This window comes from Phyllopteryx taeniolatus, chromosome 18 (genome assembly GCF_024500385.1).
Source record: "Phyllopteryx taeniolatus isolate TA_2022b chromosome 18, UOR_Ptae_1.2, whole genome shotgun sequence".
NCBI classification, from domain to species: domain Eukaryota; kingdom Metazoa; phylum Chordata; class Actinopteri; order Syngnathiformes; family Syngnathidae; genus Phyllopteryx; species Phyllopteryx taeniolatus.
Genome location: NC_084519.1, coordinates 7,056,011 through 7,283,067, shown reverse-complemented (window position 1 = coordinate 7,283,067; position 227,057 = coordinate 7,056,011). Strand labels below are relative to the sequence as shown.

The following is a 227,057-nucleotide window of genomic DNA, read 5'->3' as shown; positions in this document are numbered from 1 at the left end:
TTCAAAAGTAATTTCTGCGTTAACTAAAGAGTTGCCTAGGGCCCAGTTCATGAACAAGGCGGTAATCAGGAGAGTGTGGGTTTTGAATTGGGCAAATTGGAGGATTGCAGGGACTATTGATTTTGATCAAGACTCCCGCAGTTATTAAATCTTCAATTATGGGTTTGATCCCTGTTGCTTCAGTAAATTTTGTTTTTTGTACGGCAGTGTGATGTGGGATTTAAGGCTGCGCTGAGTTCACAAATCCTACCTCTGTCTTGCGTAGAAACCATACTTTCAAAGGTACTTGTTGCAACAATGTTTCTTGTTCTATTGTAAGGGGCAGTTACACCTAAAACTTTTCTTCCTGTCCTTATCAGTGACCCTTGTTAATATTCTAATGAACTGTTTGTCTAATGATATCTGTACGTTTTTGTTTTCTGTTCCTTCCCATTCAGGGACATCTAATTTGCCTTTTGCCATGGGGCCAAGTTGCCACTGGCAGAGAGACCTGAGATGTGTAGAGTCCAGGGGCCTCATGTACAAAGACTTGCGTGGATCTCCTCCTAAAACATGGCGTACGCTCAAATCCAGAAAACGTCGTACGCACAAAAATATTCAGATGTATGAAACTCTGCGTATTCATGAATCCAAGCACATTTCCTTCGTACATTCCAATCAACGTGGAAATGAGCGCACATGTCGGAGTAGCCGACTCCTCCCTGTCCACGCCCACATTTGAATATGCAAATCATATTTAAACGAACCCTGCACCTGAGATGCCGATCTCTGCATGATCAGGAAACAAAGGAAAATGAGCAAGGTAATGAGGAAAAATAATTTTTCTGAATGTGAAGTTGCTCAATGAAGTGGAGGCACGCAAGAATATCCTCTTTGGCACGCTGTCCTATGGCGTTACTAACACGTGAAAGGGACAGCACGTGTGCGGCTTTCAATGCTGTCGAGACGGAATAGCGCGCACACGCTGAACTAAAAAAGAAGTGGTCAGACATTAAGGTGGATGTGAAGCGGAGGACAGCTGCCCACCGCTAAAGTGAGGCCAAAAAAAGGCGGAACAACCGGTGTGGAGGGCCTCACCCCGTTCGAGGAGAGAATCGCTGCGATCGTGGGTGATGCTGATCTCTCAGGGGTGATGGGAGGATGTGGCTCACTATGATCACCCCACAAGGTTAATACCATGTATTTTTAGGACTCATAACAAATGTGTTCATACAGTAACCTACACTCAGCCCTGTGAGATAAAGGTTCATGCGTAAATGTTGTCCATCCATCCATTTTCTGAACCGCTTCTCCTCACTAGGGTCGCGGGCGTGCTGGAGCCTATCCCAGCTGTCATCGGGCAGGAGGCGGGGTACACCCTGAACTGGTTGCCAGCCAATCGCAGGGCACATACAAACAAACGACTATTCGCACTCACAGTCACACCTACGGGCAATTTTGAGTCTCCAATTAATGCATGTTTTTGGGATGTGGGAGGAAACCGGAGTGCCCGGAGAAAACCCACGCAGGCACGGGGAGAACATGCAAACTCCACACAGGCGGGGCCGGGGATTGAACCCGGGTCCTCAGAACTGTGAGGCTGACGCTCTAACCAGTCGTCCACCGTGCTTTTGACTCCTTTTTGATTACTCAATGTATTATTTTAATACACAGGAGAGGACACGCACGCTGACAAAAAAAATCATGTTTTTTTTTTTAGGAGAAGAGGGGTAAATTATGTCAATTTAAACACATTTTAATCATGTGCAACCGATGTACATGTTCAACTGAAGTAAATTCAAAGGACTTTGTTTTTTGTTTTTTTTTCAGTGCATGTGCTGGTGTCACAAAGCGATTGTGAGGGCAATAGGCGGCATAAATGATCGCCTCGATCAATTCATAGGTGTCCGCACAAATATCAGTGGTTCATTAAATACACTGGTTAACAAATGAATTCTCAGTCCTTGCCTCAATTGCATTGTTGAAATCAAATGTTGCCGGGCATGAATTGTTCATCAGTGCTCGTTATTCATGTGTCTCTGGTGTGCAGATTTATGAGAACAGTTTCCCAGCATCACCTCTAAGTGTCGCCAAAGCACCAAAAGCTGCAGAAACGTGCGTACGCCAGCCATGCAGTTGGTGTGAGGCACCGCACATTTCCACGGTCGTGTCACTTTTGATACATCTGAACTTTGCCGTGAAAAAGAACGGACGCCACGTTTTTGTGCGTACGCACCTTTTGTACATGAGGCCCCGGGACTCGGAACCATGGCCGTAGCTCCAAATGGGACTCGCTCATCAGCTGGATCAAATGCAGCTGGCTTGGCTGTGACAGTGGGTCGCTACTTGTCATGGAAGGCATAAGTGTCGAGGATGCGGTTGAGCCCTTCAAGGTCAGGTCTATCCAGACGCCATCTGGAGTGCACATTATGTTGGCATTCAGTGCACAAAAATGTTTTTTCCCAATGAATTAATTGGGGTCAACATTAACATGGAGATGAGTTGTTTTAACGTGAAAAGCTGGACATTCCCTGAGAAATCTACAGTTTTTATTGCTGAGCCAGAAAGGGGGAGGATTATACCGGTGCTACCTATACAAAGATAGATAGCCAAATTGTCCACAATGAAATCAGTGTCTTGGCCTTGATTTGCAACATGTGGTTGTGCTGAAACCGCCCCTGCAATAATTTTGCACTTTGGTGTCTCTGGACCCCCTAATGCTAGTGTCTAGCTTGTCCAATGCACGGGTTTTCCTGACCGTCCTTTCCCTGGTAGTCTGGCTGGCCACATCCCCATCATAGGCCTCTGGTACTTAGTCCAGGTTTCAGTTGAGGGGTGGGCTGAAAGTGATCACATTTTTTGTAGGGAGCGCCTCCTCTGTGCTGAACTCTCTGAGGTCTTTGGAATTTGAAATTTCCAAAAGGGGCTACCCACGAGTAATAGTTTCATTCAATATGATGTTCGGTGTTTCTTCTGAGATGAATCACACGTGGCTCAGTCTGGTTGACGTGCACATGAATGGTGGGTGGCCATTGTGCTGTTGTAGTAGCCTGGTTTGGCCACTGTTGCGCCAACATCTTGACCCGTGGTTGCTGCGGCTGAGGAATGAGGGGAAACGCCACAGCTGGTGCTTGTCTCACCGGAGCTTGCGCTGTGTAGCTTAAATTTTGGCTTTCTCTTTTTTTGCTTGGCGTTTAGTTTACATCGCATGATGTAACGCATGCTCAGCGAACTGTATGGATCTCACCATATTATCTAGTCAGGCCTGTGCTTCTATTGGCATGGCCTTTTTTAACATTACCTATTCCACACACCTATTATCAGTTTTCTTAGGTTGTTAAACTTTAAATCAAATAGTGACAGATCAAATTACATGGACTAACACTGAATTTGAATTTGAATCCAAGGAATCTAAACTCTCATCACTTCCTGGTGGCGTCTACTGTATTCTCTGCTTTACTTTTTTCTGATCATTCCATCTCTATTGTAGCGTTACGGGCCTTTCCCTTGCATGTCATATCAAGGCCAAGCTGTTTGTGTGTCAGTGTCTTTAAAATTACAAGGCTTTGTGATGTTTTTAGGATGAAAAAAGAGATCATAAACAAACACTAGTAGTCTAAATGATATATAACACTGTACTGTGGACTTGTTTTAGGACAGTTAAATCATCTTCCTGGTATATTATTTTGTTTGAACCTAAAGGAGTTAATTCTGTTTTGTTCTACATAAGCAATGACAGTAAATGTTTCTTTTTTCTTTTGGGAAGCTGATGTGGTAATCCCCCTGTAAAATAAAAATACAGCCGTATTTTGTAATGGTTGTGAACGGCTTTGAGATCATTCAGATTACCTGTGCATGTTATTGTTGGTGATTTCAGTGACAGTAACAGCTGTTGATTTTCTTTTAACTTGTGTAATCCATCAGAGACAGCTTGGGCAGTGGGTCCAATTAGACTGGTGCACGCACTGAGCCGGGTGGAGCTCATACTGGCACACTGATGACCTAAATAATGTAAATCATGTTCTTATGGGTTGCTAGAAGGCCGGATGAACAGTTTAAACAATTACATATATGTGCTTCTATCCACTGCATAACAGTGTCAGAAAGTCTGGAATTCCACGGTTACTGGTTTGTATCATTTCAGTTATAGTTTAAATCTAGCAGATTAGAGAGATTGGTGCAAATCCTCACTCAACTCGCCGGCTGTTTGTTCATGTTCCCCTCAGTTCCTGTCAGTCTGCAAGGGATTAGTAGTGATTTCCATATGTTGAGCCAATAGGAACCGTCCAAATGCCACCAGACAGTGCCTGAGAGAGAAAGGCTCCCTATCCTGTCAATGAACAGTGGGTTACAACTCAGAATGTTCTTGCAAGTGAACTAGAATACTCAAGTTGCTGATGCAAGGAAGTCAAAATACAGGTATGTGTATTATTATGAGAAATGGGAAACATAGTGCTTCCCCCCCCCAAGGTTTTTGATACACAATAGGCGGTTGAATTAGATGAAAGCTCGGGGGAAATGTATTAAGTTATGCTCTCTTCAAAAATCAAAAAAGTCAGTGTTTCAAATTGCTTGTCACTAGGATGGTACACTCAAGAGTGGCTTTTGTACACTTGACTTTTAGTTGCATTGGAGCCCCTACATTAGCTGATATTGAACTGTAAGGTATATTTCAAATTTACCTATCATTTTTGCTTGTATATTTGAATTTGTTTGTAAGCAAAGCTTGACAAGTGTGAGACAAATATATTCATATATATATATTTTTTGTGTGTGTGTGTGCCAGACTGGAGTGCAGTGGCACACGAACTGTAAAATATGTTCTCAACACCAGCACTGATGATTCAAAGGAAGCATCACCTTTTTTGATCTGCGGCTCTTAAATAAAACTATGAAGGGCACTGATGCCCCATTGCACTTCTACATCCCCTTCAGGGGAGATGAGATGAGCGATTTGAGCACATCCCTCAGCAGGGGTCCAGCTTGCTCTTCAAATGAACCTCAAGACCACCAACCTGAACAAACCTACTTCTACAAGGAGGAGGATGCGGTGGAGACAGCCAAACCTGGCCATGCTGACAAATTCAAGCTTACTGACTCATCCGAGTTAGTGTGGCTGAAAGAGTTGTTACTGCTGTGTTCGGAATACCAGACTTTCATGAACATGGGCAACCAACAAGGCATGAGGATCAAGACAAATGTCAATAGTTTACCAAAATCTACTGGAATCCAGAGACCAAGGATGAGAACAGACGGCTTTGTTGACACCGGTACTCCTTTGCTTCACCTTGAGTCTCCACACCAGCCTACAAAGTCAAGAAGGCTACCTAAACTCTGGATGACAAGCTCTCCTACAAATGAGGAGTCACTTGAAAAAGAGAAGCCCTTCATTTGCATGTCTGCCACTTTGGGGCAAGAAAGGGAGACAATAGGCGATTCAGGGTTTGAAAAGGATGATGGGCAAAATGACTTTAAGCAGTCATGGAGAGCAAAGCTTTCTGCCCAAGGGTCTTCATGTGTCAACAGAAAATGTCCTTTTTCATGTAGCGAGGAAGAGATTTCTTCAGAGACAGACCTCTCTGAATATGACGACATCTGCTCCCTTTTTGATTTGGAACCAAGGACTGAAGACGCTAACGCAAACACGATACAATCGAAGGTCAATACTCAAAATGAGACAGCGGGACAATCTTCTCGGGCAGCCACTGCAGCACGCGTAATGCGAAAGATTGAGGAGGTGGAAGGCATCATCAGTCGGGTGAGTCTCACCAGTTCAAACTGGATCAAAAGAAATGGAAACGATGATTCTCATTCAATGGAAGCCAGATGTATGGACAACAAGGCTCTGCACAGCCCCCAAATCCAGACCCAAGACAAGGAGTGCAAATACGACAAGCCTCGGCTGGTCGATGAGCTCCGTTGTTTGGGTGAGGAGCTGAGTGAGAGTCTTCAACGAGCCCTGAAGATGGAGGGAGAAAACAAAGCGTGGTTGTCATTATGCACACAGAGAGAGCATGAAATAGTAAATACGAACACACCTATGAGAATGCCATCATATCATCGGCACATTTCAACAGTGGATAACAACTCCTTGTCAAGCTGTTTGTCAACAAGTGCAGGAATGCCCAATAGGTCTCCAACATTGCCTTTATTCACATCTAGACAAAATCAGCAGAAAGACGATATCTGTGACCAATGCACACTGTGGACAAGATTAGCCAAGGACAGTTGGAGTGAAAAGGAGAACTTAGATTGGACTAATCACAGATGGAGAGAGGAGACACAGACGCACAGTTGCCTCAGTGAATCTGACGTCGATCAAGATGGCCTGCTTTCCTCAGGTAAAACATACATAGTTCTTGTAACTATTTCAGTAGTACTGTATTAGTTATGTGTGCCTCTTAAATCCATTATTTTGAAAGGTTTTCAGCTTCATATTAAGTCATTACATTACTCAAAAGTTATAACAGTTTGAACACAAGAAGTGTCAACTTAATAAAATGGTCAGGGTGACAGTGAAGTAAGCAATAATGCACTTCAGGCCTAACAAAAAACTAGGGAATCGGGTCATTTACAAACATATGTAACTATGCTTAATATTGCAATGTAAGTACTGAGCAGAAATAACTGTTGCATGTGGAGGTGAGAGTGTATATGTACCTCCAGGGATGGAGAACAAACAACATAGGGTCTGTAATTTATTCATCAATATTCACTTGTGGGCAGCCCATCTGTCTCAGTTCTGAGGTTCTGGGTACGGATTTCATCTCTGGCCTTCCTGTGGAGTTTTATGTGCCACAAATCTTTGTTTTGTTTTTTTTCTTCAGATATTCCAGTTTCCTTACGCATTCCAAAAACATGCATGTTATGTTCATTGAAGTTGATCATGGGTGTGAATGTTTGTTTGTCCAGGGTGTATACCCCGCCTCTCGCCCATAGTCAGCTGGCATTGACTGCAGTTCCCCTAATGAGGTCAAACGCTCGTGAAAATGGACGGATAAGCACTTGCTTACATTGGCATGATCCAATGAAATGCGATACAAGAGATGTTGATTGATTGCAAATTACAAACTCCAATTTACATAACTTTACAATATTGGTAATACTGTACCTATAATATACATTACTATCAAATCAAACAGCTTTTTTGTCATGTAAATTCAGATACAGTGCTTGTATCATATTTGATTGTGCCAGTTTTTTACAGAGCACTTCGTGTTATTTTACACATCACTACTGTATGTGTACTTTTACAGGCTTAAAACAGCTTATCAATAGTCTACCCTTCAGAAGAATCCATCCATCCATTTTCTGAGCCGCTTCTCCTCACTAGGGTCGCGGGCGTGCTGGAGCCTATCCCAGCTGTCATCGGGCAGGAGGCGGGGTACACCCTGAACTGGTTGCCAGCCAATCGCAGGGCACATAGGAACAAACAACCATTCGCACTCACAGTCATGCCTACGGGTAATTTAGAGTCTCCAATTCATGCATGTTTTTGGGATGTGGGAGGAAACCGGAGTACCCGGAGAAAACCCACGCAGGCACGGGGAGAACATGCAAACTCCACACAGGCGGGGCCGGGGATTGAACCCGGGTCCTCAGAACTGTGAGGCTGACGCTCTAACCAGTCGTCCACCGTGCCCCTTCAGAAGAATACGAAGCATAAAGGCTCATTCCTCCTGAATACAAACACTTCAAAGTGATCAAATTTGAATAGTTTGACGTCCTCCTGGTCTTGTCTGTTACTGCTGCTCGCTTTGGGCCAGTGACCACTGTGCGTGTGCGTGTGTGTGTGTGTTTAGTCAGACATGATGTCGTCGGTAGGCACCTGATGTGGAAGGGTGCTGACCCAAGTATCTGTGTGTGCTCCCACATGATCATGCATGTTTGTGAAAAACAAATGCTTTTTGTTTGTTTGTTTTAGATGGATTCTATCATTCTTAGACAAATTCCTACAAGTAAGAAAAGCATTACTCATAACCCATTATTCCAAGAGCCAAATTGATTTGATTTGGGGCACTGTAACTTTCAATGTCATTGTTTTTGCTGTAAAATGATCATACGAAACAAATCATTAAAAGAAATGGTGGTCAGTTCCACACAGGAGGAAACGATTTATTATACCATCCTTATATTTTTTGATATCATTTCGAATGGGGAAAAATACTGTAAGGCAATGGCTTCATATATACAGCGGCTGAAATACGTATTTAACACATCACCATTTTTATCACTAAATATATTTCCAAAGGTGTTATAGACATGAAAATTTCACCAGATGTTGGGAGCAACCCAAGTAATCCATACATACAAAGAAAGTAGAACAAAATAGATCAGAAATTAAGTTATGTGTAATAATGTGAAATGACACAGGGAAAAAGTACTGAACACGCCAACTGGAATTTATTTCATACTTTGTACAAAAGCCTTTGTTTGCAATGACGGCTTCAGGACACCTCCTGTATGGAGAAAGTTGTCGCATGCATTGCTTTTGGTGCGATTTTGGCCCATTCCTCCACACAAGCAGTCTTCAAATCGTCAAGGTTCCGTGGGCTTCTTTTATGGACCTTGAGTTTCAGTTATTTCCATAGATTTTCGATTGGATTCAAGTTGGGCCATTCTAGCAGCTTTATTTTTTTTCCTGAAACCAATTGAGTTTCCTTGGCTTGGCCTTGTTTTGGATCATTATCTTGCTGAAATGTCCATCCTCGTAGATGGCAGCGTATTTCTGTCAAGAATGTCTCTGTGCATTTGCCCATTCATCTTTCCTTCGATAATGTGAAGTTTACCAGTTTCATTTGCTAAAATGCAGCCCCACACCATTATGTTCCCACCTCCAAACTTCACTGTTGGCATGGTGTTTTTAGGGAGATGTGCAGTGTCATTTCTCCTCCTAAGGTGGTGTGCATTATGGCATCCAAACAGTTCAATTTTGCTCTCAACTGACCCGATTATATTCCCCAGCTGCTCTGGCCACTAGAAAACACACACCAATTTAGAATTGCCTCTTGTCAAGAAGCTTGATGTGTACCATGACTCCCTCAAAATAGTTACAGTTTATGACCAATTTATGCAGAAATATAAGGAATTTCAAAGGGTTCACGTATTTTTTCTTCTCATATTTATTTCCTCTGCTCTATGGGAAGGATTACTTTTACTGGAGTTTATGTGAGCTCTTCTCCCCCCTCCTCTTCTTCTCTACTGTTAATTACGCTGCACCTCTTCTAGTAGACCTCAGTGCTTCCCGGCATGTTTCGGCAAAATGTGGTACTACACTGAAGGTGCGCAAATCTACCGGTAAATTACTGCAAAAACCCATTCAAAACCATCGCTTAAAATTGTGCGATATTGCAGGTGCGCAAATGATGAACAGTGTACATTATTCTTTGTGTATTTTTGAAACCTCTCGTCTTCTCCAGATGAGGCACTCCAGAAACAGCAGGAGTTCTGGCAGCAGGAGATCGAGGAGTCCCTGTCGTTCTGCAGGTGGTTCTCTCATCCCTCTCGACCCGAGCTCATTGACTTCCTGCGCATCACCGCCCCCGAAGAGGATATCAGCAGGACACCCAGTCCCGTGTTCCCAGACCTAAGGGTGAGTAGCGTGATGGGCTTGATCATTGCCTTGACCTGTCACTGTTAATTACAGTGCAAAACATCATCCGTGCATTGGGAGGAGGAATCATGTGAGCCTGTTTAAGTTCAAAGATCTGAAGGTCATAAGCATTTAATGCTTTCAAGCTACACTAAATTCCAGGCAAGATACAATGAACAACGTGGATCGTAATCTTATGAGAATTACATTTTTTGTCACTTGGTTTAATGGGTGGTATAAATGATATTGCCCTGAACCTGTCCCATATTAAAAATGCCTTCACATAACACTTAATGGCTCTGCAGCAGGCAAAAGCATTAAGATGAAAGTCCTCGTTAAAACGGAATCGCCATAACGGTGGCCAACGTGCTTCACCCGTAACTGCTGCTCTCGTCTTAAAGCCGTTTACATGCAGGAAATGGCCTCGAACGTCAACAAAGAAAGTTTGTGTTCCTTGTGGTTACATAACACGGGATATAATGCAGTCCTGTTGTTGATTCTCAAACTTGAAATGATACTGTTATTGAGAATTAGGATTATTTCTACTCTCAACAATGTGTGCCGGTCTTAGTTATTTTTTTCTGTGTACATGTAAATTAGTTATTGTGCTTGCAATTGTTATCTTTACTAAGGAGGCTCTGTCGTTGGTGTAAGTAAAAATCTGGGTATATTTTTGGGACAGCATCAATTATATTGAAATGAATGTACTTTTTTTGATAGCTCCATTAAGCCTTGAGCAGGAAGCAATATTTGGTAATAACAATAGTCAGTCTACCAGTCAATCGTTAAAAAATATATTACAAATATTACATTCAATCCATATGATGAAGATAATAATAATAATAACAACAGTTTAGAAAAAGTCTTTTTCAAAGTTGTATGTACTACAGTAATTATGAAAAGTAATCCATAATTATTTAGTTATATGTATATAGTTATATTATTTCAATAAGCCCTGTCTCTCGGTGTTGCTAAATAGTGGATATAGTCCTACGTTTGTTCAATAGTATTATGTTCACTTAAATTCTAATGCTATTCCATGGGATTATCTGCATTCATGCCTCTTACATGAACATACCTTGCTTGGAGGCCACAATGTCCCACTGTGGGACTTTATTCACGCCCCAGCGATTAAATAAAGTAATTTAAGGCGACAACAATGTCTCCGCCACAGAGATCCCAATCAGAGATGGCTACACGCTGTGTGTGTGGTGTTACAACATTGATAATGGGTCCTGTCTCTCACCTGCTGGCTGTAACATCAAATATGAGCAAACAAGGGTGGCACCTGAGAAGTGACAATAAAGCAAACAGCTTGTGAAGCAGTTAATGTGATGTTTAAATACACTTGATACATTTATACACCAGACTTTGTGAAAACAATGTACACATTTCCAAATTGTTTATAATAATCAAAATGTACATTGCTAATCTATAATTATGAGCAAGAATACCGGGAATAGAATACAGGAGCTTGGTTAATATTGTATTGATTGCCACTGTCAGTAATATTTATGTCTCAGAATGACATCTATGATTTACATTTCATGCTTCATGTGGTGACAATGTATTGTTTAGACTTAATTATTTGATTAAATATTTCATTTATGATCATTAATAATCTCATTGTTACTTCTACACACAAAATCTTTTTCAAAACAAGTAAAAAACAAGTTTTTATCCCAAAAACGAGTGGAAAAGAATCTGCCACTGAAACTTGTGAAGTGGCTTGACAAGATGCTTAAATTAAGATCTTGTATCTTGAAAAAAAAAAAAAAAAAAACATGTCTTGCTAAACATTTAGAGGAAAAAAAGTCAAAACATTCTTAAAATAAGTCAAGTAAGAAGTTTTCACTAGAAATAAGAGAAATTCACTCGGTAAGATTTTGCATTTTTGCACTGTATGTATTTGTTTATGCTGGCTCATCACAGCACATTAGAAACTTTGATTCTCTGTGAGCAGATTTAGCCTGTAGAGTGAATGGGGGGAGTGAAGAAGGGGAGTGTTACGTCACTGCAAGGTCCAGATTAGCCTTCCCTTGCGGGACAACACATACACGGGACTTGTGAGACCTCCCGGCCATTCTGGCTTGGAAAACCAAATGTTCAAACAAGTGATCCGTGGCAGTCCTCTTTCGCCTCCTACAGCTGTGGGTGTGGCCTCCCTCCATCTGTTTCGTGTGGCTTTCTCTGACTTACGGCTCACAAGGACATCAGGGTGCCGTCTTAAAGGGTGATGGCCACCGGGGGAGACGACACTCGGGCCTCCATCTGCTTCCAGCGATAACAAGACTCCATAGGATGATGTCCAACGTGATGGAAGGAACAACGAGGAAGAACTTCAACATGCCACGTGACGTTTAAGGACATGGAAACCTTTCCATCACTGAGTGGATTTGTCTGCTGTCATTGGCAGCCCTGTGCTGTAAACATCTGTTTCCACTTTTAGGCTAAGAAAATGAATGCTCTAGTTGGGCACGAGGGAGCGCTGCATGGATGTATGTGTTTCCTCTCAAGAAACTGGTCTGTCTTTCAGTAAGCCCTTTCCTACATTTAAAAGTGGACATCGCTCAAATCCGGAACAATTCAGACAAATGGGGGGGATGCTGTGCACACGTCTATCCCCGGATTACGTCATTCCCAATGCGAACAGTTTTTCCGGAAAGGAAAATTGGTCTTGACTGACTTACTTTTTTTTGTTCGTGACTAACACCGACTGCAAATGGAGCCACAGTCGCCGGTCCTCACATTTTTCAGGGCCATTCCAGAAGAATGCAATGTGGATGAAAGGCAAGAGGACGCTAAATTTAGAGTAAAGCTGAAGAAAAAGGCGGATATGATTTTTAAAGCCACTTCACTGCAGGAGAGCACGAACGCTTTATCGTATGTTACATATCTCGTTGGAAGAGAAGAAAATATGACCTACGACCTAGAGGGTGAAACACAAAATAACTCAACGGAAAAGAAAAAAGTAGAATTATATATAGCAGAGGAAGGTGCTGCTAAAATATACCCAGAGCAAATGACTGCCGTAAAAGCTGAAAATAACTCCTCCGTGGTTGGACAACAGTTGGAAATAAATCAACCTGATCATGTTCACTGTGCCTTCATTGACTCGTCTGAAGGTCTTAGCCTGGCACAAAAGTCACAGAATGAAGGTCAGGCTAAGTCAATAGAATGTGAACTTTGTTTGCGAAAGACAAAATGTACAAATACAGACGGTGACTGTGATGCACAGATGTCCTGCAAGCAGGACTTTGCAGAAGAACCCAACCAGGATATGAGAAGAGACCGTGAAAATATGCAAACTTCATGTTCTCACGAGGAATTCACCACTTTGAATGATTTTAAAAGTGAGGAATTTGCATTGAAAAGATTTCCCGAAACCAAACGGGTCTTGATTACTGTGACTCGGACGGAACATGCTGTTGAAGAGGAGGCGCAGTTTAAAGCAAAGCAAACATTTGAGGAAACTGAGGGGCTAACCCATCAGTCCTCCTCAGACCGCTCAAATGATCATTCACCACATATTGTCATATCATCAGCAGACAATATTCCTTCACCTGGATCCACCTTCTCCCGAGCTACCTTCTCGCCAGGCTACCCCATGGACAAGCAGGGCCAGCTCCCCGCCCTCTTTAGTGGTCTTCGGGTGCTCAGAAAGAGCGTGGTCGGGCCCGAGCATGAAACAGTGGCTCAAATCCGACCCTTACCTGAAGGAGTAAAGAGAACAGTCCTGCCTGAGAAGCAGGGAGAGACAAAGGTCCAGGGAAGCTTCCTGGATCAGATCTCCCTCTTGCTGAACCCCAATAAAAAAGGTGAAGAGAGTGAGGAGAAGATGGAACTTCTTGCAGAAGAACAGGCAGAAACCAAGGAGAATATGATTGAAAGTGGTCAAGAACAGCAGAAGGGAGACCTTAAAACTGAGGAGGACAACTCTGGGTCATTTGTGTCCACAAAACCGCCTGTGTGTGGTGCAGAAGCAGCCTTTCATGCATTCAAGTCCTTTTTCACACCAAAGCCATTGAAGAAGGAGCCATCAGAGAAAGTGGACCAGGACACAACCAGAAAGAGGACCTGGACGGAAAAAGATGCACTGAAAGCATTTTTTGAGAGAACTTCCAAGACCCCGGAGAGGAAAACTACATCTACAGTACATCCATCCATCCATTTTCTGAGCCGCTTATCCTCACTAGGGTCGTGGGAGCGTTGGAGCCTATCCCACCTATCATCGGGCAGGAGGCGGGGTACACCCTGAACTGGTTGCCAGCCAATCACAGGGCACACATAAACAAACAACCATTCACACTAACATTCACACCTCGGGGCCATTTAGAGATTTCAATTAACCTAGCATGCATGTTTTTGGGATGTGGGAGGAAACCGGAGTGCCCGGAGAAAACCCACGCAGGCACGGGGAGAACATGCAAAACTCCACACAGGCGGGGCCGGGGATTGAACCCCGGTCCTCAGAACTGTGAGGCAGACGCTCTAACCAGTCGGCTACCGTGCCATCTACAGTACATTAAACTAAATATAAATATAAAAAACCTGACATTTAGTCAGCTCTTGTTCATATCAGAATCATCCTTAGTGGTCTAGTTTTTAAAACATTGGTTCTCAACGGTTGCCACCTTGGCACCCACATTTTCCTATTGTTGCTATGTTGCGACCCACTTTTAAAGAGGTAAAAAAATAAAATAAAGACCGTGTATGGTTTACAAATAGCCTTCAAAAACATATGTATAACATGTTTTAAAGTCAAACATAGCATGACAAACATGTTAAATGTGACTTTCACAACACCTTACTAGTAAAAGGAAACTAATGCAATGTAACCCAAATTAGTTTGGCCCATACATATAAAACAAACCAATGAAAAACAGTAAAAATGGTGCTAACTGAATTACCTTCTTTTACCATGTGAAGGCGTATTCTTACGCCATTTGTAACCTCAAAATGTCCTAAGTCGAGAACCCCCTGTATTTTTTTTTTACCACTCTATCCGCGATCCACTTTTGGCTCCCGACCCACCAGTTGAGATTCATTGATTTTAAAACACCCAAGTAATTTGTCACCAATGTTTGGTGTCACTCTACTGTAGTACTGTAGCAAAAAAAAAAAAGACATTACACTATAATTGAAGTAATGCTATATTAGTATATGTAAGTAAACGGTGTAGCGAGAGCCCATAAGCAATTTTAAGGGCAACTTTCACTTTTACCTTATGTGTTATTACTATCTACACTGAATTTGAGTCTTAGGCCTATGCATTAAATAATATCAATATCATTTGTCAAAAAAAGTATGATTTATTTCTTTTTTAAAATGTTTATTAGTAGTGTTGACATACAAACATACAGACCAAAAACGGGAAGAAAATACAGTCATAGCTATCATTTGTGTTTCAAGTATCGTGGTATATTATGATGTTTTAACATATAAACCACTCTCGTTTTTGTTGTCTTCGTGTTGATCCAATTAGTCAAAAACGTCCTTTCCAGTAGAAGGAGAAGAACGAACTCCTGGCCGTCTCCAAGCAGTCTGGCCACCACCCAAAGAGGAGAAAATCGGTCTGAAGTATTCTGAAGCAGGTAATGTCATACTCTTATGTAGCCCAAACATTTCATACATATTCAGTGTGAACTTCTAAAGTTGATGTTATTTGATGCAAATATCTACATGACTATGATATGAATACAGCAAGCAGCATTGGCCCCAAAGTCCATCTTTGATTTTGAAGTCCTCTTATTTTTCTTTTGTTCAATAGTTTCATCTTACAATGGTCTCTCTTTTATTGTTTTATTGTGTTTTGGGATCTTATTTGATTTTGATTAAAAGTCAAAGTGAATTGAAAACAATTTACTTCACTGAGAACATTCCGGAGATATGATGCAATTCCAAAGCATACAGACAGCGGTGATGTTTGCTATCATAGATGATATTGAACGTATAAGTCGCCACTTCCCTCAAGGTAAACACAACTCCACCTGCATAAATCCACAGCAAACAAACATGGACGAGGTGGAAGTTTGTTAATTTTCTTTTTTTTTTTTTTTTTTTGTCTGCCTTCCTATAAGCTGTGAAGTACCGCTTTGGTACTGTACAATATATATTGAAGTTTGCTAAATATGTATACTATAGCCCCTGGTCATCATTGTTAAAACACATCTTTAATTGTCAACCAACTGCAATTTAAGCCAATACATCATTTATGTTTTTAATGGTCTCGGTCAGCCACATGGGCTTTCTTGGCTTGCTCTGCTGCCCTCAAGCGGTCAAAGCTATCAGTACAGCTTCCATATACAGTAGTAACTGCAGTATTGTATATAAAAATGATGACATGAAAGGGTAAAAACATGCTCTTTAAGGTCTCTCATTTACTTTCTACTCTTATTTGTTATTTTATGTCAAATATCTCCAATGCTGTCTCGTTTTAGAGCACCAGGCAGCTCTTCTGCAGCTGAAGCGAGAATGCAAAGAAGAAGTGGAAAAGTTACAGGTCAGTGTAAAGGGTAAAATTGTGCCGCGTATGTGAATTAAGGGAAGTCGGTTTGCTAGTCAAGATTAACCTGCTAGGCAGCTCCCGGAGACAAATGAACTCCCGCTTGTTCATCCACTTGCTCATGCGTAACAGGTTCCTTTCATCATCCTGTTTACTTGTCAGTTCAAATATGACACAAATGTTAAGTATAAACACACTCAGACTCATTGCATGTACCCCTCACATATTATCAACAGACTTTAGCATTATTTCAAAAATAGTAATCAGTAAATTAGTTGATGGTGACAAATTCATCCACATTTATTGCTCATGCTTCCTAGTGTAAGCATCTGGTTGTATTCACTGTTGTGTTACATATTCCCCCCACCCCCGAAATTAGTTTTTAAGACAGGACAAGATTTTAATTAAGAACATATTTTGGAGTCTGGAGCTATAAACAGGATTGACAGCAATGGTCTATGGCTGGACTTGTGTTTGTTCACTATGTTTCAGGAGGACTTTAGGCAGGAACTCTCCAGACTAAGGCTGGAAAACGAGGTCACAGTGTCCCGTTTGGAGCTCACCCTGGCCGAGCTGCGGACCAAACTCTCCCAGCTCGGCACCTTCGGACGCGGCGAGCTCAGAGACGTGGCCGTGTCCACACAAGAGGACAAATTTGCACGCAAAGCCTTCCGCACCGTCTGCATTCAAACTGACAGAGAGACCTTCGTCAAAAGCCATGGCGACGGGAAGAGGAGAGACTGTCCCCAAACTCAGCAGCAGGGGGTGACCCCCAAAAAACTAGACTTGGCTTCTATCAGCTTGAGCCTGGCAGCTCAGAAAGAGGGGGGGCCACCGTGTCAGTCTGCGGGACACCACGCACCAAGCGATAATATCATTCCACCTCCTCCACCTCCACCTCTGCCATGTTCGTCGCCAATGCCGACCGACAAACAATCAAACGCCCCCCCGCCACCTCCACCGCCGCCTCCACCTGCTCCATTTATGCCGCACGCAGCACCTCCAACTCCTCCATCCATCTCAGATTTAACTTCATCAACGCCGCCGTCTTTATTTGCAACTCCCAGAAAACCTGTGGTGGAGCCTTCACGTCCCATGAAGCCGCTGTACTGGACCAGAATTCAGATTGAGGACAAGTACGTTTCCAGCCACACATGAAAGTAGCCATGTAAAATACAAATGCGATTATCATGCAGATAGTGAAACTTTTTTATTTTTCAACAAAGGCCTTCAGAAGAGGGAGGTCGGCTGGTTTGGGCGTTGACCATCGCAACCCACTTTTCATTAAACTAATGAATTACTCATCTGGTTAAAGTGATGATGCTAGATTTTTCGAATGAACATTACAGGGGTACCGCCCACAGGCGTCATCATCTTCCACGGTTTTCGGGTAAACGATGCATCCGCACATCTTGTCCAGGACAAGTGGAACAGCCACACAACCAAACCATTTTGCCAAAAACCGACAAAAATCCACTTGTGCATTGTTAACAATATGGCATATGGCATCCATAAATCATGTGAAGTGAATTTAACCAATGACAGAGTAGTGCGGTCAGTTCAGAGTATCCAGACTTTCTTTTCCACCTATTTGCGGCCTTTCACCTGCGACTCTAATGAGGACAAGAGTTATGCAAAGTGGATGAATGGAATATTTTGCATCATCTGTTATTGTAGTTGTAGTTGGCAGTGGGGTTGAATCGCATGCATCATACTTGGTGATTCTTGTAATACATTGTCAATTGTATTTTGCAATAAATTGTATCCATCCATCCATCCATTTTCTGAGCCGCTTCTCCTCACTAGGGTCGCGGGCGTGCTGGGGCCTATCCCAGCTGTCATCGGGCAGGAGGCGGGGTACACCCTGAACTGGTTGCCAGCCGATCGCAGGGCACATCGGAACAAACAACCATTCGCACTCACAGTCATGCCTATGGGCAATTTAGAGTCTCCAATTAATGCATGTTTTTGGGATGTGGGAGGAAACCGGAGTGCCCGGAGAAAACCCACGCAGGCACGGGGAGAACATGCAAACTCCACACAGGCGGGGACGGGGATTGAACCCCGCACCTCAGAACTGTGAGGCTGACGCTCTAACCAGTCGGCCACCGTGCCGCCGCAATAAATTGTAAATTGAGAAATTGCATTTTCCCCAGTGGGTATGTATTTAAGTTAATTAGTTGGTTTTGCATCCACTTCTGTCAACTTCAATGACATTAAAAATGAGTGATCTTAAATGAGAAAAGCAAATACATCTTTAAGACAGACATGAACAACTTTGTGGTTTTCACAACACTGAATTAAAAATATAAATATTGTTTTTGTCTCCTTCTCAGAAACAACACACTGTGGAATGTTTTGGAAGAGCCACATATCATGAATGCAGTTGAGTTTGAGGATCTGTTTGCCAAAACCACCACACGACTCAAAAGAAAACCACTGGTGGAGAATTACGAGAAGAAGGCAAAAGCCAGGAAGGTAATACGCAGAATGAACATTTGTTGGTCAAAATGTATTTTGGAAATATTAATTATCGTGTAATTTTTTTTTAGGCGGCTTGCTCAACAAATAGTTACCACATTCGCCTCATAGTTCTGACGTTTGGGGTTTGAATCGGGGCTACAGTTTTCCTGTGTGCCGTTATCATTTTCTCACCGTGTTTGTGTGGATGTTCTCCTACATTCCTCAAACATGCTTCTTAGGTTAATACAAGAATGTCCACCATGACCTAGACTAGACCACCATGCTGCATCTTCCTCAAATATATTTACTTAGTGTTTTCTGCATTAGCAAACACAGATAATTAGCTAGAGCTATGCATCAAAATGAATACAACGGAGCTCTGTGTGTGTTTGTGAGTTAGATCATTAAGCTGCTGGACAGTAAACGCTCTCAGACTGTCGGCATCCTCATATCAAGCCTCCACTTAGAGATGAAAGACATCCAACAAGGTCAGTCAATTCATCACCTCTCCTCTCTGTGCCTGAGAAACAACATTGTCCACTTTCTGAAGCTATAAAGGCTGACACTGACATGAATGTTGCTAACAAAACTTGAAAACATAAAAGTCTGAAATATAGGAGACAGTCACATGGATTTGTCATGTAGCCCAATACGCAAGTGTAGGGAAGCGCAATTACAGAGGCCAACCTGGTAAATTACAGTTTTCATGAATTGGTCAAAAATTGAAGGAGATGCAATTTTTTAACCATAATGTGTGTTTTTAATACAAATGTGACCTGTGTTTGTTTGTTTTATTTCATATAGCTGTTCTGACTGTGGATAACTCTGTGGTGGACATTGAGACTATTGAGGCGCTGTATGAAAATGTGTGTATTACGCAGGAGCAATATATATGAGCGATTGTGTATTAAGATTTCATTCAAATGTAATTGTAAATATGCCAGAGAGCTCAGCCAGAGGAGCTGGAGAAGATCAAGACACATTGCAACACATCTCAGGAAGAGGAGGTTAAACTCTTGGACAAACCTGAACAGTCAGTATAAACAGAACACAAGTGTGATTGATTGTGTGTGAACACTGACTGTGCTAACACCAGGCCTAAGCACAATTTATTAATAATCACTTTTAGAGGTTACGAGGCTGAAGGATAATATCACGATTGTTTTCCCTGTTGAATGTTTGTGTGGTCTAGGTTCTTGTATGAGCTCTCGCAGATTCCAAACTTCGCAGGCCGAGCTCGCTGCATCATTTTCAAGGCAGCCTTCAACGACGGGATGGCGTCCATTCAACACAAACTTGAGATTATCTCCTGTGTGAGTGAGGTAGGAAGGAACATCACAGGGGAAACACCCCTATTAGTTCATGTGTACTCTACTGTAGTTCTAATGCAAGTTCCCATAAAACCCTTTGGCCCTCGGGGGTCTCAGGCCACTCAATGGTCAAACGTGAGAGGCCGTGATTGCCATGGATGCCTGGTGAGATTTTTTTGTAACTATCAAAATATTTGCCACGGCAGTCAAGGTGCAGATAATAAACCTATTTGACCTAATAAAACAGGCGGGCAACCCAACTAAACCTAAGAGAGAGAGTACGTAATCGGGCGTATCAGTACGAGCACACTGCAGTGTTTATGTGAATAACGTGCTCTTCTGCATGTTTTGGTACAATGTATTACGGAATTAGTTGGCAGAAAACTAATATTATCCAACATTTATTAAGCAGCAGTATGTACCCCCTGCTCTGGAGCCGCAAGACTTGAATACAAAGAAAAAAAAGGGCCAGAATCCCACAGCACACTACGTTTGGGGCAAATGGAGCTGCCATGGCAGCCAGAAACATGGTGTAAACTTAGCCTAGGTTTATGTTGCCAACTTGTGACCAAGGAATTATTTTATGTCAGAACAAAATCCCCGTCATTTTAAATGATAACCAGGATGATTGAGGTACTGTTTTCAGACAACTTTCTAGTTTGTATAAATGATAAAGTATACAGTGCACGAAATAAGATCACATGTTTGCTTTGCTTGACAAAAGATTGACCTTGTGTTTTTACATAAAGGCTCTGCTGGAAAAAGGTGGTGTGAAGGAAGTGCTAGGACTGGTCTTGGCTTTGGGGAATCACATGAACGGAGGCAACAGGATCAGAGGCCAGGCTGACGGCTTCGGTCTAGAGATCCTTCCAAAACTCAAAGATGTCAAGAGCAGGGTACTGAACCCTAACCGCTGGGGGACAGCTGTGGTCCCAGTTCTTTCACGTGCATTTTGTACTACAGAGGTTCTCTGAGTTGTGCAGAGGCTTCACATATGAAACCTGAAAGGATTGGGACTTGCGGTCAAATATTTACAAACACTCATGAATTGACTGAATTTGGGGGATTTTTAATTATTTAACTGAGCTGATCTTTTTTTCAGGTTGGCATGATTATTTTAAAACACGAATTGGGTTTACACTGAGGATTTATTTAGGATTTTCTCTAATACCCCCAAGGTCAAAATGGTACATGCACGTTCATATATGTTTTCATCCTTTCACCTAAATCTTTTTATAAGTGGTGCTGAAGGTTAAATATTTTTAAGCTTTATTTATAGCTTGTTAGTTTCTCTTGGCCAGCATAAAAAATATTTGTTTGACATCACTAATTAGTTTGACCAATACTCAGAACAACGGTAAAGTCCAAGGAACTCACTTAAGCTCTGAGAAGAATTTTAGTTTTACACAAGTTGGTAAAGCTTCTGGGATGGCCTTCCCAGAGCCCCTGACCTAAACCCTATTGAACATGCTTAAAAGCTGGGTCCATGACAGGAAAGCGCCAATTTGAATTGGCAGAGTGATGAAATATCCATCCAGAACTGCGGTATCCCAGAAACTTGTTGATGGCTACACAAACAAAGTGTCTCGTTGAGGTGATGAATGCAACGGGCCACTTCAGTGACAATGTATGTTGAATAATCATCCCTTCACAAAAGAAGAGTTCAACTAAATCATTCGATTGCATTCACGCGTGTGTGTAAACATCTGCACATGTGAAATATAATCGAATGTGATGAATTGCTCACAGAATGAAAATACATGCTGAAACCTTGTTTTTTTTTTTTTTTTTTTTTTTTTTTTTTTATACAGAAGCAATGTACCTAAATAACGCCTCCATTTTTTTCTTTAGGACAATCGCATCAGCCTGGTGGACTATGTGGTATCATACTACCTTCACAATGTTGACAAGGTAGTATGATGAAAAGATATAAACTAATGTTTTCTTACAAACTCAAGTCCAAGTGTGATTGTCCCTGCTTTAATGTTAATTTTTACTTGCCAGAATGCCGGAACAGAAAAGAGTACTTTTCCACTTCCTGAACCTCAGGATGTCTTCCTGGCAGCGCAGCTCAATTTTGAGGACCTCAATGCAGAGCTGAGAAGGCTTGGGAGAGATCTAACGGGTATGTGACGTCACATCTGTTACCTTTGCTCACCCCTCCCTTTCTTGGAAAACCCTCTGGGGAAGAAAACAAAACAGAATGAATACCCCCTACAGATGGTTAGCCACATTCCCCAAAACATGAAATGAGACTGCGTGACCAGAAAAGATTGGTGATCTTTGTTTTGTTTGTTTTTGTTTTAAAAACCTCAGCCTCTCTGTGTAACATTTTGTGTTGTTCTGTAGAGTTTACCACACACCAAATCTCCGTCTGGCAACATTTTTCCTCAAACACCCCAAAATCAATGCAGCTCTTCATTTTGGCTTCCCACCACTGGTCCCGGCTGCAAATGTTTATACTTTGGACTGAAGGCCCTTCACAGAACCTGAGGTTGCTCAAGACCAAAAGACAGTTTATCTTGTATTATTTTCCCCGTTCGGAACAATCCTTGGAGATGGGATATGTTTGCATACGGTATGTGTCTGAATCCAGAGACTAGTAGGAGTCTTGCTGATGATACTGGCCTGGCGCCTTTTAGATCCAGCTTCTAATCCTTTGGCTCATCAAATCTTCCGTCCTTTGTGCGCCTGTACTGTCGCCAGCAAATGTAAACCGTAGCTTCCCACTTATGCAATCTCCAGACCTCTTGTATCTGAGCCATCTCTGCACGGGCCTCCACACGGACCCGTAACCATCTCGGCTGTATCATACCGGGCTCCAGTGTGGCCCCAAGATGTGCGCCGCAGATTCCTTTCTTTAGCTTTCAACACAGCTTTGTAGTATCGCCTCATCAACCCAAACCGCTGTGTAATCTGGATCGTCCATCACAGCTTCTCATTGTACGGCCTCTTTGAACCGCCATCATTGTTGCTCTTCACTCTCCCTAGGTTTGCTTTAGGCGTAATATAAAACGTTGAGTGTTACAAATCAAAACCTATACACTTTCACTTGACATCAGGAAGTCAAACGGAAGCCCACTCATGATATTAGTCCAAACGCAGTACTGTAAGAATTACAAGTTAATTGATACACATTATTTACCCATCCATATTCTATCCCACTTGTTCTCATTAGGATTCCAGGTGAATTTGGGGGAGAGGCAGGATACTCCTTGGACTGGTTGCCAGTCAATCGTAGGGTACATGTAGACAAAAACACAAACAAACAAAAAACATTCACACTCATATTCACTGGAATGGAATCCTTTGTTAAGCTAATATGCACTTTTCTGAAATGGGGGAGGAAGCCCTGAGTACCTGCAGAAAACCCATGCAAACTTCACAGAGGAGGGATTTTAACCCAGAACCCCAGAACTGTGAGGCAGACGCGCTAACCACTCTGACTCATTAGCAATATTAGCAATTCAACCTACAGTAGTACTGTAAATACACAAGTAGGTATGTAATATGTATTTAAAAAGATGGGGTTTTTTTCACGACAGCACCATCAGCTGCTTCCAACCAACTGGTGCACTTCCTGATTTAAAAAATAAATAACTAACTAAAAATTGCCACTGCCTCATATACTGTAGTTGTTATGAAGTTTAAGCAAAGGTTTTGCCTTGCATCATCCAATGATTTGTACATATTGTGTCCAACTAACTATGTTCTGGAGAGGCGAAGCTAACATTAGCCAGCCTGTCTGGCTCATGGACATAAACGTCAGAAACACTGTCATAACTAGAAAGAGTATCCTGCCAAAAATGTTTTCCAGATTTTTGTAATACCAAGAACGATATATATTTATTTGGAAAGGCCTGATGAAATTCCCAAAACAGTCTGCCTAGTTAGATTAATTTTAAGTGTTTTATTTTTTCCTACCATTTCAAGCATTTCAACCACTCAGTTGATGTAAAATGGGTGGATATTTTGAAATGAAACTTGTCAGCCAATCACAGAAGGGAGTCGCCAAGTGGAAGACGAAATGAGACGGTCGAGGTGATATCTTGAAGTTTTATTCCAATTCGAAGGCATTTGACCAGAATTTCTGTAGGCACACAAACACAGAAAAAACTTTTTTAAAAAACTTTTTTTTTTCCGAGCAATCAAACCCATCATCCGCTTTTCAAAATTCTTTCCAACCAGACTTCATTTAGAGCTACTATCATTTCTTTGGCAAATCTTGTCATGTTGCTAATGACATGAAATTACTTCAGACAAGATACATTTCTCTCAGCTATCTTTTTAAAATCTCTCGTCAAATATTACAGTGTTCTATTTCTATTATCCCGCTAACCTTGTGAGGATAAGTGGTTCAGAAAATGGATGGATGGATGGATATTTCTATTACAAATAATGAGGGTCAAAATAAGGGGAACATCTGTCAGTATTATGCGATGCAAACTACAACCACAAAAAATATTTAAATAATTTAACAACTACCCTATGACAGTGTCAATCAACTGAGCATTATCCATCCATCCATCCATTTTCTGAGCCACTTCTCCTCACAAGGGTCGCGGGCGTGCTGGAGCCTATCCCAGCTGTCATCGGGCAGGAGGCGGGGTACACCCTGAACTGGTTGCCAGCCAATCGCAGGGCACATACAAACAAACAACCATTCGCACTCACAGTCACACCTACGGGCAATTTAGAGTCACCAATTAATGCATGTTTTTGAGATGTGTGTCAAACTCAAATTCACGATGGGCCAAAATTAAAAATTGGGACGTCGCGGGCCAAACTCTTAATATATAATGAAAAATCACTGCGATGTGCATGGTTCCCTTTTCTGCAGAAATGTAGCGTTGAAGTTTATCATTGACAACAAACTTAACTTTTGCTTAAACACTGAATCTGGAATAAACAATCTTTAATATTATAAACACGAGAAATCAAATTTGCGATAAAAGACATCAGTGGTATTTGTTTGTTGTTTTGTATTTCAATAGATAACATGATTTCTTCTGTCTCTCTCTTCTATTTATCTATCTCCAACTACCTTTCTTTTGATGTACATTTTTTTTCAAAGGTCAACAACAAAACAACCCAAAAAAAGGAGACTGGTAGCATAGTTGCTAACGACTGCAACAAAAGGGAAGGGGCGCGCTTGCCGGTCGAGACTGATGGGCCAACACACTAGCAAAGCATTCTGGGATTTGTAATATTAGTGGCGCATGTGCTACATACTGGCGGGCCAGCTCTAATACACATTTGATATGGTCTTGCGGGCCAAATATAATTACATCGTGGGCCAAATTTGGCCCCCGGGCCTGAGTTTGACATTATAATTTAAGTGAATCTTATTAGATCGTGTAGGTGTACCGAATATTGTGGCCCTATGAATGAGCAAATAATGTACAGTATCTTTGTTCAAATATCTATGCGGGCTACAAATATTGACAAGGCAGAAAAATTAAATTTTCCACTGGATGGCGGAAGGTACAGTTACCTTGTGTACCTTAGCGCACTGAGATAAGGTCATCATAATTTTAGTTTACTGTATAAACATTATAAGACATTTTTGTTTGGTGGTTTGCAGCAAGATTTTTCAAACGTCATAAGTATAAACATTCTCACCCCCTAGGTGGCAAAATCTTTAGCCATGACTATGTGGCTTGGCTCAATTAAGGTTTGGAAACATTGCATTAAAGGATGAATTTTGTGTCTCAGTGAGGTAAAGAGTTACTTATGAAGCAACTGAAACCTAATGCGGCATCAAACAAAAGTATTTTCGCAACTGACAGCTCTGTTTACGTGAGTGTCTATAACCCTCTTCAGTGGGATATAAGCAAACTTTTAAGACACAAAAGGCAGACAAAAGAAAGAAAGCCTCACTGCACAATGTAGACAAAGATACCGACCTCCACAGTTTACACAAATCCCGATTGAAAACAGTATTCTTTTGTAATCTTATCTGGGAGATGTTGATCAAGCGTCAGGGTGGAGGGGCTTAGGCTCTATTATGACTGGCCCGTGCAGACTGGCTCCTCTGATCCACTGATTGGACGCAGGGAAAGAAGGAGCAGATTTTGCAGTCGCCAGCCATCTCAATTTGAATCAAAGTGACATCGAAGGAGGAAGTTGAGCTGATAAGCTCTTCGTGTCCAGGTACATTTAGTTTCCCCTACGTTCTTCATCTGTTAACAAACCTTTCTGAGGCTTGTTACAATTAAAAAAAAAAAAAAAAAGCCAAAGAAAAAGCTAAACGGGTAATAAATTGGAATGGCAGTTCTAACTCCCAAGATCTGGGACAAATTTAGAGGATGATTCTTTTTGAAATGTTCTTTTATTATCGCACTCTTAAATAAAATAAATAAAATAATCTCTTACATTTTGAACTGCGTTCGTCAAAATCAAGCCAACCAACTCACGTCAGATATTGATGGTAATCAGTCAGACTAATACGTTCATAGATCCCCACAGTCTCCCTTTTAGGCTGCGTTGACACTATGTTCCCGGCTGCCACGTCTCACCGTTTGCCCAAAATGTAGTGCGCTGTTGGAGTTGAACCATATTTATTTCTGTATTCAAGTCTGGCTTCAAGTTTTTTAAGGCCCTTTCAGAATGCACTTGGTTTTCTTGGTGTTCGCCGCGAGGCAGCGTGAAAGGAGGATGGTGCCCTTGAAAGCGCTTGGAGGCTTTTCCTGATGGTTTGTCAATTTCCATTCTGACTCTGAAATTACATCGCTAGTGCCTCTCCTATTGGATGCGCTTCTGATGTCACCACAACGCGGCTCTCAAATTGAACATTTTTCAACATTTTTGCGGCGCGGCAAACACCCACATCATGCGTCACGCCATCGCGCGTCCTCGCCCCCTCGCGGCTCATGCACAATGAATGGGTTTGTTGACGGCAGGCTGCGGTTTGGTAAGTGCAGTATGAAAAGGCCTTTAGCATCGCTCTTTTTCTCTCTCTTGCTCTTCTTTCGCTCACACACTGTCATGGGTGTGTGTTATGGTTGTTGTCTTCCCCCTGTCTCGGACACACCTCCTCCTGAGAGCATCTTCCCCACCTGTGCCTCGTTTACCCTAATTACCCCATGCATTTAACCTTGTGTCTCATTCTTTCTGGTCTCCAGTTCGTTGTACCTTGTTGTCACGTTCCAGCATTCCTCGTTTCCATGTCATCGACTTATAGTAAGCCTAGACCCTGTTCTGATAATTGACCTTGCCTTTTTGCCTCCCGTTTTTTGGATACTGTTGCCTTTGCGGATTGCCTGCCTGTGTACCGACATCTGCCAGTTTATTAAACCTCTCTTTTTTTGAATTGAATTTGAATTGGAGTCGTGCATTTTGGGGTCCTGTCCTTCGTTCCGTTCATGACACACACATATAAATACAGACGCATGCACACATTCAATTTTCATGATACTTTTATTCATAGTCTTCTGAACCTGAAAATTGTGAGACCCTGACCCCCTCTGGGAGTCGATGCTGCTGTCACTAAAATTTGTTTTAGGGTCTTTGTTTTCAACTCTCACAATGATTAGCTTTTATTTATTGCAATGCTTTTGGAGGAGAATGTAGGACAGTAAACACTGACAACTTGTGATCAGTTTGTTTTCTAGTATTTGAGCATGGTGTTTTTTTTTGTTTATTAAAGGATGTGAAAAGGACGTGCGGAAGGTTTGCTCAGACTCCCCTGAGGAACATCTGCAGCCATTTAAAGACAGAATGGAGACGTTTCTTCTCAGTGGTGAGTAGTTAAGTTTTATATTACCAAACAACTATGAATCACTTGAAGGCAGAGTATATTATAATATTTAGCTCATTGGCCTGCTTCGTAGAACGACTTGGAGAAACTCTTGTTGGGATTTGACACTTCATAAATTTAGAAATGAATCAAAACTCCATAAAAAGTACACGTGCGTGCGTGTGTGTATGAGAGAGAGAGAGAGATTGAGTTCTCACAAGATATTTACTTTAATAAACTAATAATCTACTTTAGACTAATGTACTGTGTTTTTATTTATTTTTCCTTCAGATGGGAGAGTACAGACATTGGTATGTGGGCTGCACACATATCAATGTCTTTCTCTGAGCTTGTACTTGTAAAAAATCTTAACCGTTGAGCAAATATCTGAACCCATCCATCGCAATTCTCCGTGTCCATCCAACATTCCTTCTGATTCCCTTTAAAAATTATATTGCAAATGTTTCAAGATGTTTTTCAGTCAGAATCCCAACTCCAATAAACATCTAGAGTATGTCTACAAAAGTACTAAAGCTCCGCTACAGAAAACTGAACAACCACACGTCATTAGCTTCATTTTGTGACATAGAGAGACCATATTTTAAAAACAACTTTTTGGATAGTTTTAACCATCCCGCACACTTTAAATATCGATGTAAATTTTTTAAAACACACTTTTAAAAGTATTCCTGAGAACCTATTCTTATTCTTTCGCTCTCCAAATAAGAGGCAAATCATGCTTACTTCACGTTGTCTATTTGTCACTCCCAGTTGATGTTTACTGTAAAGCTGACAAATAAAACAAAAGAAAATTAAACATTTAAACACCATAATGTTCAACTAAACCATAGAATTTTGTCTAACAAAACCATTCTAGCTTAATGTTAACATATAATGCAAAACCCCATAGAGAGGCTAGCAAAGATTAGCATGTTGATGTTGCGGTAAGTATAAGCCCACAAAGAACTGCTACTTTAGCACACCATTAGCTTCAATAAACAGCTTTTGTTTTTAAATGGAGAGTTCATATAAAGTAGTTATCTAGGTCCAGCTGACTAGCTGTTAATCATGTACGACAAGATGCTGATTATGTCAATTTCCTTTCAGCACGTAAAGAACATGTTGGAGCTTCCTGTCAGCTGATGACAGCACAAAAACGGTTGGGGAAAAAACGTCTTTCGCTCTTCAATAAAACAAAATACATTTTAAAAAGGCATCACTGTTGTGTATTGTTTTAGACATTAATTCTTATCTGACTGCTCAGTTTCCAGGACTTGTGTGAGTACTTTGGCCTGAAGCCGAAAACGGGAGAAACGGAGGTGACGTCCAGTCATTTCTTCATGCTTTGGTTTGAGTTTTGTGCCGACTTCAAGGCCAGGTGGAAAAGGGAGAATCGGAACGTCACTAAAGAAAGGTGTGGTACTGCAAAGAGATGCGCACACATACAATATAGGAACTTTTTTTGGACTCATAATTGAGAAATTGATCGTTCAGCGTGTGTTTCGACCCGTTAGTACTCGTAATCTTGATTATTTTTTTTAACAGGAAAGATGAACATTTTATTTTCCAGCATGTCTGTGGCCCAGTGCACCAAAGCAAGGTCCATAAATGTGGACAATGGTGTGAAAAAATCTAGTTCTCTCAGTGACGAAACTTTCCACAGACGCACTTACAAAGTCTCCCCAGAACAAAGGAAGTATTTGTAGAAGCAAATGGGGGAGAAATCCATATTTTCACTCCTTATATGTGTAATGGCTAGGTGTCCTCATACTTCTGTTCACATACTACTTAATGGTTGAAGTAAAATATCATCCAAACACTGATGAATGTGAGTGTGGGGCTGTTGTAATTGAGAGATTTCCTTTAATGGTTGGAAATGTGTGGCGTTCCAAATTGCATATCTCTGGAATTTATATTACTACAGGTTAAAAGAGGCCCAGCAGTCAGTGAGGAGGATCACAGCAGAGAAGAACGTGGAGACCAGAAAGATAATCCCTAACAGTCTGGTAAGTGTGGCACCTAATACCCACATCTCAGTCAAAGCCAGATGATAGGGATTCAATAGATTTTATTCAAATTTGTTCTTTCCGCTTCTCTGGTGTTTTATCTCCAACAGAAAGAACGACTGCGGCAGAAGGAAGCTAACATGATCTCAATTTAAAATTGGAGAATGAAAAACAGAAATGATATTTAGAATATATCGTGGAACCTCTGAAGTCCGTCCATCCGTGCATCCATTTTCTATTCCGCTTGTCCTATCGCATCTGACTTTGGGCGAACGGCGGGCCGTACCTCGGAGTGCTCGCCAGGTAATTGCAGGGTGCATGTACAAGAGACAAATAAACATTCACGCCCATTGGAGTCTTCCATGAGCCTCACGTGTGTTTTCCGAATGTGGGAGAAAGCCCAAGTACCCGAAGAAAACCCACACAAGCACGGGACAAAATGCAAACCCACACAGGAATGCCTGAGCCGAGATCCGAACCCAGACGCTCTCGATTGCGTGACAGATGTGCGTCGTCCTCGCGTCCCCCACGCTGTTGTAGAACAGGAAGTGGAACCTTTTGTGATGAAGTGGTCCACAAGTCTCCATTTTGGCTTCTTACTAGAATACGGCTAAAGCAACATTGGTCAACAACATGATATAATAAGAAAGGAATGTACACTCTAAAAACAGATGTAATTTGCCTTTTTAGTCACAAAAAAACCTTTCTTGCACTGCAGGGGTTAACTTGTTTTTAATACGTGAGCGTTAATAATGTTAAAACGTTGCGTCTACAGTTAATAAAGACTCTTATGATGGCCCTTATGTAAGCCTGGAAATTACAGTATATTCATTTCTATTACTCCTATCGGACTCAATTTTCTTAATACCATCTAATCTTAAGTTTGACCTTAGAGGTTCCACTATACTAAGTGTATCATTGTTGTCCTCACTGAGCTGGACCGGAATGGATCAGGGAACTGAACTCTTTAAAAGGTTGTATTTTCTGTCGGTGACGACTTTACTGCTACTGAAAATGTGGATAGAAAAAAATGATTCTTTCACCACTATCCACCCAATGTTTTTCTACCACTTATCGTTTTCAGGGTCACCGGTGATCCTGAGCCGACGTATAAGCAAATCTCTTGTGAGTCTTAAAATATTGATCCACTAATAAATAAGTCATTATAATTGTGTGATGGCTGTTTTATTCACAAGCAAATGTAGAAGACACACAAACTGTGTACACGATTGAAAATGAAGTAGCTTGAAGCATCTTTTCTACAACTTTTTATCTGAGCCCTCAGTTGACATTCCACATTGTGGAAACTAGACACAAACATTGCACACACGAACACTTGAAAGACTAAATCACCCTTTCTGTTGTCAAATAGTTTGACATTGTATTTTGTAGCTGCAAAGTCAGGAGTGAAACAATGAGAACATCTGAGCATGTTTGGCAAAAATGGGAATAGAACAATATATGTTTATATATATATATATATCATTTATGTCATGACTTGTTGGGCGATCCCTGATGGGACGAGGCGAAATTCACAAAAATAACTTTGTATGTCAACCGATTCCACATTATTCTATTGTATATAAAAATTAACTAACGTTGGTGTAACTTGATATTTTTTCAACTATGTGTTTAATGAGACATAAAAATGTTAATTGAGCTTTTTGTTTTTGGAGTCTTACTGATCCAGACTTGGAACAATACAACTAATTTCCTTAACATGCTTTTACACTTGATGAGTTGAATGCAATATTAAAAGCTTGTATATTCGTAATGGAAATATTCAGGCATGTTTAAAAAGTGGATTATCTATATGAATGTGCACAGTGGGATCCAAATTCGGATTGCTCCCGAGTCCATTCTGTTTGGAACTGATACTAATACAAAGATGAAAATGTTTTTTTAAGAAGTTCCTCTTGTTTCAATAACTTTGAATTCCGGCAGGCTTGCCAACAGGCGCCCAAAAGATTTTGCAAAAACGTTCTTTCCTCTCCCAGTGAAAAGAGGAGATCGGCATGGCGTCTAATCCGAGTTAATTGTAATGCACCTGCACTGCTTTACGCGCTGGACCCGTTTCTTCCTGGTACCGGGCGTCTGTCCGGGACACAACAGCGTGTAAGTGACCGTGCTGAAGGTTTTGGGTTTGCACGCCGAACAGGACTCGAAGGCGTTTCCATCCTGGTAAATGTGCCGCGGGATGTAGAAGGAGTTGCACTGTCCGTAGCAGAACCGGTTGATGATGGTTCGGCTCAGGCATCCCTCTTCGTGGATGGTCTGCTTGAGCGGCTGCGTCTTACACCAGTCCAGGCGCAAGTAGCGACGCTCCGTGACGTGCAGCGCCTCCTGACTGGACTCCAGAACCTCCTCGGTGGGCGCCGTCCCGCGGGAAATGAATCCGCTGATCGGGGGTGGCTGGCACCGCTCCGGTTCGTTCGGGTTGGATTTGTTTGGGTGCGGGAAAGCGCCTTGGAAGGTGGCGGCGTGCCTCGGGGTGCTGAGCAGCAGAACCACAACCGCGGAGAAGCTCAGCAAAGACGGGCTTGTCATCGTGGAAGCTGAAAGGAAACATTTACGCACAGGTATTACGCGCACATTACGCACTTTCCAAAATCGATACATCACAATAATTGCATGCTGTAACATTAGAATTTACCCGTCGGTTATCTTTTCTACCGAATATTAGTCCACGCGTGTGTGTGCTGTGGATGTTGTGTCCTCTGTGGAGACTTTATGAATGACGTTCAACTTTCTGGTTCTGCTTAAAACACGCCCACAAAACTGATCCCAAACTGTATGACCAGTTTAAAAAAAAAAAAAAAAATCCCACTGCTGTCAATGCGGATATTTTAATTAATTTTACAAGAAAACCAAAGGATCAAATCATTGATTAATAGTTTCATTGGAGAAGCACAGTTATTTTTTCACATGCTACAGCAAAAAGGATTCACCTCCACTTCAAAGTTACACTGATAAGTGTACAACAGGGGCAAAACTGTGTGCGTGGATAGGACATGATTCTGATTATTGATGACAGGTCAAGATTTATAGTACAAAAATGAAACATTACAGTATTTTAATCTCTATATAGTCTTTTTAAAAGTCATCTGAATAAAATAGCATCTGAAATTTTCACCATAAGCATTCAAGGGTATCAACAGCTACACGTTTTCAGTAGTCATATTTAATCATCTAAACTAGCTTGATATCAAACTAAAAGACACTGACTTATTAAAATTCACAAATTCTGATATTCAAGTGGAATTAGAAATGATTTCTTTCAAAGTTCGTCCCCATAAATGTCACGAACAAATAACAGTTTGGTGATATAGTGTAGAATGAATCTCAGCATTGCTTTCATATAATTAATTTTAAAATACAGAGCGACTTTCTTCTTCTGGGATTGTTAAGTTTTAATTTGTTGCAGAGACGGTTGATGCCTCGCCCTCCTCTTCCTCGTAGAAATTGGGAACAGATTTCTTGGCGACCACGTTGTCCAGCCTCTGGCCCATCAAGTATGGGTTGAGACTCTGCAGACAAAAAAAAAAGAACTATGACACACATACACACACACACACACAACATGCAATCATGATCTAATATTCCCAAGAGCGACTTGTTTTCAGTCCATCAAAGAGTCTGACACAGACCTGATGTTGTGATGTGGTTACAAATAATACAGAGACAAAAAAACAAGTAGATACCCTTTTTCTTCTTTGCGGTCCTCCCTTCAGCTTTTGGTACAAACGCTCCTTGTTCTGAAAAGAAATTACACAAATCAATGGCTCTTTCAAACAAATATGGAGACAAAAGCTAAAGGGCGAGCTAACACAAATGACAAGTTTGTTTTGAGCTTTGACTAAAGGATTCAAGTTTCCAGCCACCATCATCCTCAGCTGGCATTTAATAAACAGTTGCCCATGTTTTGAAGCCAGCGAGAAACATTTGTTTTTGTTTTTGTTTTTGTTGCTCCTGGGGTCCTGGTACAGCACTGAATGAAAATACAAATGGACAGACGTTAACATGCATCTGTTGAGCAACAGCGACATGGTGGGAAGCATAAGTCTTGAAATGACAATGCATGATCCTTTTAGTATGAAGTGTGTACAAACAAGAATTTTAGCATTGACACCATTGCTAACACAACATGTTGTCAGAGCTGAGCCATCAGTTTTGTGGACCAGTGTTTCCCAACCTTTATGGAGCCAAGGCACAAACAAAAATGCCGCAAAAAGGACTGCACAGTAATAAGTTATTGTGGGCGTTACATTCCAGACCACCCTGGCAGTAGACGAAATCTGAAGTAGTGACCAAGTATTTACTGTATTATTTACATATATTTTCAAGCTTCATGCATACATTCACTGTAATACCAACAATCACTATAATGTAAGTTGCAGGTATTCTCTTGTCCACTAGGGGTCGCCATGCACACATCCTACACTATAGTAACTGTGACGTTCATGTACCTGCCTTTAAAAGGTGGGCCTGGCCTGTTGAGTGACGTGTTAGTGAACGAATGGGGACGCTTTAGCTTTAACGCTGCATGTGCAGAGTGACAGTGTCAGTCCAGTCCATCCAATTTCCGTACCGCTTCTCCTCACAAGTGTCGCGGGCGTTTCTGGAGCCTATCTCAGCTATCTTCAGGCGAGAGGCGGGGTACACCCTGAACTGGTCGCCAGCCAATCGCAGGGCACATAGAAACAAACAACCATTTGCACTCACATTCACACCTACGGGCAATTTAGAGTCTTCAATTGACCTACCGTGCATGCTTTTGGGATGTGGGAGGAAACAGGAGTGCCCGGAGAAAACCCACGCAGGAACGGGGAGAACATGCAAACTCCACGCAGGCGAGGCCGAGATTTGAACCCGGGTCCTCAGAACCGTGAGGCAGATATACTCACCAGTCAAATATACTTGTGTTTATTGTGTTTCAGTACTGTTTGTTCAATAACGCTGTAGCTTGTAGATAGCTGCGACTATTTGCTTGCGCCACAGCAACATCCAGTTTCAGCAGTTTTCTTTCTGTGACAAAAGCCTTTCGGTCCAAATCCACATTTGGGCCATTTCTGACCGAAAATCTTCACTGGCCAAAAAATACTGTGCATCAAAATTACCCACAAATTTACTTAATGTGAAAGTTGGGCTAGTTTAGTTGAACACAAAGCTATCAATCTGTTGTATGAATGGCAACAGATGACTGTACCTTCTGCCCTCTAGTGGAAGAGCATTTAATTATTATGTCTGTCACGATACGTCGCTGGCATAGATAGATGAACAAAGTTACACAATTTGTACTGAATTGAATGAAAATTTGCATGAAAATAAAAAGGACAAAAGTGAAATTAATTTCCGACAGCACACCCGATGATTCTCACAGCGCACTTAACGTGCTGCGGGACAGCGGTTGGGAATCACTGTATCGTCTACTAAAGTAGGTGATCTGGTCGCTATGGTAGACAGATGGCAGTGTAGTCTGAGCATAACTTTTATGCTACGTGCAAGTATTACGGTCGGAGTGGGTAGTACAGCCTCCTCACAGGTCTGTGGTATGGGGTTCAGATAGTGGGAAGGAAAAACATACTTACGACAACACCTGGCTATAAATAGTACTATAATAAATATGATAACAATAATGAGTCCGAAATATTAATGTACACACATCCTTATTCCTATATACATGAATACAATATACCAGTAACAGAAGTATCTTGGATTGTAATCAGAGAAAAAAAATAACACTTAGCACTACATATCAATAAATAAACAATCTAAATCTATAAATATAAAATATAATTTATGTTTTGTGCTGTAGCTACAGTCGTCAATTACACTTAAGAGTCGTGGGGGTGGGGCGTAGTAAGTTGAGTCTATGTCTTTGAGGTAATATACAGTTGCAGCAATTCACGTGTGTACTGACCCACTTCATCAAAGCAGGGTACTCATTCCCGGAGCCATAAAGGTGTCTGTGCTTTTGGAACTCCCGGCTGAAGTCGGCCGTGTCCGGGGCGTTTTCCAAACACCCATCTGCTGCTGTGAATGTGATGAAGCGGACAGAATACCCCATCATCGCAAAGTGTACTTTAATGGCACCCCCCCACAAAAAAGGAGAATATTGTGTGTATACAAATCCAAGGCTGTGCTTAGAATGCTAAATCGTACCAGTCTTTCCCAGAGGACAAGGGTTTGGAGGATCCGGGTAGTTGTGATCATCGCTGAAGTCTTTGGGAACGTTGTCCCCTGCCAGCTCAGCCACAATGTTGGGAATGTTGCCATAGGGACCAAGGTGCTGCAGCCCCTCATGAGCACCACCTAGTGGAAAAGAAATGTGGCGTCGTTAATAGCCAGAAATCAAGTAATACCGTAGTCGGCTACTTGTAAGCGCGACAGTGGAACAGTGTTTCCCCACATTTTATGTTAGAAAAATCTCATAGCACACCGTCAACAAAAACGTCACCAAAAGTAGATGCACAGGCCAATTACGTAACTTCCGTTACTATATGTTGCTGGCATTGATAAACTTGGAGGCAATTAAGTGAAATTGGATAATTTCCCGCGGTACCCCTGATTTCTCAGCGCACACAAACACGTGATGGCAAAGTGGCTGGGAATTATTGAGCTGGAACCCTCACTCGAATGCATCACAGGTTCTTTAAAATCCAAAACATTTAGCTTAATTAAAATGGTAGTGATGAACGATGACTTTCTTCACATTCAGAAGACTTCTGATACTGTGGTTTATATGGATGTCGTTCACCGACTCCCGGTAGAGCTTTTCAAAAAGGGCACGACAGCCAGGACAATACTGGCCTCGAAATTGAGCTAACCCTTGTGATTCCCAAACAGGGTCACCGTGGCACTATCCAATTTCACTTGCCCAAAAAATTACGATGAGACGTTTTTCCCGCCCATCTATCGAAGCCAGTACCGCCATAATGGCCAACATTTATTTACAGTAGCATAGTAGGCCCGAGTGTTTATGAACAAAATGAGGCAGGTTTTATTCTGAAAAGGTCCATTATTATTGTAAGCAATGTAACATTCACTGTGCTTAAATACAGTAGGCACTAAATTAGAAACACAAAAGTCGCCAACTGGAGGCCCCAACAGAATCTGACATTACCTTGTATGCTTTGAGGCCCGACGATATTTGTGGCCTGGTGGGCGGGATACTCCACCCTGGGCCGAGCGATGCCCAGCTGCTCCATGACGCCGTGCAGGAGTCGCTGGATGTCGGCCTCGGACACCTGGTCGGCCCCGAGGGCACTGCGGCCCGCAGCACCGTCCAGTTGCAGACACAGCAGGACCCCGAACACCGCCGACCACATCTCCGTCATCAGCGAGGATGCAAAAGATGCGGGGGGGAAAAAATATATTTTTTTGTTTTGTTCGACTATTCATGACAGAATTTGAAGGAGCGAAGATTATAATTCCATAATCAAACGCTAAAGCATCAAATTGCGTGTAATGATTCTGTTGTGTAAACAAGCCATTATGGCCCGTAAATAACCAGCCTCGTAGTTGCACAGCAGAATACCATAACCCGCTTTTATTTACATTCAGGTGATGTGCTGTTTCAATTCAAACGTTCACCAAATTTCAAGCAGCTATAACAACTCCTTATAAAGATTAATGCAGGCATTTTCTTACCTCGTCAATAAAAGGACTTGGCGACCGAACAAGATGCCAGTCAAGGTACAACCATAGCGAATTTTGACTTCCGGCCTTCAAAATAAAATGACGCAACGACTTGTTCCAGCATAATGAGAATTTATCCGTTCTTAAAACATTTTGAAAGTTCCCCTTAGCCTTGTGTGTTTCAAATTCATTTAGTGATTTTAATATACGATCACGTCGTCGTCATAGCGTGAAAGCTGTGTATATATGAAGGCGCTTGACATGGTTCCGGTGGACCGCTGCCTAACCGTGATTGCCCAGCCACAGTTGCTTGGAAACTGACAATCCTCTCTTCTGATTGGCTATCCTACCAATATTGTTCACGAGGAGATGAGAACTGGGTGTCGAATTGCAGCCTTGACAAATTCAGTGAATTGCATTTGCGAGGCAAATGCAAATTAAAGTTTGTCCAATACTTCTAGATGCAAATGAAAATGTCTAAAACACTATTAATTTTCATTTTAAAAAAAAAGGATTGTGGAGGGCGACTGATTAGCACATCTGCCTCACAGTTCTGAGGACCGGGGTTCAATCGTGTGCACGAATGGTTGTTTAATGGTTCCCTGTGAATGGTGGTTTAAATGTGCCCTGCAACTGGCTGGCGACCAGTTCAGAGTGGACCTCGTCTCTCGGCCGAAGATTGCTGGGATAGGCTCCAGCACGCCCGCGACCTTAGTGAGGAGAAGCGAAACATGAAGGAATGAAAATTATTGTGGATAAAGTGACCTCTGACGCTGGATAGTGAAACCATGCCACTTGTTTTAGCCATGACTGCCATTGGGGTTAAGATGGGCATTTGCATAGTTTTAATATTTTATGGCTGCCATGTCAAACTGACAAATACTTGTGCCTTATTGTCAATAAGTGAAGAGATAAACATGGAAGAAAACTTTTTATTTGAATGATGGCACATGACCACAATTGAATATAAATAGCTATGAGAATTTAAATTAAATCTAAATTCTGATTTTAAAAAATGTAAAAAAAATACATGATCATCAGGCATGCATTATAAAGAAATGCGTCTACTCCAGGATGCCAGTTGTAGCTTGCCCACACCAGTGAGCGCAGGTGAGGCTGCATCCTGTCCTCGGACAAGCCCAGGGAACAGTGCAAGACGCAGCTCCCTGCAATCACAGCACACATCATACAGGTATGGCCCGATTGAAAGTTTGATTAGTTAAATACTTATACTATAATAACATACCCATTTATCAGATTAGGTGAAGACCGTTTGCCAGAAAGATTTAAGGCATCCAAGATGGCAGCTCCAGGTGATGAATCTTGGTCTACAGAAGCAGTTACAAGTTGAAGACTTGTAACTAGACGAGTTACAAGACCCGCAGAATTCACTTTTCCTTTCCCATTATACCTTCAGAAGCCAGACAAGCCCTAAAAAAGACGATATTCGGGAAAGCCTCCAGACCGAGGCTCCTCCTGAGAGTTGGTCGTCTTGGCACGGACTCCTGGTGATGGACTGGCGGCCTGACCTTTGACTTCCCTTGAAGCCACGGTACAGTCTTTACAGACCACAAAACTATATGAATTTAAAGCAAACTGAGCGAGTAAAGTCTACATGTGGCGATTGTTTTGGATATACAGTCAGTCTTATGTCAACCTTTCAAACTGTGCCTCTTTTGAGTTTCTTTCTTTGAGTGAGACTCGTTCAGAAGATGGAAGTTCATCAGGACTTCCATGCTATCCATAACAGCTTTTGGAATCACACCTGAAGAACATGGGTCATGACAATATTTATACATTTTAAAATGCCTTTAGGTAAAAAGTGATAACGAGAGGATGGGAGTATTTACCAAACAATTGCGGCTTTTCGATGAAAGTGCGCAGGACAAGAATTCGGAGTTCAAAGCGCCCTTCAGACATCTCTTGCTTGTTGGGAGGTGGTAGGAGACATGGCGCAAAGACTGTAGCCAGGTTAGTGCTGGTCATCAAGTTTTCCTCACATCTGACAATTTTAACCAACAATAAGGCATTAGAACCAAAAATAAAAGTCCTACAATGTAGAAATTGGGTGCATTAGTCCCCTAACGTGCACTACCTGCTGTATACAACCCCAAATAACTAATTTGTCAAGTAACAAGAAAGATATTTTGGAAAAACCGGGCAGTCCTCATTTATTGTATATTTTATGACGTACTGACACTTTTTTTTTAATAAATATGATTGTTTCATATTTATGGCCCAGAAGTGTTAAGACAAATTTAAAACTGACCCATGTTCTGCTCAAAACATTTCAGGCAGCACAAAAGATCTGACATACAAGATGAGGTTACTGTTTGAAAGAAATACAGTAAGTCAAATCCAATTTGTCCCCACTGGGATACAATAAGTTCCCCAAATCAAAAATATTCACAAGCTCTAAATTGCCTCACACTCCTCCTTGCCTTATAATAATCCTCATTGTAAAAAGTGTTTTCTCAAACCTCTGGGTCACTTTGGACAGGAAGTCAAACAAATAATGCAGACAGGAGGCATTTCTGGCAGGCAGTAGACAAGACAGCAGCTGGAGGGCCAAGGTTCTGTCCTGTAGGGAGTCCAGCGACTGTGCCTTCAGTATAGCCGCGTGGATCTCTGCAGGAATCAGAGGCTCTGGTAGCTCCCTGCAGAACTGCTTGATGATGGTGGCCATGTCGTAGGCGAAGGCTGTGGCTAGACAGGCCTCTCCACGATTTAGCTTGGCCTGAAATAATGATCGGAATGCAAGTTCACTGCTTGGCGCAAACGACATCATTGATTCCAAACCTATGTGCAAGGGGAAATAACATTTTATTCAATTGGTCTGAAAATGATTTACTACAAAAAAAAAAAAAACGCATATTTTTTTCCCAGCCATCTATTGTGACAGGCAGTAAAAATAAATGCTCTTCTAGATGGCAGAAGGTACATAACATTTGTTTCCACCTGTTGCCATTCATACTAAATACGCACACCAAGTAAATTCCATCCATCCATTTTCAGAGCCGCTTCTCATCTGGCAGGAGGCGGGGTACACCCTGAACTGGTCGCCAGCCAATCGCAGGGCACATAGAAACAAACAACCATTTGCACTCACATTCACACCTACGGGCAATTTAGAGTCTTCAATTGACCTACCGTGCATGCTTTTGGGATGTGGGAGGAAACAGGAGTGCCCGGAGAAAACCCACACAGGCACGGGGAGAACAAGCAAACTCCACACAGGCGGGGCCAGGGATTGAACCCCAGTCCTCAGAACTGTGAGGCAGACACTCTAACCAGTCGCCCACCGTCCCGCCACCAAGTAAATTAATATTTCATTTAACACTAAAAAGTTTGTTTATTTCAGTTTCCAGGTGAAATTTCAGGATGCACCTAAAATGCACCATAACCAACCTTTGTAGGTGATCTTAAATTTGACCTCTAAACCTTTGAATGCACTTGTTCGTTTCAGCTCTTTTAGGACAACGTGCAGTTCTCTAACAAGGAGCTGAACGGCAAAACTCCCAACAGGTGTTTTATCCATGAATTGACCAATACATTCCTCCCCCCCAAAAAAAAAAAGTCAATTGGTATGCCTTTTTTTTGTGACTCTTCCATTCAGTGGCAGGCGTCATCTGGGTCATGTCAAATTGAACAGCATGATGAAGAGTTTCAATACCAATTCCAATATCTATTGCTTGATAGAGCAAACACGTGAGAATTTTGCCATTAAGCAGTTAGATAAGTCATGCCAAAAATTATTGAAACACTGAACAGCTGACGTGCATTAAGAAGTTTCGTAGTAAAGTTCACCAGTAAAGATTGTAGTGCATTTTAGGTTCAACCAGAAATTACCCTAGAAACCGAATATCTTCTTGGGAGTACTGTATGCTTGTTATAAAACTTGTTTGGTGGTGTGCAGTGAGATTTTAGTGCAAAATATGTGCCATGGCTAAATAAAAGGCTGGGAAATGCTGCACTAGACATTATTGTTTCAACTGTAAGGACACCTACCCTGAGAGCCTTAATGCGAGGGAGAGAGCCTGGTTTTCGGAACAGGCCCACCGTCCCAGCACGCTCCAGAAGAAATGAACAAGCGTCCACGAGAAAGCTGAGACGCAAAAGATTCAAAGACAAGCCAAACTTCTGTATTCAGTTAACACAACACTTTTTTTGGGGGGGGGGGGTTTTCACACTCACCCTGGAACCAGGCCAAATTCCGGAATGAAGTTCCTCGACAAATTCTCCAGAGGAACACCGAAAACCTTTGCACCCCCGACAAAGAGTCTGTCTGTTTTCCTCTCAACACCTTTCACATTGATTCCATGCATGACTTGAAGGTGACAGCGAATCACATCACCGTCAGTAACCTTCATGTTGGAAATAACTAGGAAGGTATCCAAAACTGTAAAGTTTCACGGCTCTTCCTAAACACACAATGCTCACTTGGTTAAAAACGCAAGTGAGTCAAGGAGGTGGGCCTTATTAGGATAATTTATATCACCTGTGGGTTGTGGCACACAGGTGTCAAGGAAGCGATGCTGCATTCAGGCTGCTAGGACTTCAGAGAAGTCCTGCTTCGAAACGCCACAGTTTGACCATTAAGCGTTCTAGTCAAACAAAATTCCACAAGCTAGTATTGGCTTTATTTGGGAATAAATAATTTAACTATCAGTAGTCTTTATCAAGGTCACCAGCAAAATTTGTTTTGTCAGCACTGTGAGTTTGAATCTCATTCGCTCCGAGTGGGACATATCTTGTTTCCCAGCTGTATTGAATCCAACATGAGGTGAATCTTTTTGATTTTCTCATTAAGTTTCAGGGTAAACCGCAAATGTCCTTTGATCTAAGGGAAGTTAATGCAGCTATAAAGGTCTTGAATCTAAAACATGACATGAATAAAGACAACAGAAAATTCAAAATATACACTCGTCACAAAAATGTAGGGATATTCAGCTTTCAGGTGAAATTTCAGGATGAACCTATCATGCTTTATAACCTTTACAGGTGAAATTAATTTGGAACTCTCTGTTCTCTAAAAAGGAACTGAAAAGCGAAATTCACAACAGGTTTTTGACCCATTAAAACATTCTATGCCTTTCTGTGATTTTAGAGGACTTGCAATGTTGATCAATTGTGAGGTGTCGTTTTGGTGTCACAATGTCAAAATGTGAACAACATGATGAAGGGGATTGTGTAGATACCAATTCTAATTGAACCAGAAAATGTATGACACCTGCTGTGGATTTTTGCCCCTCAGCTCCTTATTAAAGAACAGCAAGTTGCGCAAAAAGCACAGAAACATTGAACATTGGACATGGTCAAATGAAGTTAGGCTGTAAAGGTTATAATGCATTTTAGGTTGATCCTGCCTTTTTGTGAGTAGTGTACTGTATGCTGTGGAAAGCTTGAACCATTAAAAATGCTAGCTTAGCTTAGCATTAAAGCTAGGTAAAAGAAGAAGCCGCTAGCCTTGTTTTATCAGAGGTTAAATGCCTCTGTATTCAAAGTGTGTGTTTTAATGTATGTATCCAGTACAAGCAGCACATTGATGTGGTGGTTAGCATGTCCCAGACCTCCCTGTATAGAGAGGTTCCAGTTTAAGATCTCAGCTAAAGCTCTACTGTTGGGGGTTTGCATGTTTTCCCGGTGCTCGCATAGGTTTTCTCCGGGTACTCCTTCTTCCTCCCACCATGCATGTTATCTTAGCTGAAGACCCTAATTTGCGGTGTGAATTGGAATGTGGATGGCTGTTTGTCTGTACGTTCCCTGCAATTGGCTGACGACCTATAGAGAGTATTCCCCGCCTTTCGCTCAGTCATCTGGGATAGGCTACAGCTCACCCTTGACCTTCATGAGGACATGCGGTGTAGAAAATGTGTGGATGTACTGTATCTTGTTCAGCCTCATAGTCACTGTATATTACTACATCAAGCACAGCAGAGTACTGTTAAAGCAGCTCTTTTTATTACAACGGTACATGTATATACAGCATAAGGCACAGTAGAAATACAGACAGGGGGAGGAAAGTTGCACTTTGATGGGGTGTTTTGGCGCCGGTTGGAGATTTAGAAGCACTTCCTGTGAACGATGGAGGGGCCCGCCTCATCGTACTCCTGCTTGCTGATCCACATCTGCTGGAAGGTGGACAGAGAGGCCAAGATGGAGCCGCCGATCCAGACTGAGTATTTCCTCTCAGGAGGTGCGATGATCTAAAGGTGAAGCAGAGTTGGGTAAGATGACCAACAACCAAATGATTGTTAATTTATTCCATATAATATAACTGGTTAGTGTTGCTCACCTTGATCTTCATGGTGCTGGGGGCCAGGGCTGTGATCTCCTTCTGCATACGGTCAGCAATACCAGGGTACATGGTAGTACCACCAGACAGGACATTGTTGGCGTACAGATCCTTACGGATATCAATGTCGCACTTCATGATGCTGTTGTAGGCGGTTTCATGGATGCCAGCAGACTCCATACCTACGCAGAAGCTTATTATTACTTTCTAAGAAAACTCATATTGGTAAATATACATTTACTGGTGGTTACATGTCAGATTGTAGGTCTTGAAGCAGAAACTGGTTAGTGTTTGTTAAAGTATCACAACTCACCAATGAAGGAAGGCTGGAAGAGGGTCTCGGGGCAGCGGAAACGCTCGTTGCCGATGGTGATGACCTGACCGTCGGGCAGCTCGTAGCTCTTCTCCAGAGAGGAGGAGGAGGCGGCGGTGGCCATCTCGTTCTCAAAGTCCAGGGCGACGTAGCACAGCTTCTCCTTGATGTCACGCACAATCTCACGCTCAGCTGAGGGAGGAAAGGTTCACTCGCATTTAGTCTCACATTGCAGTGTTTTAGATGACTCATATTGTATGCTCTAGCACCAATATATAAATGAGGCTCAACAACTTTTTTCTATATGGTAGGAGTTGCGCCTAAAAAGGGACCAGTCTCAACAAGGACTCTAGCATCACCACATGATCATCACTTATTATTAAAACTACGACTGGGTGTTTTATTTTTATTTTACATGTTACTATTAACAATGGTTAACTTTGTTATACATTTGTGTGCTAATGAGAAAATGATGTCACTTTCGTTGTTCAAATCAGCAGCCATTGAGCATTCCAGATGAGTTTGTGTTCAACTTTTGATGTTTCACAGGACAGTATTAACAATTTAATGAGCTATTTTGCCAGTTACCAGTTGTGACGAAGGAGTAGCCACGCTCAGTGAGGATCTTCATCAGGTAGTCAGTCAGGTCACGACCGGCCAGATCCAGACGCATGATGGCGTGGGGAAGAGCATAACCCTCATAGATGGGCACATTGTGGGTCACACCATCACCAGAGTCCAGCACAATACCTGTTCACACAACGCCACCAATTGTTACAGCACATCTCACAACCAAATTAACACATTGCGAAAGAGGTCCTTCAGGGAAACTCACCGGTGGTACGACCGGAGGCGTACAGGGACAAGACGGCCTGGATGGCCACATACATGGCAGGGACGTTGAAGGTCTCAAACATGATCTGGGTCATCTTCTCCCTGTTGGCCTTGGGGTTCAGGGGGGCCTCAGTCAGGAGGGTGGGGTGCTCCTCTGGGGCCACACGGAGCTCGTTGTAGAAGGTGTGGTGCCAGATCTGATAAATCGAGAGTTTGTCAGCAACACACATTGTGGAATGGTGGTGGTGCTGTGAATCAAGGCAATCAAAACATCGATTCTTACCTTCTCCATGTCGTCCCAGTTGGTGATGATGCCGTGCTCGATGGGGTACTTCAGGGTCAGGATACCCCTCTTGCTCTGGGCCTCATCTCCCACATAACTGTCCTTCTGACCCATACCCACCATCACACCCTGAGGAGAAAACAGTCACATCTCATAATATTAGGAAAGAAGATACACATCGCTAATAAGAAATCTTTTATTCAGCATAAATGATTGCTGATTTTATGGTAATATGAGTTTGCTTACCTGGTGACGGGGACGTCCAACAATGGATGGGAAAACAGCACGGGGGGCATCATCACCGGCAAACCCAGCCTTGACCAGGCCAGAACCGTTGTCGCACACGAGGGCGGTGGTCTCGTCGTCGTCACACATTGTGGTCGGTTCTTGGTTGGCCTTCTGTAATAGACAGTTTTAATTGAAGGTTAGTTTATTTTTTAGTTTGCGTACATTAATAGAGTTTTGCTCATTTCAAAATGATGCTGAAACACTGCTGCACTATATTGGGCTCCAAGTCACCCTTAAGTACATTCATATCTTTCCTCTCTGTATCTTGCCAAAATGGGAAACAGCTTCATCCCCTGCTCATGGCTCTATTTTTAGTCACGGGACCCTTGTAGTCCCCCACACTCTTCCCTGTATATCTCATCATTAAACCACAGCCACTTAACAGCTGAGGTGGTGCGTTCTTTGACAAGTGGCAGCGAGGGCCTGGGTCTTTCCTCAGTTGTTGTCATTCCACTGTTTAGAGCACCCCCTGTCAATTTGGCCATTGGAGTTTGAGGGAGTTGGAGAAAATAAGTTCTCCATAGCTGTAAATTTTATGACTGGGAAATTAAAAGATAACCCGTCAAAGAAATGCTTACAAGGGGGCTTTTGTTAAAACTTCATAGGATCATTTATAATAGTGTGCATACATTTTCTTTATGCAGTTATATCAAACCTCAGTTTGAGTTTACAACTTCACAGCATCCTTCCCCTGTACCCTAAAGTTCACTCTGAAGCATCGCCAAAAGAAAAACTAATTGTCTTCATGCACAGAATCATACAACTTGTACCCCGTATCCTGTGAAGTGAACCCACTTTTAAATGCATCCATGCTGTTGCAGTACTATGTCCTGAAACCGCCCTTAAAAAGACAAACAGAAAGTCACAAGACCAAAAGCAGACTCACCAAGAGTTTGATGCAAGACTGGAGTTTCCACTGGGACGAAGGACCAGGGTGTGAGGGGTTCCTTAAATATTCCCCGGCAAGCTCGGGTTGGGGGGGCAGGTGGGCGGACTCGGGAGTTCACAGAAGTCCAAATATGTGCTTCTCTGAAAGATGAGGGAGTTAAGTGGATCTTATGTTGAGGATGCCACCAAAATGGGGGGATGTTGCCTTAGAATGACATGTGAATATTAGGTACACAGTTAAAAGTATGAAAGAATAAAAAGGATCCTATAATGTTCTGATTTCATGTGATATGTTGTATATTGTGATTAACAAGTGTGAAAAAAAGTGATTCTTATCAAATCACAGGTAGTGATTTAAAGGCTATTTTGATAAATGATGTCATGCTCTACATTTCAGAAATTATTTCAAAGTTGGATTTTCATGTATGGCGCAATATTATTAAGTGGCTTCGTACATAGGATTTTTTTTTGACCCTCTAATACTTTCAACTGGGATCACCCCAGTGCAGACTGCTCAAGATGTGTTAATATGACTAAGGTGTCACAGAACGCTAGCGAAGTAGGTGATCGAAGGGGGTGATGGTAACATGAGCTCCGACCTGAGTAATAGTCCAGGAGCCGTCGTAGGGGGCTCGCCAGTGTCATGGCATGTGTAAGGGTTGAGAGGATGGGAGCGACAAACACCACCCAGAAAGCTGAGCTGCAATATTGCATGAGCGGGAGGAGGAGGAGTAGGGGTGGGCGGGAAGGAGCTATAGCCCAGACCGCCAGCAGACGACAGATTCCCTGGGATGTCCTGTGCAGCAGGCCTCCCTTCTCCATTCTGATTGGCTCCCTTGTCTCCTTTTAGGGAAATGGAGTGTAACAGGTGCCGGTGACTGCATGCCCCCCAACGGGCTGCCTGGAGGTCATCGAGCCCCCAGACTCCTTATACGTCAAGTTCCGACGGCGGGGCCATAGCTGGCCTGCGAGGGTAATAAGAATGTAAATACCTCCCACACCATCAATCGTTTTATTTGTAGACGTGCGTAATGTACTTTCAAGAGTGACGCTGCTAGCCTACTTGTTTACTCCTATTCTGAGCTTTCTGAGAGTATCTTGATAGTTTGATCCCTTTGCTTAAGGGTATTTTGTGCCCTATCAGTCAGGTAGAAATTCACCTAAAAAAGTTTGAATTATCGCTACTAAACATTGATGGAAATGTGGCAAAATACACATTTTTTTTAAAAAACTAATAGTTTATGTGAAAGATACCTTAACATCAAACAGGAAATGATGTTCTATGCGCTGTTTGTTGGAAGGACATAACCACATCGGCCTAATCAAAGCAAGGGAATTTGGATTTGGCTCTGCCACACACGGATTATGTGTGATCCCATCTAAACTCACTGTTGCTATATTGTCATTCTATATTTACCTTCTTTACAGCAGCAGTCGCCAAAATATGCTGACAGCCAAGGCTTGCTTTGCCCATTGATGATGAACGCCGTGATACACCATATTCATTTTTATAGCGCTTCAGTATCTTTTTTTTCTCCCTTCATTTGTTCATTGATGCTTGGACGTTTACTGTATATTTACATTTTTGCTGGATTGGCACAGAAGCATCAAATTGATCCAATTAGTGTTTCCCAACCTTTATTGAGCCAAAGCATCCATTTCGCAAAAGAAATATCTCCAGGCACCCCACCACTGAAATAAAGATCACTTCGTCTTCGTTCACTCACATATTGACTTGCTCAGTGTGAAATCTGGGCCTGTTTTATTGAACACAAAGCAAATATACGCTACTTGCAGGAAGCCATGACTCATGTTATAGATACACAGCTTTATTGTACCTTCTACCATCTAATGAAAGATCATTTCATTGTTCTGCCTGTCACTATACGTCAATGGCATAGATAGACGAACAGAGAGCCCGTTCATGCAGACCAGGCACTTTTTGGTAGACACCAACTTGTGTCTTTATCACTGTGTCTTTATCTGGATCAAGCAGACGGCTCTTAAACGCGTTGGGATTTTGAGGCACGTTTCGTCCTTAAAAGGAAACGTAGGAAGCAAACCGTTTGTCTTGACAGCTGACCCCCTCCACAAGCCCCCACCTCCCCTACACACACACACATATTTCAACAGCTGTTACAAACAACTGTTGGGTTTTTTTTCATAACAGCTAGGTCTATCCCCTACTTTGACAGCAGTTTACACTACATAACTTGTAGACAACACATGTCATTTGAATCCATCCATCACACTTCAGTGCATTAAACCCCCCATTAAAAGAGTGATTGGTCCACGTGGTTGCAACTTCCAGCCAAAACTACCGGTAGTCACCAGTAGTTTTATTTGCATCATCTCAAACTGTGGTAGCGTGTGTTTTTCACAATGCATGATGAATTATACACAAATATTGTCATGACAGAGGGGCCTATTTCAGCAGCAGCAGCCGCTGACAATGAGCGATGTCATTTTGCATTATCGTCCTAGACGGTTAACATCCATCACTGTATTGTAATGTGAAGCAGGCCTGCTGTAAACAGCTGTCCTTGTTATGTTCATTGCAAAAAAAAGCATCCATCCATCCATTTTCGATAGGATTTGTCCTCATAAAGGATCACAGGTGAGCTGGAGTTTTTTCTCTCAAATTATCAGTGACAAATGTTCAAATGAATGAAATTGAAACGCAAAAATACTGTATGTCGGAAATAATCATTGATCTTTTATAACAATATCATATATTTAGAGTGTCACTATACATGGCAAGGGCGAACCAGGCATCCCCTAAGCAGCTTTCCTCGTTCAGTATCTCTGCACACTGAGTGTGTGTCAGGGTGTGTTTAACTGAGTGCTAAGGCCTGTGTAGTGCAGACACCGTGCAGCGCTTGCCAGCAGTTTGTCAGATAATGTCAGCTCTATAAATATATGAGGTGTTTTGGAAGTTTCCATGTCAGTGCTCCATTGTCCTGCACTGTGAGGACACCCACAGGTGTGTGTATGTGTGAATATCACAGCATGGGTGGTGTGAAACTTGGATAAATAAAGCTCTAACGAGAAAGATAAATGACATAAGCGCAATAGATGTAACACAGAGTGCATATAACACATACTGTACATTTGGCTGTCAGTTTAATGTGGAATGTGTTGCAGTTGAAATAAAAACTCAAATTGATAATGAGATTAAGTTATTCTTGCTTTTTTGCATTTTTTCACACAAACGCATGATAAACAAATAGAGGATTTGTCTGATCTTATTGCTCTGAAGTTATCCCTATCACTCACAAACCCTCAGGAAAATATTTGCATGCTATCTGGCGATTACAAGTAATTAACTAGCATTATAATAATATATATTGTCCTCAATTCATATCTTCTTTTTGGCCGTTCAGATTGGTAGCAGCAGTCATCATTTTCACTCATTTGGGAGACAGGCAGCCATTCCCAAAATTATGGTGGGATCTAGAATGGATTCCAGGTCAGTCTTTGTCAGGTTGATATTTAATTGATACATTTTTACGACTCTTGTACTCTTCACCTTTATTTTATTAGTTGTATATGTCCATATTATGTCACCACCCAATATATTTTAGTATGCTTGGGTCCAAAGGAGGAATACATTTTTTTATTTGATGGAAAGTACTCTATAGCAAATCCTGTTCGATAGGAATTGTAGTTTATAGTTATATTTGTGTGTGTGTGTGTTTTTATTTTATTTTTATTACTAATAGTCTCTCGCCTTATCATACTGGTGCATTTTAAAGGAATTGGAATGCTGTGGAAAACTTAATTCATTTTGGTAGTTCAGTTTAAAAAGTGAAGCTTATATATTGAAGCGATTCCGTGGCTCTCAACGTATGGTAAGTTAAAGAATCACTGAATTATATGAATTGAATTAAAACTGTGCATAATGTTACAGTGGTTTAAAAAATTTTTTTAACCCAGTCCAGTACACTTTTATATGTCGTGCATTTTAATTTAGTTATTATTACAGTTACTTATTAAGTACTGTTTTTTATTTTTCTATATTTAGTGTAAGCGCAGTGTTGCTGTTCAAAGTTATAATGGCTTACAATAATATTAAATAAACTTTTTAGGAATAAACTCTCTGCCTCGCTTAGGCGTACTATGCTAGTGTATTTTAGTGTTGGTCATGGTGGTGGTACTTGGAGAGCCAAGTATTTTTTATTTTATATTTTTTTGGGAGATACTTGGTGTAAAAAAATAAAAGAGAGAGAGAGAGAACTGCACTCGAGTGACATATTTCATGATTTTATCTTTTATAGTTTTGGTGATCATATCTTACAGCTAAAATAAAAAAATTTAAAAAAAAGTCACCACCTGAAAAGATTTGAACATTACATGAAAAACATTATACATGATTTTTAACATAGTAATTAACATAACAATATGACTTCTGAAAATGATTTTCCTGTTTATTTAAAAGCTCTTTAAAGTGTAGGAGTTTTACCTTTTGAATTGAACCACTGACATAAAATTACCTTTTCTATGATATTATTATTATCATTATTATTATTATATTGAGATGCACCTGAACGTAATGCTTTCACAATATTCTATGTTTTAACTTTACCTTAGTGAGACATATGAATAGACTACGCAAGGTTGCTGAATGTATTTAATGTCCAATGGATTCAACCTCAAACTGACGAATCTGCGAATCCGTAGTGGAAAATTGTTGCGCTGTTGTGATATTCCGCGAAAGTCTGCAGAAACCTGTTGCCATAGAAACCCGTGCTGCTGGCTGAGTTTGTCGTCGCTACGTGATGACGTACGACTCCTTGTAGCGTGGTCGCGTCTCCTAGGTGCACATTGTAAACAATCAAGACCAAAACAAGGGCCCTGCAGCATTGCTATACCGAGCCATTTTTTTTAGCACACTAAGCACACTAGACATTAGCAACCTTGTCGTTTATCCAAAATGGGTGACAAAAGACGTCCCAGGCGTATTTTTGTCAACGATGTCGACAAATATTCCTCCAAACACATCGCCGAGGTGAAGTACAAACATAAGATATATGAAGGATAACTTGCTTTTGCCCAATTAATACATCTTTTTTCTGACTTACATGGACAGTATTTATCGACTTGCGGCGAAAGGGTTGAAGAAGAGGATGACGGCGAGCCCCAGTCAGCTGAACCTGCCTTCCAGGTGGTCGGCACCGTGTCCTCTTCGTCCACCTGTGAGAAAGCAACCTTTTTGCTTGAGCAGTATTTGGTAAGTATTAAAAAAAAGAGGGTAAAAGTGTGATGGGGGGGAGTCAGTGGCCACAACATTACATACGGTACATCTGCAACTGAAAGGGTGGGCAAACTTTGTGCTCAAGGGTCACATTTGATTTTAAAAACAGATAGATGGCTCACTTCATTCCTTCATGAGGCAAAAAAAAAAAAAAAAGCCTAAAATACTTCAATACTTCAGTTCAAAATTTCAATGATAAAATAATAAGTCATTCTCATTTTTAAATTGCAGTATATTTATGATTATTGAAATTATAGTTAATTAAGCAGTGTATATTAAAATAAACACCAAATTGTTTATTTTACTAATTTTTGAATTGTATTATTTAAAATAGTTCAGTGAACCAATTATTTAAAGAGATAAAAGAATTGACAATTAATTCATAGATTTTAATTAACCAATTTTAAGGAAAAAAATGTCTCAATTAATGGAACAGATATTAGAGACTCTTTACAATAAAATGCTCGAGGCGGGACACATGTGGGCCGGTGGCCATAGTCTACCCATGCCTGCTATCAATTTGTATTGGATTTATTTAACCTTTATTTATCCAAGTAAGGCAACTGAGAACAGATTCTCATTTGCAATGCCAACCTGGCTGCAGACAGCAGAGGAAAACAAAGCAAAACAAAAGCAAATACAAATAAATACAATGTGATATGGTTACATATTTACATAAAACATTACATCATAGCATATAATGAATAAAAGGTGCATAACAGGCTAAAAACAGGTGCAGTGATTATGGACAGTAGCCCTCACTAACTTTTTAAATGATATTGGGATGAATGAGGTGTGTTTTATTATTTGTTGTGTAAATTGTGCAAAGATGTGTACCTAGTGTTGTGACCAGTAAATTTTTTTTTTTTTCTTTCCTTTTAAATTTATTTTTTTTTCTTTCCTTTTCCTTTTCCTTTTCCTTTTCTATAAATTGAATTACAATAATCTTCCAGGTGGTCGGCACCGTGTCCCAAAATATCAGCAATACCTCTCAATTTAGCTACAATAATAACAATAGTTTTCAGTTATTACCATCAGTCCCTTCAGTTTAGACAGTGTTAAATTATGTTTCATTCTGCAGGATTGCTGGATATTTTTAATCTTCTTTTCCAGTCGCTAAGCAGAGAGGAGCTCATCCCACGCCTGCTGGATTGCGACGTGGTGGTGTACAACATCTCAGAAAATGCAACACAAGATGACATTGAAGAGGCAATTTGGGCTATCACAGGTCTTGCAAAAAGAAAGGATTCCTATCATTGATTGTTCCGACATGACAGTCGGAATTGTACAGTTTTTTCTTGACTCTTTTGTAGCCCTTCATGGTGAAATGGAGAACTTCAAGTCAAAGAAAACGTTCATTTTAGTCTCGACGGTGATGACATGGGCAATGACCAAACCCCAGGAAACGGTGAGCGCGGAGACTGTTCGGTAGAGTGCTGATGACATTACTAACGCATTTGTCCTGCAGGAGGAAGCAGAAACGTTTGTAACGGAGGAGGAGTTCAGAAAAAGACGCCCTCATCCCAACTTTAAACACCACAACAATATGGAGAAACAAGTGCTCAAACTTGGAACAGGAGTAAGGAGTTTGTCCTGGTAAAATTCACTTCCGTGTTATATGTAGTAACACGATGGATTCTGTTCTGTGTCTTACAGAAAAAAAATAAACTGAAAGGTTATGTTTTGGCTGCGGGCATGCAGTACGGAAAGGGAGAGAATCTCTTCCACTACTTTTTCAAGGTAAATCTTACCTCAGTCACAGTAGACAGTCCGTCTTTGTTGGTTCCTGCTTGGTTGTTATCATTTTTGTATTTGTTGTTAGGTGTCTTGGCTGTCTGAGTGTTCAAAAGTTCCCATATTTGGAGAGGGCACAAATTACATCCCCACCATCCACGTGCTTGACCTTGCTCAGTGATTTGCAGCTTTTATATACAGTATATGTTTGTTTTTAGATTGTTTGTGTTTACGTAACTGGCTGTGATTTCTTTTATAGAATAATTCAAAATTTGATTGATGTCAAACCCAAGTCCAAATATATTCTTGCCATTGATGACTCGAAGAACAAACTGCTGGACATAGTAAAGGTAAACACATCCTAAATTGAAATCCGAACATGCTGTAGTTGAGCGTTCTGCTTAGTCGTCTGCCTTTTTTCCCCTTTTAAATCATTTCCTCACCCTACACTTGTCACATTGAACAGGAACAATGAACGACTCTCCTCTTTACATTTTAGTCCATAAGTCATGTGCTTGGGCCAGGAAGAGTATGCCAAGTACCCGAGAAGGAAGCCATCGCTATGAAGGCCTATAAGGTATACTATGTGTGCATTATTTGACAAATGTATCATTGTTGGGGTGGCACATACCGGTGCCTATAGGACCATTGCTTTTGTGATTTAGATCTGTAACAATGAGCTCAACTGAAAAATGTAAGAACGTAACAGTTGTACACAATATGTCAACAAGAGAGTTAGATCTCTCAAATACATATTGCTGAGAGTTCTCTTTTTAAAGTCAGATTATTATTTTTTTACCTACTGTACAGTTGCTGTTAAATTGGATCTCAGTATGAATGGCAAGGTAGCCTGCAGGTGGAGGAGTGACGGAAAGGGAACCTTTTTCCAAGCGTAATGAGCTTAATGTAATAAGAACTAATGTAAAAAGTTAATTAGATTGCTGTTGGAACCCTCCGTAAGGGAGTTGGAACCTTTGTAGATAGCTTTCTGTACAGTAAGTGTTTTGGGTTCCAAGTATATTGACTTTTGAAGCAAAAACATGCCTGATTTTATAGCGCAGATGTTTTGAGATCAGTGTTCACCACATTTTTGTATTTTATTTTTTATAATTGTTTCCCGCCTTGAGTTCAGCAAGAGGAGCTGGAGTATCTCGGCATTGACCTTCGCCTGGATGCTTTTATCGTGAAAGACTCCTTTAGCTTCACCTGGTTAGCAGAAGGTGGCATGATTGAGAATATCGAGGGCCTCGTGGAAGAATACAGACACACAAGAAAACTACTCGTAAGTCCTCCGAACAAAGTGCAATTGGATATGTGTGTTGCTTTAAGAATGCTACTGTCACTTTGTATTGAAGTTGACTGATAAAACCAGACATGCCCTTTTTCTGTCCGTGTTAACAGCCAATCAGAATCTGCCTCACTGGACCACCAGCTGTGGGTAAAAGCAAAGTCGCAGAGAAGCTGTGCGAGCATTACCGGATACATCACATCAACATCCGAGAGGTCATCGACGAAAAGATGGCTCAGCTGGTCAGTGACCGCCAGACATTTTATTTTGCCTGTGCAAAAGATTACACGTGCATATACACCCTCACAGTCCGTTGGCATAGGCTCCAGCTCACCTGTGACATTCATTATTGAGGACAAGTCACGATAGAAGATTTAAGCTGTGAATTTCTAACAGTGTCGTCTTAGTCAACTCTTGCATTTGGTAGCGTAGTAGTCACACCTCATTCTATTCTACTGTTGGTACGAGTTGTAGTTCTGTTGCTTTGAAGTAGATCACCCGTCATAACTGTAGGGGGAGCCTCAGAGCAAAAAAAAGAAAATAAATTGAAGGTGTTTTTATACTCTTGCTTACTGTTTGTACTCCACAGAAAGATACCGTGACCAGAAGTGACGGAGAGGTCAGTGAACAGGAAGCGGCACAGGATCAACTGGAAACCATAAAAGCAAGCATGGAATATAATGCAGGTCCTAAGCACAATTCTAAATATGAGACACAAGAAAAAAAACATATCTTACTCCCTTCACTTGCCATTGTTGATTTCATGAATTCTCTAGTGTATTTCAATATTTCAGGACATATGAAAACAAACTTTTTTGTGCAATTAGGTCGACTGGCGGACGATCTACTTTTAGAAATTTTGACAGAAAAGCTCAATTCAAAGCCTTGTAGAAACCAAGGATTTGTTTTCTATGGTTTCCCAAGGACATTTGAGCAAGCAAGTCAGATGTTCAGTGGTAAGTTTCTTCCACTAATTCAGATGCTCTGTAGCAAATAACAACATCCAGTGTCCTGATATGCATATTTGTTGTTCAGCTGAGGATGGAGACAACCAAGACTCGCCCAACGGGTCACCCTCATACAACAAGATCACTCCAGGTTGTCCATTTACTGATTGGATCTCTCTTATTTACCCTCAAATGAGAAAATAGCAAGTGTTTTTTTTTTTTTTTTTTTTCCCTTCCAGAATATGTGTTTGCCCTGGATGCATCCGATGGGTTCCTGACTAAGAAAGTACAAGATCTTCCTCAGAGTGAAGCCCAGAAAAGAGGCTTAACCCAGGATGAGTTTGTTCCTCGACTGGCCAGATTCCGACAACTCAGCAGGGCCGGAGAAACGTCCCTGGACTACTTTGATGAACTGGAAATATACCCGGCATATCTTGGTAACGTTCCTATATTATATTGTATGGAGTGCTATTGTCCTCTCCAGTTGTTGAGAAAGAGAACACGATTTGTTTTTGGGCTTTCAAATCCATCAGTGGCCATTAGGAGCACAACAGCAGATTTTCTGGCCTCGACGCAAAATATATTCAAGAAACGTCCCACTAGCGTCTCTTGTTCCTTTTCCCAGAGGTGAAAGCCGAAGACCCCGAGTTCACACAGATCGTGAGCAACATTATCGAGGTGGTGGGCGCTCCCAAGAACTACGGCCTCAGTCCTGAGGAGCAGGAGGAGGAGGACAGGAGGCGGGAAATAGAGAGGAAGCAGAAACTGGCTGAAGAAGCGGCGGAGAGGAAACGCAGGAAAGAGGCCTCGCTCGCTGAGATGGCAGCGCAGTATGAAGCATGGGTACAGAAGTGGCAACGTCATCTATATATCTATATTAGTCATGATGAATGCAGTACTCACAAAAAGATAAGGATATTCGGCTTTCGGGGGAAATTTCAGGATGAACCTAAATTGCACTACAACCTTTACAGGTGAACTTAATTTGACCTTCTCTAAACTTAATGCACATGTCAAACCTAAGTGTTTTAGTACTTTTTGCACCATTTGCTGTTCACAAAGAGCTTAATGGCAAAATTCACAAGAGGGGTTTCATCCCTGAATGGACCAATACATTTCCTGCTTCAATTAAAATTGGCATTTATAAACAGTCCTCTTTATCATGATGTTCACATTTTGACATCATGACACCAAGACGATATTGCATGTCCAAGATTTTGTTTGTTGTGAACAAAGACTGGATGAGTCACAGAAAGGCATAGAAGTTGATGTTCTTGGTCAATTCATGGATGTAAACACCTGTTGTGAATTTTGCCCATCAGCTCCTTGTTAGAGAACTTCAACTTGTGCAAAAAAAACACTTAAACGTTGAAAAGCAGTACTTACTGTTTATTATTGATAATCAAAACTGAGCGTAATTGTTTTTGAAATGGCACAAATTTTCTAACCACTTGTATTAAATCTCATTAGCAGGTGTACCTAATGTTGTGCCTGACGAGTAAGGCAATCTTATTTTATTTCTTCAGCCTGTTTCCTTACTTGATATATTCAGGCTTTTTTGTTGTTGTTGTTTTTTTCAATCAGCAAAATAATTTGGCAGAGGTGAAGAGGCAGGAACACGAGCTTCTGGAAGCTAAAGCTCTCCCGCTAAGGAACTACTTGATGAAGTACGTGATGCCTGCACTCACTGAAGCCTTGCAAGAATGTTCCAAGATCAAACCTAACGACCCAGTCAGCTTTTTGGTACGACGACATCCTTGCATGATGTTGCCTATGGGCTGTCCCTTTATGAGGCTGTGCATTCCAGACAGTGAATATCTTTTGATTTCATTTTTTGACAGGCAGAGTATCTTCTTCGGATGGACAAAGATTGAATCAACATCCCATCTTACAAGGTTGTTGTTTCAACATTTGAAAATGGATTTTTTTCAGTTGTTGTTTGGTTGTTTGTTTGTTTTTTTCCACTGCACTGATCACAGACAAGGCAGGTGAAAATCATTTGGAATAACAATTTAAATTACTGTTACTTTACTGAACTCACTTGCTTTAATCTTAAAGCATGAACAATTAAGAGTTTTCATTTAAACTAAGAAGCATGATATTTTTTAATGTGGGAAGAAGCCACAGAGGACCCACAGAAAACCCACACAAGGAAGGCCTGAGCTGAGATTTGAACCCACAACGTTGTGCTTTATACGACCAAACATCCATCATGTATTGCTAGTAATAATAACAAGGCTGCAGGCACGTGCACAGGTAGACCCCAAGTGGTGCTCAAGCACTTGCCCTTTTGCACAGGGCAAAAAAAAATTCCCTTTTGCTGCAGGCCATTTATACAGGAAAATCTGTCCCCACCCCCACACAGTTTGATGGGGAAAGATAGTCAGCAGCACCGTGGTTGCCTTTTTGGGGGGGCTTGAGTAACTGCCCTCGAAAGTCTCTGTGCACATGGCTGCAAGGCTGTATAAAAGGTCAAATACATCGGAAAACACACTGCAGTCAACTTGACATCAGATCCCTGTTATTCAATATATTTGTAATATGGTCCAAAACAAAAGCTGTATTAAATATTCTGTCTCTTCAAAGATAATAATTTTCAATTTCGATACTTGGTTATAGTTCTACTGTAGTCATGAAGTATATATTTTTATTTTGTATTATTCAATAAAGTACGCAGCACAAAATGTGACTGCATGTCATGAGTTAACAGTTGATGAGTTTTCCACTCATAACAGAGTTGTCATCTTCAAGTCTGTGTGCCTCATGACTCAGCAGACTTCCTGGAAGGGATGCACATTTGACCAGAATGTCGAATAACTTCCTGGTCTCAAGTTTCAAACAACAACAACAAGACATTATTTTCTATAATTTAAACATTTGATCATTTTCAGTTCATTGGGTTTAAAGCCAGCATGAGCGTTTACTTAAGTCATGGCGACACTATCATTCTGCTCTGTCACCTCAAGATGGCGTTGTGATCACGTCCAAAAACATCTCCATGGCGACAATACTTTATAGTGGAAGTCCTCTTTTTAAAACTGAAATCAGAATCAGAGCCGGCCCGAGCCATGGAGCCTTCTATTTCTTCTAATAATATTGAATATTGATCATTCATACTTATTATTACTGTATGGTAGCAATGTTAAAAAAAAACGATTATTTGCACAGAATTCCCAGTCAGTATACTGACTATCATCCATTCCTGGCCTACTAAAAGTAACAAAAAACAAACCAGTGAACAATGCATTCAATGTAATGTTTCATCTGGTTCATTATTTTTAAAAGTGCAATCGCAATGTGTAGTGCAAGAGCAACGATAAAGTGCCACAAATAAGAAAATTCATTCATTCGTTCATCTTCCGTTCCGCTTATCCTCACACGGGTCGCGGGGCGTGCTGGAGCCTTTCCCGGAAATCTTCGGACGAGAGGCGGCGTACACCCTGAACTGGTCGCCAGCCAATCGCACGGCACATATAAACAAACAACCATTCGCGCACACATTCACACCTAAGGGCAACTAGGAGTCTTCAATCAACCTGTACAAAAACAGTATTTGATCAAATAAACAATCTAATACTGATGTACTGTAAGTGAACAGTTACAAGGGGGGAAAAATGGTTTAAAAAAACAAGGTTGAGTAATTAGGTCTTAAAACTGTACAAAAAAAAAACATTCAAAAGCTTTAGTAAACAAATCAAAACAAATGACCAAAACGATTTTAATAATCACAATTCTTAGTTTTTGGGAATTTAGCATTGTCTTGCCATCAATGCCAAAAAATAATACAATGATACTGACGCAAGCAGAGGGGGGCAGAGACAGAATGGTGGCAGGAGCAGGACAGACGTCCTCTGGAAGGAGCGACTCCAGTTTTGTCACTCAGTCTTAATTTCACGACACGATGTTCTTCCAAACGCCCACGCTTCCCAAAACCCGTCCTTTCGCTGAGCAGAACGAGGACCCTCGCTAAATACCTTTCCTGGCCTCTGGCACTTCTAATCCTTTATGGCTTTAGGAGCAGGATATTATTCTGCTATGGTGTTTCTTTGTTCTGTCAGAGACAGAAACAGGTTTGAAATTTAGATTCCAAGTGACAAATATTTAGTTAGGTGCCTGAAGTCAGACGTCGCCAAAGCCGTGCTGGCCCTCGAGCCTGTTTGGAAAACCTGAGTCATCATCACAGACGGTTGAGTGTCCGCAAAGTGTTGAAGAATGATGGGGGGAAAAAAGAACATTTTTACCGGCTCCATAATGTCGCTTCCAAGTTTTGCATTAGTCACTGGCCATCATATGTCACTTAAACAATTTTATGTTTCTTAAAAAAAAAAATCAGATTATGTTGTGTATAGATAAAATTAATCTCAGAATTTTAGAATCTGATGCTCTTGTCCTTAAAGGGGAACTACATCCAAAATGTCAAACCTTGATTATATTTTAAATGTGCATAGCTTCTTTATGTTTAATTAAATCTACAAAATATGTGTATCTACTTGCGTATGGGGGCCACCATTTTAATTTGTATTTCAGACTTGCAAGTGTGCAAAGTCGTGACAATGTGACGTTTCAGAGTCAGCGAGTCAGAGTGTATCAGCCATTCCTCCCTGCTTAATTTACTAAAAAAGAAAAAAAAAAGAGTTGTTAAATACTCAGCAATCCCGGCCGGCTAATGGCTGCTCTCACATCGTTCAAGTTTGTATTGTAGCCTAGCTTATATTCAAATTGTCGTCATGTACTTATATACTGTTGCCACCGACGGCAACACAACACTATTTACAAATCATGTTCAATTGCTCATTTTGTACACTAAAAAACAGCAAATTAATTACACTGTCATTGATTGAAACTATATCATACGGCAGCAGCTCGCCGGTGTTAGCGGCTAGTGACTCGCAGTTCGCTGCTCAGCCCCTGGCCTCTCGTTGCGAAAGAGGCGAAACTGAATCTTCACACTTTGCTAATGGCAGCCTGACACAGGTGCAGGTCCTACCGATCGATCCGTTTTAACAAACCATGCTTACTCAAATGTTCTGTGGCAGCACGTAACCCTCTACTGGTGATTCATCGTCACTACAGGTCTGTTGACAGCGTTCGACATGGTGGCCCCCTTAAGAGTGATGAATTTCTCTTTTCAATTCGTATTAAACGAAGACATTATTAGTGCTGTCACATAAAACATATTTTGCACAAAAAAAGACAAAACAAATAAATAAATAAAAAAGGTTTAAGTCCACTTTACGATACTGTCCATGAACAAAGACAATTATTTTCTGACAAATTAAGTGAAATTGGATCGTTTCCTGCCGCATCCCTGATGATGTTTCATGGCACCGGGGTCGGGAATCACTGCCCTAATAAAAGCTTTACCTCTTATATACACCTCGTAAGCTCTGCAGTTGAGTAAATAAAAGGCTCTGTTCACTACAGGATAAAATACTGTAAGACATTCGTGCCCTGCCAATTATTTCACCGTGACCATAACCATTGTTAAGGCTGATTGGATGTAGTCCCTGCAAAGTAATGGGACAACATAGGATATGCCCCAATTAGAGATCTTCTGCTTTCCTTTATATACAGTAGGAAGTCATATCCACCCCATTCCCAAAAGAAGAAGTAGTTTATGCTGTATATTGCTTTATGTTTAAACTTTGAAAGCAATATAATTGGCAGTGGTAGCAAATGGTCTGCAAACTATTAGTGGTGGTCTTTACCATGTTGTTTTATCTTAGACTTCCAGTTACAATAACCCCACTACCCACGCCTTTGTAGTGTTGTGGTCACTCACTCACACACACAAATGCACACACGAACACACATGTTCGTGGACACATTATAAAAGTAACAACCATCATGGTGGTCATCCTAACATCTGCTGGTGGTTGAAATTGCTGAATGAGGACCACACACACACCTACGCTTTCCATATAATGGCTGGAGGAGGACTTGAAGCATAGACACACACAAACACATCCATGCCCTCCCCTCCCCCCTCAAACACACACGCACACATCTTAAAGTGTGAAAAGAACTCATAATATAATGAGCCAAAATGTCCACACAGAAAAGGTGGGCTGCAAGGCGTGTGCTACCAGAAATGGAAGACCACACGTACACACTAAAGTAAAGTAAAGTAATGGCACAAAATGGCACCACAACATGTTAATTTGGCTGCAAACGCACGCACTTCATACACACACAAAAACGCACACACACATTACTAATCTATTTAACAGTAGTAAAGGACTTGTGTTGAGACTTGCTCGATGGTGCGTACAAACCAGTCCCCCACAGGTTTGGAGTCAAACATCTGTGCACTTTTGTTTTTCTCATCAATAAAATTTGCGATCATCTCGTATCGCCTCCATTTAAATAGCCAAGACAAGTTTAAAAAAAGACTCATTTGAATCAGAGGGCAAAAGCTTAGACTCGTGTCTTGTGCCATCCAATGATGTTCCTTGAACTGACTGACCTCAGTTGTACTCACTTTGTTAATTTCTTAGTTTGAATGTACAAGTTGTGTCATTCCTCACATGGATGCTGATGATAAATGGAACGGAAACAGCAGATGAAATCTTGGTCTGATGCTGCATTTGAGATACACTGTGTAATCTATGGAATCCATCCATTCATTTTCTACAGCACTTGTCCTCAGGTTGCGGGTGAACTGGAGCAAATCCCAGGCAGGGTACACCCTGAAATGGTTGTCACTTAATCGAAGGGCACAGACAAACATCCCGTCACAGTGATGTTCAAATCTGTGGGAAATTTTGAATATAAACAAAATAAATAAATAAATAAACTGTTATTGTCATCATCATTATCCTGAACACGTAATCACTCCAAAATAAAAGTCTCAGCCTCTCAAGGTTTGGTATATTTTCTAATCCCCTTGGAGCAAGCTGAAGAAGAAGTGTCCGCACTTGCGTCCAGATGAAAACATGCACTCTCAATTGTTCACAGATACAAATACCTGAATCATTCCCAAATGTTCAATGGGAGCCAGCTTTTATTTACCTCAGCGGATTCAGGAAAAAAATTCCAGCGAATCCTTAAAAGGAATTTTTGGCTCTTGTGAAAATGAAAAGGAAAATATGGACACAGAGAGCTTTTCATAGACCTAGATAGATAACGTAGATACTGAAGAACTTCGGCATGAGAGTAAATAATACAAAATGACAGTAATAACAATAGCTTGAACAATGTGAGGGTCTCTAGACAAACTGTGCGAGTCTTTCAAACAGAACATGATCATGTGTAATTTCCCAAAACAACACATCTACAGCAGTTTGTTGTCTTATTCTTATTCAGTGTTTACATGCTTGTGTCATGTAGGATCCATGTTTCAGGAAGTGACTTTAAAAACATCCCATAATTACCCAGTCCAAACTGCTGCAGGCTGGTCCTGTTTATAGCAGAACCCCAACTTTGATTACTTTATGCATTGAAATGTATTTGCTTACATACAACGGAGTCCTTGTGGTCTGTGCTGTTGAAAGCTGCTGTGTGCTGTGGTTACATCCACAAATACTGTTGTCAGCATGCTACTAGTGAGATGAGGTTGCACCATCTGACCAACATTTTTTGTGGGAAATAAGTCACACAAAATCCCTTCGTTTTGGTACAAATTTGACTGAAAATGCGGACAGAGGAATTAGTGTAGTGAACTACTACACCATCAGTGGCTCCTCTAAATGCTAGCTAATAAATTATATAGATGGAATCGATGAACAAGCGGTGGTGGTCCATAAATGTTTGGTTTTTTGTCAATTTATTTTCTTTCCCTTTTTGCCATTTATGGGAAAACAACACCCCAAACGAACCCCCAACCCACAATCATAAATGGTACGATTCCGTCATCTCACATCCTTCTCTATGGACCAGAAAGTGGCCTGTTTGAGTACAGTTGAATAAACAAACACAAATACCACACTCCATTAATTTTTTTGTGGAGAACTGCGCTCTACTCGTTCCATACATGCAATTAAAGCTCAACCAAATAAATAAATGCACCACACAGTTTGGTTGGTTAATGGTTACAGAATGTCAGAGGCAATTTTTACATGTACCGTACGTCTGGTTGCATAACACACATTGAGATATTTTAGTTGGATTTGTAATCGCTAACATCCCGTCTGCGACGAGCTGCTGCACTTCATTAAATACCTCGTTCTCTCTCTCACTTGAAATAAAACAGAGAGGGAGAGAAAAGCGAGTACCAACGCAACGTGAGCAAAAAGCCGTCAGTTTAAGTCGGTTGCAGCTGTACTCTGTTATTCTAAAACACACTGAGGGAAATGAAGAGAGGTTTTTATACTGCAGCTCCTCCCCAAAACAGATGAGGGTTACACAGGGGTCCGACTGAGAGGTTGTTGACGCTTATGATTTAGGAAAAGCCATGGAGTCCTAAGTGATATATTTATAGCAGAATTTAGTTGCATTATTTCCACAGCTGAAGAAAAGCAAGTTGAGGAAAGGTCTTTAAAAGCCCTTAAAGTCACAACATTTTTGGGAAAAATTGCATCTATCTGCGTGTGTGATTTAAGATTTTCATTTGGCTGTTGATGCTTTTTTAAAAAAAAAAAAAAAAAAAAAAAAATTTTTAAACATAAAGAAAGAGAAACGTCTCCATCAGAAAACGTTTTTTTTTTAGTGTATTAAGTAACATTAACAGTAGTCGATCCGTCCATTTTCTTTCATGTTTGGCCTCATTAGGGTCATGGATGAGCTGGAGCCTATCCCAGCTGACTTTGAGTGAGCGGCAGGGTACGCCCCAGACTGGTTGTCAGCCAATCACAGGGCAGATATAGACAAACAACCATTGGCGCTCACAACCTTGCTCTCGCCGATGCCCCACATCACAAAACAAAACAAGAAAACAAAAAAAAACTCAATTCTGATAGGTCTGGTACCGTAGAAAATAAAGAGATCTGAATTCAAATGTTTTTTCTTAATGTAGCCACAAAATCCTATCGGTGAGTCAATAGAAATCATTGGTCCTACGGGACATGTTAGGCAACATATCATTAACTCTTATTACGGTACATAACAGCCGCTCAAGCCACTTCACAGTGTGTCAAGCTTTAAGTGTTGAAATAAAGAGAATTGGAGAGGGTGTCACATCCTCCCAATAATGGTCTGAAAAACATAATAAATGAAATGACTGAACAGAGTATATCCCACCTGGACCTGGCAGAAGTCCCAGAAACTACATCTAACACAGCCAAGAAGCACTGCAGACAGAAGCTGGCTATTTTCTACTCCTCTGCTGACAGTGTGCAAACTTTATTCTTCAGAATGATATCGTAAGGACTCTAATTCTGTTGTTTGTGTACGGCACTCACTCACAGTTTAACTTTGTTCAAGAGAGTGGCAGATTTCCATAGAGCCTTCCAGGCAAAAAAAAAAAACTGCTAAAAAACACACTGTACATGCGCCCTAATATTTAGGGGCGAAAACAGTCAATCTGGCAACACCAGACAGCACAGTCGCACTGCCGCATGCGTCATCGAAATGCAAAGCATGGATGCAAAAACAAATGAAGGCATCAGCACTACCTCAGATTCTGCCTGCATGATTAATACCGCATAAAACATTTTTATGTAAAGGTCAGTGATGATCCAGAAGGAAAACAAATCTTACCTTTTTGAGGAAACTTTGCCCATTGGGTTTCAAGAAGAAACACCAGAAATCCACATCAACAGCAAACCAGAAACAGCACATCGAACAAAAGAATAAGGTTAGCCTTTTAAGATATTGTATTTGCAACTGCGACTGGCTAAACAAAAAATCAAAAGATAAAACAACAGTGAGCCAAAACAGATCCTATTACCACCCAAATGACATTGATGGCACACGATAGTGGCTCCGTTGTCTTTATCTTTTAGTCCTGGCTGAACAATCTGGTTTTGTAGTTTATTGTCATAGACCGGCGGCTTTTGATGAAAGTGGAAAGTGCAGTTTTCATAAAGAGAATTAATGGGTTGCAACCATCCAGAAAGGTACCATCAATTAAAAAAAATACAGACACTGCTATACAAGAAATTTGAAAAAGAAATGAAGAACATTGTATTAATGATAAAGAACATTGAAGCAGCACTTGGTCATTTTAAAATTTGTGAACTGAAATTTGAAGTAGTTCATGAAGAAATTGAGCTTCCCTAACACTGCCTGCTGACTTGCAAAGTCTTCAAACATCTCAGAAAATCTCAGACCCCCACCGGCACCTTGAGCTCAACAGGCAGCTTGCCAGATGACCTCAACATCTTCTACACCCGTTTTTGAGACCTCCAGCTGCAGCACAGAGCGGTGGCCAACACACACCCAGACCACCCAACCCCCCTCACCCTATCCAACCTTCTTACCAGCCCAGCTTCACAAAGCACTGAGGAATATCAACCCCCACAAAGCAACAGGACCAGACAACATTCCTGGGAAGGCCCTCAGAGCATGTGCTAATGAGCTGGCTGATGTTCTCACATCTATCTACAACCTCTCCCTCAGCCAGAGCACTGTTCCCTCCTGCTTTACAAGGGAATTTATTGTCCCTCTTCCCAAGATGATCCCAGCCACCTGGCTTGAATGACTACAGACCAGTAGCACTCACTCAAGTCATTATAAAATGCTTCAAGAGAGTGATACTGGTCCACCAGACACATTGGACCTCCTGCAGTACGCCTACAGACACAACAGGTCCATCTCAGACACCATCGTTGCCACAATCTACGACTCCCTCTCCCACTTATAAAACAGATACTCTTATGTCAGGATACTCTTCATTGAATACAGCTGCGTTGTTAACACTGTCACCTGTTTGGGAATTAAATCAAGAAACAACCTTTCTTTTGTCATTTTAAAAAAATCTTTGCAAAGAGAGAGACAGACAGAAAGGAACTTGCAGTTGCTTCAAGCCTCTCCCCGACTCTGAAGAACACGGAAGATTAACGCACAGTTAAACTCAAATGGGAGGGAGTCAAGAAAGAAAGGCATATTCACACAGTTATCTTATTTTGTCCTTGAGAGAAAAGGGAGGCTGGTTGAGCCACTGAGAAGGGAGGAAAAAAACAAGTAAGCTACTAGGTACATTTGTCACACAAGAACAAAGAACTATTGAAGTAATAAAAATCACACAGAAACTATGGGATAATAGAATAAGAGAATATAGACTATATTTTGACATAACACACCCATTTCAGACTCACCCATAAACTGTCTACATTCGGTCTGAACCCCACCCTCTTTGACTTCCTCACTAGCAAGCTGCTGTCTGTCAAGATTGATAACAGGATTTCAGCCAGGATCACCTCAAACACGGGCACACCACAAGGATGTGTCCTTTGCCCCATCCTCTACACCCTGTTGATGCTTGACTGTGTCACCTGCTACAAAGACAACATCATCCTGAAGTTTGCAGACAACAGCTCAGTAAGAGTGATTACTGGCGGGAATGAAGAGAACAATAACCTCCCCAACAGGAGATGACAGTGGATGTGAAGAATTAGAAGAGGCCTTATAAGCCACAGCTGATCCGATGAGGATAATCTTTTTGAAACATCCAAAAATGGGACGTAGACTGTTATCGAAAGGGAGAAAATAATGCTTAATTCGTCACTTTTATTGGTATGTGTGTAGCCAGATGTATCAGATTCAGATGTAAACACCTGAAAATAAAAGGTCAAAGGATGGTCTTTCATCGCATGTTCATCTTTTAGAGTCAACCCCAAATGCTTTTACCACACAGAAGAAACTAATGGAATTGGACTAAATTTTCCAATACTTCTAGAGGTAATGTGAATGTACCAGACACCCGGACTCACCCCTCATTATTCTCGGGGACTTTAACAACGCTAAACTCAACCACAAACTCCCTAAATACAAGCAGCACATCGACTGTCCCACCAGGGAAAATAACATTTTGGACCACTACTATACTACGCTAAATAACGCATACCGTGGTATACCTCGTGCAGCACTGGGCTCGTCTGATCACTGCTTAATTCACTTAATACCAACATACAGGCAAGAACTTAAATGCGCGAAGCCTGCAGTGAAAACAGTGAAAAAGTGGACCAATGAAGTAAAGATGGAACTTCAAACCTGTTTAGACTGCACAGACTGGAGTGTCTTTGAAAATTCAGCTGGAAGCCTGGATGAATATACGGACACTGTCACATCCTATATAAGTTTCTGTGAAGATGTGTGTGTACCAACAAAGTCATTTCGCACATTCAACAACAACAAGCCGTGGTTCACCGCCAAACTTAAGCAGCTTCGCCAAGCTTAGGAGGACGCATATCAAAGCGGGGACAGGGCCCTGTATGATCTCGCTAGAAACCAGCTGACTAAAGAAATTAACATTGCAAAGAGGAACTATGCAGCAAAGTTGGAAAAACAGTTTAGCGCTAACGACTCTAAATCAGTCTGGCATGCATTCCAATCGCTGACAAATTACAAGCGACGATCCCCGCCCAAGCTGAGAACAATAGCACACTACCCAACGACTTGAATACCTTCTACTGCAGATTTGAAAAGGACACTTTCACACCCCACACCCACCCGGCCGCACCACCGACCACTATCACACCACCGACTTCAGCGTTAACCATCCACGAACAGGATGTGAGACCCATCTTCAAACAACAAAAGATTAACAAAGTGGAAGGCCCAGACCATGTGTCCCCATCCTGCCTCAAAGTCTGCGCGGACCAGCTCGCTCCAGTCTTCTCTCAGATCTTCAATAGATCTCTAGAACTGTGTGAAGTACCATCATGTTTCAAACGCTCCACCATCATTCCAGTCCCCAAGAAACCTGCAATCTTGGGTCTAAATGACTACAGGCCTGTCGCCTTGACATCTGTAGTCATGAAGTCCTTTGAACGTCTCATGCTGGACCACCTCAAGAGCGTCACAGGCCCCCTGCTGGACCCCCTGAAGTTTGCCTACCGGATGATGCAGTCAACATGGGACTGCACTTCATCCTAGAACACCTCGACAGTGCAGGGACCTACGCGAGGATCCTGTTCGTGGACTTCAGCTCAGCGTTCAACACCATCATCCCTGACCGCCTTTCCTCCAAGCTTCTCCAGCTCAGCGTCTCACCTGCCATCTGCCAGTGGATTTACAGCTTCCTGACGGGCAGGACACAGGCTGAGGGAGGCCACCTCATCCACACGCAGCATCAGCACTGGGGCGCCCCAAGGTTGTGTCCTCTCTCCGCTGCTCTTCTCTCTCTACACGAACGACTGCACCTCCACGCACCCGGCTGTCAAACTCCTGAAGTTTGCAGATGACACCACTGTCATGGGCCTCATCAAGGACGGTGATGAGTCTGCATATCGACAGGAACTGGAGCGGCTGGAGCTGTGGTGCGGCCGACACAACCTGGAGCTGAACACGCTCAAGACTGTAGAGATGATCGTGGACTTCAGGAGGCACCCTTCGCCACAGCTTCCCCTGACGCTGTCCAGCTGCCTTGTGTCAACCGTCGAGACCTTCAAGTTCCTGGGCGATCAACATCAACTCCGTCCTCAAAAAGGCCCAGTACTTTCTGCGGCTTCTGACAAAGCACCGCCTGCCACGGGAGCTGCTGAGGCAGTTCTACACAGCGGTCATCGAATCAGTCCTGTGTTCTTCCATCACAGTCTGGTTTGGTGCTGCTACAATAAAGGACAAACTCCGACTGCAACGGACAATACAAACTGCTGAAATGATTGTCGGTACCCTCCTACCCGCCCTTGAGAACTTGCATGCTGCCAGAACTAAGACAAGAGCGTTCAAAATCCTCTCGGACCCTCCGCATCCCAGTCACCAGCTCTTCCAGCTCCTTCCCTCAGGTAGGCACTACCGATCAATGCAAACTAGAACTAGCAGACATTCCAACAGCTTCTTCCCTCTTGCAATCAACCTCTTAAACACCTAACCTACAATTCCATTGCAACATGCTGGCAATTTTTTTTCTTTTTTGTCTTGAGTTTGTTGTCACATTTCTGTCGGGCCAATTATATATTATTCGTGCACTCACTGTAGTAGTCTCACCACGCTGCACTATTTGTATATCTGTTGTTGACCAATACTGGCCACTCATGCCAGAGTAGCATCTGCTCCATTTGCACACTGACTGGGGAGTATCTGCAACATTTTCACAATCAATATTGTCCCAGATTATCGTACTACTCGCTTGAAGTCTTGGCGCCCTTTGCACAATGGTCATTGCACCGGACTAATGCAATATTAGTCATTCGAACTGCTCTATGTGCTAGAGGAATCTGCATCTTTTTGCACAATTGTCAAAAAAAAAAAAATGTACCGGCATTACCAGATAACTAGCAACCCTGTATTGCTCAGTGACTGTTTTTCTCAATGTCTTTATGTCTCAAAAGTGTTCTTTGTCAATTGACTGTCTGTTGTCGCACTAGAGCGGCTCCAACTACCGGAGACAAATTCCTTGTGTTTTTTGGACATACTTGGCAAGTAAAGATGATTCTGATGATTCTGATTCTGATACTGACGACATCATTGTTCCTGTGCTTTTCTTTGAAGATGCCTCTGAAAGGTTTGGCTCTGCTTTGTGACATACGGAAGTTAGGGAATCAGCAGGGTCTTATTGTTCTTTTGTTTTTTTTATGTTTGATCTTGTTCCAAAAAGTGTGAAAATCATTGGAAAAATATGGGTATTATGGTGGCAAATTAACCTTCTGCAGTCAAGACAGTGCACGATATGCTGCTTACTCTTATGGCTGGCAGAGATCATGAAGAAGACTCACGTTTCCAACAACCTCCTAGTGAGGAGAGAACACAGTAATATTACCACACAAATGGATTACAGCTAAACAATGGTCACTTTTGACATGTAGTCTATCATACATTGTTGTCACTCTTTGAGCGTGAAGTCGAATTATTCTTTGTTGCTGTTGTTTATCTTCATTACCTTCCTTCCTCTTCTTCCTCAGCATCCTTACACAGTTTCCCAGGAAAGTGACATTTCTATTTATTTCAGTTTATTATTAGTGAATGGGCCCCCTTTACTCCCCTTTGTCAGACTACAATTCTTTGCATTTTCTGTGGGAAAAAAAATATATGAAGCAGTTCAGGGAATAGGATTATTGTACTTGAACCTCTTGCAATATGATAATGCTCAAATGTAGCTGCCAATACGAGAACCGTGCAGGGAAAATGAAAATAAGAAGAGATTCCTGCCAAGATAAACACTCAAGAGGTTTCCCCCTCTAAGTTTCCCATATTTCTTAAGTGAACTTCAATTTGATTGTGGCTGCCTGACAGTCTGAAATATGAACTGGTGCATATTACCCTAAGTGATATGAAAGCGATAAAATCTCTGCAGTGGTTCAAGGGAATTGGGAGAAAAGTATAAAACATAATGAAAAATAAAGAAAAGAAAATGGCTATGATGTTTAAATGGAGACATCAGCATGACATTAAAGAATAATAAATGTCTGCCATATATTCCTGCTTTTCTGGAAATGTATGTTACTGTAGTCTACATTACTCTGCATTATGTAATATATACATTTTTGAGCAGATCACTTGGAGCAGTTCAATTCTTGACAATCTCTTTAAGTCCCTGGCAGAAACCTCAAAAATGTGACGGGAGGCTCCGACATGTGTTTTGTGTTAATAATAAAGCCGCTCCCTTTCCTTCACAAGGCAACAATAACAATGTTCTGCAAGACGGATAAAAGCAAGACCACCACTTAAATGTCTACTTTTATTGTTCAATGCAAGCCGGTTGCATTTCATGACAAAACTCAGTTTTATTTAAAAAAAAATATATAAAAAAATAAAAAATAGTATGAATCTGTATTTTTATTTCTTTGATATAAAATACTTTTCCACGTGTAAAATGAAAAGTGATGACTCTACTATAACAGCAGAAGTACAAACTGTGGTAATACACCAATCAATGCACTTTTTAGTCAGTTGACAAAGACTTCAGAGCTTATTCTCATTTGACGAACAAGAACCAATGCTATGTATTCTTCTACAGCATTTGTGGTGAAAGGTTAGCTGATTAATCTTAGCTTACCATTAACACCAAAATAAAGAGGACATGTTTGTTCACTACACTAATGTTGTAACACTCGAGGCCAGTCTTGGTCCTGAGACCACATTTTGAAAGTGTTGGTCTCGTCTCAGTTTCGGACTGGCCGGACTCAGCATTTTCCGTCAAGACCGGTCAAGACCATCCCTGATCTGCTATTCTTCAACTTCATTAATGTGAAAATAAGGAGAAACTATTAGTAAAATGACAAATACCTGCAATTCATTTGTTTGCTAACCTCGTACCATCCCCGTAATGACTGCAACCTTCGGGGTGCGCATGCAAGCGGAAGTGAAAGGTAAGTACGAAACTGAGCAAGGGGAGCCCAGAGCAAGACATGTCCGCCAAAGCAACGATAATTAAATTTGGCTTCCCCTGCCATAAAGACTTCATATGGAAAACAACATGCAAAAGAAAACACTCTGTGGGGTACAAATTCTGCGATCTTCAACTCACTGAAACAGCGGGGACGAAGTTGAATATTAGCTGGCATCTTAAAAGAAAACAAAAACACAGGTAACCTAACGTTAACTGTACTTAACACCATCTTTTTGAAATGAATATTTCTGGAAAGAGTCATGGTCATGGTTTTTAAAATGGATTTTTATGCTCTTGGTCTTTTCACGGTCTCAGCTTGTTTCAGTCTTGGTCTAGTCTCGGTCTTGACTTGTCTTGATCTTGGTCTTGACTTGGTCTCAACTCCCAAAAGTCTTGGTATTGTCTTGGTGAGCTCTGGTCACGGGCAAGTCTTGGTCTCGGATAGTTTGGCAAGTAATTGTGGTATTTACCCTTGCTTTTAACCAGCAATTTTTAAAAATACATTTTATGTAATAAACTATGCTAAGAGAATTGCCATCTGGCTACATTCCACTTTTTTATCACACCAACACAATACAATCTTTCAAATCTTGTTCACTGTGAGAGAATACAGTATGTATTTCCACAAATATTTTAGCAAAAATGACAATGTTTGAGCTCAACATTGTACATGCAGTACCGGTATTGTAAACTGCTAATGGCCATTGGAGACTTCAAATGAATTGTACAACTTGATTTTCAAATTCTTCAATCACCTGTTTAACACAACAGATGCAAATTTCATCTTCAGAGTACCTGCTCCGAAAAGCCACAAAATGACAAATTGCTCATCTACAATTATAGAACCATTAAAGTGCCATCCTTCAGAGAAAGGTGTGTCTGCATATAGATAATGAATGAAGACTACATTGTTTAAAGTTAGTAGTAACCCTCCTTCTCATGGCACAAACAACCTTCATTTTCAGTCAGTACATTCGGGTTTAATAACAGCGATGTTTCATCATCACTTAGTAGTGTGTTTTACCCTGGAAAAAAACATCTGTTATTTTCTGACGTGGCAAGGTGGGTGAAGGCAACCTATATTACACAATAATGCAAGGTGTCAGATGATGTTCAGTCTGTAGGTAGTGCTCTCTACCATTATTGGGAATCTTCATCATCTTCAAATGTCCAGTTTTAATTACTGTAGGTCTTTTTTTTTTATTTTTCTTAGAAACTCTTCTTCAATTGTTTCTTTGTGCTCCATTTAACTCACTTGAGTCCACGTCCAATTCCAGCCCGTTACTGTCTTTTGGCTCCAGCAGCAGGTTGGCTTCTCTGCTGTGTGCTGGATGGATTATTGGAATATTGTGCTCCTGGAGGTCCAGGGGTTCCTGGTGGTCCAGGGGGCCCAGTTGGTCCTGGTTTCCCTCTAGGTCCTAGTGGTCCAATTATACCTGGTAGTCCTGTCTGACCCTGGATTCCTGATGGACCTCTTGGTCCTGGAACCCCAGTTTTACCAATTGGACCCATATCACCTTTCTGGCCCTTCTCACTACGTGGTCCTGGTTGACCAGGGCCTCCTTTGGGCCCTGCGTTACCTATCGGTCCTTTATTGCCACTAGGGCCGGATTGACCAGGCACACCTTTGGGCCCAGAAGAGCCCTTTTCTCCTTGCAATCCACGGCTACCTATTGGGCCTCTATCACCTTTGCCCCCGGTCAGTCCAAGAGGTCCTTTTAACCCAGTCTCTCCACGGTTACCTTTGGGGCCGGGGGGTCCTGGAGCACCTGTTGATGGATGGATGCATGAAGGTGCAGCGAAGGTGGTACACCGAACACGTGTTTTTTATACACAACAACTACTCTACCTCTTAATATAGTGAAGTTCTTGATCAGTTGTGTATGGTGAGTGTCCACCAACTTCATCTCCTCCATCACCATGGACAAGTTCCTGACATCCACATCCAAACGGATATTTAACAACACGTTCTGCTGCCTCAGTGTGTCTGCTGAGTTAAGAAGTAACAAGACGCTGCTGTTTATGTTCTGCAAATGGTAGAGACAGAGAAAATACATTAGAATGTGGTCTGTCCAAAAAAAATCACAATCCATTCTGGTGTTTCTGAGTGGTAACAACCTGCAGATCTTCCATTTGTCTGCTCAGGCGGCTCTGGCAGGTGGAGCTCTCAATGTTGATGTACTTATACATGCTCTGGACGTGACTGACAGTGGCATTGATGCTGGATGATATCGTATCTATCTCCATCTCGATGGAGTTCAGACGACCGTCCAAGGCAGAGAAACGTTCCCCAGTCCGGTTTTCGTAGTATCTAACAATAACCATTAAGTGAGGCTTTAACTGCACTGCTGTAAAATAACTTTCATCATAATGGTAGCATTTTTGGGCCCTAATGTTTTACGTTAGATTGGGATTACAATAAGACATAAAACCAAGTAATTCCTGTGCTACGGGATATGATTTTGGATATGATTCACAGTCATAGTGAAAATGTATCCATTGTGCGACCAAAGACAAGTTGCGACAGATATCAAGAAGCGTCAGATAATAAGAGAACTAATTTATCATGTGGCTATTGCTGCCAGTACGATCGCTGACAACAAACCAACCAACAGAACACCATGAAATGATTTCTGTCACAATGTCCACTCCGTTATCATTTGCCCAAATACAAATACAAGAACATGGAGGGGGGAAACGGAGGAATTTCAACATGAGCTACCCATTTCACATTATGCAATGTGGCTTGCTTAAATTTTGCAGGTGTCTAAAGATTCAGTGCAATCATTAAGTAAAAGTACTTTGAATTCCCACTACAGTGGTACCCTGCTATATTGCAATTCATCTTTTGCACCCTTGCTGTATCACAGATTTTTAAGTGTTTTTTTTTTTTGTGTGGGTTTACAAAACACAGGCAAGTCTGAATTAGAGTTGTGCGCCTTCATTGTAGTACATCGTGATGCCGCAACATTATAGGCAGCACTGAGGTCTAATGGAAAGCGATGGAGTGTAATTACGAACAAGATGGAAGGGAGAGAAGGCCCAGTAATAATCGTTGTTGCAACAGAGGAGAACGAATATACACCTGTGAGTATTGTATGCCCTGTTTGTATGTGTTGCTGCTCTGTGTGTTTTAAAGTAGCAGTTGCTTGAAGGGTTATAACTACCATGACCTTTCTGCTAATTTCTTACATTTTATGCTAGCATTAAGCTAGCGGACTTTCATTTGACAAAATTACATGGTTTAATTGAACCATATAACTGGTGTTAAATATACAATGTTTGATTCTCTTTTGTGTCAGTTTTGCAGTAAACTTCAACTGGGAGTGACAAAAATAAACAGTTCGAAGCAAGCACAGATTGCCTCTTGTTTGGAGAACTGTGCGAATGAGCGAGCGAGAACGGGAACTCAGGAATACCTTAAAAAGTGGGTTTCAATAAGTTAATGTGTTTATCGCACATGGGTGGGGTAAAACTATTTAAACATGTCTTTATTATGGTCTCTCTATATTGCAGATTTTCACCGATTGCGGGTGACTCTAGAACGGATGCCCCATGAGAAATGTGGATTAACTGTAGTACCAAACATACTTGGAATGGTAGTGCAAGTCATGCATGTTCTCCTCATGTTCATCCATGAAAGATGTGACATTGTCGAGTTGCACCTGCAGGTTCATCACCTGAAAAGGACATTACATAGTCTTGGACATTCCAATTACATTTCCCTAACCATAACTCCAACCCAGTAAACCATTGACGCATAAATCAATGTTTGTCAACTGGACTTCATTCAGATATTTGTCATCCTAAAACACAACCACCCACTCCTACATTTGTGAAAATACAGACATTGAGTGAAGCCCCAGCTATTCGCAGGGATAGGAACCAAGCCCTACTGTAAAAATTGCGATTAATTTTCAGCATGCTCCACAGCAAAAAGGCCTTATTAATTTTGTATATAGATGCCACAAGATGGTGGCAAAGCACTTAAAAATGGAGAGAGGATCATAAAGTATCAACACTATTCATCTAGCATGTACACAATCATTAACCTACGTTACGTAAATGACTGTACTGTTCAGTAGTTAAATTATTCAACTCGAACATACGTTCACATGAAGCTCATCAATAGTATTAGCTAGAAGAGTAGCGTAAAAAACATGCTAGCACAAACTGATGTGACATCACACATGGGCAAACAAATGTGCACACTAGCATAGCGGTATGTCATTAAACTCATATCTTAAATTTTACACAAAATAATAAATGTTAGCAAATTGTAACGCAAAGTAGACTACACAGGATTTTAGTAGCTGCACCGGAAGAGAAGATAAAACACACTTTTACCTTTAGCTTCATTTTGACTGTGCATGAGGTACATTCAAGGACAACCAACAAAACGGGACAAACTCGACAGACAAAAAAAAACACCATCAAAAATTAAAGCTACCAACAACCACACCAAAACACCACAAGAAGGCGCCTTTAATAAAAGAATTACTTTTATTGCTTTGGCCTTAGCACAAAAATACCAAATTGACGTTTTTGTTGTTGTTGTTTTTTGTTTTTTTTTAGAAAATAGCAGAGGATAGGTTCCAAAAATAATCTGCAAAAAATGCTTATTCGCGAATGTCAAACCACGAATATGCGGGGGTTCACTGTACTGTAATGCATTAGTTAGGCCCTGACCATAACACATCCTTCCTGTATTTTGTACATTTATCTTTACCACTGTAGGCTGGTAGTCACTTATTATTATTTTATTATTATTTGATTCAGAAACACATACCTGCAGACTGAGATCATAGTACATCTCAGAGGAAATGGAGATTCTCTGGTGGTCGGCGATGATGCTGTTTTGGAGGGACCGTAACATTTGGCTGTTGCTGCTCGCGTTGGCTTTAATCGTGCCCAAAACTTGACTGTAGTTCTGCCAGTCGTTGGTCAACTTCTGGAGGACCAGAGTCTCCTCATCTGATTTTTTCTGCAGAGCATCAATCCACATAGTGCTAGAGAGGAAAGATAACATAGATAAAAGATTTCCTGCTATGACAAGAGCTTAGATTTAAGATGGAAATGCATGTTCCCTTTTGAATATTGTACACATTGAAAGAATCAAAAGAACTGAATGACAAACTCCATCAATCGTAGCTTTAGTCTGGGATTGATGTTATTCTTTATTGGGGTTTCACCGAATACCAAATGATTTCCATATGTGGTCCTTCAAAAGTGAGCCAGTGCTGACTAAGACGCAACTACAATCTCAACAATGAAAAAAGTAGGGGCCCTTGGTTTACGACGGATTTGTGCACCGGATGTTGGAACGGTAAAAATCCCTAAAAGGTCTTAATTCCACCATCCAGACCTCAAAATGTCGTATGTCGACACCACCGTAAACCGATGATCCCTAGTGCGTATCAAGATGGCTAAGAAGTTTGGCCAGAGTCTTTCTGTAATTCTCACAGCTTTCCACTCACCTAAGTGCCACTGTTGTGTTGATTTGCTGGGCAGTAGCTTTAACGTCATACTGATCCTCTGTCAAAGTTTTCATTCTCTCTTCCGTTTCCTCTATCACGTCCTTCCAACCTTCCACCTGGTCTTGGTATCCCACCAGCAACTGGTTGAGAAATTTGATTGAGATGACGTGGTTTTGCATATCTGTGCTCAGCTGTTTGCTGGTGCCTGTTAGCTTGGTCTGTGTCTGAGAGGCTTGGTCCAGGACCTGAGGGGGACAGCAACCATTGTACGGTGGGCGTGAATATTTTTTGAAGCCTTGTTATCTTATTGTACATGTGCATGTGAGCCATTGTACCTGCTCTTGTCCCAGTAACATTTTCTGGATGTCCTCGAACTCCTGCTTGAGTCGATTTATCTCCTCACTGTACAGGGTCACGTCCAGACAGCTGGAGCAGTTACTGATTTCTAAAATATCAAGATAGGGAGTTATCTTTTAAGATGGCATGAAAAAAAACAAGTGTGTAGGATGGATAATGGAGAAGCATTACCGTCTATGACTTTCTGTGCCCTGGTGATTTTCTTGTCATAGACTGACTCTTCCTCAGATAAATAGTCAACCTTCCTAAACACTGGAGAAAGAGGAGTTTTGGGAAAATGCATCAAGATCATTTATAGTCGTAGACAACCACAACTACTGAATAGCTTCTGAATACACTTAATACGGAGTGTAAATATAAATAGGTCAACATTGAGGAAAGAGATACCATTTTTTGCCAATGCTGAGTTCTCAAGTACTGTCGTTTACTCACAAAATATGAACATATTCCAAATAAAACTGTGAGGTGGACAAATACAGTAACTAACAATCCAATGTAACACACTGCGATTCAGTAAGTGCAAACACATTTCTTGGACGCCATTTGCGTTTGTCTGGCTTCAACGGGATGTTGAAGGCTGCCTGCTGAAATAATTTAAATAATAAAATAATACAGGATCTGCAACTGTAATTTCAGTTCTGACATGAAATTGTGTGGGGTCTTTTTTTTTGTTTGTTTTTTTGTCATTATCGAACAGATGCAGCCAAATGAAAGATGAGAGAAAGCTTATGCAGCTGCTCAGGTCCTCAAATCCCCCACGAATTTCCCAGGAGCGTGTTTGAGAGCGTTTGAGTGAATGGTCTGCATTTTCCAACATTTTCCACATCATAACTGCTGACTCAGGGGAGTGATGCGGCTCTTCGAGCCCAAATAAACGTATCCACGTTTTGTGCGCACCACCTGCTTGCTTTGCATTCATATGGCTCCTGTGAGAGTGAGACTCACGGTGCTTCTTTGAATTGGTGACTCAACAACTGCACAGGTTTTTGAATGAATCCCTTCTCTTAAAAATCTGTCCTATAGCTTGTTTGAAGGACTACCAAACAAAAACACACAATACACTGTAAAGGATAACGTGTACTACTGGGACTGCTTACAGAATATTATATTTGTGGCCTTGGCCAAAATATGTATTACTAGATCACTGGAGAACACACAATAAGCAAGGAAATAAAATTAAGGTTTGATGATAAAAAAAAATTTTTCTTGTGCCCGTGCACTGTTTTAGAAGTTACTGTCAAGTGGGTTCCAAATATTTTTTTGTTGATTACATAATCTTTAGTGTTATATACTAGGTTAAGTTTTCAACAACAAAATAAAAACACAAGAAACTAATCTATTTTACAGCTAAAAAATAATGTAATATGTTTCAGTACATCATGCAATTCTGAATTTTAAGCTTTAGATGAAAACATGCTTTCCAATTCGCACAAAACCTGAACGTGTATTAAAGGAGCAACACTACGTTGCTTGCAAAGTGTTGCTTTTTCTTTTTTTTCTTTTTGTATTTTTTACCAAGATACTTATACCAAAGAAACACAAGGTATTTGTAGCTTGTAGTAGTGGTGGTTATAATATGTTTTCTTGTTTAGCTACTTTAAAGGGTATATGGCTTGTGTACAGGCCTCATTTCTTACTATACAGTACTTTTATCTGTACTTGAACATAGTCTTGTGTGAGACTCAACACCGAGCTTCACGTTCCCCTCTGAGAGCCAAGTGACAGTAAATTATGCAGATTTACTGCTCTCCGACACAATAAAGAGGACCGCTGATGTGTAAAACATCTGTTGGAACCATGCAGCTGTCAGGTAACAACATGGCGCACATTTGTTTGATCTGTGGGTGTTAAATACTGTAAGCTCTCAATTATATACATTCTTCTCATGAAAGCTTTCTTCTGCATCATGTTAGTCCATGTCAATCACTGACAGGGCTGACAGGATGTTGCCTTATTGCGTGCGGTTAATTAAACAATCAATCATAACTCACCTAGCGAGGCCAGCACTACGACAGTGATGATCAGGAATGCAACTAATGCGTATAGGACTTTGACAGCCAGTTGGAGGGAATGGCTCAGCTGGCACCTCACACAACCTCCTCGAGTGCGACCTGGACACATCGTTACATGGATCATTTCCAATTTGCATAGCTTACATATAATAAAACACAACAGATTTGGGCTCAAAAGCCATTTTTGTTGTCAATACAGGTGTGCATGTGACCGTCACCTCTAAAAGGAGGTATTTCCTCCTCCTCGCCATTGAACTCCTCCTCTACAAAACACAATTAAAAACAAGATGTTATGTTTTGTTTCATTCGTCAGGTCATTATCACGGCAGATTTCATCAGTTTCATAGCTATGATGTAACCGATGACAGCCAAGGGGACCATAATATTATTACCTTTGAAAAGCTGGTTCTCATATCCTCCATAGCTGTCTGTCAAAGGACGAAAGACATAACAAAGTAAGAAGCCAACAACAACTTTCATCACCACTGCCATAAATCATACAAACCAGCTGCTCTGTTGTCATATGCTAAAATTTGCAAGAATGGTCTTCTCTCATGACAAGTTAGAGAGCTAAAGCTATATGTCAAATGTGTTTCAAAATCATGCTGATGCTACCCTGGCGAACGTTGTATTTGTTATTAGTACAGTGACTCTAGATCACCGACAGTACTTTGGTTGGTATGTAATACTTGTGGACCAGCCAGTACACCTGTAGAGTTGTATTAACAACAGCATCAGACCTTCAACTCCAACAGGGTTACACATAACTAAAATATTGCCTTAGCTCCTTCAACTGATGTGGGGAAAGTATGCCATAGGGGCAAAATACAGCCCATCCCATTCTTTCATCTGGCTCACCAAACAGTTACATTATCAAGAGTTCTGTAATATTTGTTGCATTACTCTAGCCCAATATTGGTTACTTAAAATGTATTTGTTAATTCTGTATTTATTTTGTATTTTCATTAATGTGTTTATTTATTGTGAATAATGAAATAAAATAATACATTTTACATTTCATATTTTAATGTAATTAATTAGTTAATTTATTATAATTAAATTAATTGTATTTGAATTGAAAAAAAAAAATAAAATTCAAAATATTGTATTATTAAAGTTAAGTATTTTCCATACACTATATTGTAACTTGTTTTTCCCATCATTTACTTGTACATTTGTTTACAAGACCCTCCCTCACCCCTGGCCATTGAAAGACGAAATTGACGCCGCTCAACGTCAATGGCAGTGACCATTCAGATTCCAATTGACCTCTACACATATACTATGTACTTTATATTGGTTTCAACACTTTAAAAAAAAACAAAAAAAAAACATGTTGCCATGAACATGCTGACTCACACTCAGTATGTACCCAATCACACGCACTTATGAAGAGTAGTGAGTTCCACCAGAGGATCAAATGAACCACACAGGGGTCGTAAAAAGTCTTAGTACCTGACTCTTTTCATGTTTTAATAACTGCATGGAACACACAAACATAACTCACACACTGGAGCATGTTGTACATGATGTCAGGTAATGAAACCACTCAGCAGACCCGCAAGGAAACCTTATAAACATTCCAGAGGAGAGGCGGGCAAATGACGAAATCTTTTATGCTGCTAAATTATGATTATGTAATGACAATAGTCATGTAACAAGCTTAGTCGTCAACATCGGCTTTTTTTCCCCTTTTCGTTTCATGGAAAATGAATTAATATTACACTGAAACACATGGCACAAGTGAGGAATATTTGTTTTTGTTGTTTGAGGGTATACCCTTAGAGACGTGTAAGCTTCGGTCAATAAAACGGACTGCAAAAAACATGCAAAGTCAAACAACATAATCAGGAGTTAAAGAAGCTAGGCTAATGAATGCAGATGCTAAACCGTAACAAATCCCTCATGTACAGGTATTTACATTGTATGTTCATTTGTTGTTTGTAGAAGAACGACCCAGAATTAAAAACAGTAGCACTGATGCTTGTGCTAACACAATGTGAGAGGTGTCCTGGCTTGTCCATCAATATTATAGAGCACTTGGGTAGGTGATGTGAGCTTGCTGTGGCAATAACAGAGGCACTCATCTCCGTCTCTAAACTGAAACTGTGTCATTATTACTTGGAATTATTTGAGCATGGGGACATATCGCAAAGGAAGAAGCACTTGAACAGGTCAAAGGGCAGAATCATCAATGTTGGTGTCATGACAATGAAGGTGACATTCACGCAGTGAAATTTTAAGCAGGGGTCACTGCAAGCATTTCTATCTTATTCCATTTCTACAGCTAATATAAACACTAAATAGTGAGTGTAGATCAGTAAAATTACCTTTTATTGAGCGCAGTCCATTTGAAAAAAATGTTTTGGCCCTGATAAAAATAAGTACAATGTTCTTAAAGACAAAGTAGTTCTAGCTGTGTTATGATTTTTGGCCTAGATTTTTTTTTTAAAAAGAAAAAATGTTCCCAGATTGCAAATCTGAAGAAAAAGAAAAAAAAAACCTGACAAGTAAATCTGACATCTGACATAGATTTACACCATGACCTTCATTCAATGTGAGAAAGTTTACTTGCAGCCACAACGGAAAAGCTGTGGTTGCTCTCGATCTGGGCAGGGCTGACATGATATAAAAAGGGAAAAAGAGAGATAACTACGAAGAAGAAGAAGAAGAAGAAGAAGAGGAAGAAGATGAAGAAGAACATGAACCCACTTATTCAGTTTGATGGTAGACCGTTGGTAGCAATTAGTTAAACAACATGGAAATGCCAGTATAAGTAGTGTCTTGGCTGGCTCACCAATATTATTAACAATTGAAGTAAACCGTTACATATTGTTACTTTAAATTAGTTTGGTGAAATATTCCTTGTAGCAAAACCATTATTTTTCCCTGTTAATGCTATCAATATTAAATAGCTATCAATAATTGGGTCACTTGTCAACAAAAAACCTCTTTATCACTGTTGATTGTCACTTACTTTTGCTTATAAGTTATAATTTGAGCAACAGCAATTTCTATACAGGTATTGTCCTGCCTGGTGCCACCGATACTACAGATCACTGAAGTAGGTGATCTGGGGTCATCATGGCATTCTTGACACGGATGCTATTCTTCCGATTACAAACCAGTTTTACAGTACATTGTTGAGTATTGAATAGTTGATTTCAGTCACGTTTGTACATGTACACCATATCAAGTACAGCTATTAGATCTTAAAGTGGCTTCCAGAATGCATACTTGAGAGTTTTCATTTGCCATTTGAGTTTGAACTCTGTCTCCTTACCAAAGTGCTTAACTTTTTATTGTCAATTATTTGGACTTTCCCTGCAAATTTAAAGTATCAGCACATCGTTTAGAACCTAAATCGGTATCCACCCTCAAATATGTGTCTGCTCTTTAAGCCTTCCCACCCTCCGCCACACCAGCCCTTTCTCCTTTGCTCATGTTTTCATTTCTCCCCGTGGAAAAAAAAAAAATCCTCCCATCTGACTCGTTAGAGAGGAAGCGGACCGGTCCAACACACACTGAGCAGTGCTGAGCTGACAGCGGCACAACAACACGGTCGTGCAAAGTCGCACCTAAACAGCTAAGTCACGGCCAAACCTTGTGGAACCACCAAAAATATATTCAGCTCTTTTTGAATAAGTGGCCATTTGCATGTAATTTAAAATACACCTACGACATAAGCAACTTGAATATGAACTAAGACACCACCTTTTTTAGGCCACCTGTATGGCAAATTGTTGTTGTTTTTCAACCACAAGGTAGAACATGATGATGATGCTCTTAAACTACTTTATTTACTTAATAAGTTTGTTGGTTTTGATCTAGTTAAGGTTATGTTTTCTTTTGCTTGACTAGTACTGTTATTCTTTAGCTCTATGGTTTCTGGTCTAATTAGAGTACAGTGGACCCTGCAGTGCGGTCCCTAACCCTGACCTGAGAAAAACTGACATGAGAAAAGAAAAAAAATAATAATAATTGTTTTAAACCCATTAAATTCTTGAATAAGTGAGGATAAACCGCCAATAAACATTTGCAGGCCTTTTTTTCAGACAAAAAAAAAAAAAAAAAAAGTTTAAATCTGCGAATAGATGAATTTGTAGGTGCCGAACCGCGGGAATGCGGGTGTCCACTGTATTAGTTTCACCTTTGTTGTCAGCTGTCATCCATGCTAGCCCCGCCCTCACCCGCATTTCTGCCAATGAGCTTTCTGCTTTTCCAACCGACCCACCTGTGTCTCATCACTCTTGCTGGACCTCATTTTTTGGTATTTTGCTTTATTCTGCTTTCACCAAGTTTTGTATTTTACGCTAAATATAGTCTACTGTATTGTATATTTCTTATGGGTTCTCATTCACTACTTTCAACCCAACTGTTTTTGGTTAAAGCGAACTCTTTTGGTTATTTAAAAGTACTTCATATGTGAGCAAAGTGCAGTACATTTACATATTAGGCTGGAAAACTATCATTCATATCATGTCTAAGAATCAAAAGCTCCATCTCAAGTATTGGGCCTCATTATTCTTATTAATCAGTTAATTTATCAATAAGGAGTTGGGCTGGCTGCGACTGACTGGCAGCCAGTCTCGGGCGTTTTCAGTTTTCCGTTAATTCCTCCTGAAAGGCACATTCAGACATTTTGTAGAAAGTCTTCCCAGAAGAGTGGAGGGAGGGGAAACTAACTTCATTTGTTCCATTTCCACTTCTTGTAGGTGTGATGTCCAGGTGTCCCAATACTTTGGTCTATACAGAATAGAAGCCATGCCTTGTTGTTAAAAGATATAACTGTAGCTTGACACGTAACATTATGTAATAAATGCTCTGTTGTGCAGAGCAGACCGAACCCCGACATTGTGTCCAAACCATGGATGGAAAACTGGACGGAGAGCAAAACAAGTGCACTATTTAGCCTTGTAACGACTTACAGTATGTGTAAAGGATTTACCACCAAGGCTGGAAAATGTCTGTTCCTAACTCTAATAAATTCAAACATTTCCTATTTCGACTCATTGCAGATGCGATCCAGCACAAACCAGATGAACCCGACGAGAGTAAAAGCATACAAAAGACAAACCACATTAAAGCACGAGGAACTCGCATCTCTGCTCTGGACAAGACCACTAAACTTTAAAATTGTTATCATGTCAGCCTCAAAGACACTAATTGTCTTACACAGTAAGTTCTGTCCTGAATAGTTCTTGCTTGTAGTTTGAAACAAAGTATGAAGTTAATATTACTTATAAAATCAGCCTACAGTATGTACAACCCCGATTCCAATGAAGTTGTGTTAAACATAAATAAAAACAGAATACAATGATTTGCAAATCATGTTCAACCTATATTTCATTGAATACACTACAAAGACAAGATATTTAATGTTCAAACTGATAAACTTGATTGTTTTTAGCAAATAATCATTAACTTAGAATTTTATGGCTGCAACACGTTCCAAAAAAGACTGAGAAAGTTGAGGAATGCTCATCAAACACCTGTTTGGAACATCCCACAGGTGAACAGGCAAATTGGGAACAGGTGGGTGCCATGATTAGGTATATAAGGAGCTTCCCTGAATTGCTCAGTCATTCACAAGCAATGATTGGGCGAGGTTCACCTCTGCGTGAACAAGTGCGTGAGAAAATAGTCGAACAGTTTAAGGACAATGTTCCTCAACGTACAATTGCAAGGAATTTAGGGATTTCATCATCTACGGTCCATAATATCATCAAAAGGTTCAGAGAATCTGGAGAAATCACTGCATGTAAGCGGCAAGGCCGAAAACCAACATTGAATGCCCGTGACCTTCGATCCCTCAGGCGCCACTGCATCACAAACCGACATCAATGTGTAAAGGATATCACTGTGGTTCTGTGGTCCGACGAGTCCACATTTCAAATTGTTTTGGGAAATTGTGGACGCCGTGTCCTCCAGGCCAAAGAGGAAAAGAACCATCCGGACTGTTATGGACGCAAAGTTCTAAAGTCAGCATCTGTGATAGTATGGGGCTGTGTTAGTGCCAATGGTATGGGTAACTTGGACATATGTGAACGCACCATTAATGCTGAAAGGTACATACAGGTTTTGGAGAAACATATGCTGCCATCCAAGCAACGTCTTTCTCATGGACGCCACTGCTTATTTCAGCAAGACAATGCCAAACCACATTCTGCACATGTTACAACCGCGTGGCTTTGTAGTAAAAGAGCGCGGGTACTAGACTGGCCTGCCTGCAGTCCAGATCTGTCTCCCATTGAAAATGTGTGGCGCATTATGAAGCGTAAAATACGAAAACAGAGACCCCGGACCGTTGAACAGCTGAAGCTGTACATCAAGCAAGAATGGGAAAGAATTCCACCTACAAAGCTTCAACAATTAGTGTCCTCAGTTCCCAAACGTTTATTGAATGTTGTTAAAAGAAAAGGTGATGTAACACAGTGGTAAACATGACCCTGTACCAGCTTTTTCAGAACATGTTGCAGCCACAAAATTATAAGTAAATGATTATTTGTTAAAAACAATGATGTTTATCAGTTTGAACATTACATATCTTGTCTTTGTAGTGTATTCAATTAAATATAGGTTGAACATGATTTGCAAATCATTGTATTCTGTTTTGATTTATGTTTAACACAACGTCCCAACTTCATTGGAACTGTTGTTGTAACATTAACCTCAAGTCAGAGTGTAAAAATAAATTGAGGAGTGACTGCTTTAAAACCTTAACCAGCTATTGATAAACGATTTCTCAAATAGTGTCTGGAGGCCTTTATTTATTAACCTGCAGGAAGAACAAGTTGTTTATTTAAAGGCGTCTATTTGAGAGGAGGCATTTATACAGTATGTAAGTTGATTGGTCGATGCAGAATTGTTTATCTTCGTGTTACAATTGGAATAATATGTGTAACTTTTTTTGAGCAGTTTCTATTTACATTGTTTTTATTCTCGGTCCTCTCAATAATACAGTAGTTGTTGGCTACATGAGTTTCTGCATCCTCTATGTGGAGACACACCTGCAAGCGCTCTGGCGAAAAAACTTCGATTCAGGTTTGTACTTTTCTTGTACTTGTTGATGTGTACTTCATAGTAAAAGTAATTGCATATTCCTGGGGGCACCACATGGTGCGGGTCGTGGGGGGGCAGCAAACTGACTCGATTATTTGTTTAAGTGGATGCCACACGCCGTCCATTAGAGTGACGGCGGCTGCTTATCTGGGGAGGTACGGTAGTTGTATTTAGGAAACGTGTGCAGTGCTTTTGCATGCATTACTTAGGAAATCTATTACAAATCATACAATTCAATAATCTGGATAAGTATTTCATCAGTATTGTGACAAATGTCTCCACTGTATCATCCTCTTATTTGGACAATCCACGTAACCTAATGTTCTTATACATAGAATTGTTGGGACCTCGTGTAACGGCAATTTATTCCAAATCCAGTTTTCTACTGTTATTGCAAGTGAGCATCTGGACCAGATGGTGTTCTGTGGCAGTGAAACACACCTATAAAAATATCAAGGTTGGAAGCATGTGAAAGCAGGCACTTTCCATGCAACTGTAAACCACAACAGAAGATACATTTTCTAAAAATCCAAAAGTACCTTCCCCCAGCCAAATGCTTACTGACTGTTCAGCTCTCCTCTCTTCCTCCAATTTGGCCATTTGAACCAGTGTGGTGTTTGTAAATGGAGCACCAAGCCATTATTGAAACAGCTAAGTAGCAGTTGTACTATTTGTTTGTGGTTCTTTGGTGATGGTTCCTCTCGGGCGGTTATCAATGGCATTTCCAAAGAGCTCACTATCAATTATACACATTGTCTTCAATGTACTGTAGTCACCAACATGCACAGGAACAACTATTTATTCTTACCTTTTAACCTTTCAACGAGCCCAGTTGCAAATGAAAGCAGGACTAAAAAGATGCTCAAGGTCAGATTGGAGGTTTGGACTAATAAAACTCAGTTGATTATTTCGATGTCTTCTGACTGAAATGTACTGTACATGTGGCCTCCTAAGAAACAAATGTAAATGTTTGGAATTTCCATCCATCCATCCATTCTCTGAGCCGCTTCTCCTCACTAGGGTCGCGGGCGTGCTGGAGCCTATCCCAGCTGTCATCAGGCAGGAGGCGGGGTTCACTCTGAACTGGTTGCCAGCCAATCGCAGGGCACATCGAAACAAACAACCATTCGCACTCACAGTCATGCCTACGGGCAATTCAGAGTCTCCAATTAATGCATGTTTTTGGGATGTGGGAGGAAACCGGAGTGCCCGTAGAAAACCCACGCAGGCACGGGGAGAACATGCAAACTCCACACAGGCGGGGACGGGGATTGAACCCTGCACCTCAGAACTGTGAGGCTGACGCTCTAACCAGTCGGCCACCGTGCCGGTGTTTGGAATTTGTTGCACTGAATTGTGAAACTAGAGTTATAGTTGAGGCTTCATGAGAGTGAAGGTTCTTTTATCGTGGTTCAGCAGCGAAAAGGGATATTTTAAGGGGCGAACCATGTTTTCTGAAACCAATTTGGGCAACGAGCCTGTGGCACACAAACAGCAAAGCCGTGTTTATACCAAATTGTTGTTGTCGTTTTAGTTGCTGTTGTTTTTGTTGTTGTCACTTTAGTCTTGTCCCATCAGGGGTTGCCCAAGCAAGTCACTCACATGATATGTTTGGCACAGTTTTTACGCCAGATAACACCTAATATAACTTTTAATGCATCATTGTCGACGGCACGTTAAAAACATGCATGTTAGGTTCACTGAAGACTCTGACGAAACTGTGTTTGGAAATACAAAGTACATTAAATGTATGAGGGAAAAAAACGTCACAACTTGGTCAAAATGGAGGAAAGAGAGACACGTTTTAGCCCGTGTTGACATGGCCTTGCACGTTATGAATAGGATCGTCCACGTAGGACTGTTTGAATCTTATAGATTTGAATCCATCTGTTCATCCATTTTCTATTGCACTTGTCCTCATTAGAGTGTTGTGAAAGCTGCAGAATATTATTTTAGGGCGGTGACGATATGAGGTAACAAGTTATGTATAGTACCCATTCGGCTCTTTGCTCACTCTTTCCCCATGCCTTGCGAGACCTGCCCATCATCCGGACCCTCTCCCACTCCGAGCCCCCGCTGTCCCCCGGCCCTGTGAGGAATGTATGAGGCAGCATATTTTGCTCTGGTTGAACTGGGCTGGACTCACCCTCAGAAAGACTTTGGAAAACCACATCAACAGAGCTGTTGTACTCTTTGGCTGAGGAACGCACCGTACATGTTCTTGGAGTTCATTGGCTGTGCCGCCATGTGGCTCCAGACCACCTTACCACCTCCCAGAATTCTCGAAGGGCAAAGGGTGCAAGATGGGTGTGATTACTATTCATTAAATCCAAACACAATCTCACATCATTTGAAAGTGGTTATAATCAGTCTGTGATTAACAACTGTACTGAACCACTGTAATAGCAACATATAGCAGACTGCTGAATAGGTCAATTACACTCAGGTATTCAGATGATATATATTCCTGCCTAAGTGTTTATACTGGTAAAGCACAGATAAAACATTCGGGTAGGGATTGGGGAAGCAGCGTGGTTGGGTTGTCATGGTTATAATCATAACAGGAACTGGAAACAAACAGAGGTGTCCTACTCCACAGGGTTGGGAGTTCAATGTCAAAGGAAGCATGGAAAAAGGTAAGCGTTTGTTTGAATGAGGGATAGGAGACATTAAAAGTCTATCATGTGACACTATCTGTTCTGTTCTGAAATGGAAATTCAAAAAAACATGTACATATTGTGCTGTATATCATATGACTAAATGACTTCACTGTGGATAGATTATATATTTTCTGCATATTCAGCCTTTTCACTTGAAGAATTTAGGTTTTAAAATAGTCTACTGTACATACTGTACTACTCAAAAGTCGTTGCTGTTTGTTCTGTTCTCAGGTCTCAGGGGAATCGAATAACATCTAGTCACTATCAGAGTGTCAACATGGTGGTTTGTGTATTTTACATTCTGCCCTGTTTGTATGTCGCCTGGCCGAAAATAAACTCACCGCTTACTGGGTATGGGTATATAAATCTGACTACTGTCCTCCAACCAGACAGGATAACAAAATTACCAGTAAATCAAAAAAACAAAAAATGCATTTTTTTTTTTTAAAGACGTTAACCCGTGAACTCAAAACGTGCTGAGTCACGTTTTGAGTTCACGAATTGAGTTCAAATAAACATTTTTAAAAGTTTGGGGGTGTTGAAATGATATGGCTGACTCTAGAACAGTGGTTTGGACTTTTATTTTTATTTTTTTGCCATCATTGCACAATTTATATTGCTTTCCCTACAAATTCTATTTTTTTTCTTCCAACTGCAAAAATCACACAGAATAACACAAATTCTTTGTGGTTCACTGTAAAACTTGAACTTGAACTATCAAGCAAAAACAGCCAGTAAAATTTCCCTGACCATGTTGATGACAAGCATCCTTGGGAAAGTCACTATATAAATCTAACTTACTGCTATTGTGATTATTATTATTATTATTGTTACTATTAGCCACTTGTTGCTAAGCCAATTCAATGCCAATTGGTTCAGCAAATTAATTAGTTGGGTTTTGTAAATTCTGTGTTCATAACATAAAAAATGGCAAATAAGAGTTATTCTCACTAGTCTGTTTGAGTCAATCACTTATATAATATTATATATAAAATAGCTATAGTATTAGGACGGAAAGAACAACAGCGCCTACTGTTGGATCAGATAATGCAAGGCCCTCGCTGGCCCTAATGTTGTTGCCGCTGCTCTTTTTTTTTTTTTTTTTTTTTGCAATGGCGTCAGGGCTTACATCATTTCAAGCTGTTAGCCCACATGTGGTATTTCCTCCCACTTCCTCATCCCAACTGTACCCTTCAAGTCTCTGTCGGGCTTTCAGTCAAACCTCTGCGGCTCAACACAAAGCTTGTGTGAGAAACATGTAATGCTCTAGCCCTCCTCTAAGCCCCCTGGCAAGCTTTGCCTTCATACCAGCCATCCATCCATCCATTTTCTACAGCGCTTATCCTAACTTCGGTCGGGGGCATGCTGGAGCCTGTCCCAGTGAACTGCACTGAGGCGGTATACACCCTGAACTGGTTGCCAGCCAATCGCAGGGCACAAACAACAAACAACCGGAGAAAAGCCACGCAGGCACGGGGAGAACATGCAAACTCCACACAGGTGCGGCTGGGTTTAAACCCGGGTCCTCAGAACTGTGAAGCAGACGTGCTTACCAGTTGTTCACCGTGCTGCCGCCTTCATACAATGTTGCTTCAAATCTTATGTTCTCTTGCGCTCTCGAAGAGTAGTCAAGATGTGGGAGATTTGGCTACGGCACAAAAGACTTTTTGTCGAAGTAATGGAGATCTCATATGCACGCACATGCACAGCGATTTAAAAAGCTGACAGATTGTAGTTTCTGACCCAAGATCAACAAAGCAGTTCTTTCTCAGGACTGTAGCTGTGAAGCATATGCGCTACCTTTTGCAGGTGCATGACTGCATCTTACCGTGCAGGTACCATGCTAGTATAGCCAGCCAACCATTTCTTATACCGCTTGTCCTTATCAGGGTCACGGGAGCTCAGCTGGAGCCTTTTTGAGCTGACTTTGGGCGAGAGGCTGGCCTGGTCTCCAGGCAATCGCACTCAGGTTCCCACCACAAAGGCCTCTTGTGTTTAAAAGTGGTTCCCAACCACAGTGCTAATGCATATTAGACCCGGAAATTAACCAATTTCACTTCATAGGTGCAAACATTCTTATTTATTTTCGACAAATAATGCAGCTTAGTTCATCTATCTATGCCAGCGACGAACAGAGTCAGGAAGAAAAATTAAATGCTTTTCCACAGGATTGGCAGAAGTATGCACTCGTTGCCATACAACCGCATAATGGCTTTGTGTTTAACCACTATAAACAGGCCCAAAATTCACACACACAAACAAATCTGTGAGAAAATTGAGAGTTTTAAATTGAGATTTTTGCATGTAAAATAGATGCCTTGGCTCAGTAAAGCATGGGGGAAACTGGTCGAAAGTCTGCCAAGTGTTACTATGATGTGACATCATTCATCATTTCCACCAATGATAATGAAGCTTTTAGATTATTCCTGCAACTATCCACAAAACTATTTCCGATTGTGCTCATTAGGAACATATCACAGGTGACTTTAGGCAAGAAGCAGGGTACACCCCCGACTCGTTGTCAGCCAATCACAGAGCACATATACTATTCGCAACCTTTACTAAGACTAGGTATATGTTTTACCTTACAAAAATGTCATAGCACACCACCAAACAAAAAAACAAAAAAAAGTGGATACACAGGGTAATTATGTATCTTCTGCCATCTAGTGGAGGGGCAATTAATTCTTCTGCCTGCCACTGTATGTCGCTGATATCGACAGATAGCACAGATAATTTTAGTATCGTAGACAAGTAATTTTTGGACCAGTTAAGTGAAATAGGATAAAACGTGGCCGGCATGGTGGACGAGTAGTTCGCAAGTCTGCCTCACAGGTCTGAAGTTTGGGGTTCAAATTTCAGCTCAGGCATTCCTATGTGGAGTTTACGTGTTCTCATGTGGGAAGAAGCTACAATACCTGGAGAAAACCCACGCAAGGGCTCAAAATACACACAAATTCTACACAAGATTCAAAGCCCGAACCATAGAACGGTGCTAAGCACATTCCCCCTTACCAGAATCTGTTTTTAAGATGATGCCCATCTCATTAGTGGATGCACACACGTTTTGTTATAACCGAAATAAACTTCACCTTTCATGGTCCCTCACTTGGGCTCACTAATGCTCAGCTTGACGCTCGTGGTTGTGGTAGTGGTGATGTCGCAGCCTCCTCGGCTCCTTTCCGCAAAACAAGTGCACGGGTCAAAGCGGTCAGCAGGTTGAGGAATTGACATTCATTTTCCAAGTCCCAAAAAACAAAGAAAAAAATGGTGAAAGTCCAAAAGCTCCTCAATGTTCTGCCAGAGTTTAAAATATGGTGCAAAACAAGCTAATTCATTTGCATCTTAAAATAGACAAAAACATGTGTACGTGTAGTTTAATAGTGGTCTGATCTTTAGGTGAATTACAATAATGGTGTTCAAAGTGCTAAAAGTGCCTTAGATTGGAGCTCTGTGCTCTCATCCCTCTCCCATCAACAGCCTGAGGAGACTAAAAACCTCTGCAGAATGAATCCATGTGCAACTTTCAGAGGGAGGGAGGAAGAGGAGGAAGACGAAAAATGAGGGAGCGCAAGAGAGGGAAACAAAGAAATTGGAAACATGAGGGAGGGCCTGGAACTGGGACAGAAAAACAAGAAAAAGGCAAGGCAAGGGTAAAAAAAAAAAAAAAAAAGGGGAGGGGTCCGTGTGTGTTTTGTGGCTGAGTTAATGATGAACAAATGTTTGGACATGACAAGAATGAGCACCTTGAATACATGGAGCCTTGGAAAGTAACACTAGAAAATAGCTTGAAGGGAACACCTGCACACACCAAAACCATAATTCCAACCTGGCACTATTCTCATTTTGCTAACCTCAGTGTGCATTCCCAAACCCCTGACAGCAGGTGCCATTACAGTGTCAAACCCACCAATTACAATGGTGAGAATATTGACTCAACATGGCGTAAAGTCCAAATTTGTGACTTTCTTTCGTCAAGCCTGAAATTTGACCAGGGCAGTCAATTTATAAAAAAAATGTAATAGTCTCGGAACACCTACATTTATTTTATTCTTAATGAAGGACAAACATTTGTGCTGGCCAACCACAACAATAATAGAGATATTGAAGACATTTACTGATTTTGAAGCTGTTATTATATAAAAAATATAATGTATATCTAAACCATGCAATACAATCAAACATATTCGAATGAAGTTTGACACCTGTGCTTGGAATGTTACAAAATGTGTTTGAAAATACAACACGACAAAGTCAACTAACCCAGGCAAAAACTATTCAACAACACACTGAATACCCTGGAGGACATTCTTTGCAGCGATTGCAGGCAATTTTCAGTGTAACGTCCTTCTTGTGTGACGTCGACATCCCTGCATTGCTCCGAGGCCACATGCTCCATTATCCAAACCAGAAATGTATCCGATGACAAACATCTCTCAGCTGTCCTTTGATCACGAAGAATTATATCGTGCCGCGTTTCTAAATCAGTACACATTCCGACGCAAACACGCTTCACGCATGTCGCCCGACTCAAAGCTGCAGCTAAATTGATACCAGAATCATCCAGATTATTTTATTTTATTTTATTTTTTGAAGTCCATCTGGAGCCGATCAGCGGCGGCTCAGTCAGTATCACCCGTGGGACCCATTAAGCCTGGTGATAATTGCGCCGCCGTGTGCTAGAGGTGACTCATTAAGACGTTCAGCCAGGCCTCTGCTGAGCCTCGTCGACAACCGTGGCGACTGTTGCACGTCAATGCTCGGCCAATTGGACAAACACGTATTTTCGTCCTTGGAGAGCAGTGATTCTCAACTGGTGGGTCAGGACCCAAAAGTGGGCCGCGGACAGGTAGCAAAAAAATGATGACGACATACGATGTTTCGAGGTTCATAACAACTTAATTAATCAACAAAGACCACAAGGAGGCATGCTCAGTTACCACCGTACTTACTGTTTTTTTTTGGTTTGTTTTAAATTGGACTGTTTGATGTGGACAGTAATTCCTCGTTTATCGCGGGGGTTAGGTTCCGGACCACACCCGCAGTAGGTGAAATCAGGAAAGTACCATCCAATTATTTGGGGGGGATTATTTATACATATTTTAAAGCTGTATGAATCTCCTAGACTCTTTTTAATCTTCCACACCTATTAACCACTACCTTATTCTTATAAACACTTTTTATACTCTTAAACACCTTTAAAACTCCAGAAATGTACAGCAGTACTGTACACTATGTACATTTTATTCCTTGTAATGTGTTATAATGAATGTTTCCTTTTTTTCTACAATTTCAATGTTTAAGGTTAGGACGTGTTAATTTTAGCACAAACAAATATAGCATACAGTAAAAAAAAAAAATAATAAAAATCCTGCAATATGAATATGAAAACAATCTGCAATGCACGGAATCCGCAATAGGTGAACCACAATATAGCGAGGGAACATTGTACTGGCTAGAAACATTTTCAATACAAATATTTACTGTAAGTGACTCAGTAATCTGCAATAATATTTGTTGTTTTTCACAGAGGATAAAGAATAGGAGGATTGTTATATTGTCTGTCTGTATGTTTTTCTGTCACGTTTGTGTTCAAATATCTGTTCCTTAATGCTCAGTATCTTTGAAAAGTGCTCTAAAAGGCTTTTTGAACGTAAGCTTGTGTCGTTATGTTTGAAGAAGAAGAAGAAGAATCACCTTTTATTGTCATGACTATTAATAGATTGTCTTTATTGATCTCAACTTCTTCTGTGAAATTACGTCAAGACTTAGCAAGAATAGGAAAATGTGGGTCCCAGGGTGACAAAAGTTGAGAACAACTGCTTTAGAGTACTGACCATTGACTTATTGATGACCTGAAGGCATACCTTAACCTTAGAAGCTGTGTAAATAGCTCTAAGTTTCTGATTGCACAAATACACAGCCTCTGTCAACCATCTGGACCCCTTCACACACACAAACACACACGCACACACAAAATGGAACAAAACAACATTTTGCACTGGGTCACGCAACAGATTTTCAGTTTAGTCACACTGGATCTGTGGCTGGTAAACCATCGACACCGACTAACGCAAACTCCAGATGTGTTTAAGCTTCTACGGCACTTTTAACTTGCGCCATTAAAGGCACATATGTATGTCATTGTAAAAGACTGCCGGCAGATATTGAAGTTGCCTTTTGTCTCACGTTAGAAATGGAGACCTACTTATAAAAGAAGATTTTGGGGACAAGCCAAGACATATTTTTACAGTATGTTACTGCTGCAAAAGGGAAATTGTGAACATTGTCAGTCCCACAGCATGTTTTTGTGCATTATTACATACACAAACATTATTATAGCATCACACACAAGTGCTAACTAGGTCACAGACATTATTTTCTATATTACAAGCCAGTGTAATGTCAAAAGCTGTTATTTTTTAGGTTAATTATTTTAGGTTAATTGTTGTTGCAAATCAGGGGTGGGCAAATTATGCCTGAGGGATCAGCACAGGAAGGCCAGAGCCAAGATTTGAACCCTAAAACTCAGAACTGCGATGCAGATGTACTGACCACTATGCTGCCGTGAATTTTAATGTGGGATATTATTGTTTTCAGCTACCCCAACCCCCCCCCCCCCCCCCCCCCCCCCTCCCAAAAAAAAACCCCGTAGGTATCAATTGTGACATTTCAAGCCTCTGTTTTATGTCTCCAGCAAGAGATTTATAAACTGTGAGAGTTGAGAGTTGCTGCCACCTAGTGTCACATTTTTCGAAAGCACCGGGTTTCCCCTGGGAAGAGCTGAAAAGTGCAAATCGCCTGCACATGCAGAAACAAGTTTCAATTTGGTTCATGGAAATGCGAGTGCGTGTGGCAGTAAATTACTGGAATATGGCGCATCGGTCTATTTCCTTTGCAACTAACTAAATAATTCATAGTTTAGTTTGTCTTCAAACAAATAAAAAGAAGAAAGAAATGCATACGCGTATAGTAGCTATGTGTTTTTGTCAATAACTTCCACATACGTCTGTTGAAAGGATGTTTTTAAATGTTTTCATATATTTTGACAAATATCATTTAAGTGCAATTGTTTTGCAGATTTTATATAAGTGTGACATTAAAATGTGCAAATTGTTTGCTATTGTTGATAAGCGTGCTGCCTTACAAAAAACACCTTCATGTTAGATTAAGTTCAATGCATTTGACAAATGCATTTAAATGTGCTATCCACTTGATTGAATTGCCTATAGTATTATTTCTTTTTTTGTGCGTGTTTCACGGCACCAACCACAGACAACACTGACCTTCCCATCTTGTAATTACTTTTCATTTCAAGACCATTTACACGCCCTTTTCTTCTTTCATTGTGACTGTTTTCACTTAGCCTACAAATTAGGATTGTAGTATGTTGTTTTTCATACAGCACGTTTTAGGAAACGAGCTGGTTGCATTAGTAAACGTTGAGCCATCTTCGTCATCATCAGCATGAATCCAGTGTTTGTGCACAGTTCTATCTTCGGCTGCCAGTAAATTACGACATTTCTGGAAAAGTCCTCAGATGCTTGAACGTCAAGTACACAGACGAACAACGGGAAATTGCATTCTGATTTTCAAAATAAATATTTCGGTTCCATTGAAACGAAAACACTTCTTGGAGCATTAAAAATAAGGATATTTATCGGGCTAAAGAAAAAAAAAGAAAAAAGAGGGCATTAATTCAAACGTTTTTCTTTTCTAAAATAGGTTCATTGAAATGTATTTATTCATTTATTTATTTTATTATTCATTTATCTCATTAAATCGTTGGTTATTGAATTTATTGTATATAATAAAAACGTAAAACAATTGTAATGATGTTAAAAATGTTAATGCACAATTGTATTATTAAAATAAGATGTTTTACATTTCTACATACCCATTTAAAAAATGTACGTTTTACTTATTTGCTTAAAAAATGTGGTTGCTATGATATAATGAAATTAATTATAAACACTAAAATAGAGTAATTCTTGTTTTATTATTTAAAAAAAGACTTTTTACATATACATTGTAACTTTTATTTTTAAAATATCATCTACAAATGACCTAGCTTGTCTGTCCATTTCAAAAATCAAATGTGGTCTTTGAGCAAAAAAAATAATAAATTCATTATCCGTGAATGCAGTATGTTAGTGTAAGGTAATCGAATAAAAACCCATCTATCTATCATGACGCCATATGACATACCGTGACTTCCCTTTTACTTTGAAGGTCATAACCGGAAACTTCTTCAGATGAGTCACGTGTCTGCATGTCCCAGTTATCTGCTGCTATATAAATACGCGAAGCAGAATGATGCGCAACAGCTTCAGACGTCCTTGGCCCTGAGGATAAATAGGTGAGTAACAGGTGCTTTTATTTTGCCTGCAGTCTGCTACAACACAGCCTGCAAAGTAAACACTTTGTCGATTTGCACATGAATATGAGTGCAGCATTAATATGATTATTGGAAAGACTGCGCAACTAACTAGCTGCGGTCTTTTATACTTGCTGCGTTTTGTAAACATCATGACTTCAATGTTTTATATAATGGCTAGGGTGAGTTTTCAAGGCTGATGAGTAGTATTTATAATGATGCTGAATTCTGGACCACATGGCTGAACAGATGACTTGTTTGTTTTGCTTACTCATGGGCGTGACCTCCATCTCTGCATCAGAATAAGTGGATTAAAGTAGATGAAGTGATAAAAAATATACTCAGTGTACTATGTGTGTGTGTGTGTATATATATATATATATAAATATACAAACAATAAAACAAACCCATATTTACAATAGTGACAGTGGACGGTGAGAGTTTGGGATATGGGGTCATTATGGGGGTCGTCCAACGATAACTCATTTTTGCGTAAGTGACACACCAGTCGAGTCCTTTGGGTGCATGAAGCCGCCGGCGTGGGAAACGAGGACACCATTATCCCATTTGTGAGGTGAATTTAAAAATATTTTGGAGCGAGAGAGAGAGAGCGACAATGACAAGTCAATCGAAAAGCAACAGCATGCAAAACGTCTTCCCAAAATGTAGCTGAACAACTTGTCTATGTTTTTGTACATTCTTACATGCATTGTACATAATAATAATAAAATGGGAAGACACTGCAAATCACAATAATAAACACACTGTTACCGGAGTATGTCTCTGACAGTATCAATCGAAACCGAGCTTTATTTTCTTTGAAGAGACAGGATTGTATTGGGTCTGATATAAAAACAAACTGCAGCGGTACCTAATAATGTGACCAATAGACCAGTATTCTATTTTCTTTGATGAATTTAAAGTCTTCAGTTAACCCAACGTGCATGGTTTGGGGATGTGGGAGGAAAAATTAAGAACTGCAAATGTTATCTTATGCAGATGTAGAGCTGTTTGTTTTGAGTGCGCTCCCAGTTTTTGTTCAGATTACGGAAGCTGACTGAACTTTAGGCCTTTCTCTGGATTGTTGCGTTTGAATTCTGTGAGTTGTGTAACCACCGTCCGTGCACGCAGCCTTTTATTTTAAATCCCGGAGCTCGGCCTCGGAATTGTGAATCATCCCCCTTTTCTCTTTGTCAACTGTCTCTGTTTAACTCTCCCACACTTGGGCTGCTTTTGTTAGCGTTGCTCACCCCCGCACCCCTTTTGACCCCATCTCTGCACCATCTCAGCCACCCTGCCCGGATGATTTTATCTCATTAAAAGTTCCGAAAGGGAGGCAATCCTTTCCTGTTTAAAAAAAAAAAAAAACCTGCACCGACCAACAGATACGCAGTAATAAAGTGTCAGGTTTAATTGTGAATAGAATACTAACCTCGTTGTCCAGCTCATGCATTATCACAGAGACGGAAATATGTTCTTTACTTCGCGATACAGTCCTGCTGGTGTTCAAAACCTGTTAAGAGCTGATACAAGAGACACAAACATTATGGGGAAACATCCACACACAAGCTTATTTATTCCATTCATTCAGAGCCAGTGGTGTGTCTAATATTTGTTCCATGAAACTGTATTAATTTATTGCCAACAGTCTATTGTTTTCTTTTTGTAGCATTTCCCTTGACTGCACTGCTTCCAGTACGTGTATGTTAGATTATTTCTGTTCACTCAGATATCAGCCACCATGTGCTGCCATATGCTTCTAATCCGCACTAGGCCTTCCGAATCAGTAGAGCTGGCCCATGTAACTTCAACTATACTGTATTAGCAATGGGACTGCTTCTTTAACTAATCAGATTTCTAATTCGCCCTCATGATGTCAGCATTTTTCCGTCATCTGATTAGTTGGTCAGAACAAAGTTTACTTGTTACAGCAAGTTCACAACTTCAACTAGCAAAACACATTTCTATAGCAATCGGCACAAATTAATATATTTAATGATAATTATCTAGTAGTGTGAATTTTGTTTAGATTTATTTGCATTTTATATGTATTTGTTAAATGCTGATTCTGAAAGCTCCAGATGATGTAGGTGGGCAGTTGTGTACCGGTTTACTGTGTTTTTGTATAGTATTGGTGGTTTCTGCCCAGTAATTGCCTCGCAATACCGGTATTAAGCGGGATAAATCCCCACTATGGGCCCACATACCAAATGCACGGCCAGCCACAGGTCAGAAAAATACAATTCAAAATACACTCCTCTTATATGCGGTGGGACTTAAAGACACATATGCGAGTCTGTGTGACTAAATAATGACAGGAAAGATATTTTCTCTCCTCCATGGTACAAATTTAGCTACATGAAATGCATTGTGTCTTCGGCGGACATCATTGATTCTGAAAATGTGTTAAGCGAAGGGATCGCTGAATTAAAGGTTCAAACTCTGCCTTGTTTTTGATGAACACAAATTACTATGGGCCAACTATGCTTAACCGTATTTATGTTGGTCATTGTTATGGTGGTGCTTGGAGAGCTATGTATTTTTTGAGGTAGTACTTGATGTAAAGGGTTTGACAGCCACTGGTTTACATGATTAGAAACAAAATCATCAATTTATCATCATTGTAATTAGTAACTACAGCATTAGGTAAGCCTGCACTATTGGGATGCAATACTGTACTGTTCATTATTGTAGTTGTAGTTTTGCAGTGGTGTAAAACTGCATTGTTTCATACTGAGAGGTGTCTGTAATATTTTAAATCACCAATGGGAATTCCCTTTATTATGATTTAGGATATTATACTGTAAATAAAATTAAAATAAAAAAAACATCCACAAACACGGATCAATGAAAATAATTTTTTTTTTACTCATGTGTCCCATAGTGGCAGTAAATGTTATCACATACAGCATAAAAATAAAAAATAAAATGTATTTCAAAACTGCAGCATTATTTACCTGAAAGTCTGTTTCTGTTTTAATATTAAAAAAAAAAAAAAGGCCAGTTCATCAAATCGACTTTCAAATCAAATCAAACACATTTGTACTCTGATAAATACGCAAGTGGATAAAAGTGACCGTGTCCGCTTTGAGATGTCCTTGTAGAGAAAAGGTCACCTGTGTGTTTTGATAAGAGGAGTAAGGGGTCAGCAGAACAGACCAATCGGACGTCAGCAGAAATGGGTAAACAGAGAAGGAGCTGGCCGTTCGTGTTACGTAACGTCCAGCGGAAAGTCACACTTGGTGAAAGTCACACAAAACACTGATCTAAGGTCAGCGTTGGGCGCGTGATGTTCTGGTTACATTCATTCGTACTCCACACACTCTGGGAGGATTGCGCAAAATATCTCAGTAGGGGTCACCAGTGGTGGAAGACAACAATATGTAACCATGTATAAATACTTTATTTACATTTCGACTCATATTAACCTTCCTAGGGAAGTTTTAGTATTTATTTACATATAACTAATTTAGTTACTTTTTATATTTCATCAACTTTTTTCTATGAAAGCTTTTAGTCTAACTTATTTATTTACCATTATTTTCATACCATATTACTGTATTATTTGTATATATTTCAGTTAAGCTTGATATTTTATTTTCCTCCTTTTATTTTATTTGAACTTATCTTAGTAAAGCCTTTAGCCAAGAAAGGCATTTGGTCATCTTATTTATTTATTTATTTTAATTCATTATTATTATTACTAGTATTATTAGGTGGGCGTTCGCTTCCTTCCACATTCCAAAAAGATGCTTTTGGGTTAATTGAAGACCTTAAATTGTCCTTAGGTGTGGAAGTGGGTTGTGAATGCTTGTTTTTCTACAAGGCTATTTGTGACATATTAAAGCTATGTGTACTATATTAAGGCTAGGTGAAGCATATTAAGTTTATGTGAGTTGAAACAATCCTTATCAAAGCTACGGTATGTGTTGGCATAACGGGTCTCGGGGGGTGTACAGTATGTGGCCTTCTGGGTCTCAAGTATGGAGCACAGGATAATGATGTGTCTAACCTCGTCAACCTCAATCTTGGAATAACATTAATATTAACGCACCATAAAAAGAAATGCATGGAATAAATATAGTCATATAGTAAGAGTGAGTGGGGTTAGTAAATAGGCATGAGCTGGGACAGCTTGTTTTTGTTTGAGGGCCCCAAATTAGTTTTTCGAGTAATGAGCCATCGCTTGCTCGAATTTTTGCTGTCTTTTGCAAACTGAAATTCGAGTCGTGAGCAACCTTCATATGTTGTGGAAATTTTTTTTTGTAATTAAGTTCTTTTAATGCACGTGGGCAAGGAGAGCCACAGTCGCTGATGTTCTTTCAGCCGTTTAGCCAATAGGACAAACAGTCAAACAGCCAAAGATAAAAAGAACCCTCGCAAGGAGCCCCCTTCAGTGTGTAATAAAAATACCAAAAATGTATTTTTGTCGTTAAAATATCACGTTTCAACCAAGCACTGTATGATTTTATATTAAAAGGACATATAATAAACAAATAATCCCTCAAATGTTAGAGGTGCTGGGATTCAATTTAGGGGCCCAAAAAATGGGCTAGAAACTTTATAACAGGTTCTCCTTTATTATTTCTATACTATACTATACTGTTTTGTTTTTTTTAATTAAAATCTAACATGAAAAAAACAATATTGGTGTTTTTGGGTGGTCTGGAACAAATGAAAGGCATTTCAATTCATTAAACTAAGCAATGTAGTTCCTGACCACGTTTGCAGCATGTCGAGCCTAATCTAAAGTGTGTGTTTTATCACACAGGCATTTGTCATCAGCACCTGCTGGCCCTTGAAGAGTCAGAGAAGATGTTAATGATGATGATGATGAAGATGAAGAAGGGGTCCAAGTCGCTGGCTGTGGTGGCTTTTTTTCTGGCGTCAGCCAACTGTATGCTGCCTCCCACCAGCGAACACCTCAAACGTAAGCTCCTTCGGTCACACGTCAAACACAGGAAAATAATAATCCCTTTTCTCCAAGTGGGATACAGAAATGCCTCTTTATATAAAGCCATACTCAAGTGTTTCTTCCCTGCAGAGATCTCAAAGGAGGGAGAGAAGTACCTGAATGTGCAGATTGAGAATGCCATCAGTGGAGTCAAAGAGATGAAGAATATGATGCAGAAATCTTCAGAAGACCACAAGAAGGTTTTGGAAGAGCTGGAGAAAACCAAACAGAAGAAAGAGGTACAGACGGTCCATTCATCAATCCAGGGTCGGGTCACGTGTTATAGACCCCACGAAATCGTAATGATTTACTCACCCCAGGGAACATCATTTTCTGTTCCAGCATGACTTAAGCAGGGTACACACAGACAACATATTAACCGTACGTGGCCGATTGAGATGACAAATACAGCACACTACGTACAGTACATAACGATATCGCCACCCACAATTTCCCGTCTGCGCCCTCAAACCAGATGTCTATCGCATTACCAATACTGCCCTGCAGGAGGCAGCATAGTGCCGCAGGGTATCCAGACTGCCGGAAAGTACAAAGATCAAGAAAGAGTAGCAGAAGCAGAAATAGAAGAAGCTATTAGTTATGACTACATTGCAGTTGCAAACTCTTCCCCTAGTCATTTTTATTGTAGTGAATGACTTTGGGCATTTTATACAAACACTCAACGCAACCAGTTGCTTTTCTATTTGTGTCCGTCAACAGGGCTTCCTGATTGGATATTATTGCATTTCACATCCACGGCTTGGTCAAACTCAATTCGGAAATATCGGACAGGTTTAACACTTGTAACATACCCAACACCACAGGATAACCACTGAGGTTAATCTTTTAGAGACATTCAACGTTTGGGCCATTGCTGATTTTGATCGAAGGGGGGGGGGGGGGGGGGAATGCTTCAATTTGACCCAATTGTTGGTACGGTAATCTCTCTGCAAGTAACTGTCACCCCCTCCAAAAATGTTTAGAATTGCCTATGGGTGTCACAAGAAGATGCCAAAGCACTACTTCATCATAGTTCTTTGGCACCAATGCAATACTTTCATATCAGAAGGGGTTTCGGTGTTTCATAAAGATCACAAATACAGTGACTAGGTTTTAACTAAGTTTTTCCGTAAATAATGGCGAGTAGGTTCCGAAAAATACCCGCAAATAGGTGAATTCACGAGTATCGAGTACAGGGAAGGACTATTTTTATACCCTGCTTAAAAAAAGTGCATAAAGGTGTACTTGGATGAGTTTGCTGTGGAAAACTATGAGAGCCCTGACCTTAACAGAGTGGCGGCTGATCGAATGGATGGATGGAACCCTACCCCACAAGACTGAGAGAGTTTCTTTTAGGGCTAACAGCAAAATATGTGCTGTTGCAGGAGGCCATGCTGGCCGCTCAAGAGGTGGAGGCCAAGCTGGAGGAGCAGGAGGAGATTTGTAACGAGACCATGAAAGCCCTGTGGGAGGAATGTAAGCCATGTCTGAAGAAAACCTGCGTCAAGTACTACTCCCGCACCTGCAGCAGTGGATCTGGGATGGTGGGCCGCCAGGTGAGACGTTCCATTCTTATTGTCCAAATTAAGGTTGCTAAGGAAAGTGATATTATTTCTGAAAGCTTTCTATTTGGAACTCAAACAATGGATTTTAGAAATATTCCAAGACAGTTGAACACTGCATTAATGACACTTTGTCAACAGTAAATTACTGATGCTGTACCGTTTCACTTGCAGCATGGGTTAATTCCCACTCATTGACGCTGTGATTGTTTATGTCTATCTGCGTGTCTATATGTGCCCTGTGATTGACCGGCGACCAGTCCAGGGTGTAGTCTGTTTTTTGTCCAAAGTTGGCTGGGATATGCTCCCGGTCTCCGAGACTAAGAACAGTATTAGTGTAGAAAATTGGTTGACTGGATTTGTCGATATTACTTCAAGTTAAGTTGTTTCATAGAATAACAAAATACTAAAACATTGAGTAGAAAAAACATGTTCCCTTGTAATATTTTTTAGTATAGTACAACCTCTAAGTTCCAACACAATCCATTTCAGCCCGACCGCTGATTTGTTTAGATTTTTAGAACAAAGGTTCCCATCAGAAATAATGGATACACTGTATAATTAATCTGGTCCAGTCGCCCAGGTAAAATCTTAATGAGATGTAGAGCCATTTGTAATAACATTTTGGCATTATTTAGAAATATAAAAATGTCTTAACTGCTATTAAATATGTAGAATAAATTAATCAATTATTGCTGGGGGGGGGATGAGTCTTCCCATAAAAACTAAATGCAGCTCACTTTCCAATATTCATTTGTGCACGTTTCAATTTTGGGGTTTTGTGTGACTTGAAGTCATTTTTTTTCACCAAAGCTCCGAACAACCTGTTCATTCTCCTGTGTATTATGACTGTAAGATGTCGGACTTTCACTGTAGTTAGAGGACCTGCTGAATCGAACGTCTCCCTTCTCCATTTGGATCAATGGGGAGAGGATTGACACCCTGGAGCAGGAAGGACAACGCCAGAACAAAGAGTTCAGGGAGTTGGAGGACAAATACACCGAGATGGCGGACGGAGTGGACGGAATATTTTCTGACAGTATGAAGGTAAAGTTTGGCTCAGGGGTGGGCAAACTTTTGTGCGGAAGGGCCACATTTGATTTTTAAAGAAAACAGAAGGACCAAGTCAGACATAGATGAAGTTAAGCATATGTTAAATGTGTAAAGTAATATATTTTGATACTATAATAATTAATGGTATTAAGTTATTTTATTATTAACTATTTAAAAATGTAAGAGTAAAAAAGAAATAATAGTAAAATATGTCAAAGCATTTATTTTAATGATAAAACAATTCTCATTTTTGCTTTTATTTATAATGAATTTAATTATGATTAAGTACGCAATTATTCATTAAAATTGATGTAAAAACAATGTTATTATTAAATGTAAGCAAATGTATTTTTAAAGAGAGTAGGCTGTTATATGACCTCTGGGTTGTATTAAATATTTATTTAGTGTATATTAAGTGCCATTCGTTTGGTGTTGGGAATGTTTTTCAGGTGGCTGATCACGTGCACTACAACCCACCGATATTCGCTCTGCCCAATTTCTTCCCGTCTCGCTGGCGTAGAAGCATTCACTCGCTATTCCACGAGCCTTTCCCCAACTTCCGGGGTTTGTTCTCCAACATGATGGGCATCGGCAGGAACCCCTTCGGCTCCTTTGGTTCCTTCGGCTCCATGATGGACTTTGATACAGACGCCCCCACTAATGAGGGTATGCTCTCGAACAATGACACCATGGTTAGAAAGGGGTACATTTACGAAAACTTTCCATGGGAAGATTAGTGGGGGAATTGGAAACATTCTGTGAGGATGAATGGGGTTTTGAAAGAATCAGCTGGAAATCTGGGCTAATTTACAGAAATTAGATCACATGCACATATGAACACTATATTTAGCCACGAGCAAACATGCATGCAAACTAAAAAAATACTACTTGTCGTTACTAAGGTCACAGATAAGTTGGAGCCTATCCCAGCTGACCTTGGGTGAGAAATGGCATAGACCCTAGACTGGTTGCCAGCCAATTGAAAGCCATATACAGACAAATCATTCACACTCACATTTACACCCACGGACAATTTAGAGTCTTCAGTAAACTTAAGAAGCATGTGTCGAGCGTATGGAAAGGACATATCTATGATTTCCTTTAATGTATATTCCTGAAATTCTCATTTAAATTTCCATTGTTAAAAGTCCATTCAGATTTTTGATGTGGTGGTTTTATGTCTGTCTAAGCATTTTGGTCTGTTTTTGTGGGTGCCCACAGATGGCAGCGTGAATGAGGACGTGGTCATCACAAAACCTTACGGAGACGGCAGCATGACGTGCAGGGAGATTCGTCGCAACTCGGCCGGCTGCCTCAAATTCCGCGATGAGTGTCAGAAGTGCAAAGAGATTGAAAATATTGGTAAATCCATTCTTGGCAGTAACAATACTGATGACTTTTTAGTCTGGCAAAAAATGTACAAACGTGTTAATATTAGCTTAGACCATGTTTCCTCACAATTCCATTAAAACGTACTGCACACAAGTTAAATAAAATGTTAAAAACAAAAACCTCTACAAGATGAGATGCACGTTTTAAATTTAAAACAAATACATAAATGGAACTGCACTTAACAAACATACTGTACTAAATAAGAAAAAAAAAAAAAAGCTTAAGCTACTGGATCATGCACATTTTGAACATTTCATTCTGTGACTCTTTGGCGTACCACTCCAGGATGTGCACGCACCACTAGTGGTACTCGTACTACACTTTGAGAACCACTGAAAATGATCCTTTTCGGACCAATTACCTGGTGATCTCTCACAGGTCACAAGACACTAATGTACCACGCCACAGAAGTTGAAAATCTCTGGCTTAGATGGAAGTGATCAGATACGTTGAAATAAGTACACCTCTTGGACTGATAACAACACCGATTTCTGCATCGTTCCTCAATGGTCATAGTTCGACTGTTTCCTTCACAGATTGTTCCGGGAAGAAACCCCTAGAAGGTCCCCTGAAGGAGGAGCTGGAAAGAGCTCTGGCCATAGCCGAGCGCTTCACCAAGCACTACAACGCTCTCCTCAAGCGTTTCGAGGAACACATGTTCAACACGTCCGCCATCATGGACCTGTTCAACAGGCAGTTTGGATGGGTGTCGTCTCTGGCGAACAACACCAACTCCAAGGATGACTTCTTCAAAGTAGAGACTGTACGTATACAGTATTGTCGTATTTCTACTTCCACTGTATTTTACTGCTTCATTATTTTACCTTTAGCAATCCTGACCAAACATAACCTCTGGCATTCACACCAAAAAGTTCAACATTGGTCTGATCAGACCAAGGAATTTTATTTCTCATGGTTTGAGAGTCCTTCAGGCAAGGAAGGCGTTCTATTATTTTTTTATTCTCCTAAATCTCTAATTGGCGTGGGGAAGATGTTGCTTATGTGCAAAATAATTTCTATGTTTCTTCATAATAACCAAGGGGTGGGGGGAATGATGGGGGTATTCTCCCAAGGTTGTTGCTACTCATTATAAATGGCATAAAAATGTTTTTCCTCCATCTCTTATCTCATTTTGAACACAATGTTCTAACTGCAGGGTCATTCAGCTCTGAACCAGACGCATGTAGATTTTAAAACAATTTGTTCAGATACTTTTATGATTTTTTCCCTCCCACCCAACTGTCAAGTAAAATGTAGAAGTTTGAACTGATTGATGATCTTAAAAGTTGGGAAAATGAAGAGCTTGTAAAAAGATACAGTAAAATCATCCTGCTGTAATTTTCCTTGTCAATATAATTCTAAGCAGAGTCAAATGAAATGGTGTTTTTGTCATTGTAGGTGGTCACCAAGGACCCGGTGGAGAGGCCCGGTGATGACGCCGAGCACCCAGACACCAAGGTGTCCGTCAAACTCTTCAAATCGCCACCCATGAACTTGAACGTACCGGGTGACATCCCCTGGAATCACCCCAAGTTCCCTGAGGTGGTGGCCCAAGAGGCTTTGGACCGCTACAAGGATATCGCTATGTGAGTGGCCTGCTTTTGGTGTAAAAGCCTTCATACTATTGCTGTTGTACGTTTAAAAAATATATCTACAGGGGAGCCTTGGTTTTCGTGATTAATCCGTCCAAAAAAAGTCTAAATTAATGTTAATCCAATTAATTAATCCAATCCGTTCCAGACACCCAAAAATATTAACTAAATACATTGTATAGAGAGGAAATATTGTAAGATACAGAAAATATAAAATGATTATAAATGACTAATTTAATGTATAAATGAATGTTAAACATCACTTTTACCTTTATGGAAGACAACAATTGGGAATCTGCCATTTGCATTCTTTGCTCCAAGTTCTTTCTTGAATTCTATGGTGTTTCTCTTCTTTCTCAAAGGCACTTGGAATTTTCTTTGAACCCCATGGTGGCTTATTGAGCAGCCACACAAAAAACACTCTTTTGCACATGCAAATGAGATGCTTTACTAGGCCCTTGATTCAGATGCATGAAATCTTACAAAGCATCCGATCAGATTGCAACTATACTTTACTGCATGGCATGGTATCTGGGGGTAGCAGTGATTTTAAATAACATACAATGACCAGATACACCCATCCAATCTAATTGGATAAAGTACACGAAGATCGATCAAGATTTCTGCGTTCACACTGTTAGAAAGGTAATAATTATGTACCGCCATTCTCATACTGTAAGATGTTTTTAACATTTTGGCTACCTCATATACATTTATGAGAGTCAAAATATTAGACCGCTCCCTTACAAGTATATGCACTATACCAGGTGTGGAAGTGCAACCCGTGGAGCACATATGGACCCCCCCCCCCCCACCCCCCCCCTAAAATTTGTTGGTTAATGTATTCATCAATCTCAATAAATGACTGTAAATGATCAAATACAATTTGTAAAAATAATTTTATTATACATTTTAATTCATCAGTTAATTAGAAATAATTTGATCTCTGAAATATGCCCCAAGTTTTCCTTTTTTAAAGTATGAATGAGAAGCTACTCCTTCCAATTCTAATTCTCATCTTTTTTCTCTCTCTCTCAGTATCGCCAAATAGAGGATTTCTGCACATTCTGCTGGATCCAAACACACCTGGAGCGACTGACCGTTTCCACCGCAAGTCCACTTAAACCCTGCTTCTGCAAAGTGACAGTTTAACCCTTGTAAGGTGTATTTAGATCTGCTTGTCCTGCTGAAAGAGAACAATTTAGTAGATAAGTCTCTCGAAAGGCCCTTTCTGTGCGTTTGAGCTGACAACCGTAATCCTCCTGCCTGGCTTTCAAGAGTTGATCCTACTGTTTGTTCTCATAACTTCTTAACACCTGCAGATTGAATTGATCCTTTACTACAACTCAGTACAGTACAATAAAGACGTCAAAGATTTAAAAGCAATTCTTTAATAGTTATGGTCTGAGTTTGCTCTTATTGATCCATCAGTCCTGTTATGGATCACTTTGAGTCCCTCTAAGATAAACCTTAGCAATAATAAAGCAATGTGTAGAGAATAATAAAACCTTCTCAAAGCCATTCTTGTTGTTGTTGCCTCTGTTGACCTCACTTTGGGTGGGAATTTCAGAGGAAGTAATTTCCATTAACACCCATTTATTTTTCTATATTGCTTGTCCCCATAATAGTCATAGTATATTAGTATTATCATTTGTATTATTAACTGGGCAGTGCTTTACATTTCAATGTTAGCATTTTAAGAGTTAGTCGTGATAGTTTTTATATCATTATATTGAAGGTATTTTGTGATTTTGTCACTTCCTGGAGGCCATGGCGCCCTTAGCATTTGCCCTTACTGCTTAATGGGCGAGGCAGCTGATCAAAACTGAGTGTTATCCTTTATTTGCAATCACTTTCAAATTATCCTTGCAGAGTTGCCACCTTCCTTCAGCCTACACTTCTATAACAAATTGTGAAATAAAAGAAATTGCAAAGGTGACTTCAATTTCCAAAGTAAAACAAAATGAAAGCAAGCATGAGGCCATACAGTCAAGAGAGTCGAGCACACGTTTTAAAATGTTGTCGTTTTTATTTTTATGTAAAAATCACACAGCTGCTAGTCGACTGCAGAGATATAGTACATCCATGCAGTTTGAACATCTAGGATCCCACAGCCAAAGAGAGAAGGAATTAAATATTTCGCTGTTAGTCAGCAATTAATCCAAATGTACACAAGTCCAAAAAGGGTGTGTCACATACAATTTACAACACAGATCTGAAACCAAATGGTATTCAAAATCTCACCACGGATTTTGTTGTTTTCAACTGATTGCTTCTGCCTGGATTGCCATTTGGGACGATGGGTGCTATTCGTGTGGCAAGCGCTAATCCGTCGCATGATTTATTTGTTTTTTAAATAATTTTAAATGGTATTAGTTCCAGGTGTGGCAACACGCACGCACGCACAAACATACTTTCATACATACAGACCCAGAATACTTTATCATCCACAACAGAGAAAAACAAAAGGCAAGCCATTGTTTGCAACAAGGTGGTCAGTCAGTCACCATGGAAACCTGAACTCCAAGCAGGGGAGTTAAGAGTAAGGCCTTAGACACAGAAATAAAACTTTAGAATCAACCAAACGAGAGGCTATTTTGGGATGGCACAAACCTTACTTTTTCCAGGCGACAACTAAAGTGGTTTGTGTGATGACCTTTATTTTTTTTTTTTTTATACTTCTGACAGACTAGCAGTTTAAAGACAAAAAAAGAAAGCCATACAAGACAGAGGGTTTTATGTTCAAAGTGCAGTTGGGTCATTCGGTTGTGGTGACTGGTCTCTAGTCTTGTTATTCTGTTTTTTTTTTTTTTTTAGTTTTTTTAAACAGATCTAGGCTCACAGTGCAAAACACTGATGTGTAATTGCTTCCGTCTTGGAGCATATACAGTGGACTGTGTTCTGGAAGATCCGAGATACAAAGACACAGTTGCTACTATTTATAAGCTCAAACAGCTGTGGAGATGTATCGCACCGAACTTGCATAGTGCCGACGTCATCCGGCAGATGATTCGAAATATCAACTCTGGATCTGTGCCGCACGGGAAATAACAGGAAAACCCATCATCCAGAGTCCTTCATAAATGCCGCCTCGTGTGGCTGGAATAAACTTAAAAGCTCCCTTTACGTAAAAGGAAATTGGAAAAATAAAGCTGCTCTCAAAAGGGGCTTGAAAAAAAAAAAATGGCGAACCGGATATGATGGAAATAAGTATGAATAACAGACTAAACAGAGGTGCGAGAGCAGTGATAGTTCAGTCATTTGGCATAAATCGGAACCCATTCAAATCAAGGCGCACAAACGCACTTCAGAGCGGGCAGTAATGAGCGAGGACGGCTGAACTCACAGCGCACGAGAGGTGGAGAGACTTCATGTGGGCATCGCGCACTTCAGAAACAACCCCAAACATGTCTCTTTCCCAGAAACCACACCAAACAAGTCAGAAAACGTTAGATTTTCAGTGGCTCCTTAGTGGTAAAAGCAGAAAATGTTTAATTTTTAATTGATTGTGATCGTTGTTGTTTTGCTGAAAACATTTAATATCTGTTTTCAGTAGTAGTTATTTACAGAAGTTCAATGTGTAACTCCCTTTTAAGATTTGGCTAATGAACTCTTTAAACCTTAGATTGGTCTGTTGACAAGACTGGTACTTTTCTCCAGACATTTAACAAAAACAGACACACTCACACACACATTCATTCACCAGCAGATGTCTCTTCAGACGGAACTCGTAGCTACAGCCAAAAGTCCAACACTACCTCCCCACTAAGCTGTCGGCCATGGATACAGGTCTCTTGAGAAAAAATTGAAAAGTGCCACATTGAAGAATTACCCATGCCATCTTTTCTTCTCGCACTCTCACAGCCGCACTGTGCTTGCTCCCTGGCCCACTCCGCTATACACCTGATAAGTAAGTGTGGGCTTAAACATGGTGCACGCTGTGAACGGGAGGGAGGGGAAAGTAAGAGATGTGGGGTGGGGTTGAGGGTGGGGGGTGGCATCCCACCAAGAGCCGCAGCCTTGCTTTGGAGAAACTACAACCACCTCATCGGTGTTGGTTAAAGATGAGAGAAAGGTCTGAGCTGCTCCAGCTGAACTTCCAAGGATATCCTCTCTTCAAGCAAGTCCTGGGGGAAAACGACAAGGTAGGAGGGACTTGAATTAGACTTAAAATGTGGAAAAGTCACATTTTGCTTCGAGGAGAAACGTCAGTGTTAGGGGAAAGTTTCCATATGGGTCTGGTCTAGGTCAGTGTTTCCCAACCTTTATTAAGCTAAGGCACATATTTTCCACAAAAAAAAGTATATACAGTGATAACTTGAGATAAAAGTGACCTGACTTTCAATTTTTAGAGATACAAGCAGTCCTTGGGCCGAATTATTTGCCTAGCCTTTAGTGCAATAAAATCTTATATTCCGATACCACCGTATCCCATCTTTTACGATCACTGGGCTTTATCTTGTCAACTCAAACGGGACAGGATACACTCGTTACCACGGCCACAACAACAATCGATCGCGCGTGTATTGTGTTGGTCAAAAAAGAACAAAATGAGGAAAAACGTGTGGTGGTGCTCACCGGTGCTCGGGAGAAGACGTTCATTCAAGAATTGCTTGAGGTATGTTTACGTACTTTTAATACGATATGGATCGTAAGCAGGCAACAAAACGTTATGTACCCCAGCAAGCTCATGCTAGCACTAACGGTTGTACGTAAACATGCCGGCATTCTGTCAAATCATGCTCTAAGGTTTTGGTGTGTGAAGTAATTTAATTACAATAAAGTAATTTAATTATAGTAAGTTAGTACCCATTATTTCTGTCATGTTCTAAAGTTGGTTTGACATGACTGATTAGAATACATGACCTGACAAGAGAATATTTTTGAAGAAACTCAGTATACAGTACATAAGTATATACAGTAAATGAACAAGCCATTTAAATAGACATTGCTCCATCTTGTGATCGGTCATCGTTTTTTTAAACTCGCTGATCAGTGATCGGCCCCAAAAATCCTGATCATGTAAAGCCCAGGCTTAATGCTAACAAACAATGCAAAACGCCATAGATGGGCTAAAAAAATAACATCTATGTGGAAGTGTGTTAACGCTTTAAGGAACGGATATTTGAACATATACGGTGCAGGAACACATGTAGACGGATGATAACAATACTCACAGCATATATTCTTTATCCTCTGCGAAAAACTTCATTTGTGTCAAGACTGTATTATACTGACCCCCTGGTACCCAAGTTGCATACACCAGAAGGAGCGACAATAAATTATCATTCACATTTTTTTCTTTTTTTATTTGTGGGGAGGGGAGAGCTGGAATGGATTGCCTTTTCCATTCATTCATTTCTATGGGGAAAGATGATTTGAGTGTTTTGAGTTATGAGCATAGTCACAGAACAAATTCAACTTGTATATTGAGGTAACACTGTATACTGAGATAATTATGTTTTATGAATAGCAACAGGTACACAGGTTAACTAGAAGTGCATTCAATATTTTTGCCTGTAACTATACATCGCTGTTATTGGTAGATGAGTGGCAACATGTTATGTTTAGTAAATAATGATTCTCAGGCATATTTGAAATTGTACAATTTCCAGTGGCACACCTGATGACCTCTCATAACACACTAATGTGCTGCGGCACAGTGGTTGAGAATCACTGGCTTAGGTTGAGGGCCTTGCTCTACTTAGTGCGATTCGAGTTGAACATTTAATTACAGTAATTTATCGTATATAATACACACTTGAGTATAATGTGCACCCCCAAAATTGACAAAAAAAAAATCGAATAAAATAAAATGAGGAAAACCCTTCTTCCAATGTATAATGTGCACCCATGAGTTTCTATTCATTGATATAGTTATATGCAATAAATGTGAGTGGTGACCCTCTCCTAATTTGTTTTGCTTATCAATACTGATCAGCAATATTAATACTGAGGTTTACTTGTTCTTTAATAATATATTTAATATTGTGGCGCCCCCTAGTGTTTAGTTTTAGTTGGGGTTTTTAGGGGGGGGGGGGGGGGGAATGTGCATTATACACAAGAAATTATGGTAGTATTGCAAATTATTTACACATTACAGAATTGTGTGTGCATGTACCTTCAGCTGTTGTTGCAGTTCACTGTTTAGTCTTGCCAACACCGTGTTTGTTTCCTTATTTCTTCTAATTGATGCTTGTATCGCCTTTTTATCCTTACCTACTGACCTGTCACCATAACACACACACACACACACGCACACACACACACGCACACACAAATAGACTTTCTTGATACAACTGGTGACCAAGACGTATTTCATGCACTTTAGGTAACTTTCCCAACCTGGGGATAGAGGGCTGAATAGCCAAGCCAGCAGCTATGATGTTTGGCTTTTGAGGGCCGTGCTGCTCGTCCTCAGGCCGCAACTCATCCTCAGACTTCAACCTGCGACGAATAGGCTTGGGAGGAGGGCCTAAAGGGCCAGACAAACTCTTGGTCTGGAAGAATAACAAAAACAAGGCAAACATGAGGTTTTGTCTGGATTTATGAACAATTAGGTTAGTTCTTTAATTTGTGTAATTGTTAATGACTGTAAAATTCAGTAATATTACATTGATGTCGACTATCAAAAGAATCAAGCTGGTGGTGAATTACAGAGTTAACAGTGGTGGTAGTTCTTTCATCAGCCTGGCCGTCACTCTTGACTGTTCTTAAGGGCCCAGCTCCTTCTGAAGACTTGTCCCCCTGCAATAACCCACAGACAAAAAAAAGCATCTCAAAGTCCATCACTCAAAAGGGACATGTTATGGAAATGACTTTTTAATTGGTTGTTTACAAATAGTCTCTAGAGTGCCTCCCCAACCATCAAGTGTGAAATTAAACAATATGCCTATTTCTGAAAACCTGTCCGTGAGCAAGCAGTCGCCACTTTGTATAGTTCTAATTTACATAATAAACCGTCCCCAAACTGACGTTCCCTACCCATGACATGATCAGAAAGGCTGGCCAAAGCCAAAGTAAGGGAAAAAGTGGGCAAGGATGGTTGCGTTGAAAGTACTGGGCGTTATCCCTTCTCTTGGCAATTTTGCAGAGCAATATTTGCTACGGGCTTTAGTGTTGTCATCTGTTTAGCTTGAAGTACAGTATGTTCACTTCTGTTGTGCGCACACTACAGGGGGCAGTGTGGTTCACGCATGCAGCGAATACGTAGATTTGATGAAAAAACAGAAGCTCTGCAGTATTAACTTGTTTTTCGCATGCCTTGTGAGTATTGTAATCTAGGTGTTATTTTAGACTCCCATCTTGACCTGGACAAACAAATCTTATCTGTTGTAAAGACCAGTTTTATCATTTAATAATTAATGCCAAACTCAAGTCTGATCCTTTATAAAAGCATCTAGAGAAAATAATCCATGCATTCATAACTGTAGATAATAGTAGAGAATATTGTCACTCTCTTAGCTTTGGTCTCCCTCTGACTCTAGTGGCGCAGATTCACATGGTCCAAAAAGCAGCGGTGAGGTTGCTCACTAACACGAAGAACTGTGGTGGTGCTGTGAACACATTACACCCCTGTACTGGCCTTAAGTCCAGTCGAGGCTACACCTTAAAATACGACTTAAGGTGGCTTAACACCCTGGCCCACAGCTACATAGCTGGTATCATACAACCGCATGTCTCCACCAGGTCCCTCAGATTGTCCAGCCAAGGTCTCCTGCCTATGCAAAAAAGTGACTGCATTTCCAATTGCTGGTCCTCAGTTATGGAACAAACTGCCCCCTAAAATCCAGTCTCAAAACCCACCATTTTAAATATATTACCCTGGTATGTCATTAGTTAGGTTTTTGTCTCATTATGCTGTTTTAATTTTCAAATTCTGATTTGCATCTAGCCCGCGACCCTAGTGAGGATAAGCAGCTCAGAAAATGGATGGATGGATGGATGATTTGCATCTATTTTATCTATTTACTTTCATCATTCACATTTCTACTTTTTCTTGGCTAATGCACTATGTACAGCACTTCGGTTCAGTGTGAGTTGTGTTTAAATGTGCTCTAATATAAGGTTTACTTGAACTGTGTATTCACATTTTGGAAGGTTTTTTTAATGTAAAAAAAGTGTGTTGCCATAATAAAGGCTAGGGAAACCGCTTATTTATCATCAGATAGAACTAGACCATGGAGAGATGGCGCACGCACACACCTGTCCAGGATCGCTGTGCTTGTCAACTTCCGGCAGGCTGGAAGGTTGTTCAGATGCCGCAAAGGCCTGAAAATGACTGAAGTCTGCGAAATTAGGTTGCTGTGGGATCTGCTGGGGAGATGTGGCGCTGAGCGCAGCCCCCGCTCCCGGCGCACCCTCAGCCTCAGCGCGCTGTCCCGTGTGTGGTACTGATGACTTTGGAGAGGAGATAAGTGAGGCATGGGTCTGTGCTTCTGAGTGAATAAATCAAGCACAACTGTTGCTTTTTGTCTTACCTGTGTGGGAAGCGGTCGAGGAGGCACTGCGGGTGGGAAAGCTATAGCGGCGGGCTGCAGCTGTCCTGTGGCTGAGGTGGCGGCGAAGTTGCGGTTCATGTCCAGCGATGAGGAGCGGGAGTGTGATGCGTGAGGGCGGGGCGGAGGGGGAGGGGGAGCCACCACTTTTAGAGCTTCCGGAGATGCGCCCGACTGAGACCTGGATACAGACATAGAAACAAGAACACTAGAAAATCCAGACCTCATCTACAAAATCACTGAGTGAACATAAATAAAAGGGGTCCTCGGTTTGCAACAAAGGTTTATTCTTATGACGCGACGTACAGTGGGTATGGTAAGTATTCAGACCCCTTAAATTTTTCACTCTTTGTTATATTGCAGCAATTTGCTAAAATCATTTAAGTTAATTTTTTCCTCAATGTACACCCAGCACCCTATATTGACAGAAAAAAAACAGAATTGTTCAAATTTTTGCAGATTAAAAAAGAAAAACTGAAATATCACACAGCCATAAGTATTCAGACCCTTTGCTGTGACACTCATATTTAATTCGGGTGCTGTCCATTTCTTCTGATCATCCTTAAGATGGTTCTGCACCTACATTGGAGTTCCGCTGTATTTGACTATACTGATTGGACTTGATTAGGAAAAGCCACACACCTGTTTATATAAGACCTTAAGTTCACAACAGATGTCAGCGCAAATGAGAATCATGAGGTCAAAGGAACTGCCTGAAGAGCTCAGAGACAGAATTGTGGAAAGGCACAGATCTAGCCAAGGTTACAAAACAATTTCTGCTGCACTTAAGGTTCCTAAGAGCACAGTGGCCTCCATAATCCTTAAATGGAAGACGTTTGGGACGACCAGAACCCTTCCTAGAGCTGGCCGTCCGGCCAAACTGAGCAGTCGGGGGAGAAGAGCCTTGGTGAGAGAGGTAAAGAAGTCCCCAAAGATCACCGTGGCTGAGCTCAGAGATGGAGTAGGGAGATGGGAGAAAGTTCTAGAAAGTCAACCATCACTGCAGCCCTCCACCGGTCGGGGCTTTATGGCAAAGTGGTCCTAACGGAAGCCTCTCCTCAGTGCAAGACACATGAAAGCCCACATGGAGTTTGCTAAAAAACACCTGAAGGACTCCAAGATGGTGAGAAATAAGATTCTCTGGTCTGATGAGACCAAGATAGAACTTTTTGGCCTTAATTCAAAGCGGTACATGTGGAGAAAATCGGGCACGGCTCATCACCTGTCCAATACAGTCCCAACAGTGAAGCATGGTGGTGGCAGCATCATGCTCTGGGGGTGTTTTTCAGCTGCTGGGACAGTGAGACTGGTTGCAATAGAAGAAAAGATGAATATGGCCAAGTACAGGGATATCTTGGACAAAGACCTTCTCCAAAGTGCTCAAGACCTCAGACTGGGCCGAAGGTTCACCTTCCAATGACCAATGACAACGACCATAAGCACACAGCTAAAATAACGAAGGAGTGGCTTCAGAACAACTCTGTGACTGTTCTTGAATGGCCCAGCCAGAGCTCTGACTTAAACCCAATTGAGCATCTCTGGAGAGACCTGAACATGGCTGTCCACCAACATTCACCATCCAACCTGACAGAACTGGAGAGGATCTGCAAGGAGGAATGGCAGAGGATCCCCAAATCCAGGTGCGAAAAACATCATTCCCAAAAAGACTCAAGGCTGTATTAGCTCAAAAAGGTGCTTCTACTGAATACTGAGCAAAGGGTCTGAATACTTATGGCTGTGTGATATTTCAGTTTTTCTTTAATAAATCTGCAAAAATGTCAACAATTCAGTTTTTTTTCCTGTCAATATGGGGTGCTGCGTGTACATTAATGAGGAAAAAAATTAACTTAAATGATTTTAGCAAATGGCTGAGTGAACATTTTAAGGGGGTCTGAATACTTTGCGTACCCACTGTAACTTGAATTTATACGCAAGTTGGAAAGCGCTGTCGTCTTTCACTACCCTATGCTCACACAAGAGTGAAGTCAATTACAATAAATATAAAGACACTAAAACACTTTTAGGCCATAAACATAAAACAATCAAATGAAATACGGCATGTACGGTGGTTAAAAAAAATGTAATCACAATATGGATCAGATCCAGACAAAGCTACTTTTAACATTACAGCTGACCCTGCCTCCACAGCAAATGTTGTTCAAGCCAGAATATTTTCACAGATATAGGATGATGTATGTACACGGGGTCCTCGGTTTACAATGGTCCGGCCCTACAAGGTTTTCCAGTGTGCACGTCAACCACAGGAATAAAGCAAGGAATTGTTCTCTTTTGTTTGACTGTTTATCATTTGATTGTTTTATATTCATGGCCTCCAAGTGTTTTTCACAAATATTAACTTCAATTATGCATTAGCATAGGTTAGTGAAAGAAACTTCCCATCTCCTGACTTGCGTGCAGATTTGTGTTACATCAGTGTCGTAGGAATGGAAGCCTGTCATAAACAGAGGAGCCCCTCTAAATTTTTTACCATTAACAAAGTCAGGGAATGTGTGAAATTTTTATTAATTCTCAAGACATCATCGATGGTTGGATTCTCACCAAAATATAGTGTGAAGACTCAAAATCACAAAGAGTTGCAAACTAAAAACAAACCCATGTGTTTGTCAAGGGTAATAAGTCACCTTTGTCTTGCAACTGGCTCCTGGTCAGATGTGAAGGAGTCAGAACTGCTGTAACCATCACCTTTATGGAGACAAAAAGAAAAACCCGGTCAGCTATACTGATATAAATATGACTTCTTGGACTACACAATTTGCCTTTTTTACTTTAAGTAATATTAAATGGTCATATTTGCACAACAAGATTCTATTAAAGAATGTCAAACTAACCAGATCGCTATGTACTGACCTACAGAATTTGCTGGTACAAACTTCATGGTGGCGGGTAGTTTGGCTTCTTCGGATACTTCTGGTGGTTTCGCCAATAATGGACTGGTCGGATGGTTGTGATCTGAAGATATGGAAATAAGGAGTGGAGGCAAATAATTTAGTTTATAGCAATCATTATCAAGGACACACTGTTTTTAAATCAATGAGACGTCTTCTGAGGTCATTACTTGGACGCTTTGCATTGCACTAATTTCAATACACAGGTTCTACAGATCCAACGTGCCAGTCTGTACTGACTCACTGTGGTGTTGAAACTAGACAAAGATGGGCAATATCACAGTTAATTGGAGACAGCTATCAATGGCAAATCTTGTACAAGTGAAAAGAAACAGGCAGTTTAAAGATTACTTTATTTCATTTGAGATGCATTATGAGGTAATTTAGCCATGAGGAGGCTCTCACCGCTGCCAGTCCTCTTCAGCTCCATTTCCTGCATGTGGATTTTACTGGGGGTCATCCGGATGGGAACGGGGTGGACGATGGCTGTGTCCTGTAGGGCAGAGGAGAGAGAGAGAGAGAGAGAGAGAGAGAGAGAAACTGTGCTTATCAATTTATCATCATCATCATTATCATCACCACATCAGCCAAGGAGATTGTTTTTGTGTCTTTCTTAGCAGGTTTATGCAACAATTTTTAGGGGTTTTACGCTCATCCAAAATTTGTATCAACATTGAAGCATTTTAAAAATGATTATTATTATTTATTTATTTATTATTTTTTTAAATCGTCAGTGACAAATTCCTTAATCTTAGTGACAAAAATCTAATTATGATCTCCAATTGTTGCTGATCTTAAATAAATAAGTCTGTGCTCAACTTTGTTGCCCATTGTTTTGCTTGACTGTACATCAAATGTAATCGCGGAAAGAAAAATGTATAAGTACAATAGTGCATTTTTCACCAAAACTCCCAATATATAGAAATATTAATCTATAAGGGATGTGGCAGTAGGAAAAAAAAAAACAACAAAAAAAAAAGAGACCCAATAAAACACACACATTTGAAAGAACCTCATTCCCAAACACAGTGATACAGCAAGAGAGACAGGCAGAAGAGACAATACAGATCATTTCAGGATGGGTTAATGTCTTCTTTCCATTAATGGTGAAACCATGCATACTAAGTGATCGACTTACAGGGTCAGCTGGTGCAATGTTAGAGTCAAATTGGGTCAGAGTTTGTGAGCTGGAGGAGCGCTCGCTAAACGTCTCCCATTGCTGCAAGGAGACAGACGGACAGTGAGAAGATGAAAAACAAGTCAGCAAGACAGCCAGTGCAGTGACATCACACATTCATATCAACAGTATGAGGCACTGTGTGTCATCGCCAGTCATCCAGAGATGAAGTGAGATCATCAGAGACAAAATCATCTAGTGACACCACTGAGTTTGGGGACAGAATAGCCCCAGAAGTAAGAGAGGACATGCTTATTCATCAGGGATTATGTTTGCTAACAACTGACATTCAGTGCCAACTACGAAGGTTAAAAATAACCTTATCAATGCAGAGAAATTACAGAATACTTGTGTGAGTAATTGGTAATTGTGTGTGTGTGTGTGTGTGTGTGTCTGTGTACTGAAACCTCATTGCTCTGGTTCATCTCCGGCCAAGCCTGGTTGAGCGAGGGCATGGAGGGAGACTTGTTGGGAGTCACCTCAACAGGGGAGGCCGAGAACCCAACATCAGCCGTCTGCTCTGGAACCTCTGCGTACCATAAATATGACTCGTTAACTTTAATACCATAAAAATGAAAAAAAGGCTTGCTAGATGGTAGCACAATGTAATAGGTAACTTTTCTTTTTTTTACTTAGGCTATCAAAATGACAAGTTTCCTATTACTGGAGTATCATATAAAAGAGTGACAATATATTTATGTTTATATAAGGAGCAGATTTGTCTTTTGATTCATCAATCCTTTTTTATACCACTTGGCGCTTATCCTCATTAGGATCACAGGTGAGTTGAAGCCAATCCCACACCATGAACCAGTCGCCAGCCAATCGTAGAGCACAGATAGACAAACAACCATACCAGCAAATGCTGTTGGTCTGTGTACTCTAAACACTTACATGTCATCTGTTCTGACAAATAAGTTGCAGATGAAAGACATTTTGTGCCGAGTATCAACAAAATGTGAATACTAGTGAAGCAGTGCACAAATGTACAGTTAATGCACAGCACAAACTATACTTTTGAGATTTGATGTGGTCCAAGGTGAAGAGACGGATCAGGAGAACAAATGAAAGGGAGTGAAGCTGCCAACCTGCTGAGTCATCTAGGTCAATCAGCTTTGGCATTAAGCTCTCAGGCAGCTTCTCGGGGAGGTCATAGCCATTCTTCCTGGCTACCACCAAGTGGAATGCAGCGCAGAATTCATCCAGGGTTAGCGCGCCATCTTTGTCGAAGTCTGAAAGCTCCCTGAAGACACACAAATGACTGTGGCTAATTCATGCTATAGTGACAATTAAAAAAAAGATAATCGAACAAGATTTACATTCTTCGCACATGACTTTGGTTTTCTGCAACCTTGTGAAGGATTTCAGCAGTTAACAGGTTTGACAAAGGAGTGTTTATGGATTATACCGAACATTAACAGACTTCTCATTAGTTATCTAGAGATACATAATACATTGACGCAACTATGACATCATTTGGTAGTCTTAACAGTAGCGGAAACCACATGGGTGCAATCTAATGACAAAGCCACAATTCTACCAAACAGTATTAAATTAGGGTCAATCGGTCCCAATTTAATTTGTAAAAATAAACCCTAATCTGGCTCACATTTTCCCTTCTGCATGCGGGATGATGATAGCTGTGCTCTTTCTGTCTTATTTGTGTACATTACAAGAAACGTTTTAGACAAAAGCACTATGTATTCTTTCCACTTCATTCTCATTTTGCAGAAGCGAACATTCTGTTAATAGGGCTACAGCACTGGTCACTAACTGACAGACCGCGGTCTGGGTCCGGACCCACAATCAGTCCCATACGGACCCACACCTATAGCTACAAAAGAAGGATATGATTCAAGACCTACAGGGCACTTCTATTTTAAGCAACACAGCATTACAGGCTTTATGGTAGTGACAAAACGTACAGACAAATTACGTGCAAGTTAAGCCATCCCACATGACTGTACTCAGTCAATCAAGTGTGCATTTCTGGCAGTAATCACTGACTCCACGCAGACCAGAAAGAAAGTCCAGGGAAGCAAGAAAAAGACTCAGTATGGAAGTCAAGTTAAAGATGGCGAAATGGAGAATGTTCAGAAAAAATTTGGAACAAAAAAGTTCTAATCCAACGGCCAGTTATTTTTTGTTTATACTTCCCAGTGGGAGATTCCCACTGGCACTTATCAAAAAAAAATTCACTTCCAGAACAATTTGTCCAAATTTCCATATTTTCAAAATGTTGTTAAGACATTTCTGTGCAACAGTCCTAGTTGTTAATAAATTACAGGTTCAATATTTGTTATTTTTATGTTTTTTATTACGTCAACCTTGTAATGGTGGACACCTGCATAGAATAGCCTGAATAGAAGTACCAGTATATGAGATTTGGATGTTCCATCAAAAATATCTGGGGAGGTGTGATAAAATAATAAAATAGCATGCACCAGGCAGCTGTTCAATGTGGATGTGCTGGTAATGTCAGAAGCTGGATTTCCCCCCCGAATATTCGCAACAATCAGTGTTACGGCCGTAACGAGTTAGCGTTCAGTGATTTCCGTAACAAAATACAGACGTTCCGTAACATTTGGCAGTTCCTTAATATTACATGATATGCCATTGTGAGACAAAACAAGGTTTTGAACAAACAACCTCTCAAACTGTTCAATTGTTATAATTTGTTAAATTAAAATATGTAAAATTGTTTGTTGTGTTGAGATGCTAAACAGAAAAAGAGAAGACGAGGGGAAGAACCAGTGCTTTGACTTGGCCTTGGTCCCTGGCGAGGTTGCTCTGGTCTTCACATATCTCAGACCGAGTCACTCTGGAGGTGGCAATTACTATAATCGTGTGGAAGGTATTTTGCAAAACCAGGTGTAATATGTTCTTTTTTACAGTACAATTTTGTTTTGTCTCTGAATTCGTTTTGGATAAAGTTGAATGCAAAAGCAGCACTGTAATATTCCCAAATGTTAGTAGACTCATGTCATATACGGTATTGGGAAACCTAACCAGTGAAAAATATGTATACATGGTGGATTAAAAGATATCTGATATTCTGGCAGGAATAATGGACGTTAGAAGCTTTGCTTTGACTTTTGTCAGTCTCAGTGTTTTAAGGTGTTTAAAAAACAGAATACTTCATTTTCACTGCATCCATAATAGTGGAACTTCACAATTTCCAAAGGTATCCTAATATCTTGTAAGGGATGCAAAAACTACATTTAGCTTTTTGGTCTCTTCACATACTTGGAGAAGTCGCCTACTTTCCCTTTTTTTTTTTAACATTACAGATTCTGAGTATATATTGGATATGCTGTATCTTCTGTCCAAAGTTGAAGATATTAAAAAGTTAAAGCCAACAAAACAACTTCCCTCACCCAAAAAAAAATCCATAACAGAATCAAAAAGGACTCTGATCAATAAGCAGTATCAATAATGGAACCACAATCGCTAAATTATTATCAGTTCCCATTACTACGAATAAGCAGCACACACATCAGAATGTATGATTGCCTATTTGCATTGAAAAGGCGCCGACTCACCAAATATGTGACAACTCTAAAATGGGCAATTTGGACTTGGTGAAGAACTCTTTTGCCGCTGAACCTGTGATGCACATAAAGAGACAGGATATGACTCAGTCAGCACCTTCTTACTGAGAGTTTTCTGTGTTTTCTGTTTTCATACCTGGTATGAAACCAGTAAGGTCAGGTTGAATGGTTTTGAACTGGTTGATATAATACTGTCTCTGTTCGTCTGTGATCTTCCAGGGATCATCATAGCCACTGGACTGCCGCTGGATCTCATTGGTCGATGCTGCTGCCGAGGCCATCGTTGTTCGTATCGTTGTGCTTTCCTAGGGAAGTAATCATGTGACAGATGGATTATTTATTCAGATTGGAGATTTTGTTTTGATTCTACCGAATGAAATCAACATGAAAAAAGCTTCTTCTTTTTGTGCCTTTGAAAGTGGAGTGAGGAGGCCTTGCTTTTTCAAATAAAGATTTCATTATGGACCACAAATTGGAAAGGAAGGACATTTCTACACATGCAACATTCTATTATTTTTGATTCTATTAAAACCGAATTAAGAGCCTTGCAACAAGACTAAATTAAATAACACAAAATGTAATCATACTTTGGGCAAAGCTTCTCAGTGGATGAAGGGAAATTATAGAAACATAGAAACAAATAAACGAGTCTCATTTTGACTAAGACGCACAGACAACAGGTTCAGAATCTAATTTGATAACATAAAGCCATCCAAAAGAATTTAACTGAAAATGTCAAAAATAGATGCATTGAATTTACATTTGCAGTCTTATTTTCTCCAGTACCTAGCTGAAGATTAGCTTTTTAACTCACATTATAATCAATTACAAAATAAAACACCAGCCTGTCATTATTTAATTATTTGTTGTGAGCCAGAAAGAAAATGATGGCTTAATGTAGGTTATATAGTAACTCTGTTTTGTGCGATTTGACAAATGCTGGTGTAGTCATTCATGACTATACAATCCTGACACCAGCATAATGTTTTCTTACCTGTACGGATGGCGGGTGCACCCCCGGGAGTGTGCTTGATGGCGGCGTGTCAGCTGTGAAACTGACCCAACTTTCCTGACCTGGAAGAGGGGGCGAGTGTGACAGCCACATCCCATCACCTGCCACAGGAGCTGCCATGGGCAGAAACTAATCATCAATGCTGTTAAGAAAACTAGGAGGAACAAGGCTATTTTTAAAGGTCCAACATTATTTTCATTTATTCCATGTAATATTTTCCAAATATGGGGGTCCTTGGTTTAGGAATTCTGTTCTATGGTGGCGATGTGACTTAAATTTGTATGCAAGTTGTATCACTACCCTATGCTGATGGCAGTAATTAAGTCAGAATTTAGGCTTTACACGATCAGGATTTTTGTTCAAAAAACAGATAACCGATCACATCACAAGATAGAGCAATGTGTTTATTTAAATGACTTGTTCATATACTGTATATACTTGTGTACTGTATACTGAGTATCTTCAAGTATTCTCTGGCATTTTATACAAAAGCTAAAACATCAATGACATCTCAGGGGCATTCAAGGATTGGCAACTGACATAAGTTTAAAGTTCAGTCAGGTCAAATCAACATTACTTGATCCAGAAATAGTGGGTGCTAACTTACTGTAATTAAATTACTTTATTGCAATTAAATTACTTTAACAAATACTGTTAATGACATGCCAATTCTAACATTCTCACTGTCCCTGTCGGCTATATGGACGGGTGTTGCTGACCGTTTGGGTCAGCGTTCGTTTGGTTGTGCGTTTCCTTTTCCTTGCTTCGTTGCTTGAATGTGGCATACTGCTCCTTTTGTATATTTTTCAGGTCCCTGATCAAATTTGTTGTGTTGAAGCATTTAGATGACCTTCCCCCATGAGGTACATCAGTTTTGCACAGATTGCTAATGATTTACGTGTTGTCAATTACGTAATTGATCGGATCGGCGAATTATGACATTGAAGCGGATCAGCCAATCATCATAAAATTCTAATTATCAGCCTATACCAATCAAGCCAATCAGATCGGTGTAAAGTCTATCAGAATTACAGTGAATATTTGTATGAAAAACACTCCTAGGTCATAAACATGATACTGAGCTCCACACTTGCACCACGTGATAAGCAGAGCACCGCAGACCATGTCGGGACCGTCATAAACCGAGGACCCCCGGAGAAATATATTTTGTATATTTCTAACAATATTATTATCATTGAATTACCAGTTTGAGATTCCCGGAACTGCGTCCACACGACTCCGGTCGGTGCCACCACTGGTTGTCTGTCTGTGTTTCCGCCACTGTGCTGCCGCTTGTGTTTCCTCCAGGAAGGTGGGGAGGTGGGAGGGGACTGGTGAGGGGAGACCACGGGCGATGTCGGTTCTCCCTGCTAAAAGAAACAAACCATTTGAAAACATATATTTCAATATTTATCCCCTAATTGGTCAAGACCTCACTTGCTATAATTAAAAATAGTGTTTTGTTGTTCATTTAAGGCAATGCAAGCTTAGATTGTAATTATCAGAAAGCTTAAAGAACAAACCGACAATAACAACGAGGAAGATGATGCTTGGCTGCCAGACGTACACACCTGTGTTTCTATGCTCGGTGCTGTGGGCTGAACTGCCTCATGGACAGGATGTGCGCTGGCTGAGGGGGGGGCTTTCTTGTTCTGGTGTCCCCTGCCTGGCGGTCTTGGTATTAACGCGGCGGCAGAGGCGGGGTATAAGCCCTGACTGTCCGGGTCCTGGTATAGCGCCACATGCCTTGCCTCTGCCTCATTCTTCCCCACCACAAACCTGGGCAGTGGCAGGTCCTTGACTGCAAACACAGTAATTATTTCTGAATACCAACCAACATCCATCACAGAAGAGCATCATGATTATTTTGCTGTGGGGAAGTAGTGTCTATGCTTTCTTATAACATTGTGAAATCATTCCAGGGTCTTCATGTTACAATATTTCCAGCTAAGTGCTTATTTTTTTTCCACACAGCTATTTACAGCAGACAAACTCTGGTCATTTAAGCCTTATGACTTCTTCAATTTCTTGTCTGAGTGTGTAACATAATTCCCTTATTTACCATACAGTGGTTCCTGGACTTAGGAGTGACCAGAGTGTTTCGAGATACAAGCACTCACGCCACAGATTTTTTGTTCTGATTTTCCAGCAAAAGAAATTTTGTTATGAGCACTAAATAGTGTTTTGACTGACACTATCATAGAAATACCAATTAATGAAAAATAAGCATTGTAAACTCTCTGACAGTGTTAAATACAACCTAGCCTGTTAAATTTTGATACAGCCCTAATATTGAATCTAACCATCTTGTTCCCTATCAAATAATCTTGAAATATTAACTGTATTACAGGAAAAAATAGAATTCAACAGTGGCTTCATTGAGAGTTGTTCAGAGGCTGTTCCAAATCAAAATTAATTTTAAATAAGGACTCACCTGAGTTGAGGCTTTCCACTCTAAGAGGCAGGCCCGACTGGGCGATGGCAATCAGTTTTAGGGCGATGTAGAACTGGCTCCGTCCAAAGTGACCCAGCCGAGTGGCTCCACACAACTCTGTAATCTGAACACACGCAGACAAGCGGACAACACCAAGCATTACCAAGGTCATATTACCAAACAGACCCACGGCAAACGACTGAAGACAGATGAGATGTTTTGTTGCATCATCGTCTTGACTAAACAAAAATGGAAAATGTGAATGCAAAGTACACGAGTAAAGATCTCTCACTGGCCATAACATTAGGTACACTGCACACTACAATTGTGATCAAACATGAGAGCTGTAAGGGGAAAAAAAAAAAAAAAAAAAAGTAATTTGATGTAGGTCTTGTTGAGTATCCTTAGATTGTTCAAGTGTACCTCAGCCCACTGTGCATATCCAACCTAAAAAAAAAACATCAGGCCAAGAAATAGAACTCATAAGGAAGACTCCTCAAGTGTTCAGCCTGTCACAGTTGAATGATCCTTTTTTTGTGCGGACAAACAGTACAAGTCATTTTATTCAGTCTGTTCAAACACAATACTCGTTCTGTCTCTAACAAGCCAGCGCAGCGCTTAGTGCACATTAAAATAAAAAATAAAAAAAGAACGAAAAGTACAATGCTGCTTCTTTTTTTTTTCCCCACCACACATCTCGCCTCTTTGACCTTGAAAAAGATGCTGAGTCACAAAGTGCAAACACTGCCACCACTGACAGCCAAAAAGTCACAATAATGAACGTCTTTAACTCAAATGTCATAATATGCCATGTGACCAAAGCAAATAAAACATAAGCAATTTCATAATATTATATATACATAATACAACACACATTAAAATGACGAAAAGTAATTATTAAAACATAACACGTAATTAGTAACTGGTGATGTAATGACCACATATGTTATATTATGTTAATTATTTTCTTGTTTCTTTTATTTTTTTTAATTGTCACAAGAGGTTCTCTTAAATATTCTGTTTTCAGCGATGTTGTTCGTGCAAGCAGTGTACATTAGTGGAGACGATCCACAGAATGCGCACAAAAATATATACAGCGAACTAGTGTTGTCATGATGCCAAAATTCTGGCTCCAATACTATACCAGCATAAAGTACCTCGATACGACACTGAAATGACACCATGACAAAAACCAACGACATTGGTAAAAGCATTGAATCATAGCTGACAAAATATTGAACTTCAAATTCAAAATAATATTGGGCAATGGATGATGTGAAATGAAATTATGTAAATATATCCTTTATTATTTTCATGCCGGCGCAGTACAGCGGAACCTATATGCTATAGACACTGTATTCTTAAAAGTCATTTGATTTTTTAATTATTAGCTAATTCATTTATTCACAACTGGTGGGTAGGGACCCAAAAGTGGGTCACAGACAGCGAGTGAAAACTTGCATGTATTTTTTTCCATACAGTATCGCAGGAAAGTGACAAGAAAAGCTAATTTTGTGTTCTTTAGCAACTAGTTTACTCAGTGACCAAATACAGTGCAGCTCAGCCTTTGGCTGGCGGACATCATGGCAAGGAATATACTTTTGGCGGTACAGAAAACTCCTTTGAAGCACCATTTAAAATATAATATACTGTGCATTCAGAGGCTATTTTTAAAAAATAAAAAAAAATAAAAAAAAAAACTCTTTATTGTTCTTAACTCTTATGAAAGTCGATCACGACCTTCCAACAATAGGGTCCCAGGGTGACAACAGCTGAGAACCACTGAGCTAAATATCTGTTATAAATATTAATACGCAACTCAACTTTATTTACAGAGCACTTTAACAACTGCAGCTGTAACAAAGTGCTGTACATAAGGTCAAACATAAAACCACAATATTAATAGTAATAATATCCTAGAATATGGAGCCTATCCCAGCTATCATCGGGCAGGAGGCGGAGTACACCCTGAACTGGTTGCCAGCCAATCGCAGGGCACATACAAACAAACAACCATTCGCACTCACATTCACACCTATGGGCAATTTAGAGTTGTCAATTAACCTACCATGCATGTTTTTGGGATGTGGGAGGAAACCGGAGTGCCCGGAGAAAACCCACGCAGGCACGGGGAGAACATGCAAACTCCACACAGGCGGGGCCGGGGAGTAATAATAATAATAATTAATTATTATTATTATTATTATTATTACAAATCATTCTCAATTAAAACAATTTAATTTAACTTATGAATAATTGATTTTTTTCGGAATTTTTCATGGTTTGTCGTATGTATACATGTTTGAAGATTTATTAAAAAGTTTTTTAAAGCCTTGTCCTCTTCCTGTCAGGCATTTTGGAAACGACATCATTGCTGGATGCCTGCCAGAAGTAGAGTTGTGACTGAATTTCTTGCTTTGGAAAGGCAACCACCACAAAACATTTGTAAAAGGTTGGTGAAATGTGTATGGGGTCACGGTTATGCCATCAATGATGACACATGATGGGAATGACTATTATGTTTTATGAAATTGCATTGTCCCCTTTCAAAAATAAACTGAACTGAACTATGATCTTCTCCTTGCCCAAGTATTATTCCCAAGATTAACTGCTGAAGATGGTCTGCCACTCCTTTCCTTGTCACAGAAGTCATCCAAAGCAGACCCTTATTCTTCGCCTTTGATCCTGGACACCCACGTTTTGACTGTGTTGTAGCCTATTGCAGCTTCCTCATACATATTTTGCAACCTTTTGAAAATGTTTAGTGGCAGTTCCCCTTCCAAAGCAAGAAATTTAATCACAGCTCTCGGTTTCTGACGGGCATCCAAGAATGAAATCATTTCTAAAATGACTGACAAGAAGAGGACAGGCTTAAACCAAATTATATATTAAACAAACCTTTATTGAAGTATTTAAACTTAAAACTGTGAACAAGGAAATACCACTTAGTATTAGGTTAAATTAAATTGGGGTCATTACTTCAGTGCTTAATTCTCCATTGTTTGATCTGTCAGTTTTATAAACTTCAACTGGGAGTGACAAATTTGAAGTAAGCCTGCTTTGCCTCTTTTTTGGAGAACTGTGTGAGCGAGACAGTAAGAACAGGAATATTTGAAAAAGTGATAAATTAATAATATATATGTGTTCTACACATGTTAAACGTGTATGAACTCAAGTGTCTGAAGTGTGCGTAACCCTAAAACAGGTTTCAACTGTAATTGATCAAATCGACTAGCTGTTGAGCCCTCTTTCTAATATAAAAGAAAAAAGATAATACAGGCTGCTTAAAACAACTGCAAAAGGCTTGTCTACAAATAGGTATGTATATATACATATATGTATTGTATTGATACACGATTATGTATGTGGAGAGGAAATGGGTACAGGAAGGATGGAGGCGAGGGGACAATAAGTTTTGCTAAAATTAGAGAAGGAAAAGTGAGCAGTAGTCATGAGTTCGTTTGATGCAAGATTTACATGTGTGCTCATGAAAGCTTGAGGGCAAACAGTACATGGTAATCGGAAATGTGCAAAACAAACACACACACCATGTTTACAGCTGGGCTGCGCGGAGAAGCTAACGTTAGCCAGAAGAAGGTGTGTCTCGTACTGCGTAGCGCTCGCTGCTAACTGGTGAAGGCTAACGGTAGCTTTTACTGACAGCTCAGCTCTCGACAGCCGCTCAAGTTTATTGAGTATCCAAAATATTGCTTTGAGGGCAGATTCACTGGAGCGCAATAAAGCGTAAAAAGTGAGGACTTTAACACCGCTAGCTTACCTGTATGACAACTTCGCTAGGTAGCTGGGCCGCCCGGAAAAGGTCAAGAACTCTCCCGTAAGAAGCCACTTTCTTGGTGTTGTCCGTGTCGCAGTAAACGAACAAATCCGAGTAATATTTCTGCTCGACATCACTCAACGTTAGACTTTCCATCGTACTGCTGATGCCACCTTAAAAGCAGACGAACGGGGTGTCGATTAGCCCCGGAGCCAGTCGCTGGGGCACGATCCGAAAAATGGACGAGACTTCAGGATCACAACTTAGCTAGCTTCGCAGCTAGCGTTAAAATGAGCGCTAATTATGTTCTCAAGTCGCAATGACAAAGTGCTGTCCCGCGACGCCCCTCTCTCTCTCTCGCTCTCTATCTCTCTACCGTCGCAAAACACTAGTTGTTGCTCAAGATAGACGATTACCATTTAACGATGAATGCTTTTATACAGTATTCCACTTAAGTTAACTTGTTGGGCCAGCCAGGCAAAGGAGCCAACAGCTGGCTAGCAGCTACCTTCAATCTAACTCGGCGGCACTAGTAAAGGCAAGCTAAGCGTGCAAGTCGACCCCAAGTATCTCACGTCAAAAGACGCCGCCTTTCGTCCGCTACAAGCAAGTGATTCGTGCGTTTCGTCAGGGTTCAAATCCTCGGCGGGCCCGTTAGAAGTAAAGTTTCGGGCTCTTTGGGTTCCTTCCTCTAGTGACCATCGCCGCCATTCCTACTAGCGCTGTCACAGACTCCGGTAAATCAGCACTTCCGGGACGATGCTTCAAAATAAAACGCACACGACGTTCACTTTTACGTGTTATAAGTGCACGTGCTTTCACACTTAACTTGACATGACGGCACAAAGCAATGCAATGCAAAATTCCCATATGTAAGGGATATTTTCAACAGAAACGTCACAATATTTATTTATTTAATTATTCATTTATTCAATCCATATTCTGATTTGATATTGTCTATACTCGCAGAGCACGTAAAACATTTTTTGTGTGTGTGCATGAAAGACATGCCTGCACAATTTTTTATGCTAAAGGGCCACATTTCATTTTTAAAGTAAAAAAAAAAAAAAAAAAAAAAGGGGTCTAGTAAAAAAGAAAAGTTAAAATGTGTATGTAAACTATGTAATTTTTAATGATGAAATAATAATTCATCTTGTTTCAATGTTATCATTTATAATCAATTTAATTATAATTAATGAACCAATTATTTACTATTATACACAAAATAATTACATATAAAATAGTTTGACTATTTATGTTTGTGTTTAAAATAAATAAAATATCAAATTATTCAATCAAAATATGTTAAATGTATAGGTGAAAGTTTTATTTGCTAATATTTGTATTATATTATTTGTGATGAATTAACCAATTCTTTAATTTGAGAAAGGAATAAAAAAAATAATCGACACATTTTAGGGAAATATGTTTTGCAACAACTATTTATAGGACTCTAAGTGTCTTTTTCCTCAAAATAAAATTAGTTATTCTGTATTGTAATAAAGTATTCCCAATGTCTGATTTTGAAGTCTACTGTTTCTAGCGTTGCTATTCCTGAAGGAGACACAATTTTCTCAAAATGTCCTATGCTCAGCAGTTTATTGAATGCATCACGAGCTGTGATTTAGTTGGATTTGTTGACTTCGGGAAATTTGGCAATTTATGGCAGATTCATGATTTAAAAACACGAAAACAAAATCAGCTACATTTTTTTTAAAGGTCAAGGTACATTTTGACTTTTTTTAATTGACCACATTTATATTCTATTTTAAATGTAACCACGTCCACTTTAGTGCGAATTTTAAAATCAGCCCAGGTCGCTTGGGCTGTTTAGCGTTTTAAGATTTACGACGACCTCAAACGTAACGTAGTTTAGCGTAGTATTTATAGCAGGCAGCCGGCACCGCATCGTTCAAGAGGCGAACATCACATAACTACAGGTAAGAAATTGAAAAGTGGTTCGGAAATATATCACATGGAACCAGTGTATATTGGTGGACATTTTTAAACGTTTTTGGGCAGCGCACTTTCCATTCGTATTAACAGGACTCCACCCTCTCGACTGTAAGCAGATCACCGCTTCCAGTATATAGCGTTACCATTGCCAAGCCTTCTCATCAAGGGGTGACTGTTTTGATGTCGTTCTATACATTATCTAGCTATGCATCACCAACGTTGACATTGTAATGAGGAGGCTTTCACGGTCATGGATGAATAGAAACACGAATCTTTGTTTTGTGGTGGCTACCCGGTAACGTCGATCATCCACTTCCGCATTGACTGCAATCCGCCCTGTTCGTGTTGTCGCTTGTTGGCATGCTTCGTATGTAAATTACATGGACAATGTTGTGAAACCGCACAATACTTTTTATAAATTTAAATTAAAAAATAAAAAAAGAATGGAAATGGAAGGATGGCTGAATGAATTCAACAAGCAAAATATTTCAAACATATGGGGAAATGTGTAATGATCAGATGAACCCAAGGTTAAACCTTTCTACACACTTGTGCAGCAACATAATTTCCGCTTTTTTTATTGTTTGTTTTCCAATGGAGTTGTACAGGTTATAGGTCGCATCAATGATGGAAAGGGTTTTTAAATGATTTATCTTGGTCTCTTTAAAAACAAAACAAAAAACTGCCATTTGAACAGGGGTGTGTAGACTTTTTTTTTTTTTTTTTTTTTATCCACTGTATGTTGTGGAGTGTAAAGGCAGTCAGCAAAGTTGCTGTAGAAAAGGTGTGATGCCACTTGTCTAAATCTTGTGGAAACGCGAGCAGCAAGAGTTTGCAATTTACGGATGCATTATTGTACAACCCCAATTCCAATGAAGTTGGGACGTTGTGTTAAATGTAAATAAAAACAGAATACAAAGATTTGCAAATCATGTTCAACCAATATTTAATTGAATAGACTACAAAGCCAAGATATTTAATGTTCAAACTGATAAACGTAATTGTTTTTAGCAAATAATCATTAACTTAGAATTTTATGGCTGTAACATGTTCCAAAAAAGCAGAAAAAGTTGACGAATGCTCATGAAACACCTGTTTGGAACATCCCACAGGTGAACAGGCTAATTGGGAAAAGGTGGGTGCCATGATTGGGTGTAAAAGGAGCTTCACTGAACTGCTCAGTCACTCACAAGCAAAGATGGGGCGAGGTTCACCTCTTTGTGAACAAGTGCGTGAGAAAATAGTCGAGCAGTTTAAGGACAACGTTCCTTGGCCGAAAACCAACATTGACTGCCTGTGACCTTCGATCCCTCAGGCGTCACTGGATCAAAAACTGACATCAATGTGTAAAGTATATCACCACATGGGCTGAGGAACACTTCAGAAAACCAATGTCAGTAAATACAGTTTGGTGCTACATCCATAAGTGCAACTTGAAACTCTACTATGCAAAGCAAAAGCCATTTATCAACAACACCCAGAAACGCCGCCGGCTTCTCTGGGCCCGAGCTCATCGAAGATGGACTGATGCAAAGTCAAAAAGTGTTCTGTGGTCCGACGGGTCCACATTTCAAATTGCTTTGGGAAATTGTGGCGGTCATGTCTGTGGCTTAAATTTAAAAAAGATATTACGATGTGTTACTGACTGTGGTCTTAAGAGGCACCGGTACATTGAAAAAATATTGTGAATGAAATCTGTTTTGGGTTTGTACTAAAAATCACCCCTCTTAAACTATTAAGAACCCCATTAACATGTTTATATTTTTGTATTCTATTCCCTTTCCACAGCAACAATGAATGTTGCCCATGAAGTAAACCTGCTGGTGGGGGAGATTGAACGACTTGGCAACAAAAGTAAGTTCAGTCTCTTCTTGTACATTGTGGCATTATGTGATTCTCTGTTGTCTAGCCAGTCTGTTTTGAAGCCAGTTCTTTCCGCAAGTCTAATTAAACCATAAATGTTAGTCATGTGATTTTTAAAGCCGACTACTCCTTGTGCTGGAAACAAATGATCATAATCTGATTATGTTGTTGACCGTTACATTCAGTAATATTCCTAAGTCCACTATTAATAAAACCTACTTTATAGAAATTGAGTCAGTATTTGAGGAAACGTGTACATTACTGTATTATTATGTCCACAGTTTCCTTGTACTGCTCCCAGGAGGCCTGAAAAATTCACTTCTCTAAAATGTATTGCAGATTCTGACGGTCAAACAAGTGTAAAGTTTGGAGTGCTGTTCAACGACGACCGCTGTGCCAACATCTTCGAGGCATTGGTGGGCACCCTGAGGGCCGCCAAGAGAAAGAAAATTGTCACCTTCGACAGCGAGATCCTTCTGCAGGGCGTGCATGATGATGTTGACATCGTTCTGCTCCAAAAATGATGTCGCTGTTTAGCGCAGCAGCTGCAGGTGGAAGTGTTTTGTTTTCTTTTCCAAATACTGAGCTTCTGCTGTGTCAATTCAAATGTTTTTTTTTTTCTCTCTCCCTTCCCAAAATGTGGAAAACCCAGTGATTGAATTCCCATCCGAAGACCAAACAAGTTAGAAACTCTGCTGGCATAATTTGTATTCACTTTCATTTAGATTAGTTTGATTTCAATGTGCCAAACAAAACCAAAACCTGTAATTGGGCGTGGGGATTTCAAGGGCTATTTAACAGCCACAAATGACAAGGATATTTTTAATGACTTGTGGCTCCTCAAACAAAGCACACTGGCTTGATACAACAAAACAGTCTGGTGTATAATTAGTTGTCTATTTGAAAATTTTGACTGAATTGTAAACATAAAAGTAACAGATTTCTTCAAAACAAAATGCTCAGGGTGAAAAAGAACATTGAAGAGCTACTGTAACTTACTGAACACTGGTCAAGTTGCAGGGTAATTCATGCTGTGAGTGGATCCTAAACAGTCTTGCTTAACAGGCATCATAAGCAACTTTTATGTCATGCAAACTTGCGTAATCAGAGCAAGCTGTTAGCGACAAATCATTTCTAGTGGAGATGTTTTTAAAGGTACACAAGGTAACATTCGGCACTCGGTGTGCATATCAAAAATTAAATATCTGGACTAATCCCACAAAACATAGCTAAGCTACGCTATTTCAGCTAAAGCTGGTTCTCTACATTTACACGAGTCCATTATGCTACCTCTCAACTTTTGTATTAGCACATGATAAATTCAAGACCAGAAAATTTTGAAGACAATTGCATTTCAGCAAGACATTTGTACCTTTTTGTATTCTTTGCCATGTGATGTACATCCCACCTTTTTGTACAGAATTATTTTTTTTTTTTCTTGCCAACCAAAATCTATCGAATGGATAGTGTTTACATTGGACACATGTTTGTAAGTGCAATTGTTTTTTTTTTGAGCATATACTGTAATTGCTACGGGGTGCCAACAAAAAATATCAATTTGCACTTTCTCTCAGGACCAAATCAACTCAACCAAATAACCTTAATGAATGAATGAACTAGTACTGGTAATAGTTTTTTTAAATTTGTCTATTCACCACTGTTTGTTTTGTACTGTAGGTCCAATGAAACTCGCAGCTCAGGCACAATCGCAGCTCAGGCACAATCACATCAAAATGTAGTTTTATATTTAAAATCTGACGATAGCACAACCGTCTTGTATGAGGCTGAAAATGAACCTCATTTAAACATTAATTACTACTCGTATAAAACTATCAACTCTGCATGGTTTTGATTGCTCCGGTGGTGTGCTACATCACATGATGTAGGCTTGTGTAAATTTCTAACTATTACGGGAGCTGCAAGCAGTGAGATGCCTGGTCTGCAAGTTCAATGTCCCATTCACATCTACTGCTGTCATGGCAACCTAGGTGGATCTATTGTGTCAGGTGTTAATTTGTTAGTAGTGTTTTTTTTTTCTTTAAAACAACATGCCTTGTAATTGGTATTCCAACAGCATCAGCCTTAGAGGGATCATATTTTATGTGAAATGAATTTGAACTGTAACTAAAGTGAATGGACTGTATTGTAAAACACATTGGTTATCATCTTGATAATAGCACTGGAAAAGGATCGCCCTGGTAATATAGATTCTATTAGGTGGGGACACACTGTTTTTGCTCAAGAATGACCTTTCTTAACTCGAATGTAAATGATATGCGAAGATGGAGCAAGAAGAGGAGAGAGCGCTTGCCAGAACAGCACCAATACCTCGAGCTGTCTACACTTTGATCCATGTCTGTGAATTAATGCATTGCGCCGGCATCCTGTGTTGGTATTGGTTATCACAATATTTTGTATTGGCAATAACCCATGTCTACATTCTAATAAATAAAATCTTTACACTTCACCTTGTTTTGGTGCACATTTTGTTTTGTGGTAGCAAAGATGGAACATGTAAGAGTATTCGCTTGTATTCTGGTACCATAGCAGTAAGATGTGCAAAGTAATTTGTAGTTGTGCATTTTAAATAATTTTTTCAAACATACCTTTAAATCCGGGCAACATAGTGACGTAGTGTTAAGCACGTCTGCCTCACAGTCCTGAGTTTCAGGGTTTGAATTTTGGCTCCAGCTTTCCTTTGTGGTGGTTGCATGTACTCTCTGTGTATTCTGGTTTATTCCCATTCCAAAATCATGCTGTGCATTTTAGGTTAATTAAAGACTCTTAAATTGTCCATATGAGTGTAAATGTGCCCTGCGATTGGCCACTGACCGGTCCAGGTGTTATCTGCTTCTCACCCAAAGTCAGCTGGGATAGATTCCATAATGCATCCAATAGAATGGATGGAACATTAAATCTACTTGGTTTCTAAATTGCTTCATATTCACTTGGGTTACATTTATTAGGTAGGGAAATTTTGTCTTCCATAAATCAACAAAAGTAAAATGTATTTAATCCAAGGTTCACGTCCATGTCTGAATCCCTCATGCAAAATGAAAAACAGCAGATGTGATAAGAAATTCAGTCATATCACAACTCAAGTCTGGTGAATAACCTTGTATCATAAATCAGTTGCCTCCCACATGAATATGATGCAGATGACCTGCTCTCCCTTATTTCTTCATTCCCTCTGAGGGCTTGCTGCGGTCAACAGCTGAACGTCAGGGGAGAAAACAGTATTATGCTGGTTCTTATTCAAGTGGGCTATAACATTATTAAAGTCAGGAAAGGAAAAACATCAATTTGTTATTCAAGCCATTTATTACAATTGTCACTCACTGGCCTCAACACTAGGTACACTTGCATAAGATCCAATGCAAGAGCTGTATGTTACTATATTTGCAATTGTGCGTTTGCAAAGATAATCCTACACACACACACTGTGGTTTTAGTCATTTTTTTATTTTCCTATTTTGTTTTAACAGGATTCCCATGTAGTTATTTTTATTTTAATATTAATAATAAATGCATAATAAATACTAAATACACACTTCACTTCCTTTTGTTGTACAAGACAAATGCATTGATTTATTTTCATTGTATCTCCAAAGTTTAGTTTTTTTCCTCCCCAATTTTATATCGTTTGGTCTTGCTTCAGTAATTATCCAGGATCAATACATTTTCCTAGACGGTGAGTTTTCTGACTGGTGTCTAAAAAGCGATTAGCTTTCAGGATTCCCAGGTTACTTGGACGCAGCACAGGTCGCCGTCGGCCAATGCCGGGGGTCCAGTGACGTCACGGGGGAGGAAGAAGACGACAGAACACGAATGAAAACAAGAGACGGGCACGCCTTCTCTCTTTTAAAGGTTATACCAGCGTAATAAGTGCTGCTTTGAGAGCTGCACGAAGATACTAATAACAACTACTTCGACAGCCACAACAACACGTCTGTTATTCACTAAACATCGAGAGTAACCGTGCAGAAATGGAGTCCACAGAAATGACAGACTACGTTGTCACCAGGCGTTCATGAAAGCGAACGAACATAACACTCGACTCACGAATCGTATGAGAAAAAAAAATAAAATCAAATAAAAAATGCCCAACCAGAAGAACAACAAGGGGAAGAAGAGCAAACGCACCAACAGTAGCGGAGATGAACAGGAAAATGGAGCCTGTGCGGCCGCAACAGGAGGCGCGGCCGCGGTTGTTGCTGCTGCTGCTGCTGCTGCTGCCGCTGTTGCCGCCGCCGCCGCTGCCGCCGCTGCTGCACCCGGGAGCGAGCGTTCGACTGGTAAGAGGGGAAACAGGACACAGACGTACATTTACGAGTTTGGTGATGCTACCTTCCTTCCCTGCTCTGCCTTTGCGGCTGTGCGACGATGCTTGCACAGCGACGTTGCAAAAACGTCTGCCTTCCGTTGCAAAGAAACCCAGCCGTTGCAAAACTTCCCATGCGAAATGATGACATTTGAAGGGTTCGCAGAAGATCTGCAAACGTAGGCTCCATGACGATTGGGGGCCTAGTGTGAAACCCAGGGTGTTTTTATATCGTTCGTGTTTTATCCGACACAGAAAGTCTGCTCACTTGACAATATTTTGTTTCCAGTGATTGTAATCCACATAACACGGCTGATAAAGTGCATTTCCTCAAGCAGTTGATCTGCTGCTGCTGTCTCCTTCAATATATTGCTCGCGAAGTACCTCGTTCGATCTGCAGCCTTGGAACGATAGGCCTATATACAATTGTCAAATTGATGAAGGGAATTCGGCGCTACAAACAAACACACTACCCCAAATGTGTTCATTTGTGGAATGAAGATGGCCACGCCATTTGTTGCATGCACATTTAGATCGAATGCCAGTGTTGATTGTGTAGATTGCAGCTGACTGCCCACACAGTGTTATAGGAGGGTGATGTATTTCACCACTCGTTTGCCTCTATTCCTGTGCAGGCTTATTAGACACAAATTGCAGTGGTACTTGTTATGACATACTAATAACCTTATTATACAACTCATTCAATCGATCTCTTTTAATATACTCTTTATATATACTTGGTTTTGAAATCAGAAGCCTAAAAAAAAACAAAAAAAACATTTTTCCAACTATTACTCTTCTTTTCAAAGGGGAATTGGTAACAAAAAATGCTTGCCATATCGCAACGTTATTACAGCAGAACACAATTAGGAATTTTGATTTGATTTCACGGGACACAAAATGATGTGGCGGGCCAGATCTGGCCGCCGGGCCACGAGTTTGATACCTGTGCTATATTGGATAAGGAACTACAGCACAATATATTTGAACTGCATTATATCAGATGCACTCCCCGCTATTATGAAATAGAACTGTGCGAATTTTAATTCTACCAATCATATCGATGTTTCATGAATTTAATAGTAATGTTATATTATATACGTCGTTTATTCACTGATATGACAAAAACAGTCAATTGAAAGTCTCTGTGACCTGTGCTGACCCGTTATGCCGTTAAGCCTTACAGTAATTAGTATTTCATATTTGTATTAGTATTGTTTTACTATGTTAATGAGTGCCTTATATTTAGCATTAAAATGAATATAATCCCTTGTAGTTTAAAACCAACTGGTGGATTATCTTCCTCAAGAAAAAGACAGAACCCCCACATTTGTGTGTTGTTTCATACCCAGAGTTGAATGTTGGCACAGCTTGACTTGAGCTGCGTTTTGGTACATTTAATACATCATTAAGTAATAATGATAAATCAAGACCAATGTTATTTTTTAGGTGTCCTTTGCAAGTGCCACCCATGTTTTTAGTTTGATATGCCGTGGATGATGGGTAATTCTTAATTAGGTGATTTTGCTGTTCGTTTACAGTCGTGCTCTTTAGGGATTTAGGATGGAAGACCTGCATGTATTGAGTTTGATGATAATGTTTGGCACAAGCTGATGATGTATTAGTGGCTAGTTAGTTAGTAGCACTGTCACCTCACTGTCAAGAGGGCGCACAGTTCTGGTCCCAGTTTAGGGATTTGGACCTAAACTAGCCCTAATTTACATATTTTCTCCCCACTTATGGATGTTAAACTCACAAATCTCTGGTCCAAAGCCCAAGTCCTTATAAGCCCTTTTCACACTGCCCCTGAGAGTCGTCTTTTTTCAATTTTCCGTGTGAATGATACAGACACGCAATGGAGAGTTGGAGTAACATTTCCTGGTATTCCAAGAGACAGGGAGGTGGCTGTGTAAAAAGGAATAGCGGAAAGTCGAGACCAGGGTATGTAAGTTTCACGCCAAAGAGTCACTTTTCCAGCCCTTTGTGTTGAAAACAATTGTCACTGTCTGACAAGTATTTTATGTGTCACACCAGACATGGTACGGACATCGTGACACATCTAATTATCAAATTGCGGGACGCTGCTCTGTGAACAGATGTGGATTTGCGTGCTTATACAGTTTGTGCCTACTGCCCCTCAGCATTAAATGCAGAGAATAAATCTCACTGTACATAGGACACAATAATAGTCTGGTCTCCTCCTGTCTTTAATCCTTCAGAGGTCCAGTGTGCGACCCCTCTGGGCTGCAGCTTGGGCCGGCCCATTGACCTGGAGAAGGATGACTACCAGAGGATCCAGTGCAACAATGAACTCTGTCCTTGTGGAAACTGGATGCATCTGCAGTGTTTCTACGAGTGGGAGAGCTCCATTCTGGTACAGTTCAACTGCATCGGCCGTGCACGCTCATGGAATGAGAAGCAGTGTCGGCAAAACATGTGGACCAAGAAAGGATATGACTTGGCTTTTAGGTTTTGCTCCTGCCGTTGCGGTCAGGGTCATCTGAAAAAAGACACTGACTGGTATCAGGTGAAGCGCATGCAGGACGAACGAAAGAAGAAGCCATCTGAGAGGAGCACTGGGAGGACGGGGTCCTGTGGAGGGGCTTCTGGGTCTGGGGACAGTGTGTTTGAGGACCCCAGGAAAAGCAAGCTAGCGGGAGGAGTAGGTAAAACAGCACACAGAGCATCAAGTCAGGAGCTACCACGAAGACAATCAGTGGACCGCCAGAACTCAATTGAGAGAGGAGCAGGAGCAGCAGGTGGTCTCTTTCCTTTAGGGCCTCCTTTGAAGTCTCCATGTGACTCCCCAGGACAGTCTCCTCCAACTGGTTTTTCCTTCTCGCCCACCTCTGTCCTCGGACCTGGCGGTGTTGGCTCAGGTTTTCGGGGTTCCCGTCAATTAGGAGAATTCCTCAAATCTGCAGTCCACATGGACGCGCAGCGGAAGCATCTTTTAGTCGGGGGAGCCCTCAGCCGAGCCTCTGGTTGCATTCCTCACCTTGACGCCGCAGCTGTTCTACCCCTGCCGATGGCCTTCACCCTCCCTCTTCATCACCGACTTGCCTCCGGCAGCTTAGGTGATGGTACCCTTCCTCAGCCTGTGCAGTTCCTGAGGAGGCTGGACCTCTCAGAGCTACTCACTCACATCCCTCGCCATAAACTCAACACCTACCATGTTCGAATGGAGGATGACGCCCAGGCAGGTCAAGGAGAAGAACTGCGCAGGTACGACCCCTGAACATGTAAAGTCTACTTGTAATAATATTTCAGAGCTGTGTCATGGGCGATCCTTGTGTTGTTCCCATACCATCATCTGTTGATGTAAAAGATATCCATCCATCTATTTTCTGTACCACTTGTCCTCATGAGGGTCGCGGATGAGCTTGAGCCTAAAGGCCTTTTCACACTGCACTTGGTTTTCTTGGTGTTTCCCCCACAGGTCATTTTAATAATGTACTACTGTCCGGTCATACTGAGAGTTTTAACAAAACATGACAAACTGTGATATTTTTTTCAGAAATTGCAAACATTCCCTTTAAGCATACTCGGCATGCCAAGAACTTATTGAAACTTTTTCTATGCCTCCAACATCTTTGCTGAGACCTACAACAGATTGTGAGCCAGACGCTTTCTCATGGTCCACTATCAGACCTCACAAATGTTCTTCTGGATGAATTGACAAACATTATTACACACCAAAATCTTCCAGAACGACTTCTCAAAAGAGTGGAGCAAGTCCATATTTTCTTCCATTTTCACTTCCTGACGGTCCTGTTCATTCAAATATTTTAAGTCTAACAAAGTTAAAACAGATTATTCTGTGATGGATATTTGTTTTAGGGGATGACGAGTAAAAAACATGGTGTAAAAATGTCTCAATCAGATATCCCACATTGTTCTGCCAAGGCAATTCATGTGTGAAGAATCAGTGAGACAGAGGAATTGACAAATAAGAAGTTGTCTTTCTTCCAACTACAATTTAGCCGGTTTAGAATGACCACAAAAAGGAAGTCACATTGAAGTTTAGAACCTTTGTGAAGTTTACACACTGTTGTCTACTTGTCTTATAGGTTCATCCTGTCCACACTCAGTGCAAGCCAGAGGAACGTGGTCAACTGTGCGCTGTGCCACCGGGCCCTGCCAGTGTTCGAACAGTTTCCACTGGTGGATGGGACGATGTTCCTTAGCCCATCACGCCACGATGAGATTGAGTATGATGTTCCTTGCCACCTGCAAGGTCAGACCGGATTCTTTGTATCATTTGGGATTCTTTAATCTATACATTGTCAAGCCACAACATTGCATTCGCTTCCCATAAGTCAATGAAAATCAGGGTTATTCATTATACATTTTTTTCTGTTTTAAAATTGTATTCTGTGTAATAGTAATGAATTAATTGTAATTGTGTAATAGTTGGCAAAGTTTAATTAAAAAATGGACGTAATGAAATTATTAACAGTAAAGCATTGAAGTCTATTTGTGTCGCGTTAATGTGAATTATCACTATGCTTGCACAAGATTCTTTGATGTACTGTACTGGTCCACACGCTTTGATGTGGATGGTGCCTAGCATAACTATGAAAGGATATTTCATTCGGCTTTCCATGCTTTATGTAACCGTTTCTAGGGACAGTTTAATTTGGCCGTGCTGTTCAAAAGTGGCGATTGATTAAAAATTTGGTTTGACGCCATGGCTGTTATTTACAGAAGGGTAGAAGACTACAGCATGCATATGTAGTATGTGAGAAAAAAAAAAAGTCTGAACACTCAAATATAATCCTATTGTGTTAGTATGACCTTGTTTTAGGACACATTTGATGTACTGTATTACTGTGCTGTATCTAATTGAACAGCTTCGCTATGATTTTGATCGTTCACAAGCTTATAATGAGGAGAATAGCGTCTGTCATTGACATGATAAGCCCCAAATCATCCACTTTCAGATAGTTGATAATATTGGTGGACCGGCATGGATACCTCTCTCTCTTTTAGCATTAACCTCTCTGTTAACTTTATTATTCACTGTTAAAAGCGGTGCTTGTATAAACATTGCAACACCTTAAAATGATCAATGTTTATTTCAAGACATCAGGTTGCAAACAGATTGTGAATTATGTTGTGTTCATCATGTACCATTCACTGGCTTATTTTTCTTCCTTTTCCTCAGCTGGAAACTAGTTAAATGTTGATTATTCATCAGGCATTTCAAGCTAAGTAAATTATTTATGAATGAAACACTAATATAATATGCAACAAAGGGTTGTATCCTCAGTAGGAGCTTCAAAAATGGTACAGTGTCTTTCTCACTGAGTTCTTTGTCTCGGTAAATATACAATTTCTCACTTCACCACAGCAAATAACTAAACCTTAGTTAATATGCTGGATATTTACTGCAGTAAAAGCAAAATGACACTTTCAAGGGCGTTCACTATTCTCCCCCCCCCCTACTGATGCTTTATTTGGCAACTAATCACCTTTTTTCATCTCTAACAGGCAGGTTAATGCACCTCTATGCCATATGTGTGGATTGTCTAGAAGGTGTCCACAAGATCGTATGCATCAAGTGCAAGTCCCGCTGGGATGGGAGCTGGCACCAACTGGGCACCATGTACACCTACGACATCCTGGCTGCTTCACCTTGTTGTCAGGTAGAAGTGCAGATATACGCATAAAAAAATGTGTGCAATTGTAGTGACAATCTGTCATTGGTGGTTACGGTGTTCTTTTTTCTTGGAAACATCAGTTGACGGAAATACATGTAGCAATAGGAATAAATATATCTCATCGATATTACAAATAACAATTGAAGTAGACATACCATTAAGCCCAAAAGGATTAATAGCTCATTTGTATTGGTCACACCCTAGGCCTAATTACTGCCTGATTTGTCGAATCAAGAAATCACTTGTCAGACAAAGTAGGCTCCAAGATCACAAAAAGAAACTTGGCATGCCACGATCCAAAGAAATTCTAGAACAAAGGTAATTGAAATCTATCAGTGTGGAATAGATTACAATGCCATTTCCAGGGCTTTGGGACTCCGGCGAACCACTGTCAGAGCAATAATCCATAAATAGAAATAACTGGGAACAGTGCTGAATCCTCCCAAGATTGGTCAGTCAACCCAAATTACTCAAAAAGTACAAAGACGACTCATTTAGGAGGTCACTCAAGAATTGAAAACGACATTCAAAGAACTATAGGCCTTATTGGCCTCAGTAAAGGTTAGTTTTTATGACTCAACCGTGAGAAAGATAATTGACAAAAATGGGATCCATGCGGGACTTGCAAGACAAAAAACATTGCTGACAAAAAACAACAACACAAAGGCTCGCCAGGAAACATCTTGATGATCCCCAACTAATATTTTTGCTGATTCATATTTTTACACTTGCAACACCACGAAGAAGTCATCGGACAAGACTTAAAAATATGACCAAAAAAATATAATTTGATTACAACTGTATTATGGTAGCAATTCAATTTTTTTTCTCATTTCATTATAAATTTTAACTTTTGGGATACGTTGTTGAATGTCTTCAAACTGATGGTTGGGGTATGTTGTTGAACATCCTAATATACTTTTTTTTAGTTAAGTGTTTCAGCAAATGGAAAGAAAAGCCCAATTTCATGTTTGATGTACAAAGTGTACATACAGATTGTCATTTTTTCTAATGACCTATGTCACTCTGTGTGCCACCAGGCTCGTCTCAACTGTAAACACTGCGGGAAGCCGGTGGTGGATGTTCGTGTCGGGATGCAGTATTTCTCCGAGTACAGCAATGTGCAGCAGTGCCCTCACTGCGGCAACCTGGACTATCACTTTGTCAAACCCTTCTCCTCCTACAAAGTACTCGAGGCTTATTGACAAATGTTTTGCATGCTAGTCAAAGCCGCTTTTAATTTTAATTTTTTTAAGTTTAGGAAACTTTATATTTTCAGGTTTAAGGAGGAGCTTAAGGTTATTAGTTGGATGTTTTAGTTTCCATATGTTCAGTTTAATTGTATTTTTTATATGTACAGACAGAGCATGACTGTGAAAGTTCCATGGTTGTCTAATGATGAAAGCGCAAGAAAGGTGTTGGATCAAGTGTGAAGCACATTTATCTGTGACAAGTGAATGTATCTGTAAGCCAAATTAGTTATTTTTACCATGAAATGACTTCATTCTTGAATAAAGGCAAGATATATATAGTGGTGTGGATGGTTAGCCTCTCATCAGGTAATGAAGTAAGTTCACCACAACTAACCATTTCAGTAGTCATATTATTTATTTTATCGTTGATGAAAAAACAAAACAAAAAAAACTGAATACTGCAGTCAGAAGAGTACCAGTATTAGCAGAATCAGTGACATCTAATCTATTAATTTGATATTAGCATTTGAGTGGATTATTCATTTAACATCATGTTTAGGTGACAGTGGCCAGGCTGTTGACTCTGTGACTGGAGTGTAAACATCTGGTGTCTGCCTCTTACACAAAAGAAGACAAATTAAGTGAGGACTGTGACATTAGAGCATCTTCCATGGCTAGGAGTAATACTGAAGATGGCAGTTATCACCAGGACCAGAGCATTTGTAGAAAATTTTTAATTCAGTTTAGTCTCAGTGGAGACTAACCCCTTACCTGTTAATTAAGACATGTCCAAAACATTTGCATTAGAACCAGAATATATCTTATTTTAGACCAACCATGCTTGAATTGTTTAATTGTTGAGCAGCCAATCGCAGGGCACAGAGACAAAGCAAACATTTACACTCACATTCATACCTGTGGAAAATTTAGAGTCTTCAATTAACCCAGCATGCATGTTTTTGGGATGTGGGAGGAAACCGGAGTATCCAGAGAAACCCCACGCAGGAACGGGGAGAACACGCAAACTCCACACAGGGGAGGCTGGATTTGAATCCGGGAACTCAGAACTGTGAGGTTGATGTGCTAACCAGTCAGTCTATTTTAATTGCAAATATGTCCTATTTCTTGTTGATCATTATTGAAGAGTCCTCTTTTGTGTCCAGAGGCGACGTTTCATTGTCAGCAGCCTTTGGGCTGGCAGACTGCAACAATGGAGGTTGATCTTTGTCTCTTTTGGACAGTTCCTTTGCTGAAGGTGGCCGAAGGATACACATGGCTGCTTGGCCCTCACGTATGACTTTTGGCTTTGAAACAAATCCCACCATCACCTCCATTTGATGAACCATCTGCTCTAGGTTTTCATCCTGTGTGAAAATGAGATTCATCATGTGGGGAACATCAAGGCACAATGTGATACATTTTGAACCAGTGGTGAAATGGGAGCGGATCTTCCTCACCAAGTTGTTTGTAGACTCTTTGCGTGGAGAGCGCAGTGTTATCCTAACATGGTGCTTCTTCTCCAACCAGCTCTCCACCCGCTTCAGTTTGGTCATCAGGTCGTGAGAAGCAATACTGGAAGAAAAGGTGAGCTCTTTGACCTGCACAGGAGCTATAAAAAATGCACCACAATCAGCTGTTGTACACTGCATTTCACCTGCTTGTGACATCTTTAGGTGAATGAGGCCTCAATCGCCAGTGTCTTTTTCAGCCAAATCAACACATTTGCCTTTGCCTTTTGTACACAACCTAGAAATGTGTGATATTGCTGTAATTTAGTGGTCCCGTAACTCGCAATTCTCAAGTTAAATACACGCGTATTAAAAAATACAGCTTCTTTTTACAGCTCTGTGCGCAAGTGATGAGACTTGTGTCCAAAGAAAATGTAACTTATTTTGGTTTCACACACCTGCCTTGGCTTTCTGTTTTTCCCACATTTTCATCTGTTCTTCGTGGATTTGTTTCCCACTCATCAGACGATACACCGGAGGATCCTGACGTTCACTGAGTACCACCAGTTTGAGGCCCTTCTCATCCATGATTCTGAGCACATTTGCGCGGTGGAGGACACCCAAGTTTTCCCCTTCCTCACTGATGACTTGGATCTGGCGCTGCGGGATTTTCCGGCCGACACTGGTGATTGTGGTACGAGCCCGAGGATCCTGCTTTTTTTTCTTCACTGCAGGAGTTTGGTTTGAGTCATCCGCATCTGTGCAGAAGGAAGACCATCTCCAAGGCTTAGCAAAGATGCTGCTCTTTTCACACCTAAGAATCCTCAATGCTGGTGTCCAAGAGCCTGGAGTGCCCCCATTCACCATTTGGACTGCATGACAAAGCAGTTGCCGCACACAACCTGCAGCCATAATCTAAAAACAGAGAGCACACATAACTGTGTTACCAATTGAGGCAGGCCTACAGAACTGCTACATCATTGAAAGAGAGTGCATGACCTCGTTAAATAATTGTGCTGTGCAGATGGAACACACCCCATTAGAAAAGTGCAGCATCTACTAAAATCCTCCAATTTAAGTACATTTTATTGTTTTTCTTACAGTACACAACGGAAAGAACATGATATGGTATTGTGTTGAAGTCCAAATAGTTCTTGGGGGACACACCAAACATGCTTTACTTCCTACATGTACATTGTAGTTTTTGTTATGTTTCTTTACTATCAGTACAGTATTTCAAACGACGAACCCATCAGCCTCATCACTGTGGTACACAGTGAGTTGCTCATAGTAAAAACGGCATTATTCAACAGTTTTATAGTTGCTTAAGGCTTTGCTGAACACATAAAAACAACCAAATGATGTATTTTTGCAGCATTTGACCACTACCGTTCAATGTCGCGCGTGCACGCTTATCTGGAGGGTGGTTGCAGGGCAGGCTGCTTCCGCAATGCTCTTCTTCTTCTTCTTCATGACCTTACTCCGGGAAAACGCATTCAGTAAATATACAATACTGCCATCTACAGATCACAGGCAGAATAGCAAATTGAGGATTATTCCTTGATATTATTTATTTCTATGGATTATTGAAAAATATAATTTTGCGTCAATTTAACTCCGAACACGAGCGATATGTGACGACAAAACGATAATATCATTATCCCTTTAAATTAACAACACAGTGAAATGAAAGAACCAGAGAAAAAAAATCTGCACATAAGGTAACCCTCTTATTAACTTACATACCTGTTGACTAGTGCTTGTAGTTTACTAAGAGGAAGAAAAAAAAAATATGACTGGACACAGCTTTGCTGCAAGCAAAATTCTGACATGATAGTAATGAGCGAACAGACAACAGGTCCTGCATGAGTTAAGCAACATAACGAAAAATGCCAAATTAGTCATTACTGAAAAAAAGAAATCTTCCCTTGTTTTTTCAGAGATAGAGAGAAAGACAGACAAGCTGGCGTTTTTTTAAGATAGCAAAAAAACAACATTCAAAAATCATTCTTGTTGCCAACTACATCAAACAATTCTGAAATAAGGCCATGGATGGGGAATATCTTGCTTCTCTGAATCTGTTGCTGTCGTTGTTAATGCTCCCTAGTTCACATTCCTCCATGCCTCTGCGGTTATGGGGCCCATCTTTTTTTTTTTAGCATTTCAAGATCTCAAACCGCAGTTGACTTTACCTCACAATATTTACATCAAGTCATCGTCCACGGAGGTTGAAAAAAGTAACAAGCCCATTTTAGCAAGGAGTAGAAATTACAAATGTGGTTTCAAATATATGGAGTAAAAGTAAAAATAAATACCAAAGTTTAAAATTGAACCAGTAAAGCAAGCAGAACAATTATTCATGATAAATAAAACCACCCTTCATAAAGTTCAACCACACCCCAAAACCTTGCTGCCAGACTGCTGATTAAGAATAAAATAGTTCATGCAAGTACCAGAATAAAATTTTATAAAGGGAACATTTAGATTTACCATTATGTTAACATTGTATATTTTAAAAATGAAAATAAGTGTACTTGTAGCTAAGCACAATTATTAGCGGTCGTTGCAAACGAGGTAATGCTCCAAATACACTTCCAGAGGGATGCATACACATCTGCAGCATGTAAAGCATTGTTTTGAAATTAAAAAAAAAAATAAAAATACAAATTAGAAACATGACAATTATTTATTAAGACTGAATAACATTGAAAGACATTATGCACGCACTCACATTAACTAACAAATACTTTTAAAGACATATTATTTACTCACACATACATTTAAACAAAACTACTTTACACATTTATAATAAGAGAGCCTCCGCCTCCATTAGAGCGGTTTCCAAGTCGGCAGCTTCCAGAGTGAAAGTCTGTCTTTCTTGCATCATTTGTTCCCGTGCTTCAGTCAGGTCTAGCATTGTTTTCTGGATTTCCTAAATATGTGAAAATGATTGATGTCAAACCATGTAAATACTCCTCCTTGTCCTACTACTACTACTAATAATAATAATAATCACCTGCAGGCGAGAACGCTGCCGAGTTGCGATGTCGCCAAAAGCTTTTAATTCATTCAGCAGGTCTGTGGAGACACTCTGGAATAGGACACAAGTGTTGCAATAATCAGTTGTGTAGGTTTGTGGATCGAGACAAAGGAATGCATATTTGGCTTGAAATCTTGACAAGGTTACAGTTTTCACACATGCTACTGTATATTTTAGTGATTACCAACCAGGGTGCTAAAGCACACTAGTGTGCTGTGCGAGATCATTAAGGGTGCCGCGGGAACTTATTGGTAAATGGAATACATATAGTCCTTTATCTACACTATGACAGTGCCCAAAGCTCTTTACAAAGCCTCACATTCACCCATTCATACATCAATGGGCGGCTGCTGCCATGCAAGGCGCTGCCAGGACCACTGGGAGCAAATTAGGGTTCAGTGTCTTGCCCAAGGACACTTCGTCATGTGGACAGTCAGAGCCGGGATTCGAACCAATGAGCCTTCGGTCACTGGACAACCAACTGAGCCATAGCCTCCCCTATTATCAATCCATTTTCTGAGCCGCTTCCCCTCACTAGGGTCGCGGGCATGCTAGAGCCTATCCCAGTACACCCTGAACTGGTTGCCAGCCAATCCCCTATTATCCATTTCCACTTAATTTGAAAATGATCATTTATTAATTACACATACTGCATCTTTGTTCATCTATATATGCCAGCGACGTATTATGACAGACAGAAAAATTAAATGTTCTTCCATTAGATAGCAGAGGGTACAATAAACCTATACATGTCTCAGACAACAGAAAAGTTCATGGCTTTCTAAAATTTTACAAAGAGCAAGTTAATTTGTGGGTAAATTGAGATGAGATCATCATTATTTCAGTATTCGTACTTCTAGTAACATTGGGTCAGTTAAGGTTGGGAAACATTGGTACGGTATATTTCATTTTACAGGACATCACATGAAAAAACCTTAAACACATTGGCATACCATGGCTTCTTTTCTTTGTTCTTCATTCTGTCGTGCAGATTGTCCAATTAGTTCTCCTGAAACTAAGTAGCAATCAATCAGAATGGATTTTAATTTCAATAATGTTGTTAGCAGAATTATTAGAGCAACATGCTTTGAAGCACACTTACTCGGGTCTATTTTTGCAGCTACTAAGATTATCTGACAGTCCTTGAGGTTTTTCTGCACCTCAGAATTCTCCTTTTCAAGGTCACTGAACTGCTGTTGCAAATGGGAAACTCTTTCCTGTGTTTTAAAAATAACACACGGGTACAAATTGCTAGTGTAGCACCAAGCATGATGTTAATCAGGAGTTGTTTATCTTTCTATACCCGTGTTTCTGTGAGGTTTTTCTCCAGTTGCTCTTTGGCAGCCGCCAATTGTCGATTTTGCTCCTTCAGTTCCGCCTGCAGTTCATATCTTGTGGAAACCCTAAGGCAAACAGTATATGCTTTTATGCATGAAGTTATATCCCGACTGTGCATGCCCAGCAAATTAATTAATGTTACTTACCCTTTGTAAACCTTCGGCAAAACATTTTTTCTGGAGGGCAAGAGTGGATTTGGGGGACAACAAATGTAGCAGTTAAATGCTTATCATTTTGCATCCTCCCAAGCGTTGTTCATGATTTCTCACCGCGGTATGTTTTCTTTGTGTTTGAGGACACCATCTTTTTGGAGAGAATTAACCGAAGCAGATCCTGTTGCTGTATCCTTCATTTCATTTTTTGGGGCTGATTTCTTTGCGTCAGCATGGACCTGTCCTCCTGGAAAATAACGTTACACAATTCAATCCGTGTTGTTTAAATCAATTAAATAAACTCATCAGAAAAACGCGGCTGATTGTGCCTACCGGTAGCTTTGGGAATTTTTGACATTGTCCTATCCAAGATGCCAGCGACTGTAAATGTGATTACAAATGACTGGTTTAGTAAATCGATTGACTGGAGGTTACTCGACTAACTATTTAGGCAAAGGGTAACGTGTAAAATAAATATACACAAGAAACTGGCCAACTAATTAATTAAATTCAATGTTATTTTATGTCAGCGAAAAATGTACTACAGTTGGAAGTGGAACGGACAATTCAGGTTTTCAACCCCAAATGTAACACAGGTGAATTATTAAGCATAACTTTGTATTTTCAAACACACAATATTAAAAATACATCCTACCGTAATCACAACGTTACATGAAACGTCTCATCAAAACAGTAAACCGCAAAAAAATTCAAAAGAAGAAACCCAAATCGGATTTCCGGTTACATCATTTCCGATATGCGTTTTGAGGACGATGAAATTAGTTTTTTTTCTTATTTTGGGTAAATTTATAAACATAGTATAATAAACAAGTTTTGAACTGAATAATTAAAATACACGAGTAAAATATCAAAATAATTCCTTATAAAATCAACGACAGACGTTCACTGCGCATGCGCGTAGGCGGGACAATTCAAAACTCCAGACGTTATCTTATAGTTGATGTTAGCTTGAGTGCGGTGCAGCTTTTTTTACGTTGTACGTCATGGGTAAAATATTTGTTCACAAGTAACGGTATTTTTCAATAAGTTTAAAAAGTTCACAAGTAACCACTACGAGGTATGTCTGACTTTCTTATTTATTTCCACATTTTTGTTCCCATTTATTAATTGAAAGCTATAATGCTAACAACGAAATAGTAGTGGAAGTAAATGCACACGAATTATATTTTGTCAAAGTCACTAACTGTTTGCGTCTTTTTTTGAGTGACAGTGAGCCCAATGAACATTATTATTTGCTGGTCATAGACGTGTGTTTTCGATTAAGAGTGAGTGTTGTGTTTGTTTACTAATGGAAGAAGTCCTGTAATTGTCTTTAAAAGCCGTATTTCGTTTAATATTGTAGCGTCGGCGAATTCAAAGAGCAAAAAAAAAAAAAATTATAATTCTGAAGCGAATTAACGATTGAGATGAAAGATCAAAGGGACATTTCAACTTGAGTATTGGCTCATATCGGGGAGTGTGCATGTGGATGCTTGTGAGTAGGGTGTCGAAAGCTTTAGATTTTGCTGCCATTACTTTGGCTATTTAGGCCTCCATCGAGTGACTCTTTAACATAGACTTACCATAAAAGTGTCAATTTCATAAAAAAAAAAAACACATTGGTTTTGTCATACGAGTGTCCAGAAAAGGCCCCTCTGACGCGTTATTAGGATTCGCATGTAGTTTCTAGGCAGGACACGCCCTGCTCCAATCTTACTGGCACCAGGACACGCGTTGCAGCACTATGATTGGCTGTTGTATCCCTGTAGAACACGCCTTCCTACTTCCAGACAGGAAAAGTATGTGACCCAAGTGTGGCAGCGTTGTTTCCTACTAACTCTAACCCACCCTAATCCTTAACCCATCCTAAACCCCCTTAAGGCCCACCCCTAGCCCTAAACCTAACCAAACCAAGCGTGTTTGTTTTTACTTAGTACAAATGTGATACAGGTTTGGAATCAGAATCATGTTTTATTTGCCAAGTATGTAAAAAAAACACAAGGAATTTGTCCCCGGTAGTTGGAGCCGCTCTAGTACGACAACAGACAGTCAATTGACAGATCGACTCGTTACATCTGCGTAGCCTGTCCTTCCTGCGACGCAGGAGCTAATCATGTCGCAGTGGGGCGCATCCTGCCTAGAAACTATGTGGGAATCCTAATAACGCCCCTCTGACAGCTACTTCTGTTTGAATCAGTTTTGTAACTCCGTAGTGCATATTTGGCTAAGACTGCCACCTTTCCGGTGATTGGTTGCCTCCGTGTAGAAGACCCAGTTGTGAGAGCGCATGTTTTTTATGTTGACAGCGCTGGCTCAGGAGCAGAGAGGTAGGCGGAGATCTTCGCTAATGACGTAGATAAGCTTGATCAATTCGAATGACCTGCTTTCAGGCCTCTCGGCAGAAAAACGTCTGAAACTCAGGAATTCGTGGATGATTTTAATACATTTTTTATGTTTACTGAGGCACAATAGAGACAATATTACATCGCAAATACCCCCAAAAAATTGATTTGGCAAAATACGGTAAGACAAGTGGAACCTACTGACAATGACCGTGATTGCTTTTGGCACGTTATGTAATGGTAAAACATAACTTCATATGATTTTGTTTTGCAATATATGTGTATTGTTTCCATTTTTTCTTATTACCCCCCCCCCCCCCAAAAAAAAGACATTTAACCGTCTAAACATTTTCAATTCAACATTGATTAACACTTACTTGTAAGCGTCAAGAGACCTCTCTTATGCTCGCTTTAAATCTTTTGTGCAGGCCTAATATATTAAGAGTTTGATCAAATACATTACCAGCCAGGTAGATGGATTTGGCACTCATTCGTCTATAACTATGTATTGATAATGCAGAACCTTTGCCACGGAGGACAGACGTCGCTGTGGCCGCTCACAGCACTCTCTCACCGGACGCGAGAGCGCCTACGGCCCGCTGAAGAGGACCGGGTGGGAGATGCATATCTATGTTGAGCAAATGAAGCACATGCACGTTCAGTGTGTATAAATAATTGTAAAGCGAAATTCACCAAGTGTTGGATTGTTTGGCCATTAAATTGGAGCGTGAGCTCTGAGGGGACGTGGGTGAAGGGTGAAATGAAATAGAGGAGATTATTTGAGTTCGTCATCCGCTCCCATTCATGGGAGTTGAATTTGCCACATGATTGCTGGCAGCAATGAATGCCAGCTTCGCTATTTCATCCATCAGATTTACATAAAAAAATATAAATATACTGTAATTAAGTACTGTTGTCAAACACAACATATGCATGTATGATTACAGACTGTATTTGTATGCCTGAGACTTGCTCGCTTAAAACTCTACTGCTGAATTGAGTGGGTGGGTATCAACCGCGAAGTGGGCAGGTACTTGAATATTATTGTCAAAACTACGTCACATTATCGGCAATTTAAATCCTGTCATTTGCAAGTGGTTTTGGTGTTTAAAGCCTATTGCATTCAATCGAAAAACCGCATTGATGTCAATCTTAAACAAGGTCACAGACTCATTTTGAAGTATGTATGCATAGAACAGTAGAGAAAAATGGATTCTCATGGAAAGGGACTTTTAAGAGATGCAAAACTAGGTTACTGCCAATGAAAGGTTGTCTGTACCCGTCCTCAATTTATGAATACAGTACTCTTTTTATAATTTAGTTGAAAATGGAGCCCTCGGACCCTGGCAAGAATGAGTGAGTCAAACACTTTTGACACACTTAACACAATGTTCGTCTTACACCTTGTGATTGGGTTTTGTGATTTGAAGTGTTTGTTTTATATTACAGTGAAAACAGTGAATACTGCTTCAGGAGACGCATTTCTTCTGTGAGTAATGTAAATGACTTATGATGAAAATACAGTATACATATTCTTACATACTTTATGGAAGTTTTTTTACAATTACAACAATTATGTTATTTTTCTTATATTTTTGTATTTAAATTTTTCAGATTCTTAAAGCCCCACGGAAATCAATATTCACAGATCCAGAGCAACAGGAAAATATGGTAAATGGATTTCCTGGTTTAAGATGTATACTGAAATTGTGGAATGTTATTGTACGACTCGGTCTAACCATGTAATAATGGTTCCAGAATATATGCAATATATAATGCAATATTATCATTCAGGTTGAATGTGCCAAACCTACTGAAAAAAGAAATTCCAGAAGAGTTAGCTTTGCACCAGCCAATGATGTCCTCCTTTTTGCCAAGTAAAACACTGAAAACACACACATTTATGTTAAAACAACAACATACGTTAAGACTTTGTTCCTTTTCAAGGGATGTTAAAAATGCCTCCCCACTCCGCAGTCCATTCCAAGAGTTAATGTCTACAGGTATGTAAAGTATTGACTTTATCTGATCGAATACTTAATAACAAGCATTTTTGTAATTATTGCCTTGCATTTATTTTCTTAGCAGTGCTACCAACACAAAATAGGTAAAGTAACTATTACAATGATCTCATTTTCCTGAAAATAAAATGATCTGAATGTAGTTTTTTTCATTTGCCCCATTGTAGTGTTCAGGTGTCAATTGGTGAAGATGGGATTCAACAAATAATGGGTATATCATTTTTTTTTTTTAATTCTTTTGAGTTGCTGTTTGTTTTTGTGTACATTGTAAATATGTGTGTCCAAAATCAATCTAGGAATGGAGCCTGTGATAAGTGCACCTCTTCATACCTCTGACCTAAATGGAAAGGTGATATTATCTTCATTACTATACCAAGCTTTTACATTTTAAATGTGAATCTTTATAATGTTCCTCAAAGATGTTTTACAAATGTTTTTGGTGTCCATTCATTTACATTTTACTCGTCCTCAGGCCACCTTTGAACCTGGATTGGGTTTTGGAGAGAAAACAGTGATGTATTGTGAGGATGATGGCTTCATGGAGATGACCCAGAGTCACACTATCAACATAGCTAATAATGAAGGCTGTCTTGTAGATTCTCCACAGAAGAATAGAACCACCTTGCTTTCTTGTGGAAAGAAGACAGTGATGTCCTCAGCAGATAGCAAATCCTTGGATATGAGCCTAAGGTATAACGCGAATGTCGCAAGAGGGTTACAAGCGCCATCCGCAGGCAGAGTCACAGATTTTAGAGTTACGTCATCTCTTCCAAGTTTTGATCCCTCTTTCAACAACTTGCTCTGTAGTCTTTCAGAATCACATGGATCAAATGTGAAACTCTCCGAAGCCACATTGGAGACTAACATGTCACAGATTAAAACCCAAAAGGTAGATGTGAATAAGGAAAATCAAACTCCGACTTCAGTTTATTCTGAAATGGGGAAATCGCCTAATAACGCCAGGAATATTGGACTCTCTCAAGACATGGATTTGACAGTTACCCACACAAGCCACATTACAGGATTGACAGATGATGCTGACGATCCTTTTCAGTGTCTTTTCCCCACACAAGAAATGTATTCCCAGTCTGATACTGCATTACAAGCAATACACAACACAAAGACCCTTCAGAAGCAGACCGGCATGACACCAGGATCATACAACACAAAAGGTACTTTATTTCAAGTACAAACACATTTACTTTCATTTAAACTTTTCCTACTGACTTCTATTCATTTCCCTTTTCTGAGTAGCTTTTTAACATCTTTGGTAACATTTTATTTTACATTATTTCTTTATGACAGCAGCATCTGGAAACAGGTATGTTGGATTATACCCACACTCCAGTTAGTCATTTTTACTTCATTAAATTTCATGAACTTCCAGTCAGAGTTTATTTATTTGTCGTGTAACAGATCTTATTGTATATAAAATTAATGTAACGAGCAAATATTGTAATTGTTTCCCAAAAGGTTTGAGAAGGAAAATGCTGAAGAAGAATCTTTTCAGATAACTGGTATGTTGTTTATTGTTCAGTCTAATCATCTGCATTCATCTAATGCTGTTTGTATTAACTTGTGCTTTACATTTTTAGACACACTCTATTTAAAGAATCAGTCTTTTCATGCACTTCAACGACAAAGGGTAAGTTTTAAAATTCTATTATATTACTTCAGGGATCGTAGACCTCCATTATTTAGCGAAGTCCACTATTTACACTCTGTTCCAAATTATTAGGCAAATGATATTTTTCTCAGATTTTCCTAAATAGTTAATACAAATGACAGCCATCATAATTTTTAAGTCATCGACCGTCAGAATATAATTCAACTCTATGTGTAATAATAATATGTTGGGAACTGTGCATTTTAATTTTTACATTTAAAAAAAAATAATAGTTATAATTGGGAGGTTTGTTCAAAAATATTTGAATTATATTCTCATGGTTGATCACTTGAAAATTATGCCAACTGTCATTTATAAGTAACTATTTAGAAAATCTGAGAAAAATATCTTTAGCAAATTGCTTTCCCTGCTGTCAACAAAATTTCTTCCATTTTTTTCTTCCATCCTGGGATCCTTGTTAAATACTCTATGTTGCCTTTATTACGCTTCTTATATTAGTTGACCAAAATCTTTGCAACGAGTTTACAACTTCAGTTTTATGGTTATGATTTACATGGTGTCTATGTTGTTGTAATGAGCAGGATAATCAATTTTAGAATAAGGGTCAACATTGTAAATATTGACTTTTGCAAAAATGTTTTATTTTCCGAGAAACATTAAAGAACCTATCGCATCCACACAGCCTATATTCCAATAACAATTTGTTTTGTATTTTTTGCTCAATGAAATGAAAGTGGCAGAACACAACTGCATCCCAAAATTATGTTCAGTCGTTCAATGTGCTAAAAAAATCGCTAATTTATTACGCTGTCATTGATTAATATGATAGTATAGGGCTCCGGGCGCCAGCCATCCTCTTTACTGGGTTCGCTCACACCAAGCTGTCATATACCGTTGCACACTCACAATAACACAACAGCATGTTCAATCGCGAATTTTATATGCAAAAAAATCTCAAATTGATTATGATCAAAACAGTACAAACGCTACACCATGCTGCTACACCATGCTGGCTAGTGTTCACAATGTTGACAGCTATGGCCATCAAAGTCCGCTGCGGTCACACGACACCACCTACCGTAAGAAAAGCCTTTAACTTCACAACGGCAAACGTAATTTTCCCAAACTCTTTTTAGAGCCATGTCAATACAACAATGAGCTGACTACGGTAATTTTTACTGTATATAGGCGGAAATTAATCTGCATGCATTTACCTCATGTGGCTTCCTTCCTTATGCGACGAAGCATTACAGCAATCGATTTTAACAATACAAGCCTACTCAGATGTACTTTATCTCACCTCACTATTTTAACTTGTTGTCTAAAAACAAAAATCCAGACTTTCAATATAGGCAACAATTTGCCCCACAACTTGCTTCTCCAAAACGAGGAAATGGGTTTTACAACACTTCAGACATTTTGAGCATTCATGACTTTATAGATTTGTTCTCAAGCTATTTTCACCACTTTAAATTGGTTAATATTGCGTAAAAATAACAGACGAAGTTGGGACAGACAAATAGTATTGATTTGTGAAGCAACCAAGAAAATGTACAGTACTAATATAAGGAAATGTGCTCACTTTCTGTCACCTACGTCGGCAGGCTCATGCAGGTTTTGACCTAAATGTGGGTGGGCCAAAATATGGCTAAATAACAAGCTTAAAATTACGATTGAGTCTATTTTGGAGGGAATTTCAGTCCAGAACTATGGAATAAGTGCTGCTGTTCGCAGTATTAGATAGGTCCTTTAACATTTAACTTTACTAAATATACTTCACTTTTCAAGCTATTCCAGGGCAGTTGAAAATATAAGATGAATGATGATTATTTGATGAGATGTTGTATATTTTTTAGGACAATGTAAAAGAAAAATGCACAGAGAAAAAAATGAGGTTTACTGCAGTTGACGGCTATATGGACATGAGGCAGAGTATTACTCCTTAAACCACAGGAGATCTAGCACCTCTCCCAACTCAAAATTTGGAAATTTCTCCCTGTGGACGAAAAACAGGTCTTCTAGTATCATCCAAATCCCAAATTCCAAAAACTCCTTGCAAACATGTTTAAACCAGAAGGCCCCCACATTAACCCTAGACATAATGGAATTGCTCAGATTAACCCTCTGGTTAAGGCAAATGTGCAACTATTTAATGAAGAGCCAATCCATCCCAAAAATGACCTGAGCATGGATATGACATAATTTGAAACAGGCAGTATCATTGGGATTACAGAGACTGATGAGCCACTCCAATGGCTTCCACCTGCACAAGAAATGCAAGGTGGACAAACCACATTTCATTAGTTATGCTCTTATGGACAGACTTCATCTTATAATATAGATAAAATAACTATCAAAATAATTTGGAGTGATAACTGAAATGCACATAAAAACAAAATGATTAATTTCCATCTGTACATTGAGGGAAGGAAACCCGAATAACTGTGAAACATCAGGTGTGCTTTTATTTTTTTTATTTTGCTGAGGAGTAATAGATGGAAAAAATAAAATATCACTAGCTTAGTATCATAATTGCGTAAGTATTTTTTTACGTCTTCAAAAACACATGAAAAAACATCAACAACATCTCCTTGCCATAGTTCACTTTTGCAAATTACCATAATGTTGATGACTGAAAATCTTCACAAACAAACAAAAAACACAACTTTTAGCAAGCACATTGGTATTTTTTGTTGATATTGTGACAGTCAGTTAAAAATGACTGTCACATATTATGCTATTTGACTAATGATATGAAATACTGTATGTGCCTTGGCTCAATGAAGGTTGGGAAACAATAACACTGTAAGAGGAAGTACAGACAGCATTGCAATGAGAATACTGCCTTAGAACAGGTCTATAATAATGATGATGATATAAAATGCTATTTTACCTGTTATTTGTCTTTTAAAAAGGCTAGGAATATAATTAAAAAGACTATCTTAATTCAGGTGTGGAGTTTGCAGTCAAAACAGCAACAACACTTTTTGTCATATATGTTAAAAGCTGATAGGAGAATATTTATATCTTTTGAAAATTCATCCCACTCTGCCCCCATCCTCAGCCTTAATATTATTTTAATTATTATTTTAAAACTTGTCACACCGTGACAACTGTTGTGGCAGAAGGGGTGACTCAATCTGCCGCACACGGCAGCCCCTCGCAAAAGGAGACCATTATCTTTTCTTGGTCATATTATTATCTCTGGTTAGAAACAAAAGTTAAAAAGAAGGAATTGGACAACTCTGGAGACAAATCAAGGGTTAACTCATGTATCAGTGATGTCCTACACAGATGGCTGCATCGCCGGGCTTGCAGCACAAATCGTTAACGTCACCATCCTCACCGGGTCCTCAGGTAAGTTCATCACCTCTCTTATAGTGTGCCGTGAAAAAGTATTTACCCCTCCCTTCTGAGATTCTTGTATTTTTCCATATTTTTCCTACTTTAATGTTTAAAGACCCAGTAAACTGTCACAGCAATGCACAGCCACAAGCTGTTGGTGTATCTATTACACAGTTAACTTTCCCTGATATTTTGCTGTTATGTGGATGCAGACACAGCACAAAGCCACGTGAAGTGGAGAGTTCTTGGACGAACCAACATCGTACTGACAAGCTCGCTGGCTAGTTACCTTGGTAGCCAGTTGGGTCATGAGCCAATGCACGTAAAAGAGTTGTCTTTCCTATTAGTGTCTCCGTTGCAAGGGCCCTCTCGGGGGCGCAGCTGTGGCGAGTTGGACGGGCCCCGACGCCAGTCCGTTTAATTCAGCAATTCTGGGAAGTTTTCGAGCTTGAACGGCCTTTCTAATGTCACGCCCCAGCATTTCATTCAAATTCAAGTCCATTTTTAAAATGTCACATCACATTTTTAAGGACATAAAACATCTGAGAATAAAGATTTGCACATAACCTATTTGTATATATATGGAGTACAAAAGTAAAAATAATATGGCAGTTGTGTATAAGCACTGAAAATGGAAATTGCATTTAAACTTAAATTTATTTCCTCTTAGAAATTGTAAGAAAAATGCACAATAATAACTTGTGTCCATATGGAGTACAAAAGTGAAAACATGATGACAGCTCTATATTGAAAAAGTAACATGCATGTATACGTAATAGTTCTTTACTATTTAGGGTTAGTATTATTTACAGGGTATTTAAGTAATACCCCATTAAGTAGCATGTTTGCAGAATTGTGAGACAAGCCAATACCGGTCCTTTCTTCGTCAAACCCCATACATTTATTGCGTAACAGGTTCATTATAATACTTCCTCCCAGTGTGACTTCTGTGTAGGGGGCTCTAGTCTGCAGAACATTTGACATGAATTTCCACTTGTTAGAAATGAAATGAGAAGTGATAGTTATGTACGTAGGGGTCAGTCACTCTTTCTGTCGACTTTAATGACTCCAAAACAGCTGTATAGTTCCGGGGCGACGACTTCTGGCGGTTTTTTGTATTGCAATTCCATCATGGGGTTACTGTCTTTTGTCCATTTCTGAATTGACAGGGGAATCCAAAATGACCCCAAATGTCAGATTTAAAAATAGAAGTCGCTCTGCTGCTGCAGCTGCTATTTGCGTCAGTCGTCATTGTATTTGGCTTCCGTCCATACAACGCAAACCACAGTGCCTCACAATGGCCAAGAAGTGAATCGATATCGAATTGCGCTAACAATTGCAATGCATTACAGAATCAATATTTTTACCCATCCCTATTGGCAACATTCCATCATGAAAAAGTCATGCTCGCAATATAGCAGCCTTGCACAGTAAGGTTAGTGAGCTGGCGGCGTTTCTTTAGGCAGTGATGCGAGAGGGTTGGGGGGAGTGAAGTGAGGCTATACATTCAAATCTTGCAGTTTGAAATCTGAAAACATCACCTTTAACACCATACTCTGCCCTGCCTTCTTGGTTGTGGCATTTTTTTACAGTCTCTACCAAAATAGAATCTCTAGTGGATGAGTTAAATAAATAAATGCCAGTATGATTTAAATCAAAATATTTTGTTTTGTTTTTTCCCTCAGATTAATTCTGAGACTCAAGAGGACTGCAGAGAGCAAGCAGTGAGATTTACAGATGGTGATGCTCACTTGGATGTGACTGGTACTCATTCTGTAAACATAGCTAGTACTTTCACAATACAATCACACAAAACTCTGGACAGTTTACCTACGAGTGATGAGAGAACAATGAGGTTCACAGCATATGATGCCACAATGGATGTGACCCGAAGCCTTACTGTAAACATTAGTACCCCTTTTGAAACAGGAGACCAAAAAAATTTCAACTCTGTTCCTGCTGGAGGAGAGAAAACCATCAGATTTTCAGCAAATGACGCAGTGATGGATATGACGCAAACCCTCACTCCAATAATTGATACTCCTTTTGAACCAGGAACACACCACAATACTAACTTCGTACCTCCTGGAGGAGAAAAAAACATCAGGTTTTCAACAAATGACACAGCGATGGATTTAACGCAAAACCTTACCGCAAACATTGCTACACATTTGGAACCAGGTGCACAGCAGAATGGTAACTCCATACCCGCTGAAGGAGAGAAAACTATTAGGTTTTCTGCAAATGACGCATGGATGGATATGACGCAAAACCTCACTGGAATAATTGATGCTCCCTTTGAACCAGGAGCACACAAAAATGTCCACTCTGTACCCACTGGAGGAGAGAAAACCATGAGGTTTTCAGCAAATAATGCAGCAATGGATTTGACACAAAACCTCAATGCAATAAATGATACTCTCTTTGAACAAGGTGCACACCACAATACTAACTACATACCTGGTGGAAGAGAAAAAAATTGTTTTTCAACAAATAGCACAGCGATGGATGTGACGGGGAACCTCACAGCAAGCATTGCTACACATTTCGAACCACATGCACACCAGAATGGTAACTCCATACCTGCTGGAGGACGGAAAACTATCAGGTTTTCTGCAAAGGACGCAGTGATGGATATGACGCAAAGCATCGCTGCAATAATTGATACTCCCTTTAAACTAGGAGCACACAAAAATGTCCGCTCTGTACCCGTTGGAGGAGAGAAAAACAAGTTTTCAGCAAATGACACAGCAATGGAAATTACACAAAACCTCACTGCAATAATTGATACTCCCTTTGAACCAGGAGCACACCACACTAATAAATTTGTACCTGCTGGAATAGAAAAAACTTTCAGGTTTTCAACAAATGACACAGCTATGGATGTGGCTCAAAACCTCACTGCAAACATTGCTACACATTTGGAACCAGGTGCACACCATAATAGTAACTTTGTACTTGCTAGAGGAGAGAAAACTATCAGATTTTTAGAAAATGATGCAGCAATGGATGTGACAGGGAGCCTCACCGCAAACATTGCTACACATAAACCAGCAGCCCACCAAAATATCAACTTTGCACCTGCTGAAGAAGCGAAAGCCCTGAGGCAACTCCTCCCTGCAAACATTGATTCACCTTTGGAACAAGGAGCACCCCACAATCAGCCTATTGGAGGAGAGACAATTAGGTTTTCAGAAAAGGACACTGCAATAGATATGACACGAAGCCTCACTGTAAACATTGATGCTCCTTTTGAACCAGTAGCACACCAGAATGTTCACTTTGTACTCGCTGGAGAAGAGAAAATGCAGAGGTTTCCAGCAAAAGACGCGGCTATGGATGTGACGCAAAAACTCCCTGCAAACATTGATTCACATTTGGAACCAGGAGCACACCACAATGAACCTACCAATGAACTAGGTACAAACCAGAATGTTAACTTTATACCTACAGTGAGAGAGAATTGCATGAGGTTTACAGTAAATGATGCTGCTATTGAAGTGACACAAAATAATCCTCCTTTAGAACCAGGAACACACCAAAATGTTCACTTTGTACCTGCTGGAGAAGAGAAAATGCAGAGGTTTTCAGCAAAAGACGTTGTTGTGGATGCGACAAATAGCCTCCCTGCAAACATTGATTCAAATTTGGAAGTAGGAGCACACCACAATGAACTTACCAATGAATCAGGTACACACCAAAATTTTAACGTCTTACCTGCAGTTCCAGAGACCTCTGTGAGATTTAGAGTCAATGATGCTGCTTTGACAGTTCCACAAAGTCATGCCATAAACACTGCTACTTGTTTTGAGCCACAGACCCAACAAAACAGAGAGTGTTTTACTTTTGGAGGAGAGAAGACCATAAGATTGACTACAAATGATGCACCTGTGGATGCAACACAACGTCACACTGTAAACATTGCTGTTAGGTTACTATCCAATGAAGTTCCTCCAGCCAAGAAACAAGAAGAGCTTTGTGGTCCGCCAAAAAAAAGACCTATATCAGTTCTCGGTTTAAATCCAGGACAAAATATCTTTTGTAATACAGGTTTCCCTTCAACTGACCACATGGTCACGAAGGCAGACCCTCCATTAGAACCATACATTGAAGAATCGGTTGACAAAAAAAAAATAAGACCAGCACAGGCTAAAACACTGTATGTGGATAATAAGTACAAAGTTCCAGAAATTAAAGATCTTTATGATAGTCCTTTAACAACAATGAAGAACAAGGATGGCTCTTCTCAAGGAGCAGAGACTGACATAAACATCAACCTGACAGAAGTTCAAACAGGCTTTATTGTTGGAGACAGTTGCTCGGGTGACCCCCCTCAGTGTGAGTCATCAACACAACACCCATGTGCTGATGTTCAAGAGAGCAGAGAGATGACGTCACAACAAACCAGTGGAGTGCCTGAACTATCTAGCCAAGATGTAGTGGAACGTATAGATTCCATTGACTCAAAAGAAACTCAGAGAAGCAATGGAGCTGAATTAAGAAATAAAACCAGCCCTTTGTCGCAGAAGTTAAATTCACCTAATGCCGGTGACTATTGCAATGGTTCAAGTCCTACCACGCAGTCTAGACGTTTAAGTTTAGCTAATCTTCAATTAAAACTGAGGCGTTTGAGCTGCATGAATAGCAAGACATCTGACATTATTGCCACAGAAAGCTGCACTGCACCTTTGCCTTGTTTGGACCCTGACGCTGACGAAAACACAAAAGATGATAAAAATGATTTGGTCCCTGATGTTGTGCCAGATGTTAAAACAGACTTGGGAAACGTTGAGGATGACGATACACAACATGGTCCGCAAGACTACACAACCGTGGCAACTCCTTTCAAATTTAAGACTACAGAGCTTATGTCAAGACTGTCAATGAGAGGCTTTAAGCCAAAAATCCCACAAAGAAGCCCAGCTGACGAACCAAAAAAGGCAAACTCCAGCTATGCCAATGCCAAGGAAAAATCTGTGTGTATGACAGCAACTGAAAATATTACCAGTAAACTGAAGAAGTGGAATGACGATTTGAGTGACATTAATGATGAAGTACTCTGTAGTTGCGAAGAGCTATCAGAAACACTGGACACAGAAAGTGCCCTCGAAATCTCAGAAAACATGATCCCTTTTGAAGATTTCAACATAGATGAATCCTTACTGGACAATGTTTTTCAAGAAAACAGCCCAAATGGTGCCCAAGGAATAAAGAGACCCTTGCCATCAGATGAAAACAATGCAGAGGACAAAAAGAAAATGAAGGCATCCAGTGAGATGGTCCCTGAGGCTGTTGAAATGGTAGGTCAATACATTAATCCTTTTTCAAAATCAGGCACGTAACCCCAAATTTATTAGATGGTAACATGTTTGATTTCTTACCAGGGAATACCAGCTCATGTTCTGGAATATGATCGTGTGAACATAACTACAGTTCCAACAATGTCGAATCAGGCCATGGATTCCTCCAACAGTACTCACACAAACAGCAGCCGATATGACCCTACAGTTAATTCTAGTAAATGTTCCCAGTGTATACGTTTTGTCATGTTTTTTTTGGTTTAAATTATTATTATAACGTTTCATTTGTTGTTTTCAGATTTTAAACAGAGCATGTTGGAATCCCAGCTTGAAGACAAGGATGTGCAGGTTTGTTTTTAGATCCGAATCCATAAATTCATGAATTGTTTTTCCACACATCCCAGGGATTAATTTCCACATTTCTTACAGAAATTAGAAGATGGCACTATAACAATGCTAGAGTTCTTTCAACTCTTCAGCATAGACTTTGTGGTCCATAAGCCCCGGCAAAGCGTCGTTCCTGGCAGAGTAGGTTTATTCTATCAAAAAGATCAAAACTGACATGCAATAATATGAATTGTTTTCGGTGTGCTCAGCTTCCATCCGACACTGATCGCTCAACAGTGGATGTATTGAAAGACAGACTTATAAATCGTCCCAAAGAAAAGGTCTATGAATCTGATTTTGAGATCCTCTCTGAAAAGGTGGAAGGGTAAGAGTATTTTTTAAATTATAGCCATAAGCGTCACTCAAATACAGTAAAGTAGTTGTCTTAAAAGTTGACGACACACTGTACTTTTGTGTTTTCAGGTTGAATTGCAGAATGTTGGACTTAAACAAACCTCTCAAGATGGTCAATAAATGTTTGTGGAAAGAGATGAAAGAATGTTCTCGAAAGGAGGTATTTTTGTTGTTGTTGTTGTTGTTATGATGGTTGCTGACATTACCGAGCTAACTGACCCTCTTAACATGCTCATACTGTACACCCATCTTCAAAAAGATATGAGATGAGTTTTTTTTTTCCTATGGTTTGCAGAGGAACCTCCGATAGTGAATTAATGTGTTCCAGATTCAAACTGTTGCCATAAGCAAACCTTTCTGAACTGTACAGGCAATTTATTAAGAATATTTTCACATTCATTACTGTAATGTAATTTTCACTTAAGCCCCTACTAGAGATGACAATTCTTATGAAGCTTCTCAGTATCTATAACATCTTACTGTATTTTTTTGTTTGACTTTTGAATATTTAGTGTCTACTTTAGACATTCACGCGCTTGGCTCACTTGGTGGCCAAAAATGGCATACTGGAAATGACGTATTTTACCGTGTAGTTGATGTAGCGCGCCCCCTGGTTTCTCATTTGTAAAAAGCTATCGAAACATATTATATTGCATTTTTGTAGCAGAAAAATAATTGTACAATAATTACTGTTTAATTAAAAAAGAAAAATGCCACAAACAAACAAAAAAGGATTTGGACAGTCTTTCCGAGGACCCCTTAGCTGCCCAAAAAGGTGCCTGAAAGAAAATACACGCACCGAACAATGCATGCACATAACGTAGCAATAATAGGGAATGACTCACTGTTTGCATTGTACTGCCTGGGATATTTCTATCGGATACCTTCATCACAAATGCAGATAGGCTGCGATGTGCAAAGAAAAAAATAACAGCCGTCTGCCTGGAATGAAATCCGCACAGCTTCCCGAGGGCCCCTTCGCTGCCCAACCCAGGAATTTATACTCAACCCGTGCTGTGGCACATTCATAGTTGTTCTTTCAAATATAATTTTTATAATCGTGATAAGATAAATTTGGAATAAAAATTACATTTCGATTAGTCGCCAGCCCTTGTTACTGGTAATCTTTTCGATGCTCGCTGAGTCTCCCAAGATTTGCTGACATAATGAGAGAGGTTTTAAATCCAAGTTTTGTTTGATGCTAGAGGCATTTTCCCCAGAAAGATTTGCTTGAACTCCACATTGTATGACTTTTGGCAGGTTCAACTTTGGATGCTCTACTATATTAGACCTTCCTATGTGAAAGCTCATTGGGTTGATTCTTCGCAATTTCCACATTCAGTGAACTTAGTTCTTCCATGACTGTTTGAATCCACAGATGAGATCTTTTGGTGTAAAATTAAAAGAGAGAAACAATTTCTTCAGAAAGATGAGCAAAGTCCGCTCCCATGAAATGAAGGAGGTCCTGTACTCTGATCTTGTACAAACTGTTACGGTAAATAGAAAATCCTGTTAAAATACTTCAGTGTACTCTCAAGACTGGTTTGAGAGCTTTATCTGACATTGAGATTTTATTCTTTTCAGGACGGGAAACAGAAGTTGAGAAGTACAGTTGATGAATCTAATGAGATGATCAAAACTCTGGATGACTGTATTTGTGATTTGGAAGCAGGTAATGCCTTCTGTAAAAAATAACCACTTTAGAAATGTTCATTATGCCTAATTATTTTTTAGTTCACTTTGTGTTATTTAGTGTGTTTGTGGGTTTACAGTGTTAATCTATAGCAGGGGTCACCAACCTCTTTGAAACTTAGAGTGACAATACTTCTTGGATGCCGATTAATGCAGCGGGCTACGTACTTGATATACACTTTTGAAATAACACATTTGCTCAAATCCACATGGACTGCCCATGTGGTCATACACTTAAAGATGATACCCCATCTCTTTTCACTCCTACGACCAATCTTCACCTCGTAGGGACCAAGGCAGTCCACTCCTGTGGAGTAAAATGCAGGCTTGTGGAGGTACAATCTTGTAGGGGGCAGATCAGCCATTTTAGGAATATGGGTGTTCCCTGCCATTTCTGACAGTCAGTGCAGTCTCACTGATGACGCTGACTATCTTCTCATCCGTGAACAAGCCAATACCTCCGTCTGAGTTCTGCAATCACTCATTCTAGACCTGGATGATGTGGCTTTCAGCTGTAGGCTCGCTCTGATGCATAGCAAAATGTGTGAACATCTCTTAAGCTAGTAGAATATGTGAAGATGGCTTAAACTGGTAAAGTATCCATTGCTTGACTAGTGTGGCACCTTGGAAGAATGATGTGCTGCAAATTAGGCAGTTCGCTTTCCCAGTTTCGGCATGACTGGGGAAGGCCTTTAGGAAACTGGGACAACCCCCAATCTCTCTCTTTTTTGTCCCAGAGCTGTTGGACTCGGGTCTTAGCGCTAGTTGTGTAGTGAAGTGGGTCATATTGGTTACCCAAGACTCTATAGATAGTCCACATGGTGATCTCAGAGCAATCGAGATGGCGAGACTTGTATGACAAGGTGTCTCTCTGACTGAAAGTGCCAGTGAAGCCCGAGGGCTGATTCCTGAGTGTCAGCTAGAATGGCAGATCACTGAAGGGACATTGCTTGCCCACACTGACACAGGTCAAACCATCCTTCTGCTAACTACTTCCACAACCGATCAACGAGGGCTTTGGCCTCTTCTTCAACATGCAGTTATCCACATAAAAGTACTTCTCAATCACCTCTTTGACAGGGTCCGCTGGGTGTGTGTGATCTATGGCTGTCTTATGGAGGGCAAATACCGCCCAGCAGGGACTAGAGGTGGTACCAAAGGGGAGGATGCGCCACTCATACGCACTGGGCAGTTAGCTATGGTTCAAATCCATCCAAAGAAATCTCAGTAGTGGCTTGTTTTCGCGAAGGAGCCTCTCTTGGTGAAACAACCCTTGAAAGGCACTGCTGATGGTGACAGCATGTTTCCTGAGTCAGAGTAGTGACTGGGCCTCGTGGAGTTCCAGGCAATAGGAATTTGTTTAGGTTGTTGCCTCTGTATTGGAATGAGCGAATGAAATGAACACCACCTGGGTCTTGCTGTAATGCAGGACAATATGATGGGGGATGTACCAAGCCCTCTTTGTAACACTAGTAATAGCAGAAGTCGAAAGTTTACTACTGTATACACTTAATTATTTTTATTTATTTTTTTCACAGAACTTGCAGCAGTTGAAGAAAAAGGAAATGAAAACAAGCCAAGTCTGAAGTCACTCCAGGAAGGTAAGCTATCACACTGCATGTTTAGTTTAATTCACTGTATTTGAATTCCAGTAGTGAAATTAATGAATGGCGTTTTCTTCAACAGAAATGAAGAAGGTCAATGAGACTTTTGATGATAAAAAACGGTAAACAGATCATAAATATTCAATGTTTCCTTTGAAAAATATTGTTTATGTTGGTTAATATTGAAATGTGATTCGTGTGTATGCTTTTTCCTCTTTACCACAGACAAATATATGAACTGGAGGTTCAGACAAAGCAGGCTTCAAGAAAATTGAGCAGTCTGAAAGTTGAGACAAAAAACCTTCAGAGCTACATTGGCATCCTCAATACGTCAGTTTCTCTTTTCATGAGTTCTTATACGATATGATATTGTAACTTACACATGTGAACTGTTTAATTTGACCCTCCGGTATTTGTTTGCATACAAGGATGTCCCTGTGTTGTTTTTTTGTCCTTTCCTTAGGATCAATGAATGGCGCTTTAAAGAAAAGACAGACAACTACACAGTCTACACTTTCCTCTATGACACATTGCATCTACAGCTAGAGTACAAAGGTACATTTTTGTCTTCCCACAGAGGAAGTAATGTGTTTTACTTTCCAATATACAGTAGGAGGTCCACTTAGTATTATGTCAAACCACTGACTCGCTGCTAATGGACGAACCCAAATTTTTGGGACACACATTTTCTCTTCTCCTGCTATTATATTATTATTGGTGATGTTACTTGATTGTATGTTGATTGATTTTGAAAAGAATCAAACATAGTTAAGCAAATATGTGTAGAACTGACAAATTTAATTGCAAATGCATTTAGTCCAAGTTACTTGAAATAAAAATAAAGCAACACAACACAATAGGCTAGTAATAATTTTTCCCTTGCCTCCCAAAGGGGAATCAGGTGCGCAGTTCAGTGCCACCCACAGTCCAGTGGTTGGGAACTGCTGCTTCAATATGTCAATAAACGGGGTGTCTCATTTGTGTTTTTTTTACATGCTTAAAGCTTTGAAACCGCTATCCATCCATTTTCAGTAGCGCTAGTCCTCATTAGGGACACAGATGAGCTGGAGCCTATCCCAGCTGACTGAGCGGTAGGTAAGCGACATCATATTGCTAAAACAATAAATTTGCTGTCTTTGTTTTGTAGGAAATGGTGCTGATAAGAAACCTGAGCAGAGCATTTCACATATCAATTTCAATTTTCTTCTTGATGGTGAGGGGAAAAAAAGTCTATAGCAGTGGTGATGCATAAAAACTGTCTGTAGATAGTACATTCATCTGCAGTTTCATCCACTCTATTACCATTTTGTCATACAGAAATCATGAGAGATTGCATTTTATGGTTGAACATGGTTTTTTGAAAAAAATAAATTTCAAAAATGTATTTTCATATCTAGATGAGAAGTCACAGAACCACGCCTGTATGGTTCACAAGCTGCTCTCTCAGTACATCGAGGGTGAAACAGCCTGGGTGGAGAAATACCCAACATGCAGACACGTTCCAAAGGTCTGTATAGATGGATTACGGTCCAGCATTGGTTTTGTAATTATATTGGATGTTCATTATGCAGCAAGTTACTGTTTCTGGTCTATTCTTCTTCCCATTGTGTTCAGCTGCTCCATGACATGTCCTTGGTGGTCAGTTACTGTCGTCTCTTGGGGGAGGAGTTACGACTGCTGAAAATGTGGGGAGGTTTACGGCTCAATATCGTGGAGATCAGCTGTGTGGACACTCAGTAAGTTAGTTTCCTCATGTATTAGTTGGTATAGTTTTTGTCTGTACACTCCCTTTTACTTGTATGTCACATATGTATTTATTATTGCATTTTCCATACGAATAACAATGTTGTCATTTTGTTCTAGAATAAATATTGTCTTCAGCAGTCTGAGGAGATGCTCCAAGTTTGAGGTCACCTTGTCAGTCAGCTTGGCCAATCACCTTTATGTTCTTCAAGTGCATGGCTTCAAAAATATCCTTGGAGACACAACGTATGTATGACCAAGGGCCTTTAGACTGTATGAGAAATCAAGTTAAAGCAGTGGTGTCCAAACTGCACAAATCTTTACCCACTTTGTCTTTTGTTAAAAGTGACCTGTGCTGTAGCTCCTCCTCAAAGCAGTAGATAGGACAAAAGCACGACACTACATTCCAACGCCCCAAGTTAAACCTCAATGCAATAAAACCTCACTCCTGCGTTAAGAGTGCCGCTGGTCAGAAGGTAGCCAGCAAGGGCTTTTAACCTAGCAGTTAGTGCTACTTCCTCTCATGCAGCAAACTGGGAGAGTGTGGTTGCGTTGGTTTGAACCTCGGGCAGGACCAGGCTGAATGGCCACCGTTAAACTCATTCAATACTGCCGAGTGTAGACGTCACTAGCTCTAGTTTAAGATAATTACAAAGCACTGTAAATATAACTCCTGGCCTACCCAGATTGATTGATTTTATCGTCTAAGAAAAATATTATAGACTTTGGACACCCCTGCCTGCCTGAGATTAAAAATTTCATGAACATGCTTCTACTTTTTTATATGATGTTGCTTGTGTGTGCAGGAGCCACCAGATCAAACAGATTGTGGAATCATTCACTCCAGGCAAGAAGCTCTTGACAAAGATTGTCAAAAAGATTAACTGTCATCTCCTTTGTTGAAATTTGTACGATGTATTGATTTATTTTTCCTCCATATGTTCTGTCTGCAGTCAGTCTCTGTAGTTTCCACAATCACCTGTAGATGGCGCCCATGTTCTTAGTTTTGTTTACAAAATGACATATTGCCTTTACATACAGTATGACAAAATAGTATGCCCTATTTGTTTTTTTATTTGTTATTCATGTATTAAATGTGGTCTGTTAATTCATCCACGCGTCCATTCATTTTCTTTATATCTTTCGATAATGCGATGTACTGAGGTGGTTGATTAGAACACCTTTTTCTTATGTTGTGTTGACACCCATTTAGAAAACGTTTGAAAGACTAAAGGACTTGATGCAAAAAAAAACAAAAAAAAAACCACTGGCTGCTCATTTTAGGTTGTTTGGTGTTAAAAGTTTTGTGGGTCACATTACAGTTAGAAATGCTATATTCCAATAAGTGCTTCTTTTTGTTTGTGATAGACCATAAAAACTCATTTCCATTGTATCTGGATAATTCTGTGATGTATCAGCATGTTGTAAATCAGGGTCAGCAACTATAACCCACTCCGTTCTTTAATCCGACCCACAGAGCATTTGCAATACATTATGAGAAGTCCTGTAATATATTTTGGGTTAAGAGATTTTTATTCCTAAATTTAATTAACTAAAATAGAGTTTGTCCTCACTGGTGTCGAATTAATTCGTTAATTACAGATGTAACTTTTTTTATTAAACCATCTACAAATGACTACAAAATCCTGTGGTCGTTGAGCACAAAAATCTGCCCACCCGTGTTGTAATCCCTAGTTCCATTTCATTCTCTATTTATAGAGGAATTGATATTTCTGGTTAATCTGTCATTTCTGTCTTTTCCCATTGTTTTGTATGAAAATAGAACATTGCACATCATATATACTATATACTGTATGTTTGATCTGGATCAGGCAACACGTGTCAACCTTACATACAGAACTCTGCACACAAAAACACCTTAATTTGTTTTCACATTCACCGCATCATAATTATTGACAGTTTTCCTTCCTTGGTAACAGTTTCATCCATGATTTAGAGTTATTTAAAAGGTCCTACAATGTCAATAGTGTGTACTAATTTTATTACGTGGAACATTTGGCTGCAGGCAACCTGCTTTAATCTTTTTATCCTCACACCTAGAAACAGTATTTCACTGTAGTAACCGCATCAATGTCCTCCACTGACATCAACAACTGTAAGGTATGGTGCTGAAATTGGTTTTGGAAGATTGAAAGCCAATGGGGGGGTTTGATGTGTTGTCGTTATCCGCAGCTAGTTGAAGCTTAACCAAGAAATGACATAAATTGGATTTTGTTCTTGGAGGAATTAATATTTTACATTGCTAAGTGGTGAATGTTGATATTGACTACCCTTTGAGAAAACTCCTTTTTGGGTGGGGGGGGGGCTTGGGTGGACGCAATTTTCGAAATGACATGATAGTTAATATTTGGTCCAAAAACTCATGATAATCTGTGTTTTTTGTTGTCGCTGTGTGTAGTTTCATTGCTTTCAGAGCGGTGCACATTTTTTAATTTTCATTTTGCTATGTTTGTTGACTGACCAATCACATTCCAACGTACTGATTATGAAGCACTGCACTGTATCATAATGAGAGAGCTGTTTCTATCGTTTTGGTTCTATTGTTTTGTTACATGCAAGGGCCAAGTAGGGTGCATCAGTGAGCTGTGCAGTTCAGCATCACTTCAAATTGCAACTACAAGTTTGCAGTTGAATTGAAATGGAGAATTAATAAAGTGGCCAGTAAAGTGCTAGACGTGCTTGACTATTTGGAAAACTGCACAGTGAGTCCTGAAATATACATATCTGAGTGTAGTGAAATTAGAGTTGATGAAAAGCATTTTCTTTTATCTTGACTTACAAATGCCCCGACTTCATTTTTCGATTTACAAGTCGCCGCTATGGGCGTTTTTTTTTGCTTTGTGTTGCGAGCGAAAATTGAAGACCAAATTTAAGATAAGCTGAAAATACTTCTCGAGCAAAGTGAAAAAAAAATCAGCAGTTATGGTACTGAGATACCCTCACATGTGGGCAAAGAGAGCAACAGTCATTCAGCCATTTATTGAACACCGGGAGAGCAGTTAAACACCAAATACAAAACGAGAACAATCACAAGAAGCTGCTGCAATACCTCAATTTAAGACAAGTTGTTTCCTCACCCAACCAACTAAGCCACCCGGACTCTAGATTTTGTGATGGGCATGTCACTTATGACGACATGCCCCTTACAGGCACACATCCAACACAGTGACTCCAGTACATACAATAATTACGTTTTATAAAACCTGTGTATTGCTTTACATTCTCTTTTATTGTTTTCATACAGTGCAGTGCTATTCTTCATGTTCCATATTTTTGGGGAGGCGAGAACAGATTAATGGCATTTTGATTGGTTTTAGTGGGTAAAATGAATTTGACATATGTGTACACTGAGTTACAAGATTATTACAAGTTCCGATGTATCCGTGTGTATGCCTATAAATGTGTTATGAAAAAGTTGTTTTGTCTGGAATGAAGCGCCTCCTGTATATAAGGTTTTCGTCGTGGGAAGCCGAGACAAGGGGGGCCTGTACAAAGTTGACTCCAGATATTACTGTTGTGTTCTCATGTCCTGCAGTCATTGCTATCAGAGACCCTACCCCCCACCAATGCACTCCTGTACGCCTCCCGGACAGCTGAAGTTATCTTGTTATGTGGCATTAGGGGGCCGACTTAATTGGTCCTTGCAGGCAGGTAATTAGTTCTGGTGGCATGTGCTCCCAGAGGGATGTGAATGGAAGGAATACAGCCTGATACCCCTCACCCCTCTCTTCCCCTCCCACTTAACACATTCACACACACACACACACGGAAGTTACCACATTCTCTTGTCATTCGTAGGAAAAGACAATAGGTCTGCCTTGTTAAAATAGGCTCCTGCTCAGCAGGACAATAACAGAGCCACAACAGCTGCCCCATAGCATCAAGCCTCAGTGGTCCCTGAAGCCTCACTGACCAGCGCTTCACAGTTTTGTAACTTTGGTTATGACATACTGCCAAATGAGCTTAGTATTAGTAGTTTTCAATTGGGGGGAATGTACTGTATGTCTTGTGAAAGAATGAGGCAAGACTTTCGGTTTTAACTGCAGTTAGTTAGTTAGCAGGATTACAACCATACCTACATCTCCATAATATACTGTAGAGGGCCGTGGTAGACGGTCAGGTCCAACACTAATATGTGAACTCCACTCTTTTCTCTCGGCCCTAGAAGGAGTAATAACGTTAATGGGCTTGCAGTCAATAAGCTATTCAGTTTAATATTATCACATGTACATGACACAACAACCGACTTCTCTCATTCCAATTCACACAGAGGGCAGTGGTGCTGTCTGACCTCCTGAATCGTTAACTAGCTGGAAAAACCGTCAGCTAACACCTACCGAACAACATAAACAGTGACCTATGATAAAATGAGGACTGGTAATGGTAATAGTGTATATTGAGTGGTTGAAGTTAAGAAAGTCAGCGAGACGTGGGAGGAATTGGGAGGAACAAACCATTTTTGAGGCAATTGGGGGGGAGGTTGTTGTTAAAATGTTACATTTCAAACAAGTACTGTATGGTTTTACACTTTTCTGTCTTGTTTAAAGAGGAAAAACTGTATCCATTTTCCACTCACTGAAGGTCCAGGTACCACATGCATGGCCCGCCAAAGGGAGAGATGTTAGCACATTATGGCACAAATATTGATAAAATTGCAGACCTTGATTTTTTTTTTCTACTTTACTTTTCATTGTCACAGTCCTCTTTGCATGAGGACAGTGACGCTCCAGATGGAGCAGATGACTCTGTTGTGTTTGGGTGTTGGCAGCCACTTGTTATTGCACATTGCTTTGTAAAAGCAATGTGCAAGGTCAGTGACACAATGTGTGATTCAGATGATTCGGTTTTTTTTTGCGCAGTAATAAATCATAAGACACAGTGATGATTTTATTCCTTATTTGTTTTTGTTTGACTTTGACTCAACCCTACCACAATGGCTTCAGCTGAATGCCATTTGAGATCTATTTGGATCCATGGAACACAAACAAGTATCTGGAACACCAGTAAACAGAGCGCATCGTGGGTGCTTCGCGTACTCTTTGGGTGGGGAGCACATCCCGGCGTTCGCAAAGCAGCGAGGTAATCAAACAATAATAGATTCCTCTAAAAATATACGGTGTTTGATACAGGAGGGTTCCAGTTGCAATTGAGTTAGGGAGGAGCATGTTTTGTTGCCGCATGAAAATATGACACAACCCAGAATAGTGGCCCATCGCTGATTTGTTGGGATTTCAAAACGATTTCCCCCTTTTGAAGTAATGGAATAGAAATAATTTGTTCCAATTGAAACTGTTCTCATCATGCAATCTCTATTAACTGTTTGAGTATTTTTTAAGTAACATTTTAGCATTCATAACTGTCAACGGAAGTTATCCATGCATTCTAGCCACTAGCTTACTCCGTAAACAAATGCAGTGCAGCTCAGTCTCTGGCTGCGTCACAACAAGTGGGGATGGTTTTGGCGGTACGTCAAACTCATTTGAAACGTCATCTCGTGACTGCAGCACGAAAGAAAGCAAGTGTGGTGTAACACAATGTCCAGCGACATTGAAACAGCCTCTACTGTGCTCATCCAATGCTATTTTGTGTTTTTATAGCATAATCATTCAGGCTGGTCAAGCTGTTACTGTTGCAATAATTTCCTCAAAAGAAGTCAAATGTTGATATTACACTTTTCTAAAAAGAACAGATCAGTGCTGAGAAATGTTGACACTTCATTTTACTTTACTGTATTTATTTTTACACGTGCAGTTATCATGTTCATTCTCATGTTTCTTACTGTGACCTGGATTGCCCTTTAAACATGTAAGAATAGCGTAGTTATATTTAAAAGTATAAAATACACGTTTCAGGGGCTTTTTAAAAACAGTATTATCCATCCATGCATCCATTTTCTGACCGCTTATCCTCACTAGGGTCACGGGCGTGCTGGAGCCTATCCCAGCGATCTTCGGGCAAGAGGCAGGGTACGCCCTGAGCTGGTCGCCAGCCAATCGCAGGGCACATAGAAACAAACAACTCACTTTGCACTCACATTCACACCTACGGGCAATTTTGAGTCTTCAATCAACCTACCATGCATGTTTTTGGGATGTGGGAGGAAACCGGAGTGCCCGGAGAAAACCCACGCAGGCACGGGGAGAACATGCAAACTCCACACAGGCGGGGCCGGTAATTATTATTATTATTATTTTGTAAAACATTTTTTACTTCCATAAGGTGGATTGTTACTTTGCAATAAAGGTGAACCCCTATTTATAACGAGGGATACCTTTCAGGGAAACGTGGGTCTTAAATAGACAACAGTTGAGAACCACTGCCTTGGGTCCAAGTTTCATAGTGATTGTATTAAGATGAAACATGTTTGTTAAACTATAGAACTTACTTGGAACAGCTGTGCTTGATCACTCTTTGATGAATTTGTTCCTGTCAGTCTTCATTCATCATCATCCATCATGTCATCTTCATCAAGTGCGCTTTTGACACATGACACTCTTTTGGAATCTAAGCTTGCAACGTGAGTGTCTTAAAGGACAAGGCGAGTGGCGGCCAAACGTCCACTTGTGGTTGTTGTGTGACCCACACCCCAAGCCTGCTAACAGGGGGACAACAGTCACCTTGGCTAAGTGCATTCCCTGAGGCTCCAACCCAAATCCCTGCTTGACCCTTGCTGATAAACTATGCTATGGATAGCCCAGTGGAGAGATTTCCTTTAAAATAAGGACCAGTCCAAAGTTTCCACAGTAACAAATGTCCGTCTGTTTACGTCTCATGTTATATATGACAAAGCTTTTCTGATTGTGTTTGCATGCCCACGGCCTTTCAAGTTGCATGGAAACCATATCCTGGGTGAGGCCTAATTTGTAGTATTAGAACACTGGATCCGATACTTTCCGCGTGTAAACAGCTTATCCGATTGTCTGTTGTTGGTATGATGAGTAGCTGTCATGTGTACACATTCTGACACCTCAAAACAGGTAACAGTAATCTGACACATGATAAAAATTACTTGAACAACGAAGTTTTTCATATTTATACCAATAGTACATTGGAGACGTTTGACTTTTTGGCTTTAAAAAAAAAAAAAAAAAAAATCCATTCATCTTCTATACCGATTTTCCTCATTAGAGTCGGAAGTGAGCTGGAGCCTATCTCATCTGACTTTGTACTGGTCGTCACTTAATCGCTGGTCAATTTTAGTCTTCAGTGAACCTTGGACTGTGTGAGGAAACTAGACTACCCGCAGAAAACCAATGCAAGCAGAGGTCGAACATACAAACGCCACATAGGAAGGCTGGAGCCCAAATTTGAACCCCAACCTCAGACCTGCGATGCGGACGTACTTACCCCTTTAAAAAAAATGATCACATTTATAATAATGATTATTGTCTTTAATTATGATCGTTCACATGGTTTTACTACCTTATGGTGGGGTTTGGGGTGTTCGTTTTGTCTTTGTTCACTAAATGTGCCTTCTTCCCCAATAAAGTCCGTAAGAATTAATATGACTTATTTTTTATTACAGACAACAGAAAGAATAAACAAAAAATATTGATCCATGTTTTTGATGTACAGGGTAATGACTTAAGTATCATGAGTTATTTAAAAAAAAAAAAACATTCAAAAGAATGCAACAAAACAGAATTCAGATGGCAAGAGTTTTAAAACAGACATTGGAAGAGTAGACAGACACGAAGAGGAGGTTTGGTGACTTGAGAAGGCTCCAGATTTTTCATTGTCCTAAACCCAATGCAGCCTGGCCTCTGTCAGGTGCCTGCAAACTGTAATTGCTCGTGACTTCCTGGGCCTGGCACCCACATGTTCATGGAAGGATGGGATTAACACATTATAGGTGCCCCAGGAGTAGTTGATAAGATTTTGGGAAGCTTTTTTTTGTGTGTGTGTGGGTGATGTTCCAGTGAGGCCCCGGAGAGGAGAGACGCCGGGGCAGAGAAGGTCCCTTTTTAATTTAAAAGAACGTCTGTCTTTGGGGTTTCCATAAAGGAACACTGATAACTTGACAGATCAATAAAGAGATAATAAAAGTTTATTGTCTGATTTTGCATGTGTCTTTGTAGTCACATAAACATCCACGGAACCTCAACGATGCATTGAATTTATTTATTGAGTCATTCATTTTTTAAGATGATGCATGGAAGCTGCAGTATAAAAGCCTTTTTTTTTTTTACACTACACATATCATTGCACAGTGCTCCATTGATGAGCTCATTCATTGGGAATGTGATGCCGCTGCGGGAAAGAGAGTAGGATTTTGCCGCCACGGTACTGCCGTCCAGAGTGGAAAAGCGTGACGTCAGACAGCGCATCCAACAGGAAAGATGGTGGCAGACTGATTACAGAGTGCAAAGACAAAGCTATTTTGAGGCTGTTTAGCCTCCATTGAAAAAAAAAGATGAAGCATCCTAAAGTACGTTAACCGTAATAGCTCTAGCTCACAGATGAGCCTGAACTCACCGAGATCCTGCCATGTCTATAAAATTGGATGAACCCATCCCCCTATTCTTGCTGCTGCTCGTTGCCCCCCCCAAATATGGAAACCCTGCCGGCCTCCCTGTGACCTTCCCCGTGGTGAGTGCAGTTGGAGAACCCCTTATCCAAGCTCACTTTTGGAAAGAGGCAGGGTACACCTGGGCCTGGTTGTCCTTTACAAGGAAGCATGCTTGGTAATATACAAGGTGGGTGTGATGTATATTAATGACCCCAGTGAACTTTGGGAGGAGAAAAAAAATGACACAGAGGCAGGTTGGATGAGTAGGGAGGTTTCTCCTGCACGGTGATGTTCTTCTTGACCAGGAATTGCCGGAGCAATGGATGTGAGCAGGTGTGTTGTCATGGTGAAGCAGCCACAAGTTGTCCTGTCACAACTATCACCGCTCCTCGCGCACTGAACGTTCTGTAGTAGTTTTGGTAGATCATCTGTTTCACATCGAAGGGGAAAACATGCAGTTTGGGTTTCAAATGTATTTTTTGGGACACCAGTCCTGGAACCCTTCTGACAAATGTAATGCCATTCATTATCTCCACCAATAGAAAACGTTAATGAGATTCAAATGACTGTCAAATGTATTGGAACAGATGTGCTTACACCTTGGTTTGACATTACAGAGAGCACTGCATCCACAATTTTCATTCAAATCAGATAAGACTTTTACTGTGACACGTTCTTTGAGAGAACTTTGATCAAATTTTATGATGCCATATGTAATTTGTCATAAAATGTATTGGGAAAACAGAATACAGAATTGTTTTACAAAAGAATGAAAAGGTTACTATATGAAAAATTCCCATAGGAAGTTGCACAGAAACACGTAAAGACACATTAATGGAAACATATCCCCTGTACATACATAAGACATATTCTTTATATTTGTCTGCCTAATTTTTTTTTTGGGTCAGTTATATTGAAAACACTGTCTGGAAAAATAAGAAACTGTGTCACTTTATTGGAGACAAATACTTGCGTCCTTGTAAAGTTGCATGACCTGATTGAGGAGTGGAGGTGACGTAAAGCCTATACATTTGGAGTCTGTCCATTTGTCAAAGTTTCCTCCTTCTTTGTGCTTTTGTTCTACTTTGCGCTTCATGGCAGTCAATCACATCACTCCTACAGTAGTTCTGAGGGTGCCAGTGCAGGATGACTTCAGTACAATACCTTCACTCAACAGGCCCTCCCTTCTTATCGTGCACAGCAGCTTGGCCGGATCAGGCAGTATAAATTGGACTTGCCCTAAGGAGAGACGCCGTGTTCCTCTTATGGGTCCACTCATTGTTTCGACTGGGCTTATATTTATTTTGATGTAAATCAGCTCACAAATGTGTTACGTCCTGCCCTTGTGTAGCGGGAGGCTCATTTGATGAAGGAAGTTTGTTCTATTGAGATTGAATGTCTACAGATGGTTTTCCATTATGCAACTTTTTTTTTTTTTTTTTTTAATATGAGGGGGTGACATCATCCTAACCCACTCACAGATGCAGGGTCAGGGTCAGAAAAGGGCTTCCACAGCTTTTTGTTTCAATAAAATTATCTTTTACATTTACTGTGGCAACAATCAAGCAAGTCGAGTCCCCACTACATTTCAAGTCGAGTCAAGTCATTACTTGGGTTAAGTCAGTCATAAATCATCCAATCTTGCTCATTCACAACATTCACTTCAGTCACTTCCACCACGTCTGTAATTGTAGTAGTTGAATCAATATTTCTACTTTTACCGGTCTTGTCGTGAAAGAAGTATCTGTACTTCTATTGAAGTACAGTGTGAGTACTTTTGCTCCCTCTGGTAGGTGACTTCAAAAATAGGAAAACTGAGAAGCCCAAGCATAAATACACATTTAAATCCCTATTATCGATTAAATTACGACTTGATGTAGCAAATCATTTACATTACTATGTACTGATATAAAATACAATCATTGGCACTCAAACGTCTTAGCACTGATCAATGCACATGTCCCTGGTTGACAGTTGTGAGTGGGTGTCTTGCCCTCGCCAGGCTTCCGTAGGATTCCTTCACTGTCCGTGTGTTTGCGGTGACAGAGCAGCATCGCCGCGCATCAAACTATGGACGAGATTAACAACATTGAAGTCGTTCCCTGCACCGAGTCCGACTACCTGAAGCCGTTCAGGGTGCACTACAACCAGGTAAGATGTCTCTCCACGGCTGTCAAGATGCAGCTGGATGCTGCGGGTTAGCCCAACATCCCCCCCCCCCCCCCTTAATTCACTTTAGAAGCTAGCACAACATGAAGTCTGCGCTGACACAGTCGCTGACAGCAACCATTAACAGTCACCTGCTACTGTATGGACAAAGACATTTGTTTATTGTGGCTTTTAGCTTCAAGAAGACGTGAGTTGGACATTGCTTGTTTTGTTGTGCCACCTCAGAGGTAACGAACAGCCGAAGGCTAGCACGCTAACGTTAGCATGCTACAGATGTTACAAAAGGTCGAGCGTGTCTTTTAAATGATCCTAAATAGGCGTATTAAACACCATTTGAATTGTTTGACGTCAGAATGATGAATAACAACCCAGCTGACACTTGTTGATATCAAGAACCGCACAGAAAGCTCAAGTGTCCTGTTTCATCGCAAAGCCATCCTCTGCAACTTTACAGTATAAAAGATGAGTAAAAAATAGGCTTCGCACGATCAGCATTTTTGGTTTTCAAAAACGATAACTGATCACAAGATGGAGCAATGTGTGTATTTACATGACTTGTTCATTTATTGTGTATACTTGTGTACTGTATACTGAGTATATTAAAAATAATTCTCTAGGATTTTAGACAAAAGTTAAAACATCAATGACCTCTAGGGGGTATTCAAGGATTGGCCACTGACATAAATTTAGGTCAAATCAACATTACAACATGACAGAAATAATTTGTGCTAACTTACTGTAATAAAATTACTTTATTGCAATTAAATTATTTTAACAAATACTGTTAATGAGATGCTTACTCTATCTTTCGCACTGTCCTGGCTATATGGACAGGTGTTGTCCAGAGTTTGCGTCCGTTTGGGTTTTCCTGTTTGTTTCCCCCCCCCCACGCTGCGTTGCTTGAACGTGGCATGGTCCTCCTTGTGGACATTCTTCAGGTGCCCGATCAAATTTGTTGTGTTGAAGCATTTAGATGATGTTCCCCACAACGTACTTCAGTTGTGCACAGACTGCAAATAACTTACGTGTTGTTTGTCTGAGACAACGCAAAATAGTCCCACACCGACGACGTGTTTTTTCCCCCGACAAGATTCAAAAAACTTGATTGGCTGTCAGATAGTTACAGTACTATGCCACAAGAGATGTGACAAGGGTAAAAATAAACTAGCTTTTGGATTCAAATATACTGTACACGATGCAGACGCGGAGTAAATGTCTAAATGTCTTTTGCGGAGCCTATCGATGATGTCATTGATCGGATCAGCGAATTATGACATGAAAGTCGATCGGCCGATCAGCATAAAATGGTATTTATCGGCCGATACCTATCAAGCCGATCATATCGGTGTAAAGTCTAGTAAAAATGGCTAAAATTTAAATATCTTTCAGTGTTTTGTTTTTCACGTCATCCAATTTAACTTAAACTCAAGTAAATAACGTTGATTGAGCCCTTCTCTCAACTAAATGTTCCCTTTATTGAGTGTAGAAAATTAAAAATAATAGTACAGTGGGTACGGAAAGTATTCAGACCCCCTTATATTTTTCACTCTTTGTTATATTGCAGCCATTTGCTAAAATCATTTTAATTTGTTTCCCTTATTAATGTACACACAGCACACCATATTGACAGAAAAACACAGAATTGTTGACATTTTTGCAGATTTATTAAAAAAGAAAAACTGAAATCTCACACAGCCATAAGTATTCAGACCCTTTGCTGTGACACTCATATATTTAATTCGGGTGCTGTCCATTTCTTCTGATCACCTTCATTGGAGTCCAGCTGTATTTGATTATGCTGATTGGACTTGATTAGGAAAGCCACACACATCTCTAGATAAGCCCTTAGAGCTCACAGTGCATGTCAGAGCAAATGAGAATCATGAGGTCAAAGGAACTACCTGAAGAGCTCAGAGACAGAATTGTGGCAAGGTACAGATCTGGCCAAGGTTACAAAAATAATTCTGCTGCCATTCAGGTTCCTAAGAGCACAGTGGCCTCCATAATCCTTAAATGGAAGACGTTTGGGACGACCGGAACCCTTCCTAGAGCTGGCTGTCCGGCCAAACTGAGCAATCGGGGGAGAAGAGCATTGGTGAGAGAGGTAAAGGAGAACCCAAAGATCACTGTGGCTGAGCTCCAGAGATGCAGTCGGGCGATGGGAGAAAGTTCTAGAAAGTCAACCGTCACTGCAGCCCTCCACCGGTCGGGACTTTATGGCAGAGTGGCCCGACAGAAGCCTCTCCTCAGTGCAAGACACATCAAAGCCTGCATGGAGTTTGCTAAAAAACACCTGAAGGACTCCAAGATGGTGAGAAATAAGATTCTCTGGTTTGATGAGACCAAGATAGAACTTTTTGGCCTTAATTCTAAGGGGTATGTTTAGAGAAAACCAGGCACTGCTCATCACCTGTCCAATACTGTCCCAACAGTGCAGCGTGTTGGTGGCAGCATCATGCTGTGGGGGTGTTTTTCAGCTGCAGGGACAGGATGACTGGTTGCAATCAAAGGAAAGATGAATGCTGCCAAGTACAGGGATATCCTGGACGAAAACCTTCTCCAGAGTCATCAGGACCTCAGACTGGACTGACGGTTCACCTTCCAACAAGACAATGACCCTAAGCACACAGCTAAAATAACGAAGGAGTGGCTACAGAACAACTCCGTGACTGTTTTTGAATGGCCCAGCCAGAGTCCTGACTTAAACCCATTTGAGCATCTCTGGAGAGACCTGAAAATGCCTGTCAAACAACATTCACCATCCAACCTGACAGAACTGGAGAGGATCTGCAAGGAGGAATGGCAGCGGATCCCCAAATCCAAGTGTGAAAAACTTGTTTCATCATTCCCAATAAGACTCATGGCTGTTTTACCTCTAAAGGGTGCTTCTACTAAATACTGAGCAAAGGGTCTGAATACTTATGGCTGTGTGATATTTCAGTTTTTCTTTTTTAATCTGCAAAAATTTCAACAATTCTGTTTTTTCTGTCAACATGGGGTGATGTGTGTACATTATTGAGGAAGAAAAATAACTTAAATGATTTTAGCAAATGGCTGCAATATATGGCTGGGATGAGAATCAGCACCTCCAAATCTGAGACCATGGTCCTCAGTCGGGAAAGGGTGGCATGCCATCTCCAGGTCGGGGATGAGATCCTGCCCCAAGTGGAGGAATTCAAGTATCTTGGGGTCTTGTTCACGAGTGTGGGAAGAATGGAACGGGAGATCGACAGGCGGATCGGTGCAGCGTCTGCATTGATGCGGACTTTGTATCGGTCCGTTGTGGTAAAGAAAGAGCTAAGCCGAAAGGCGAAGCTCTCAATTTACCGGTCGATCTTCGTTCCTACCCTCACCTATGGTCATGAGCTGTGGGTCGTGACCGAAAGAACAAGATCCCGGATACAAGCGGCCGAAATGAGTTTCCTCCGCAGGGTGTCCGGGCTCTCCCTTAGAGATAGGGTGAGAAGCTCGGTCATCCGGGAGGATCTCAGAGTAGAGCCGCTGCTCCTCCGCATTGAGAGGAGCCAGATGAGGTGGCTGGGGCATCTGATTCGGATGCCTCCCGGACGCCTCCCTGGTGAGGTGTTCCGGGCATGTCCCACCGGGAGGAGACCCCGGGGACGACCCAGGACACGCTGGAGAGACTACATCCTTCGGCTGGCCTGGGAACGCCTCGGGATCCCCCCGGAAAAGCTGGATGAAGTGGCTGGGGAGAGGGAAGTCTGGGCGTCCCTGCTGAAGCTACTGCCCCCGCGACCCGACCCGGATAAGCGGTAGAGAATGGATGGATGGATGGATGGATGGCTGCAATATAACGAAACGTGAAAAATTTAAGGGGTCTGAATACTTTCCATTCCCACTGTAAATACACAGCAATGCCTTTTTAGCCTATTATTTTGAAGTTGCCCCTCACAGCACATTGCCGGCGTGTTACCGTAATTCATAGTATTAACAGTTGTTGTGGTGGATAGCTTGACTTTCGACTGGAGGCTGGCCTGACAGCAGTAAAAACACTACTGAGTCAATGTCGATATTCTTTGCAGTGTAGTTAATGCCACTTTGGAGAAATAATTGCCCAAGGAGATCATATATTTTTTTTCTCCAGTACTTTGACCTGATAATGTTTTTAACATTTTTTCGTATGGTTGAAAGGTTTAGTCGTCTTACCTTGCGGGGAAGACAACTCTGCTGCACTCTTTACATAAGACTTCTTTTTTAACAATCTCAATATGTGAGGACAGTGGTGGCGCGTGCTCAAATCCATACGGTATCTGGTTGCACTGCATGTGACGACCAGCGTTACTCAAAGTTGTATACAAAGATGGATTGTTGGTTTTCTAGCTGACATATAGGAAACACACATCTTTGATGTAGCGACAATTGCTTGCCAGAAACGACATGCAGCGACGATTTCATAAAAACAAAACAGTTGTTCATCATCATCCATTTGCCTCAGATAAACTTGCCAGCGACTAACAGTCAATATTCTTCTTTCACAAGCATTTTACTTCCACATTACCTTTCAAAAGGCTATGAGGTCAGCTAAATTAAAAGAGTGGCTTAACGCCTTGGATGAGTGTATGAAAAGTGCTGTATAAATAAATTTGGTTTGATACAACTTGTAAAAAAAATAAAAATAAATGGTGATTTACCTCCCAATCTGTCGGCGCCTACTGTGTTATGAGCTATCACATTATAGTAATACTCACTTTGGAGCATTTATCGACTGAAGAGCACAATGACAATGATAAGACAACTAGGTGTTTATTGAGCATGTAACAGTGAGACACATGACAGCCATGAAAGAAGCTTTGTCAACGCTTCCTTTGAAAAACTACACAGCTCTTTTTAAGTGTGTCAAATGCGTCGAAGCAGTGGCCAATTGCCTCAAAGTGATTCATTGCTTCAGAAAGCCTTGGTTTCTCCATCACTAGCTAATTCCACCGACAGTGACTGAGGCTCCTGTTGCAGGATGTGCTGGGCACCGCTCGCTTGTTATTTAGGCAGCTTAATGAAGCCTTACCCATGCGTCCGCCCCCTGGTGGTTGGTTGACTAGGTTGAGAAAGTGCTTCATATGCAGCGGTGCCCCCATTTTAAATGTAATAATCGTCGACGATCAGGCTAATTTAATCGTGGCAGCCAGAATTGAGATCACAATTAAAATTCTATATTGTGCAACCCTAGTGTATGTACAGTATTTTGTTATCATGGGTAATACTGAATTGTAACTGTGTAACTGTATGCTATTTGTGGATCGTTTGAAAATGAGCAATTGAAACTGTATTAGTGGAAACATAAAATGCAACCATTTTAATGTAAATTGTGTATATCCTCATGGTTGACCTCCATCTCCAAATTTGGTAAGTTAAATTTTTTTTTTCATAAATTGACACTATTGCTCAGTCTATCCCCACATAGGTCTGTTATTTTTACAAATAAAGTATTGACACATCTAAAGTGTTGAAAATGGCTTGCTCTCTCTGACGATGCAATATGCACATATCTCCAGTTACTTTCTACAGGTGAGATGTGACATAATTTTATCCATCCATCCATCCATTTTGTGTACTGCTTATCCTCACTAAGGTCGCGGGCGTGCTGGAGCCTATCCCAGCTAATTTTAGTTTTTCTTAAATGATTTAATGTGGTCGAATGTATTTTTTTTATTTTTTATTTTTTTTTTCCATAAAAATGCTGCTTTCTTAACAGCGGTGTGTTCACTTTCCATAGCCTCTGTGTTTTAGCAGTTTATGTTCTTAAGTCACAAAAACAATGACTGGTTCACACATCACTTGAAGCAGCTCTTTTGTAGCTGTTCCTTCAAGCTCCGTTACCATGGTGCTTAGATTGTTAGGCAAGTTTTTTTTCACCATTTGGGGCTCACACCTGTGACAGGAGGGGGGGTTCAAGCTTATCAAGAGAATGGTGGAACAGCTAATACGGCAGATGGGCAACAAAAGAGATGATGATGGTGACTACCTCTCTGTTCTTCCCTCTCTTTTATCCTGGCCAACTCTTGGCCAGATCAGGATGGGCTGTTCAGTGAGTCCCCCACAATGGCTTTTGAGGCACACATCTTCCCCAAAAACCTTTTATGCTGCAAAGCACATCTGCAATCTTACAATCATGTATTTTCACGATCAGAAAGGCACTAGTAGTCGTTGCCTAATAAGTGTTTCTCTTCATCGTTATTGTTTATCGATGTTTGGTCTTATATCTATTAAAGTAGGTGATTGTCCACTGTTGACTCTGGGAAAGGACACTCACCATTGTTGCCTTATGCGAGTGTTGAATCACAAGTTGCTACTTCATGCAGGCTAATTACCTTCATTTATTCATGATAATGATTTGAATTATTCATTCTGGGTAGCTTACAGCCTGTGGCCCTTTAGTCCTTCACTGAATGTACCCATTATGATCTTAAAACGCATTGTTTCACTTGAATTGTTATTGATCCTTTTCAACCCAAACTGCACAATTAAAATAATCTTACTCTCTGACTATTGAAATATATTTTTGATTTTCATTTTTTATATATATATATATATTGTTTTTTTTTACTGTATGACCTACCACCATGTACAGTAAAAGTAAAACAAGTAAAACACAGCATCTCATCCTTTGGTGTTTGACGTAGGCATCGCGTTTTAAGGAAGTGGAGAGTGAATCCTGCTAAAGTCTAGGAGTCTATAAATAAGTTGACTGCTGCACAATAAACCTTAAAAACGTAGAAAAATTGTCTACCTTACCTGTGAAGGACTGTGACATTTTGTTTCTTTTTCAGTTCTGTGGGGAGTGTGGTCATCATCACACATGCTCTTTGACAAGACTCCCGAATACAGTAGTCACAAAGGCTGACAGAAATAAGTGTTTTTTCTAGGGAGTTTATTTAATTTATTTATTTTTGTTGCAGTGTGCCAACCAACATACAGTAGCTTACAAAGTATTAATGAGCCGACCATCTTGGTCATCTCCTGATGTTTTTAGGGCTATAGATGATCATGGCCAATCAATATCAGGACATAACGAACTGTTCCTTTTCATTGCTTTTTATTATTTCTTGTTTTGGCATCTGCTATGACACTTTATTGTCAAATTATGGGTTCGGCTGTTTATATATTTGGTGTTGATTTAATATGAGGGTGTGGTGGCATGGATGTATTTAAGAGTGCATGCTATTATTATTTTTGTATCCCTTGTGAATCGTCATCTGATGGTTCTGTAGATCCTGTGAATACTCCTGACAGGTTATCTATCTGTCACAACGTGTGGTTGTTTTGTTCCTTTAGCTGTTGCTGATCCTTAGTGGAGCATCTGTAAAGTGTGAATGAGAGGCTTGCTGTAGAGATCACAACTGAAGTTAAATTCTGAAAAAAACGGGAGAGCATATGTTAGGAATCAAAGAGTGCAATTGGATTGGAGGACTCAGTTGATTTTTTTTTTGATTTTTTTTTCCCACTCTCTGCAGCAGCTGCCAGCTTTGTAGTGTTGAGTGGGGTGAGCACAGTAGGTGTGTATGTGCTGGTCATCACACGTTAAGCACCTAAAAGATCAAGACGGTACGCCCCTCTCTACAATGGCCATTGAAACAGGAGCCTGTCATGTTTGATGCCCAATGCCAGAGGGACCACATTAATTTCAAGGTCCCGTGAAACCTCCTCTGGCTTCTCTTATCCCCCTTACCGACTCCCACTCACTCTACGTCGGCTACTCACTGTGTCGTAATCCACATCGAACATAAGTCTGCAGCTCTCCTGGGACATTGCACCTGCCCCCCCAACCCTTCCTCTCAGCAAGAGGGCCTAGTAATGAAGGGAACCCCACCATCTGGGAGTGGTGACAGATCCTACAGAGAGAATGGATGCATTTGTCTGTTGCATTTGAGTCTCATCTATTTGGTATTCCAATTGTGGTCAAATCCATTGTGATCTTCTGGTACGATTGTGCTAAATTTAAACTGGTTGATGACGTTTCTCTCTAAAGAGATAGCGTTTATGTACGCTGTCCGATCAATTCTTGCACCTCCTTTTTGCAAGTTAATCCACTTTTCTAACAAGCAGTACAGTTTGTTGTCTGTTCTATATCGTATAAATCTTTAAAAATATTTATTGCGAAAAGTTGTATAAACAGCATAACATTTCACCACACTCTTTTTGGCGTAGCAATAATGGTCTTCCACTACAGTAAGGTGGCACTAGATTGTTGAACGGTCGGTTTATTGTTTACTGGTAATGTCAGCATCCAAATCTGTATAGAATTGGGCTCTATTTCTTTTCCATCCATTTTATATATATAAAAAAACTTCCCTTCTGTTTTATGCATAACATAGATCAAAATGAGTCTATGACCAGGTTTAAGTTTGACATCTGTGCGGTATGTTGAATACAATAGCAAACAACAGGATTTGAAATCGCCGATGGTGTGACGTTTTTCAATTCATATTCAAGTACCTACCCACTTCGTGGTTGCTACAGGCCCACTCCTCGCTGGAAAAATTGCTGAGTGGCAATGCAGCTGTCTTGTCCAAAGCATCATATCTTTGCATCACCTGCCAAACTCAGAGGAGTTGAGGACTAAATGGCTTCAGTTTATTTTTGGAGAAATTCCCAAGCATTTCAGAACCAGAATTGTGCTCTGTTTGGGACCATTTCATGGAGAATGGTTTCATAAAATAAGCTTTCACGCACTGCTGAAATTGCATTTCAAGTTTTAAAGGTCCCATATTTTGGCTATTGAGACCTCCATAGAGTGACTCTGTAACATGGACTTGGTATAAAAGTGTAAATTTTATAAAAAAAAAAAAAACACTTATTTTTCTCCTACGAGCGTCCAGAAAAGGCCCCTCTGACAGCTAATTCTGTTTGACCCAGTTTACCGCTTTGTCCATATTTGTCTTACACCGCCCCCTTTCCCCTGATTGGTTGCCTCCGTGTAGAAGACCCACTTGTGAGAGCACATGTGTTTGTTATGTTGACAGTGCTGGAGAGGTAGGTGGAGATCTTCGCTAGTAACGTAGATAAGCTTGAGGAATTCGAATGACCTGATTTCAGGCCTCTTGGCAGAAAAACGTCTGGGAATCAGGAATGCGTAGACAATTTTAATTTATATTTCACGTTTACTGAGGCACCCTAGAGACAATATTACATTCCAAGTACCGTAATTTCTCGTGTAAAATGCGCACCCATGTATAATGCGCAGCCCCAAAGTTGACCTCAAAATTCTGGAAAACCCTTCAACCTATGCATTTTTACAATGCATGATTTTTCTTCTACCCATATGAGCAAAACATGAAGTATTATCTGTATTTTGTTAGTTTTTTCAAATAATTATTCTGAAGTTAAGCATTTTATTTGGACACATAATACTTTATTTTTATTTACTTGCTCTTATTGTGAAATTCACACCCCTACTTTTATTTAGTAAATGAGAAAACATAGTTGTGTTCATATGTTTGATTACCCAGGCAGAATTTGTAAAACATCCATCCATCCATTTTCAACACCGCTTATCCTGGTTAGGGTTGCGGGACGCTTGAGCCTATCCAAGCTGACTTTGGGCGAAAGGCGGACTACACCCTGAACTGGCCACCAGTCAGTCGCAGGGCACATATAGACACGGACAACCATTCGCACTCACATTCACACCGTCACTGAGTGGGAACTGAACCCACGCTGCCTGCATCAAAGTCAGGCGAGTGTATCACTACACCATCAGTGACTTTTGTAAAACATGTACAACCTTTCAATCAAAACAGGACCAGGCGAACACATTTAATTTTATTTTAATGGGATACAAAGTAAACTGTCAAGCATTTTAGAAAAGCATTATCATTAAACAAAACATAACCATAAATAAATTAATGATGGTTGTTGGTCGGTCATCAGTCGTATTTATAAGAAAACCAAAAAACCAAACAATATTTCACAAATTCTGCCTGGGTAAGTAAACTTATGAGCACAATTGTACATGTATGCAGTCATATATACCCCTGTCATATTGAAATGAAAGTGTAGGCTACACCTTTTTCATAACCTCTAGGTGGCACACTAGAATTAAAGTGTACAACTTTTTCATAACATCTAGGGGGCGGTGGCATAGTGGAATGAAAGTGTACAGCTTTTTCATAACCTCTAGATGGCGGCATACATATAAAATGTCAAAGTCTCCCCCCCCCCCCCCATTCGTTCCCTATACCTATGTATAATGCGCACTATTGACTTTTGACAATTTTTTAGGTAAAAAATGCGCATTATACACTAGAAATTACGGTACTCAAAAAAGTTGCTTTGACAAAATACAGGACCTTTAAGTAAACAGCATCACATAAACAAGATGCGCACCGCATACACTCCTTGAAGTCTCAGCGCCCCTTGCACAATGGTCATTGCACCGGACTATTGCAATATTAGTCATTCGAACTGCTCTAAGTGCTAGAGGACTCTGCATCTTTTTGCACAATTGTTTTTTGTCAATGTCTTTGTCTCCAAAGTGTTCTGTAAATTGACTGTCTGTTGTAAAAGAGCGGCTCCAACTACCGGAGACAAATTCCTTGTGTGTTTTGGACATACTTGGCAAATAAAGATGATTCTGATTCTGATTTGAAATGTGAAGTTTTGACATAATGGGTTTAGTTCCCCGTTAATTTTTGTAGTTGACAGCTATTGTTATGCTACATGCAGGCATCTTGATCAAAATGTAATTAATTCTTCCTGGCTCAGACTCAAGCTAGGAACCAAATTCCACAGAAATTCTTCAACAGTCATACATTTATACAAGTGCCAGTAAAAATATACCCTCTGTCGTGATACCACTGTGTACGTAACCTTTTTGTAAAAGTGAAAGCTAGCTTCTCCTATGTATACTGAAAGATCACGACACGTTTTGACTTAGTCTACTACTATGATTACACATTCACATTTTCACATTTATTACATTCTCACTTTTCATGCACATTAAGTTTTATAAAACTAAAAATAAAGTTTTATAGAAGAAAGTGTTTGACACAGATAACCATACATTTTACTGCAAATGATTGAACAGAGAGACTTTGTGGCTGGCAGATTACATTTTTTTTAGGTCTTTCTGTGTGGGTGGCAAGTTTGCAGGACTCAACAGGCTTTTGAATGATTTCAGATCTTTGCTTGTTTTGCAAGCAAGTGGGGTGCGGCAAACTTGGCCTCAGCAAGGAATCATAACATGTTCGACAACTGTTAGTACATTAGTAGATTTTGACTGATTAAAAAGGTAAAATTTAAATGTAAAACGTCACCACAAAGCTCATGTCAAGCTATTTTACACTGAAATCAGCAAAAATGTTTTTGTTTTTAATTCTGACTTAAGTCCTTGAGTTAGACTGAGTTCAGTAGAACAAAACCATCAACAAAACAAAACCATCAACAAATCAAAACAAGGTAACAATTAACTCTTGTTTTCACTGTGTTGCATGTCTTCTCTTTCCATAAACAAGAATGTGGGGGTTATGCTTTTCTGTTGTTGAAGTATGTGATGCCTATGGTGGCCAAGTACGATACAAAAAAAAACTCGACCTAGGAAAAAAATGTTTTCATTGGTCCTTCGGTGACAGAATGGAGACGAAATCTCTCTTTCCACTATCATGTCCGTTCATCCATTTTCTCTGATTAAAGTCAAATCAAAACAAGACCACGTGTTTAATAAAATTTGATTCAGTCAATGTATTCAGTTTTCAAACCCTAGCGATACCTTTGTCATTTACCTGATGATGAGACTGTGTTCTATACAAATAAAGGAGTAGCTGATTTTCTGACTTTATCAAAATCTTATGCATCCAACAATGCAAAGTGTTGGTTTGGCATTGTAGGTGTTTTGAGCCGCAGCATACTTATGTGTGCAGTCATATTCAGTGGCAGCATGTTGATGAAAACGTATCTTACAATGATGACGTTTGCAATTCACACAAACGTAACTAAGCGCTTGTCATTTTGCAGGCATCCAAGACACCCTCATTGTGACTACTGCTTAGGCTGCAAAACTGCCCCGCCAATTTCTCCAGCTTGCTGGGCTCGGCTGGGTTGCCCTGACCACGGTTATAATGAATGTGCTAAAATAAGACAGCAGCATGTCTCATTTCAGCCTTGTCGCCGTCTGAGAAGCGGCTGCCAGCATTCAGACATAAGCAGATGAGGATGAGATGTTTTGATTGTACACTGAAAGTGAAATTAAGTAAATCATTTCATGTAATTTATAATTTCCCCTGATGTAGTTTTGCAACCTAGCATACGAAGTACATTGAATAGATATTACTTCAAAATGCACTCGCTAAATTCCTTTACAGTTTGAAGTGATGAGAAACATGTGAGACAATGTTAGACACTTCCCACACACTGAACACTTGTTCTTTTTTCCGCCGCTCTTTAATTGCACATCTGATGGTTTGTAATGCTGCACATCCTGTTGATGTGACAACAAGACCGCAGGGCACATAAACAGCTATTTCCAACCTCTGCCATCGAAGCTGAATGACAATGGGACGTGTTTGAGCATTTAGTCACCAGGATTCCCTCCCTGAAACTTAATCCAGTTTGTAAACGCCCATCTTTTCTTTTTGTAGACGATCCTTTAAAGTCATTGACTTATTTTGTTATAGGTTAGACACATTGTGTCCCCTTTCAGTAGATGATGACCTTCTGACCTTAGTTGTTATTTGTCAGTGCTTCTGAAGACTTAGTGTCCTATATCTCCTCAAATCTCTTATTGAATTTGAATAATCTCTGACACAAGATGCTTTATGAAGACAAGGTCAAGGTTCAGATCAGTAGAAAGGCTGTATTTAATGGAGCTCTGCTGAGCCCAATTTTAACCATGTCCACATTTTTAGAGAATGTGTTCCATCAAACCAAGCACAAAAATACCTTTCGCCATCATAAAACACAACATCATATCAACTTTTCAGTGCTCTATAAGTTTCAACTGTTGTTTGTTCTCTTGTTGTCCCATATCATTTTAAAGGATTTTTGATCCAAGAGGCTACAAGTAGCCAGGGTTCAAGATGCATATCAGACTTGTGTAGTTTTACAACTGAGCAGTAGTTTCAAAGAATCTGATCGCTTTAGCAGCATCCAGATTGAATAAATCAAAGATGATCTGACGTCCTGACTTCAAAGGGTCATGCATCAAAGGGACCATTATGGTTGTGTGTAACCGTGCCTAACCGGAGCGTTTAAACATTTAGATAGTCTTAATTTTATTGCATTTACTCACGCTGTCTGTTTCCATCTGATTTCTTCACAGAATGGCACAAAAAAGTCCTGGGACTTCATGCGAACCCATGACAGGTAAAAACACTCTTATCACAGCAAACCTTTTTCAGCAATTCTGCACATGTTCACAAACCAACTCATGCAAGTGATACAGATGGTAAAACCGAACGTCATATTGGCTTTTTAGAACCTTATTTCATTTGTATTTGTTGAGATGACTGTACCCAAAAAATAGCTGTATCAAAATGTTTAAAAAAAAACAAAAACAAAAAAAATCAATGCTCCCCTCCCTTTCATCTGTAGACAGGTGGTAATTCTAATAATATTTTTTCTCTAATGCTGCCAACGACTGTAAGGATGGTCAAACCAAAAGAGTTTTAGTGTGTTTGTTTGTGGCGTGGTGGTCTTGTCAGTGGTTATGAATGTCCAAGCTTCATAGGGTGCCCTGTAAGGGAAATGTCACACTTTCGTGACAAAACACTAGTTACAACTATTTGTTTTGCCTAGGGTACACTAATGCTTGGGGATACGTCTCAGGTCATTTAAGCCCACTTTCCTCTACTACTGACCCCAAACAGAGGTCCATGTGGAAAATAGTACCACAGAGACAAAGGCAACCTCAAACCTGTCTTTCCGAGACGAAATAGACAACTTTTCCCGAGGTGTAAACTGCCAAGATATTATTTCCCGTTTTGACATGTAATGAATGGACCAAAATGTGTGGTGCATTTTTGTTAAAGTGGACATTACAGTTTACCCTCAGCAGTTCTGTCTACACTTCAGATGTGTAAGGAAATAATGTGAAAGACAGACTTGTTGGTATTATACTGTAAAATAGGATTTTAGCTAAACAATGTTATGGTACAGTAGTGGTGTAACGATTCATTCATTATATCAATGTACTGATTTAGATTCCTACGATCCAACTGGATTGATAGGCGCTCGGCAAGTTAGCCTTCTGAACAAAAATCTATCGATTTAAATAATTTTAAAAGATAAACAATCGATTGTATCAATACTATGAAATAACGCATTGGATTTACCCATGGCAGACTTTATATGGTGGTGTGTATGTGTTGTGTTTCCAAGAAACACGCTGGCAATTCCTTTTACTTCGCTTTATTTTTCAGTTAGTACACAGCAGATAGCACAAAACTACTTTCTTCTTTGTCTTTTTTCTTCCTCGTGTACCATTTTACGCCCCATATCTAGTCACTTCTTTCTGTAGTGCCCCTAATGATTGGACAAGACACCACAGTACATGTGTGAGTGTTGTTTTTAAAGATCTTTTATTGATGTTTAAGAGGTCGGTCTGTCTGGTGAATGGTAGATGAGAATGCGACGAGCAAGAAATTATCAATTAGAATGCATATGTGTGACCTGCGGAACTCCCTATGCACTTTGAAGTTTTTCAAGCTCACTAGCGTAGCTTAGCTTGCTAGCCGCTAACCCGATAGAGATGCATTTGTGGCACAAAAGAGGAGAACCAGTGACAACCTCAGCTACTGGATGCTGTTTCAAGAACCGGTTTGTTCATTTATTTAGTTCTCTATGTATTATTAACACTATTCCTAAAAGAGTTTCCCTGTGAAAACCTCACAGTGCTTCGTTTTTAGCCATTAATATTTGACTGTTTAGAACAGGAATTCTCAAACTTTGGTTCTAGCTAGGGATTCCTAGCAGTCCAAGGACCTCCTCATAATTCTAACACCAATTAAACATCTCTTTTTGAGGAAAAGACTGGCCCAACAAGGAAAGTCATAGCAGAAATAATATAAATAAGTTGCTGTGTTCCCCTTTGCTTTATTGCAAAGCAATACAAGTACATCAGAACAATCTTTATATTTAATGACCATAATTATTTTTTTTTACCTGATTCCCTCACAAGAAACAACAGGAATCTCTATTATGCAGGTATTTTGATTGCACAGTCACACTGGATGAATCTTTGGCTAAAAAGTTACTCAATTGATTTTTGATTCCTTGTTTGGTTTGTTCCAAGATCCATACAAATTTTGTCATACGTCAAATAATATCTAGAATGGAGAGACATGTTAATCCCCCAAAACAATCAGAGCTTCAATTTGCATTTTTTCCCCAATCACGCTATAGCATTAAGACCTCATGATCTGTGGCTAAGACAGTGACCCTTGTCCAATCCCAAAGTTCTCACTCAGGACAGATTTGTTCACATAGTCTATTAGGAGTCATTCTGGGCCATATGTGACTGCATATCTTTAGTAGTGAACACAAATGTGAGAAGAGCGAAGAAGTGAGATGCGATCTCAAGTGGTTGCTCAAGACTTAGATGTAACACACCACTTGTTATTGGGTCAAGGACATTGACTTAGAACAATGTCAGATCAACGGACTATCTCTCTTTAAGGTCTCCTCACTTGTCACACTAAATTACTCAAATAATACTATGTCATGAAATACAGTATAAGGCCAGAATAACGACAGTAGTAGACTGGAGTCTTTAACTCTGTAGCTTTGAGACCGTTTTAGGAAAAACACCCACCTTAATTGCCATGACTGCAATGACCACAGAATGTTCTGAGGGACGCTATGATAAACATCCACCAGTGCCACAAAAACATGTGTGCTTGGTGGGCAGACTCCCATTGTGTTGTTTTTTTTGACACCTTTGTGTTTGCAGTGGCAGACTGGTGCTTTCCAAGAAACCAGTTTTGAAAACTGAAAAAAAAAAAAAAGTTTATAACAAATCCATCGTCCAAATCCACAATTTGTAGAATAACATTGTGCCAGTCATGGTATCAAATCTAAAGGCTTCTCTTATTATGTATTAGAAGAAGCTAAATACAGTAGCTGTTTTGATAATAACATCACCAGTATTCACCTTAGATCTGCTGTTCACATGTCTCACTCATATCCTACTGTCTAGTTTAAAGCCCCCTTGAGAAGATAGAACGTTTAATGACGCATGGAATGTCCCGAGCGTCTTGGTATAACCATTAGAGCATTTTGTCTGGGAAGCTGCAGAAGAGTTTTAATGGCGTGGAACACTTCTAAAAGACCCAGAGCTGTCTCAAGGGACAGCTTCCATGCCTCAGGCCTGCATGTCCCACTTTTCTGCCTCAATCTGTTGCTGGATAATTGTACTTATACCACAGCTCTGTTGCGGTTATATTTTGTATCCTTGTGGTCCAGCTGTGAGCTTCTGCAATAGTTTTAATTGGTTGAATGTTTGTGACACCGTATGGATGTACTGATGGTAAAGATAAAAAAAAAAAAACAATTGTGGTGAATACTGAACGATCTGATGGTTGTGTGTGTGTGTGTGTGTGTGTGTTACACAAAAATGGCCGTTTTCAGTTAGCGAGACATGGGATAATGACTCAAAGCTGTTCTGCTGCAATAGAAGTTGATCAATCCTTGAAAGTTGGTGTTAAGAATTCCTACAGGTGTCCCAATTTGTCTTGATTACTTACAATCCCCTCTGTCTGCATAAAAGTAGTGTTGGAACTTTGAACACACTGTTGTACCACATTCCAGTCCCATACAGTACCCTCTGGTATGTGTCTAGATCGTTGTGGGTTCATACTACACCAAGATAATGACCCAAAAAGCAATGCCAGAACTACATTACGAAAAAAGAACAAGATGGTACGCCTAGAACATTGAGTGCCTTGCACTGCACAGAGTTCACACTTAAACCCTATAGAGCTGGTTTGGGAACTGGACAAAAGAGAGAAAGCAAAGAATTTTAACTTCTGGATGTTCACCACTTACCTTTGTACCATTTCAAGCGATTCATTGGACCTGAACTGCTCGACTTTCAATAAAAAAGAAAAATTGGGGGAAAATAAATAAAATAATAGCAACATGTTTTGGGAACTAGATCATATTGTTTAATGTGAAGTAGTTATTAAGGTTGCATTCTGGGAAATTTAGGTTACGAACTAATCATTTGCACTCATAAATACAGATATTGAAAGGATGCTGGCTCTAGGCTTTAATTGCCAGCAATGCGCCTGAACAAAGGAAAAAAAAGAAAACGTGAATATATTCAGTCTGAATTCATTTTTCAAAAAGCTAACCAGAAGTAGTTGGTTCTAAGCAAGTTGTGTTAGGTCCTTTCATTATGGGAAGGGCAGGGAATAGTTTCCTCCGGCCTCGGACACATCCGCTTTCCCAACAAAGGCTCGCAGTTTCCCTTGGCAGTGGCCGTCTGTCACATCCACATGCAGCAATTTGTATGCATCACCTGGGGCCAACGGCTTGGAAAATCACACTGATTCAGTGTACCACTGGTGAGGCCTCATTAAAACACAAGATGATTAAATTTTTATGTAATTTTAACATTTTTGAAACTGCTCACTGGCAAGTCTGCACAGATACAGTGGATCCCCACATATTCGTGGTTCTGCATCCGTGGATACACATATTCACAGTTATTTTATTTATTTATTTATTTTTATTTTTTGGGTACCAATATAAAGCATATATATATTTAGGGGGGCTTATTGGCATTATATCCTTGCTTATTCAAGAATATTTTGGGTAAATTATTTTTTTCTAAGCAATTATAGTAGTATATTAGTTGTGGATTTTTGCTGTTATGGTCCACTGTATTTACGTTTGACTCTTAAAATCTGATTATAATGCAAGTAAAATCAGCAATAGTGAAGGACTCTAACTCTAAAATAACTTCTTCAGAATCATTCTACGCTGCTTCCTATTACAGAAAACGTGTCATGGTGATCCTGGATAACATTGGTGGGAGTGATGCACCGAAATTCCGGCCGCTGAAAGGTTTAGGCCGAAAATAGCCCGCGTGCCTTTTCCTTCATCGTGCTAGCAGCTAACAGCCCAAACAGAGCCTCCCTATTGTCGCCTAACCTCGCTGTTTTCCACTGTTCGGGGGTGGAATGCTAGTTTGCGCCACCCCAGCTACAGCTAACGGGGCTAAATACAATCCCGAACCACAGAGGCAAACATGCGCCTTGCGTCCGTTGTCACTGCAGCATAAGTCACAAATTATCCACCTCAGTGACAGCGACTAAGCTACATTTTTAGACAAGTATCATAATAATGAAGGACAAAAGTAGGATAAGACAAGAGACAGACAGGAAACCATGCTAACCGCTAAGTTATCATACGAGTCGTAAAACACCAAAATAAGTCATTGTGTGGCAGAATACACTTTTCACATTGGTCTGGCTGGAACCGTGTTATTGCGGAGATTAGCCAATTATGAAGAGCAAAATCGCAGGCAAATTAGTATGTGTTTATAGAGGAAAATACCGGAATATATGATGCTTGAGCTAGACAATCATAACAGGGACCGGAAACGAATTAGTATGTCACCGCTGCTATGTCACTTGGGAAAATTAACCTAGAATTTCAAAGTATATAAATATAATAAATCTTTATGATAAGATAACTTTTAATAGTCCCACAATGGGGAATTTGTGCCATTGCAGCAGCAATAGTGGATACAGGAAATACAAAAAGAGCATGCAAGAGACATTTGGCTGCAAATGCTTCCGCCAGGTTGATGCAATAAATACTTTAGAATAACAAATATTGAAGCCATGATTTATTAACAGTCACAATTATAGAGTAATGATTGTGTTGTGAAATTGAACAGTATGCAGAATAATTTTTATCCTCTTAGATAATATACTGCAATAACTGTCCTGCTATAATGTTCTTGACATAATTTGAAAACTATGGAAATTGTAATTGTTGTGGAAGTGAATTTCTTTAGGTGGCAGCTCCTCAGTCATAGCCATAAATTCAATTTTTCTAATAATTGGCATAGTTTTATAATTAATAATTGGTGGGTTAGATTTAATTTTATATTTTAATTTATGTAAAGCGCTTTGTGTTGCATTTTTTTTGTATGAAAAGCGCTTACAAATAAAGTTTGATTGATTCATAATTTATTTTGGGCTTTCGGTTTTCAGCCTCGGCTCTCTAGTTTCGGCTTTCGGTTTCGGTCAAGAATTGTCATTTCGGTGCATCACTAATTGGTGGCTTATAATATTGGTGGACAAATATTATGTCACCGTCAGTGCTAATTGAGTAAACAATTTAATTTGCAGGTCATGAATATTAAACACATGGTAATGGATGTACTTTCATTCATCACTGTTGATTTGTATTGACCACAGGGACAATCAAATCAATTACGCTTCACAAATTGAGTGGGTGCCAGGAAGCAGAAAATATACACATTTATCATATGCTTATTGCTTATTTTATATATTTGCCTAAAAGCTTTGTATTTCCCCATTTATCCTCAGTGTGTCCGTGCTGATATTCAACACCACCTCGCACTGTTTTGTTCTTGTCAAGCAGTTCCGTCCAGGTACGTTTTATCTGCCCACCAGCTTTGTAGCACACAAGACATTGTCTAATGTCCCCTGGGGTGTGGCTTATTTATTTTCTACCTTTTACCATGTGAGATTTTGATTGTTTTGCACTTTCACTAATACAGAAATGTAGTACAAATCCTGTTTATTCATGTAGATTGGAGCCACAATGCTTAAATACACCACAAGAGGCCCACCTCCTTTGTTACTGAATGCCAGGGACAGTTTCACACTGCATTGTTTAAAATTCAAGGAAGTCTGGGTATTGATATCTCTTTCCGCTCTTATCCCGCAGGGACTAATAATAATAATAATGTACCCTTCATCTGAAACTTGATCTAACATTGGTTTTCAACCTGGGGCTTCATACATATAAACTTGTCAACTGTGTCCACAAGAATAATGTTTGTTGCTTAATTTGATGACTATGGCACACTAAAAGTGTAGTAAACAAGTAAAACTGCAGATTAATATGAGTGTTGATTCTCCAGCTGTATACATGTGTGAGTGGGAACGGATCAAGACGCAGCCATGTCAGGCCACTGAAAAATCAGAAGAGGGGGCTACCGAAGCTGTCGCCTCAGGCTCTGCGAGTCAGGAGGGCCAGGCGGCTACAGAAGGGGAGAGCTCATCCGCGTGGCCGCCGGCTGCCACAGGCATCACATACGAGCTGTGCGCCGGGCTCGTGGACAAGCCTAACCTCTCCTTGGAAGAGATCGCCAGACAGGAAGTGTTGGAGGAGTGTGGTTATGATGTGCCAGCTTCGAAACTCAAGCTGATTACTTCTTACAGGTGAGTGTACATACAGTACTGAGTTATTTAAACCGATTTGATCCACATTCTGCACCGTACTTATACTTATGTGTGCACATTTTTATCAGTCAAATCAATTGAACCTTTAAGTATTATAGGCGGCACGGTGGCCGACTGGTTAGAGCGTCAGCCTCACAGTTCTGAGGACTCGGGTTCAATCCCCGGCCCCGCCTGTGTGGAGTTTGCATGTTCTCCCCGTGCCTGCGTGGGTTTTCTCCGGGTACTCCGGTTTCCTCCCACATCCCAAAAACATGCATGAATTGGAGACTCTAAATTGCCCGTAGGCATGACTGTGAGTGCGAATGGTTGTTTGTTTCGATGTGCCCTGCGATTGGCTGGCAACCAGTTCAGGGTGTACCCCGCCTCCTGCCCGATGACAGCTGGGATAGGCTCCAGCACGCCCGCGACCCTAGTGAGGAGAAGCGGCTCAGAAAATGGATGGATGGATTAAGTAATATAGCAGCTTTCATATAGCACCTTCCAGCCCAACTTGATGCCACTTGCAAGCCCAGATATAGGGAGGGTTGGAATCAGGACGGGCATCCGTTCATAAAAGCTACGCCGAACCTTCATCGAAGACGGTACCCCCGAGTAGGGAAAAGCTGGGAAGATGATGATTTCAAATCAACCAATTTGGTACAAGTAGCCTAACTTCATAGCTTTTTTCCCCCTTTATTTTAAACACATTCGTCTAGCATGGCCGACTGGTTAGCGCGTCAGCCTCACAGTTCTGAGGACCCGGATTCAATCCCCGGCCCCGCCTTTGTGGAGTTCGCATGTTCTCCCCGTGCCTGCGTGGGTTTTCTCCGGGTACTCCGGTTTCCTCCCACATCCCAAAAACATGCATTAATTGGAGACTCTAAATTGCCCGTAGGCATGATTGTGAGTGTGAATGGTTATTTGTTTCTATGTGCCCTGCGATTGGCTGGCAACCAGTTCAGAGTGAACCCCGCCTCCTGCCCGATGACAGCTGGGATAGGCTCCAGCACGCCCGCGACCCTAGTGAGGAGAAGCGGCTCAGAAAATGGATGGATGGACATTAGTCTAGCAATTAAACACTGATTAAAGTATGTCAAATTATGGCTCAAACACAGAATTTGTTCTGGACTTTATCCCTGTAGGGTTCAGTTTGATAAATATTGGTGTAAATAAATATTGAGAAATATTGGCGTTATATTTCTGTGCTTGAACTAGATCAACAGAAATTTACGTTGTGCCAAGTTGGTGTTGTCATCTTGTTTGTACCTGGTGCAGTGAAATTCATCCATCCATCCATTTTTTTTATATTGCTTGTTTTCATTAATGTTTCATGTGAGCTGGAGCCTATCCCAGCTGAATTTAGGCAGGAGTGGACACGCTGACTGGTCTCCAGCCATTTGGAAGGCACACAAACAACCATTTACAGCTATGGACAATTCAGTCTTGAGTTAAACTAACATGCATATTTTTGGAATGTGGGAGGAAGCCGGAGTACCCGGAAATCACTGGGAGAGTGGAGCAAAATTTTTTTGTGGATTCTGGCTGCATGTGCCCTACAGAATACAGCACATTATGATAAATGAAACATAGCTTTTTGTTCACCAGCGATGATGGATGAAAGCCAAATATTCTTAAGTCATGTAAGCGAGGTGGAAGGAAGCATCAGGCGAGCCATCCATCTTTTAAAACATATTATTAGAAAGCTGTAGCCAGACCACAGCAGTCGAAAAGCGGCAGGAGAAAAACAATCCCACATTTGGCTGCCGCACCTGCACAGCCATGACTGACGGCTCTCATAACTGTTCTTTTGATTTGACTCTGACGCCTCCTCCAGCTTTGTTGGTGTAGTCTATGGTCGATAGTACCTGTGGGCCGCTTCCATTTAATAGATGGGTATCACCTTAACCCTCATGACCCTTATGAGGGTGCTTTTGGCGGAAGTGCACTATGTGGTAAAGATGAATGCTCAGGTCACAGCTTGCTGTGATGCACTATGATGATTTAGTATGGTGGGTAAATGGGCTTTGTTGGATATTATAAATATTGAAAGAGTGAAATCACATCTCATATCGGACAGGATGTTATTATGGGTAGCAACTGTTACATGATACATCAGATAACTACATTGATCTCTGTCCTTTTACCAATACTCAGATTGTTATGCAGGTTGATACCTGCATCAATGCCAATTGTTTACATAGATACTGTGATTCCTGTGAATAGAAACATGCATTTTTCCGTTTAAAAGAGAGAAAATATCTAAAAAACAAAACAAAAAAACAATTGCACATAGGCCTACACATTATCAGTATCATGAACAAATGAATTAAATATCTTATCTTATGACTATAATCTTAAAGGGCTCAAAAATTATATTCATCGTTTGTATAGTAAACGCTTAGAAAATTTAAGAATAGAAAACAAGCAAATACAATTGTCATCCTTATTCTTTTCATAATGTTTGATTTAAATTTGTAAACAATTATTAATGTCACATGATTTGATTATACTATACAATTTGATTGATTTATGTCTTAAAAGGATACCCTGTACATCAATCGGAATCATTGTGCTTATTATAATGGCTTACATTTAATTTGTAAAATTGTAAGACACTTTCTTAAAATTGAAGGTTCCACTTTATATTGCAATTTAGAAAAATTACATACAATAATATAGAATGGTAAACCATGTTTGTATCAACAAATTCACGTGGCAAAGTGTACCGCTTGGTGGAAACAGGACTAAAGAGTGAGCTGCCATATGGGTAGCAGTGTGATATGTAGAATATCCTGGAATACAGTTAATTTTGCCCTATTTTGTCTCCAGGTCCGGCGTGGGAGTCACGGGTTCCAAGCAGACGATGTTTTATGCAGAGGTATCTGACGACAATTGCGTGAGTGCAGGCGGAGGTGAGCCGCGGGAGGGCGAGCTCATTGAGGTGGTCAAAGTCCCATTGCACGAAGCCATGACCTTTGCCTACAACGAGCGCATTCCCAAAACCATGGGCGTCATATTTAGCTTCATTTGGTTCCATAACAACATGTCTCCGAAGTATAAGATCTCCACCAATGTGTAACCACTATTAACTTTTATGTCAAACACTGGCCCAGCACAGCTACTCCCCTCCTCATGCCCCTCAAATTTTTTTTTTATTATTATTATTTTTTTTATATAAAATGCCCGACAGGTGGACGTCTGCCATCGTGTATTTTTACATTTTGCCCTCTTAAACTTTTATGTGATGTCCATACTTTTCCCCAAAGCAAACTGCCTCAGCAGGCTGTCTCTTGCACTTTTCTCATGTTATCGACTTTTTTTTTTTAAATTTTTTTTTATAAAATGTATGGCACCATTAATAAAAAAAAAAAAAAAAAAATGGCTGCATATCACTGATTTTATATGCCTGCCCTAGAGTAAATGAATGCTCTGCTGCTTTCATGAGGAATCTTAGCCTGCATTTCCCGAGCCATCATTCACAGACACCTCATGCATTTGCTGATCTCATTTTTATGCTGTTGTCGAGTCATCCCTTGAATGCAGAGAGTGTCTGCTAAGCAACTTTGTGCACCTAGTTGGTTTCCGTCCTTATTGGAAAGCAAAATGTGCCCTTTGAACGCCATTATTACTCAAGATGCGGTGAAAACAGTGCATACAGCATAAAGCAGTGCAGACTCCTTTATGCTGTAATACAAGAACAATGCTTGTCATGGTAATTGTTGCACCATGTTGTTAAAGCCTCAAATAATTTCCTAATTCCTAACAATTAACAAAGCATACCAAAGAAAGCAATCAACCTAGAAGACATTTGCTGACATAATGGCTCAATCTAAAAACCCTTCACCAATTTTTGCTTTTAACATATTGTTGCTCAGCATAGTTAGCTTAAAGGAGACCTATTATGGACAAATGGCTTGCTTGTATACAAACCACACATCAAATGTGCAAATATACAACCAAGTAACCTTTTTTGTCAGGTCCTTATTGTCAGGAATTGGGCTTAAAACAGCTCTGCTCTGTTGTCATGGTAACGCAAAGCCGTACTCTCGTTGCCACACCCCGCAGTAGATAGGGGCTGGGTGAGCAGTGGCTGATTTGCATTCGACAGGGCTGCAAGAGGGCTGATTGAAAGTGTGGTGTTTTTCTTTATCATTTGGGTATTGTGACACAACCATGTCACTGGCAGGGTATTAAAACACTTAACCGTTTTAAATTGTGGGGGAAAAAAATGCCTCTTTAAAGCACAGTTGTGTGAGTTTTGTGAGTACCAAACAAGATCCAAGTTGCTTTGAATGGCATCTTTAACCTCAAAGAAGTGATACATTACAGTAATACAATTTCATCTTTCACAGAGGCTACATTTAATTAAATGTCTATTTAGAAAATATGTCTTTTAGCTTGAATTGTAAACATGTAAGTTGATGTTTGGGAAGGATGTCAACTGTTAGTTAATTTCAGTGTAAAGTAATGAAATAGATTTGGCGCATTCACACGAAAACAGTATCATTCTTAGTGAATCAAAGCAGCAGTTTGCTAAAAGCTCAGGTCCAAATATTATAATGCTTATTCCTATTGAGAGAGAGAAGCTCTGGGACGATGACCAGCATTTAACATCACATTTCAAACTCACTTGCAGCAAAGTTTCAATCTTCTCACTAGCTGTAAAAAAGGGCTGGTACCACATTATTTTGTTTGGCGTGTGAGGGGGACAGAATTTCTCACTACATTGTAGAGTTTTGGTAGTATAGATCCAAATAACATCATAAATACATTATTACTGATTATAGCTGACTGTAAGATGACTGAAAGTTGGGAAAAGCTGTACAACCATGTAGGAGTTAATTTTGGGAATGCTCTATGCTATACAGTAGATACTATATGGGTGTTAAAGTGAGAATTAATAGTTGTTTTGGGACAATGTGAAAAGAACAACTGTGACAGATCTCTTTCTAGTGCAAAAGACTTATGACAATCAACATTTGCACATTAACTATAAGGTGTGTCAAAATAATTTAAAAAAAAATTCTACAAGCATAAGCAATAGGATTGTTTCAGGTGTCCTTGTGCAATAATTTGGTACCATTTGAGGTCTAAATGCATTGTTCTAACCTGCACGAACTATACCCATATTTCCGATATGCTCCTCATAGCCATAGTTTGATGCAGGGTTGAATATTCAACTTTAGTTTTGCGACTTCCGAGGGTCTCAACCACTCACACCAGTGTTATTGTGCACCAAAATATACTGCTTGCCAAACATTTTAGTAACACATTGTTGCATCACGATGCCCACCGTTTTTCACGAGGGTTGTAGGGGAGTTGATTTTCCCTTGCTCTAAATGTTGGACTTTTCCTGATAGAAAAACTGAATTATGCAGAAAAGCAATGATGTGGTGATATAACATTGCAACTTGCCTCTGTCTGGGGCAGTCGGATTTCTGGTTCAAAATAGTACAACCAGAGAGTGAGAAAACCATGGCATATTGCATGCATCAATTGGAACGAGACATGCTGATAAAACCAGTGTGATGATGATTAACCCGCTTGCCTAATGAGCAACCAGCAGTAGTTTACTTCACCCATATGGCTCAATACAGCTCAGTACGCATGGAAACCTGGCTAACCAGGTACTAGTCAAATAGGACCTGCTAGTACAGTGAACCCCCGTTTATCGCAGTGGATATGTTCCAGGCCTACCTGCAATAGGTGAAAATTCACATTATGGAGAAACTGTATTTTTTAAGATAGTTTTACCTCATTACATGCTTTAAAAACATTTAAACTTATTAAAACACACTTAAACTTATTGAAACAAACTTTTTAACTGTGATGCATGAATTATGAAAGGCTTAGTGACGGCTATACACCAGAGGGTTAAAGTATTCCTTGGCACCTGTTCTCACCATCACTCGCAGGAGTTGTTCAACTTAGGGCCCAAAGCGTGCTTGCTTCAAGCTATTCACACCCAGTTCAAGTTGACTGTAACTGACTAGCGAATGACACATGTACCTAAATTTCTCGTGTATAATACGCACCCCCAAAGTTGACCAAAATTCTGGGAAACCCTTCTACCTATGTATAATGCATTTTTTCAATGCATGATTTTGCTTCTACCTATATGATCTAAGCATGAAGTATTTTCTGTATTTGTTAGTTTTTTTTTCAAAGAATTATTCTGAAGTTAAGCACTTTATTTGAACGCATAATCCTTTTTTATTATTATTTACTTGCTCTTATTTTGAAATTGACAGCCCTACTTTTATTTAGTAAATTAGAAAACACAGTTGTGCTCATATGTTTGATTACCCAGGCAGAATTTGTAAGATGGGTTCAATTCTTTAAAGAAAACATGAAGGACCAGGCAAAATGTTTTTCAATGGGATTCAAATTAAACTGTCAAGCATTTCAGAAAAGCATTATCATTAAAAAAAAACATTACCATAAATAAATTAATGATGGTTGTTGTTCAGTCATCAGTCATTAATAAAAACCAAAAAAAAAAACCTCACAAATTCTGCCAGGGTATGTAAACTTATGAGCACAACTGTACATATATGCAGTCATACGTACCTCTGCCATATTGGAATGAAAAGTGTACGCTACACTTTCTTTTATAACCACTAGGTGGCGGTGACATTTTGGAATGAACGTGTACAGCTTTTTCATAGCCAGTAGATGTTAGCATACATTTATAAAATGTGAAAGTTTTTTTTTTTTTTTTTTTTTTTTTTTTTTTTTTTACATTTGCCACTATACCCATGTATAATGCGCACTATTGACATTTGAAAATTTTGGGGCTGGGAAAAATGCACATTATACACGAGAAATTGCGGTATATTTAATGTCATTTTGTCCAATGAAAGTCTGGTAGCATAATGCTAAAATAAGATGCAAAAGTTAGGCTAAAGCAAATTAGCATAGATGTTAGGGTAAATATAAACCTTCAAACAATTACTACTTCAATTCAGTTTTATTTACATACCGCCAAATCACAAACTGAACCTCGCATGAGCATGCACTAGGTGACTATGGCAAGGAAAAACTCACTCTCATGGGGAAACCTGGAGCAGACCTGAGGCCGTCTGCCTTTACCGTTTTTTGAGTCCAAAAGTAGAAGAGCAGTAGGAAGAGAAATGCGAGAGAGAGAGAGGAATTACAACTGAGACAAAGAAGCAGCATGCACCACACCAGCTACATCAATGCTATGGTGACCAGCAGTGCCATTGGTGTTGCCGTTTTTGGCTGCACCTGTAGAAACACAGGTACCTACCATTACTGAGAGAGGCAAGAAAAAAATAAATGACATATCATCAATACAGGAATCAGAACTGACAGACAAGAACATGCAGCACTACAACTGTTTAGCAGTTAACTAGGAATCTCGCCGGAGCAGAGAGCAGCTAACAAATAAAAGAATATGCAGATCAGTAGGAAACAGCAAGAGTGACTGATGACACCTGCAACAGGAGGTCAGGGAAGTGAGACAAAATGACATAGCTCTGCATCCAGCATCCAACACTCGGAACATCACAGGGATTAAGACGGTGAACCTCCGATACCCAGAATAGTTAAATTCCAAAAATAAAATGAAAAAGCATCAAAGCTGTCCATTCAATGTCCGACACCTGGAACAGTGGGACACACGAAAAATTGTCAAAAGTTGTCTAGTCAACGTCCATGAATATGAATGAATATGGTGCTCTCTCTATAACACACACAGAGCAGCAACACCTACAAACAGAGCATACAACAATAACACTGGCATATATTCTCTGCTTTGTTGGAATAACTACTACTACTGTAGTTTAGGAGGGGACCTTCTCTGTCTGTTCTTCTTGCTCTAAATTACGCTGCATCTCTCCCAGTTAACCTCAGTGCTGCCCGACATGTTGCTGCACAACAGGGTTCTACACTGAAGTCGCGTAACTTTAAATTCAGACTTGCCGGTATACTGTGAAAAGCCATTAAAAACGATCATTTAAAAATCTGCAATGCAGCGGGGCGGGAACAATGAACAGTGAGGAGCGGAGGAACACTATACATAATGTTGCCGTTGGAAAAGTTCCATGCATGGTCAGTGCAGCCATGTCAAATCCAGTGGGGACCTTGCAGTGGAAAACAATGTCCAATCAGATTGCTCTGATGTTATTCCTATACTTCTCACAGTCCCTAGGGGGGCAAATGCACTTGGGTATCTGGGAATTGTGTTGAAGATTTATCATATGCTGTGATGTATTTATTTATTTATTACTAGTCCTCAAATAATGTTTTTTGGCACTTTATCGGTATTACCCAGGACTCACACGATTTCTGAAGGAACTATGATGAACAATTTAATGATTTAGAGGGATGTTGAACATCAAGACACAGAAAAATTTGGAAATCCTCTTTAAAAAGCCTTTCCATCATGATGACCAGTGTCTTTCTAGGCAAGATTTCCAGTGCTTCTGGTTTTCCGCAGTCTTGTTCTTTTTTATGATGTGGTGACCCAATCTTCACTGGTACAAAAGCTGCATGAGAAATTGGACGGCAACAACACCTGGGCAAACTAACAAATGAAAAGTTTCTATATTATACTTGGGGCGGAATGCATATTGAACAATATATTTCCCTATGGTCTTTCTACTCCCCTTTCAAACAGACACAAGTGTAGGTTAGGAATACTGGTTCATCAATAGCAACACACTCTATATACTCGTTATACCCATATTATAAATAACTGATAAGGTATTCAGTCTTACAGAAGTGTTTTCAGGTACTTTATTCTTTCTTAGTCACTCAATCTCAAACACACGTACTAACATACACGCATACACAGACTCTCAAACTGTGGAAAATTATGCTCTTCGAATGATTTCCTTTAATTGTTGACATTTTGTCTCAAATCTGTGCCACATTCATGCAAAAATGTTTTGTCTTCAAAAACACATTTTATAATAATTCATTTATTAAATTAATGAATGAACAGAATCAACAGAAAAGTAGGATTGTTTTTTTTATTTGCTTTCAAATGTAATCTGGAGCCATTGTTTTAAGGATCAGTCTCTTTTCTATGTGCCTGTAAGATGTTTATTTTTTCCTGCCTTTGCAAAGATATTTGTTTCCTTTTTTTTTCCTCACAAAGCTGTATGATCCAATGAGTGACCTGAACTTAAAGGTTAGCATCTCTCATATTTCATATTAGGAAACTGATTGAATACAATACATTTACCTGGATTAAAAACCTTGTAAACATTTGCACCATGCAATTTTCACAGTTCAAAGTGACTTTCCCTCTAAAAGCCATATGTTCTCACTTTTAAAGATACATGATAATTGAGGTAGATGGTTGTCTAATTCATTGTTGCAAATGGTGACTAGGACCATGAGCTCAATGTTACAACACTTCTACCTCTATCACTCAGGCATGCAATGCAACTATTTTGTGCCTGTTTGCTTTTTGCAAGGCGCTTGACATATCCAACTCTCAGCATCACGTCACAAATTTCCAAGACTTTTGCATTCACTGATACCAGATTTCCATGTTTAATGTCCCCCATGAATATGCTGTAGTTATTTCTTAAACTTTTACTGTTTTATTTTTATCTGTGCACATTTTGTTTCCAAGTCACTGCATTGTTTTTATTATTTTTAAATAAGGTGCTATGTGCTATGCCTGTTAAATTAGGAGTTGATATGTGGGTGTTACAGTTCATAGTATGACAACTCCGAGCAGCATTATGAAAGCAATTTCTCACATTTTCATTATACAGCACAGCTAAATTTATTTGTTTGTTTCTTTTTACCAGACTCGTAGCTGGATTTACACATGCAACAAGGTGATATTCCGCTATAAAACTATTTGTAGTGCGAACTCGTTATTACAGAACTAAAAGATATTTTTGTTTAATCACAAGGTCGACATTAAAATTTTTTTATCTTTTGTGTGTTTCTCTTCTGGTCTTGCATATTGATTTCTTCTTTTTTTTAAATAAGTATTTTCTCAAAGACATGCATACGTGTTTTACGCTTTATTAAGAGTGTTTGATCTTTGTGGATGTTGTTTTTCTGTAATGTTCCAATTCTGTTCAGTTAATTACCTAAATGTTAATATATGATACTTTAAAAACATGACTCTTGTTACCAACCAATGGAATACATTTAGATATGTGATACTTTGCATGTGCACTAACTGTGATGGATTAGACTGCATTAAGTTTAAATAAAATGGGTTTGATCCCCAAAAATAATTTTGAGTGAAAATGTCATTCTTTTACATTTCTGAAGAGGACACTGAAAGAAATATTGTTCGCTTGTACAGTGATAACAACTCTAAAAACTCTTCACAAAGATAATAATGCTCATGCAATGCAGTGTTTCAATTAACACTGTCAGAAAGGTACTTCTTTAACATTGCGTTTATTCATTTGGTTGCAGTTTGCATAGCACTGCATAACACAAAAAGGCATTTGTATTGGACCGGAGGGAGCTAAGATTGGACTTCCAAGCAGCATTTTGTAAATATTTATTACGTTTATCGTACTGTGAGTGAGGTTAGTGTTCTGTTTAGTGATACTCTTGTCAGTTTTCACTGCATGCAAAATGTATTTGTGAGTTAGTTATTGTCATTGCTTCCGCAAATAAAGATTCTTACGCAAGCAAGATGAAGTGCCTCTGACAATTTTCCTGCGCAAGTCAAGGTTGTTACATTGGTGTCCGAAGTTGGATTGCAAGATGGCAGTCACTCGAGAATATTGTGGACTTCATCACACACTTGCAGATGGTAGAAGAAGTACACTCAAAGCAGGACAAGGAGCTGAAAAGGATGGATGTGCGTGACAGAAGAATTGAGCCCCATTTACGAGAGTGCGACCAGCAATATCTGCCACCGGGGGGTGCTTTCAGGAAGCGACAAGCGACTAGGGGTGCCGTGTGGAGACAACCAGTAGCGTGAATATTTCTTACCTCCGGGTGCACTCCACAGAGGGAACAAGCAACCCTCGCCACCAAGAATGCCTCGTAGAGATGATCAGTGGATGGAGTGAGTTTTGTCACCAAGGGCTCCACGCAGAGGAGACCGGTGAATTGTTTGGACGACCGGCCATTGCAGCCGTTAAACAAGCCTGCCCCATAACCATCTTCCACCCAAGGCAACTAGCCTGCACCAAAGCCACCTTCCACCGAGACCAAGCATGCCGTCGACGAACTGTACCACTGGAGCTGTGAGGGCTTTGTTGCGGTACAAGCTACGGAAACTTCTGGATCTTTGCTACCAGAAATGACTGTGCGCACACTGGCCTGATCCAGCATGAGATCAACACAGAGGGGGCTCTCCCCATCCGCCTCCAACTGTGTCGTTGACCCTTCGCCAAGCCGGCCACAGCAGAGCAAAAGGAGCAGGAAATGTTGGAGGTAGGTAGTTTGGAGCACTTCGTCAATGAAGCGGCGGCGGCCACCGACCTGGAAAAGAATCAGGGTGTGAGAGATTGCGCTGGTGTCATAATACCTGCGGTTAGTTATTTAGTACCATCACCAGCCCTCTACATAGACAGAAAAAAAGGCAGACATTCAAATGGAGTAAGGATTGTGGCGGCACTTTTTCCAGTTTTTGCCTACCCTGACCCTCGGCAACCCTTTATAGTGGATACTGACACCAGTGACATTGGGGCAGTGATGTCCCAAGAAGGAGAACAAGGTCAGCAAGTTATCGCTTATTACAGACGTTCCCTTAGCCGTCCCAAACAAAACTATTGCATCACTTAACAAGAACTGCTGGCTGACAACCGGTCCCTTTGCCGGTTCTGCCCATACATATACGAGCAAATGTTCCTCCTACGCACCGATCACGCATCACTCACCTGGGTCCTCAACTACCGGGAACCCGAGGGACAGCGGGCCCATGTGATTGAGATCCTACAGGACTAGAACTTCCAGGTCTGTCATCGATCGGGGTGCCAACATGCCAATGTGGATGCCCAGTCCCGACATCCCTATGAGGAATGTTGACACTGCCAGCATCTGGAAGAGCGGGAAGCGGTGCCGCCGATGGCAGCAGCCCTATGAATGCCCCTGCCGACCAGCACAACTACAGCGTGAACAGAGGAATGACCTCATCCTCAGCTGTGTCCAGAGATGAATGGGAAGCAGGGCAAACATCAGCATAGTCAGCAGTCTCCATGCTGGACCTGGAGATGAAGGGATCAGATGGCGCTGTATCTACCCTTAACATCAACGGAAAGGGAGGCCAGACTGGAGGACCAACTTCCAGACACTCGCCCATCGCCAATGCCAACCAGGGAGGTCATCGGAGCGGGCCCGACGGCACCGGCACACTCTCGACGCTTGCAGGACTTTGTCATGGACACTTAGGTTGCTGTGGATGGCTGCCAGCTAGGTGGGGGCTGTGTACCGTTGGCAGGAGTTGACGCTGGAGTTTTCAGCATTCCTAACAGTATTTTATAAACAAATTACGTGTTAATCATTAATCTTAGTTGTTTATTATCCCCCTTTTAGTAGTGGTAGTCGTGTGTTTTATCTACTCGTTACGTGTTGTGCTGTCATTATGTTAGTACTGTGAATTTAGTCTTCTGTTTAATAACCCCCTCTCCCCGTTTCTACTGTACGTGAAGTCCATTTGTGAATTTATTGGCTATTGATTGCACAATTAAAGATACTTTTCCTTAGACAAGATTAAGTCCCTCTGATCATTTCCTGTGTGTTGCTAAAGTAGAATTTTCCCCCTCTGATTATGTCAGATATTAAAAAGGGCCCACAGTTAGATGGATTGCAGTTCTACACTGCAAACTCCAACCACAACAAAACCAAAAAAAACAAAGAAAAAAAAAATGTTACAAATGGCAGGTGATTATGTTTTCGCACAAAGAATGTTTAGGAGAGCTGAATTGGATTCATACAAGTGAGTCTCACATTTAATGTATGAGAAATATGGATTTTTTTTTGTCTGTTCAGGAAAGTGAAAGAGCTATCCACAGCACTTCCTGTTCAGCTGCATGACAATTTACAACATCATACATGCATCAGTGCATGAAGATACGAACGACCAAACTAGATCTGGATCACAAAATAACATGACACATTTTTTTCAAAGAATCACTCTGTGCAGACATGTGAATGAATGTTGTTATGTTATGAAGACTTGCTCTTGATGGGCATCAAGATCATTTTCCAAGAAATGAATGAATGGTTTCTTTCACATTTAGCCATGCGCTGTTGTCCAATGATTTTATCAATAGCTGCGTGAAGAGGAAATTTAACTAGTGGGAAACAAGAAGACAACATTCTGAGGAGTCGTCAAAGGTGCAAGATGAACTTATTAAGACTTGAATTAAAACCAATAACTAGGCTAATATTGGTCTTAACATAAAAGTATGTTATTTTCCTGAAGCGCATTCCTTCTTGACAAACGCTTCCATAACACACACCGCTTGTTCTCTCCGCAATGTGTGTTCCTTGGGAACAAGACGAGAACATGCTTATACTCCTAATTGAGGATCAAACCACATTTTTTGAGGACCTTACAAAAAACAGTCTGACAAAGATGATGCTCCATTTTGATTGACACCGTCACGGTGCCGGTATAATTTCACAATATGTTTATTATTGTGGCTGTAGGTTGCAGTTGGGTATACAGTAACTGCAGTGCATCATGTTGAGAGCTGCATTGCAGTTGCAATTCCTTAGGTAACTAACATGCTTTCTTTATACCAGCCTTAAAACCAAAAAGGAAAACTGTCTTGAGAAAAGTTGAAAACTGAATTAGACGCTCACGAGTGAGTCTGTTCAGTAGTGACAATCTATGTTTTGTCATTCTACTTAACGAAGATGCTATTGCTCTTTAAACTGAAACTCTTATGTAAAGTTGCTTTCTACAACACTTGATATTTGTCCTATCAACTGGCCCTGTCACTTTCAAAGCTGCAGTATGGCATGGAATGCTGCACATCTTCATAACTTGAGCAAACACGACCAACCTGGATCATCTTATGCAACAATATGATCTCTTCAGCATGCTTGTCTGTGTTTGAGTTCTCGGTAATCACAAGTCACCTAATTAGGGATATATGCCGTTGAATGACATCCAATACAAAAAGCTATATCAAAAATTGCCTTTACAAAGACTGATTATTACTGTTGTGCAGCATTTGATTGGTTTCGTTTTCTGCCCGTTAGTATCTCTTTAAGGGTCTGATTTACTTAGAATAGGGGGTTCTAAATTGTGTGTTCACTCTAACAGATTGCATGTGCTGTTGGTGGATGTGTATGTGACCTATTAAGATTGAAATCTTTTACTGAGATCCCAAATAGAGAGCGCTAAATTGAATGTTTCCTCAATAGCAGATTACAGTTGGCAACAGGTGTAAATCAAGAGTCCTGATCTCACCCCAATTGAGATACTGTCGCGTGACCTCAAGAGTGATTCATACCAGACGTCTCAAGAATATTGCTGAATGAATGAAATAGTTTTGTAAACGGGAGGGTACAAATGTCCTCAGGTCAGAAGAAGCAATTACAGGAAGCCTTTAGTTGCTTAGATCACCGCACACTACAACCACAATAATAAACAAATCAATTTCCCTTCTTGACCGTGTAAATTGGCAATTGCCTTTGTCAAGAGCAAATTGCATAGGTGAGAGATTGTTTTGATCGCTGCTGATTCATTAACCCGACCAACATAACGGTCTTGACCATTAGTTAAGTACGCTTCTGCATCTAACAAACTAACAATTCAGCAACTTCCTGGAGGGCTGGCTCTATGGATGAACACTTCCATTGCGTGCCTGCTGCTTTCATGTTGTAACAGGACACATGGGATGGCTCTGCTCCCCAGAGACCATCTGAATGTATGTTAGCACGGCAGATGGATTACCTTGTCAATGTGACCCATTCACAGTTTGGAATTAAGAGCTGCCCATTGACAGGAAGGAGGGATCCACCTCCAAAGTTAAAAGCTCACACGATTCCACCACACTCCCCATCTGTATGCTAATGAGGCCTTGCATGGGGAAAAGGTGTGTTTTTTGGCCCTTTTGTTGTTCATCACAAGCATATTGTCTTCCTATAAAACTGGTCTAACTGGGTGTGTGTTATAGATATTGGCTCTACATTGCAATAGTGCTCTACGTAGAAAATAGCCCAACTGCTATTACTGCTGTAATATTACTTACGTAATGGTGATTATGTCAGTATTTTAACTTTACTGTCTTAAAATGACAACTTTAAAATACAGTTGTAATGTCTTTTTTTTGGTTTTCCTTTTCCCTCATTCATTTTTTACAATTTGATTTGATTTTTTTCCCCAGGACACGGCAGGGGAGTGGTTAGCACGTCGGCCTCGCTGTTGAGCGTTTGTGTGTTCTAATCTCTGCTCAGGCCTTTCTGTGTGGATCACAGCATCATCCACGCTGTGATAGCAAGATTCCAATTTCACCCTCATATTGGTCGGCGAAGAATTCAATAATGTTTCTCTCTCTCTACTTCAGACAAGATATTGGACTGCGACGTGAGGGAAGAAAACTCTGGACCCCTTGTATGCTAAATGCCAATGTAAAGGGAGCTGCTCTTGTCTATTTTAAGTAGAAAATAATATTTAATGTATTATTATTATCAATTTTATTTATTGTTTTATGTTTCTTCTTATGTACAGCACTTTGTTACAGCTGCAGTTTTTTGTTTTTTTTGCCCTATAAATAAAGTTAAGTTGGAGTTTGCATGTTCTCCACGTGCTTGCATACGCCGGCTTCCTCACATTCCAAAAACATGCGTCCTAGTTTAATTGAAGACTGTGGGAGTGGTTGTTTGTCTATACACTATATTGCCAAAAGTTTTCACTCGCCTACCTTGACTCGCATATGAAATTAAGTGACATCCCAGTATTAATCGAGAGGGTTTAATAAGATGTCGTTCCAGCCTTTGCAAGCTATAATAGCTTCAAATCTTCTACAAAGGCTTTCCACATGGTTTAGGAGTGTGTTTATGGCAATTTTTGACCAAGTGCATTTATGAGGTCACATACTGATGGCTCTCAGTTCCCACTCTAATTCATCCCAAAGGTGTTCGATTTGGTTGAGGTCAGGACTCTGTGCGAGCCAGTCAAGTTCTTCCACACCAAACTCTCTCATCCTTGTCTTTATGGGCCTTGCTTGTCATGTTGGAACAGGAAGGGGGCATCCCCAAATTGCATTCAGAGGTCTTTTCAAGGACTAAGGGGCCAATATTTCTGACAATTCCATGCTGCATCTTTGTGGGAACAGTTTGGGGATGTCACCTTCCTGTTTCAACATGAATTAAGAATGGGATGTCACATAAATTCAGGGCATGGTGGACGACTGGTTAGAGCGTCTGCCTCACAGTTCTGAGGACCCAGCCCCGCCTGGGTGGAGTTTGCATGTTCTCCCCGTGCCTGCGTGGGTTTTCTCCGGGCGCTCCGGTTTCCTCCCACATCCCAAAAACATGCATGGTAAGTTAATTGAAGTCTCTAAATTGCCCCTAGGTGTGAATGTCAGTGCGAATGGTTGTTTGTTTATGTATTTTTTTTTTTTCCGGTCCTTAATCACTGAGGTCTGCCCACTCCTGGCCTAAAACATGCTGCATACCCCATGTAGGAGGTGGTAGTTGTACAGGAGGTTCTGAATATCGACTGTACACTTAACTTCTTGACTAGACCTTCTATTGTTCAACGGTTTGAAGAGTAACATCTGTAATTTCCAAACAAGCTCAAGGTAACATTTTCTGTTTCAAAGTACACTAGGGCAGAAAATATGATGGGTTTTCGCACAAACTTTATTCATCTATCCTCCACCTAAAAGTAGAAACACTGTTCTTCTGTCTTGCAGTGGGATCATGACCTAATGGATTAACATCATTCTTTGAGCAAGAGCAGCGGGTGAGGGACTGGTCCAGTCATAGATAAGGACCGAGGTGAATGCTGACAACCTGTTTCTGCTCTAAAAACTACCAAAGCTGACCTGCCATTTGAGGTTTTGCTCCATTTTCTGCAAGCGAGTGAGTTGTGCGAAGCGTCTGCTGTGGCTTATCGGCATATTTACGAGCGCCCCAAGCTTTACCTAAAGGGGTTGATGGTATGGGGTTAAGGGCTCCCTGTTTGCATACCTCCACATGTGGAAGGAGATGGTCTTATCAGTGATGGTCAGGAAAGTTCAGCAAAATGTTACATTTCCTCTTTTTCAATGTCATCCTTGGTCAAAATGGATGACGTCTCGTTTCGGTTAAAAAGAATCAAGTCAAATAATCATGTATGATATCATTCAAGAAATCACAATGTCTCATGAAACTTGGTTAACATCCAAAGGGTTAATTCCACCAGTGTGTTGTTTTTTCTTTTACTTTTTTTTTGATGCCATAACAGCAGTGGCAAATGATCTATGACCATAGAAAAGGACATTTTAACTTACTACAACATAGGTAAGTGATACAGACATGGATGCTCAGTGCAATAATATATGCTAATATAACTTGTGATTGAAGAGTAACTCCCTATTTTTAAGTACTTGTAATTTATTTCTGAACAATAATTCTTACAAGAAATGAACATGAAAAGAAAGTATACTGCATGGAGTTTTATCGAAAATTCGATATTGGCGCCAGCATTAGCCACCAGTTTCTCAAGCTGCTGGGGAACTCACAAGGAAATCACTTGTGGGATGGAACAAATAACTTCTCGTACTTCTTCGTGCATTGTATGTCATTCATTGTGCACGTGTTCCAAATGTCTGATTGGGCTACAATTCTCCTGAAAAGGGTACCTGCTGTCATGCTGCATTTCGTGTGAGAAATGCGTTCCAATGCATCATGCAAGATATTTTGCATTGTATTATTGTCATCTATCTACTTGCTTAACTGGCTAACATGTTTGGGTAGGGCTGCAAAGTTAATAGCATGCAAATATGCATTTCCCGTTTGTTTGGGAAAGTCTTCCTCATTGAAGAGCAACATTTCACACAGGCTGGCTAGCTGGCTGGTGTACACTGAATGAAACCTGAGCTGTCTGCATGCCGGCAAACAAATGCATACAGTACCATCAACAGAGCAGAACATAAGGGTATGAAAAAGATACCTCTGTGTGTCAATGGTGACTACATGTCTTCTCTTATCTCAGCGGAACTGCCATTTCCACACACTTGATAGCTCAGTCAACCATGGGAACCAAAAGAAAAGGGCAGTAAACTCAGTCATTGACACACCGGGTTTGTCATTTGCAACAACACTGGGTTGAATACATAAGCAACAAAGACATTAAATAATGATGTGGGCAGCTAGTTTAAAATGGGCTGACGAGGAAATAAAGCTAAAAAAGAAGAAAATCTCTTGCAGCTCAAAAGAAGGGCCAACGTAGAATCCTGAGCAACTGGGGATTTAACGCAGTTGTGGAGAGGAAGATGATCACATTAGCGGTGGAACCTCTAAGCTTGAACACAAGGATATTGAAATTTGAAACAAATGTTCCCAGTTGAAATAATAGAAATGGAATTAATCTGTTCTACTGTCAAACAAAACATTCATCCATATACTGGGATTTTTAATATTAGCCTTTTACATTCTTAGTTGTCTGTGCAAAATACGCGAACTGCTACACAGCAAGCATACTAATGATATAGTTCAAGTTCCCCAAAGTCTTCCACTACAAAGAAAAGGCATGCATAATAATACTACAAGAACATGATGGGATATTTCTGTGCCACAATTATGACATACAACACATATCCAAGACAGTGGAAAACTAACATTTGTATCAACGAAAAGTGCAGAGACCTAGTGCTCACTTGTGGCATACCAAAGCTAAGTGGAAAAGGTATGCATCATGTTCTCCCCATTTAGTTGGCATTATTACCATTTGGAAAATAGCAGAAGACAGTTCTAGCACCATTTGTAGTCAGACAGACATCAACTGCACTGATATTTTATCTTTTTAGGTAATTTAAAAATGAAAAGTAATCAAAAGAGCTGACTTTTTGTCTTGAGAAACCAACTTGTAACCTAATGATTGTACCAATGTGATTCAAGAAGATAAACAACGGAGGGTAAAGTGTAGAGTACCTAATGTCCGCACTTGTTCGCACCTGTGGAATACCCAAATCACAGTAGATACGATCCTGTGTTTTCCAATTCAATTGAGATGATATGATTCTAAAAGAAATATATTCTAACAAAGCATGTATAAAGGCACATACCCATATGCATTAATTTCCGAAAAAGACAAAAATGTTGTCACTGGGTCTGAACAGGACATGTAGCATCACAGTTGCTTGAAATTATATCTGTTAATTTATGGTAAAATGAATTTCAAATATTTTACAATCCCACCGTGGACCTGTTTACATACACTTTAAGCCCTTATTAGAGTCCCTTATTGTAAAGTGGCAATCTCTTAACAAAATAAAAAGTTCAGAAGAAACAATATAACAATATAGTCAAGCGGAAGGAAAGGAGGGGGAAAAAACATGAAATTACAAAACAAAGCCACTCCATTATTTCATTCTTTCACACCACAATTTTGCAGTACATGCTATTGTACTAAAGAAGGGAAGGGTGGTCTTGGCCAGGAAACATATATCAATGATGCTGAAACCTACAACACTGAGGTCACAACTCAAGGCCATTTATTATTCCAAGTTGCATTCACCCACAGGGAAAATAAACTGCTTTATCGCCCAAGTAGTGATGCTGAGATGATTTCTTTTTAGATGATTTGTTTCTCCACTAAATCATCAACTCAAAGTTATTCCCATAAATTATAACTACAATTGCACTGTGAAGACGAGAATATTTGCATACATTTCAGAGCTACTTGTCGTCATTTTAGCTCGGTTATAACAAAAGAAGTCATGCTGCCACCAAAACCCTCCACCAGACACACACGTACGTATACACTCACACACACACACACAGGCGAGTCCCCGAAAGATAGATAAAAGAGAATGGGCCCCGTCACTCGTATACGTACACACACTGGGATCTGAAAAGAGGAAAGCCATGAAAAATGGATGAGAGAAGAAATCCACTTCACCTCCCCCTTAGAGGCTGGCAAACCCCCCACAGCGCTCCCACTCATCATCCATTCTCCTCCTGCACATATGCACACACACACACACACACATGGTGTTGAAACAGGAGGATAAGCTATAGCTATACATATACCACTCTGATAGATCTTACTGTCACACATTTGCGGTTTTGAATCTCCTTTAGCGCGTTCGAATTTAGCATGTTTTTGTGAATGCTGTGAGACAAGCATTCACACTAAGGCTGTTATGTGTTAAAAGAAACAACAACTTTTCTCCAGATTATTTTACTGCATTGGGAAATAGCAACTCCATCGCTCAACAGATTTAAATCCAATCAAAAGTACATGTGCTTTAAACCATTTTCTTGTTAAAATACAGTGTGAGTACTTTTGCCACCTATGTAATGGCTGTACAGTACACCTCTGTTAGTACAATTAACAAAAGTGAATCTCATGTTTGTGTTGTGTTTTCATGACTACTAGTTTTTATTTGTTTGTTAGCAGGCTACTTCCTGGTTCATTGAGAATGTCGGACAGACGGGATGTGTCATTGCGATTCTGCGGGGGTGGACTACACCACTAATGCCAAAGTGAATCAAATGGTAAAAAAAACCAAAAAAACGTATTCTTTGGCCCATGTGCCATCCCTTTCCAAAGTTCAATGAAAATCGGTTCTGTATCTTTTGCTTTCTACCTGTATGTGTCCTAGTTTTTACTGTTTCAAAATGACTGCTCTGTCATTAAAACGACACTGCATGACAAAAAAGGTATTTTTGATTAAAATGCATCATACTAAATAAAGATACTATTTATCCAATGTATTCATGTGTGCGGTTCGCTACAAACATGTTTTGCTCGTCGAATTTGCCTGTATCAAGTTTTGCTCTGACCAGCCAATCAGACTAGGGACTCATGCTGATGATATCGAGGGCCAGCTCTCTGGCCCTGTGGGGATGGATTTGAAGTCTGATTGGAGGAACAAGTCCTGTTGCTAATACAGTATAGTTTAAGTTACATCAGCCCGCACTATGATTCTGGAAGTCCTGGGAAGTTCAAACACATTGTGAGACTGGAATCTGATTGGACAAAAGAAATCTAACATCCGCTTACACTACTGGAAGCAATGCAGCCAAGGCAACTGCTACAAAATAAAGAGAATAGACGGTTCGGGGATACATTAATTCAATTTCATGGAACAAATACTGCTGTAGAATTTAGGTTGTAAATGTAGTGTTTAAGCCAGCAGAGTTGCTGGCCCTGACCTTTCGACACTGGATGAATGGCTGTATAGCAAATGAATGAAAACGGATCCGTCTGACATATTTCCGTGGGAGCCACGAAAGGCGCACCCACATTGTTCCTTCGGCACTCAAAGCCAGGTGTGACACAACTTAAGGCACTCACATGCACTTGTGGCTGTGTGTGAAATGTTCCAGTCAAAGCGGCTGCAGCAGGTCAGGCTATCGGCTGCGTCCTTTAAAGCCTATCTGACCGCCTGGCAGCCACCCAATGGGGCGGAGCCATGAACGTGGTGTCTTGGGGAGACATGGGGGGGCACAGACGGCATACATTTTAATCAATAGCTTTTCTGCCTAACATAGGCGACCCTCAAAATATAATCAAAACAAATTCTGAGCCTTTTGGCTACAGTGTTCCCCGGCTATATCGCGGTTCATCATTTGCCATTTCAATTTCTTAAAGAGTCTATGTCAGATCAATCCATGCAAAAGACCCTCGACTACATTCCCACACGTCATTATTTGCCATCTGTCATCAAGGGTCGGCTCACCTGGCCATGCTGTCAGGAAATGCAAATGTCCGTGAAAAAAAGACTTTTGTCTCTGTGTATTTACAGTATGGATATGAATACAGTGTGTGTTTATGTGTCACCCATCCAGACGCTTGCACTTGTTGCAGCACGATGGTTCTCATCCAAGAGAGAAAGCTGGTAAACATTTTAACAATACTTACCTCTGATGTACTTTGACGTACAACAAAAAACAGGTCAATTTTGATGTTGTACATCACGTAGTGACACATACAAAGTTGGCACATCAAGATGTGACTGACCTAAGTGTGTGGTGCTTGCTACTTCACATCACATTCTGAGTTTAAACACGGTTTACTGCAAACAGTAGAGGGCGCTCTAAACTGATGCAACGGAGGCTTAATTTGTGAAGAGGCCCTCAGTGAAAAGAGGCTACTTTACCTTTGATAACAAGTCTCAAATAATAATAATAATAAAAACAGGTTTGGAATAAGGCCAAAAAATTACTTGCCACCACTATAGTAAAATAAATCAACCTTGCATTAAAAAAAAACCTTACATAGAACACATTTATTTTTTGTAGACTTTTTTTTTTTTTTTTTTTTTTTTTTGGCAGCTCTGCAGTAGTTTAACATGGGGGTTGTCAAAGTGCTTTTATAGTTTCAAAAGTATTTTGGTCATTAGGGCGAAGCAGTCATTTTTTTTCAAGAGCTGAAAATCCCAAAATCTAACCCTAGATTAAAAAAAAAAAAAAAAAAACTAATAGAAGAAATTCAAATGATGAATTGGAGTATTGTATGCCCAGGGATGCGCAAACCTTTTCCGCTGAGGGCCACATACAACAAAAAAATGAAAGGAAGTAGGGGTGAGGGGTCACTTCACGGTTTATGAAACATGCTGAAACCAATTCAGTATGCTGTCAACGTATGGTAAACAGTTAAACATATTTAAAGCAAAAACAATCTACATCCCAGCTTGGTTTTATCAGTGACAAAGCAAGACGTTAGGATTAGTGGATATAATTTTATTTTTAAATGAGTTGTGCGATATCCCATAACATTAATCTAAAAACCTTTTCTGTTTTTAAATAAAATGTCATGTGAGTTCGTCACAATGCAAATTAAAAAAAAAGTCACAAATTTTCATTAAACTTTAGATTTAAAAAGAATTGAAAATAAAATGTGCAATATCATGCAACTTTTTTAACTTCAACTTTTTACTTTTTGTTTTTAAT

At 40.2% G+C, this 227,057-nt stretch overlaps 15 protein-coding genes across 29 annotated transcripts; 7 read left to right on the top strand and 8 right to left on the bottom strand.

Moving 5' to 3' along the window:
- Positions 1 to 3,903: 3,903 nt before the first annotated feature.
- Positions 3,904 to 30,770, top strand: fmn1 (formin 1). 2 transcript variants are annotated; one of them, XM_061754054.1, is made up of 20 exons: positions 3,904 to 4,107; positions 4,206 to 4,398; positions 4,766 to 6,320; positions 9,399 to 9,571; positions 15,057 to 15,165; positions 16,012 to 16,073; positions 16,569 to 17,212; positions 18,413 to 18,554; positions 18,940 to 19,027; positions 19,344 to 19,405; positions 19,484 to 19,572; positions 19,732 to 19,861; positions 20,599 to 20,745; positions 21,701 to 21,760; positions 21,854 to 21,974; positions 27,498 to 27,590; positions 28,695 to 28,746; positions 28,852 to 29,001; positions 29,512 to 29,593; positions 29,704 to 30,770. In XM_061754054.1, exons 3-20 carry the CDS (start codon positions 4,871 to 4,873, stop codon positions 29,746 to 29,748), a joined length of 3,699 nt encoding a protein of 1,232 aa, XP_061610038.1. In that variant the 5' UTR covers positions 3,904 to 4,107; positions 4,206 to 4,398; positions 4,766 to 4,870; the 3' UTR covers positions 29,749 to 30,770. The 2 variants fall into 2 exon arrangements, with proteins under 2 accessions (XP_061610038.1, XP_061610039.1); XM_061754055.1 differs by lacking the exons at positions 3,904 to 4,107; positions 4,206 to 4,398; positions 4,766 to 6,320; positions 9,399 to 9,571 and adding an exon at positions 11,641 to 13,724.
- grem1a (gremlin 1a, DAN family BMP antagonist) lies at positions 30,757 to 32,392 on the bottom strand. The gene is made up of 2 exons (XM_061754060.1): positions 32,247 to 32,392; positions 30,757 to 32,148 (listed from the first exon to the last, which is right to left on the bottom strand). The coding sequence occupies exon 2, from the start codon at positions 32,138 to 32,140 to the stop codon at positions 31,616 to 31,618; it is 525 nt and encodes a 174-aa protein (XP_061610044.1). The 5' UTR covers positions 32,141 to 32,148; positions 32,247 to 32,392; the 3' UTR covers positions 30,757 to 31,615.
- Positions 32,393 to 32,423: 31 nt separating this feature from the next.
- LOC133468305 (neuroendocrine protein 7B2) lies at positions 32,424 to 37,379 on the bottom strand. Of its 2 annotated transcripts, XM_061754059.1 has the most exons (6): positions 37,244 to 37,379; positions 36,717 to 36,921; positions 35,756 to 35,905; positions 35,514 to 35,626; positions 33,295 to 33,348; positions 32,424 to 33,120 (listed from the first exon to the last, which is right to left on the bottom strand). In XM_061754059.1, exons 2-6 carry the CDS (start codon positions 36,919 to 36,921, stop codon positions 33,004 to 33,006), a joined length of 639 nt encoding a protein of 212 aa, XP_061610043.1. In that variant the 5' UTR covers positions 37,244 to 37,379; the 3' UTR covers positions 32,424 to 33,003. The 2 variants fall into 2 exon arrangements, with proteins under 2 accessions (XP_061610043.1, XP_061610042.1); XM_061754058.1 differs by lacking the exon at positions 37,244 to 37,379 and having other exon boundaries at positions 36,717 to 37,234.
- Positions 37,380 to 38,149: 770 nt separating this feature from the next.
- Positions 38,150 to 41,695, bottom strand: LOC133468304 (inactive Rho GTPase-activating protein 11B-like). 2 transcript variants are annotated; one of them, XM_061754056.1, is made up of 8 exons: positions 41,426 to 41,695; positions 41,240 to 41,336; positions 39,712 to 39,968; positions 39,082 to 39,233; positions 38,889 to 38,996; positions 38,643 to 38,807; positions 38,478 to 38,559; positions 38,150 to 38,397 (listed from the first exon to the last, which is right to left on the bottom strand). In XM_061754056.1, exons 1-8 carry the CDS (start codon positions 41,599 to 41,601, stop codon positions 38,280 to 38,282), a joined length of 1,155 nt encoding a protein of 384 aa, XP_061610040.1. In that variant the 5' UTR covers positions 41,602 to 41,695; the 3' UTR covers positions 38,150 to 38,279. The 2 variants fall into 2 exon arrangements, 1 of the variants encoding a protein (XP_061610040.1); XR_009785448.1 differs by having other exon boundaries at positions 38,341 to 38,397; positions 38,643 to 38,790.
- A 1,475-nt stretch (positions 41,696 to 43,170) lies between these two features.
- On the bottom strand, positions 43,171 to 46,289 carry actc1a (actin alpha cardiac muscle 1a). The gene is made up of 8 exons (XM_061754229.1): positions 46,131 to 46,289; positions 45,203 to 45,355; positions 44,957 to 45,085; positions 44,675 to 44,870; positions 44,428 to 44,589; positions 43,840 to 44,031; positions 43,527 to 43,708; positions 43,171 to 43,437 (listed from the first exon to the last, which is right to left on the bottom strand). The coding sequence occupies exons 2-8, from the start codon at positions 45,329 to 45,331 to the stop codon at positions 43,294 to 43,296; spliced, it is 1,134 nt and encodes a 377-aa protein (XP_061610213.1). The 5' UTR covers positions 45,332 to 45,355; positions 46,131 to 46,289; the 3' UTR covers positions 43,171 to 43,293.
- A 4,636-nt stretch (positions 46,290 to 50,925) lies between these two features.
- LOC133468386 (adenylate kinase 7-like) lies at positions 50,926 to 58,079 on the top strand. Its single transcript, XM_061754228.1, has 18 exons — positions 50,926 to 51,140; positions 51,222 to 51,362; positions 52,500 to 52,614; positions 52,700 to 52,794; positions 52,855 to 52,965; positions 53,043 to 53,126; positions 53,209 to 53,297; positions 53,380 to 53,470; positions 53,620 to 53,697; positions 54,253 to 54,402; positions 54,522 to 54,650; positions 54,998 to 55,094; positions 55,236 to 55,364; positions 55,444 to 55,506; positions 55,595 to 55,792; positions 55,981 to 56,198; positions 56,940 to 57,098; positions 57,197 to 58,079. Exons 1-18 carry the CDS (start codon positions 51,066 to 51,068, stop codon positions 57,227 to 57,229), a joined length of 2,055 nt encoding a protein of 684 aa, XP_061610212.1. The 5' UTR covers positions 50,926 to 51,065; the 3' UTR covers positions 57,230 to 58,079.
- Positions 58,080 to 71,059: 12,980 nt separating this feature from the next.
- scara3 (scavenger receptor class A, member 3) lies at positions 71,060 to 92,828 on the bottom strand. The gene is made up of 12 exons (XM_061754430.1): positions 92,385 to 92,828; positions 79,963 to 79,998; positions 79,789 to 79,833; positions 79,550 to 79,669; positions 77,730 to 77,810; positions 77,537 to 77,646; positions 77,202 to 77,446; positions 76,514 to 76,733; positions 75,316 to 75,404; positions 73,843 to 74,035; positions 73,574 to 73,751; positions 71,060 to 73,493 (listed from the first exon to the last, which is right to left on the bottom strand). Exons 1-12 carry the CDS (start codon positions 92,389 to 92,391, stop codon positions 73,006 to 73,008), a joined length of 1,812 nt encoding a protein of 603 aa, XP_061610414.1. The 5' UTR covers positions 92,392 to 92,828; the 3' UTR covers positions 71,060 to 73,005.
- Positions 92,829 to 97,528: 4,700 nt separating this feature from the next.
- On the top strand, positions 97,529 to 109,743 carry clu (clusterin). The gene is made up of 10 exons (XM_061753598.1): positions 97,529 to 97,651; positions 102,441 to 102,599; positions 102,714 to 102,862; positions 104,009 to 104,179; positions 105,062 to 105,232; positions 105,688 to 105,904; positions 106,460 to 106,600; positions 107,167 to 107,393; positions 108,029 to 108,216; positions 109,261 to 109,743. Exons 2-10 carry the CDS (start codon positions 102,485 to 102,487, stop codon positions 109,271 to 109,273), a joined length of 1,392 nt encoding a protein of 463 aa, XP_061609582.1. The 5' UTR covers positions 97,529 to 97,651; positions 102,441 to 102,484; the 3' UTR covers positions 109,274 to 109,743.
- Positions 109,744 to 110,227: 484 nt separating this feature from the next.
- On the bottom strand, positions 110,228 to 132,340 carry reps1 (RALBP1 associated Eps domain containing 1). 6 transcript variants are annotated; one of them, XM_061753593.1, is made up of 20 exons: positions 132,151 to 132,338; positions 131,579 to 131,748; positions 127,801 to 127,924; positions 126,938 to 127,167; positions 126,571 to 126,736; positions 125,349 to 125,479; positions 124,491 to 124,659; positions 124,346 to 124,409; positions 121,892 to 122,046; positions 121,211 to 121,332; positions 120,765 to 120,845; positions 120,032 to 120,119; positions 119,589 to 119,690; positions 119,363 to 119,423; positions 116,703 to 116,901; positions 116,428 to 116,622; positions 114,880 to 114,969; positions 114,568 to 114,722; positions 114,344 to 114,449; positions 110,228 to 112,349 (listed from the first exon to the last, which is right to left on the bottom strand). In XM_061753593.1, the coding sequence occupies exons 2-20, from the start codon at positions 131,729 to 131,731 to the stop codon at positions 112,281 to 112,283; spliced, it is 2,460 nt and encodes an 819-aa protein (XP_061609577.1). In that variant the 5' UTR covers positions 131,732 to 131,748; positions 132,151 to 132,338; the 3' UTR covers positions 110,228 to 112,280. The 6 variants fall into 6 exon arrangements, 5 of the variants coding, with proteins under 5 accessions (XP_061609577.1, XP_061609579.1, XP_061609576.1 ...); XM_061753595.1 differs by having other exon boundaries at positions 126,571 to 126,733; positions 131,579 to 132,339; XM_061753592.1 differs by having other exon boundaries at positions 131,579 to 132,338.
- A 1,021-nt stretch (positions 132,341 to 133,361) lies between these two features.
- abracl (ABRA C-terminal like) lies at positions 133,362 to 137,861 on the top strand. 2 transcript variants are annotated; one of them, XM_061754539.1, is made up of 4 exons: positions 133,362 to 133,515; positions 135,320 to 135,385; positions 135,734 to 135,945; positions 136,047 to 137,861. In XM_061754539.1, exons 2-3 carry the CDS (start codon positions 135,325 to 135,327, stop codon positions 135,916 to 135,918), a joined length of 246 nt encoding a protein of 81 aa, XP_061610523.1. In that variant the 5' UTR covers positions 133,362 to 133,515; positions 135,320 to 135,324; the 3' UTR covers positions 135,919 to 135,945; positions 136,047 to 137,861. The 2 variants fall into 2 exon arrangements, with proteins under 2 accessions (XP_061610523.1, XP_061610522.1); XM_061754538.1 differs by having other exon boundaries at positions 133,363 to 133,515; positions 135,734 to 137,861.
- Positions 137,862 to 139,206: 1,345 nt separating this feature from the next.
- Positions 139,207 to 146,912, top strand: heca (hdc homolog, cell cycle regulator). The gene is made up of 5 exons (XM_061754548.1): positions 139,207 to 139,689; positions 141,935 to 142,940; positions 143,786 to 143,952; positions 145,209 to 145,363; positions 146,419 to 146,912. Exons 1-5 carry the CDS (start codon positions 139,494 to 139,496, stop codon positions 146,581 to 146,583), a joined length of 1,689 nt encoding a protein of 562 aa, XP_061610532.1. The 5' UTR covers positions 139,207 to 139,493; the 3' UTR covers positions 146,584 to 146,912.
- Positions 146,913 to 146,977: 65 nt separating this feature from the next.
- Positions 146,978 to 149,521, bottom strand: mtif3 (mitochondrial translational initiation factor 3). The gene is made up of 4 exons (XM_061754549.1): positions 149,409 to 149,521; positions 148,478 to 148,934; positions 148,029 to 148,180; positions 146,978 to 147,935 (listed from the first exon to the last, which is right to left on the bottom strand). The coding sequence occupies exons 2-4, from the start codon at positions 148,929 to 148,931 to the stop codon at positions 147,690 to 147,692; spliced, it is 852 nt and encodes a 283-aa protein (XP_061610533.1). The 5' UTR covers positions 148,932 to 148,934; positions 149,409 to 149,521; the 3' UTR covers positions 146,978 to 147,689.
- A 1,165-nt stretch (positions 149,522 to 150,686) lies between these two features.
- Positions 150,687 to 153,302, bottom strand: knstrn (kinetochore localized astrin (SPAG5) binding protein). Of its 2 annotated transcripts, XM_061754550.1 has the most exons (9): positions 153,205 to 153,302; positions 152,883 to 152,930; positions 152,667 to 152,796; positions 152,544 to 152,573; positions 152,363 to 152,462; positions 152,162 to 152,276; positions 152,013 to 152,074; positions 151,036 to 151,110; positions 150,687 to 150,951 (listed from the first exon to the last, which is right to left on the bottom strand). In XM_061754550.1, the coding sequence occupies exons 2-9, from the start codon at positions 152,905 to 152,907 to the stop codon at positions 150,823 to 150,825; spliced, it is 666 nt and encodes a 221-aa protein (XP_061610534.1). In that variant the 5' UTR covers positions 152,908 to 152,930; positions 153,205 to 153,302; the 3' UTR covers positions 150,687 to 150,822. The 2 variants fall into 2 exon arrangements, with proteins under 2 accessions (XP_061610534.1, XP_061610535.1); XM_061754551.1 differs by lacking the exon at positions 152,883 to 152,930 and having other exon boundaries at positions 153,205 to 153,296.
- Positions 153,303 to 153,477: 175 nt separating this feature from the next.
- Positions 153,478 to 174,076, top strand: knl1 (kinetochore scaffold 1). Of its 5 annotated transcripts, XM_061754569.1 has the most exons (32): positions 153,478 to 153,627; positions 155,412 to 155,504; positions 156,213 to 156,247; positions 156,341 to 156,380; positions 156,506 to 156,562; positions 156,686 to 156,768; positions 156,839 to 156,894; positions 156,977 to 156,998; positions 157,080 to 157,123; positions 157,209 to 157,261; positions 157,385 to 158,084; positions 158,218 to 158,233; positions 158,386 to 158,429; positions 158,508 to 158,557; positions 161,834 to 161,896; positions 163,570 to 167,184; positions 167,269 to 167,401; positions 167,483 to 167,532; positions 167,614 to 167,712; positions 167,781 to 167,896; positions 167,995 to 168,085; positions 169,304 to 169,420; positions 169,510 to 169,597; positions 171,156 to 171,218; positions 171,304 to 171,343; positions 171,447 to 171,551; positions 171,685 to 171,776; positions 172,369 to 172,434; positions 172,619 to 172,728; positions 172,836 to 172,957; positions 173,085 to 173,210; positions 173,771 to 174,076. In XM_061754569.1, the coding sequence occupies exons 3-32, from the start codon at positions 156,219 to 156,221 to the stop codon at positions 173,865 to 173,867; spliced, it is 6,387 nt and encodes a 2,128-aa protein (XP_061610553.1). In that variant the 5' UTR covers positions 153,478 to 153,627; positions 155,412 to 155,504; positions 156,213 to 156,218; the 3' UTR covers positions 173,868 to 174,076. The 5 variants fall into 5 exon arrangements, with proteins under 5 accessions (XP_061610553.1, XP_061610555.1, XP_061610554.1 ...); XM_061754571.1 differs by lacking the exon at positions 155,412 to 155,504 and having other exon boundaries at positions 156,980 to 156,998; XM_061754570.1 differs by lacking the exon at positions 155,412 to 155,504 and having other exon boundaries at positions 158,221 to 158,233.
- A 9,379-nt stretch (positions 174,077 to 183,455) lies between these two features.
- On the top strand, positions 183,456 to 214,264 carry nudt14 (nudix (nucleoside diphosphate linked moiety X)-type motif 14). The gene is made up of 5 exons (XM_061753277.1): positions 183,456 to 183,645; positions 196,934 to 196,977; positions 203,175 to 203,239; positions 203,735 to 204,035; positions 206,865 to 214,264. Exons 1-5 carry the CDS (start codon positions 183,565 to 183,567, stop codon positions 207,112 to 207,114), a joined length of 741 nt encoding a protein of 246 aa, XP_061609261.1. The 5' UTR covers positions 183,456 to 183,564; the 3' UTR covers positions 207,115 to 214,264.
- The last annotated feature ends 12,793 nt before the right edge of the window (positions 214,265 to 227,057 follow it).

Coding starts and splice junctions, on each gene's coding strand:
- fmn1 (XM_061754054.1), top strand. CDS start 4,871: ATGAAGGGCACTGATGCCCCATTGCACTTCTACATCCCCTTCAGGGGA. Junction 15,166..16,011: donor TCTGAAGTATTCTGAAGCAG/GTAATGTCATAC, acceptor GTCTCGTTTTAG/AGCACCAGGCAGCTCTTCTG. Junction 21,761..21,853: donor ACCTTCACAATGTTGACAAG/GTAGTATGATGA, acceptor TTTACTTGCCAG/AATGCCGGAACAGAAAAGAG.
- grem1a (XM_061754060.1), bottom strand. CDS start 32,140: ATGACAAGCCCGTCTTTGCTGAGCTTCTCCGCGGTTGTGGTTCTGCTG.
- LOC133468305 (XM_061754058.1), bottom strand. CDS start 36,930: ATGACGGAGATGTGGTCGGCGGTGTTCGGGGTCCTGCTGTGTCTGCAA. Junction 35,627..35,755: donor TTGTCCTCTGGGAAAGACTG/GTACGATTTAGC, acceptor TCACATTCACAG/CAGCAGATGGGTGTTTGGAA. Junction 33,121..33,294: donor GACCGCAAAGAAGAAAAAGG/GTATCTACTTGT, acceptor TTTTGTCTGCAG/AGTCTCAACCCATACTTGAT.
- LOC133468304 (XM_061754056.1), bottom strand. CDS start 41,601: ATGAAGGTTACTGACGGTGATGTGATTCGCTGTCACCTTCAAGTCATG. Junction 38,808..38,888: donor AAAGAGGCACAGTTTGAAAG/GTTGACATAAGA, acceptor AAATTCATATAG/TTTTGTGGTCTGTAAAGACT. Junction 38,560..38,642: donor GGCTTGTCTGGCTTCTGAAG/GTATAATGGGAA, acceptor CTGCTTCTGTAG/ACCAAGATTCATCACCTGGA.
- actc1a (XM_061754229.1), bottom strand. CDS start 45,331: ATGTGTGACGACGACGAGACCACCGCCCTCGTGTGCGACAACGGTTCT. Junction 44,032..44,427: donor CTACTCCTTCGTCACAACTG/GTAACTGGCAAA, acceptor TTCCTCCCTCAG/CTGAGCGTGAGATTGTGCGT. Junction 43,438..43,526: donor CCAGCACCATGAAGATCAAG/GTGAGCAACACT, acceptor CTTCACCTTTAG/ATCATCGCACCTCCTGAGAG.
- LOC133468386 (XM_061754228.1), top strand. CDS start 51,066: ATGGGTGACAAAAGACGTCCCAGGCGTATTTTTGTCAACGATGTCGAC. Junction 53,127..53,208: donor TCTTCCACTACTTTTTCAAG/GTAAATCTTACC, acceptor ATTTGTTGTTAG/GTGTCTTGGCTGTCTGAGTG. Junction 55,507..55,594: donor ATACAACAAGATCACTCCAG/GTTGTCCATTTA, acceptor TTTCCCTTCCAG/AATATGTGTTTGCCCTGGAT.
- scara3 (XM_061754430.1), bottom strand. Junction 79,834..79,962: donor TGAGAACCAGCTTTTCAAAG/GTAATAATATTA, acceptor TGTGTTTTGTAG/AGGAGGAGTTCAATGGCGAG. Junction 77,647..77,729: donor GGCACAGAAAGTCATAGACG/GTAATGCTTCTC, acceptor TTGATATTTTAG/AAATCAGTAACTGCTCCAGC.
- clu (XM_061753598.1), top strand. CDS start 102,485: ATGTTAATGATGATGATGATGAAGATGAAGAAGGGGTCCAAGTCGCTG. Junction 106,601..107,166: donor CAAAGAGATTGAAAATATTG/GTAAATCCATTC, acceptor TTTCCTTCACAG/ATTGTTCCGGGAAGAAACCC. Junction 107,394..108,028: donor ACTTCTTCAAAGTAGAGACT/GTACGTATACAG, acceptor TTGTCATTGTAG/GTGGTCACCAAGGACCCGGT.
- reps1 (XM_061753592.1), bottom strand. CDS start 131,731: ATGGAAAGTCTAACGTTGAGTGATGTCGAGCAGAAATATTACTCGGAT. Junction 119,424..119,588: donor TGTACCAGCAAATTCTGTAG/GTCAGTACATAG, acceptor GTCTCCATAAAG/GTGATGGTTACAGCAGTTCT. Junction 114,723..114,879: donor CTACCACCACTGTTAACTCT/GTAATTCACCAC, acceptor TTATTCTTCCAG/ACCAAGAGTTTGTCTGGCCC.
- abracl (XM_061754539.1), top strand. CDS start 135,325: ATGAATGTTGCCCATGAAGTAAACCTGCTGGTGGGGGAGATTGAACGA. Junction 135,386..135,733: donor TGAACGACTTGGCAACAAAA/GTAAGTTCAGTC, acceptor AATGTATTGCAG/ATTCTGACGGTCAAACAAGT.
- heca (XM_061754548.1), top strand. CDS start 139,494: ATGCCCAACCAGAAGAACAACAAGGGGAAGAAGAGCAAACGCACCAAC. Junction 142,941..143,785: donor CAAGGAGAAGAACTGCGCAG/GTACGACCCCTG, acceptor CTTGTCTTATAG/GTTCATCCTGTCCACACTCA. Junction 145,364..146,418: donor CTGCTTCACCTTGTTGTCAG/GTAGAAGTGCAG, acceptor GTGTGCCACCAG/GCTCGTCTCAACTGTAAACA.
- mtif3 (XM_061754549.1), bottom strand. CDS start 148,931: ATGGCTGCAGGTTGTGTGCGGCAACTGCTTTGTCATGCAGTCCAAATG. Junction 148,181..148,477: donor AAAACAGAAAGCCAAGGCAG/GTGTGTGAAACC, acceptor CATTTTTTATAG/CTCCTGTGCAGGTCAAAGAG. Junction 147,936..148,028: donor AAGAGTCTACAAACAACTTG/GTGAGGAAGATC, acceptor ATTTTCACACAG/GATGAAAACCTAGAGCAGAT.
- knstrn (XM_061754550.1), bottom strand. CDS start 152,907: ATGTCAAAAATTCCCAAAGCTACCG. Junction 151,111..152,012: donor AACAAAGAAAAGAAGCCATG/GTATGCCAATGT, acceptor GTCCTATTCCAG/AGTGTCTCCACAGACCTGCT. Junction 150,952..151,035: donor GGCAGCGTTCTCGCCTGCAG/GTGATTATTATT, acceptor TCACATATTTAG/GAAATCCAGAAAACAATGCT.
- knl1 (XM_061754568.1), top strand. CDS start 156,219: ATGGAGCCCTCGGACCCTGGCAAGAATGA. Junction 156,895..156,976: donor CCAAGAGTTAATGTCTACAG/GTATGTAAAGTA, acceptor TTATTTTCTTAG/CAGTGCTACCAACACAAAAT. Junction 169,598..171,155: donor TATTTGTGATTTGGAAGCAG/GTAATGCCTTCT, acceptor TTTTTTTCACAG/AACTTGCAGCAGTTGAAGAA.
- nudt14 (XM_061753277.1), top strand. CDS start 183,565: ATGGACGAGATTAACAACATTGAAGTCGTTCCCTGCACCGAGTCCGAC. Junction 203,240..203,734: donor TGTCAAGCAGTTCCGTCCAG/GTACGTTTTATC, acceptor TTGATTCTCCAG/CTGTATACATGTGTGAGTGG. Junction 204,036..206,864: donor AAGCTGATTACTTCTTACAG/GTGAGTGTACAT, acceptor TTTTGTCTCCAG/GTCCGGCGTGGGAGTCACGG.